The sequence below is a fragment of the Ctenopharyngodon idella genome, chromosome 18 (assembly GCF_019924925.1).
Source record: "Ctenopharyngodon idella isolate HZGC_01 chromosome 18, HZGC01, whole genome shotgun sequence".
Taxonomy (NCBI): Eukaryota; Metazoa; Chordata; class Actinopteri; order Cypriniformes; family Xenocyprididae; genus Ctenopharyngodon; species Ctenopharyngodon idella.
Genome location: NC_067237.1, coordinates 35,661,558 through 35,949,915, shown reverse-complemented (window position 1 = coordinate 35,949,915; position 288,358 = coordinate 35,661,558). Strand labels below are relative to the sequence as shown.

The following is a 288,358-nucleotide window of genomic DNA, read 5'->3' as shown; positions in this document are numbered from 1 at the left end:
CCATCAGAAGTTATAAGCAAAAAAATCAATTTTTCGTATCTCCGAACCAGTAGCTGCTCCGAAACGCTGCATGTTGCCTCAGGTCGTGCTTGTGATGACATGTACCAAGTTTGGTCTGAATATGATAAAGCATTGCGGAGATACAGGCTTATGTCTATTTTCGCAAGCGTGTTTTTCGAAAACGGTTTGAGAAATCGACTTGAATTCCATAACTTTTTGTCGCCATGGTCTGAAGATGATCTGGTTCAATTTTCGTGAAAATCGGAGTAACGGTCTAGGAGGAGTTTGAAAAAGTAGATTTTTCAGAAAATTCAAAATGGTGGAAAAATTTTCATGACGGAAAATGACGTCAATGCAGTCGATCCGTCTTGACCCAAGGAATCAGAGGAAAAAAGAATTTTGTTTCTAACCCTTACGGTTCAAAAGTTACCATAAACATGAGTGCAACTTTGGACAGCTGGTGGCGCTAGAGGGATTGAGTTAGAGACTCCAAATTTGCTATGGACACAGTTCAGACTGTCCTCTAACTGTGTGCCAAATTTCACAACTTTTTACCATACGGTTCTATGGACTGCCATAGACTCAAGAGCGGAAGAAGAAGAAGAAGAAAAAAAAAAAGAACGCCAACGGATACAATAGGTGCCTACGCACCTTCGGTGCTTGGCTCCTAATAATAATAATAAAAAAAAGGAACGCCAACAGATACAATAGGTGCCGACGCACCTTCGGTGCTTGGCCCCTAATAATAATAATAGTAACAATATTAATAATGGTAATATTGATACAACTATTAATGATAAGTTATTATAAAGCTGCCTCTGATCCCTCCATGGCCACAGCATAGGTTAAACCCCCGCCAGCGTCATGTTGCAGCCTGTTGCAAACATCAATTTGAATATTTAGAAATATATTGATGCATTCTCTATGTTTTTAAATTGTAGAAACCCCCCCCCCCCCCACAAGTGATTGATTTGATTTTATTATTTTCAAAGCAAAAGCCTCAGATTTGTTGAAATCACTGCCTGTAAATAAAACATTATGAAATAAATGAATAAATAAATAAATAAACTTACAAAAAAAAAAATACAAAAATAACAATGAATGATTCACAGGTAAGTTAACACATCTCATCATATAGCCGCCTTAGCAGCTAGCAACAACAGTCATTTAAAATTCAGAAATTATGTAAATAAAATATTATAAACTTTAAACATTATTTGATATTTAAAAAATAGCCTTGGATATTTCACCCGCAGTCTGCTCTAGCTTGATTCCTGACCTGCAGCTGAACCACAAATTTCCACCATCAAATATTAGCGATTCACATTTCACAAATGTATATGTAAATTAATTATATAAAACTATACTGTCAGTAAACAATAGTTACACAAATGAATTAGATTAATCAATGCATATATTTCCATTCAAAGTGATAGAAACCAAATTAATAACATTAGGCAAATGATTCCTTATCCTATGGCTCCCTCTAATGGGCAACATTAATATCACAGCCTTCATCTTTTAGTTGAAATGGCTGATGGTTTAGAGCAGGGGTTATAATACCAAAAATACAATTATAATAGATGTATGAATTTCTGATGCTCAGAAGGAGAACAGCAAATTCTAAACCAGGGGTTCTCAACTGATTAGGGTTGGAGCTAAACTCTGCAGGAAAGTGGACCTTGGGGACCAGAGCTGACAACCCCTGGTTTAGAATTTGCTGTTCTCCTGACCCCTCTTTTTGGTTAGACTTTACCGTGTTAGTATTCCTTTGTTGTAACAAATTAAAAAAACTATCATTTCTACCATCACCTTTTTTATTGGTAATACTTTTTGTAACCACTCATTTGCCTAAATAGATAAACTATTGTTTGATATAAACACGAAACTAAGCATGTTTGCTCAGAATAACTTGTTCTCCATGTTATTTAATGTTGAAGAAAATGTTGAATGACTTAAAGAAAATTAAGGCGAGATCACAAGAAAACAAGGAAGTAAAATTGTGCATGGGCTCTTATGGCTATAGCATCCAAGTAAAAAAGAATGCCTTTAACGTTCAAAACATGTTTAATTTGTTGTACTTCAACACAAATGATAAAGCCCAAATGGGCGACGTGCCTAGTTCAGACGTAGACATCATTTTTTATAAATTTATCATACACGCCATCGCCACGTCGCCGTCAGGTATACATTCCTACCGTGACGTCGCCACCGTTCTGTCGTCTGCTGTTTGAAAGGACCACAGGAGCTTAGGAGGCTATAGTTCTCGCCTTGGAGAACTGCAGTTTATGTTTATGGAGATGGTAGATTTACATCATAATCATGAGCATATTGTGTGTGTGTGTGTGTGTGTGTGGCTGCAAATAAACAAAACAGTAATCAATGTTACATAAAGCATAATTATTTATGTCTATTAGCTTAACATCATGTCTAGCACAATACAACAGCTTAACTAGGCTGAATCATAACTTATAAGTAACCATTTCTTCACTTATTAATTTGTACAGAACAAATAATAATATATCTGTTTCAATAATACAAGAGCAACAAGTCTCTTACAAACAACATGCATAAACATTCTACAATGACGTTCATCCTATGCTAACGACATAGCATGACTCATAAATTCTATCGAGTGGATTTATGACCCAAATACTCGATTATTTCTAGATATTCGCATATATAATAAATCTTAAACAAGTAATGAAAAATTAGAGCACTTTTCTCAAATGGACGCACAGTTATTCATAATTAACCCAAACACTGCATCGCGACTTCTGGAACAGTCTTCCTGTGTCACAGCTGTTTTTGTCATGCGTATTTCTCATGCGCAATCACTTCCAGCACATCTACTAATGGCCACTAGATGGCGCTTTAGCGCTACCTTTGTAACAGCCGCCCCCACATTTGCAGTGTAAATGTGCTCCAATTGAATTTTAATCATCATTAGGCAATTCAGGCAGCTTAATTAACTTTACCACAGGTCTTGTAAAACTCTTGTTATTGACTTTTACCTTAGCTGCTCTTACATGTCCATCAGCGCTAGGAAACACCCTTACCACTTTGCCTACTAACCATAGAGCCCTTGGCAATTGGGGATCAACCATCATCACAACAGACCCCTCTGTAAGGTCCACAGTAGTTTCTTGCCATTTCTGCCTCAGCTGAGGACCAGGTAAGTAGTAACTTATGAATTTGGCCCAGAAATGATCCACCAGTATCTGACTTTGTCTCCACCGTCTGCGGCTTAGGCGTTCAGAATCTTGGTAGACAACTCGCTGCTCAGAGTGGTTTGCTTCTGTAAACTCCGTATAGCACATTCAGTATAGCTTTCTCTGTCAGCGACGAGGGATTTACATGTCATAAATGTAGGGAAATAGTCAGGCTGACAGAGAAAATCTCAGAATTAGAGACACGCATCCAAACTTTAATTGAGGATAGTAAGAATGTAAGGGCTTCAGATACTGTTTTGGATGCGACTAGCTTAGTGAACTCTGTACATTGTTCAATTCCGGCTGTAGAGCCCGCGCAGCAGGGCACTTGGGTAACGATGAGGCGGCCTAGCCGCGGAAAACACCACTCTTCCGTTCCAATAAGAAAATCAAACAGGTTCTCCCCACTCAGTGAAACACCCACTGAGAATCCTGTTGAAAGTGCCCTAGTTATTGGCGATTCTATTACATGGAACGTGAAAATAGAGACACCAGCCACCATAGTCACATGTTTGCCAGGAGCCAGAGCACCTGACATCAAAGCAAATTTAAAAGTGCTGGCTAATGCTAATCGTAAATACTCTAAAATCATTATTCACGTCGGCACTAATGATGTTCGACTTCGCCAGTCGGAGATCACTAAAATTAACATTAAAGATGTGTGTGAACTCGCAAGTACAATGTCAGGAAAAGTAATCTGCTCTGGTCCCCTTCCTGTTCGTCGGAGTGATGAGATAGTTAGCAGATTATCATCACTCAATGGCTGGCTGTCTAAGTGGTGTCCGCAGAATAATATAGGTTTCATAGACAATTGGAAAAGTTTTTGGGGCAGACCTGACCTGTTGAAAAGAGATGGTATTCATCCCTCCCGGGATGGTGCTGCTCTTCTCTCTAGTAATATGGCACATAGTCTTAGAGCTGAAACATGACAAACTGGGGCCCAGGGTCAGGAAGCAGACATACCGGCTAAACCGACCGTCTGCTAGCTGCCTCGCGTTACAGAAGTCAGATAATTCCCAACACATAGAAACTCTTACACCTAGATATTATCACATAGAGACTGTGTCTGTACCCCAAATTAGTAAAAACAAAAAACTTCCAAACCCATTTAATGGTAAAAATTTAATTGATGTTCAACAAATAAAAAATAGAGATAAAACTGATAAACAAATAATAAAGCTTGGGTTGTTAAATATTAGATCCCTTTCTTCAAAAGCACTTATTGTAAATGATATTATCACAGACAATAATCTGGATTTGCTGTGTTTGACAGAAACTTGGCTAAAACCAGACGATTACATTACTTTAAATGAGTCTAGCCCTCAAGGTTATTATTTTCGACACAATCCTCGTCAGATAGGCAAAGGGGGAGGTGTTGCTCTAATTTATAGTAATATTTACAGTATTAGCCCAAAATCTTTCAAATATAATTCCTTCGAAGTGATGGTACTTCATGTAACATTATGTAAGTTGACATTTGTGCTGGCTACTACTGTATACAGGCCACCAGGACACCATACAGACTTTATCAAAGAATTTGCTGATTTTCTATCGGAGTTAGTACTAGCTGCAGATAAAGTCCATGTTGTTGGTGATTTTAATATCCATGTAGATAATGAAAAAGACGCATTAGGATTGGCATTTACAGACATTCTAAATTCTATTGGAGTTAGACAACACGTGTCAGGACCCACTCATTGTCGTAATCATACTTTAGATCTAATATTGTCACATGGAATCGATATTGATGCCGTTGAAATTCTGCAGCAGAGCGACGACATCTCAGATCATTATCTAGTCTCGTGGATACTACATTTAGTCAAGGCTGTTAAACTGCCTCCCTGCCATAAATATGGTAGAACCATCACTTCTTCCACTAAAGATCGCTTTATAAATAATCTTCCTGATCAGTTTCATCGCCTTAGCATACCAGATAGCTTAGACCTCGATGTTGCAACAGAAACTATTGCCTCCGTCTTTTCCAGCACATTAGACTCAGTTGCTCCTTTGCGTTTAAAAAAGATTAAGGAAATTAATCCAATGCCGTGGTACAATGAGCACACTCAGGCCCTAAAGGTAGCAGCCAGAAAAATGGAGCGCAGCTGGAAGAAAACAAAACTAGAAGTTTTTCGCATTTCGTGGAGAGAGAGAATGATTGAGTACAGAAAAGCCTTAAAAACTGCTAGATCTGCCTATTTTTCAAAACTTTTAGAAGAAAATAAGCACAACCCTAGGTATTTATTTGATACAGTTTCTAAATTAACAAGAAATAAAGCTTCAACTTCTGATGTTTCCAAAGAGCACATCAGTAATGACTTTATGAACTTCTTTACTTGCAAGATTGACAATATTAGAGAGAAAATTATAACCATGCAACCATCTACTACAGTATCGCGTCAGACAGTGCATTGTTGTGTCCCTGAGGAAAAATTCAATTCATTTACTGCTTTAGGAGAGGAAGAATTGTCTAAATTTGTTAAATCATCAAAATCAACAACATGTATGTTAGACCCTATACCGACTAAGCTATTGAAAGAGATGCTTCCAGAGGTCATAGATCCTCTTCTTAATATCGTTAATTCATCTTTATCACTAAGATACGTACCGAAAACTTTTAAGCTGGCTATTATTAAACCTCTTATTAAAAAACCACAACTTGATCCCAGAGAATTAGTCAATTACAGGCCGATCTCAGATCTCGCTTTTCTGTCAAAAATACTAGAAAAGGCAGTATCATCACAACTATGTTCCTTTTTAGAAAGAAATAGTATCTGTGAGGATTTCCAGTCAGGATTTAGACCGTACCATAGTACTGAGACTGCTCTCATTAGAGTTACTAATGATTTGCTCTTATCATCAGATCGTGGTTGTATCTCTCTATTAGTGTTACTGGATCTTAGTGCTGCATTTGACACTATTGATCACAATATTCTTTTAAATAGAATCGAAAATTATGTTGGCATTAGTGGAATTGCACTGTCATGGTTTAAATCATACTTATCTGCCCGTTATTAGTTTGTAGTAGTAAACGAAGAGATGTCATATCGATCACAAGTTCAATATGGAGTACCGCAAGGCTCAGTACTAGGACCGTTGCTGTTCACTCTGTACATGCTACCCTTGGGAGATATCATTAGGAAGCATGGTGTTAGTTTTCACTGTTACGCTGATGATACTCAGCTCTATATTTCTTCGCGCCCTGACGAAACTTACCAATTCACAAAATTAACGGAATGCATAGCTGATATAAAAAATTGGATGACCAGTAATTTCCTACTACTAAATTCAGAAAAAACAGAGATTCTAATTTTTGGACCAAAAATTAGAATAACCTAGAATACTGTCTAACACTTGATGGCTGCTCTGTTAAGTCTTCGTCGTCAGTTAGGAACCTGGGTGTGCTCTTTGATACCAATCTTTCATTTGAAGGCCATGTTTATAGCATCTGTAAAACCGCATTCTTCCATCTTAAAAATATATCTAAACTATGACATATGCTCTCAATGACAAATGCAAAACAGTTAGTTCATGCATTCATGACCTCAAGGCTAGATTACTGTAATGCTCTACTGGGTGGTTGTTCCGCTCACCTGTTAAACAAACTACAGCTCGTACAAAATGCAGCAGCTAGAGTTCTTACTAGAACTAGGAAGTATGACCATATTAGCCCAGTTCTGTCAACACTGCATTGGCTTCCTGTTAAACATCGTATAGATTTTAAAATCTTGCTAATTACTTACAAAGCACTAAATGGTCTAGCTCCCCAGTACCTGAGCGAGCTCTTAATGCATTATAGTCCTTCACGTCTATTGCGATCTCAGAATTCAGGCCAGCTGATAATACCTAGAATCTCAAAATCAACTGCAGGCGGTAGATCCTTCTCCTATTTGGCACCTAAACTTTGGAACAATCTTCCTAGCATTGTTCGGGAAACAGACACACTCTGTCAGTTTAAATCTAGACTAAAAACGCATCTCTTTAACCTGGCATACACATAACACATTATCAATTTATTTTTTCAAATCCGTTAAAGGATTATTAGACTGAATAAATTAGGTCAGCCGGAACCGGGAACACTTCCTATAACACCAGATGTACTCATTACATCAAAAGAAGAATGGCATCTACACTAATATTAGTCTTTCTGTTTATCCCGAGGTTTACCGTAGTCAACCGGATCCAGGCCGTATCCAGGTGAGATTGACGACCTACGCCTTGACACGACCACAACGCAGCCCTGAAGTGTCAGCAGAGATTGAGTCAACTAGATCATCCATTGTGAAAGCCTCATCGACACGACAGCCAGTGGCACAGTTCCTCAACAAACCGTCCATACCGGCGTGATGAATACAATGGATTGAACTGGAATAAATACTTTGAATGTTGCGATCCTATCGGGCTTATGATAGCTACCTGAATCGTAACAAAGCACTGTTTGCCAGAGGAGAACTGGCCCCCCGACTAAGCCTGGTTCCTCCCAAGGTTTTTTTCTCCATTTTAACACCTATTTGCCACCTGTTTGCCACCTGATGTCACCTGTTGGAGTTTGGGTTCCTTGCCGCTGTCGCCTTTGGCTTGCTTAGTTGGGGACACTTGACATTTGATATTCAACAGTGCTTTGCATCTGCCTACATTGACAGCATTTTCTTTAAGAGCTGCTGTGCAGCCAAAATTATATACCATTTATCACTGTAAAGCTGCTTTGACACAATCTGCATTGTAAAAAGCGCTATATAAATAAAGGTGACTTGACTTGTGGCAATGAACTACTGGGCTGCCCCATCAAAAGATGATTTGGTGTTATTGGGTCAACATCTGAGATGTTGGATGACACATACATATTTAGAATTCAAGATCGCCTCCACTTCAATTAAAACTGTTCTGAGTACTTCCTCGGGAATGCTCTGTGCTCCAATTGTGGTGCTAAGTGCTGCTTTCACAGAGCGAATCTCTCGCTCCCACACTCCTCCGAAGTGAGGAGCTGTTGGAGGATTGAAGTGGAAGTTGATCTGATGTTTCGCCAGCAAACCTTGCAGGTTAGGACTCATGACAGAGAAAGCCTCTCTCAACTCTTTCTCTCCTCCTCTGAAATTTGTCCCTTGATCTGAGTAAAGCTCAGCAGGGGTACCACGTCGTGCCGTAAACCTCCGTACAGCCATTAAGAAGGCACCTGTATCGATGGAGGTAAGTACGTCCAGATGCACTGCTCGAGTGGTAAGGCATTTAAATATAATACCTCACCGTTTTTCTGTACGCCTGCCAATTTTCACCTGGAATGGCCCAAAGCAGTCCATTCCAGTGGAATAAAATGCTGGCTTGAACAAACGGAGTCGAGCAGGAGGCAAGTCAGCCATCTTTGGTACAACAGGTTTGGATCTCAACTTTCGGCACTCCAGACAAGCGTATTGATGCTTCCAAACAGCCTCACGCCCACTCAATATCCAGTATGACAGTCGAAGTTCAGTGAAGACACGTTCTGGTCCAGGGTGGCATAATCTCTGGTCACAATCCTGGATTAGCAGTTTGGTGATCCAGTGGCTTGGATCCAGCACAATAGGGTGTTTGAAGTTTAGATCCAAATTCTCTGCTCTTCGAAGGTGTCTGCCAACTCGGATGACCTCATCTGTTGCATCAAACTGAGGAGCCAGAACAAGAAGGCGGCTACTGGAAGGGACTGATTTGTTGGCCTTGAGAAGGTGGTATTCCTCCGGGAAACTTTCGAGTTGGGACTGTTTAATGAGGAAAGAGACTACCTGCTGATAAGTTCTTGCAGTAGATGAAGCACCTTGCTCTGCTTCATCATGCTGAAATGTGCGTGCTGTGGCCTCCACTAGTTCACTCCATGTAGCATACTGGCTTGAATCAGGGACAGACTTATCAGAACTGGTTGAGATGAAATGACAGAACAAGGACCGTCGCAGCTCTGTAGGATCTTCTTCATATGTCCAAGCTGGAGCTTCAGGCCACTCATGAGGTGGTTTCAACAGAAAGGATGGGCCTTGACACCGCCTATTTGGTTGTGCTAGTTCTACGAAGGATTTGCCCCTGGTCAGGTCATCTGCTGGGTTAAGGGTGGAGCTCACATACCTCCATGACTGCTGATCTGTGAGCTCTTGGATTTCAACAATCCTGGTTCCCACAAAGACCTTGAATCGACACGAGTCTGACTGGAGCCACGTCAAGACAGTGGTCGAGTCAGACCACAGGATGGTATTCCTGATTAGTATGGTGAGCTCACTGACTATCAGCTTTGCAAGTTGAGCTCCAGTGACTGCTGCACAAAGCTCCAGTCTTGGCATGGATTGTTGTCTTTTTGGTGCGACTCGAGATCTGGCCAGCAGGAAAGCCAAGTGAACACCACCATTGGCATCTTCAGAGCGTAGGTAGGCTACTTATCCATATGCTCTGTCAGATGCATCACAGAACACATGGACCTCTCTTGTCACATCTGGCTGGTCCATTGTTGTGGGAACATAGCAGTGAGGTAAGGTAATGTGAGATAATTCAGGCAGTTCTGTTACCCATGCATTCCAGGCTTGCAGCAGCTCCTCAGGTAGTAACTCACTTTGTTTATCCCAGAGTCGCTGTACAATCACCTTAGCTCAAGTTGTATACGGCAATATTAGCCCCAAAGGGTCATACTGTCTGGCCAAAGTACGGTACACAGTACGCATTGTTGTTGGGGCATAGTCATTAAGTCGATGCTTATAGCCGATGGTATCTGTGGGGCAGTGCCATCTTAATCTTAATGTAGACTCTTGAATATCAGCAGAGTTTTGGGTGAGCCACAGTTCAGCATTATCTGAGCGAGCTTCTTGGGGAAGATGGGTGAGGATGTCGGGGGCATTACTAGCCCACTGGCGGATCTCGAAGCCCCCTGATGCCAACAGGACTCGTAATTTGTCAAGTAATTCTTTGGCTTCAGCTTTTGATGGTAGACTCTGTAGACAGTTGTCTACATAGAAACACCTGTCTACTGAATTCTTGACATCTTCTCCCTCGTTGCTTTGATCGTGCACATGTTTTTGGAGGGCAAAGGTGGCACAACAAGGAGAACATGTAGTGCCAAATGGCAGGACCTGCCACTCATAGACCACAGGAGGCACATCATGGCAGAGGTTTCGCCACACAAACCGAAGAAGGGACTTGTCCTCAGGCAGGAGGCAGACCTGGTGGAACATGGCCTTTATATCTCCGCTTATTGCAATGGCATGCTCGCGAAAACGAAGCAGAAACCCCCAGGAGTGATGGACCAAGGGTAGGCCCAGGAAGAAGAGATTCGTTGAGGTTGCGGCCCTGGAATTGGTAAGAACAATTGAATACTAGGCCGGTTCTTCCCATTATGTTGTACTAGATGATGGGGAATGAGCCATGATTCCTCACACTGTGCAACCTCTAACTCGGTCAACTTGCGTACTGAGCCTGCCAGTTCAAGTTTGCTCATTTCTGTGATGTATGCTGAGGCTTTGTCTTCATCTTTAGAGAGTCGTTTCTCTGTACCTTGGAAACTTGGCATGACAGCATCTTTGGTTGCGTGGAAAGGGGAAGTATTTCTCTTCCGTAGCAAAGGGGTTGCATAGTGCTGGACCTTGTTATGCTCAACACGGATGGTTTTACTTTCCAACAGTGAGAGTGCCTCTTGATCCTCTTGTGATCGAGTTACCTGTTTCTCTGATTTGAATGGCAATGTGTCCACCTGCCACAACTTCTCCACATTTCTCAGAAGTTCAGCTGTTTCAGGGTTTACTGAGGTCGGGTAACAGTTCTGAGATCTAGGATGCTGTGGTAGACCTCTGGCTGGGCCTTGTAGTGTCCACCCTAATCTGGTCCGCATAGCGACAGGTCCTCCTGGTGGTCCCAGACGCACTGGTTCTGTTGGAGTGATCAAATGGGGCTGATCGGCTCCAATGAGAAGGAGAGGAGAAACTCGATCAAATGGCTCAAGTGGCAAGCCTCTGAGGTGCCGGTACCTTTTCTGTAAGGTGGATAGTGGGTAGGAATGATCAGCCAGTCCCAGATTCAAGCAGTGAATGCTCCACTAATGTGGTAATTCCGTCTTGGCTGTGAGGCAGAGGAAACACTGAAAGAGACAGAAGCTCCTTGAAATACTTGGGTTTCTTGCCTGATTGTTCTCAGTGCCAGTTCCTCAGGAATTCCATGCAGGCCAAGCTTATCTGCTGCTTCACATAGAAGTATAGTCCTCTCTGAACCATCGTCGAGGACAGCATAAGTCTCCAGAGCGCGTTCACGATACTGCAGACGAACTTTCACCACTTTCAGCAATACCCGGCTGCAGTCTGTTGGACGATTCAAGTAAGCAGTGCCAACTGCAGAGCTCAACATGCATATGCCCTCTTTACCTGCCTTGGAATTGACTTCATGCAGTATCTGAAGGTGTTTGTTTTGGCAAATGCTGCATGGTTTCTTAATAGTGCAGTCTGCAACAGCATGAGATCGACCACATTTTATGCACCTCTTGTTCTTAGTAATCCACTTACGGATCTGCTCAGGAGTGAAAGTCTGGAAAGTAGCGCACTGACTTAAGAAATGTTCAGAGCTTTCACAATATGGACAATAAGAAAGCACTTTACCTCTTTTCCTGCCTGAGGTGGATGTTTTAGTTCCTGGTTCTGGGCCCTTCATCTGTGAGGCAGCTTTGGCACCATGGAGGACTGTGGCTGGTCTGGTTAGGCGGGCTGGCTTTGCCCGACTCTCAGGATTTCTTTTGGTGGGCGTTTTTTTTCAGCTGCTTTTGTCATGCGTATTTCTCATGCGCAATCACTTCCAGCACATCTACTAATGGCCACTAGATGGCGCTTTTGCGCTACCTTTGTAACATCTGCAGTCCAAAAATCGACACGGACTGATGGCGACGGAAGGGTAGACTGCTTCTTCTCCTTCTCCAGGGTAGCTATGAGGTGTGATTTCTGCACTAATTAAGCTATCAGTGTTGATTGATTTCACCTGAGAAACGTCTGAAGTAACTTTTGCCTGTTATCACAAAGTGTTAATTCCTGCAAATTCCAAAAACGACTAATATATATATTTACAAAATTTAATATAGTGGGACTCTAATACTGGAATGCAAAAAGAGATCTATTTCAACCTCACTGCGTCACCACGGTCTTATCCTGAATAATGCCATTCTTCCGCCTATCCTCGAGACGTGGGGTGCTTCTCATTTCTTATTTGTGCATCCTCGTTTCCTTTTCTCGCTTCCATTCCTCGTGTCTCAACTCCACACCTGTAGGATGTGAGGGGAGGATGCAAGGAAAGAAAACGAGGATAAAGGAATCTAAGGAAATGTTATTTGTATATTGGAATGTTCTTGATCACTTGAGCGTCACTTCAAAGCATCATCAGCTGCGCTTGAGGGATCTGCCTTCATGTTGTTAAAGTTTGGTTATTTAAAAAAAAAAATCATAATATTATTAATGCAATGTGTCCTGTTGAAATGTGTGAGATGTTTATTTAAACTGCAAAAGTAAAGAATATATTTAAATTATTGTTGACAGATGTGCATGCATCAGGTTTCTCGACGAGAAAGACTTCCGCAAAGGCTACACCTGTGTATCCTCACTCATAGCTCATCAGGAAGCTTCCTCACTCCTCGGGTTGCAGTTAGAGAATTGAGATGTCCTACAAGATGGCTGCGCTCGATCAGTTTCCAGGTCAGGAGAGGCATTTGAGCTTAATTACAGGAGAGATTACAGTTCCAATCCATCATGTTTTCGTACAGGTGCTTAAAGGGTTAGTTTACCCAAAAATGAAAATAATGTCATTTAATACTCACCCTCATGCCATTCCACACCTGTAAGACCTTCGTTAATCTTCGGAACGCAAATTAAAATATTTTTGTTGAAATCCGATGGCTCAGTGAGGCCTGCATAGCCAGCAATGACATTTCCTCTCTCAAGATCATACATATTTAAATCAGTTCATGTGAGTACAGTGGTTCATATTAATATTATAAAGCGACAAGAATATTTTTGGTGCGCCAAAAAACCCCAAAATAACGACTTATATAGTGATGGCCGATTTCAAAACACTGCTTCATGAAGCGTTATGAATCAGCGTGTTGAATCATGATTCGGATCGCGTGTCAAACCGCCAAACTGCTGAAATCACGTGACTTTGGCGCTCCGAACCGCTGATTCGATACGCTGATTCATAACGCTCCAAAGCTTCATGAAACAGTGTTTTGAAATTGGCCATCACTAGTCGTTATTTTGTTTTTTTTGGTGCACCAAAAACCGTCGCTTTATAATGTTAATATTAAACCACTTTACTCACATGAACTGATTTAAATATGTTTTTAGTACATTAATGGATCTTGAGAGAGGAAATCTCATTGCTGGCTATGCAGGCCTCACTGAGCTATCAGATTTCAACAAAAATATCTTAATTTGCGTTCCGAAGATTAACGAAGGTCTTACAGGTGTGGAACGGCATGAGGGTGAGTAATAAATTACATTATTTTCATTTTTGGGTGAACTAACCCTTTAACGTCCCTGAGGATTGCGGTGGATTTCTCCTGATTTATATCATATCATATTATATTCATTTATATATATCATTCATATCTAGGTGCATCATTGGAGAGTGTTTCTTTAGCTCTATAGTTTGTTTTCAGGCATTTGTTGTTGGTTCATGGCTCGGCTGTTTGCAGCAGACGAGAGTTTTTCCATCTTATTTACTGCGTGTGTGCACGTGGAATGGTGGGTATATAATTTTCTCATAGACTATATGATTTTCAAGGAGTTCTGTTCACGGGCTTATTTTGAAAGATGATTATGAAGAGTGATTCATCACAATCTATATATTAATGGTATGTTGATAATTGTGTTTTTCAACTAATACCAAGTAGTTTATTTTGAAGAATTACAGTTCAAGAAAGTGTTTTTCTGTCAATCAAAGAGTTTTGTTCGCAGACTTAATTTAAAGGATGATTAATGAATGGTGAATCGTCACAATCTATATGTTAATGGCACTGTTACTTGTGTTTTTCAACTAAATACCAGATAGTTTATTTTGAAATCAGTTCAACTTCAAGAATTAGTTAAAATACTGTGATTCGTTACAGTTAATTTTGTTTTGTTTTGTTTGTTTTTTCTTATCATAGACTGTTATTATATGAGTGACTTGAACTTGTTGTCATGAGTCACTCAAAATGTCGGTTTAGCCAAACCCATGGGATGGGCACCGGGAATGAATGAATGAATGAATGAATGATGCATTTATATAGTGTGGGAATGACCCTCTTGTTTGGGTATGCAGCATTTATTAGACCATATCGAAAACCCTTGAGCAGCTGCAATGAGCTATCTTTGCAGGAAATAATGCAGAGATTCAGACATTCAACTGGTGGTAGCAAAGAAGTGATTCCCAATAGTTCTCACAAACGCAAGAGGCCTTATGATTCCACCAGGTGGAATAAATGGGAGAGGGCCACGGCAGTCCAACGGTCCGACACTCAGTTACAAATTTTGGCAGCATTACGTCACTTAGCTGGTAAGCTTGAAACATGTAATTCTCCAGTAAGCACACAACCATCTGCACTCCCTGCTGCACCCTCTCCTGGAGATGAGTTAATATCATATCAGGAAGAGAGGGATGATTCTGTAGATTCCTTATCACTGCATGCAAATAATTCTCTTTATGGTAGTGAGGGGAATGCTGAGAAATGATGAAGATGAATCCATGTCTGACATTTCAGAAGGGAACCTACGGTCTCTGAGTCCCTGGAGAATGCTACCAACTATGCCTGGACAGTTGGGAGAAGGTAACATCAGATCGTTGGGTTCTAGATACCATCAAGACAGGATATGACCATAGTCAGAGACCCAGTCCAGGCAAAAATTTTGGTAAACAAGATTATGGCCTTATTACAGAAAAAAGCGATTGTACAGATACGCACCAACAAACAGCTAACTGGGTTCTATTTGAAATATTTCCTAGTACCCAAGAAAGATGGTGGATTTCGGCCCATTTTGGACTTATGACAGCTAAAAAGATTCAAAAGGTATTGCCCTTCAAAGTGCTGACAACAGTGCAAATTCTGGAATCCATAGAACTGGGAGAATGTTTCAGTTCCTTAGATTTCAAGGATGCATATTTCCACATACCCATCTGTCAGGATCATCACCCATTTCTTTGCATTGCCTTTCAAGTCTGGGTTTATCAGTTCAGGGTCCTTCCATTTGGCCTGTCTCTGTCTCCAAGGGTCTTCACCAGGGTGGTTTCAGCAGCCCTTCATCCTCTTCACTGTGCAGGTTTGAAAATTCTGTCATACCTAGACGACTGGCTAATTTGTGCTCCTCGCAGCCAAGTCATGAAGGACCAGAAATAGTGCTGCAACATGTCCAGTCTCTCGGTTTCAAATTGAACTGGGAAAAGAGCAATATGGGGTCAGTTCAGTATGGCAAAGATCGTCCTGTTTGCGACTAACGAGACAACTCATTGCGATCTATGGTATTCCCTGAACAGCCAGAGAGGTCCCTTGGGGATAGATGCCGGAATGGCCGGAAGAGTTGTTGTACGCTTTTCCTCCCCTACATTTGATTCCCCTGGTGCTCAGAAGGATAGCATTGGGCCGTCACAAAGTTTTACTTGTGACCCCAAGGTGCTCAAAGAAACATTGGTTTCTGGCTCTTGTACATTTGGCCCTTAACCATTACCGAAGAGAGTTGATCTCCTTTCCTAAACGGAGGGCCAAATCTGGTACCCGACACCATAGACCTTACAACTGTGGGTATGGCCTTTGCTCAGTCCCTCTCTAAAGACTTAAATGAAGCTGTATTGAGGACAATAAATAGTTCTAAGGCACCCTCTTCGTGGAGTAAGTACTCTAGCAACTGGTGAATATTCTCAACATGGTGTCAAGACCGACAACTAAACTTGTCCAATTGCGACACCAGTTTAGTTCTTTGGTTTCTTCAATTATTGTTGGATTCGGGGAAATCAGTTAATACCATAAAGGTCTACATTGCAGCCATCTCCCACTTTAATATAAAATCACACATTATTTGTTGTTTGTCACATGTAGAAGACCATTTTTGTGTCGTGGGTAAGGATTTTTCACCCAGCTCAAGTCAAGTCAAGTTGAGCTTTTTTGTCATTCCGCTACATGTGGTGACATATGGTCACCTTGATTTTGCCAAGTAAGACATGTTCCTGGATCAACATATTTTGTTGATCCTGGAACAACTTTCCAGTCTGACTGAAAATGTAGTCTTAAACCTATTCCTACCCCTAAACCTAATCCTACCCATAACTTATCTCTAAAATTAGAGGGGAAAGATAGGTGAATAACATTGATGTAGAAGCACCTAACCCTGGTTGCAAGCCTAAACTTGACATAAACGGTAAACTTGTACCTCAAATCTGATTGGTTGATTGGAATGTTGTTCCAGGATCAACAAAGATGTTGATCCAGGAACATGTCTTACTTGGCAAAATCACAGTAACCGATGACATACAGTGGAATGAAATGTCCTGCCACACCACCGCACATATATTTCAAACCTGTGGAAAGCACTATTTATTACGGCCATGTTAATAAAGGACACACAAGTTCAGTGCACTGACAATATTTATATAATAATTTTATGATTTCTTATCCTATGACTCTGGTGGAGAACTTTAATTACTACAATCTTCATCACTCAGTTGAAATGGCTGACAGTTTTCAAATTGCTGTTAATCCTCTGAGCATTATTAATTTTTTGGAACCAAGTCCGTTTGACTTGTTCTCCATAGTTAGAAGTATTCTGAACTTTTAACTCTGTTAACATAGGCATTTTGCTGAGGAAGGGCCAGACCAGGCAAATAAAAACAAGATAAATAAATAAATTAACAAATCATCTGAACAATTCAATGCTTCATAATTTTGGGCTAACTTTTTTGGCGTGAAGGTCTGTGGATTATATATGCCAAATTTTGTGCGAATTTCAGGAACTACCTAGGATGAAAGATTTGGCTTTTCTGAGAACATGAACTTTACAGACGAACAGTAAAATGAAATATAACCTTATTGACACTTACTGCAACCATTCAAAAGAAACTATTTTGATTATATCATGCATTCCCCTGGAGTTATTAGCAAAAAAACAGGTTGCTTATTACTCTACCTTGTGTGATTACACATCGTTAGATGTTACATAATGACTAACTGCTGGTCGCAAAATCAAAAATAGAAAGTAGTGGGAAAAACTTTATGCCTAAATGAAATCAAATATGTAATCAATGGTTCAATGATTCAGGGGAACAGTCATTTTGTTTCTAGCCACTGTGGTTCAAGGGTTATTAATACACATACAAATACTTGAGAGACAGTGCAAAATCTTACACAAACATTTTACACATACACTACACTTACATTTCTTTGCATTGGGCCTACAGTAGGCCTACACACTAAAGGTACTTGATGTAGGATGAGAGAAATTTACATATTGCACAGTAAACTATCATGTTGCTCTCCCTTCAAATCATGATTGTCATAATTATTTGTAGACATTTTTAGGTAATGTATTTTACCAAATAAAAAAGGCAACATCACTGTTTCCCAACCCTGTTCCTGCAGGCAACTCTTCATAATCACATCTCAATCAACTCATTACCTCTTCAGAGACTCCAAGACATAAAGCAGTCAGATGAGAGAGACATCAAAAACATACCTTCAGGAACAGGGGTTTTTGTGACAAGACCAAGAAAAAGTTTTTTCTATGTTTTTAGAAAAAGTGAAAAATTATACATTCACAGTACATTCAGACAGTGTTGTACATTGCCCTGCATATTTATTCTTGTCTATACAGTATATGCTTCTTGGGCTGATGCAGTATAGAACAGGGATTCCCAACCCTGACTCCTGGAGGCCCCCCAGCACCACACATTTTACATGTCTCTTTTGTATGAAACATCCATTTCAAGTCTTTAAGTCCATATTAATGAACTGATCTGAATCAGATGGTTTTGATTGTGTAGAAAGAACAGACAGAGAAACCCATAAAACACTACGTTTAACAGGTAAGTTAAAATCGGGCTATGACCAGTTTGAAAAAATAAATGAATACGTTCCTTTTCTTACCTTTCTTCTGTTTTTACCTAGGCAGCAATATCACCTTTAAACACAAACACACAAAAAGATCAAAGACTAACACATGGAGCGTTTATTATATATATACTATAGTGTCTACACTGTTTTACAACCCACAAAAACATGAAAACACTGTGTGTTATGATCATATCCCAAATTAAAAAGGCACAATAGTAAAGATAATAGAATTTATCGTACTTAATATCCAGACATTTATCCACACGTACATTATCCAGGCGTTTATCTACGCGCACGTTACTTTTCTCAGCTATGTCGCTGCCGAGCACTTTGAGCACAGCTCCGACACGTGACCGTGAAGCCTAATGCCTAGTTCACACTACAGGAATTTAAACGTCAGCAGATTGCTGTGTTGTTCAGACTAAATTACTTGCTTTGGAGTCTTGAAGTCGTTGTGGTGGTCACACTATGTGACACTATGTAAATGATCAGCAACAGAGGGTTACACACTACACAAGCTGACAACAACTCTGTCACCCAACAAACTATATCAGGTCCCCAAACCACATTTTGTCTCAAACACACGCAAGAAGTGGAACCCCCCCCACAAACACACACACTGAAACACAACCAAATAAAACTCATTTTTATTCAGTTTCCATGAGCAAAAACGTCTCGGTTACGTATGTAACCCTGGTTCCCTGAATGGAGACCGTGGACAATACACATATGGGACCACTCACGTGGAGGGGTCAGGACATATGGCACCCAGCCAAACATCAACATCGGTGACGGACATTTGGCCTGGCATCAGACACTCCGCAATGTCCGAGCCGCAAGGGGAGGCGGAGGAGCTCGACAGGGTTCGCCAAGCGGGGAACTCTACTGGAGCAAAAGGATGCACATATCCGGCCCAGGGGGGTGGGAGTGGCATTGCAAGCCGACACTAGAACGGGTTCTTCGCGTCACCCAGCTGCTGGAAGCGAGTACACGGGAAGATACCGGCTCTACTTCGAAAGTGTTGGGTGTCGCCCAGCCCGCAGCTCCACAGATATCTGCCAGCGAGGCGCCGTGCGCCAGCGCCCAGGAAAAGGCCACTCCTCTGGTGGAGTGGGCTCTCAACCCGAGCGGGCAAGGCACGCCTTGGGACTGATAAGCCAAGGCGATGGCGTCCACTATCCAGTGGGCCATCCTCTGCTTGGAGACAGCCTTTCCCTTCTGCTGGCCTCCGTAACAGACAAAAAGCTGATCTGAGGTCCTAAAGCTTAGAGTTCTATCCACGTACAGGCGCAGAGCACGGACAGGACAGAGCAAAGCTAGGGCTGGGTCTGCCTCCTCCGAAGGCAGTGCTTGCAGGTTCACTACCTGATCTCTGAAGGGAGTGGTAGGAACCTTGGTCACATATCCAGGCCGGGGTCTCAGGATAGCGTGAGAGTCACCGGGCCTTAATTCCAGGCACGATTCGTCGACCGAAAATGCGTGCAGGTCCCCTACCCTCTTCACCTAGGCCAATGCAACCAGGAGGACGGTCTTGAGGGACAGTGCTTTTAACTCAACTGATTGCAAAGGCTCGAAGGGATGACCCCGAAGAGATGTAAGTACCAGGGTGAGATCCCAAGAGGGTATAGAGGGAGGGCGAGACGGATTCAGTCTCCTCGCCCCCCTCAGGAACCTGACGATCAGGTCGTGCTTCCCCAACGACTTACCTTCAACTGCATTGTGATGTGCGGCAATAGCGGCAACATACACCTTGAGGGTGGAGGGAGACAGCCTTCGCTCCAAGCTCTCTTGGAGGACGGAAAGCACAGACCTGACCGAACATGATCGGGGGTCCTCTCGGTGAGAGGAACACCATTCGATGAACAGGTTCCACTTCAACGTATAGAGGTTCCTAGTAGAAGGAGCTCTAGCGGAAGTGATAGTGTCTATGACCGCTTGCGGAAGATCACTCAGAACCTCCGCGTCCCGTCCAGGGACCACACATGGAGTTTCCACAGGTCGGGACGTGGGTGCCAGAGGGTACCCCGTCTCTGAGTCAGGAGTTTTAAAACCTGCCAGTTTATACCTATCTGAATAAACGAGATGACTTTTCCATAGCAACTTCTCTTCACTTTAGTGTTTGTGTTATTTGTCTGTAGCACAGTTGTGTGACTTCAAATTAATGTAGCTTCTGGCTAGCATCCAGACACTATATCAAAACTGGTATTGTTAAACTAAACACATTTAAGAAAATGTTACTGTTTTATTGTTCTTGTTTTCCAGTGGATTAATAAGAAAGCTTCTTTTTTCATTGGCTGGTGTTTCTAATAAGCTCCCTAATTTAAGTTTGAATGACAAATTTCTATTATATTTCTGTTATATTTATGAGTGTAAAACAAATTTGTTTTAGGCTGTTTTGCTTTCTTGGAAAATAGTAATAATTATATTCCAACTGTTCAGTGAAATTAAAATGTTTATTTGGCATTCAATTACATGCTTCCCTGAATAGTATTGAATATTATTCTGCGTTTATAATACTACTACTACTAGCAATAACAACACTAATATATTATCTATCCATTGTCCAAACCGCTATTATATGGGGGGTAATTGGGGAGGCTGGGGGGGATAATGGAAAAGGGGAAGCTGGCCTCAAAGAAACATTGAGAACCACTGACATAAATGTTTAAAATGTAGTTATAGGAAGAAATGTTTGTAGCCAAATGTTCATCTGGTAGTGTGCATATTTATACACACTTTTATACCATTTCTTGTAGTAACAGTGACTGTTTGTTTCTCTTTTTCTTCTATGTTTACACAGAGAAGACCAGCTATATAACAGGAAGAAGTGTTCACAATCAGCGTATTAAGCGTCTGTGGCGGGATGTCTGGTGTGCAGTTACGTCAAATTACTATGCAGCTTTCCAGTATCTGCAGAAAATTGGAGCACTGGACCCAGACAATGAAAAAGACCTCATATGTCTACACTATGTCATGGTGCCTAGACTGAACGTGGACCTTAACCTGTTCAGATGGGTGTGGGACAGACATCCCCTCTCATCTGAAGGCAACAGATCTCCACAACAGTTGTGGGTTTCAGTTAAAGTTCCTGAGGCCCCTGCATCGCTTCGGCAGGCTGTACTCTGAGAAGTCACTCAAAACATCAATCCCCTAAGGTCAAGTCAGTGTTTTGGCTTGGATGTTTATTTGGAGGCACTAAGACTCAGTGAAACAGTCACTGTTTAGGGGCCCAAGCAGTATAGCTGCTGGTGCCTTGTTTAAAATGTTATTTGTAGTGAATGCTCTTTTGAATGGTGTTACCAAATAAGGAATCCGTTGTAGCTGATTTAAAAAAAACAAAACATGAAAGTAACGTATACCATAAACTAATGTGATGGTTACAAAAACAATGCAATTTTGAAATGTCAAAAATCTGCAGAACCAGTGTTTAAGCATGACAATGTCACTTTTTCAGAATATTGTATATTAAAGATAATTTGTAAAATCCACAAAAGCTTTATAGATCTTTATTGTAAAGTTGTTAAACAGTGTTTTTCATGCTTGTTTTGCACATTCATATTCAATTTTATACATGCATCTAAATGCCACTTCTGATGCAGATTCTGTTTCCTCTGCCTTGGAAAAAATAATGGTAAAAGCCCTACAGTGAGTTATTCTAATTAACAGGAAATTGATAGCCAAGGTTAGGGGAAAATTACCTTTTTATAAAGGTAAAAAAAAAAATGCCATGACAATCAATTTCAAGGGATAGTTAAACCTAAATGATAATTCTGTCATCATTGACTTACACTCTAGTTGTTCCAAACCTATATGAGTTTCTTTCTTCTGTTGAACTAAAAAGGATGATATTTTGAAGAATGTCAGTAACCAGACAGTTGATGGTAGCCAGTGACTTCCATAGTATTTTTTTTTCCTACTATGAAAGTCACTCGCTTCAGTCAGCTGTCTGTTTACTGACATTCAAAATATATTTTTAGTTTAACAGAGGAAAGAAACTCATACAGGTTCGGAACAACTAGAAGGTAAGTCAATGATGACAAAATTTTTATTTTTGATTGACCTATCCCTTTAAGGGAGCATATACAAATCTGATGATTAACAGTTTATATCTTAACAGTAACAGTTTACAGAACACTGATGGGAATATTGCTTCAGAATAAATTACATTTACAACACAAAAATGATAAACTTTACTAGATGTTGTTAGTTATTGCACCATCACAGTATTTGAAAAGAAACGTGAGGAGAGTCAATTGCTGCGTGAGGAAAGTGAGTCGCCCGCTGTGTGAGGAGAGTGAGTCGTCCGCTGTGTGAGGAAAGTGAGTCGTCCGCTGTGTGAGGAAAGTGAGTCGCCAGCTGAGGAGAGTCAGTGGTCAGCTGCGTGAGGAAAGTGAGTCGTTTGCTGCGTGAGGAGAGTGTGTATACAGATGCACCGCCAGCCTATCAGTGGTAAACTCAGTGGCTACTGGCAATTGTATAGTGAATTCCCGCGACAAGTCGGTAGCCATATTTTTGGACCTTCCGGCCCGCCATACCGGGGTGGGACGCTGAGGACCAGCGTGGGCCACCCCGAGAAACCAGTCATCCAGCCGAGAAGGCTCGGGACGCAGTGGAGGATTCCACACGAGCCCGACCTTCTCGGCGGCCCGGGCAAGCATAGCTGTCAGCTCGGGATCAGGCTCGGGCAACGCCACAGTCCCGGAGGGAGGCAGCGGAGCCGAATCTTCATCTCCCGAGGACTCAAGCTCACCTTCCGATGCCACGATCAACATCAGCTCATGCGCAGGTGCGCCAAAGGAAACGGATGGTTGCTCCGTAGAGGGACCAGCACGCTCTTCCGGCAACACCGCAGGCTGCAGTGTTGCAGAGGGGAAAGGGGCCCGCAGAGGGAACGACGCATCCAGTAACGCACAGACGAAATGACATCTTGAAAAAGATGCAGGGTTCGTCTGTGAAGCTCTTTTAGAAAGGTGGCTCCTCAGGCTCCTTAGAAATCGCGGCCTCGCTGTAATGTGCCGTAACACCAACACTCCTAAAAGCAGCTCTTCTTTTCTTCTCACGAAGTAGAGAAAACACACTCTCAGACTCGACAGGACACCAGATTGGCTCCAAAGCGAAAGACAGAGTGCGATTGCATCCGCTTCCGTATTTATACCTCCTCACGGGGGCATTATGCAAATATCGCACGCCAATTCCATTGGCTTGTTTTCATATGCTCAAAGCAGATAGGGCTCTCTAGCGATATCCCAATTCTCAATTCTGAAAGGGAACTGAAATACAGGTGCTGGTCATATAATTAGAATATCATCAAAAAGTTGATTGATTTCACTAATTCCATTCAAAAAGTGAAACTTGTATATTATATTCATTCATTACACACAGACTGATATATTTCAAATGTTTATTTCTTTTAATTTTGATGATTATAACTGACAACTAAGGAAAATCCCAAATTCAGTATCTCAGAAAATTAGAATATTGTGAAAAGGTTCAATATTGAAGACACCTGGTGCCACACTCTAATCAGCTAATTAACTCAAAACACCTGCAAAGGCCTTTAAATTTTCACTCAGTCTTGTTCTGTAGGCTACACAATCATGGGGAAGACTGCTGACTTGACAGTTGTCCAAAAGACGACCACTGACACCTTGCACAAGGAGGGCAAGACACAAAAGGTCATTGCAAAAGAGGCTGGCTGTTCACAGAGCTCTGTGTCCAAGCACATTAATAGAGAGGCGAAGGGAAGGAAAAGATGTGGTAGAAAAAAGTGTATAAGCAATAGGGATAAGCACACCCTGGAGAGGATTGTGAAACAAAACCCATTCAAAAATGTGGGGGAGATTCACAAAGAGTGCACTGCAGCTGGAGTCAGTGCTTCAAGAACCACTACGCACAGACGTATGCAAGACATGGGTTTCAGCTGTCGCATCCCTTGAACAACAGACAGCGTCAAGAAACGTCTTGCCTGGGCTAAAGACAAAAAGGACTGGACTGCTGCTGAGTGGTCCAAAGTTATGTTCTCTGATGAATGTAAATTTTGCATTTCCTTTGGAAATCAGGGTCCCAGAGTCTGGAGGAAGAGAGGAGAGGCACACAATCCACGTTGCTTGAGGTCCAGTGTAAAGTTTCCACAGTCAGTGATGGTTTGGGGTGCCATGTCATCTGCTGGTGTTGGTCCACTGTGTTTTCTGAGGTCCAAGGTCAACGCAGACGTATACCAGGAAGTTTTAGAGCACTTCATGCTTCCTGCTGCTGACCAACTTTATGGAGATGCAGATTTCATTTTCCAACAGGACTTGGCACCTGCACACAGTGCCAAAGCTACCAGTACCTGGTTTAAGGACCATGGTATCCCTGTTCTTAATTGGCCAGCAAACTCGCCTGACCTTAACCCCATAGAATATCTATGGGGTATTGTGAAGAGGAAGATGCGATATGCCAGACCCAACAATGCAAAATAGCCGAAGGCCACTATCAGAGCAACCTGGGCTCTTATAACACCTGAGCAGTGCCACAGACTGATCGACTCCATGCCACGCCGCATTGCTGCAGTAATTCAGGCAAAAGGAGCCCCAACTAAGTATTGAGTGCTGTACATGTTCATACTTTTCATGTTCATACTTTTCAGTTGGCCAAGATTTCTAAAAATCCTTTCTTTGTATTGGTCTTAAGTAATATTCTAATTTTCTGAGATACTGAATTTGGGATTTTCCTTAGTTGTCAGTTATAATCATCAAAATTAAAAGAAATAAACATTTGAAATATATCAGTCTGTGTGTAATGAATGAATATAATATACAAGTTTCACTTTTTGAATGAAATTAGTGAAATAAATCAACTTTTTGATGATATTCTAATTATATGACCAGCACCTGTATACACATACAAAATTGCCCCTTGAAAATATTTGAACATTCTCATTTTTTCAAGAGTACTGTCATTTTCTCCGTTCGATGATGTGCCTGATAAATTAATTACACAAAAGTTATTCATGTTTCGCGAAGAGTAACACACAGACTGCAAATACAAACAACATTCCATTCCATTCACGAGTGTTGTAGGGAGTCGTGCTCACGCTGATATCTGATGATCAGCGGTTCACTAAATAAATTAATTCATTAAATACCTATTTACAATAATAAAATAACTAGAGAACTGGATTATTAAAATCAGCTTGAAAATGCCATCTCATGAAACAAAGGCAAATTTAACGTTAGGCTATACTGTTATTTCATCAGTCAAAGGAGAGCAGAGCCACGAGACTATATTTGCGAGCACGTGTCCAGTATTGTGCAAAAGTGAAAGAACTCCGCCTCCGAGTGGAGAGGTTCGTTACATGGATGCGTTCTCACATTTCAATAATGCACTCTTGACAATTGTCATTAAAATAACACCATAGAAACAGCCTCAAATGAACTATAAAATGAGAAGAAAGTTGTGTCCAAAAGCTGTAATAATTTTTCTTTATTACTGGTTAAAAAAAATGGAGAATATCCCGTGTTTTTCCGTGGGTGCTCGACCATTTCCTTGGGTGCTCAGGATCAGCGCCTATGCTCTCATTGGCTGTAGCTCGTCGCAACACGTCGGCCGACAGCTCCAGATATTTGGCATGCTAGATATTTGTGTGGCGTTGGTTGAGGCGTTGGCGAGGCGTCAGCAAGCGTCTTTGATGCGTCGCTGAGTAGTTCACACATGAAGATTGGTGAGCGCTGATCACCCGCTGATTTGTCCCCGATCACAGCCTAAATATCTGGAGCTGTCGGCTGACTCGATATCCTGTGGTGTCACGTGTCGCGACACAACAGCCAATGAAATACACACTGATGTCTATGGAAGCAACAATAACAGTCCATTCAAATATAATTTGCCAATGTTTATTCATATCAGATACACATTGTGTAAGAAACTATAAAGCTTACTCACTCTATTGTTCTCCCAGTTCACCGGCCACATGTATTTCGGGACAAATGGTTGAATTCATGTAATATATATTAAGATCAAGGTCATTATATAGGTTTTTAAATGACAAAACACTCATTTGCACATATTTGAGAATCAGAATATCAGATAGTTGATGACATGGTGAGAAAAGCAATACATCTGTCATACAGTGTGGCAGGCTGGCCACGGTGTGTCACTTTACAAGCATGACGCGTCGTCATGGAAACAATAAAGGGAACCGTTCTAAAATAATGGTCGCCTTAACTCTGGCGGTTCCCTGAGCCAAAATGTTTTAAACTTTTAATATAATGTTATTTTAATTTTAATTAAATTTAATTCAAAATTAAATCTAATTTCTTCCCAATGTCCATTTTCAAATAAAGTCGTTGGGTGACAGAGTTGTCGTCAGCTCGTGTAGTGTGTAACCTCCTTGTTCCACCAAGACTCCACAGCAAGTCACGTAATCTGAACAGCACAGCGATCTGCCGACGTTTAAAGTCCTGTAGTGTAAACTTGGCATTACAGTCGAGAGTCGATGTGAAATATCCTCTCCTGTATAGGGTTGTGAATCGTAAGAAATTTTCCGGTCCCGATGCCGGTTCTTCCTAATGATTCCGGTTCTGATTCCTGTTCCATTCAAATTATTAAACAACCAATAAAAGTAGTAGTTCAGTCAGGACCACTTTAGAGAATAGAAAATTATTGACAATATGAATTTGGCGAAAGCCTTAGGCATCAAGGGGCTCAGCTGCCATACTAGACAGCTAAGATACATCCTTAGGCATAATCCCCCAGCCTGACAGTAACCAGATATTTCTTAGCTATACACAATGCAGAAGAGATACAACAGTTACAAAAGATTGACAATAGTTGTATGTTCTAAGAAGATCCAATGCTGTTGTCTTTCAATAAACTCTGTTTACACTTACCAGTGTCTCTGCTCCCTTCTGTACGTAACAGAAGACCGGATCAACACCGTCTGAACAACCAACATGAGCAATCCGGACCCGTTTCAAGACCTGGTTGATGCACTTCGACGCACATTCACCAGCACTTCCACGGTAACAACACCAGCGAGCACTTCCGCATTCACCGCTGCATCTGCGGTCGCCAGTCCCACGACCAAACCGGCGCCCTTCACTGGTCTGGCGGAGGACTGCAATGGATTCCTCTTGCAGTGCACGCTGGTCCTGGAGATGCAACCGCACTTATACCCGGATGATAAATCAAAGGTGGCCTTTCTCAACTCGATGGAAAGGCGCTTCGATGGGCCGAACCTCTCTGGAATCTGAATAATCCTGTTGTATTATCCTTGTCGAGTTTAATTTCCCACTTCAAGGAAGTTTTTGGAAGGACCGCTTGGGATTCATCAATTGGTGAGAGATTATGTAAATTGAAACAAGGTTCACTAACTGTTTCTGATTATGCCCTCCAGTTTCGAACCCTAGCTGCTGCAAGTGGCTGGAATGAACAAGCCCTTATCACCACCTATCGTCAAGGCCTCGATCCACGTGTGCGGTTGCATCTCGCTGCATACGAGGATTCCATCGGGCTCGAGAAATTCATCCAGTTATCCATCAGATTCGCCACTCGTATGCAGCTGTGCCTTGAAGAGCACCAGGGCCAGCCGTTATTTCCATCCAACCTCCGCCAGCCAGAATCCGTCAGCTCCCCAGAACCAGCAAATGATTCCATGCAAATAGAAAACTCTCGTCTTTCGTCGACTGAGCGACAGAGGAGGCTGACCCAGAATCTTTGTTTATATTGTGGCCGTGCTGGGCATTACATCTCTGAATGCCCCACTCGTCCAGTTCGGCCAATGGTGAGTGTCATTCTGCCCACAATGAATAAGATGAAACCACTCACAATTGTAAAACTTACTGCTGCTGATTTCTGTCTTCCAGTCAGTGCGCTCCTCGATTCTGGGTCAGCTGGAAACTTTATCTCCGGAGCCCTCTGTCGCCAGCTTAACCTCAAGACAACCCCCATGCCGAAGATCTACCAGATCCACGCGGTAACTGGAAAACCCTTGCGGAAAGTACGTTACAGCGTGGGACCACTTCTTCTCCAAGTTGGAGTTCTCCACATGGAGGAGATCCAGCTGCTGGTTCTGGAGGATTCAACAGCTGACGTGATTCTAGGGCGTCCATGGCTTGAGCAGCACAACCCCACCATCTCCTGGAGGACAGGAGAGATCCTAAAGTGGGGTAACCAATGTTTCCAAGACTGTTTTCCTGAGTTCCCAGTTTTCAGTTCTCCAAGTTCCAAAGAAATCCAAGTCTGTGCTACTACAGTGGAAAGTCCACTTGAAAAACGCTCTACTGACATTCCTGCCTGCTATTCCCACTTCAGTGATGTCTTCTGTCCGAAACAAGCCTCCAAGCTGCCTCCCCATCGGCCATGGGACTGTGCCATCGACCTCATCCCAGGTGAGCCAGTGCCCAGGGGGAAAATATATTCCCTATCCGTCCCGGAGGAGAAAGCCATGGAGGAGTATATCGACGAGGCTCTAAAACAAGGCTACATCCGACCGTCCACTTCCCCTGCTGCTTCAGGCTTTTTCTTCGTGGCGAAGAAGGACGGAGGCTTGCGGCCCTGCATTGATTATAGAGCTCTCAATCAAATCACTATCAAGTCACTATCATCGATTGCAGTGGCGTCCGCATGGACGAGAGGAAGGTTACTGCAGTAAAAGAATGGCCCATTCCCACATCTGTAAACGAATTACAAAGATTCCTGGGGTTTGCAAACTTCTATCGACGTTTCATCCAAGGCTACAATTCCATCACCAGTCCACTCACCAACCTCCTCCGTAATAAGCCCAAGTCTCTGTCCTGGACTCCAGCCGCCACTCAAGCTTTTGAAGCCCTCAAGACGGCGTTCACAACCGCTCCCCTCCTGGCTCACCCTGACCCAGATCTCCCCTTCGTCGCCGAGGTCGATGCCTCAACCACCGGAGTGGGAGCGGTGTTATCACAGCAGCAGGGGAATCCCAGGAAACTCCATCCATGTGCTTTCTTCTCCCGGAAACTCAACCAGGCGGAGGTAAATTACGACATCGGCAACTGAGAACTTCTCGCCATCAAGCTCGCCCTGGAGGAGTGGAGGCATTGGCTTGAGGGAGCGAAACATCCATTTGTGGTCCTGACTGACCATAAGAACCTGGGGTATTTACGGGATGCCAAGAGATTGAATCCCCGCCAAGCAAGATGGGCTCTGTTTTTCACAAGATTCAATTTTACCATCTCTTATCGCCCTGTCCCGCATTCACAGTCTTGAAGAAAGCAACGATGACCCAGAGCCCATCATCCCCGAAAAACTCTTTGTTAGTCCCATTTCCTGGTCAGAAGAGACGCTCCCCGAGTCCAATGCCTCCGCCAACATCCAGCTGGGTTGCCCCCCTGGATTGAAGTATGTTCCACGAGCACGACGCCCCCCCTTGATTCACTCTTCACATACTTCACTGGGCACTGGCCACCCAGGGGTCAACAAGACCCTCTCGCTGTTAAAACAGCGCTTCTGGTGGCCAAATATGACATCCGACGTCAGGAGGTACGTACAGGGGTGCAGGGAATGTGCCATCTCCAAAAGTCCACGCCATCTTCCCTCCGGCAAACTCCAACCTCTGCCCGTTCCCACTCGTCCTTGGTCACACCTAGGAGTGGACTTTATCACTGACCTTCCAGTCTCCAACGGATATACCTGCGTGCTGGTTATAGTAGATCGGTTCTCCAAGTCCTGTCGACTAATTCCCCTGCCTGGACTGCCCACAGCTATGGAAACCGCTGAGCTACTGTTCAACTATGTGTTTAGATATTATGGATTACCTGAAGATATTGTATCTGACAGTGGATCACAATTCACCTCCCGAGTCTGGAAGGCTTTCTTCAAACTCCTAGGTGTGGCCATAAGTCTCTCCTCTGGCTACCATCCACAGACGAACGGGCAGACGGAGAGGAAGATACAGGAGATCGGCCGTTTCCTACGTACCTTCTGTCACGGTCACCAGGACTCCTGGAACCAGTTCCTGGGCTGGGCCGAGTACGCCCAGAACTCTCTCCGTCAGCCCACCACAGGTCTTACTCCTTTTCAATGCGTGCTCGGCTATCAGCCCCCACTGTTCCCCTGGGATGGGGAACCATCAGACGTCCCGGCAGTGGATTACTGGTTCCGGGAGAGCGAGAGGGTCTGGGACTCAGCGCATCTGCAACTCCAACGAGCCCTACGCAGGCGCAGGTTGACAGCCGACCTTCGACGTTCCCACGCACCCAACTACCAACTAGGACAGAAGGTTTGATTGTCAACTCGGGACATCAAGATGCGCCTGCCCTGTAGGAAGCTGAGTCCTAGATTCGTTGGCCCCTTCACCATCATCCGGCAACTCAACCCTGTCACCTATCACCTGCAACTCCCTCCTGAGTATCGCATTCACCCAGTGTTCCACGTTTCACTTCTGAAGCCTCACCATCCCTCTGTTCTTCCCTCCACAGAGCCTGGCGACACCAAAGATCCCCCTCCTCCACTCATCATAGATGACGGCGTGGCCTACCAAGTCAAAGACATCCTGGACTCCCGGCGTCGTGGTGGGTTCCTAGAGTACTTGGTGGACTGGGAAGGATACGGTCCCGAAGAACGATCATGGGTTCCTAGGAATGATATTCTTGATCCAAGTCTCCTTGATGACTTCCATGCCAGACATCCCAACAGACCAGCTCCTCGTGGCAGAGGTCGACCACCACGACGTAGGGGTCCGCAGTCCTCAGGAGCGGACCGTGGAGGGGGGGGTAATGTCACAGACACACCAGGCTCCACACTCACCCAATCACAACGCACTCCCTCTCCTGAGTATTAACCAGCCACACCTGACACTCATCAGCACTCATCACCACAGCAGCATAAAACACACTCCTGAACACTCACTCTCTGTCCGGTCTCGTTAATGCATACTGACCTGTTATGCTTACCTTCAGGACTCCTTTATACGACTACTTACCTGTCTCCAGCGTCCTCTGTGATTCCTTGTGTCTCCACGTCTCCTGTGAGTTTCAGTGTGTTCGTCTGCTGTACGTCAATCTGCATCCACGCTCCCTGAGAAAACAAAGACAAGTATCAGATCCAGTATCACGTCCAGTCAACATATCCACCTGCTTCAACTCACCTGCACTCTGCCTGCACGCTCTGTTGTCTTTCAATAAACTCTGTTTACACTTACCAGTGTCTCCGCTCCCTTCTGTACGTAACAGTATAACAGAGGTACTAGGAGGTGAAAGGGTGGTGGTGGGTGCGACAGTCTGAAGAGTGTATGTTTGACTGGGCTTAAATACGGTTGATTAGAGTAAGTGGAGTAATTGATCATCTGAGCGTCAGCTGATGTAGTTAGCAATCAGTGGTCTGCCTGAACTACGCTTGAATTCCATTCGGTCACTCAAGCTCCATTTCAGTCAGGACCACTTTAGAGAATAGAAAATTATTGACAATATGAATTTGGCGAAAGGCTTAGGCATCAAGGGGCTCAGCTGCCATACTAGACAGCTAAGATACATCCTTAGGCATAATTCCCCAAAACAACAACGTAGTTTAAGATCACAAGTCCAGTTCGATTGCATAACTTCTGGAGACGGCTTGCCTCGGGGGAGCGCGGCTCCTTGAAACTTAGGTAGCGTACCTCGAGAAGGTAGGGAACGCGGTTCCCTGAGCTATTCATCAGATTTGGAACATGCGTGTTCAGAGGAATTAAAAAGACAACTGAGGTTAATAATTATTATATTAATTTATTAACAGACCCCCAACACTAGTACCAGGTGCATGAATATCAAGTAGTATGCTAGCAAGGGTTGATCTATAGAGTGTGGTGGCTCATGGTTTTCTGTGCTTGCAATACGTCGTCGGTTCCTGGGCGAATGTAGCGTTGGAAAGCAGATGATGTCCATTGTCCCATTTTTTTGAGCATAGGGGCAGGGACTGTAGAAGCTGCGGTTGTGGCTGCTCCTATGCGGAAGGAATGAGCTGTGTAGAGGTTGGGGGGCGAGACCACAATGTTGACAGAGGAGACGGAGGTGATGTGTGAACCAGCATCTTGTCATGATGTTCCCGTTATCAGTGGCAAACAGTGGCTCGTTGAAATGTGAATGAGAGGGGAGATTCAGATACCGGATCATGGAAGAGAGAGGACAAAATTCAGAATTAGTACGAGATATGGTTACAAACACTACTTTCTTTTCTTTATCTGACTTTGAATGTTTAAGGTGAATTTCAAAATCTTAGAAAACCATAAAAGGCTGAAAGAAATACTGCTTCCAGGAGTGCATTAGTATATGAGCTGAAGAAACCTGTGCGTAGCTGAGAAACCATAAGGTGGATTATAGAAAGTGTGAAAGGTAAGCGTTTATCATTGATGGTTGGACTTTCCTTTTTAGGCCGTTCAGGAGGAGGATGACGGAGGGATTTTTGAGAAGGCTCTGCGTCTCGGGAACCAAGCATCTTAGATGAAATTGAATTCCTGATACTAGAGCTTTGATGGATGAAGGCTGCAATTTTTTAGACTCAAAACAATGGACAATAAAGGCACATACAGTAGAGATGTCAACTGGAACAGTAGAAACTGCATGTGCAACGCAGAATGACGAATAGTAAGACCAGGCAGAATCATAGGTTTTTAATGTAGATTTAGCCAGTCCTAATCTCATGTATTGATTAGCTGAGGAGATCAGGTGCCCTCGAGAGTCATTTAGTCGAGGATAGTTCTACTGAAGGGAGGGCAGTGGAGGCTTGTTGGAGAAGCCTCTGGGCATAATCGTCTGAATTCCTGAAATTTGAATCGAGATAATGAATCAGCGATTTTATTGTCTAACCCTGGTATATGTGCTGCTCGCATAGTGAAATTACCCAGTGCGCAAGACCAGGTGAGACGTCTCATGAGTTTATTAATGAAAGGAATGGAAGAGCGTCCTTTATTAATGATATTGATGGTAGCGTTATCACAGAATACTATAATTTGCTTTCTACACCACAGTTTCCCCCAGAGAATAGCTGCAACTACTATAGGATATCATTCTAATAAGGCAGTAGATGAGAAGGCAAATTAATAATTTCATTTGGCCAGGAATCAGCAAACCACTGATCCTGAAAAATGTCTCCAAAACCAATAGAGGGAGCTGCATCGGTGAAAAAACGCAAGTCGGGGGAGATACCATTCCAAAACTTACATAATTTAGCCCAAAACTGTAAATCTGACCTGCATCCTTCATCTAGATAGACTAATTCATGAAGATGACTGACTGATTTGGAAATCTCTAAAAGATTTGGAATGATCCTCATAGCAAAGTTAAGGTGCCCTAACAGAGAGAGCAAATCTCGTTTGGTGGCTGAAGGAGTTAGCAGAAAATCTTGTATAAACTCTCTGATACGATTCAATTTATCCATAGGTAAAGACGCTTGCATGTTGACAGAAACCAACGTAATGCCTAAAAAATCTAGTTTGTGTAAAGGACCTAAGGTTTTCTCTTCTGACAGAGGTACCCAGAGTTTAAAAAATGCTTCTTTAAGTACTAGTGTGGAGTGATCTGGTTGAGAAAGTGGGTAATCGATCACTAGAAAATCTAGTGATCGATAGTTGCGTAATATAAAGAAAAGGTCTCGGATTAGAATGGGGGGAAGAAAGATCGATTATTAGGCGCTTTTTACCTGAATATTTTCTTGTAGCTATATCGATGGGGTTAATGCAAAAAACGTTAAACGGGGGTTCATGAAAGGGGCTTATATAACCTTTAGCTACTTCCTTAGCTAATAAACTATCTACGATATCAGGCTCTTTAATGGCAGACTGAAGATTGTTGCATATATACGTAGATGAAGGAAGAGACGCTAAGCCGGCAAAAAATCCATTCAGTAGACCAATAAGCAGATAATTCACAAAACAACGGTTAGCATGATTTTTTAAAGCCTTCTTGAGTTCACTTGTGTTGATAGGAGTAGAAGGCACGGCCTTTATTTTCTCTTGAAACGACTGAGCCTTCGAGGACAAACACTCTTTGGGTGGCTGTCTCCACAATAGCTACAAACATGAATGAATTTATAGTTAGAACGATTACAAACATTTTCATTATAATGAAAACAGAGGGGTGTAAAGGCTGCTGGTTTCACTTCCTGAGAGCTTTCCCCGACATCTGATTTGGAGGTAGCGCTAGATGAAATAGATACTTTAGGACACAAGGAAGACGTGTGAGAAAATGAACCACACAGCGAACATGAAAGGGTTCGGTGGCCGGTGAAATGTCTGCTGATTAATGCTAAATCTACAACTGACCAGTCCAGTCTCTGATTGAAGCGCTGAATATACATGGCAGCTTTGGCAGAGAAAGACTTGTGGTATTCATAAAACAGCGTGCCACCATATGACATAGCTAGATCTGATATGATAGCTAGGTAGGTGTCCAGTTCTTGCCTCCTTTCTGGTTGAATTTCACAAATAACATCTCTGAACACTCCGAACGCAATGTTAAATTCAGCCATGGTTAAACTTTTAGACAGTCTGGGATCACTTTCTTTTAATACAAAAGATACGTCACCACAGTCTACAACTCGTTTGTCGCTAGATTCGGAGCATAATAAGATCTTAACTAAATTAATGTCATTACCTGCCAGGATTTGAGCCCTCAGCTGAGGAGTGATTGCTGCAGCTGGAGGAAAGAAAGGTACTCCAGGTGAAGCTGTTGGAACTGCGGAGCCGAGTGTTCTCCTGGGCAGGAAGTTGAGGCTCTCCGTTGTTTGGGATGTGCTGGCGAGCGTCGCCTGTGGGTGAACTCCCGAAGAGTATGGTATAGGAGACGGACTGGTGGTGCGCTGATTCTCGAGGGCTTCTCAGGGATTCTTGTAACCTTTTGTCCATGTTAGATAAAGCATTTTGGATTGAAGACAAGGCTGTGAGGACTGGGTCGTAAGGCTGAGGCCGCAGACGTGATGGTGAGGATTTCGTTTGTTTGGAGATGTCGGTTGAGAGGTGGTCGACTGATAAATGCGTACTTTTTTGAGTAGCTTTCCGTCCAGAGGATCGTGGAGTGGAGGCTTCAGGTAAAGGAATAGGCAGCATGCAGATTCTAAGAATAGTTGGAAGAGATCTTCGTGACTGAAATGAGGCGGAATCTGGATATTCCGTTTATGTAACGCAGACAGGATTTTCTCGAGGGGCCAATCGCTGATGGATGAAGATTTCACGGCTAGTCTGGTGCTTTGTCTGAGAGGTGGTTGCTTCTGTGGGTAGTTCGTCAAAGTCGAGGTGGACAGGATGAGCGTCTTCAGACACGTCTACGGAGAGGATTACATGATCTTCCGACTCCGAGCAGGCCATGGTCACGCCAAGAAAGGTAAGGATTATTATTCCTATTAATCGCATGAATGCTGGCTACTATCTGCTATCTCCAAAGTGCAAATGTCTGTGCGACAGACTGAAGAGCGTACGTTTGACTGGGCTTAAATACGGTTGATTAGAGTAAGTGGAGTAATTGATCAGCTGAGCGTCAGCTGATGTAGTTAGCAATCAGTGGTCTGCCTGAACTACGCTTGAATTCCATTCGGTCACTCAAGCTCCATTAAGGGGGGAAAATGCACAATGCTCAACTCCTTGGTCCTTTTTGTGTTTATTATACTTGTAAAATGAGTTTAACAGAATGCTCAACAAATTCAATAAAACTTTACAATAAGGTTCATTAGGCTATTTAACATTAATTAAAGGTGCAATATGTAGAATTTGCTGTTCGCTAGAGGTCGTTAGAGGCCTATTCAAAACAAAGGCGTAGCTTGATGACGCCAAGTTTGAGAACGGAATCTTGGGACATGTGTTCTTCACCTCACAGCCGGTTGAAAAGATCCGGGATAGGACTCGGGAATAAATCATGTTCATGGATGCGATTATTAACGTTACTGGAGTATGAAGCAGAGCAGGACCGAGTGTTGTGGGAGCTGAACGAGGCCGCTGGAGCTATTGTTAACGAGGGACGAATGCAACACATGCCGCGAGCAGCGGAACTTTTATTATGCCACAGTCGCCGGCGCTGGTTCTGCTTTTCCGGTCCACACATGAAATGAGTTAAACTAGCAGAAAAAGACTGTAGAGTGCCCACATAACAGTCTACCTCAACACAATCCGACAAGCAGTGTACTCAGTAAAACACCTTTTACACTTTAAACAAGAGGAGTACAGACTTAAGCCATCATGTTCTGAAGGAGGGCCAAAAAAGGCCTACAACCCCAGAAAGACATCAGCTCGTGGCAGTGTGTAAGCTCTAAGGGAGCCAATATGATAACCAAACTCTCCAGTGAGGTTAACTACTCAACCTGAGCTAAATTAAAATTCAACACATTCCAACAGGCAATGTACTCAGTAAAAACACTTTTTACTCTCTAAGCAAGAGGAGTACAAACTACGCCAATCTGCTTTGAAAGAGGCCTGAACAGGGCCTGCTATTACAGAAAGACACAGGCGTCAGCTGGTGCAGTGTCTAAGCTCAAGGAAGCCAAATCTGAGAACCAAACTAACCAGTGAGGTTAACTCGGCCTGAGCTAATTTTCTGCCAGGCGATGTACTCAGTAAAAACACTTTTTACTCTTTAAAGCAAGAGGAGTACAGACCTATGCCATCATGTTCTTGAAAGACACGTGGCGTGAGCTTGTGGCAATGTCTAAGTTCTAAGGGAGCAAAATGAGATCCAAACTATCCAGAGAGGTTAACTATTTAACTCAATCTGAGCTTAAATCTGTCCCACACATTCCAACAGGCAATGTACTCAGTAAAACACTTAACTCTTTAAACAAGAGGAGTACAAACTACGTCAACATGCTGTGAAGGAGGCCCAAGCATGGCCTACTACTCCAGAAAACACGGGCGTCAGCCAGTGACAGTGTGTAAGCTACAAGGGAGCGTAATCTGAAACCAAACAATCAAGTGAGGTTACCTAACTTAACTCAACCTGAGCTTAAATCTACACATTCCAACAGGCAATGTACTCAGTAAAACCACTTTTTACCCTTACATAAAGGTGAGTACAAGGGATATACGCCGCCATGCTCTAAAGGAGGCCAGTACCGGCCTACTACTTTAAAGATCATGGGCATAAACCTGTGGTAGTGCTAGTTTTAAGTGAGCAAACTCCAATTAAACATCTACCAACAACTTGTGATACAACAAGATATTGTATTATGAAGGAGGCCCAAGACAAAGCCTTCTACTCCAACAACACAAACAGACTTGTGGCAGTGTTAAACCTATGCATTCCAACAGGCCATGTACTCAGTAAAAACACAATTTTTTACCTTTATAACAAGGGGAGTACAAACTAGCACAAAGCCTACTACTACAGGGACAGGTGCTGACCTGTGGCAGCAACAGAGATATTGGGCTCACATCGTATAGGGCAAAATCTAGAACTAAAGCATTAACAACCCTGAGAAACAGGGGAATGCCTTAACCTTCATTCATACTGCCCTAAAATTAAAAGGGCGGACGCTTTTCCCCAAGACAGAAGATATCTGTACTGAACCCTAGGGAACAGGGGCTTAATGAAAGCTAACACTGTTTCACTCAATTTGAATGTTAATTCAAGGGGTTCAGGAGAAAAGACTAATACAAAGTAAAGAATGAAGGTTCTAGAAAAGTGGGGCCTAGCAACACTAGCGTTCTCTTATTCACATAATGATAAGGGGCCTCCCATCTGAGTTATAATGGTACCAGGGAGACTAGAAATAGCCTGCTGCCTAGCTGCTATAAACTTGCACCTACACCAAAGGGGTAACAGGCCTTGGCCTGACAACTCTGATAAGAGGAGGCCAGAACTAGGAAACTACACTCTCTTCTGAAAGGGGTAGTAATACATAGTGAAATGCTTCAGTTTATCACCTAAACCCTAGTTCTAGCCTAGGCCATACAAATCCAACACTCTCCATTTATCTCATCTTTCAGAACTCCTCGTTGTAGGAGTGCTAATGCACATGCATAATTTCCTTCACACTTGGCCTTAGCTGTTCTAACTTCCTTAATACTATCACTCAAATCTGAACTCATGATAAACTCTATGTCCTTTGTTGACACATCCGGTGGCAAATCATTTAAATTCTGAGATGATTCGGTTATTACGTTCTGAATTGTCATATCCAATTCTTGCTGAATTACGTGAACCTGGACTTCTTGATAAGAATCCATACCTGTTGTAGACCATCCACAGTAATATGTTCCTGCATCAGAAAACTGGACATTGGGTATTGTAACGTTCAATAACAGCGAGTGACTCTTTGTTCCGTCTCGCCACGTTTTCCATGTCTGTTCCTGTAGTACTGTTTCTGCCATAAATCGCCCATCGATACCCCACATTCCTGGACCAACGTACGCTTTTATGTCTGACCAACTACATGCTCTGACACAAAGGTATAGACCGTCGCCATATATTTTTTGCGTTCCTTCCCAATTACCATTTACCCCCATACGTACAGATATAGGGTCGCACAGGAAGCTTTCATCCTTGCCTTGTCTTAGAGTTATTCTGAGTGGGTTGGTTATTATGCTTGATTTTACCTACTTCTTGCAAGAAGATCACTGACACAATGATTATTGTGATTAGTATTAGGACACATGTTGTTCCTCTTAGTCCACACATGCCTGGCCATCTAAATGGATGCCACGGCCTTTGCACTGATTCTATTCTTCTTGACATAGGAATTTATAGTGCAATTCGACTAATGAGGTCTTGCCAATAATCTGTTTTGTAATGATAGCCACACATCTACTGCACCATCTGGTGGAAACGGATATATTATGACAACTTAGAAGATAAAAAGATAACATTTTCAAGTGGTAGTCCGAGGTTTGATAGTGCTTTTGATGCTACTTCAAACCACATTTTTTGTTTGTACTATTGTCCACTCACGTAATAGGTCCGATAAGGACATCAATATATTTCGCTTTGATATATTTTGAAAATTCCATTCTTTATTGTGAACAGGTAAAACACAATTCTATCTGGGTATGGTCTCTGAAGTATTATGTTTTCCAATCTTGGTTCTGACTCTAGGGAACTTTTAACTAAGTGAACAATATTCTTGACGAATGCTTCGACAGCTTCTATGGATGAACACTGTGTGAAACTCTCTAGCGGCGGTACATCCATTAATAAGAATTTGGCCCTTAGTGCATACAGGGTTGTGTAAGGAGTTAGCACTGTTTGACTCAATGGGCCATATATCTTCTCGCTTTGGATTACCCCCACCTCACTATTTGAGGTAGTTCTTTCCTCAGCTTAATCAGTGTTTTTCCTCCTCCCTGTTAGGCAGTAAGGTGAATCCCCTTTTGAGATTCTATTTTTGAATTGGAGCTTGCCTGCTCTCCTGTAGGACAGTGCTTTATTCTTGAAGCGTGTATCCACTGCGGTTGGTAATCTGTTAGAACTCCTGTCCTGGTTACTGCGATCACAGTGGCTGGTCCAAGATACCTCGGTTCTCCCACCTTCGTTGGTTTTAAGCTTTTGATCAGCACACTTTGTCCTAGAACAAAAGGGTGAGTGGGGTTTTCTGAGGGAAGAGGAAGACACAGAGAGACATCAGCACATATGGAATTAAGTTTCTCAATGAGGGAAGTTACATAGTCCTCCTGTATCACCTCCAGGTCACCTAGGGAAGTAATGCCTGCACGATCTTTAACCCATGGGGTCGGGAAAGGCCTGCCCATTAGTATTTCAAATGGTGAGAATTTAGTTGTGGAAGATGGAGTCATTCTTATCTCTGTCAATACCATGGGTAATAAATCTACCCATTTCTTTCCCGTATCTATGGCGGCTTTTGTGAGCCTTCTCTTGAGAGTCTGATTCAGACGTTCGACGTTGCTTGAAGATTCCGGATGGTAGGGTATATGGAACTTCCACGTAATCAATAGCGCTTTGGCTAAAAGCTGCGTTACCCTTGACGCAAATGGCGTCCCATTATCACTTTCAATAGTGGTAGGTATGCCAAATCGAGGAATTATTTCTTTGGTTAGAATCTTTACCACAGTTTTAGCATCTTCGTTCGCACACGGGAATGCTTCTGGCCACTTCGAAAATTGATCCACAATTAAAAAATTGATGCAGTAGTGCGTCATGTTTAATTGGTCTGTGCGGATTTACTTGTGCATATGTAAGACATGAGTCTAGAATGAGCGTCGCAGTTTTGTGTACATCTGCAATACAATACAATTGATTGATTACTTGTACTACTTTTGCACAACTTGTGTGTGACAAACCATGGTAATGTCTGATGAGGATTATTAATCCTAACTTTGGAAGTGCTATTCTTCCTTTTTCATCTCTCATGATCCCTTCTTTATTTGGGGCACAGCCGTGTTTTCCCCAATGCTCTAAGTCAGCCTGTGTCGGTTGACTCTGCAGGAGCTTAATGTCAATATCAGGTATATTAGTTATATGCACAGTCATAGTTACCTGACTCTGGTTACCCATATCGAACATCGGTCTGATTTGGGCCTTCGCTGCTTCTTTGGCTATTTCATCTGCTTTTCTGTTCCCTACGGCTTGTTTGCCATCCCCTGTTGCGTGACCTTTTACCTTTACTATGGCCACTTCGGCGTGTAACTGTACTGCCTTAGTTAATTGTCCTATTAAATTCGAATGAGCTATGGGTTTTCCATCTGCTGTTTTGAATTCTCTAGCTTCCAATGTTTTGGCAAAGTGATGTTCCACCCCCCATGCAAACTTTGAATCAATGTAAATTGTTACACGTTTTCCTGCCATCAGCTCACATGATCGTATTAATGCAACCAATTCAGCAGCTTGAGCAGAATTGTAGTCCCAGGCAAAAGCCTCTATTATCTCTCCAGTGTCTGACACCACTGCATAGCCACAAAGATAAACCCCATTAGAAGGTTTTGAACATGATCTATCAACATATACATTCTCCCCCCCATCCAGGGGCGAGTCCAAAAGATCGGCCCTGGAGGAACATGAGGAAGTCAATTCGATGATACAATCATGATCTGTAGAATTATCTATCATGTCAACCATACCTATGGCTCCTAACAACGCGGGGTTAATAGACGCTGTTGGCTGTATGGTCAGGTTTTTGGTGGCCAGCAGGATTGCCTCGTAACCAGAGCGTCGTTGCGCTGTCATATGTTGTGTTTGCATATTATGCAATATGGCCCCTGCCTGATGAGAGTTATAAAGGATCAGTGGATGCGATAACACCATTCTTTCTGCCATCTGTACAACCAGAGCAGCTGCAGCTACAGCACGAAGACATGCTGGCATACCTGAAGCTATATTATCTAATTTCTTAGACAGGTATGCTAATGGTCTATAGGTGGACCCATTCTGTTGCAACAGGACGCCCATAGCTACCCCCTCCGCCTCGCAGGCATGCAAATGGAAATTTTTGCTGTAGTCAGGGAGGCCCAAGGCTGGGGCCGTGGTGATGGCCTGTTTCAATGCAGTGAAGTGCAATTCTGCCTCTTCTGTCCAGTTTAAAAGCGTACTTGGGTGAGCTTTATGATCAATCAGGTTCCTCAGGTGCCTGTCATGCACCGCACAGTCAGGTATCCAGGATCTACAATAGTTCATTAGCCCCAGAAAACTTTGAAGCTGCTGCACAGTTTGAGGGGACTTCATTTTTCTGATCATCTGGACCCTATCCGTAGAAATTGCTCGTAAACCGGGCATTATAATGTGTCCCAAGTATGTCACTTTGGACTGGACCCACTGAAGCTTTTCTTTAGAGGCTTTAAAGCCAGCTTGGGCGATCACATTGCAGACGATGATGGAGGCCTTTTCGCAGTCCTCTTTTGTCTCCCCGGAAACCAAGATGTCGTCCACATATTGAAGAACGCAGACTGTAGAAGGCAAATCAGTCATTTTGGCCAATGTCCTTTGCACTGCTGCCGAGAAAACGGCGGGCGAATCAATGTAGCCCTGAGCAAGTCGTGTCCACGTTAGCTCTTTACCTTGAAATGTAAAAGCTAAAATGGGCTGAGTGTCTGGATGTACAGGTACAGAGAAGAATGCAGCACAGAGGTCTATAACGGTGAAGTATTTATGCGTACATGGAATTGAATTAACAACGGTTGGAACATCAGGTATGATCGGTGCCAACGGTGTTATTAACTGATTTATAGCCCTTAAATCTTGTGTTAAATGCCATGTCTTTCCGTCCGCCTTAACCACTGGATTAACCGGCGTGTTGTATGGCGAATGTATTGGTACGAGGACACCTTGCTGGATAAAATTGTCAATGATTGGTTTAATACCAAGTTCCTTATCCTTAGATAAAGGATATTGCTTAATATAGACTGGTTTGTTAGTCTTCAATTTGGCTTTATAGGGTTCCATATCAATGAAACCTGTGTCATCTTTATATTGTGACCACAACAATGGGTTAATCATGCTGTGTACCGTCTGAGGTGGGTCAGGCTTCGGTGGGATAGGCAGTGATTCACTGGATTCTTCCCATGTGGGCAATGGGTTCATCGAGACCTGCAAGCTGGATAGGAAGGAAAACACAACCTGTTTATCAGTGAATTTGATATCCATATGCAACTTGTGCATCATATCGTGTCCCAATAAATTCATTGGAGCTTCATAGTTTAATTCCAGGAGCTCTGACTTCCAAAAGGGGTGTTACCGGACATGCAATGTCACTTCCTGATATTCCCACAGAGTTAACTACTTGATTAGGCAGAGGACCCTCATAACGTGTGGAGGTCATTGCAAATACCAAGCATTGCAAATACCAACTTTAATGTGTTAGTAAATGCGTGCACAAATTTTTTTATTTTTTTTTTCTGTACTCAATCGCCCAACCTCAATTGCTGTACATGTATCGTATTGCGACCAGTGGGTGGTTTAGTCCTATTTTAGGCTCACACAAGACTTTTGTCCTGATCGCCTCGAAACCACCTTCTTTTATTTGAGTGTTATCTAATTTTGGGATTTCGCCCTAAAACACCTTCTTTTAGGTCACAATATATCAACATGCAATAACAACTGAAATTATTTTCAGCAATATCAAATATAAAAGGTTTTATTTTTTTTTTTTTCGAAAGATAAAGTACGCTGCCGTGATCTGAAGTGCAGTGTGATCAGTACTGCACCTCCAACCACCCCAGTTAATAGCTAATAAAAGCTACTGTTGCCTGCCGAAGTGTCACAACAATGGAACCGTAATTCCACTAACAATTGGTGATTCCACCAAATCACTTTCCACGCTAATAGCTAATTAAAACTACTGTTGCCAACCGAAGTGTAACAACAATGGAAAATGAATTCCACTAGCGACTAGTGATTAAAAAAAAAAAAAAAAAACGTATTTTTTACGAGATGTTTTAACACAGGATCCTACAGGGGCAAGTGTAACATATTTCCTTCAAGAAATATCCAAAAACACTTACCCCCTTCTCGTAGGCCCTCTGATCCCTGGCGCGCTTTTTCTCTTTTCCCAGTTCTTAGGGAGTATCCCCCCTTTCGTGGACGAGCCCCCAGCTGTTAGAATCTAATAATTCAACTTAATAATACAATTCAAGAAGATCTGTTCAGGTTGAGCAATCTAGCACAGAAAAGCTGGTACCAGGGTATCAAATGGAAGACTCAGACACAGAGAGTGCAGTTCAACCAAGATACAAAGTTTATTCGGCCAGAGGGTGAATATATATTTGAAAATATAGGAAGTGAAAATGACAACTCAGCATTAATACAATAAGTAGGGATTGTACACCACTCTAAGAAAAGCAACATGTTCTCTAAGCATGATGTAATGAGTAGACAGAGAAAAACAGGCACAGGATGTTCTTAGAATCTTACACACCAGCAATCTTACACAAACAGACCCAAGAGGGCAAGGCAATAGAGTAATCCAACAGGGCAGGGCAGGGCAGGGCAGGGCAGCAGGGCAGGGCAGGGGTTAAACAATACTCAGCCATGAGTGTGTGTGTGAGTGTAGCTTATAAAGGGTCAATGATGGGAAACAGGTGTGCATGATTGGTTCCTAGGTGAGGGATTGTGGGAAATGTAGTCCAGAGTAAAGTGACTGTGTGTGTGCACTGAAAAAGTCTTAATATAGAAACAGAGACCTCTGGTGGGGAGTGGAAGGAGACAGCAGTGGGCGGAAACTTGACAATGATCTTTTAAAGGTTAATTGTGCAGCTTTGTGTATCTCTCCGTCTCTCTCTCTGCATTGATATCTGACGTATATGAGTAGCGTGAGGGCCTTTCAGTGCATTCATTGCTATAATATTCATGAGGTGAGACATCTCTATTAAAGGATACGCTCCCCGCACTTCGCCCACCAATCACACCGGAACCATTTTCGGAACCGAAATTTTGCACGGTTCTGGTTCTTTTCAAAATACAGTACCGGTTCTGGATAAGAAACCGGTTCTCGGAATGGATAAAAAAAATAAAAGAGGACTTGAATAAGCCCATTAATGGCATGTTTGAGTCATGCCTATTGTAATAATTATTTGACATAGCCTACTTTTACACTCAGAATTATTCCTTGGCATCCTCACGTACTAAACTGCATTTATTTAAAATTGTTTGCATGCTGGAGGTATTACGTCGTGTGCAGAGTGATGTTAACATTTAAGCTAGCTGATGAGAGAAAATGGTACTATCAAAGAGTCTAAAGAGGAAAGCTGACAGTGAAAATAGGGTATACAGAGAAGAATAGAAAGACAACTAAGCGTTCTTACCTTGTGAATGCAAAGCCGGTGTGTCTTATCTGCAACGAAGTTAATAGATAATAGAACCCATTATAATCAGTGATATTGTCTACACTGGATGCGGCACGGCGCAACGTGACAACAAATTCCCGACAGTAAACGGATTTCCTGTTCTGTTTCTGACGTGGTCCAAAAGCTTTGCAACGGTCGGTTTCTCGAGTTCAGTGTAGACAGATTTTAGCTGTTGCGGTGTGGCGCGAATAAAGTTGTGTCTGGTGTAGACACGGTGATAATATTAGACGGCACCACAAGACGAAGATCTATTTCAGAACCAGCCACTATCAAAATAATCTGGCTGCGGGCGCAGGCCAGATATTATTGCTGGCGGGCCAGTTTTGGCCCGCGGGCTGCCTATTGCCGACCACTGGTCTAAAGTGTCATGCCAGAGAGATTGATTGTGAGTGGTTATTTGGAGTTTGTGTTTGTAAGTGTGTTTGTGATTTTTTTGGATCGTTGATTATTCCTGTTTACTTGACCCACACCTGTTTGACTACGATTCTGGATTCTGATTTTTGCTTTGTTTGCTACGGACTTTTGTAAATGATTACCTGTAAATATTCTTATATATACATTTTTGCCAAATCAAGGGATATAGGGGGTTTGAGGCCATTTTATTTTGTATATTTGTCTTTTCACAGTGTTTTTGATTAGGGAGGTAGGTAAATTTAACTTGTGTTTTGTTTTCTTTATTTTCAAATTAGGAATTGTAGAGGTTAAAAAAAAGAGATTCTTCTGTTTTATTTATTTATTTATTTATTAGTTTATTTGACAGGGACAATGCAATCAGACATAGCCACAGAACAAAGCCCGCAGCCGAAGAGATGCACATAGAGTTTATAGCAAGTGCTAATTTTCAACTCCCGTCCCTGGATGGGCCTTTCTACAATGACACACAATAAACAACATTCAACTCCAAAAAAAATACACTGTGCAATTTTGCGTATTCAGAGTTCACTCATTCTAAAAACACATTCTAAAAAGTATACAATGCAATTTTACATATTCAAAACTCACTCATTCACGCTCAGACATTTACAAATGGGTACAGTTTTGGTTTATTTTCAGCCATGCCTTGAGCCTAGAGGTGAACACTTTAAACTCAGAAATGTTCTTGATCTCTGTGGGCAATGAGTTCCACAGTTTACAAGCTCTGTAAGAAAAGACTGATTTGCCAAAAGATGTTCTGCACTGTGGGATTTTACAGTTTTGGTTTAGGGAGCCTGCTGGTCACTCTACTGCTGGTCTCTGAATAAATGTACTCAGAGGTTCAGGAGCCAAATTATTGATACACTTAAATAACAATTTGAGAAAACATAAACTGCTGAAGCTTTCAAAACTTAATAAATTATATTTCTTAAGAATGTGGCAGTGATGAAAGCGAATTGGTTTTCTATCCATAATTTTCATTGCTTGGTTGTAAAGTGAACCAATGCGCTTTGTAAAGTGAACCAATGCAACCAATTCTGCTTGTTATTTTGGCCTTGTCTGCCCCTGACGCTAACCCTTATTAAGAAATAAAACATTTCTTTTTCGGCATCTCTCTGGTAGTGAGACTCTTTTCTTCCTTTTCCTGTTATGGCTGACCCCTAGATGGTCGCAACAGAAATTGGGGGCTCGTCTTAAAAAATGATTTTTTTTTTTCAAAAACCAATTGGATTTTCTTCATTGCGTGTTAGAGAAATAAAAGGAAAGAAACTCATGAAATTTGCTTTGTATGTCATCGTTTGCCTAGTGGTTTTCATTTTAAGGGGAAGGGAATTCAGAATGGCCTTGAAATTTGAACTTGAGAAGTTCGCGATTCAACCTACGTCACAACAATTGGATATCTGCCGCAAAGATGATCTGTTTTCGATTGCGGATTTGTATCAAATTAAAGTTACTCGTGGTGTAGTGAAACGGGAGATTACGCACGTGATTTATAGACACTTGGTGAAGCATGGGGTTTTGCCAGAGGAGAGTGAGGAGGCAGGTGTTGCAGCTCAGTTGCCGGTTTCCATGGGTAAAGGGTGATCAACCCAAGCCTGAGGATCTGAGGATCCTTTACTCGCCATCAAATTAAAAGAGTTAGAGGTGGAGCTGGGCAGGCAACGATACCAGAGTCAGCTGTTGCATGTGCGCACAGTTGAGCTTGAAACCAAGTGAGATATCAAGCTCAAGGAGCTAGAGCTTGAGCTCAAAACTAGATCACCTGTTCACCCCTCAGCTGCTGATGCGCTTGATGTGAGCGTGCCTGTGTCATCACCCATCACTGCTTCCACACCGAGTCCTACTCCTGCACCTCGATGCAACCCACAAGTAAGTCAACCTGAATTTGATATTAGTCGTCAAATTGCACCAGTCCCACTGTTTCGCGAGGTTGACACGTATTTTACTGTGTTTGAGCGAATTGCCGCCATGTTAAAATGGCCGTGGAATGTTTGGCCACTGTTATTGCAATGCAAACTTGTCGGTAAAGCCCAAGAAGTCTGTTCAGTATCAACGCTTGAACAGAGCTTAGACTATGATGTAATGAAGAGTGCTGTTTTGCGCGCTTATGAGTTAGTTCCTGAAGTTCCCTAGTCAAACGTTTGTCGAATTCGCGAGAGACAAAGCAAATTTGTTTGAAAAATGGTGCGCTGCAAACAAAGTCGTAACGTTTGAACAGCTTAAAGAGCTAATACTGTTGGAGGAGTTTAAGAATTGTTTGCCAGAAAAAAATTGTGGTTTACTTAAATGAGCAGAAAGTTTCCTCTCTTTCTGGGGCTGCTGTTTTTTCTGATGAGTTTGTGCTTACTCATAGAGTAGTGTTTTCGCCCTCAAAGCGTAATCTTCCTGATCAGTCTCGCAGTTCTAAGGATACCCTAGCAGTACCTAAGAACATTTCTGGGGTAGAGAGTAGTGAAAGCCGTGAATGTTTTTATTGCCATGAGGTGGGTCACCTCATTGCTACTTGTCCCACTCTGAAACGCAAAGTTAGTAGAAAAGCAATTCCTTAGAAAAGTGTGTCATTGGTTGAACGACAGATTTTGTCACCCGAGCATGTATCTCTGAATACAGTGATTGAGTCTACTTTTGAACCATTTATTTGTGATGGTGTTGTGTCTCTGAGCGAAGATGAGACAAATGGCGTGTCAAATGGCGGACAAACCAAATCAAGTGATTCCACCTGCCCCACTGAAGCCCATACCAGTACTGTGTGAACCGTTTGAACGAATTCTGATTGACTGTATTGGTCCATTGCCCAGAACGAAGTCTGGAAACACTTATCTATTAACGCTAATGTGTGCGTCAACCAGGTTTCACTGAGGCGATACCGCTACGTTCTCTCAAAGCACCTACAATTGTCAAAGCAAATGTTAAGTTCTGTACTACATTTGGAATGCCAAAATTCATTCAGTCTGATCAAGGCACCAATTTTATGTCCAGAGTGTTCACGAAGGTAATGAAACAGTTAAATATCAAACATCAGGTATCCAGTGTGTACCATCCTCAGTCGCAAGGCGCTATCGAACGCTTTCATCAAACATTGAAATCGATGCTTCGAACCTTCTGTGTTGAGCGTGAAAAAGAATGGGATGAGGAGATCCTGCTCTTGTTGTTCGCAGTTCGCAATACTACCCAAGCTGAAGACCCACTGAAAATTTTGCAATAGCAAATTCTTTCTTCTAGATATCCGTCTCAAACTACCAGTGTCCTAGATTATGTCAGTGTGTTCCGTGAGCGACTACATACTTTGTGGAAGTTGGCTAAACGCTCACTCGGTTCAGTGCAAACACAAATGAAAACGCGCTATGACCAGAAGGCTGTACAGCGTTCATTTCAGACTGGAGATAAAGTTCTTATTTTACTCCCAGTGCCAGGTTCAGCACTCCAAGCAAAATTCGCTGGTCATTATGAGATTAAGGAGAAGCTAGGAGATACTGACTATGTTGTTGATACCCCTGACCGTAAGAGGAAGTCACGGGTCTGTCACATTAATATGCTTAAGGCATACGTGTCTCGTTCTGATTCTAAAGAGGTTAACATGCCTGTTGCTACTGTTGTACCAGTTACTGTACCACTGTCAGAATACTCACCTGAAAGTGATGATTTAAAGATGAATAGTGCCTCATTTTACAGAAAAGTTAACGCTTTAACCAAAGCTGACTCCTTTCCGCTTCCTTGCATGGAAGATTGCGTTGATCGTGTAGGTAATGCTAAATTTGTGACTAAACTTGATCTGCTCAAAGGATATTGGCAGGTGCCCCACACAGAGCAAGCATCTGAGATCTCTGCTTTTGCCACCCCTGATGTGTTTTTACAGTATTGAGTTATGGCTTTTGGCCTTCGCAATGCTGGAGCTACCTTTCAGCGACTAATGTCCATAGTGTTGTCTTATGTGTCTAATTTTGAGGCTTATCTTGATGACGTTGTGTGCTATGCAGATACATGGGAAGACCACCTCAAAACCTTGGATGATGTCTTCAAACATCTGAAAGACGCTAATCTCACCTTAAACTTGCCAAAATGAGAATTTGGCTGTGCCACTGTTACGTACCTAGGGAAGGAGGTTGGTAATGGTCAGGTTTGTCCACTTAACTCAAAAATACAAGCCATCCTTGATTTCCCAGTTCCCAAGACTAGGAAAGAACTCCGTTGATTCCTTGGAATGACTGGTTACTACTGCTGTTTTTGCAAGAACTTTTCTGATGTTGCCAGTCCACTCACTGGATTGTTACGTAAAGCAGTCTCATTTAAGTGGTCTTCGGAATGTCAATTCGCCTTTGAAGCTTTGAAGTCTTTGCTTTGTAGTTCCCCTGTGCTTGCCGCGTCCTGCTTTGAAAAGTCGTTCATATTAGAAGTTGATGCTAGTGGTACAGGTGCGGGTGCCATCCTACTTCAGACTGTTTCTGCTGATTTGAATCACCCAATTAGTTTCTTTTAAAAAAAATTCCACAAACATCAGTTTAACTACAGTACCATAGAAAAGAAAGCGCTTGCCTTGATTCTTGCTCTCCAACATTTTGAGGTCTATGTTGGCAACCTGTTACTGTTTACACCAACCATAACCCACTTATATTTCTTCAGCTTATGTGTAATGCTAATCATTGTCTAATGCAATGGTCACTAATCTGCCAAAGCTACAATTTGAAGATCTGTCATAAAAAGGGGTCTGACAATGTGATTGCTGATTCACTGTCTCATGTTAATCAGTAAAACAGTGTATGTTTTATTTGGTGGGGGGTTTTATGAGCCAAAGTTATGTATTAATTCATTTCATTCTGTTGTCCTGTGTGTATCTTGTGTATCTCCTCTCTCTGTGTATGTGCATGTTTGTGTTACAGATGGGCGGTGACTTGTGATAATCTGTTGGAGGCTTCAATTGGTTCTCCTCTTCACCTAATCCAGATATAAGGACTGCCCCAAACACACTACTTCCGCCATCATTGTGGAACACTTGGAGTGAAGCAGAGTGCAGCTGACAAAGACTCTGAGCTAAGTAACATGGCAGCATACACAGTGTCTTTTTCACTCTTCTTAGGGAACGGAGGTTACGTTAAGTAACCAGAGACGTTCCCTTTCGAGTCGGTCTCTCGACACTGCGTCAACGAAAGGTGGCGCTATGGGTGTCTATACAATCCCGCCATGTTGATAGTGAAGGTCCAGGTCGGCTGCAAGCCAAGCCGTTGACCTCAGCTAAAGTACTTATAAGCTATATAGACCTATAAGCTCAGCAGCATAGTGGCTAAGAGCAAGTTGCACAAGCATGGACTAAGGACAGATTAAGGACAGTGGTCTCGCCTGCATCCCGGATAAACCATATACTCACTGCCAGCATACTGCCAGCGCTTGTCTCCAGACTGCATCAACAGCAGCCATTCAGCACCCAGGCACATGGATAGGCAACGACTACTATCGCCTAACAATGTTAATCCCTGGACATGAGATACCCACAGCGTGAGGCTGAGCACTGCACTGTCACAGTGTGCTGGTGACCAAATAATGCATGTGTCAGTAAGCAGACACTACGCGCAATGTTTGAACTGGTGGCAAGTTTGTGCAGTTAATGGGGGAGGTCATGCCAGTGCCTAGTACTGATATCCGACGCCAGTACTGTCATGAACATAATACAAGCGTGGCAGTAGCACTGGTGCCAATCACCCAGTGAGTTATTACAGGACTTAGTCGAACACTGCCACTGTTGGTGGCTGCAACAGCTTAAGACAAATGCTGACATTGATTCAGTTAGCCTGATTCCCGCACGGACAATACATGCGTTGCAAGGAAAATCAGGTTATAACCGCTGTACAGGCCATAGCCACATGCAAGGTGCCTCATAGCCCACCTGGCACAGGTTTTCCGCAAAGGTTACTACCTGTGTGGGAGAAACCACAAATGATGACGGATTCCTTGTCTGTGCTTTTACACCATAAATGTGTACAACAGCAATGCGTATAGAATAACCCATGAGATTGACCATTTGCGCAGAAAGGCAGCAGTGACTTTGCCTGTAACAACAGACTGCGAATGGCTAAACAACCTAGTTGAACACTTAGCAGAGGCATCAACAACTTGGAATTATAAGGTTCTATCTGACATTTTTGTCAAAACTGAGTTATTCACATATTCATATTCTTTGACAACTTATTTACATTATGTGAAGAGAGCACAGAAAACACTAAATCAGTAAAGACTAAACAATTCCATGCAACGTGATGTTTATTAAGACTAGTGGCGACAAAAGCAGACTTCAGGGTTGGCTCACGTCAGCAGCGTCTGGGTCCAAAGTTGCCCTGACACACCAAACCGACGCTCGACGCCGGGATGCAGGCGAGACCACTGTCCTTACTCTGTCCTTATTCCATGCTTGTGCAACTTGCTCTTAGCCACTATGCTGCTGAGCTTATAGGTCTATATAGCTTATAAGTACTTTAGCTGAGGTCAACGGCTTGGCTTGCAGCTGACCTGGACCTTCACTATCAACACGGCGGGATTGTATAGACACCCATAGTGCCACCTTTCGTTGACGCAGTGTCGAGAGACTGACTCGAAAGGGAACGTCTCTGGTTACTTAACGTAACCTCGGTTCCCTAAGAAGAGGGAAAAAGACACTGTGTATGCTGCCATGTTACTTAGCTCAGGGTCTTTGTCAGCTGCACTCTGCTTCACTCCAAGTGTTCCACAATCATAGTGGAAGTAGTGTGTTTGGGGCAGTCCTTATATCTGGATCAGGTGAAGAGGAGAACCAATTGCAGCCTCCAACAGATTATCACAAGTCACCGCCCATCTGTAACACAAACATGCACATACACAGAGAGAGGAGATACACAAGATATACACAGGACAACAGAATGAGATGAATTAATACATAACTTCGGCTTATAACACCCCCCACCAAATAAAACATACACTGTTTTACTGATTAACACGAGACAGTGAATGTTATTTCAGCCATACTGATGTCTAGAGAGAAACCATTTTACCTGTCCCACTTTCTGTGGAATAAAGTCCTGGTCAGATGTATTACAGTAAAAGAAGGTTGAGGAAGAAGAAACAGTCCTCAGCATGTCCAGCCCCTGAGTCCACTCCAGTGTCGGCTCCAGCCCCTGAGTCTGCTCCAGTGTCGGTCTCTCCAGAGGCCGCTTCAGCCCCAGAGCTCAGCCCTGAGAGCATTGCAGTGCCCATAATGGCACTAGCATTTGTCTGGGCCACACACACATCATCTCCAGCCCCTGACCAGAGTCCAGTGATGGCTCCAGCCTCTAACCAGAGTCCAGTGATGGCTCCAGCCCCTAACTAGGGTCCTGTGATGCCTCCAGCCCCTGAACTCAGTGCTATACCCACTTCTGCCCCAAAGCTCTGCCCAGTGCTCCTTCCAGTCCCAGAGCTCTGCCCTGTGCTCCTTCCAGTCCCAGAGCTCTGCCCTGTGCTCCTTTCAGTCCCAGAGCTCTGCCCTGTGCTCCTTTCAGTCCCAGAGCTCTGCCCTGTGCTCCATCGAGTCCCAGTGCTCCACCCAGTGCCTGTTCCAGAGCCCCATCCAGCCCAGAATTTGGGAGCTATTTTATTACAAACGGAGCGGAGAGGAATGTTCTTGGAAAAAAGCCACACTTTTTTACCCACAACGTAGACGGGAGGCTTCGACCGGTGGCGATCGGCTTGAGCCTTAGTGCGCGCTCCCACCCGGAGGAGAGTCTCTCGGGCTCTTTTCCAAGTGTGACGGCACCTCTGGACGAAGGCGTGAGCAGAGGGGACGGCGACTTCGGACTCCAGACTAGGAAAAATGGGTGGCTGGTAACCTAAGCTACACTCAAACGGAGAGAGGCCCGTGGATGACACTGGTAATGAGTTATGTGCGTATTCTACCCATGAGAGTTGCTGGCTCCAGGAGGAAGGATTCTGTGACACCAAACATTGCAACACTCTCTCAAGGTCCTGGTTAGCCCGCTCAGTCTGGCCATTGACAGACTGACACTCACCCCCAGTAAACGACAAAACTCCCTCCAAAATTTGGAAACAAATTGGGGTCCCCTGTCAGAGACCACGTCCATTGGGAGGCCATGAATGCGAAAGACGTGATCAATGACAGTAATCGCAAAATTTGGGCAAGGGAATAAAATGGGCCGCCCTCGAGAACTGGTCCACTACAGTAAAAATGACTGTATTGCCCAGGGAGGGCAGGAGGGCAGTGACGAAATCAAGCGCGGTGTGGGACCAGGGTCTCGAAGGGACAGACAGCGGTTGAAGTAACCCCTCCGGAGTGCGATTGGAAGTCTTACCACGAGCACAGACTGAGCAGGCCAAAACAAAACCTCAGATGTCACGAGCCATGGAACGCCATCAAAATCGCTGTTTAACAAGAAAACTGGTACAATTCACTCCTGGATGGCAACCCACGTTGGAACAATGACCCCACCGAATAACGTCAGACCGTAACCCCTCTGGCACAAATAAACGACCCGGTGGGCAACCGGACGGAGGCGTTACCTTTGACTCGACCTCCCATGTGAATGTGGAGACAACAAGTCTCTCAGGTATAATGCACTCGGGAGTGGACGGTTGCTCGGAATGGTCAAAAATACGAGATAAGGCATCGGGTTTGATGTTCTTGGACCCTGGACGGTAGGAAAGGGAAAAGTCAAAACGACCGAAAAAGAGTGCCCACCGAGCCTGCCTGGAGTTGAGTCGTTTAGCGGATCTAATGTACTCGAGATTTTTATGGTCGGTCCAGATGACGAAGGGTACCCCCAAACCCTCTAACCAATGACGCCACTCCTCCAGCGCTAACTTAACTGCCAGCAACTCTCTGTTACCAATGTCATAACTACGTTCAGCGAATGACAGCCTATGAGAAAAAATGTGCAAGGGTGCATCTTGTTGTCCAAGGAAGAGCGCTGGGAGACAACCGCGCCTGCCCCCACCTCTGACGCATCGACCTCCACCACAAACTGACGTGTAGGATCAGGGGCTATCAGGATGGGAGCTGAAACAAAGTGGCTCTTGAGTTTGGCAAATGCAGTTTCTGCTGCACTGGACCACCTGAACGCCACTTTGGTGGAGGTCAAGGTGGTCAGAGGAGCAGCTAGTTGACTGTAATTGTGAATAAAATGCTGGTAGAAATTGGCAAACCCCAGAAACCTCTGCAGGGCCTTGCGGAGTCTGGGGTTGGCCAATCCACCACAGCTCTAACCTTATCGGGATCCATGCACGTTCCCTCGGACGAGATGATGTACCCCAAAAATGGAACAGACCTTGACAAAAAACCCATTCTCGAGCAGCCTCTGGAGCACCCGCCTGATGTGCTGAACGTGTTCCTGGAGAGAAGAGGAAAATATCAATATGTCATCCAGGTAGACATATATGAACTGATCAACCATGTCTCTCAGCACGTCATTAACGAGCGCTTGGAAAACCGCGGGGGAGTTAGACAGCCCAAAGGACATAACGAGATATTTGAAGTGCCCTCTGGGGGTATTAAACGTGGTTTTCCACTCATCCCCCTCCTTTATGCGGACCAAATGATAGGCGTTGTGTAAGTCCAATTTGGTGGAGATCGATGCTCCCTGCAACCGCTTGAAGGCTGAAGACATCAATGGCAAGGGATAAGTGTTCTTAACCGTGATGTTGTTCAGCCCTCGGTAATCAATACACGGTCGCAGGGAACCATCCTTCTTCCCTACAAAAAAAACCCTGCCCCAGCGGGAGAAGAGGAAGGACGGATGAGCCCGGCTGCCAGAGAATCAGAAATATATTTCTCCATGGCCTCCCTTTCTGGAACAGAAAGCGAGTATAACCTGCCCTTAGGCGGAAACGTACCTGGTAATAAATCTATAGCACAGTCATAGGGACGATGCGGAGGAAGAGAAGCAGCCCGGGACTTACTGAACACCCCCTTCAGGTCGAGATACTCCTCAGGCACGTTAGACAGGTTCACCGTCTCATCCTGCAACAAAGAACAAGACACAGAAGTACAAGCAGACACCAAACAATATGCATGACATCTCTCACTCCAAGCCAAGACAGTTTTCTGATTTTCTGACAATTTATGTGAGGGTTATGGAATGTGAGCCATTGATGCCCCAGCACCACTGGAACCAAGGCAGTGTCAATTAAATAGAAACGAATCCTTTCTGTGTGGTTGAGTGATGTTGTGAGACTCACCAGCCCGGTGGAATGAGTAATAAACGACAGAGGTTGTCCACCCAGAGCATTGACAGATATCGAATGAGTTAGTGGATCCACAGGTATGTTAAGTTTGTAAGCCAAGTTAATGTCCATAAAATTGCCCTCAGCTCCAGAGTCCACTAGGGCTTCACACTGGTGATTCCTTCCAGCCCATTGCAGTCTTACCGGGAGAAGAGTCGAAGCGAGAGAGGATTTCTCAAAGGCAATGCCACCCGTCAGTAACCTCACACCTACTGACAGGCTTTGTCTTTTACGGGACATTTAACTGCAAAATGTCCTGCAGCTCCACAATAAAGACAAAGTCCCTGTATTCTGCGTCGTTCCCTCTCCTCCTGGGACAAATGAGCTCTGCCCACCTGCATGGGCTCAGGATCGAAGGAGGGGCCGACCTTATCAAAAACAATGCTGGAAGAATCCTTCTCCACAGCAGGAGTCTGGCTCCTTTGAGCATGTTGATCTCTGCAGCCGCGCATCCACTCGGATCGTCAGATCAATGAAGTCGTCTAATGTTGTGGGTAAATCCAGTGCGTAGATTTCATTCTGGATATGGTCGGCTAGCCCATGCAGAAAGATGTCCCACTGCGCCTCAGCGTTCCAGTAGCACTCTGCCGCCAGATTTCGGAATTTGATGGAATAGTCCGTAACAGTCATGTCTCTCTGACGAAGATCCACCAAAACTCGCGCCGCCTCTCTCCCAGAGACAGCGCGATCAAACACTTTCTTGAGACTCGAGACTCCGTGGCTCGGGCAATCGAGACTCCATGGCTCGGGCGGAGTGATCAGCAGGTGGAACAGCTGGTGGTGGGTTGGGCACAGGAGCGTGGGCAGAGTCAGTCCGTAGTTGTTGGAACTGCGCAGTCAAGTCCGAGACCTACACCACCAAATTCTGAACAGCACGTCCCGTCGCCACAATCTGCTCCTCCTGATGATCAAGACGAACATTGTTGTTAGACAGGATATCCCTCAGCTCAGCAGCACTCGCTGGATCCATAGTTGGGGTCAGATCGTTATGTCACGGGCAAATAACACAAGATCCAGTAGCGAATGCAAATACAGTTTATTAATTCCACAGCAGAACAGAAATATCTAGGCAAGATGGTCAGAACGTGCAACACGTAGAGCAGGCTTTGGTGGCAAGGAGACTGCAACGGGCTGGAATCCACAGGCAGATGATAATATCCAGAGAAACCAGACGGGCAAGAAATCCACACTCGAACAGGAATCAACTCACAGGAACTGGAGACAAAAAGGGAACTGCTGGGAACAATGGAGACCAACATGAACACCAGAACGATCTGACAAGGAACACAGCAAACACAAGACTACATATAGGGACAGATAACGAGCCGCACCTGTGACTGATCAGCGCAGTTAGTCAGTATGACAATGCTAATAGACGAACTGACACTGACAGCACCAAAACAACAGACACACACTCACACACAGAAAGAGCGAGAATGAGTCAGTACACCCATGATCTGTGACAATAAGGCAGTTGTGTATTTATTAGTCATGTTTAATTAATCAAAGCGTTTCAATCTTCTGTTTATTCAGCTACAGTGAAAGTATGATGCCCATAGGGATTTCCTGGAATGACGTGTGTTATCTACTTCTGCGGCAGGGCCCCTCTGGCTTTCAGATGGAGAAGCATTTACTACTGATCACAGAGCCGTACAGCTCTGACAAGCTGCACATGAAAATAATAGCAGCCTTTGCCAAATCACGTGCAATAAAATTTGTGATAAATCGTGATATAGATGTAGTCACTACAATTGAAGTTAAGTGAGGTTAATCACACTTAATTGAAGTTAAGTGAGGTTAATCTGTGAAATATCTTCTTTTAATTGTGTAAACTCAGAGTAAAAACAAAATGTTGTGCTTTTTGCAAAATAAAGAAAACTAACATGATGCGTGATCTGTCGTCTCTCTGAACGAAGTCCAATCTGATAGTTCTCAGAAAATGAACTGTAACTTAGTGAATACTAATCACAAAAAAATGAGACTTATGTCTAAAGAAACGTTGAAATGTCAGGTTTTAAATCTTTTTTTTTTAAATCGAAAACAAATATTCTCTGTTTATGTAATCTGAATGAAAAGAGAGAGTCATTTGCGAGTCAGCTCATTATACGCTAATGCGGCCACACCCACGGAGCTCATGCTCTATTCAGATGCAAATCATGTATTTATTATCTTCAAAAGTGTCTATCTGCATGTTATAGCCATGGTTATAGCGATCTCTGGAAGCCTCTGTTAGTTCCTGAAATGTCACATGGTATGCCTGTTCTTCATTACGAGTCATTTGTGGACTAAATGTGCACAGAGCGCCCTCCGGCTGCAAGTATGAATTGAAAACATAGTATCCAGTGCTCATAGTGATGACAATAAATATTACTCCTCTGTATAGAAACCTGACATAAACATATGAGAATCCATCAATATTTCTCCAAATGTCCATGCTTTTAAGCTAAAAGTCCTGATGGATGTTGTTTTGTCAAAGGTAACAACTCCATTTTTCATATTCATAACTCCTGATGCATATTAACAAATTACGGTCACTATAAGATTTTAAAAGTAAAACAGAGGTCAAAATATGAAGCTTGAGTCTTAGATCTTTCTAATGATGTATAGTTTGTCAACTGCACATTAAAGGGTTAGTTCACCCAAAAATGAAAATAATGTAATTTATTACTCACCCTCATGCAGTTCCACACCCGTTAGACCTTCGTTAATCTCGGAACACAAATTAAGATATTTTTGTTGAAATCCGATGACTCAGTGAGGCCTCCATAGCCAGCAACCGCTGATTCGACACGCTGATTCATTATGCTCCGAAGCTTCCTGAAGCAGTGTTTTGAAATCGGCCATCACTAAATAAGTCGTTATTTTGTTTTTTTGGCACACCAAAAATATTCTCGTTGCTTTATAATATTAATATTGAACCACTGTACTCACATAAACTGATTTAAATATGTTTTTAGTACATTAATGGATCTTGAGAGAGGAAATGTCATTGCTGGCTATGGAGGCCTCACTGAGTCATTGGATTTCAACCAAAATATCTTAACTTGTGTTCCGAAGATTAACGAAGGTCTAAAAGGTATGGAACGGCATGACGGTGAGTAATAAATAACATTATTTTCATTTTTGGGTGAACTAACCCTTTAACATTTAGGCTATATAATATAACAAATATAATAGCCTACATGAAATGCCATAGAGGTAACATGAATGTTCAGACGCTTTGCATCACAGAATTACATTATATTTTAAAGTATATTAAAATAGAAAACCATTATTTTAAATTGTAATAATATTTCACAGTATTGCTGTTTTTCTGTATTTTGATATACAGCATGATGAGCATGAGACTTCTTTTAAATAGTAATGTGTCCAATCTTTTGACTGGTATTGTAATTTAAACTATAATAGGCCTATACAAAATTTTCTTCACATGATGTGCAATAATACGTGCTTGCATGAGATCACAAAAATCATGTTTTCTGCCGAGTGGACATTATATTAACGTTAATACAGCTGATATGATCCTGTTATCAGAGGGTTTTTTTACATAGCCTACCTGACTGAAAGAGCTCATTATGTGGGTCATTATGCAGGTCATTATGTGGGTCTTTGTCTTCTCAGGTGTGAATCACAGATTTATTCATGAAGATTCACGCCTCCATGCATACTGTGTTTCTTGACAAAAAGTGTCTTACAAAATTGAAATCAATATATTGTTTAATATGAACGAGTAGGCAGGATAATATTTACATCATTTTGAAGCAAAAACTCTAGTCTACAACCTCCAATACCCAGAAGTCTTGTGAACACATATTTTGCATTTATTTTGTGGCCTTATTTCAGTGACTTAAGTTTTTTGTTTTTTCAATAACCACGCATAAACGTTATTCCTTCAAAAATACAAACATGTACATACATGTTGCTCACATATTATGGTAGCCTAGTTCGTGCTGAATACAGTGTAATGACAACTTTTCCATTAATATGTTTATGAACAACTGAAAAAAGCACAAATGTCAGGGCATGTCAAAACTTCTCCAGGGCCCCAAAAATCCTCAGACCCCAGAGGGTTAAGCAAGCATTCCTGTCCCTGGCTCGCATAAGCAAAAGTGATAGCTTCCACTATCCAGTGAAAGAGCCTCTGCTTAGAAACTACATGTCTCTTAGTACAGCCACCATAGCACACAAAGAGCTATGGGCCTCCGAAAAGTGGGCGAGCTTTGTCTGTCAGCGTCATGCGAGGTTGATGGCTCAGAAGACAAAGCAGGTGGGAAAATTACCTGCACTTCAGGAAATAGAAAGGTGACTAAAGCACGTAGCCCAGCCTCGGCTGGAGTGCGGGGCATTTGTCTCTGTACACGACTGACCACTACACTGAGACAGGGGCTGCTTATATCGTGTGAGGTGAGCACAGGGAATTTTGTCTTCTGTACATGACCGACCGCTGCACTGAGACAGGAGGCCGGTATCCTAAGGCAGGGCAAGTAATGCAGTATTGTCCAGAAGGGTTGGGTGAGAGGAATGCGGACGCTTAGTTGGCAAGAGCTCATCACCGGTCCATAAGGTCCACCGCTGTTTTAGAGGGCAGATGGACTCGCACAGTGCTGCTCCTGAAAGGGCATCATCCAGGCAGAAGCGCCGCGGTCTGGAGGCACTTTTCTGAGGAAAAAGTGTCATACTCACCAAAGCGCCACAGGGGAGCGTCAATCCTAGGCACCGTCCCCTGAATGAACATACCTCAACGGCGAGCTGTAGATGGCTTCTTGTAGCTGAAAAGATTCTGCGGCAATGGCATTCATTGCCGCCCTATATTGCGGGGGAGCCCGTCTTTATTTCACACGCTTGAACGGCATTGGCAGGCGAATTCTTGCCCGCAAGATTTCATAAGGCTTCTGTAGATTCGAGGAAGGAGGGGATAACCCTTAGAGCACCACCTTTCGGTGATGCAGTGTCGAGAGCCCAACACAAAAGGAAACTTTTGGCCGCACTACACTGCTATTTGCTGGAAAAAGTAGCTAGCTACTGGAAAAACTACACTGTTTTAAAAGTAGCTGAGCTACTGGAAAATTTAGTTAAGCTAGTAGTGACACTACTTGTAGCCAGAGCTATCTCTACATGGCTCTGCTTGTAGCTATCTACTCCCCAACACTGCTGTGTGGTTATGATCAGCTATTAAGAATATGCTGCAGCGGGCACTTTCAGTCCAAATATCAGGGTTTTTATTGATCTGTTTACAATCGGATATCTTTATTAGCTACGGAAATGCTGGTCAAAGGTTTGAATATTAATTTAAATTGTAGCCATACTCCGTAACAGATTGTAATTTTACAAGTAGCGATTACTTAGCTTACTTAGCTTTATTTGCTTTACTTAATTGACCTTAAGTACAAGTAAAATTACAGTCTTTATTGTGTGTGTGCACGCTGTCACGGAAGCGTCAGCAGAAGCGTTCAGCCGTCGTGTGAAGACCGACTCAGGTAAAGACCTGCTCTACCTTCGCGACTCCACCGAGGGACAAGGACACAGGTAAGGCACTTAAGTATCTTCCCTTTCCTTTCTTTCCCACTTCTCTTTTCCTTCATACTCAGCATGTGCTTTCAATACATTCCTGTTGTCTCTCTGCAATGCTCCACTCTCACACGTAGAAGGCGCAATGCTGCTAACCTGCGTCCTATCTCCTCCTCTTCTAATACTCCTCTCTCTGTTACTGTGGGTCTATGGAATTGTCAGTCAGCAGTTAACAAAGCTGACTTCATTCCAGCCTTTGCCACTAAATCTACTCTCAATATCTTGGGCTTGACTGAGACCTAGATTCGTCCAGAGGACTCAGCAACTCCCGCTGCTCTCTCTAACAACTTCACTTTCTCTCATACTCCTCGCCAGTCTGGGAGGGGTGGGGGCACAGGTCTTCTCATTTCTGACAATTGGAAATACTCAACTCACTCTTCTCTATGCAACAACAATTAGTTTGAGTTTCATGCTATTACAATCACAACTCCTGTCAAAATTCATATTGTAGTAATTTATCGCCCCCCAGGCCAACTGGGTACCTTTGTAGAGGAACTGTACATGTTGCTGTCCTCATTCCCAGAGGATGGCAGTCCACTGGTACTCTTTGGCGATTTCAACATTCACCTAGAGAAGCCTTATGCTTTAGAATTCCTCTCTCTTCTAGCCTCATTTGATCTCAGTCGGCTCATCACCACAAGTACCCACAAATCTGGCAACCAGCTTGACCCAATATACACACGCAACTGTATCACAGACAACATTTTTGTAAAACCTCTGCACATTTCCGACCATTTCTGGCGCCATTACTTTTAATCTACAACTCCCTATTTGCGCACCACCAACCATTTTACCAGTTACCTTCAGACGAAACCTGCGCTCTCTTTCTTCTTCTCATCTTTCCTCCCTTCCCTCACTCATACAGTTCTCATCTCTGGATGTGAATACAGCAACAGACACTTTATGTTCCACCTTAACTTCATCTCTTGACACTATCTGTCCTCTGTCATCCAGGCCTGCACGTGCTACTCCCTCTAATCCCTGGTTATCCGATGTTCTTCGTGAACACTGGACCAAACTCAGGGCTGCAGAGAGAAAATGGCGCAAATCCAAAGACCCATCTGACCTAGGTAGTTATCAATCTCCGCTCTCATCCTTTTCTGATGAAGTTCATGCCGCTAAATCTTCATATTTCCACAACAAAATCAACAGTGCCTCAAACATGCACACTTTTCAAAACATTCTCTCTCCTCTGTCCACCTCCACCACCATCCACCACTTCCCTAACTGCTGATGATTTTGCTCAATTCTTCACTGACAAAACATCTACCATCAGCAGTCAGTTCTCAGCTCCACACACACAGGAACTCAGACCAACCACATACACAGCCACACATCTCCTCTCTTCCTTCTCTCCCCTCACTGAGACAGAAGTATCCAAACTTCTCCTCACCGGTCATCCTACCACCTGCCCTCTAGATCCCATCCCCTCACACCTTCTATAAGCCATCGCTCCTACACTTTTACCAGCACTTACACACATTATCAACACATCTCTCCACACAGGCATTTTCCCTACAGCATTCAAGCAGGCTCGGGTAACCCCACTGCTTAAAAAACCCACATTAAACACATCACTTGTAGACAGCTACAGACCGGTCTCTCTCCTTCCATTCATAGCAAAAACTCTTGAACAAGTTGTTTTCAACCAGGTGTCATCTTTCCTCTCACAGAACGTCAACCAATCTGGTTTCAAGAGTGGTCATTCAACTCAGACTGCACTACTGTCGGTCACTGAATCCCTGCGGATTGCTAAGGCTTATTCCAAATCATCAGTTCTCATTCTGCTTGATCTATCTGCTGCCTTTGACACAGTGAATCATCAAATCCTTCTGTAAACCCTCTCATCACTGGGCATCACAGGTATGCCACTTCACTGATTTGAATCCTATCTCACAGGTAGATCTAGGGTTGCCTGGAGAGGGGAGGTATCCAAAGTTCATCAACTGATCACAGGGGTTCCTCAGGGTTCAGTTCTTGGACCCCTCCTCTTCTCCATATACACTACTGGGTCCCATCATACAGGCACATGGTTTCTCCTATCATTGCTATGCTGATGACACGCAGCTCTTCCTTTCATTCCATCCAGATGATCCCACAGTAGCTGCATGAATCTCAAGCTGTCTGGCAGACATCTCGGCATGGATGAAAGAACATCATCTGCAGATCAACCTGGCAAAGACTGAGCTTCTCGTCTTCCCTGCCAATCCAACCCTAAAGCATGATTTCAACATCCACATCTTCTATTACCCCATCAAATTCGGCCTGAAATCTTGGAGTAATCTTTGATGACCAACTGACCTTCAAAGACCACATTGCAAAGACGGCTCGCATGCAGATTTGCACTACACAACATCAGGAAAATCAGGCCTTTTCTAACAGAACATGCAACACAACTTCTCGTCCAGGCCCTGGTCATTTTTTAGGCTTGATTACTGCAATGCTCTTCTGGCTGGACTGCCATCATGCACAATCAAGCCTCTACAAATGATTCAGAATGCTGCAGCACGTCTCGTCTTTAACGAGCCCAAAAGAGCCCATGTCACACCATCTCTCTGCACTGGCTACCACTTGCTGCTCGCATCAAGTTCAAGATGTTGACGCTTACTTACAGATCTACCACAGGCTCAGCACCCTCCTACTTCCACTCATTTTTACAAGTCTACACCCCTACCAGAAGCCTGTGATCACAAAAAGGAATGAAGGCTCGTGGTACCATCACAGAGAGGCACAAAATCACTCTCCAGAACATCTTCGTTCTCTGCTCCATGCTGGTGGAACGATCTTCCTGCCTTCGTCCAGAATGCAGAATCCCTGGCAATATTCAAAAGACTGCTGAAAACTTATCTCTTTCGTGAGCACTCAACCTCATCTTAATAAAAAAATAAAAAAATAAATTATAATAAAAAAAATCCTATCCTTTCACTACCTATCCTTTCATTTCTTCTACTCCCTCTCTACTGTAGCTTATGATACTCTGAGCAATGTCTGAAACTCTATGATGTTGACTGAAAACTACTGTCTTCATGATGACTCGCTTGTTGTATTCCTCAATTGTAAGTTGCTTTGGATAAAAGCGTCTACTGAATGAATAAATGTAAAAGTAAATGTACTCCTAAAAGTACAAGTACTCATAAACTACTTAATTACAGTTAAAATACAGTTACATTAATGTGAGTATTTGTAATTCGTTACTTCCTACCCAGTTCCAGAGGTAGTTGAAAACGCATTTGACCGGATTGCTTTCGTAGTGTAGATGGTCATGTGGGTGAAGAAACATGTTAGAAAAATGTTAAACAACATATTAAAATGCTACCAAAGTGTTAAAGGATTAGTTCACCCAAAAATGAAATTTCTGTCATTAATTACTCACCCTCATGTTGTTCCAAACCTGTAAGACCTTCGTTCATATTTGGAACACAAATTAAGATATTTTTGATGAATACCAAGGGTTTTTGAACCACACATAGGCAACAACATCATTGCAATTTTTGAGGTCCATAAAGGTAGTAAAGACATCATTAAAATAGTCCATGTGACCACAGTGGTTCAACTTTAATGTCATGAAGCAACGAGAACACTTTTTGTGTGCAATATAATGACTTTATTTAACAATTTCTTCTCTTCTATGCCAGTCTCTTACACTGTTGATGTAGTGAACACAGTGCAGCGCTTCCGTGTTCTACGTCAGAGCGGTGACTCATTATTGGCCAGCTCCTGTGTCAGCATCACGCGCATGTGTTGTGCTGCTCACGTATACAGCGTCAGCCAATACTGAGTCAGCGTTTGGACATAAACACAGATGCGCTGCACTGCGTTCACTACATCAGCGTAGGAGACTGACAGAGAAAAAATTGTTGGATAAAGTCGTTATTTTTGTTTTGTTTTTGCACACAAAAAGTATTCTCGTCGCTGCATAACATTAAGGTTGAACCACTATATTCACATGACCTATTTCAATGATGTCTTTAAAACCTTTCTGGACCTCAAAAGGTGCAATGACGTTGCTGCCTATGTGTGGTTCAGAAACCCTCTGATTTCAACAAAAATATGTTAATTTGTGTTCCAAAGATAAACAAAGGTCTTACAGGTTTGGGACAACATGAGGGTGAGTACTTAATGACAGAAATTTCATTTTATGTTAGAACATGTTAACCAGTGGTGTGCAGTGGTGTTCTGAAATGAGGAGGTAAAGTCCTCACAGTTATTTATTTATTTAATTCAAATGTAAATTTCATGTCCATTACTCTTAACATTGTCACATTTTCCTCGTTAAATGAACTACATCAAAAAAGAAGAAAAGAAACCAAATACAATTCTATTTTGTATTTTTACATTAACAATGTAATTAATGTTCTATTTATTAAAACCAAGTCAGTCTCATCAAGTTAGTGTTTTAAGCATTTTTACATTAATTCCAAAATAATAACTAAAGGCAGTAATAATTTAAACAATATATTTTATTTGTATATTGATGTTCAGATGTTCTTTTTATAGTCAGCTTATTTCGTATATCATCAGTCATGCTCGGTAAACACCGTCTGTCACAGACAAGAAGATGTACCTTTAATTTCACCAAGCTGATTGATCACCAAAACCCCACACAGTCATGATGTTTTCAGGTCTTTTCAAGTTTGATTTTGACATGACATAAAGTGGTGATATCTAAGTGGCTACTTACTTTTGTACTTACTTACAATTGACGCCATCATTTTGTTCATTTAGACTGATGAACAAGAGGCGGGATTTATCGCACAAACCAATCATAACCAATCACATCCAATCATAGCGCAATGGAGGCATTGCCTCCTCTCACGTGACTTTCCCCCATTCATTCTCAATTACCCCCCACAAAACCCACCGCACGCTTATGGCTCTGTCCCAAATGGCACACTTCTATGCACTTTCGGTCTTGTGGACTTACAATGGCTGCCATGTGCGCATGTCCGTTAAGTCCACGAGACTGTAGGGTGTCCCATTTGTCAATTTTAGGCTTCAGAAGGGTGTTCGTGAGCGCCCCCCTTTGCAGCCGATATGCGCCCTCAATGCACACTTTTGCTGAGCCCGCACTGGTGCAAGCTCCGTTGCAGACTTCTTCCCGACAGTCAAAGTGGAATTATGTTATGATAGTGTGGACTTGTAGGAAGACTGCGAGTGTTTAGGGTGTCATTTGGGACAATGCCTTAGGTTGTGTGTCCACCAAAGCATTTTTTCCAGCGGCTAGCGTACTTTTCCAATTGTTTTCAATGGGAGCGCCACGTTTTTTAAATGCCAGGAGTGTAATGAGGCACTGAACGTCTTTTTTACGCTCAAGCGCTGAGCGTTCGATGTTTTTTACCGGTCGCCTTGAGTTGAAGAATGTTAAACTTTGAGTAAAATGCTGCGCTCATCACTGTCACTTTTTAGTCAGCCGTCCAATCAGAGTGGAGGAGGGGCGGGACAAATACAACACCGAGCAACTATCACAACATTCTTGCTGTACATCGACATCAACAAGCAGAGAACGGAACAAAATGGAGGAAAAAAATTAATATTGCTGGTCTCCGAACATACATAGCAAGTCCTTTCCATTGTGTTGACATTTTTAATCTGAAACAAATTACCTGTAAAATCAGTGACACAGATATTCCATATCATAGCAACAAAGCTTCTCAACTGAAAAAAACGCTGCGCTGCTGAAGCTCACAGATAGGCATTTTAAGCAGAGTGCCTAGCGTTTTCAACTGGCTAAAAACGCTTTGGTGGACACACAGCCTTAGAGTGTCTGTTGATTCTTTAAGAGCTGACAGGAGGCAGGAATTAATGTTAGCAATATGTTAAAACATGTTAGCAAAAAGCTAATTCATTCTAGCAACATGCTAAATCGTGCTAGCAGCATGGTAATTCATGATAATGTGCTAAAACAAATTAGCAAGATGTTAATACATACTAGCAGCATGTTAATACATAATAGCAATTTGTTAAAACATGCTAGCAACATTTAGTGTTTTGGTAAGACATGCTAGTAACATGCTAATTCATGCGAGTAACATGTTAAAAATGCTTGCAACATGTTAATTCATGATAGCAATGTATTAAAATGTTACATGTTAAAAAATGTAAAATAATGCTAGGCACATGATAACAACACATGATAACAACATGATAAATCATGCTACGAAGCTTATAAAACCTACAAACAAGGCTTTGTCAAGCCAGCATAAAAGTTTGTCCCAATGAACCTTATTTTCTAGTGACTGGAATCTAAATAGAAATAATTGTTTACTAGAAGCTATTCAGTCTTTGTCATGCAGAGGGCGCTCGGTTGCTCAAAAAGCCGCATACACCGTTCATCTCTGAATTTTGCCCGAATGCAGTTGTCCCAGAGCCGTTGAAAAACAGAGTTGCGACACTCCCATAGACTCCCTCTAGTCAATAGTTGTATTTTATGTAACCAGCTTTAGTTAATGTTCATTGAAAGATAATAATGTTAGTTAGACTCTAATTGCTGCTATCTTAAAGGGATAGTTCACCCAAAAATAAAAATTATCCCATGATTTACTCACCCTCAAGCCATCCTAGGTTTATATGACAATCTTCTTTCAGACGAACACAATCCGAGATATATTTAAAAATATTCTTAGTCCTGCAAGGTTTATAATGGTTGTGAATGGTAACCTACATTCTGAAGACAGAAAAAATGCATCCATCCATAAAAAAAAGTAATCCATACGGCCCAAGGGGGTTAATAAAGGCCTTTTGAAGCGAAGGGATGTGTTTTTGTAAGAAAAATATCCATATATAAAACTTTATGAATTCAAATATACGAGCTTCCGGCAGACGACCGTACGCATATTGCGCACGTCAGTTTGGGAGGAAGAGCAAAATACCGAACAGTATTTATATCATTTTTTACCTCTAAAACACCACTATGTCCAATTCCGTTCAGCATCCGGTTAGTGAGGTCAAAAAAACGCGCTCTGATGACGGAACTGATGTCTCGCGCTTTGCTTCAATGAGTGCGAGACATCACTTCCATTGTCAGAGCGTGTTCAGACCTCACTAACCGGATGCTGAAGGCAGTTGGACATAGTGGTGTTTTAGAGGTAAAAATGATATAAATACTGTTCGTTTTCTCGCACAAACCGATCATTTTGTGTCTTAGGACATCAATGTGTCGTCACGAGCCGCAGGGTTTAATTTGGATTTGTCTGTCGTGTTTATTTGACTCTTATAGATGGAGTTCCCATTTACACGCATTATTTGACTGACAGACCACAATGGTTGGAGTTAAAAAAATCATCATTTTTGTTCTACTGAAGAAACAAAGTCACCTACATCTTGGATGCCCTGGGGGTAAGCAGATAAACATCAAATTTTCATTTTTGGGTGAACTATCCCTTTAACACTGTTTCCTCTTTCTTTACAACTCCCAGTTCTCTCCAGCAACAACAGGCTTGACTCGACTCAAGACCCGGTCTCCTCTGGGGCCTCTGACACAGGCCCTGTTTCCACCTGGAGTTAAGATGCATTTTGGTCTATCAGATCACAAGTGGACGACGGAGACACATACCCATTTACACCTGGTGTTTTAATCCATCTCTTTTGTCCTCTTTCAACCACTTCTGAGGGGGTGGGTAAATGTATGGGTTTTTACAGATCTTTCAATCTAATAGACAAAATAAGCTTGAGCAGTTTACATATGAACGCACCCAGAGATGACAGGAAAACATATTGAGGACATCAGTGTTCGCTTCTGCTCTGACAGCCACAAGACCAGCCGAACGCTGTGAGTGTGTATTAGAAATCAGGAATGGTCAGAGAACATTGTGCTTGGTACGTTTTTCATCTTCAAACCAAACTTGGATCTTCAGCCGACAAAGTTTAAATCCCATCTGGCTAGAGCGCTTCCCATAATGTTTACGCATTAGGTCAGTAGATGGAGAGTAGATGGTCTTTAGTGGCTGTTCGAACACATTCGACCACATGAGTGTTTACACTACGAAAGCAGTCCAGTCAAATGCATTTTCGACTACTTCTGGAAGTGGTCGAAAGTGGACAAACTCAAACCGTTTTAGACCCTGTTTACACCTGTATTTAATGTCGTCCACTTGTGATCCAATCAGCCAAAATGCATCTTAATACCAGGTGGAAACAGGCCCACAGTCTGCTTCTGGCAGTGGAATGCTCACACCCAAAAATTCAAGTAACTATAGCATTACTTATAGTGTGGGTTTGAATGCTTTTGTTATCAATGTATGGATAAGCATTTGACTGATTCTTGATTCACCACCATGTCTCCAGATCATCCTACAGCTGCGCTGGAAGAATGTAATGGCTATTGTGAACACTTATATTCCTTTTCTGGCCTGCTTTCTGCCATCTTTCTCTCCTTGTAGGAAGTAGAATGAGTTTCTTTGAAGACAGAACATTCAAGGAAAACTTACCTACCCTCTACCTGGATATAATATATAATTAAATGTTTTGTTGAATGCAATTGTTTGCCTTGTATATTTTTCACTGTTGACCAAACTTCTTTCTTGACTTAAACTGAGCAGCTTCATTCATTGATATTCACTTGTTGTGCATGTTTATGTGAACGTATCTTAACATAACACAACATTAGGATGTTAGTAATTATGACCATAGAAGCACAAGAAAAATATATACAGTACATGCTGTAAATGTATACCTTAGGGGAACAGCCCCCCTTCCCTCTAAAATTAAACACACACAAAAAATTAAATCAATTCAAAGGGCTTTATTTGCATGAAATATATATATATATATATATATATATATATATATATATATATAATATATACAGTTGCAAGAAAACGTATGTGAACCACTTGCAGAATCTGTGAAAATGTGCAAAATTTTAACAAAATAAGAGAGATCATACAAAATGCATGTTATTTTTTATTTAGTACTGTCCTGAGTAAGAGATTTTACATAAAAGATGTTTACATATAATCCATAAGACAAAAAAATAGCTGAATTTATTAAAATGACCCAGTTCAAAAGTTTGTGAACCATTGATTTTTAATACTGTGTGTCATTACCTGGATGATCTACGACTGTTTTTTTGTTGTGTGATGGTTGTTCATGAGTCCCTTGTTTATTCTGAGCAGTTAAACTGAGCTCTGTTCTTTAGAAAAAATCTCCAGGTTCCAAAAATTCTTCAGTTTTGCACCATCTTTTGCATATTTGAACCCTTTACAACAGTGACTGAATGATTTTGAGATCCACCTTTTCACATGGAGGACAACTGAGGGACTCAAACACAACCATTAAAAAAGGTTCAAACATTCACTGATGCTTCAGAAGGAAACACGATGCATTAAGAGTTGGGGGGTGAAAACTTTTAAACAGGATGAAGAGGTCCAAATCTTTCTTATTTCGCTTGAATATAATTTTTTTTTCATTTAGTACTGCCCTTCGGAAACAACAGAATATACTTGCATGTTTCCCGGAAGACAAATTAAATACAATTTACCTTGATCTTCAAATTCCAAATGTTTTCACCCCCCATTTTTTCCTGGAGCATCAGTGAATGTTTGAACCTTTTTTAAAAGTTGTGTTTGAGTCCCTCAGTTGTCCTCAGTGTGAAAAGACGGATCTCAAAATCATTCAGTCACTGCTGTAAAGGGTTCAAATATGCAAAAAATGCTGGAAAACTGAAGAATCTGCAGGACCTGTAGATTTTTTTCTGAAGAACAGAGCTCAGTTTAACTGCTCAGGACAAACAAGGGACTCATGAACAACCATCACAAAACAAAAAAAACAGTCGTAGATCATCCAGGTAACCACACACAGTATTAAGAATCAGTGGTTCACATACTTATGAATGGGGTTATTTTAATAAATTCAGCTGTTTTGTGGATTATATGTAAACATCTTTTATGTAAAATATCTTACTCAGGACAGTACTAAATAAAAAATAACATGCATTCTGTATTATCTCATTGGAAAGCTGAGCCCATGACGAACAAAACTTGTATTGACCAATTTCATTTCCGCCTGGAAAAATTAAACGGCCTTAACTCCCGAGCCCTACCTCCGAGGGCCTCGTGGAAGGGCTCGTTGGAAAGGCCTTTTAGATTAGATTCGATTCAAGTTTGGTGCGATTTGGCCTGGGCGTTCTCGAGATATAAGCACAAAAAGTATGCATTTGATCAGGCGTAACTCCCGCCCCCGACCACTCACTACCCCCGCGATGGTCTCGTTCAGCAGGGTCCGTTGAGCACTATCTACCCGCCGAGTTTCAGAATTTTCTATCTCGGGAATCGTCCTATTCCCGAGATATAAGCGAAAAACCAAATTCCCATTCATCATTCATTCATTCATTATTCTAGTGTTAGAAAGACGAGACTTGCACTAAGCATTTTCTTACCTATCATGTATTTCAAATATCTACAACAAAATATGTGTGTGTGATCATGTTTAATGGAGTTAACATGGAAAATTTACAAAACCAAAAACAGACCATTTTTTTAAATGAAAGTGAGCCAATGACTGGTCCTTTGCTGCTACCTGCTGGTTAAAGTAGTCATTTTGTCATACTACTCACTAATATTGTTCTATAATGCATATTTAGACTTGATAAAATCATTACAATCACATTTTGTCAAAATTCATCACTTAAATTCTGTTGAAGTATTAATGACAATTGTGCCACATTATGTGTAATGTGAAACTTTAAGGAGACTTGCAGTAAACATTTCTTTACCCATCATTTATTTTGTCAATCAAATCGTTCATTCAAGAATATTTTCTTGAAAAACCTACTTTTGCATACTAGTCATAGGTTTTTTTGCTCAATCTGAATAAAACCAATGCAGTACAATTCTCTGGACTCTGTTGTTTAATAATGACCAAAAAAAGTTGAACTTTTCCATCAGCAGATATAAAAGGGTCATTTCAAAATGTGGCCTTGACCAAGTGTCCCTGAAAGCCTATATCTCTTCAAAGAATGCTCAGATCTTTCTGAAAATAAGCAAGCACGTGTGACATGACTCTAAACAAGCAATTTCATGGATCGGGACAATAGCTACCTCTAAAAATGTGTTGAATGACAATGTTCTTATGTTTGTAATGGCAATTTCCTGAATTTGTCATTTGCCACCAGATGGCAGTAGAAGGCCACTAATATAGTTCAAGATTTCAAGTTTTTTTTCAAAGTTTTGTCATTTAATATCCCTTTTAAACTATATAAATCCTTATAATATCATTACAAATCACATTTTGTCAAGGTTTACCACTTCATTTGTTCATTTGACGTACGTTTTTACAATAATATAACATTACAATTACATTGAGACCTGAAAATGATGATTTTTAAAGGGGAAACCTGGAATAAGCATTTTCTTACCTCATTATTGATTTCAAATATCCATATCTGCAACAAAATGTGTAGAAGTGCTGAAACCATATTGAAATTGTCAGGATTTTTAGGGGTTCAAGCACGAAGTGCTGAAACCCTATTGAAATTGTCAGGATTTTTATTATTATTCTCTGCTAAAACGCATCGTGCAGCCCAAACCGTAAATGCTAGAGACTTGAAACTTGGCCAAATGATAGTCCTCAATTTGGGGAGAACCTCAGAAGTTATGACCCAAATTTGCCAATAGGTGGCGCTACAGTGATCAAATGCGTGAAATGGTTCATAACTCCTAGACGGATTGTCCCAGACTCAAGTGTCTTATATCATTGGAAAGCTGAGTCCTTGACGAACAAAATATATCCGATTTCATTTCTGTTATGCAAATTTTTCCGCCATTTTGAATTTTGTCAAAAACCTACTTTTGTGAACTAGTCCTAGGTTTTTTGCCCGATTGGAACCAAACCAGTGCAGACATGTTCTCTGGAGTCTGAATATCAATAATTATTAAAAAAAATGGAAATTTTGATTCACGGTCGCTAAGGGAAACCAAAACGTACGATGTGGGCTGAGCCACTTTTTACTAAAATGGTTGTAACTCGACAACAAAATGAGATATTTGCACCAAACTTGGTACACATATGTACGGCCTAAATTTTTGGTCACAATAAAAAAAATCTCGACGATTGGCCACTAGGTGGCACTATAACATGAAAAACACATGAAAATAGCTATAACTATGCAACCGTTAGTCCGATCGACTTAAAATTTGGTATGCAGTGTCTTGGTCCAAGGGGGCATGATAGTCTCTAGCTGCGTCCCAATTCAGGGGCTACGCACTTCGGAGTGCATGAAAGGGGTGGGGCTTTGGAGTGGAGGGTTGCCAGGTCTGCGCAACAAAACCATACCAAAAGTAGCGTAACCACAGCACAAGTGTAAAAGTATCCCAATCCCAGACGTGGCAACAATGAGCCGAGCGTCGTTACATGGCTAGCGTGTGACAGCTGACAGTTGACGTTTGTGTGTGCATTTTAAAGTTTTCACTGCTGGCAACGACAGGACACTGGGCCATATGAACAGGTAAAATATGTATGGTTAAACTATGTAATGTTAGTTTTATATCGTTAACAACTATTAGTTAACCATGTTTGTTTTTTACGTTAAATGAAACGTTAACTGTGAAACTTGCACTGACATATCTTAAAAGAAACTTGCACTGACATATCTTAAAATATACCTGCTGAGCATGACTATTTGTAACAGGCAAGAATTTTAAAGCTATGATAACCAAGACCAAATTTGAATGGACCATAGATCTGTTTTGTATGTTCAAATATTTTATGGTTTGGATGGAACTGAAATAAATACTTTTAATGTTGCGATCCTATTGGACTTATGATAGCAACCTGAATTGTAACAAAGCACTGTTGGCCAGAGGAGAACTGGCACCCCGACTAAGCCTGGTTTCTCCCAAGGTTTTTTTCTCCATTTTAACACCAATTTGCCACTTGTCTGCCACCTAATGTCACCTGATGGAGTTTGGGTTCCTTGCCGCTGTCGCCTCTGGCTTGCTTAGTTGGGGACACTTGACTTGACATTTGATATTCAACACTGTTTTGATCTGCCTGCATTGACACTATTCTTTAAGAGCTGCTGTGCAGCCTAACAATGTACCAGTTATCAATGTAAAGCTGCTTTGACACAATCTACATTGTAAAAAGCGCTATATAAATAAAGGTGACTTGACTTGACTTGACTTGACTTGAGAGCCTAATTTCTTTTATTATTTCCCCTTTCTGAAAATATCTGTTACATGGCAGCCATTGATTGAGTCAAACTGATTGAGCAAACCTGTTGGTAGATACGCAGTGTACAGTGGAAATATGCACTCGTCCCAGTTGATGTCCCACCGGCAGAGAGGCCTTACCAGGGTCTCTGAAGCCTATCCAGGTCCAGCAGCTCCACCAGGGTCTCCCTGCTCAGCTGAATTAAAGTGTACACAAATATGTACACGTTAACTTTTATAACTTTGTGTGTGGTTGTTCTGTTTTATGTACTGTTAATTGAAAATGTTATGTTGTTTTTCTGATGTTAAACCTAAGTTCTGTTGTAAATAGTTGTAAAAGGTACTTTATGTAATGTAGCTATAGAACAATGTATTTTAATGTAAAAACATTTAATTTACATGATGAAAAAATGATTGTATATGTTGTATATGTATAATGTTTCATGTAAAATTATAAGTTGCATGAAAGAAATAAACAATGAACAGAACAATTCTCTTTTATTTACACATGTGAACATACGTAATTTTTTTAAAAAAAAATTTTATTAGAAATTACTCTGGCTCATTTACAAATAAATTACATTACAAATATAATGTATACAACTTATGCATTTCATTTTTAACTTGCATCACAAAAATAAGCTGTACAGAAATTAGGGTGTTTCACTGACAAAGTGACATTTAAATAATATTTATATCGACACATTTTAATGTACCCATTTTATGCACTGTATTCTGATCTTGAGAAAACTGAAGAAAAAAAAAGCGGCCTTTGAAGTGCAATTGTCACCGCGGCACGAGGAGGGCTGACGTAATTCGAGAGCGACTTCAAATGCACCCTCTCCGTTTCCCCGTGGAATGAAGCGTCGATCTCAAGACACTTCGCGGTCTACACTATCCCACAATTCATTGCGCGCCGGTGACGACAGGAGTACTGTGTGAATTCACATTCACACAGTAAGTAATGCCCCGTGGTCACCAATATGTAGCCTAATATCTAAATCAAACTAATGTCCATGATGTCCATAACGTCAGTTTTTCCATAAATACAATATTTGTCTCTGAGATGTCATTTGAATAAAATTCTAAAGTACTGTACTTTAAATTTAGACTTAAATACAGAGTAAATGTATAAATATGAATGTGTCTATTTTCACATTTAACATAAAAAACAAAGAAGGTTAAATAGTTTCTAACGATATACATTACATAGTTTAACCATACATATTTTGGTCCAGTGTTCCATCGTCGCCGGCAGTGAAGCATGTCAAAACTCAATAGAAAGTCATAAAACTTTAAAATGCACACACAAACGTCAACTGTCAGCTGTCTGTCACACAGCCGCTAGCCATGTAACGATGCTCGGCTCATTGTTGCCACGTCTGGGATTAGGATACTTTCACACTTGTGCTGTGATTACGCTACTTTTGGGATGGTTTTGTTGCGCAGACCTGGCAACCCTCCATTCCAAAGCCCCACCCCTTTCATGCACTACGAAGTGCGTAGCCCCTGAATTGGGACACAGCTTATGAGGACATTGGCGTATATCAAAAAACATGGCCGCCATCGGCTAATGAAGTTTGAGCACCTATTAGACAAGATTAACGGAGGCCGATCGGAACGAAACTTGGTGGGCATGTTTGACTCATGGCCCTAAAGGTCTGTAAGAATTTTGAAAGAAATTGGCCACAAGTTGGCGCTAACGAGTTTTATGCCTCAGTAATCACGTGGTGTTTTACAGATCCACACAATATGCATATCATTTGATAGATTTCCTCATGCTGAACAACTTGCCTCAAGAACCAATGCTGTCAATCAAATCGTTCATTAATTATTCGCAAATATGTGAAAAACCTACTTTTGCGAACTAGTCCTAGGTTTTTTGCCCGATCGGAACGAAACCAGTGTAGGACAATTCTCTGGACTTTCTAGGTCAATAATTATTAAAAAAAATTAAATTTTACCCTTTGGGTTGCTATAACAGGGTCATTTAGAAAGTGGGCGTGGCTAAATATACCCAAAAGCCTATAAAACCTAAACAATAACTCAGAACTTCACGAAAATAGGTGAGCACATGCAGCATATGACTCTAAAGAAGCAGGCCAATTTTTATGGAGATCGGACCATAGGTGGCGCTATAACTGTTAAAAACCTTTGAAAAACATATGTTTTTAATGGCTTTCGTTGAAAATGTATATAACTTTGTGTGTGGTTGACTTATTTTCACGGGAGTCACATCTTTAGACTTCTGAAACCTTGCCGAGTCCAACGATACCAGACTTGCCAGGTTTTCGGCTTATGGTTTGTGCTACGTTGTGATTTAGCGCTTAAAAAACTTTTGCGAATATCTTCGAAACAGTCAGTCCAATCGAAACGAAACCAGCGTAGGAAACACGGAACCTAAGTTGGTTTACTAAATGTTAAAGCCCAAATGTCAAAATTTTGATAGGAAGTGGCAAAAAAATCCAATCAAAGTCTTTCATGGGTCATTTTTTATGCTCTCTTAAATATGTGTCTATAACTTTAAAACGAAATGAGATATTTTCACCAAAATTGGCACACATATGTATGGACAGACTCTGAGGACACCCCAAAAAAATGGTGGGGATTGGGCAATAGATGGCGCTATAACTGTCAAAAAACCTTTAAAAACCATGTTCTTCCTTACTGAATTGCCTGTATTGGCTGTAAATGGTCTTTTCCATCTATGATCTAAGTGTTTACATACTTGTTGAATAAAATATAATAACTTTTTATATGCTTCGAGGCCTTAAATGCTGCTTGCAGCTTTAATATTCATATATTTATTGTCCAACATTCCCAAATTTTCTGATGCATGTCCTTAATTTAATTTCATATGTTGGCAATAATTCAGTGTTTATAATGCTAATACTTGAACTTCAAAGAATGTTAACCCAAATTGACTGGGTTTCTAGAAAGCAAAGGTTTTGTGAAAAAAGTGGAAGACTTAAACACAAAGTGTGTAAAATAAACTGTCATTTATAAAATCATTCAGGTTGGATTTCAGCTTTAATGTACGTTTTTTTTTTTTTTTTTTTTACAATGTAGCTGATATTACCATAGAAACTAGTGGACTGTCGACTCGCTTTCACCCCAAAATGGCGGAAACGCAGGGCTGCTGCTGGGCGCCGGTGTTGCAATGGAACATTCTATTAAGTGTCGCTTCTTGTTAGTGTATATTCTTTGGCGAGATCAAAGAGCGTCGCAACTCTCATATTTAACGACTCTGAGTTGTCCCTTTATTGTCCACGTCACCAGACACTGTGGAATTATTAAGAAAAATGCTTCCATGAATTGTGATATTGTGGGAGTACGGGAAAACAGATGTTTTTTTGTTTTTTATGCTGTGTGGCCGTATAGAGGAGGAAATGAAATTATCCAGAAGTAGGAAATGCATAAGGAAATGCGTATATAAGGAGGAGTTGTAAGAGGGAAAAATACATCTGCTTTTTTCCATCCAGCCGTCTGATCAGCAGCGTTCCAACATTAACAAGCGTTTCTTCCAACCTTTGAAGTCTGGGGGTCCGCCTCGCCAGCCTACTCCTTCCAGTAATGCTGTGTCTGCAACAGCTACACCTGGGTCATCTTTGACCTTGGAAGAGAGCACCACCACTGGTTCCAATACAGTACCACAGCAATTGGTAATACCCATCAGTATTGGCACCTGGAGAGGGAAAGCCATAGTGGATACAGGCGCAAGTTACACCCTCCTCCATGAAAACCTTTGGACAGAGCTCAAAAGAAGTCAAACTTCACCCTTGGACCCATGGTCCTCTTTATTTGGCTAATGGTGTGGCAGAAGTTCCTTTAGGATGGATAAATCTGCCTATTATTCTCCATGATAAGACTTTCCCAGTGCGGGTGGCTGTCCTCACCTCCAAAGCCCTCGCTTATGCAGTGATCCTGGGTTTAGACTTAATATTCTCCAGTGGGCTGCAGATTAACGTGACAGACAGGAAATATTCATTCAAGTCTGACCCTAATGAAGACTTCCCTTTCCAACCAGGTCAGGCCAGTGTACCTGTAGTGAAACCATCACACCTGAAAAAGAGACATCATCAAAAGAGTGTTAACCAAAGCCTCTCCCTAATCAGTTCCATTCCTCCACCCAAACACCCATTGCTATCATGCCAACCTGACAAATTGGATGACCAAGCATTAATCGACATAGCTGTAAATGGTGCTCACTTACCACCTGATGGAAAACAGCAACTACGGCAAATCTTTGAGTCCAAAACTGAGGTGTGTACCCTTCGTCCGGGACGGACAGATTTTCTCCAACACCACCTTTATATCACACATCCAGTGCCCATTAAACAGCGACCATATCGCATGAGTCCCTTTAAACAAGCTGTTGTGAGAGAGCAGCTGGAGGAGATGTTAAGAGCGGGTATCGTGGAACCATCTCACTCGGCCTGGGCTTCGACGGTTGTTCTAGTTCCAAAAAAAGATGGTAACATGAGATTCTGTGTGGATTACCGGAAGGTTAATTCTATAACAGAGAGTGATGCATATCCTCTCCCTAATATCACTGAGATTCTTGAATCTCTCTCTGGTGCATCCATCTTTTCGACCATCGACCTTAACAGTGGCTACTGGCAGGTGACCATGGACCCAGATAGCAAACCCATGACCGCCTTTATCACTCCGTCATGGTTATATCAGTTTAGAGTCATGCCCTTTGGGTTAAAAAATGCCCCAGCGACTTTTCAAAGACTGATGGAGACAGTTTTGGGAGAATTACGAGGTAACATATGCTTTGTCTATATTGATGATATTATAGTGTACTCACCATGCATGGACCAGCACTTCCTCGATCTCCAAACAATTCTCCATCGATTGCATCGATGGCTTGATGGTCAATATGAAGAAGAGCAGGTTTTGTCTTCAGGAATTGACATTCCTCGGACATGTGGTGAACGTTCATGGTATTTCCACAGACCCGCGTAAGGTGGAAGCCATACATGCATACCCTGTACCTCGTCACAGGTTCAGCGCTTCCTTGGACTCTCCGGGTGGTACCACCGGTTTGTGCCAAATTTCTCGCGGATCGCTGAGCCCATCAATGCCTTGAAAAAAAAGGGTCGTGTATTTCATTGTTCACCCCAATGTCAACAAGCTTTTGAACAGCTAAAAGCATGCCTCACCTCACCTCCCATTCTCGGACATCCTGACCTTGAACGTCCATTTATTGTATATACGGACGCCAGCAACTCAGGACTGGGTGCTGTGTTGACGCAGCGCAGGGACCAGGGTTCAGAGCAAGTGATTGCCTATGCTAGTAGGACTCTAAACAGAGCTGAAACAAATTACTCAGCGACAGAGAAAGAATGCCTTGCTGTCGTGTGGGCTCTAGAAAGGTGGCAGCATTATCTAGAGCCCAAGCTCTTCACTGTCGTGACAGATCACTCAGCCCTGCAGTGGGTAATGAGCTCTACAAAGACCACCAGCCGTCTTATTAGATGGGTTCTTCGACTGCAGAAGTTTGATTTTGTAGTTGAAAATCGTAAAGGAAGACTAAACGTAGCACCTGATGCTCTGTCCCGGATCCACACCCAACCTAGTTGTAGCTTATATGCCAGTCGTTCTGAGGAACCAGACCTTCCAATCACTGCCGCTGCCATATGGGAGGAACAACACAAAGACCCTGAAGTCATCAAAATATTCCAAACATTGGCAGGAAAAGATGATCAACTGAGAAATCAATATGAGGTAGTAGAGGATAAATTGTACCACACAACTCAGTTGAAGAGTGGCCAATGTCATTATCGGGTATACATTCCCAACTGTCTGATTTCGACCGTCCTTCAACACTATCATTCAAATCCTTCGAGAGGACATATGGGTATCTACAACACTTACCAGAGGCTGCATGACGTGGCATTTTGGCCTGGGATGTGGACGGACGTGAAGAATTATGTTAAAAGGTGTGTGAAATGTCAAACACTCAAAGGTGAAAATCGTAAAACTGCAGGGAAAATACAACAAGTCAGCACATCACATCCCAACGAAATGTTAGGGGTAGACATCATGGGACCAATGCCCCGCAGTACCCATCAGAATGAGTACCTTCTTGTCTTTGTGGACTACTTTACCCGATGGGTGGAGCTGTTTCCCATGAGGAATGCCAATGCACAAACCATTGCAACAATTTTCAGGAAAGAGATTCTGACACGATGGGGTGTTCCTGACTTTATCCTATCCGATAGAGGTTCCCAGTTCCTTTCTGCTGTATTTAAAGAGTTATGTGGTAAATGGAGTGTCTCACAAAAACTCACTACTGCCTACCATCCACAAACTAACATGACAGAGAGAGTAAATCGGACCCTAAAGTACATGATTGCTGCTTATGTAGAAGATAACCACAAGAAATGGGATCAATACTTACCTGAACTACGATTTGCAGTCAATTCAGCTGTCCAGGAGTCCACTGGCATGTCCCCAGCAGAACTCCACTTGGGAAGAAAATTGCAAGGTCCAATGGACAAACTGTTGCGTGGCAAGAATCTCTCGCCCGATTTACCTCCCTATGATGTAGTCCATCATCTTGTCCAACTTCAATCAAAGGCCAAGGAGTGCTGCAAAAAAGCTCAGAAAAGACAACTTCGGAACTACAATAAAAACCGACGGGAGGCCTCCTTTAAAGAAAAGGACCGTGTGTGGCTAAAGAATTTTCCCCAGTCCAGTGCACAACATCACTTCAGTGCAAAACTTGCTCAAAGATGGAAGGGTCCCTACCGTATAATAAAGCAGCAGGGACCACTAAATTATCAAGTGGCATTGGAGTCCACAGGGGAAGATGTTCGCACTGTGCATGTGAGTAATTTGAAACCGTGCTACCCTACATCCGAGGAGTTAGAGATCCAAGAGAAGAAACAAATCCTTGAAATATTCCAAGAATCCACCAGTGAGGATGAAGATTTCTTGGGATTTTAATTCCCACCTTCTATCCTACAACCTTGGGTTGTTTTCTCTAGGGGGGGAGAGTGTGGCAGTACGGGAAAACAGATGTTTTTTTTTTTATGCTGTGTGGCCGTATGGAGGAGGAAATGAAATTATCCGGAAGTAGGAAATGCGTAAGGAAATGCGTATATAAGGAGGAGTTGTAAGAGGGAAAAATAGGGGGTAAAAGAAAAAGAGAGAAGCAGGTTACCTGAGACAACCGCCTAGTTGGCGAGACTGATTTCGCTGCTGTGTTTGGGTGCTCATTTCCTATACGCACACATATCACACACACACACACACACCGTTTCGCCTCACGCAAACGCAAACATAAACATAAACAATCATGCACACAAATTCACAAGACATTTTATGATTGTTGTGTTTAATGCAAATATAGAAGGGTTTTTTTCATATAATACTGGTGTGAAGGAAGATCTTTTGAATTGTTTTATTGTGTTTTTCTTTGGCTTCCCATTATTTCTCTCGCTCTTCTGAGAAATTAAATGTTCAATCCGCCGAGGTTTTTCAAACATCAAAGATACTTCTACCTCATTAGAAATTAGCAATTTTGTTTTTTATTTTTGTTTTCTTTATTGTTTTCCTTTATCCTTTATGTTAAATAACAAATTGGTGAAAATACTATTTTTGAATGTGCTTTAAATATTTTTTGTTTGCTTGTTTTTGTTTAATTCCTACTTGATGACTGGTGAGAATATAATTATGAAACTGAACTTGAACTTGCTTTAATTTATTTTGTTGCTTCCTTTCTTGTTAATTTGGTGAAAATACAGCTGTGAATCTAAACTTTTTTGTGTGGGACTCTGATGTATGTTTGTAATCGGTGGATTATTAAACTATTCGGGAAAAACAAACAAACAAACAAACAAAAAAAACCCTATTATTTGACAAGATTGAGCTTGTCTGGCACCCGAACTACATAAAGACTGCTAATTTGAATCTTATTTGGGCCCGCCACCATTACAATATCCATTCTCTTCACATTCCCATAAAGCACTCAAAAAATGTAATTGTGTACAACAATTTTTGTAACCCATCTTTACTTTTGAATAAATAAGGAGTCACTGCATCTGTTTAAATTAATAATAATAATAATAATAATAATAATAATAGTAACTATTAGGAAAAATAAATAAGGTCACTGATTCTTGAGAAGTGGGACAAAACAGGATGCAATACTGAAAAAATAAAACCTTATACTCAGACAAATTGAACTACATTTATTTATCTAAATGTACTAAGCTTTGATACAACCTCCCAACTTTTCTTTTTTTGTCAAAAAGTTGCTTTTTACCTTGCCATCACATTGTGTCAACAGACACAAAAAACACAAATTAATTTTCACTCACGTATGCAAGACCTATAAAAAGTATAGTAAACACTAATTTTTACCAAGGCTGACAGAGGCCACAAAACAAAACCTTCAATATGTATAGATATAGTTACTACGTATAGATATATTTATCATAAACATTTCAATCTCATGTTAGCAAACAGATTACATTTTTACATATGACCAACAATTCCTCAACAAATATAAAATATCATAATGAAATATTATCAAAATATTCATCTGACGGAGGTGACATAGACCATAGAGTTGACACCATGGCTGAGTTCCACTCCAAATTTTTATACCCTTCACTCGCTAACTTCCCTCCGTCTCAGAGACTTGGATGTGCGTCATTTCTTACGTTGCATGAGTGTCCACTACTGGCGGAACTCGTGCATAAGGTTTAAATTAAACGCACTAAGCCCTTGATCACTTGGAATTCACCATGGAGCTGATTTATTATTTAAACCCCTTTTGTACTTATGAATTTGTTTTATGCAACATTCTATGTGCTTATAAGTTGTTGGAGAAAATATATAGGTGTATGAGCTGTTAGAGAAAAATGAATTAGGCCTACACAAATGAAACAAAATATCAATAGTATAAACTTTGACTGTGAATATAAGGTAGCTACAAGTATTATGCGATTAAATCTCAACATAATTAATATATTTTACACTATTATGCGATTAATTCTCAAAATAATTAATATATCATACACTTCAGTTAAGCACGATCTGCTGTGACGTCATAATCTAGTTGAATTGTGGGATATAGAGCTACTTGAAGTGTACATCAGAGTAGACTTGCTCCCTTGGTCAAAATTGAGGGGACGAGGGTCTGTCTATATAAACTTTTCTCGTCCACTTCATGAAGTGGAACGCACTTCAAAATCGCGGCAAGGATTCCCCCGAGGGGAAGTGGTTAGGAAAGATCGCAAGTGCGTGCCTAAAATCGTAGTGAAATGCAGCCCATAGCTGTGTCCCAATTCAGGGGCTGCAGTGCATGAAAGGGGTGGGGCTTTGGAGTGCGCAATGAATTGTGGGATAGTGTAAGACCGCGAAGTGTCTTGAGATCGACGCTTCAGTCGACGGGGAAACGGAGAGGGTGCACTTGAAGTCGCTCTCGAATTACGTCAGCCCTCCTCGCGCCGCGGTGACAATCGCACTTCAAAGGCCGCTCCCCCCCCCCCCCACTTTTCTCAAGAACAGAATACAGTGCATAAAATGGGTACATTAAAATGTGTCGATATAAATATTATTTAAATGTCACTTTGTCAATGAAACACCCTAATTTCTGTAGTTTATTTTTGTGATGTAAGTTAAAAAAGAAATGCATTTGGATTATATTTGTAATGTAATTTATTTGTAAATGAGCCGGAGTAATTTCTGTTAATAATAATAATAATAATAATAATAATAATTATTATTATTATTATTATTATTATTTTTTTTTTTTACTTATGTTCACATGAGTAAATAAAAGAGAATTGTTCTGTTCATTGTTTATTTCTTTTATGGAACTTACAATACATGAAACATTAAACATATACAACATACAATCATTTTTTCATCATGTAAATTAAATGTTTTTACATTAAAAAGCATTTTCAAAAAGGGGAAAGAGTAAAAGAAATCAACTTAAAATTAAATTAACATACTCAAATCAAACCATAAAATATTTGAACGAACAGATCTATGGTCCATTCAAATTTTGTCTTTAGTTGCTAACGATATAAAACTAACATTACATAGTTTAACCATACATATTTTGGTCCAGTGTCCCGTCGTCGCCGGCAGTGAAGCATGTCAAAACCCAATAGAAAGTCATAAAACTTTAAAATGCACTCACAAACGTCAACTGTCAGCTGTCTGTCACACAGCCGCTAGCCATGTAACGACGCTCGGCTCATTGTTGCCACGTCTGGTATTGGGATACTTTTACACTTGTGCTGTGATTACGCTACTTTTGGGATGGTTTTGTTGCGCAGACCTGGCAACCTTCCACTCCAAAGCCCCACCCCTTTCATGCACTCCGAAGTGCGCAGCCCCTGAATAGGGACACAGCTCATGTCTATGGTTGACACATCTGTACAAAAAAACATCCGGGTCGACTATTTTGAACACACCCACTTCCGTTTAAGGTGACGTGTTTCCTATATGTCTATAACGTCTACTCTTGAACATCCTCAAGTTTATGAGACATTGAGGCTCGATGCGAGATTATTATTTGATTTTTGATCAGTTGATTGGACGTCCATTATGTCGAGTCGTGCTCTGCGTAGGCTGAAGGGCGAGCAGCGCGCTCAGGCCGCTTTACACGCACTCAAACTAACTGATGAAGATGACAAAGATGAAGACGAGCAGATGAAGAGAAACACACAAACAGCCCATAAGCAGAAGAAAATCAGCAACATATTTGAGCTGGTAACATCTGGCATGTGTGACTGTCTTGGTGCAGAGGTGGGATCAGATATTACTATGGTACTTTGGTACTGTATTGAATGATTACTATACATGATATTTTCATGGTACTTTAATCAGGCATGGTACCACCAGGATATTAGTCTAAAAGCTGCTCGGTACCATAAGTAGGTAAATATCCAAAATACCATAGTAATTATGAAGAGGTGTATGATTTAGTTTTTTTTTTTTCAACACATATTATTGCTTCATGCATAGTTCACAAATAACGTGAAACTTTTACAGCATTATTTGCTGCCTTCACGTTTTCGTATTGTACATACGAGTTTCCTAGTTAAAAATCGGTCATCAACGCCCTCTCAAGTCGTATTTACCACTGGGAAGTTCGGGGATAATTTTAATTTCCGAGATGGGCGGGCCACAAACTGGTGTTCTTCATTAGTTTTTTCCAAGTGTGCCACACAAGTCCTGAAAAGTGAGGTTAAAGCATTTCGATCGCCCCTTGGTGGATGCCTGTTTCAGTGTTTAAGTTCTCAAAACTACTAAAATCCAATTACACTTAAAATATTTGTTTTCCAAAGATGGTTTCTGTAATTTTAGGTAGTTATCATCACGCTGACGTGTGTTCAAGTGTTCGTTTTTCCAATAAGTTTGGTTTTAGTTAGTTATTTTTGATGCTATAAAATGGGGTGTAATGTCATGATTGACAGCTGTGCTTGCAGTTAAGGGTACATTTACACAACAACAATGTACAAAAAAAAAGTGTTTTCTTTGTACAGATGACAACAGCTGTGTCTAGGCATGTGATGGTATCAAATTTTCATGTTGCAATAATTGCTTAAGCTTTTATCATGGTATACAGTATTATCATGGTATTGAAATAAGTTGCAAAAAAGCGTTGTCATACTATATCAGGTTTAAGAACTCTTTTTAATAAAATAAAAAATAACTGAACATTTAAATACAATAACATAACACGGTTGATGGGGAAAACATTCTTAATGTATTATAAAAATTTTAATAATTCATAATAAACTAGATGAAAAAAGTTCGTCGAGGCAAACTTTAAGTTGGCTTGAAAAAGCTGGTCCAGAAAGTTTGAAGCAGTTATAAAAGATTTAAAAGTTTTCAGTTTGAGAGTTTTTAGTTTTGAAAGTTTCAGTTTTAATTTAGTACTTTTGTTAGTTAGATGAGTTTGAGTTTGGATAGATTTAGCATGATTTAGCATGTTGCTAGCATGATTTAGCACATTGCTATCATGTTCCTAGCATGATTTAACATGTTGCTAGCATCATTCAGCATGTTGCTAGCATCATTCAGCATGTTGCTAGCATCATTCAGCATGTTGCTAGCATCATTCAGCATGTTGCTAGCATGATTTAGCATTATGATGCTAGCATGTTGCTAGCATGATTTAACACATTGCTAGCATGTTACTAGCATTATTTAGCATGTTGCTAGCATGATTTAACACATTGCTAGCATGATTTGGCATATATTGTTAACATGATTTAACATTTGCTAGCATGTTGCTAGCATGATTTAACACATTCTTAGCATGTTACTAGCATGATTTAACACATTGTTAGCATTTTGCTAGCATGATTTAACACATTTTTAGCATGTTACTAGCATGATTTAACACATTTGTAGCATGTTGCTAGCATGTTGCTAGCATGATTTAGCATGTTTGATAGCACTATTTAGTTTGAAGGTCTGACCCAAGTTTGGAGTTTGTGGAGTTAAAGCTCTAGGAGGAGTTAGAGTTGGAAATTTACCATAAGAAGAAGAACTAGAATGTACATTTCCTGAAGAAAATGTGAATGGTGCTTGCAGTAGCAAAATTGGCACTCGGTTGCTAGGGTGTTTCTGGGCAATTGCTAAGGTGTTCTGGGTGGTTGCTAGGTGGTTCCTATGGTAACCTGGGTGGTTGCTAGGCAGTTGCTAAGGTACTTGGGGTGGTTGCTAAGGTGTTGCTAGGCAGTTGCTAGGGTGTTCTGGGTGGTTGCTAGGCGGTTGCTATGGTAACCTGGGTGGTTGCTAGGCGGTTGCTAGGCAGTTGCTACGGTACTTGGTGTGGTTGCTAAGGTGTTGCTAGGCGGTTGCTAGGGTGTTCTGGGTGGTTGCTAGGCGGTCGCTAGGCAGTTGCTAAGGTACTTGGGGTGGTCACTATGGTGTTCCTAGGGTGTTCTGGCCGGTTGCTAGGCGGTTGCTATGGTAACCTGGGTGGTTGCTATGGTGTTACTAGGTGGTTGGTAGTTGTCACAGATAGTTACTATGGAGTTTTTATAAAGCTCATCACATGTTTTAAGCCTGATTTAACACTTAGTTAATCACTATTAGCATGTAGCTGTTCTATGCTAGCAAGTGTAGCATGTTGGAAGTCCAGTTTGTTAGCATGAGTCAAAAAAGCCAACCCCCTTGTCTCTACGATGTTCTGATGCAGAGATATAGGTCTTGCAAAACGGTTGCTAGGGTACTCTGTTTGGTTGCTAGGGAGTGGCTTGGCAGCTGCCAATGGTGATACTCCAAAGGCTGCTTGCCAATATAAACCAACTCCCATGTCTGTACGATGTTCTGATGCAGAGATATAGATCTTGCAAAACGGTTGCTAGGGTACTCTGTTTGGTTGCTAGGGAGTGGCTTGGCAGCTACCAATGATGATATTCCAAAGGCTGCTTGCCAATATAAACCAACCCCCATGTCTGTACGATGTTCTGATGCAGAGATATAGATCTTGCAAAACGGTTGCTAGGGTACTCTGTTTGGTTGCTAGGGAGTGGCTTGGAAGCTACCAATGATGATACTCCAAAGGCTGCTTGCCAATATAAGCCAACCCCCATGCTTCTATGTCTTTCAGATGTTAAGATATCCCTCTTTGGATTTAGGTTGCTAGGTAGCTCTTAATGGTTGCTAGGGTGTGGCTCTGAAGTGTTGAAGGTGATTTGTGATTGGCCGTTTGCTGCCCTGGGTCAAATGAGCCCACCCTCATGTTCCTATGACACTTCTATCCAAAGATATTCCTTTGATCTTTTTCAATGGAAGTCTATGGAACTTGTTGCTATGGTGCTCTATATGGTTGCTAGGGCATGGCTTGATAGCTTCACAATGATCCTGAGAGACTGATTGGTTGCCTGAGTAAAATGAGCACACCCCCTTGTCTCTATGACATTGTGATCCAGAGTTATGTTCAATACAAAATTCCTATGTAATTTCCCATAGTAGGAAAAACACACTGTTTCATGGGCACGGCTTCACCATAGTATGTCTATGGGGCAAATTTGGGCAGCTCTTGCACCCCAGGGGTACAACTTACACCCCATTTTGAGGTATGGTATGACAGAGCCTGCAAGCCTCTTCAAACGTGGTAACCCACATGTTTCTACGAAATCCTCGTTAGGAGCTATGACTCGTCAAAGTTCGTCGCAATGTTAAGTCTATGGGATTTTTCGCCCGCCGGACGAACATTGTACACCCGATCGCTTAAAGTCATAGCACACCTCTCCTCAATGAGCCGGTCGATTTGACACCTCATTCATGGGTCTATGACAAACGCTGCGGGAGGAGTAGCGCGCAGAAATTTTAGTGGAAGAAGAAGAAGAACTAGAATGTACATTTCCTGAAGAAAATGTGAATGGTGCTTGCAGTGGCAAAACTCGGCACTCGGTTGCTAGGGTGTTTCTAGGCAATTGCTAAGGTGTTCTGGGTGGTTGCTAGGCGGTTGCTATGGTAACCTGGGTGGTTGCTAGGGTGTTGCTAGGCAGTTGCTAAGGTACTTGGGGTGGTTGCTAAGGTGTTGCTAGGCGGTTGCTAGGGTGTTCTGGGTGGTTGCCAACTTAATAAGCATTTCAGTAAGTTGGCTTTTTCAAGCCAACTTAATAATTATTCACGGTATTTTTAAGTGCCCATGATAACAATATTGTGCATATTTATTATCGTGATATATCGTATTACAAATATCGGCACATGTCTAGCTGTGTCACAATTTAGGGGCTGCGTCCTCCGGAGGTTGCATTTGAAGGCTGCATACGTCATCGAGTCAGACTCATTTAAGAAAAGTAACGGTTAGATTGCAAAGTAATAAAGAAATTACAGTATTTTACACCTCACAAGGAATAACAGTTTTATTACGGTTACTTTTCTTAAATAAGACATTCTTGATGTATGCAGCCTACAAATGCGACCTCCGGATGACGCAGCTCCTGAATTGGGACACAGCTATGGTTGTCAAAATAATCAGTGAAAATGACTAAAAACGCTGTATTGTGCGCATCCTTTTACAGAACACTTGTGGCAAACGCTTATGCCTATAGACTAAACTCGTAATACATGTGCATTGCTTCATTGTTTTCACAGATTTGCCTTTTTTTTTTAAAGTTTACACAGAGATGATAACAGTATAAAGTAAAATATGTGACGTATGCCGTAAAGCAGGTCGCACTCTTCCGCTGGCAGGGAATGAGCGGGGCTGTGTGTACCGACCTGAACACAAAAGTTGCAGAGTGTGGTTGTAGCCGCTAGGAGGCTGCTCAGGTACAAAAAACATGCACAACACGGAGTGATGGGACCGATGCACACAGTGACATGCTGTTTAGGATGGGTTCGTGTTGAAGAGAAATAGAGAAAATAAAAGTGCAATTAAATTACCATTAGCATGAAAAGACTTTGTTCAAAAGTAAATAATAATGCAATTAAATTAGGAATGAACCCTTTCATGCATGAGTTTAAATTAAAATATTCTGAGTTTTTTTTTTTTTTTTTTTAACGCGACCATTATTTTAGAACGTTTCCCCTTGTTTCCATGGCGACTCGTCATGCTTGTCACTTCACACACCGCAGCCACAATAACACTGTATGACAGATGTATCGCTTTTATTTCATTTCTCCTTTTTTTAAATTTTTTTTTAATTTTTTTTTTATTTAAAATATTCACAATCTTGGTTACCATGTCGTTAACTATCTGATATTCCGATTCTCAAATATGTGTAAGTAAGTGTGTTTTGTCATTTAAAAATCTTTATAAATGAACTTGATCTATAACGCGAGATGAGCGCTGCCATCTTAGTTTGTGCCGCAGTTCGCAGAGTCCTGTCAGTCAGATTTACAGCACGTGCATTCATCAGTTTCTCCCGAAATCCATGTAACGTTAAGTGGCCGGTGATCTGGGAGAAAAATGGAGTAAACTTTATAGTTACTTACAGTATGTGTAGGCCTATCTGATATGATATAAAACATGTCAGCAAATTATATTTTAATTGTTATTGCTGCTTTCATAGACATCAGTATGTATTTTACAAATGTATCGTTTTACTAGTACTTATGTATATTTTAAATGTCTGAAACCTAAAATTAACATTATGTTGTTGAAAACACTGCATAGTTGTGATAAATGACATGCGCTGAGCGCGCCTGTCTCTGGCTCTGCACCAGTCAAAGTGCAAAAGCACAGTTTGAATCTGGCAGTTATGCGACGTCGCTGAACATTCTAAATCCCATATGTGGGACCGTACTCTCAGGGGCACAGAAATAAAAATCCTATATGTGGGACCGTACCGCTCAAAAGGCTAATAGAGTTGGGCACAAAAATGACAATTTCCTCCCGTTTGTCGTGCCCCACTTGTCATGTCTCTATTCCCCACCAGTGGGGCGCGCCCCACACTTTGAAAAACGCTGTTCTAATTGCACCGCAAGGAGGCGAGGAACAAGGAGTGAGGAAGCTTCCCGAGGAGTTATGAGTGAGGATACACACGTGTATCCTTTGCGAAAGTCTTTCTCATCGAGAAACCTGACACACGTATACATTCTCCTCCCCCTTCTTATCTGTCACAATAATTTAAATGTATGCTTTACTTTTGCAGTTTAAATAAACTTTACATCTCGCATATTTCAACGGGGCATCTTGCGTTATTAATATTTATTCTTATTTTTTTAAATAATCAAACTTTAAAAACATAAGGGCAGATCCCTTGAGCGTAGCTGATGACACTTCGAAGTGACGCTCAAGTGATCAAGAACATTCCAATAAACTAACCTTTCCTTCGATTCCTCCGTCGTCATTTTCTTTCCTTGCATCCTCCCCTCACATCCTATGGGGGTTGGAAACAAGGATGCACAAATCAGAAATGAGAAGCACCCCATATATTTGACAGCCTACACCCATCCACTCCCCATATCGTACTTCTGAATGGGAGATCTTCCCACGGCAGTACTGCCTCACAAACTAAAATCAGGGCACCCACTCCGGGGCTGGGTGGTGGGGTCGACAACAGGTGAGGGGGCGCAGGTGAAGTGAAGTGAGGTGAGGTGACGCTGTACATCGCCTTGTCTTGTTTCTAAAGTAGTGCATATAATCCTGATGAATAATCCTTTGAAGCCTATTGTATGTTTTATGCACAGCGAAAATAGCCTGTATTTGACAAATTCCAGAATTGTTGGCAAGCTGACTATTGATAGCATGGTGAATGTTTATATGGTTGTCAATGAATGGGACGCTAAATTCAGTTTGGCTTTAATAAGATTTTCCCAATAAATAAGGCAAGAATAAACCTGGTGTCCTCCATAATTCCTTTTCTTCCTGACAATAAAGCACTTGACTGCAACAAGCTTGTAATCACAGCTTCAGAAGTTTCCGATAGCATGTGAAGGCATAAGGTTTAAGTGAAAGTGTTTGAATTTATAAGGGAAAATGCATTTTTTATGCATGTTTTAAGAAAGTTATTTCAAACACTCGACTGACAATATGAAGTGTAAAAACTTAATTAAATGTACTCTTTTGTTGGACAAGAGGTTTGTAGATGCTTCTCATTACACGTTTTTCTAATGCACTTTATAAATGACTCAAACTAAGCTTGCCGAGATGAGTAGCATTTACTGTGAAGTGCGAACTGATCGAGCCACTCTGATCACTTCACACAAACAAGCGGCTTTGTCTCAAATACATGCAAAACTGTATCACTCTAGTATTGTCAAAGTACCAGGTGTATCAGTGTAAGTGCTCTGTGCTGGGGGAAATGTGGTATCGTCACATTTTTACAATTTCAGTACCGACTTGGTACCGAAGTAGAGTAATCTTTTGTTGTTGTTTTTTTGCAGCATGTGACGTCGCACTGTACAGCCCTGTATCAGATAAAATTATGCTACAATTGAACAAATGTTGTCATTGTCTGCTGCCCATAGATCATTGAGTATTTATAATGCTGTGTGTCAGTGTCATGAATCATATTGCTGCTGTCATGTCAGATACAAAGTCTGTAATGTTGTCGGTGTGTGTCAGATAGGTGAGGCTGATGTGGATGTATGTCCGTCAGATGAGGAGCCGGCAGAGGGAATCAATGAAAGACAACAAGGAGCTCCACTGGAGAAAGATGCCGTGAAGGTGTGTAGAACCTTCATACATCACCATCATCATCATCCACAAACATAAAACGTATAACCGTGACTTATTCATGAGAGTTTTGTAAAATAAAATGATGAATGCATTTGACAATGCATTTGAACTTAATCTTCATTCTTTTCATTTTTTTCAATTCTGTTGTTTTGTTTTCTTTGTTGTAGTATGAGAAGTCAAACAAAAAAAAGAAGAAGAAAAAGGCACCAGCTGATGGAAAGGTGTGACTTTTATGTATTTAAACTCAGCATAAAAAGAAACTTCCTCTCACTTTCAAAATGTAAAGTAACAGTCTGTATCTGGTGTAGCTGCCAGCTGTTTAAATTACTACAGCGCATCTCGTCCTCATGGCCTGCACAAGATTTACCAATTCTTGCTGTGAGATGTTACCCAACTCTTCCACTAAAGCCACGGTCACACTAGACTTTGAATGTGTGAAATTTCATCAGATGCTGCAACGGTCGTGATATGATGTCACAGTCTCCAGCGTCTATTTTATAAACATGAATTCAACTTATAAGATATAGTAATACATTCAAAATGTAAAAATATACAACCTACTCGACTTTACTGCAAAAATTCAGCCAAGAGGTCATGCCGTGACGAATCGATCTTCTACTGGTCGCACATCTTCACGTGATGCGAAATTCGCAGGTCAGAGTTCAACAAACTTGAACTTTGGAACACAGCGAAATGTGAAATTTATTTATTTATTTTTTTTGCGTTTCCGGTCTGACGCATTCGCATGCATATGAATGGAAGTCAATGGGATGAAAAGTGCAGTGTGACCGCACCTTAAGGCTTGCAATCGCAATATTATGCTTGGTGATACTGTATCGATTCTCAAAAACATTGTATCGATATATATTTATTTATTTATTTCTTAACATCCAAGATTCGTGTCATTCGTGTTTGCAAAATAAGCTATGCTAAAATCCAATACTCAGGAAACACACTGGGCCTCATTTATAAAATGTTGCGTAGAAACTGTCCTACGTTTGATCTAAGATAATTTCTGAAACGTATGTATGTGTGATTCCGAAAAACGAACATACGCACAAAAAATGTGTGTACGCCTCTTTCACATGTGAAATCGCAAATGACTTTTGAAATTGTGCGCAGCTAAATGGTTTCAGATCTCTGCCTTGTAAACGCCCCCTAATTAATATCATTAGCATATAAAAGTGCACCATTCAACGTCCAAATTCTTTACTTGAGAATGACGAGAGGCAAGAAAAATAATTTTAGCAAGGCCGAAATCGGGGTCCTGTTGGCGGAAGTAGAGGTTCGTGCAATGCATGCTACATAATTTAACTTTAACACTGCAAAAAATGCTTTTCTTACTTAGATTTTTTTGCCTTGTTTCCAGTCCAAATATCTAAAAATTCTTAAACCAAGAAGCATTTTCTAGACAAGTAAAAAATATTGTCTTGTTTTCAGGAAAAATTAGTCAAAATTGAGTTTTTCCTTAAAAAAAGCAAAATAATCTGCCAATGGGGTAAGCAATCTTGTTTTCGGTTTGAAATAAGATTATTTTGCTTACCCCATTGGCAGATTATTTTGCTTGTTTTAAGGAAAAACTCACTTAATTTTGACTTATTTTTTTCTGATAACGACAATATTTTTTACTTGTAAAATGCTTCTTGATTTAAGAATTTTTAGATATTTGGACTAGAAACAAGACAAAAACTCTAGCTAAGTAAGAAAAGCATTTTTTTGCAGTGAATGCTGTGCAGTTATGCTAACAAGGTTTTGAAAAACCATGCAGGCTATATGTTTTCTTTTGACAAGTAGCCTAGGGTATTCTTAATTGATTGATTTTGTAAAGTTATTTTTTTCAGGCTATTTTTAAAACGTTTGCTGCATGGTGAAGGTAAGCTAAGTATCAGGCAAAACTGTGTTGAGAAAAAAAAACAGGATGCGCTTTCAGCTGTCTTGGTTTCCTTTAACTTGTGGAGCGCATCACTCAGTGTAGCCTACACTTGTTGCAGTTTTTTTTGTTTTTGTTTTGTTAATGTGTTAATTATTTAAGTGAAACATATTTCATGTAAGCCTATTAATTTTATTCCATATATATATATTTACACACACACATTTGTCTATTCTAATTTAATTAGTGTAGATTTATCTGTCAAGATAAATAACTATTATTAGGGATAATAATTATTATCAGGATGATAATAATTATTATTATTTATTATTATTATTATTATTATAATTACTATAATTATTATTGCTGCTGTTTATAGATTTCCAAATACCTGCATTACTCCGACTCTGCCACAAGGAAAAGTGCGTACGTCTGCTCAAACCCTGACGTGGCGATAAGCACTTTTCCACATCAAAGACCGTTTTTATAAATATGAACTTTGGCGCGGATTTTAGAGTACGCACACTCTTAAGATTAAATCTGTGTGTACGCATGTTTTATAAATGAGGCCCATTGAATCTGAGAGATCACTTAACATCCCGACGCCATCCGTGCTGCTGAGAGTGGCATTTCTATAGAAAATGTAAGTATGTACCACACGCTTTCCTCTCAATAACAAAATAAACACAACAAAAATAACAGTGGTTATAAAACAGCAGCAAGAAAGCTTCTGATCATAGGGATGTGGATATGTTTGCACAAGCTCTGCAATTCAGCACTCCAGTGAAGGCACATTTATTTATATAGAACTTTATACAACAGATGTGCATGCTTTAAAGCAAGCAGCTTTACAGTATTGAATGTAAAAAGAGTGTCATGCAGTCATGGAGTGGACTATGCACTTTGGTGTTGCTATGACTATAACTAAATTTTGGCATGTAGATGTCTTCAGGCCAGGGCACTTATAAAACGTGAAGTTTGAGGCAGATTGGACATTGTATGCTCGAGTTACAACAACTTTCTATTTCGTGACGATAATAGCATGCTTTAGCACTCAGCTAGGTGTTGCTAGCATGTTTTAGAATGTTTGTAGCATGTTTAGTACTCAATTGCGTATTTTAGTATGTTGCTAGTAGTGCATCACATTGTTAAACATTTCACTTCCCGTTGCCAGTGGGTGACGCTATTACTATAACTGAATATTGTCATGTAGATATGTTCAGGGCAGTTCTCTTCTCAAACATGGGAAGTTTGGGGCAGATCAGACATTGTATGCCTGAGTTACAACAACTTCCTCTTTCGTGACGTTAATCGCATACATTAGCACTTAGCCAAGTGTTGCATTACAGTGGGGATCGAAAGTTTGGGCACCCCAGGTAAAAATTTGTATTAATGTGCATAAAGAAGCCAAGAAAAGATGGAAAAAATCTCCAAAAGGCATCAAATTACAGATTAGACATTCTTATAATATGTCAAAAAAGTTAGATTTTATTTCCATCATTTACACTTTCAAAATAACTGAAAACAAAAAAATGGCGTCTGCAAAAGTTTGGGCACCCTGCAGAGTTAATACCTTGTACTGCCCCCTTTGGCAAGTATCACAGCTTGTAAACGCTTTTTGTAGCCAGCCAAGAGTCTTTCAATTCTTTTTGAGGTATCTTCGCCCATTCTTCCTTTCAAAAGTCTTCTAGTTCTTTGAGATTTCTGGGCTGTCTGTCACGCACTGCTCTTTTAAGGTCTATCCAGTCTATCCATAGATTTTCAATTATGTTGAGGTCAGGAGATTGTGAAGGCCATGGCAAAACCTTCAGTTTACACCTCTTGATGTAATCCACTGTGGATTTTGAGGTGTGTTTAGGATCATTGTCCATTTGTAGAAGCCATCCTCTCTTTAACTTTTTTCACAGATGGCATCAAGTTAGCGTCCAAAATTTGCTGAAATTTTATTGAATCCATTTTTCCTTCTACTCGTGAAATGTTCCCTGTGCCACTGGCTGCAATACAACCCCAAAGCATGATTGATCCACCCCCATGCTTAACAGTTGGACAGAGGTTCTTTTTCATTAAATTCTGTGCCCTTTCTTCTCCAAACGTACCTTTGCTCATTCTGGCCAAAAAGTTCTATTTTAACCTCATCGGTCCACAGAACTTGTTTCCAAAATGCATCAGGCTTGTCTATATGTTCATTTGCAAACTTCAAACGCTGGTTTTTGTGGTGAGGACGTAGAAGAGGTTTTCTTCTGATGACTCTTCCATGAAGACCATATTTGTACAAGTATCTCTTTATAGTGGAATAGTGTACCACAACTCCAGTGTCTGCCAGATCTTTCTGGAGGGATCGTGCAGTCAATCGTGGGTTTTGACTTGCTTTTCTCACAATCCTGCGAGCTGTTCTGTCTGATATTTTTCTTGGTCTTCCAGATCTTGCTTTAACTTCCACTGTTCCTGATGACTGCCATTTCTTAATTACATTCCGAACAGAGGATATTGGCATCTGAAAACGCTTTGCTATCTTCTTATAGCCTTCTCCTGTTTTGTGAGCGTCAACTATTTTCAGTTTCAGTTTTCTAGACAACTGCTTAAGAACCCATGGTGCTGATTGTTGGGGCAAGGTCAGATGAGTCTGGGCATTTAAAACCTTTGAGATTGACATCACCTAGTCTTTCCAGATGATGATTGAGAACAATCCATGACACTGTCAGGTCTCAGCTTTCCAAAGGGGGCGGTGCATGCTATAAAATCTGCAGGGTGCCCAAACTTTTGCAGACGCCCTTTTTTTTATTTTCAGTTATTTTGAAAGTGTAAATGATGGAAATAAAATCTAACTTTTTTTTGACATATTATAAGAATGTCTAATCTGTAATTTGATGCCTTTTGGAGGTTTTTCCATCTTTTCTTGGCTTCTTTATGCACATTAATACCTGGGGTGCCCAAACTTTCGATCCCCACTGTATTTAACGTGTTTCTAGCATGTTTGGTACTTCATGACATATTTAAATGTGTTTCAGGTAGTGAATTAGAGTGTAAAGCATGTCATTTCCTGATGCCAACAGGTGGCGCTATGACTAACTGAATATTTGCATGTAGATGTCTTCAGGCCAGGACTCTTATCACACCTGTGAAGTTTGGGGCAGATCAGACATTGTATGCCTGATTTACCACAGCTTCCTGTTTAATGGCGAAACATCAGACTTTGTCAGGCCGCCACGGACACGCCCTTCAACGTAAACTCAAGATCTTTGCAATTTATCATCACTAAGGCCTTAAGATTAGACTGACCAAATATGATGTTGATCTGATTAAAGGTTTAGTTCACCCAAAAATGAAAATTCTGCCATTAATTACTCACCCTCGTGCCGTTTTACACCCGTAAGACCTTCGTTGATCTTCGGAACACAAATTAAGATATTTTTGTTTAAATCCGATGGCTCCGTGAAGCCTACATAGGGAGCAATGACATTTCCTCTCTCAAGATCCATAAAGGTACTAAAACATATTTAAATCAGTTCATGTGAGTACAGTGGTTCAATATTAATATTATAAAGCGACGAGAATATTTTTGGTGCGGCAAAAAAACCAAAATAACGATTTATTTAATGATGGCCGATTTCAAAACACTGCTTCAGGAAGATTCGGAGCGTAATGAATCAGCATGTCGAATCATGATTCGGATCGCGTGTCAAGCCGCCAAACTGCTGAAATCACGTGACTTTGGCGCTCCGAACTGATTCGACACGCTGATTCTTCAAATCGGCCATCACTAAATAATTCGTTATTTTGTGTGTTTTTTTTTTTTTTTTGGCGCACCAAAAATATTCTCGTTGCTTTATAATATTAATATTGAACCACTGTACTCACATGAACTGATTTAAATATGTTTTTAGTACATTAATGGATCTTGAGAGAGGAAATGTCATTGCTCCCTATGTAGGCCTCACGGAGCCATCGGATTTAAACAAAAATATCTCAATTTGCGTTCCGAAGATTAACGAAGGTCTTACAGGTGTGGAATGGCATGAGCGTGAGTAATAAATGACAGAATTTTCATTTTTGGGTGAACTAACCCTTTAAAGGTCTATGAGGAGTTAATCACAGTGTATGACATTTCCTATTGCTTGCAGGTGGCGCTATGGCTAACTGAATATTTGCATGTAGATGTCTTCAGGCCAGGACTCTTATCACACATGTGAAGTTTGCGGCAGATCAGACATTGTATACCCGAATTACAACAACTTCCTGTTTCATGGCGAAACAACGAACTTTGTCAGGCTGCCACGGACACACCCTTCAGTGAAAACTCTAGATCTTCGCAATTTTTTTTTAATGTCGCAAAGGCCTTAAGATTAGACTGACCAAATATGATGTAAATCTCTAGGAGGAGTTCATTAAAGTACAACGTCTGGAAATGGCAAGAACTACACAGATTTTGCAGAGAAAATTCAAAATATCTCAATTCCTGTTGGGTTTTCAGATTTTGCACCCAGGGCCTTTTCTGTAGGTATTGGGCTGTTACATGTGTCTACCAAATTTCATACCTGTACGTGAAACGTAGCGCGAGGGGCACTTTGTTGAAATCTTGTAGGTGGCGCTATCGAGCCATTTTGTCTCACCTAATTCTGAAACCCATATCAGACTTAAATTTTCACCACTTCTGACGCGTGTGCAAAGTTTCATGAGTTTTCAAGCATGTTTAGCCCCTCAAAAATACGATTCATTTCGGAGAATAATAATAATTTACCAAGCAATTACAATAGGGTCCTCACACCATCAGTGCACGGGCCCTAATAACCTAGCAACCATACCTTAAAATCTCTGGTAATAACACCATATTTTGCACACACCAAGTCAAAACCCATGTCTATAGGACAGTGGCGTAGCAAGTCAGCCCCGGGCCCATATGCAAAAATTTTTTTACGGGCCCCCATCGGTTTCGCACGGGGAGTGGGGATGCGGGGGATGCATCTTATGCGAATGAGGACTTTAATATGAATAAGATATTATCACTTTAAAACATGCAGACAAAAATGGTAAAAACTTTTCTAGGAATGACAACAACAGCACTACAGTACTACTATATGCGCTCCTCCATCATTATGACTTTGCATTGCGGATCTATTGTCAAAAAACGGCTTTTCAACACAGTCCAAGTTTGGATTCAGCTGATTTGTCTTTGGAATTTCAGAATGATTTCATCATTTCAGTTGCGATGAGTCCGAAGATTATTCCAGTCATTAATTGATTCTGTCACAGACTTTTTTTAATGCACGTTTTATTCATAATAAATTTACTAGAAGTTTCTTCTCTAAATATGTTTCCATCACGATTTATGTGCATTTTATTTTAATAATGTGTTCAATCTTTTAAACTACATGAATACATCTTTCACTTAGACACAACCACTGCCAAAACTATATACAGGGCCTAAAACTAACTTTAGCCACATCTGCCTATGGCCGGTGATTTAAGAAAATTTTCCAGCCATACATATTTTTTACTGGCCATGAAACTGTTTTGCCAAAACAAACAAGCAGTAATGACACCAACATTTTAGATACCAGTGAAGATTCACAATTCTCTATTCAAATTTCAAGACCACATCTAAAACCACTAGTCTAACTAATATAAATGTAAAACATTATTAAAGACAAATAAACTGTCAGTAATAAAATAGCAAATAATCAAATAACAAGCAAAAGCACAAATAAATACAAATGATATCCAAATGATACAAATAAAATGAACCGTGCTTTTCAGGTTTTTCAGATAGGTCTAACAGTAGTTTTTGTAGTACTTTCAGTACTCAACAGAAGTGAGGGATAATTTTCTTTGGCCTTTGTTGTTTGATTAACATTAAAAACACAGACAATGCATGTATCTAAGAACTATGTTTACTGGGATACTCGTTATTTTTTGACATTTTTAAATTAATTTGTCCACTTAAGAGCAAAATGTCATGAAAGACAGCTCAGTTTAGTATTTGTGCGCTGTGAAGAGATGCTGATTTTTGGGCATGCGCTTGTTTGCGCACACAAAACTTTCCCCACAGCACACGAAATGAGCTCCCTTTTGTGCCTTCTTGCACTTGAATATTTAAATTGCCAAGGCTTAAACTCTCTTGATGATGCAGCGCTGGCCCGTCAACTGTCCCAATCGTCGTTTGTTTGTTCACGTTCATGCTTTGTTAGAATTCATAAAAAATGTTACCAGCCAACTGGCGTGTGACACCATTTTATATGCTCGCCAACACCAAATTTTACTCACGTTTGGCGGTTGGCAAGTATTAATTTTAGGCCCTGTCTATAAGTACAGCCCAATTTTACATGCTCTTTTCAAAAGTGTTCAACTTCAGTTCAAAACTGAACATATTACATTTAAATAAGACATCAATTTGCTATATTTCTACAGTAATATCATATTGAAATATTTTCAGAATCTAAAAAAATTATCTATCAAAACATTATCAAAACAATTAGATGTTGTTGAACATCAGTGATAATGTACTCATGTCCTCAGTGATAATCTGATAATATTTAGTTTATCTAAATTGTCATAAAACAAGACAATACATAAAGCCTGCTGTTTGAAGATCAAAATTCAAAGTTTTATGTTGATTATTGCATCTAAATATTAAACAGTTGGCTCAACTTAAATTTAAATTTTAAAGTTGACCTGAAACTAAAAGTTAATTGAGCCAACTGACAATTTTGCAGCAATGCAGCAAGTCAACATAAAATTGAGATCTGACCTCCAAAATCTTTACAGTGTGTTTGTGATGGCAAGAAATGACAAAGCAATCAAACAGTTGTCGCACTTTACCATCTAACAGTCAATTTGTTTAACAGAATGACTATTCATTATATAAAGTGATGACCTGCAATTGTTAACTTAAAGTGTTATTTCTGCTTGATTTAACCTATAAAACTTTGTTTTGTTGGTATATACTGATGTATGTACATTGGTTTTTTTGACTATGGTTGGCTTATTGATGTTAAATTAATATTTTTGACGTTTTAAGAGGTTACCATTTTTTTTTATTCATTATTCCTTGCCCAATTCCACAAGTTAAAGTGTACATGGTACAGTTTAGAAGCAGCAGCATGTGCATGTTATAGTGATTTCACTATACAAATGGACCCTGGTTCCCTGTTAGATGGTAAAGTGCAACACCTGTTTGGTTGCCTTCATAACCTTTATAACCTTGCCTTTATTTTGGATTAAAACTCAGTTTTATGTTGATTATTTCATTGAAAATCTTCAGTTGGTTCAATTAAAGTGCCAGTGTTAAAAAAAAATTGAGTTCATATTAGGGATGACCATAATTAAACGACAGTAAGACACTTGACTGATTAATACCTGTAGTAAACAATTTAAGTAATTTTTAAAAGTAATATGCTACACATATCATTCAAAATTGTGTTTTTGAGAGAAAAAAACAGATAAGTTGTGTATGTCATATTTTATTTTAACATTCAGAAATGTAAAATATGTATCATTTACAAATGAACACCAAACATATGCTATTTTATAAAATAAAGATAAAAAGTGCTGCTTTATGCTGCTATTTGCACATGTAAAACTAAACTTTTGTGGTATTTTAATGGGTCACAATTTAATTCTAATTTAACCTTCTAATCTTTTCGGTTAACAGATAATGATCTGTTAAAAGGCATCGGCTGTCAGTCAGGAAAAAAAAAAAAAAAACATCCAAAATGAACATCCCTACTTCATATATTTCAATTGTCAACAAAAATGTTGAGATCTAAACTCTAAAATCTTTACAGTGTATTTGTGATGGCATAAAATGCCAAAGCAACCAAACAGATGTCGCAATTTACCATCTAACAGGGGACCAAAGGCATTTTGTTTAATCATATCAATATTCACTGTAAAAAGTGGTCACCTGCAATTGTTACATTTTAAAGAGCTTTTTCTGCTTGATTTAACCAATAAAACTTGGTTTTGTTGTTATAAATTAATGTACTCAGGTTGGTTCAGTAAGTTTTAATAACTGACTTGAACAAAATTAATTTGCCATTATTATAATAATAATAATAATAATAATAATAATATAATAATAATAATTTATTCACCATTCCGTGTCCATTTTCACACAAGTTAAAGTGTACATGGTAAAGTTAAGCAGCAGCAACATGTGCATGTTATAGTGATTTCATTACACAAAAGGACACTGGTCCCCTGTTAGATGGTAATGTTTGACACCTGTTTGGTTGCCTTTATATTTAGCAATATTTCATAATCTGATTAGCTCTGAATGTAACAGCAATGTTTGTAATAAAACTAAAACACCAGTTCTTGCAATTTAAAAAAAAAAAAAAAAAAACTAGAAATATTTTGAAGGTCAAAACTCAGTTTTATGTTGATTGTTGCATTGAAAAACTTCAGTTGGTTCAACTAACGTGCCTGTGTGACATTGTTCACATAATTTAATTGAAATAACTGACAATTTTGCAGCAAGTCAACATGACTCTAAAATCTTTACAGTGTGTTTGTGATGGTAAGAAATGGCAAAGCAACCAAACAGATGTCGCAATTTACCATCTAACAGGGGACTAAACACATTTTGTTTAATCAAATCAGTATTCACTGTATAAAGTGATGACCTGCAACTGTTACCTTAAAGAGCTATTTCTGCTTGATTTAACCCATAAAACTTAGTTTTGTTGGTATAAACTGATGTATTTAGTTTGGTTCATTGATGTTAAATAATATTTTTTGACTTGAACAAAATAAGTTAATTTAGATGTTATTCTAAATTTAGATGTTATATATTCTGAAATACTTACTGTTTAAAATTTCAATTTAAAAAAAAAAAAAATCATATTAATGTAATGCAAAGTTTGAAACTAGTAAGTTTTATATATAATATATTTCCCCACTTGGCCAAAAATGAAAAAAAAAAATCACCAGAGCGTTTTTTACATGATTTTAACATGATTTATAGCATGACCAACAGGGGACCTGAAAAATGTCCCCTCTTTGCTCGGTGGTCCCCTGTTGGTGAATGTGTAACGACAACGTGGTCCCCTGTTAGATAGGTAGACAAGTACACACACAGAGAGAGCATGCAAAAAACACTAGGCACAGTTAGCCACTGCTAAACTCTGTTAGCCACTGCTATCACACAACTAATGTTGCACAATGTCACAAGCAAACACATAACCCAACAACATTCAATCTGGAGCAGGGGAGAAGTTTGTCTCCTCCAACAAGCTCTGTACTGCCCCAATATATACTCCCAGTCTCAGGCATGCTCTCACAAACGAGCTGCAGGTGGTGGTGATTTGGCCTGAGGAGGAGTAAAGAGACAGACACACACGCACAGAGCATGCAAAACACACAGGCACAGGGCATTCAACCACGCCCACCTTTGTGAACCACTGTGAAACAAATAATAATAAATTACAACCAAAATAATACATCCTGGGACGTAACACATCATTTCAGGTTTCCTTTTAATTAATTTGGCACAACTGTTAAAAGTAATACTCTAATTAAAATATAGAAGCATTTTAAGAAAAAAAGTGTTAGTAAATGTTAAAATAATGATTTTATTAAGTCTAAATATGAATTATAGCACAATATTAGTGGGTAGTATGACAAAATTACTATTTTAGACAGCAAGTGGCAGCAGAGGACCTCTTATTGGCTCACTTTCATTTTAACAGTGTCTGTTTTGTCTAAGGTTTATTTTACATGTTAACATTAATTAAATATGCTTACACACACATTTTGTTGCAGAAATGGATATTTGAAATCAATAATGAGGTAAGAAAATGCAGATTCTAGGTTTCCCCTTTAAAAATCATCATTTTCAGGTCTCAATGAACAAATGAAGTGGTAAACCTTGACAAAATGTGATTTTTAATGTTATTATAAGGATTTATATAGTTTAAAGGGATTATAAATGACAAAACCTTGAAACCTTGAAACCTTGAATTATATTAGTGGCCTTCTGCTGCCATCTGGTGGCACAAAATGACTGTCAGTCAATTTAATGTAGAAAAATATGGTTTTGAAGGTTTTTTTGACAGTAATAGCGCCACCTATTGAGCGATCTTCCCCACTTTTTTTGGGTGTTCTCAGAGTGTGCCCATACATATGTGTGCCAATTTTGGTGAAAATATCTCATTTCGTTTTGAAGTTATAGACACATATATATATATATATATATATGAGAGCATAAAAAATGACCCATGAAAGACTTTGATTGGATTTTTTTGCCACTTCCTATCAAAATTTTGGCATTTGGGCTTTAATATCTAGTAAACCAACTTAGGTTCCATGTTTCCTATGGTGGTTTCGTCTCGATCGCACTAACAGTTTCGAAGATATTCGCAAAAGTTTTTTAAGGGCTAAATCACAAAGTGGCACAAACCATTAGCTGAAACTTGGCAAGTCTGGTATCGTTGGACTCGGCAAGGATTCAGGAGTCTAAAGACATATCTCCCGTGAAAATAAGTTGATCACACCCTGAGTTATATACATTTTCACCCAAAAGCATTAAAAACACAAGTTTTTTAAAGTTCTCTAACAGTTATAGCGCCACCTATGGACCGATCTCCATAAAAATTGGTGTGCTTCTTTAGAGTCATATCCTGCATGTGCTCACCAATTTTTGTGAAGTTCTGAGTTTTCGTTTAGGTTTTATAGGCTTTTGGGTATATTTAGCCACGCCCACTTTCTAAATGATTGTGTTATAGTGACCCAAAGGGTAAAGTTCAACTTTTTTTTGATAATTATTGATCTAGAGAGTCCAGAGAATTGTTCTGCACTGGTTTTACTCCGATCGGGCGAAAAACCTAGGACTAGTTCGCAAAAGTAGGTTTTTCAAATATTTGCAAATAATTAATGAACGGTTTGTTTGACAGCATTGGTTCTTGAGGCAAAAATGTTCAGCATGAGGAGATCTATCAAATGGTAAGCATATTGTATGGATTTGTGAAACCATGTGATTACTGAGGCGTAAAACTTGTTAGCGCCACTAGTGGCCAATTTCTTTCGAAATTCTTACAGACCTCTAGGACCATGAGTCGAACATGGCCACCGATTTTTTTTTTTTTTTTTTTTTTTTTCTGATCGACCTCCGTTAACCTTGTCTAATAGGTGCTCAAAATTCATTGGCTGATTGCGGCCATGTTTTTTGAGATTCGCCCATGTCCTCATAGACTAGCATGCCCCCTTGGACCAAGACACTGCATGCCAAATTTCAAGTTGATCGGACTAACGGTTGCATAGTTATAGCTGTTTTCATGTTTTTTCATGTTATAGCGCCACCTAGTGTCCAGTGGTCACGATTTTATTATCATGACCAAAGATTGAGGCCGTACACGTGTACTGAGTTTGGTGTAAGTATCTAATTTCGTTCTCGAGTTATAGCCATTTTAGTAAAAGTGGCTCCGCCCTCATCGTACATTTTGGCGCCCCTTAGCGACCGTGAATCAAAATTTCAACTTTTTTTTTTGATAACTTTTGATAATCAGACTCCAGAGAACATTTCTGCACTGGTTTGGTTCCGATCGGGCGAAAAACCTAGGACTAGTTCGCAAAAGTAGGTTTCGGACAAAATTCAAAATGGCGGAAATTTTTCTATGCAGAAATGAAATCGCCGAAACATGTATTTCCTGATTTGAGCCAAGGATTCCACTGATTTGAGACACTTGATTCTAGGACAAACGGTCTAGGAGTTATGAGCGATTTTGCATTTTTGATCGCTGTAGCGCCACCTATTGGCCGATTGGGACGAGTCCGGGTATCTAGCACTTACGGTTTGGGCTGCCCTATGTCTTTTATGGTGGAATAATAATAATAAAAATCCTTACAATTACAATAGGGTTTCAGCACTTTGTGCTTGAGCCCCTAAAAATCTGAGCAATTACAATAGGGTTTCAGCACTTCATGCTTGAACCCCTAATAAAAAAAAAAAAAAAAAAAGAACGGCAACAATTACAATAGGTGCCTTTGCACCTTCGGTGCTTGGCCCCTAATAATAATGATAAATATCCTTACAATTACAATGGGGTTTCAGTGCTTCATGCTTGACCCCTAATATTAAAAATCTTTACAGTTACAATAGAGTTTCAGTGCTTCAGGATCTACATTTGAAGTGGATCAAAACCTTTCATCGAAGTTGTCCTAAAACCAAAATGCAATACACGTTCTTGTCTTTGATCCACTTCAAATGCTGACTACTGTATTTAGGCTTATAATGCTTTTGGCAAACATAGCCCTGTTCCTCTAAATTCATTTTTCAAGCAGTGTTCTATGAGTGCCAATATTTTTTTATAACATCACTGCAGGGATTCACTGTTTTTATCACTCTGTGTGTCTGTGTTCATGGCTTTAGCTTCTTTTGGGACTATTGTCTTTGGCAAAATAAAGAAAATAGTGTCTGAAATGTAATTTAATGTTAATTTGTTATTAACCTCCTAGTCTGATTTGGTTTATCAAAGCAATATCACAATCAAAATCATGCTGTAGATCTGTTTATCACATGCTTAGTGTGTCTAATTTAGTGTTTTTGTGATTGTCAGGACAATTTGGGTGCGGGAGATAATATTGATGCTATTTTAGAGACCCTGGATAGGAGCAAAGGCCTGTCGCATCGAAGCACAGACAACAGCGCCTCCGAACACAGGCCTGTGTTGTACGTGGAACACAGGTGAGATGTATTCTTGTCGTAATTCTGTGCCATTCAAATGTAATAAGACAAAATATTTAATCTTAAATTATCTCTTTTTCTTCTGGGTCGCAAAGGAATCTGAATCCAGAGACAGAGTTGAAGAGGTATTTTGGAGCGCGGGCTGTTCTGGGAGACCAGAGGTAATTTTAAAATACTATTTCAGTTTTAGTATTTTTTTTCTTTTCTGGTTAGTTTTTCTTAGTTACAGTTTATCTGACAGTTTTTCCAATTGATATGCGTTTCATTTGTGCTTGGCCACATAAATGTTTCAACTTCAGTTCACAATATTCGAAAGAGTATATCAGCAACAGATGTGATGTTATGCATATTGTTTATCATTAGCTGATTTTGAGATCAAACTGTGCAATAGGTAATGGTCAACCGATATTGTTTTTATTTTTGATGGCCAATGCCAACATCTTAGAGAGCAGAGGGTGGCCGATATGTATACAGCAGGGGCCTCCAACACATCACTCGCAAGCTACTAGTAGCTTGATTAGAGGTAGCTCGCTAAGCCTTAAGGCTGATTTATACTTCTGCGTCGGACCTACACCAGAGCCTCTGCGCCGTAGGCTATGCGTCTGTTTTCATTTATACTTCTGCGTCGTTGTCCACGTCAACGTGCATGCAGACCACTAGTAGGCAGTGTCCGCGGTAATGTTGAGTATAAAGGCAAAAGCCGAAGAAGAAGTACATTGAATGTACGTTGTCAGAGAAGCTTACAAATAGGTAATGACTTTTGTTGCAGTTTGACTGCATGTGTCCCCTGAAACGGAGCGTATTTCATTCCTATGGAAGTTGAAATGCTCGCTCTTCTCCTATTGCTCCGCGCCAGTTTTTTGACCCGTGGGAGGGGTTCTAGCAGACCAATCACAGCGCTTGCGGTCCACGTAGAATTGGCGCGGAGACATTTTTTGAAGAGGTGCAAGTCAGGCTACGTCGTAGGCTACGCGTGGAACAAACAGCCTACGGCGTACACTCGATGCAGAAATATAAATCAGCCTTTACTTTTCATCTAATTGGAGTGAGCTAATATAGGCAAGTGTCCCACCCCCTCCAATGGAAATCAAGTTTGACATATTGGCTGTGAGGTTATTATTTTTATTTATTTATGAACCTACAAATGTAATTACAATATAACAGAAAAACAATTAACAATAGAAAAAATCGGGATGTCAAAATTTCAATCAAGCAAGATTAAGCTGAGTGCTGAGAGAAATTATTTGAAAATGAATTAATTATTTGAATGCATTTCTAAGGGAGAACCAATTGTCTTTAGAAAAGTTTCGATGGCGTTTGCTTTTCATCATCCCTCTGTGTAAAGCCTATTAAAGTAGTGTTTATAATCCCAGCGCTGCCGTGTTTACAGAGATTACCGGGGAAACTGCTGTATTTCTGCTGTTCCATAAAAAATTACATTAATTTATCATTTTGACTACGGAAGCCCTAAACAGCCATGGATTATTATTTTTTTCTATCTTGTTTTGTCGTGATCACGACTTAATTTTCTCGTGATTTCGAGATAACAAAAGTTGTTTTGTCGTGATCACGACTTATTTTCTCGTGATCTCGAGATAACAAAAGTTGTTTTGTCGTGATCACGACTTAATTTTCTCGTGATCTCGAGATAACAAAAGTTGTTTTCTCGTCATCTCGACATAAAAGTTCTTTTTACAGTGATTGATTCTGAAACACACTGTACCCGGATTCTACTGTTGCTATGGTAACGAACACAACTTTCACGCGCATCTGATCGACGGATAAATCATGCGCTCTTATATCTTGTGGATATTTCAGCAAAATGTTTACTTCACTTAATAATAAAGTTTACAATACTGTTCAATAAATTTACGCTAAACATTTTGTGTAATTAACATGTTTAATGATCAACAGAGCATTCAACATCTCAAGCACAGCCAGAGTACCTTCAGAAAGATGCCAGATTATTCTATAATTCTATAAATTATTTGATTAAACCCACTTTATTTTCCTCATTTGTTTGAAATAAAATTATATTACATAATGTGTTTGTTATTTTTATTCGTCATGTAGGATAGGCTGTGATATCATTAAACTGTCTTCCTCCAGTTTCCATTAAAAAGAGGTGCAATACTCCAGATTTCCAAAAAACAAAACTTTAATCCAGTTGATATAGGCTAAAACAATCTTGGGATGCTGTTTGAGAAGAGTGTTTATGTATGTGTGTTGTTTCCAACAAAGAAATGTAGAAAATGGGTTACACACTATCAATGAATTAAATGACATAGGCTATAAATCATATTTCTTATCAATATACATTGAGTGAGTGAAACACTGAACACTGAAACTGCGATGATTAAAATGGGGTCTTAAAGATACACAATAAGGTGCAAACAGAATACTATACAGTGACATCAAAATTAGTTTTAATAAGCAATAAGTTTAGTATCACACCGAACTATTGAGTCATGCACTAGTCAGAACGATAACAGATACACTTTCAAGCAAAATAATCGTATTCAAGCATTTAACAGTTAAGTTAATTACTTAACGCACACAATACTGCACAAAATAAAGCAATCACGAAGACTCTCTCTGTCCGAAACTCGTACAATCTGGGCCAATATGAACTAATGCAGTAAAGTGGAAATTTACCGCACATCATCAGTTATATTTGGTAATATACTGACACCTGTTGGCACATTTGTGTAATTTACAGCAGAGATTAAGTCGTGATCACCAGAAAACAACTTTTGTTATCTCGAGATCACGACAAAACAAGATAGAAAATAATAATAATCCATGGCCGTTTAGGGCTTCCGTATTTTGACTCATCCTTTTCAAAAAAATTATTTAAAGACTGAAATATGAGGTTTATCCTTTTATAAAACTTTTTTTGTCAACTTTATTTGAACTTGTAGTTCATGTTAGTAGATAACATGTTATGTTGTAAGACACTCCTTTAAAATCTGGCCATCATTTTTAATGTTATTATTTTAATGTTTATACAAACAAAAATTGCATATTGATGCTAATTTTATTTGTTGTTTGTTGGTTTTCCACATAAAACTTGGTGATTTGATTTCACTGTGTAGTATCAGTACTTTTTTAATATTTCCAGCACATTTTAACGATACCGTGATAACCGTGATCATTTTTGTCACTATAATCATGAAATTACATTTTCATATCGTTTCATCTCTAGTTATGATGCACTATAAAATCAACTATAGATGTGTTTTTACAGTATAATATGCAAAGTACTATTTTTCCATAAAGAACTGTATTGTCTGATTTTGTTCTTTTCTCTGACAATAAAAGGTGATATGTTTTTGGATAGTTGTTAATATGAGAGTTATGATACATTATTTAAAAGTTTTAAGTATTGTATAACATGAGTAGCGCTCGGCCACTTTCATTTTTAAAAAGTAGCTCTCAAATGAAAAAAGGTTGGAGACCCCTAGTATATAGTATCACATTTATTTTAAAGACAGTAAAAGCAACTGCAATTGCTGAAATTAAATTTATATTTATTTACATATTTACTAAATTAGAATTAAATTGTCATAGTTTATTTCTATTTTACTAAAATAGAAATAAATTATATGGAAATTCTGTAAAATAAACTAATTTATATCTTAGATGGTACCTTCTTGATTATCTAATCCTATTATAGTAATTTCTTTTTTTTTTTTTTTAACAAAAAGAAAGAAATTGAAAAGGAATAAAAAGGAAGTAAACACTGTAACCAACAGTGTATTTTGTAAACTGATAAGTCTGTTTGCATTGGGAATTAATAAAATTTTTCAAATAAAGAAGGTAGTGCTAATTTTACATACAGAACACAGTGAATATTACAAGAATACGACATAGTGGGCGGCTGGATATAGCGCAGCATAGTTTAAAATCATGAATTTAAAGTTTGTCGTGTCCAGCTGAACTCTCCTGTCTGCTTCCAATTCGCACAAACCGGCTGTTTTGCGTTGAGGCAGTTTGTGCCTGTGCTTGACTATATCTGTGGAGATGCGTGTTACAATAGTATTGAAATCCAGTCATTTAAACCACTTCAAACGTTGCAGCTCGGCCAAGTGCAAATGGATCGCTTTGTTCAAGGCACATACTGTATACTGCACATACTCCTCCCAACATTGTTAAAAAAATAAATAAAAGGCATGAGGGCATGTTATAGGCAGATACCACAACGCTGATCAAATATATTTAATTAATGAAATGCATGACGTGACCAAGTGTAGAATGTTTCTCGGCATTGTGTTGATGTCTGCATCGTTGCTATAGCAACCACTACATCGAATATTGACCACAGTGAACAAATTGATCTGAGCTCATCTTTTGCATAATCATAGTGTGTAAGTACTGGAGATTGGTGTTATGTGCACAAAGTCTGAGAATTATACTGCTGAATGTTTTATTGTTTGTTTGTGTCCATATTCAGATCGAAACAGAGACATAGGCAGTTTCATCGGTGCACTTGGATGACTGTTTATAAAGACACATGGCCCCGCTTCAGTCGACCAGGTCAGACCTTACCCAATTTATTTCATTTTCTCAGAATGTTTGGTCAGTGCACAGAAAATACCATCCAGAGCCACCACTGTATCAGTTTGTAGGATTTGCGCAGGGCTGGCCTGTGGGTTTGTGGGACCCCAGGCAAGGGCATGAAAATGGGCCCCACTAATATTGGCATAATATTAAAACTATATAACCACTACAAACATGACAAATACACTGAAATAAAATTACTAATAATAAATACACTGTAGGTTGTTGACAAATAATGTCTATCAATTATCTTTTTTAAATATTAAGTTCAAATCTATGTAAATAATATACTTTATGTATTTTAAGGAACAGTGTATATTTTAGTATATTTTGTATTTTAGCAATGACTGGTGACCATTAATTGATTTACTAGAGCTGCACAATTCAGGATAAATTGAGATCATGTTTTGTTTGTTTGTTTAAAATGGAGCTCATGATTCAAGTTACTTTCAAAAGGTGATTTAATCTATTTGGATTGCTACTGTAGATAAGTTTTTATATCTGAATTCTATTCAGATATTAAAAACTGATGTCTACAGTAACTTTTATCCAAGTACTTCTGTGATTATGTGAATTATCATAACATGGAAATAATGATACTGTGTGGTTATAAAGAAAGCTGTTTCATACTTATACATGACAACTGCTCTCTCTGGGTCAGCAGCATCACCAACTTAGATTTAAATGTTCCACTGTGATCGTACTTGTCAAAGGTTTGATAGACATAGCCGAACCATTGAATATTAGGAATAAGATCTCTGCCAGGTTGTTGTTGTAAATAAGAATTTCTTAATTGACTTGCCTGGTTAAATAAAGGTTAAATAAAATTGCACGCGTGTTTGAATCGAGATTGTGGTCTTTTTTATTCTTTAGATTTAACAAAAGATCCATTCAAACAAACAAACAGGGAAGGGGGAGCAACAGACAAATTATCAATAATTTTACAATCTGAAAGGGGAAGAGAGGGGAAAAAAAATTACTTTATATTGTCGTTCCTTTTATATAGTCTTTATATACAAGAAAAACCTTGCATATAACCTTGCCATGCGTCAATAGTACTAGGTTTAGCCTTGTTAATTCGTGTTGTTGTAAGAGAGGTATAGGGGGGCTACAATGTCAAAATGATTGATTGATTGACCTCTTGACCTTACATATTTGGCATGTTTTTCATATGACGTATGATTATCCCCATGGGGTTGGATTTGCAGAATGATTGATATTGAACTGTCAGGTTGTATTTAAATAGTTATTTGAACTGTCTATAACCCGACTCATCTGTTGAACACATGTGAGAAAAATAGATAATTTATAATCAGGAAGAGCATAATATGACAAACAATAACCATCCTTATTTATTTATAGATTTATTATAGTTTTTACCTAAGTGAGTGTATAAAAACCTCTTACATTTTTCTCTTGAAGAAAAGAGACTTCCTATACCGCAAAATGAGTTCCATTGAGTCAAGGAATTTGTTAAAAAACATGCTTAAAGTTTAAAAAGTTGTAATATCTCAAAACACGGTTCTCTTAGCTCTTCTCACAACTTGCTGAAACTGGTTCAGAGAAGAGGGATGAGTAAAATTTTTCCAACACGTGTGTATTTTAATAGCTAAAAATATTTCAACCATGAACTTTTATAACTTAAATCATTATTCAGATCCAATCAGTGTTTGATCATCTATGACGCAAGTGATTATGCTTAAATGTAACTCAAAGTATGAGTTTTATTCAACGGTACATGTTCAAAAAAAACAAAAAAAAAAAACATTTCCTGTTAAATCCATACACTCTTCCCTGGGAAATCAGGCTGAAAACCGTTCTCTATCCACTTCTCACAGCAAGGTGTGAAATGTGAGACTGTCACAGTATTCAGGCTGTGGGGTAGAGAAGAGTCTGTGGACACTTCCATGTTTTATGGGGCTTTACATAGAGATAATGATTTTTGTAGTATAATTGTATATTCTAGTCCGTACACAAAAAACAAACAAAAAAATGAACAAACAAACAAACACACGAATACTTTCACAGAAAACCCTCACAGAAAACTTTTTGCATTTTTACAGTTATTAATAAATAAATAAATAAAAATCATTTAATATAATTTATAAGCTGTTTTTGTCATGGGTCAAATTTTGCTCAGGGGTCAAAATGTGACCAAACTTTTGGTCACATTTTGTCCACACAACATTAGGGAATACCTGAACGTCTCAGGTTACGTATGTAACCATGGTTCCCTGAGAACAGGGAACGAGACTCTGCGTTTGCAAACGCTATAGGGGAACGTCACGTGACTCGGTGTCTGAAAGCCAACTATCCAATAACTCCAATGCCTATTGGCCGGCGACAGCCTATGACGTTATACGGCGTGACCCGGAAGTATAAAAGGCGCGCCCGGGGAAGCAGTTGTAGTGATTTTTACTCCATTCACCGGTGACGTAGTGATTTTTGATCACGTGTCACTTAAGGTGTGTTTATGAGTGTATCAGATGACCCCTCCCCCCTTTTGTAATACGGGGCACCAGTTAAGAATACTATCTTAACAATTTAAGAACACTCCAAAAGAGCTGTTCAATAATTCAGAATTAATATAAACTGGAGGGAGTTGGTCAACTGATTTATCTGAAGGATTTGTGAGAGTCTGGTCAACTAGTAGAGTCTTTGATCATCAACACAAGGAAGACGAAGTTATAATAAAATCAATGAAATTTATTAACAATAGACATGCAAGAGTAAATACCACAGCGATTAATAATGAAATAATGAATATGCACTTCTAAAAGATAGTAAAATAACAATCAAAGGAAAATACTGAATTAAATCAAAGAAACAAATAAATGAAGTGAACACAGAATGGATAAATGCAATGCTGTTGAACTGAATGTAGAATGGAAGAGAACTGTATGGGAATGTTTCTTATGGAAGCCACCTAAATGGCTCTGGTAAAATGGTGATAAATAATTGCTTATTTATCATTCAACAAATAATATCCCTATTATTTGTAACAAGCTGACCTCAAGTAACTGTTATCTAAACAGGTTACAGAAACATATGCTGCATGTATAAACTAATGCCAAGGTCTCTAGAAAGAGGTTTGGTAAGTTTATATTTACGTTCCACACAGTCGGGTGATCAATCCGGTAGCAGAGACGTCTTCCACTGATGATGCAGGCTGTGTGCAGTGGGAGGGCGCGGAGTTGCGATCCAGTAGTCGTGTCACACTGGGCTGGAGGATGCTGAACTTCGGTTGCGCCAAGAGGGTCCTTTAGGATGGACTGGGCAGCTGGGTCAGATGAATCTTCACAGGTTCCTTTGCAGGCTGGCTGCGTCGCTGAGGAGCCGTGTGGTACAGGCAATGTCTGCCAATGCAGAGGTCCTTTACGGACTGGGCTGCGCTGCTGTAGGAGCCGTAAGGGTCAGATGAAGTCCCTTAATGTTGGGGCCATTTTTGCAGCTAGAGTGCAGCTGAAAGCAATGTGAAAGGTTTTGCTCGCGAAAGCTTCACCTTAACCGTCTTGTAGTCTCTTTCCTCGTCAGGTCAGAAACTCAGGACGTGGGGTGTCTGTTAATGTCTCCTTCCCCGTCGAGCTGGAAACGCAGAACAAGGGTGTGTCTACCCGGGGGACATATTTATCCCTTTCTAATGAGGAGGAGATTGAAATGTGGCACCTTGCCGATCCTGGAGTGTGATTGGCCACTGTTATTTGAAGCAACCCCGGTGTTGCCCACCCTAGTGTGGAACTCATTTGCATAGCATAAAGTACAGTGTTAAAATGGTGTCTTTAACATTTTACCCATGCATTATTTCTTTACCAAACCTCTTTCAAATTATTAAAGGCATCGTAGGGAACAGATAGACACCAAACACAATATGAAATGATTAAATCATCGTCCGTGCATTTGTTTATCTGTTAACAGGACTGTCCCATGACCTGTTGTTTTAACAGTCAGTAACCATTAACATAAACTTGCTTTGCATGAAGACGGAGTGGATGTGATGCAGTTTCGATCAAATTAAGGCCTCCAAACATAGGTATGAATGGATTTAGATAGATCTCTGTGGCCTCTCTTTATTTCAGTCACTGCTGCTCCATCCAGGGGGTCCTGAAGGAATTTATATGACAGTCCTTGCCTAAATCTTAGGAATGAGTTTGGTGGTTAGAGTCAATGTGTCGTCCAATGAGAAGTCCTCTCCTTAGTTTTGGTGGGTGCAGAAGGTTCCCCTTCCTGCTCTGGAAGAGGTGTCTGGTAGTTGTCCTAACATCTTATCTGATGTTGCTGAACATTTATGTTTGTTCACCAAAGATCCAATCACAGTGTGGCACATCTTCTTACACACCAGCAGTTAGAGAGGGGCCCTATTGTAAACTGGTCCCTGGAATGCCATCTAAACTGTTGTTCACAACACAGTCATTATTCATCGTCTTGAGGGACTGTTCAGCAGGCAGCCCGAAGCATGGCAAGGAAACGCAGAGTCTCGTTCCCTGTTCTCAGGGAACCATGGTTACATACGTAACCTGAGACGTTCCCTTTCGAAAGGGAACTTCTACCCTGCGTTTGCAAACGCTATGGGGAACGATATACCCACGCCACCATGCTTGAGGAGAGTGCCTGCCAAGAAATATGGCTGAGACAAAGGCTCCAGAGCAGTTAGAGAACTGCTTGGCGACTCCCCCTCAGATCACACCAGGCTGTCAGTGACAGCATTCCCTTTGGCCAACAGCCCAAGCTGAACTTCAAGAAGGCCTTCCTCAGAGGTCCTACAGAAGCTGCTAAGGCGTCTGGAACAAGCTTTTCCGAAGAGAAAGTGGACCCTTTAAGGGAATGAGGCCAAGGAACCGAAGAGAACCTTGGCCAGTCACTAGAGGGGAACGAAGTCACCCCCAATGCCACCAGGGAGGCCGAACTGGTCTGTCACGAGACTAAGTCTTGGCCAATCCTGTCTGAATACAGAGCCTCTAAAACACATTCTTCATAGAAGATAGTAAGTAAGAGTGACTGCAAAGAGGCAGAAACAAACTCAAATCCACGCGTAGAGACGGGCATCCCGGAGAGCAGAACTCCGCTAAGTGCTGTGAACCCTCGTATTGAGAGGAGTACAATCCACTCATCCTAGGATCTACTCAGTGCTTAATTAACGCACTGAGGAGGCTGTGCGCTAGAGAACCCTGATCCAGGGGAGCACAGACCAGCCTGAGGCTGAATCTTAGGAGGAGGCCTGATTAAGGCCTACCACTATGATCAGCTTAGGGAGCTAAGCGCTATTACAAACATAACCCTAAAAGGGAAGTACGAAGCTCACCTAACAGGTAGACCATGCAATGGGCACATACTCATGGAGGCCGAGGAGGGTAATGAAAAGTGGCCTGGTTTTAAGGGCCACCCTGAACACCTGTCTTGTTTTTCTGGGGTAGACAGACGACTTCAATGGCAGCATAAGAGGCTGCAAAGTGCCTGCATGACAATCCACCTAACACAATCCAACTGGCAGTGTACTCAGTAAAAAGCACCTTTTACTCTTTAAAGCAAGAGGAGTACAGCGTACGCCAACACGTATTAAGGAAGGCCTGGAGGGGCCTATAACCTCAACAGACACGTGGCATCAGCTCGTGGCAGTGTTTAGGCCCCAAGGACGATAAACAACCAGACAAAAAGGTGGTTGGATTTATCACTTAGGCCTCTGGCCAACGGAAGTGTATACAGATAATTCTCAAAGAGAAATACACCCAAACATACTCCAGTGTGTTCAAAAAAGGCGGCCCTTAGGCCTAGCGACCTCTACTACACACGGCGTAAGTCTCGTGGCCGTTTCTAGGAGCACAAAAGATCCACCCTAGGCGCAAGGTGGCTCTTAGCTCAACTAGATTAGAATCAGACTCAGGGAGGCAGATGTAGGTTAAACCAACCTTCAGTAAGGTTTCACTACTATAATCAACCTGAGGGGCTAGCCACTCGGAATACTCGGTAAAAAGCACCTTGTTACTCTCACAGCGAGAGGAGTACATGACTGAACTCCACATATTACACCGGAGGCCGAAGTAGGCCTGCCTTAGTAAACACGTGGCATCAGCAAGTGGCTACCATAACCATACCACCCAAAGGCCATGTATTAGAAGTTTCCAAGATGATTAATACATGAAAAACGCTGCCGAACATCGTGAACAGGCCTGTTAGGGCCTATCCGTCAGCGATGGGGCGTGGCCGATGGAGGCATGGTTTCCCAGGCATCCTGCCAACAAGTCGACTAGAAAAGGATGCCTTAAGGGGCCTCCATTCCAGCATCAAGTGGCGATCAGCCTGCTCACAGATTAAAAAACACAAACTGTGCCATCATGTAAACTAAAAAGGAGGCCTGAAGGGGCCTGCCAATTCAATAACACGTGGCTTCAGCTCGTGAATTTAAGGGAACCAAGCTACAGAGAACCAGCTCTAACCCAAATAGCTATGGGAAGCTAACTGCGACCTGCGCTAGGCTACACATTCCAACAGGCAATGTACCCTAAATATTTGTGACTAAAGGGAACCAAACAAAGCCAGCATGGTCTAAGGGAGGCTATTACAAGCCTACTACCTCAAAAAGACACGTGGCAGGGCCTGTGGCAGCGTAAATCTGTGAGAATATGTGAGCATATTATGATCAGTTAAACAGCATTGTAAAAACAACTGTTAACTAGAAGGAGGCCGAGTATCATAAGGCCTACAATCCGAGTTATATGCAATATAGCTGTTAACAAGATCACCAAAAGGAAGCTAATAGAGCCACTTTTTTGAGGAAAGTTGGTATCTAACTACCCTGAGTATGCAATCCAACAGGTGATGCACTCAGTGACACAAATAAACCTCTTAACTGGGAAATATAAGTCACCATATACTCAAATAGAGGCCACTTTACAGCAAAAGGGCCTGCTAGTATGAGAGCAGGTGCTAACCTGTGGCAGCATAAATAAGCTCACATACAAATGTAGGGCAAAAGTCTAGAACTCAAAGTAACACAAACTTTGATATACATGCTGTCTTTGAAAGGAAAAACTAGCAACGTCAACTCAAACTTGATAAATACAAAACATCAAGTGGCTAGAAGAAAATCATTTCCTTTAGCATGAAAGTTCTAGAAAGTGGGGCCTAGCACACACCTGCATAACTTATCTACGCGAAGATAAGGGCCTACCACCTGAGAAACAGCATCAGGGAGTCAAAAACAGTCTACAACCTAGCTGTTAAACTCACAATTGCACCTACACAAGCAAGGGGATAATTGGGCATACAGCCTAAACAACTCCCTCGGGAGGAAGCCAGAACTAGGAACTACACATCCTGAAAGGATAGTAAATTCATATGGGGTTACTTCATATACCACACATCACCTAGCTCTAGCCTGGCCGCTAAGCTATAGGCCTATATACTACAACAGGCCCATAACAAAAGCCTGATCTTCACTTCCAAATCTCATGATGAGAGAAATAAAGCGAAGCTCAAAGCTAAAATGTCAGGCGGCCGGTTAGGGTCGCGGTAGACATATAAACTGAAGTAATGAGTGCCAACTCAAACTATATTGAAAAATAGCCGAGAGGCTACTCGTATATAGAGAAAAAACTAAGCGACAGCCATTTTGTGGCCTGCTCAGTCAGTCTCAACACTCCAGTTTTGCCCAAAAAACACCTAAATAGTTTACATTTTACTGTTACATGTTCAGGAAATTTATACAGGAACAACACAAGGTCAAACATTTAAATAATTAAATCAGACCTTGTCTTACCTTCCTGTGGCTCGAAGACCAAAGACTCCTCCTTCACTTATTTGAAATGGGAAGGATGAAATCCATGGTTCTAGAAGCCCAAAGAACCCTTTCACTATCAAGCCAGAAGGCAGGCCTTCAGAAAAATGTCATCATGGGCCCAGCCGTCAGCCTGACTGTTCAAAAGTGTCGTCCTAAACATGCACAGTGATTAAAAACACCTGGGAGGCCGAGGAAGAGGGGCGAAGGCAGATGTAGAATTACCTTCGCCAAAAGAGGGGATCGATCAGCGGCGTTGCTGCCGTCGGTGATCAATCACCTCCCTTAAGTCCATCTTCCTCTTCCTCGCTTCTGCGACTTGCTCCGAGGTGGAGGAGGCGCTCGAGCGGCGACACTAGACTTCTGGCCCTGCCTCTGAGCCTCGGCTCGAGATGGGCCAGGGCCTCCCGGCTGTCTGGGCCCAGGATCGGACCTGAGCGGTATGCAATTTTTGTATGCTGCTGAGCGCGCCTTCGCCTCCCTGAAATTTCCGACAACCGTTTCAATGCAGCCGCCAAAAAGTTCAGTTGGCGAAACCAGGGCATCGAGGAGAGAGCCCTTCTCTTTCTCCCCGATGTCCGCCATGTTCAGCCACAGATGCCTCTCCGTGGCCACCATGGCCGCCATCGATCTCCAAATCGAGGCCGTCTGCTTGGTGGCCCGGAGAGCGAGATCTGTGGTGCGGCGCAGCTCAGCCACGCATCAGGGTACAAACCCTGCCCCTGATCCAGGTCCTTCAGCAGGTCAGCCTGGTAGGCTTGCAACACCGCCATAGTGTGCAAAGCCGCGCCAGCCTGACCTGCAGCAGCATATGCTCTGCCATTCAGACGAGATGTCAGCTTAAGGGGGTCTGGACGGCAGAACCGGAGCTTTTAGTGTCGTTGCCTGTGACGAGATGGTTGGCAAACGTCTCGTCAATGGGCGGCAGTGACACATACCCATGCTGGCCGAAATTCCCCCGCTGATGTGGATAAATTCTGGCCGAGTATGGGTTCTTCCATGCCTTCTTGATCTCTACGTGAAGATCTGGAAGGAATGGAAGGCTCACTGGAGTTACGGGGTTGTGGTCAGAAAAAAAACGTTCGTCTAACCTGCCGCGAACGGGCTCTTTCCTCACGTGCTCCCATGGCAGTATACTGTGCTCCAGTAACTCTGCATATGCTGGGCAAGGAGGCTTGATCCGATGATGTCAGAGATAAGACATCATCGTCATCCAGGAGCTCATCCCCGCCAGCTGCCGCCGGAGGTTGAGAGACTGTGACACCTCTCTCAAACTTGGCGGCGAGCTCCACCTGCGAGCCCCATGAGTGCAGCCGCCACTCTGCCTCGGCACGAGCCAGGCGGGAACGGAGCGTTCTCATAGAAAAACGCTCACATCTCTCACAGACAGCGCCCTCAAGCACTGTCCGTGCGTGTTCTTCTCCCAGACTGTGTACGCATACGGTGTGCGGATCCTCTGGAGTCAAAAATCTCGGGCATGTATCCGCACACTTCCTAAAACGTTTCTCTTTGACCTTAGACATAATCAGAGATGTACTCACAAGTATAGCAGAGTTATACACGACAGTAGCAAGACACAGACAGTCCCGAAAGACGATGAGATAATGACTGCTTCCCCAGGCGCGCCTTTTATACTTCCGGGTCGCACCGTATGACGTCATAGGCTGTCGCCGGCAAATAGGCATTGGAGTTATTGGATAGTTGGCTTTCAGACACAGTCACGTGACGTTCCCCCATAGCGTTTGCAAACGCAGAGTAGAAGTTCCCTTTCGAAAGGGAACCACACACATGCACCCAAACACACAATTGGTTCTATAAAAGGAATTTATCTCTATTTTAAATAAAATGATTATAAATAAAATATATAAGCCATATGTTACTAACATTTATTTAAACATTTCAAACTGTTTTAGTTATAGTTTTAGCTAAATGAATATATAAATAAAAATAAATAAATAAATCAATATAAATATGAAAACACCTTACATTTTCAGAGAGCTGAAGTTGTTCTTTATGCAAGGATAAAAAAATAAACGATTTATTTTTTATTTATTTTAAGTTGTATCATAAACAAAACAATCCCAGGGATAAGCTCCAGTGTGAAACGAATGCTTCAGACCCTCACAGAGACGGGAGGAGTCAGACAGATGACAGATCAGAAAGATGCAGTAAAAGCATATTGCAGTCTGGATGCTTAGAGTTGCTTTCTTACCGGAAAGGCTGGGAACATTTGTTTGTAGAAGGTACTTGTAGTGCTTCATGGAATCTTGAATTGTTTAAGTGTAAAACACTGGTTTCCACTCTAGGAAAAAGAATATACTCTGAATCTTCAGGATTTTAGGTGAAGGCAGTTGCTCTGATTTGATTAATTTCAGCAAAAGATTACAATGCTATAATCAGATATACTAGAAGAAATTGTTGCATTCCAAATGGATAAAAAAATCTTTTTTTTTTTTTTTTTTTTTTAATTTTTCATTATTTTTGTTTTATTAATTTTTATTCATTATTATTATTATTATTATTGTTATTGTTGTTATTATTATTATTATTATTATTATTATTATTATTATTATTTTCTTTTCTTTTAATTGTTTATTTACTACTGTTTTTTTTTTTTTTTTTTTTTTTTACTTTTTGGACATATGGTGTTTCTTTGCATTGTTTGCAGTAGGTCTATTTGTATTATTTGTATATTTGTTATATCTATATTATATCTCAACACTGCCTGTATGCTGCATAAAAGAAGCTCACACACTCTGAACAGCCCCAACATGGACAAGCAACATGACGGAACTAGTAAACTCTAAATGAAAATGTAATGCACTCTCTGACAGTAGGTGGTGCTTATGGAACAGCAGTGATACAACGGTTTCTGTTTCTGACACCCCTTATTTTCACTTAAACATTTTTAATCTGGACTAAAACATGCTAGAAAAGATATCTGAAAATGTTCTGATTCTCAAGTCAAGTCACTTTTATTTATATAGCGCTTTTTACAATGCAGATTGTCAAAGCAGCTTTACACTGATAACTTGCAAATAATTTTGGCTGCACATCCGCTCTAGAAGAAAATTGTGTCATTGTCCAGCTTAAGTAAATTCAGTATTGATTCATTCCTTTGTAAAAATCACTAGTTATTAATTTAGTTAATTCATCTATACTTCGGCTCTGGAGAAAACAGTGACGTCATCGTCCAGCTCAGTTCAGTTCGCATACAATGGTGTCAGTGCAGGCAGATCAAAAACATTGTTGAATATCCCCAACTAAGCAAGCCAAAAGGCGACAGTGGCAAGGAACCCAAACTCCAACAGGTGACAAAATGGAGAAGAAAACCTTGGGAGAAACCCGGCTCAGTCGGGGGGCCAGTTCTCCTCTGGCCAACAACGAACAGTGCATGATTATGATTCAGGCAGTGTTACAGGTCATAAATCAGATTGGGATTGCAACAGTCAAAATATTTAATCCAGTTCCATCTAGTTGAAGATCTGATTCATCACCCTGGTATGGAAATGGTTTTGTTGTAGATCTGTGTCACTGGCTGTCATGTCGATGAGGCCTTCACAGGGGATGGTCTAGTTGACACAATCTCAGCTGACATTTCAGGGATGCATTGTGGTCGTGTCTAGGCGCAGGTCCTCCATCTGATCTGGATACGGCCTGGATCCGACTGACTACGGTAGACCTTGGGATAAACAGAGAGACTAATATTGGCGTATATGCCATTCTTCTTCTGATGTAACGAGTACATCGGGTGTTATAGGAAGTATAAGTTATTATGAACTTTATAGCCCATGTCTCATTTTGAGGCTGCGTCCTCTGGAGGTTGGGTTTGTCTGCCGCATTTGTCATTGAAGCTCCTTCATTTTAGTAAACTGACCACTACAATCAAAATTCAACAAAATTACAACAATTTACGCTTCACTAGGAATAATGGTCAATTTTATAATGGTTACTGTTCTGAAGTAAGACTTCCTCGACAAACGCGACCTCCAGAGGGTGCAGCCTTCGAAATGAGAGACAGCTATAGTTGTGTTCTTTTGTACTTTAAACTGTTTTAAACATTTGTTTACTTTATACATTTTGTGTATTCTTCAAAAGTGCTGTTATGTTTTAAGTTCTTGTTATTAAATAAACTTGTTAAACTTTTATTAGCCAAGTAAAACTAATTAAATAAAAATAATTTAGTAATAGTGAGAAAATCTATTTTTTTTTTTTTATAGACAAAACCTTTAGACAAAATATAAAATAAAACATAAATGCAAACCTTTTTTTTTTTTTTTTTGTTTCGTCATATACTTGATACACCAGGCTTTTATGGCCCATATAGTATGATATAGTAAGAATATGGAGGGGAAAAAAAACAGTTTGGTGCAGTTGTTCTTTACAGTGGGGATCGAAAGTTTGGGCACCCCAGGTAAAAATTTGTATTAATGTGCATAAAGAAGCCAAGAAAAGATGGAAAAATCTCCAAAAGGCATCAAATTATAGATTAGACATTCTTATAATATGTCAAAAAAGTTAGATTTTATTTCCATCATTTACACTTTCAAAATAACTGAAAACAAAAAAATGGTGTCTGCAAAAGTTTGGGCACCCTGCAGTTTATAGCAGTTTATAGCATGCACTGCCCCCTTTGGAAAGCTGAGACCTGACAGTGTCATGGATTGTTCTCAATCATCGTCTGGAAAGACCAGGTGATGTCAATCTCAAAGGTTTTAAATGCCCAGACTCATCTGACCTTGCCCCAACAATCAGCACCATGGGTTCTTAAGCAGTTGTCTAGAAAACTGAAACTGAAAATAGTTGACGCTCACAAAACAGGAGAAGGCTATAAGAAGATAGCAAAGCGTTTTCAGATGCCAATATCCTCTGTTCGGAATGTAATTAAGAAATGGCAGTCATCAGGAACAGTGGAAGTTAAAGCAAGATCTGGAAGACCAAGAAAAATATCAGACAGAACAGCTCGCAGGATTGTGAGAAAAGCAAGTCAAAACCCACATTTGACTGCATGATCCCTCCAGAAAGATCTGGCAGACACTGGAGTTGTGGTACACTATTCCACTATAAAGAGATACTTGTACAAATATGGTCTTCATGGAAGAGTCATCAGAAGAAAACCTCTTCTACGTCCTCACCACAAAAACCAGCGTTTGAAGTTTGCAAATGAACATATAGACAAGCCTGATGCATTTTGGAAACAAGTTCTGTGGACCGATGAGGTTAAAATAGAACTTTTTGGCCGGAATGAGCAAAGGTACGTTTGGAGAAGAAAGGGCACAGAATTTAATGAAAAGAACCTCTGTCCAACTGTTAAGCATGGGGGTGGATCAATCATGCTTTGGGGTTGTATTGCAGCCAGTGGCACAGGGAACATTTCACGAGTAGAAGGAAAAATAGATTCAATAATATTTCAGCAAATTTTGGACGCTAACTTGATGCCATCTGTGAAAAAGCTGAAGTTAAAGAGAGGATGGCTTCTACAAATGGACAATGATCCTAAACACACCTCAAAATCCACAGTGGATTACATCAAGAGGCGTAAACTGAAGGTTTTGCCATGGCCTTCACAATCTCCTGACCTCAACATAATTGAAAATCTATGGATAGACCTTAAAAGAGCAGTGCGTGACAGACAGCCCAGAAATCTCAAAGAACTGGAAGACTTTTGTAAAGAAGAATGGGCGAAGATACCTCAAACAAGAATTGAAAGACTCTTGGCTGGCTACAAAAAGCGTTTACAAGCTGTGATACTTGCCAAAGGGGGCAGTACAAGGTATTAACTCTGCAGGGTGCCCAAACTTTTGCAGATGCCATTTTTTTGGTTTTCTGTTATTTTAAAAGTGTAAATGATGGAAATAAAATCTAACTTTTTTGACATATTATTAGAATGTCTAATCTGTAATTTGATGCCTTTTTGGAGATTTTTCCATCTTTTCTTGGCTTCTTTATGCACATTAATACAAATTTTTACCTGGGGTGCCCAAACTTTCGATCCCCACTGTATATGGCCAAAATATAAATTAATGAGTTTTATATAACAGTATAGCAGATTACTTGCATAAAATGCATAATATAATTTGTCACTCTATATCTCCCAATATTATGTCTTAGTAAGATGATATTTAAATGCTTAACAGTTTTATAGCTAGTTTTATGATGAAAGCTCTTCAATTTTTATTGTGGTGGGCAAAACGCAATGCAGTACACCTAATGATGATTGAGAGATGAACAAATAAACTTTCCTCAAAAGCCTGTTGTATCATTTGATACGTACATTTTAACTCTATTTTAATGCTACCAATTTTGCTTATGTGTTAGAGATTTTTCAGTTCATGTTCATGTTGATAATTTAGAGTCCTTAGAATCATATTTAGAGTATTCATTAAATATGATACAGTAGCCTTTATAGGGTTAAGAGGATGACACTTAAGTTTCTCTTTTTTTTTTTTTTTTTGTCATTGTGCTCTTTTTATACGTTACAGAGCAGAATGTTTCTTGAGCTTAGAAAAGTACTATAAATGTTAGAAAAAACGTCTGGTATATTTTCACTGCAAAACAGCACAAGAAATGCCGCAAATTCTGAGAAAAGCCTCCACAAATCCAGTCATTTAACGCAGCAAAAATCAGGAAAAAAAGTCCCACAAAATCCATTTTTTATTTTTTTGGTCTTTTTTTTTTTTTTTTATTATTATGAAGCCCTTATTTAATTACAGATATTAAATGACCTGTGTGGTTCTAAGTTTACAAAACAACGTATACATTTTGTTGTGAGCAGTTGTGAATTGCAGTGTGCATTTATGAGAACTTTTGGTACTCTTAACACCATTAAAGCAAAATCTAGCTAACTGTAGTTGTGTCTCTTAGGTATCTCAATGAGTCTAGTGGAGTCTAAAGATGGCATTCAACACTTCACCTTTGAACATAATCGTGACTATCAGCAAGTCCAGTTCAAGTTTTTTGATGCGGTTGAGTCAGTGGACCCCAACAACATTGTGGTAATTTTATTCTAATGTTATTAGCTACAGACTTACTTGATTTTTTTTTCCCTCTTTTTCTTTTTTTCCACACATGAGCAACATATGTTACGTTATGTATGTGACACTCCATTTCTTCATTGTTTTCCTTCAGGTTCTCCTGCAACTTAATCCATATCATATTGATTCACTCCTGCAGCTATCAGATGTATGTCGCATGCAGGAAGATCAAGAGACAGCCAGAGATCTCATCGGTGAGGAAATTCAATGATGTGCTGAATGAGACCAGTGACCTGTGTGAGAGTGTTTTACAGAGAAGCCCTACACTTAATTTTAAAAAGTTTTAATTTAAAATATTTAGGAGCACAGCCAAACATTTAGAAGCACAGTTGAAGTCAGTAACGTTAATGTGCCACAAAATATATATGCACAAGTAGGTATGAGAAAACAAAGCTTATCAGTTAAGTTAAGCATATCAGTAGTGACCATTTCAGAAAGCCAGCTGGAAGATTACTGCATCTGCTGCAATCTTGTAGATCTGTCATTTGTTGCTCAAGGGCATTCAGGCATTTAGCGTGTTGGTTGACCACTTTTTTTCTGCTGTCTCTGTTCCCCGGTTAAAAAGTCAATTTCAGAGCACACATTTTGGATTGTCATCATGTGTGAGGTGAATTCAGTGTGTATTGCCGCTAATTCGGTTTTCAAAATATCCTCAAACCACGTTATAGTGATCACCAAATTGTCCTCGATGTCCACTCGGCCTGCCGCGGCTGCTGATTTAGTTTTTTTCTTTATTGGAAAGGATGATATTGAAAGATAAGCAAGTTTCTGACTGTGTGACATTTGCAAACCAGTGCAAAATGAAAAACTACCCCAGATGTCAAAACAAAAAGTCAAAAGGCAGGAAAAGGAGGACTAAATATGCAGAGCTCAGCTAATGTGCATCTAGGCCCAAGAAGAATCACGTGATGTCCTTCGGAATAAATAAAAATTTAAAAAAGTGTTTTAGAAAAGTGTTTTTGTCGTGTTGTCAGTGTCCTCTTTGCTGCACAATGTTTTTTTTTTCATTGCGTGATAAAATGGACATGTGGCCTGAAAGCATGAGAACAGCGTTAATTGTGCGAGTTTGCAGTAGTGTTGGCTCGATACCACAATTTTGGCTTCAGTACGATACCACAATTTATTACCTCGGCATCGATGCTAAATCGATACCACAGGTGACAAATAAGCAGCCTCAAGATAACTGAATTAAAAACAATTTTAGAGCACTGCATTAAACTGCAGTAACAAATCTGTTGCTTGTTTTCAATAAAAACAGCACTTCTCAGTGCTCCATACTCAGTGAAACTGAAGTGATACAATTATTTTTTTATTAAACGATTATTTAATTACTATTATTGAATTATACAAAAAGTGAAATCCACCTATAAAAAGTAACACATTACATATGTTACAACCACCAGGTGAAGCAACATTACAAAGGGGAGGCCACACATGGAATTCAATTTAACAAATAAACATTTAATCAAAAATGAATCAAGATAACAATACAGAAATTAAGTGAAAATATAAAGAAAGAGAAAAAGAAGAAATCAATCCAGGGCTGAAGAGGAAAGATAAATGGCACCACAGTCCAACTCAGTCACTCCTTTCTGAATCTTCGCCTTTTTAACCCAAACGCAATCACAAGTAATACTCCACACCTGTTCCTGACGGTCGCTTTAGAGGAGACCAAACCACGGAGCAATGCCACCTGGTGGACAAAAACACTTTGGACCATAACAACCTCCCCTCTTAAAACAGAGGCCCCTAAAAGGGAACTCTGCAGACACCTATTATAGTACAAAAACAAAAAATATTATACACAATCATGAGTTTACACCAGAACAAAAAAACAAAAAAAAACCTTTCTATTCTTGGGCTCACATCAAATGTCACTTACCCCCTTTCTTTTCATCACCTACCCAACTCCATTGTTCAGTGTCCTTAGGTGCCTTGAAAACACTAAACAAATAAAACTAAGACCAGTGTCTAAACTGTATGGCTGTGATCTGAAAAAATAACCACAGGTATTGAACCACCACCCACATACACATCAAAGCACTGTAATGCCCACACCAAAGCCAATGTTTCTTTTTCAATTGTGGAATAATTCAATTGATATTAATTCAACTTCTTAGAAAAGAAACTAACTGGCCTATCAACCCCATTGTCATCTTTTTGCAGTAGTACAGCTGCTGCACCTACCCAACTTGCTTCGACTTGGGTCTAGAACGCTTGATCCTACTGAGGCACAACTAAAACAGGAGCAGTGCTCAATAGAATTTTTGCATTTTCAAATGCACGCTGACAGTTTTGAAGACTGTTCAAACTTTTAGCCTTCAACAGCTTAGTAAGCGGGGGAACTACGGTCGAAAAATTTGCGCAAAAACCGCAATAATATCCAATCATCCCCAAAAATCTCATCAGCTCCTTTTTAATAGTAAGAACGGGGAAGCTATCGATAGCTTGCACCTTTTTCTGTACCAGATGCACCTCCCCCTGTCCCACCACTTTTCCCAGATAAGTTATGGTAGCTTTCACGAACTCACACTTTCACTTTAAGTTGACAGTTAACATGGCTTGTACAAGACTAGTAAACAGAGAGCGCAAACGACCAAGCTGTTCCTCCCTTGTCTGACCGTACACCACATCATCTAAATACATGGCACACCCTTCCGGCCCTGAGACCACATGAATTCATCAGGTGCTGGAAGGTAGCTGGAGCATTTCAAAGACCGAAACTCATTACATTGTAAGAGTATAACCCTGAAGGTGTAATTGTGCACAAGGAGTAAAAAAAAAAGGTAAATGACTGGCAGCTACGGCTGCCAAACAAAAACCGTAAAATTAAAGTAAAATATCTTATTTCAAATAAAGTGCAAAAACAATAATTTTACAGAAATTTTCATTAGAAGTTTTAGTCAAAAACAATGTTATTTTATGGATTTTCCTTGTTTAAATTAAGATATTTTACTTTATTTTTTACTTTATTTTACGGTCATTTGACCGTTTTTATACAAGTTTTTTTCTACAGTGTAAAACTGTTATTTTACGTATATTTTTCCTAGATTATTATGATCAAAGACCTTCAATAAAGTGACAGTACTAAAAGTTCTACAGAGAAACACCGTTATTTTACGGATTTTTCCTATATTATGATCAAAGACCTTCAATAAAGTGACAGTACTAAAAGTTCTGCAGAGAAACACCATTATTTTACAAAAACCTTCAATAAAGTGTTAAAGCATGCTCAAGATTCTAAATGAACAGTTTTATTTTGGAAGACAAAATACAACTTCTGTACTAATACTGTATAAACACAGGGTATCCACGGGGCATTAAAAAGCATTAAAAGTCATTAAATGGATTTTGCAAAAATTAAGGCCTTAAATAGCATTAAAAAGCATTAAATTTTATTTCTACAGGCATTAAATTTTTTAGATAGTTTTGAAGAAAAATAATACCAGTTTATTTTGAATAAAGCCTAAATAATTAATAACTTTGATTTGCTGTCGCAAAATATGTACATTGGTGTTATACACACACGGAACCAGTTTGGTAATTGCCTCCGGCCGGTGCAAAAATGCCGTAACGCCGTTTTGGACAGCGGTGCACTGGGACATGGAGACGGAAGGTTGAATCAGTGTTGCCAACTTAGCGCCTTTTCAGACCCCTTTTGCAACTTTTTTCTAAGAAAGCGCGTTGTGACGAATATAGCGATTTGTTAACCTGATCTAGCTTCCGAGACCCCCCGGTACTGCCGCACGAGCGCGAGGTCTTGCTTTCCTGCCGCTGCCGCACCTCTCTGGTTCAGAAGCGCATTCAGTTGAGGATGTGCGCTCTGTCAGAGAACAAATAAAATGGATACTATTGCTTCTAACCTGAGTGATCATTTTACGTGTACAAATCACTAGGGATGTCCAGATCCGATCACGTGATCGGAAATCAGGCCCGATCACGTGGTTTCAGACTCGATCGGAATCGGACGTTACCTCCCGATCAGGACTCGGATATGTATATATATTCTCATTATATTTAACACATCTATAGTTATGCGGTGGCACAGAGTTAACCTGTTTCACACTGCAAGCCTGAGCGTAACTACACCGTCACTGCAGCTGCAGAGACGCGCGAGTATTCACACTGGAAGCGTTTGTACAGCGTCACAGCAGCGGCTCGAAGCTACATATGTGAGCATTTCTTTACAAAGACAGCTATACATTCGTTTTTATAAGTCATTTATAAACTTGATAGTCTTGAAAGTTTGTTAACATGGGGAGGTGTACAACATTCTCATATAAATGTAAATACATAAATAAATAAAATAAATAAACAAAAGCCTCGTGTCATCCATTGCTGCACATGAATGAGGTAAGCTTTGTGTGTATGACATCATCTGCCGCGTGCACATGTTTACAAGACCGCAAACTCTGGTTTAATTTGGTTATGCTGCAGTCTGTGTAATAACTAAAATAATGCATGCCGAAAAAAATATGCGCTGCTCACGCGCCGCTTACGCTTGCAGTGTGAAACAGGCGTTAAGCCTCGTTTACACTGCACGCGTCTGCGGCGCGTTACGGCTCCGGCAAGGTTTTGTTCCGTCCTCTGCGCAGTGTCAACTCACACCAGAAGCATTTCAGAAGCGAAGCGGCTGAATTCGCAAGACCACGAGATTTGACTGTCTGATGTTTTTTCCTTGATTCTTTTCTTGTTTTTAATGGCTAAATGGTTATATTTTGTCCGGTTTAATAGTGTTTATTGCTATGCCATACTTTATTTTGCTGTAGCCTACAGATGAAGTTTATACACTTAAAAGTCCAATGGATGACAAGAACAAAAAAAATTCAAGTTTTTCAACTTCGAATCTCTTGTTTACAGTTTCTGGCCTCCTAGTGATGTGAAATATGAGCGGGAGTTTACACAAAATAAAATCATTTTGATTTTATTTTGTATTTGAGCTGTGCGTCTTGGACGCAGCGTCCGTCAAAAATAGGCTTGGCGCCTATCTTTAGCGAAGCGGCGTGGCGAGCCGCTTCTGGGACGCTTCGAAAACGCACAATGGTGTAAACACGAGCATTGACTAGAGTGGCCGCGTATCAGCTCCGGTAGCCGCGTCGCAGCCGTAACGCGCCGTACACGCGTGCAGTGTAAACGAGGCTTTAGACCCTTTTGACTCAACACAGAAACAGCAACGCGTGCGGCATGACATCACTTTGTTGCAGAGACGCTATTGGTTAAATGCCGGCAAAGTATTTATATAATATAAAAACAAAGTCTAATATAAAAACAAATATATTTATATTTGTTTTTATCGGATCGGGACTCGGTATCGGTAGATTCTCAAAATCAAATGACTCGGACTCGAGGGCAAAAAAACCTGATCGGGACATCCCTACAAATCACAGTCTTTATCTTATGTGTATTTTTGTCAGACAACATCTCGATTATAAATCAGGATTTTAGTGCTGTTTATAACATGTCAGGGCTCGAACTTTACTTTCCCGACTGGACAAGGACCTGATTAAAACGTCAATAAAAAAAGAAAAGAAAAAAACAACTTGGGAATCACCAAAACGCAAGTATGACCGATTTTATTACGTTTAGTGTTAGTGCCGATCGATAGTGGATAATAATAGGCTGTATAATGTTCTGACGATAACAAGGTTGCGCTGTTGAGGCTCGCGCCCGATCTCGAGGAGAAATGGAAACATGAGCGAAGCACACACAAAAAGAAACTCAGTTAAACATACTGTGGTAAAAATTCAAAATGTAGAGTTTTTATAACTTGATACTGGTAAGCAAAACCACACAACCAAGAATGCTGTTTTCCTAAATAGGCTACCATCACGATTAAAAATGAGACACTGATTTCATACAACAGTTCAATTAACAAGTAGTTAATATTAAGCCACTTACATTTTAGAAGGAACATTGACTGTTTTTGTTCTATTTTATCAGCGAAAATAGTTTCAAACAAAGATCACAGCAGTACTAAAGCACAACACTCAGCCTTGTTTTCATTACTGAATGATTCGGCGTTTTGAACGAATCGGTTGAGTCTAAGATTCAATGACCCATTCATAAACAACTGCCTCTTTCTTGAATGAATCAGCCATTTGAATTAATTGTTTGAATGAATGAATCAATGACCCACTCATTAAGACGGTTACTTGCCGCCACCTGGTTTAGTTTAATTTTTAAAAGTATCATTTCCCCCCCAACATTTCATATTTGTATTTTCAAACAATATTTAAAACAATCCCATAACATTATTTAATGCAGTTGTAATCAATCAAAAATATGCAGATTTACATACAGTGGGTACAGAAAGTATTCAGACCCCCTTCAATTCTTCACTCTTTGTTATATTGCAGCCATTTGCTAAAATCATTTAAGTTCATTTTTTTTCCTCATTAATGTACACACAGCACCCCATATTGACAGAAAAACACAGAATTATTTGACATTTTTGCAGATTTATTAAAAAAGAAAAACTGAAATATCACATGGTCCTAAGTATTCAGACCCTTTGCTGTGACACTCATATATTTAACTCGGGTGCTGTCCATTTCTTCTGATCATCCTTGAGATGGTTCTACACCTTCATTTGAGTCCAGCTGTGTTTGATTATACTGATTGGACTTGATTAGGAAAGCCACACACCTGTCTATATGCGATTTTACAGCTCACAGTGCATGTCAGAGCAAATGAGAATCATGAGGTCAAAGGAACTGCCTGAAGAGCTCAGAGACAGAATTGTGGCAAGGCACAGATCTGGCCAAGGTTACAAAAAAATTTCTGCTGCACTTAAGGTTCCTAAGAGCACAGTGGCCTCCATAATCCTTAAATGGAAGACGTTTGGGACGACCAGAACCCTTCCTAGAGCTGGCCGTCCGGCCAAACTGAGCTATTGGGGGAGAAGAGCCTTGGTATGAGAGGTAAAGAAGAACCCAAAGATCACTGTGGCTGAGCTCCAGAGATGCAGTCGGGAGATGGGAGAAAGTTGTAGAAAGTCAACCATCACTGCAGCCCTCCACCAGTCGGGGCTTTATGGCAGAGTGGCCCGACGGAAGCCTCTCCTCAGTGCAAGACACATGAAAGCCCGCATGGAGTGTGCTAAGATGGTGAGAAATAAGATTCTCTGGTCTGATGAGACCAAGATAGAACTTTTTGGCTTTAATTCCAAGCGGTATGTGTGGAGAAAACCAGGCACTGCTCATCACCTGTCCAATACAGTCCCAACAGTGAAGCATGGTGGTGGCAGCATCATGCTGTGGGGCTGTTTTTCAGCTGCAGGGACAGGACGACTGGTTGCAATCGAGGGAAAGATGAATGCGGCCAAGTACAGGGATATCCTGGACGAAAACCTTCTCCAGAGTGCTCAGGACCTCAGACTGAGCCGAAGGTTTACCTTCCAACAAGACAATGACCCTAAGCACACAGCTAAAATAACGAAGGAGTGGCTTCACAACAACTCCGTGACTGTTCTTGAATGGCCTAGCCAGAGCCCTGACTTAAACCCAATTGAGCATCTCTGGAGAGACCTAAAAATGGCTGTCCACCAACGTTTACCATCCAACCTGAAAGAACTGGAGAGGATCTGCAAGGAGGAATGGCAGAGGATCCCCAAATCCAGGTGTGAAAAACTTGTTGCATCTTTCCCAAAAAGACTCATGGCTGTATTAGATCAAAAGGGTGCTTCTACTAAATACTGAGCAAAGGGTCTGAATACTTAGGACCATGTGATATTTCAGTTTTTCTTTTTTAATAAATCTGCAAAAATGTCAACAATTTTGTGTTTTTCTGTCAATATGGGGTGCTGTGTGTACATTAATGAGGGAAAAAAATGAACTTAAATGATTTTAGCAAATGGCTGCAATATAACAAAGAGTAAAAAATTTAAGGGGGTCTGAATACTTTCCGTACCCACTGTATGTCAAAGCTGCAATATTCTGAAAGGATATTGCTTCAGAACAAATTTATATTTCCACCACAAAATATTTATATTTCCGGACAAGCAACTGTTTTACTCGTACAAGTGAATGACCGATTTCCGTGTGTCCACATGAGAAGGCTTAATGTCGAGCCCTGTATGTAATCTTAATGGGCTGCGTTTCAGTCTGTTGTCAGACATATTGTCTCACAACAAAAACAGAAAAAATATTTAGATGAAACAATTTTATTGGGAATTTGGCTGTATTAAAATATATTATGTGAGCAAAAGGGTAGCAGCAGAGAAGCAGACAAATGTAAAGGGCTGACACTTGGCAGAATGCGAATACAACAATGATATGATGAATTTTCTAATTGCCGTATGTCGTCATCTATCGACATTTAGCGGCATATATATGGCATTAAAAAATGTAAAAATTGGCATTAAAAAGGCATTAAAAAGCATTAAATTAGATTTGATGAAACCTGTAGAAACCCTGAAACAGAAAATTTAATAATTCAGTTTTTGAAGAAATACAGTACAAATTTTAAGTGAGATACATTTAACATTTAAAATACTGTACCAGTTAATAGTAGAAGTTTAATCAAAATTTAATAAAATGTAAAATTAAATATTCAAATAAACTTCAAACTGAAGAAATACAAAACTGATACATCTACAAGATTGTCAGTTTCACACCACTACTGATTCTAAAACAGTTTAATTATTCAGGTGTAAATTTATGTAAACAAATTCTTCACAAACCGTTCTTCAGAGCCCCCTGGAGAAATTGAAAAATAAAAAAATGCATTTCTATCTTATAAGTTAGGGTTACTATCATGATGAGATCATGACATTACTTTTGAAACCGATCAAATTGTGCTGTTTACTGTTAGCTTTGTATTTTAGCTAGTGTTTTCCAAATCAGTTTTATATTGTTTTCCTCAATATTTGACTGACCCCTGTGGCCTCCATTTAGCTCTAATAATACATGTGGTCAAACATTACATTGTCTTTTAATTCAGAATTCTATAGCTATATAAGTGTAATAAGTAAAATCAAAAATGTACAACAAAAGGTCCATGATTCTGCACCAGAAGTGACAGACACATAAAGAGCTCCTCCTCCAAATCTCCAGTAGTCAGCTGGATCCTTAAAAAAAGAAAGAAAACAGAAATTGATTCACTAAAAAAAACCTTAAAAAGGACTCAATTTTTGTACCTTTCCTTTAAACAACATTTGACATTATAAGACATTGTGGCTATATGAACAGCTATGAGGATTTACAAACATGTACCCATTTTTCAATGGATACATTTTTTCCATACGAAGAAAATTCTGTCATTATTTACTCATGTCTTTTCCAACCTTTAAGTGACTTTCTTCTGTGGAACACAAAAGATATTTTGAGAAATGTCTTGGTGATTTTTTTTTTTTTTTTTTTTTTTTTTTTTTTTTTTTTGTTCATAAATTTTGGTCCAATGTTTGGTTACCAACATTCTTCAAAATATTTTGTTTCACAGAAGAAGTTGTCATACAAGTTTGAAAAGACATGAGGGTCAGAAAATGGAGTTTTCATTTTGGGTGAGCTATGCTTTAAAAGGGATAGTTCACCCAAAAATGAAAATGATAGCAAAGTCATTTCAAAGTGCCACGCTTCCTGCTGCCAACAGGTGGTGCTTGGACTGTAACTGAATATTGCCATGTAGATGTCTTCAGGCCAAGAAACGTGAAGTGTGGAGCAGATCGTACATTGTATGCTTGAGTTACAACAACTTCCTGTTTCGTGGCGTTAATCGCAAACATTAGCACTTAGCCAAATGTTGCATGATTTAACGTGTTTCTAGTATGTTTGGTACTTCGTGGCATATTAAAATGTGTTTCTGGGAGTGAATTACAGTGTAAAGCATGCTATTTCCTGTTGCCAGCAGGTGGCGCTATGACTAACTGAATATTGGCATATAGATGTCTTTTGGCCAGGACTCTTATCACACATGTGAAGTTTGGGGCACATTGGACATTGTATGCCTGAGTTACAACAGCTTCCTCCTTCATGGCGAAACATCAGACTTTGTCAGGCCGCCATGAACACGCCCTCCAACGAAAACTCAAGATCTTTGCAATTTAACATTGCAAAGGCCTTTAGAATAGATGGACTAAATATGTTGATCTGATTAAAGCTCTAGGAGGAGTTCATTAAAGTACAACGTGTGGAAATTGCAAAAACTGCACAAATTTTGCAAAGAAAATGAAAAATATCTGACTTCCTGTTGGTTTTCAGATTTCATACAAGGAGACTTTTTTGCAGGGATTGGGCTGTTACATGTGCGTACTGAATTTCATTCCTATACGTGAAACGTAGTGCGAGGGGCACTTCGTTGAAATTTTGCAGGTGGCGCTATCGAGCCATTTTGCCACACCTAATTTCGAGAGCCATAACAGACATAAATTTTCACCACTTCTGATGCCTTTGCAAAGTTTCATGAGTTTTCGAACATGTTTAGGCCCTCAAAAAAGCGATTCATTTGGGAGAAGCAGCAGCAGCGGAAGAATAAATAAAGCTGCAAGCAGCGATGGCGGGCCCAAGCCCGGTGGCAACTGTGCACAGTGGGCAATAAGCATTTAAAACGGTTAAACATCAAAGGACTATGTCAAATTCACTCCACATTTACTGCACTTTAAGGTGGCGCTGTAGAGCCCCTCCTCCTCACCCGTTTCTAAGGCTTTGCCCATGTCTACTGGATAACAATCCTGATGTGTGTCGAGTTTCATGCAATTTGAAGCATGCTAAGAGTCTCAAAAGCATCCAAAACGAATATTAAAGTTTCATGCGTTGCCAAGGCAACAGTGTTGGAGATATCACGATTCTTTTCAAAGGTCTACACCTGCCATGTTTTGACATTATTCTGATGAAGTTTGAAGCAAATCGGGTAAAAAAAAAAAAAAAAAAAAAGAGGGTGACCTAAAAGCATTTTAAAAGAGACACACTTCCTGCTACCAGTTGGTGGCGCTATAACTTTGACTCACAATAGTCACATCCATGTGATTGGAGTCCTACAACAAACACACAGCTGAAGTTTTATAAAAATCAATCAATGTATGCATAAGTTATAACACATTTCCTGTTTCCCTTTTCTCGCCATAAATTTGTTGCCTCGCCACGGCCAAACCATTCGAGATATAAGAAATCCGCTGGCAATTTAGCATCATCAATGTCTTGACTTCATGCTGACATAGTTTGGTGGTGATGGGATTAATCGCCTAGGAGGAATATATCAAATTCCAGAGCATGCGTTATTCAAACAACTCGTAATAGCCGACTTCCTGTTGGGCTGGCGTATAACTTAGAGCACGAAAGTTGTTCGGCCCGATGAAGTCTATATGTGTACCGAGTTTCATACTAATACGTGCAAGTGTGTTTGATTATATGGACCAAGATTTTGGACCACGTTCAAGGGGGCACTGTCGAGCCCCCCTTGCCATGCCCGGGTACCAGCTTCTGCGGCATCCTAATGGCCGCAGATTCCAATGTGTGTACCAATTTTCAAGAATTTTTGATCATGTTAAGGCCCCCAAAAAGCCCCGGATGATGGGGGAAAAAAAAAAAAAAAAAAAAAAAAAAAAAATAAATAAATATATATATATATATATATATATATATATATAGCTGCATGCAGCGATGGCGGGCCCAAGCCTGGTGGCACTGCCACCCCTGTGGCTTCAGGGCAACTGTGCATGGCGGGCAATAGGCATTTAAAATGGTTAAACATAAAATGACTATTTCAAAGTCATTTGAATACACCACATTTACCGCAGCAGTTGGAGCCCATATGATCACACACACACAGACACACATACAGACAGAGACCCACACACACAAAGAGAGAGAGAAAGAGTGAGACTGAGGAGGGAGGGGGGTAGGACAGAGAGAGAGAGAGAGTGAAAAATCCACATTCAAACCATAATATCTGACTTCCTGTTGGTCGGAGCTAATGAGTGTAAATTTGAAAATTGTCTAGATTGATGAGAACAATACATGTACTGAGCTTGTTGACTGTTGGTAAAACTACCCCCCCTCCACTTTTGTCAAAAGGTGGCGCTATAGAGGCCCTGCTCCCCACCCATTTCTAGGCTTTTGCCCATGTCTACTGGCTGACATCTCTGACGTGTATGTCGAGTTTCATGCAATTTGAAGCATGTTAAGCATCTCAAAAGCATCCAAAACGAATATTAAAGTTTGATGCGTTGCCATGGCAACAGTGTTCGAGTAATCACAATCTTTTCAAAGGTCTATATCTGCTGTGTATTGACATTATTCTGATGAAGTTTGAAGCAAATTGGGTTAAAATAAGAGGGTGATTTCAAAGCATTTTGAAAGTGACACACTTCCTGCTGCCAGTTGGTGGCGCTATAACTTTGACTCACAATAGTCACATCCATGTGATCAGCCACGTACAATGAACACAGAGCTGAAGTTTCATAAAAATCAATGTATGATAATGGTATAACACATTTCCTGTCTCCCCTTTCTCGCCATAAATTTGTTTCCTCGCCACGGCCAAACCGTTCGAGATATCAAAAATCCGCTGGCAATTTTTCATCATCAGTGTCTTGACTTCATGTATCCTCAATGTCTTGACTTCATGCTGACCGAGTTTGGTGGTGCTCGGATTAATTGCCTAGGAGGAGTATTTCAAATTCCAGAGCATGCGTTTTACAAATAACCCATAATAGCCGACTTCCTGTTGAGCCGGCGTATAACTTAGAATGTGAAAGTTGTTAGGTCCGATCTTGTTCAGAAATGACCAAAGAGTTTTGATGCTTTTCCTATTTAAAACTTGACTCTTCTGTAGTTACATCGTGTACTAAGACTGACGGAAAATGAAAAGTTGCGATTTTCTAGGCTGATATGGCTAGGAATTATACTCTGCGTAATATCATTGCGCCTGCTGCACCCATGGTACGGCAGCAAAGTTCCTTGATTATTACACCGGAATGAGAGTATAGTTCCTAGCCATATCGGCCTAGAAAATCGCAACTTTTCATTTTCCGTCGGTCTTAGTACACAATGTAACTACAGAAGAGTCAAGTTTTAAATAGGAAAAATATCGAAACTCTTTGGTCATTTTTGAGCGAGATACTAACGGTCTAATCAGATTCAATGAACTATGCTAAGCTATGCTAAAAGTGGTACCGCCAGACCCGGAGATCGGCTGAATGGATTCGAAAACAGTAAAACTCAACAGGGGAAAATGAGCCTATTTTAGAAAAAAGTGGAGTGTTCCTTTAAACAACCAGTCTGGGAATATACAAGAAAAGGATCTTAGAGCATAAAACCATGTTTCCCAATCATGACATGAAGAAATAGGATGTTGAAGGAGGCAAGCCATTTCCCTTTCGAGGGAACTCGCACTGCGTCCCGAAGAGGGCGCTATGGGAACGCCGTCAGCATGAATGCGTCTGATGCACGTGTGTCAACTAGTCCAATGGCGAGAGTGAACGTCACCGGCGGGTGATGTTATGACCAGGAAAGGATTAATACACATCCGGAAAGACCGGCTTCAGCTTTTGTGCCTCAGCAAAGCGCTCTGTGTGTAACTGTCTCTGTCTATTTATTGTTGTTTGTCCTCTAGACAGGAGTTTATTGGTGAGCAAATAGCAACTTGAGTCGTGTGTGCTTCCCTTCCCTCGCTACTATACGAGTGGGGATACACGCGATTCATGTGTTGTTTGTTTGAAAGCAGAGCATGCACGTCAGCTCTTGTATTGGGATCTGACAGTGTTCATTCATAAATTTCCCAATGTGATGCACTATCGAGACTTTTAGCTCTGCTCCTTTTGGCTTTTTTCTCGAGGGAATAAAGTCTTAAGCAATAAAGAATCTATGGCTTGGATCTCGCGTTTGCCGAGGCGACGCGTTGATTTCGGGTCTGCAAACTGCAATGAAGATTCTAGTGGCTCTAATCTCGCGTTTGCCAAGGCGACGCGTAGATTACGGGTCTGCAAAACTGCAATAAAGAATCTGGCTCGGATCTCGCGTCTGCCGAGGCGACGCGTTGATTTCGGGTCTGCAAACTCCAATTAAGATTCTAGTGGCTCTGATCTCACGTCTGCCGAGGCGACGCGTAGATTTCGAGTCTGCAAACTGCAGTAAAGAATCTAGTGACACGGATCTTGCATCTGCTGAGGCGACGCATAGATTTCGAGTCTGGAAATAGCAATAAAGATTCTAGTGGCTCTGATCTCGTGTTTGCCGAGGCAACGCGCAGATTAGGGTGTGCAGACGGCAGTTATAAATATTCAACATATTCAGAATGTGTACACTTGTCTGGTGGTTCATGGATGCATTTAATTTGAGGAATTAAATGTAATATTGCCTGGTTTTTAAAAGCTATATGTCTGCACTAATAACTCTTTATTTTAGCCTTTTATCCAGACCGTTTTAACCTGTCTGGTTGATATGTGGCTGCATTTAATTTTGAGTGATTAAATGAAATTTGATGTGTGTGTGTGTGTATGGCCTATATGCCTGACGCCAGTGGTGTTGGGCTTCTTAGGGCAGCCCCCTGTGGGGTGGAGTGGTGTACACCTCAGTATACGGTGCCTGTGCCACTTCCTTGCCCTCAGGGGACCGTTCTGCCAACCCCATCACTCTTGGTGCTTTGGGGCGCAGCGGTTTCCAGCAAGCTTCTGATTCAGCGCTCACACGACGTTGCGTCAGGCTCACACCCTCTGAATGAAATCTAAGGGCAGCCCCACACGGGATAGAACGGTGTACACCTCAGTATACGGTGCCTGCCCCACTTCATTGTCCTTAGGGGGCCGTTCTGCCAACCCTGGCACCCTTGGTGCTTCAGGGCGCAGCGGTTTCCAGCAAGCTATGATTCAGCGTACACACAATGCTGCATCAGGTTCGCACCCTCTGAGGAGGGTCGAAAAGCAGTCAAATGGGTTGTTTCCTGCCAGTGTGTTTCAGGTCACCAAAGTGGCTGCTCTAGGTATACCAGAGACCAGCCGTGAGACGCTGGTTCCCTTTGGTGGATTTTCTGGCAGAATTGAGGCTTCTGCCAAATTTATCTCAATAGGCAGGCTCTGGTAATGGAACAGAAAGTAAACTCTTTTGCGAAAGGAGCTATAAAACGGGTTCCTCCTCCCAGCAGAGAGTTAGGGTTTTTACGGCTGCTACTATTTTGTTCCAAAAGAGGATGGAGGGTTGCGTCCTATATTAGATCTTAATCATTTGAATCATTCAGTCAGGAGACTTAAGTTCAAAATGTTTACGCTAAACCAGAACAGGTCTGCGTTCGCACGCACTATGCAAACTGGCGCATCAGATCCTCCTGTGGTCCCTGGGGAAGATGCTCTCCTCGAGAACAATCTTATTCCAGGGACCTAGAATATAGGAGCAGACATCCTGTCGAGACAGGGGCTGAGGCCAGGAGAATGGAGACTTCACCCCAAAGTGGTGAAGCTCATATGGGAGATTTATAGCCACGTGGAAATGGATCTTTCGCGTCTCAGGATACGACACACTGTCCACTGTGGTTATCCCTCACGCATCCAGCTCCTCTTGGACTGGATGCCATGGTACAGACATGGCCGAGGCTACGCCTGTACGTTTTTCCCCCAATTGTTCTGCTCCCAGGAGTTCTGGACAAAATTCGCCGGGAAGGGATAAGTCTACTGCTAGTAGTGCCTTACTGGCCAAGTCGGATATGGTTCTTGGACCTTGTGTCTCTCCTTGATGGCTCTCCCTCTGTGATTCCATTTAGGAGAGACCTTCTATCTCAGGCGCAGGGCTTGATTTTTCACCCCGCCCAGAAGTATTGAACCTGTGGGTTTGGCTCCTGAGGGGTATCTGGTCTCTCAACCGAGGTTGTGGAGACCATACTTTACTCCAAAACTCCAGCCACAAGGAAACTATAGGCCCTGAAGTGGAAACTTTTCACTTCTTGTTGTGATGTGCGACAGCTAGATCCAGTTAACTGCCCAATCGGTACAGTACTAGAGTTCTTGCAAAGTCGTTTTTCATCAGGGCTATCCTCGTCCACCCTAAAGGTCTACTTATCAGCTATTTCTGCATACCATGTCCCTGTGGATGGTACAATTGTGGGGTATAACTCTTTGAGGTATCGTTTCCTTCGTGGCACTCTGAGGCTGAGGCCTGCAACATGCACTAGGGTTCCTGCTTGGGAGTTGGCCTTTGTGTTGGAAGGCTTATCTGCAGCTCCATTTGAGCTGCTTGATTCTGTCTCAGAAAAATTTCTGACGTTGAAAATTGTTTTCTTCCTTGCCATTTCTTCCTAAAAAAGAGTAGGAGACCTTCAGGCCCTATCTGTATCCCCTATGTGCCTTGAGTGTGCACCAGGGATGGTCAAAGTGTTCCTTTACCCTATCGGGTTATATACCTAAGGTTCTGACCAATATTCCACGGCCTATAGTGCTGCAAGCTTTCTGTCCTCTGTTCTCAGATCCAGACCAGGAAAAGTTGAATCTTGTGTGTCCAGTGCTGCCCTGTGGAGAACGTCAGATCAACTATTTGTTTGTTTTAGACCGCGCAATTAGGGGTCTCCCTGCGTCCATACAAATGGTTAGCAAGTGGATAGTTGAGACTATATCACTTGCTTATGAGGTCTCTGGTCAGCAGTATCCACTGTCTGTCAGAGCTCATTCTACTAGGAGTATGGCGGCCTCCAAGGCCTTGTTGTTGGGGGTTTCCTCAAGGAGGTCTGTGATGCGGCGGGCTGATCCCCGCCACTCACGTTGTGAGATGATATATCTCGATCTGGACGCAGCTCCAGGCTCATCAGTGCTCTCGTCTTAGTGTGCCACAGTTTCACATGGACAGGCATTTTGGAATTATGGCGTTTTGGGATATCGTTCCCATAGTGCCCCCTTTGGGACGCAGTGCGAGTTCCCTCGAAAGGGACCGTCTCAGGTTATGACTATAACCATAGTTCCCTGAGAGAGGGAATGAGACACTGCGTCGTGTTGCCTGTGATCGATTTGCTTCAGCAACTTAAGCTGAAGCCGGTCTTTCCGGATGTGTATTTATCCTTTCCTGGTCATGACGTCACACGCCGGTGACGTTCACTCTCGCCATTGGACTAGTTGACACACGTGCATCAGACGCGTTCACGCTGACGGCGTTCCCATAGCGCCCCCTTCGGGACGCAGTGTCTCGTTCCCTCTCTCAGGGAACTATGGTTATAGTCATAACCTGAGATGGTTTTCCTCTTACGAAACAATCTTTTTTTTACTATATACCTGTATTTAAACCTAACACAAGAACAATAGTGGTCCCTAATGGTGGCCAGTGGCCCTCCAGGACCGAGTTTGGAGACCTCTGATTTAAAGGGTTAGTTTACCCAAAATTTTAAATTCTGTTACTAATTACTTACCCTTGTATGATTCCACATCTGTACTACCTATGTTCATCTTCGGTACACAAATGAAGATATTTTTAATGAAATGGATGTGGAATGACACGAGAATGAGTATTTAATTACAGAATTTTCATTTTTAGGTAACCCTTTAACTGTTACAACGTCATCAGTATTTGTAGAGCACCTGTGTTCGTGAATGCTGTAAGATGCAGTATACTTTGAAAGTATCCATTCAACTGTGTATACTTTGAGCTTTACAGTCTCTACAATGGCATGCATTGTATAAAGGTCCCAGATCACATCATTTCTACAACTCACAACTTTAAAAACTGTTTAATGGAGTTTTTTGTCCTGAATGTTTCAGAAAGATATTTTGTCAGCTGAAAAGGTATGTTGTTAAACAAATACAATCCATTTAATGCATTGTGCTTCTGTCCCTCACTGCCTCATTTTCATTACTGTTAAAAATCAAATATTTTATAAAAAAAAATCAAAGGTCTTTTATAAATGATTCTCATTACTAGTTTGAAAAAATGGACATCATAAGCAACTCAAACTGGAGTTTTTGTTGAAGCAGAAGTTACTGCGAACGGAGCTGCTCTGAGACACTGGAAATACACTATATATATATATATATAATATAAAATGATATATATAAATTGATATTAAAATAAATTATTTCTGACACATGCTAGAGATATATGATAATGTTTTTAAAATGCACAGATATATAAAGCATTTGTTTTGTTCATCTCTGCAGAAAGGGCTTTATATAGTTTTGAGTGTTCATTCCACCCTGTGTTCAGCCTGACGTCAGGCATGTGTCGACTGGACTTTCGTAGACCAGAGAACAGGTGAGACCAAAGGCTGTGTGTGGAAAAATGTAATTGAAGATCTGCTTGATGGTATTACCATCTATATTATTACCATTTATCATTGTTTTTTGGAATACCATGTTGTATTGTTATGGTTTTCTTTAAAGAACCTTAGAGCACCATGAAAACAAAGTATAACTTTTGACAAAATCTTTCTCTTTTCTCTATCTGCAGGGCTTTTTATTTGGTGCTGTTCAAGCATGTAATATTTCTGGAGAAGAGAGGTTGTCCCCGCACAGCCCTAGAGTACTGCAAACTGATTTTGAGGTATCAAAAATATTGTGCTACATAACTATTATAAATAGCATATAATGTATTATAATTATCAAGCACAATTTCATAATCTTTCTTCATACACGCCTTATTCTGAACCATAGTAATTCCAAGATATTTTTGAAGTACCTTAGATAGCATGTAAAGGCTAGTTCACACTGCCTCAATACATATGGATGTGTATTAAAATGACAGCTGTTTCCCAACATTCAAAAATGAAAACAGCCAACTAGAATGACTGAAATGGTGCTGTTTGTGTTTGTTGGGACAGTGAGACTGTGGAAATACCATCTGACGCCATCGCTGTACCATGGTACCACCACAGTCAGCCAGTCAGATGTTTTAGTGTGTTAGATGTTTAGACGTTTTTTTTTTTTTTAGATTTGTTAATTATGCTTCCAGTCTAGATCCAGACAATGACCCTCTCTGCATGCTGCTGCTCTTTGACTTCCTGTGCCTGCGCTGTCGCGAGTACACCACCCTCATCCGTCTCTATGAAGAATGGGAGGTAAAGAACTCAACCTTACTCAAGTCAAGTCAGGGATGCAGACTTGTCACTTTCTGCAAAATTCACTGTTTTGAATGCAGAAGAGGTAATTTGTGTGATTTGTGTAGATCTGATAAGTTTTTAAAAATTTCTGTTTAACACAGGTTTTTGCAGCATTGAGTTTTGTAGCCAATAACAGGAATGACTGTTGAAAGCAATGGCCAGTCAGAGGTGTTTAATCTCGAATCCACTCAATATCCCTCAAAACACTTAAGTTTTCGTTTAGCAAAGTTTACTGACTGAGTTCTACACACTCGCAAATCCTCTCTTTATAACAAAGCATATACTCGATGTACATTGCAGATTCATTGTGCAGTGTGTACTTACACCGCATTCCAAATTATTATGCAAGTGACATATCAGTAAGATTTCAGTACAATAAACATTCAGATTTTAGTTTTTCTAAGAAAATGTTTGTTTGTTTATTTATCCATGTCTTTTTAGATAACTGGTATCAATCTCAGACAAAATAATTTGCCAGGTCTATGGAAACCCTACTTAGAGGTTGTTCCACATTATTATGCAAGTCACAGTTCTCATGCAATATGGGGAGGAAGAAGGATCTTTCTGAAGATGAAAAGCATGAAATGGTCCAATGTTGTGCAAAAGGCATGAAAACAACTAATATTGTGTGAAAACTGAATGGAGATTATCGAATTATCATAAGATTTGTGAGTGATTTAGAGCACAGCAGAACTCGGTCAGATAAAGGCTTATTAATGAAAGTTCCTGTCAAAAAAATGAATTGTATTAAAAGGGCAGCTATAAAAAAGCCAGTGTTGAGCAGCAAACAGGTATTTGAAGCTGCTGGTGTCTCTGGAGTCTCAAGAAGCTCTCCATGCAGGCTGGCAGTTGTGCGTAAAGATGCATTTCAGCTACCACTAACCAAACCTCACAAAGAGAAATATTTACAGTGGGTGAAGAAATACATTTTCAAACAGTTTTATTGCTGTGGTGTTTTTTTGCAGCATGGGATAGTGCATAGTATTTCAGAAGGCACTATCCTCCTTTTTATACCATAGCTGAAAATGGCCAGTTATGAACTCTACATATCTTGCAAAAGTCATTTTAATAACCTCAGAGACCCTAAAGGGACCTACCATCTCACTTCCCAATATTCCAGCCCAAATCATCACCCGCTAGCTCCTTGCTGATGTCGCAGTCTTGTTGGAACGTGGTTGCCCAACCAACCATCCAGAAATCCATCCATTTAGACCATCCATTGTAGTACGGCATTAGTCAGTGAATAAAACTGTTTAAAAATGAGTCTTCATGTATTTCTTCACCCACTGTAAATGTTTCTCTTTGTGAGCTTTGATTTGGAGTGGCTGAAATACATCTTTACGCACAACTGCCAGCCTGCATGGAGAGCTTCTTGAGACTCCAGAGACACCAGCAGCTTCAAATACCTGTTTGCTGCTCAACACTGGCTTTTTTTATAGCTGCCCTTTTAATACAATATTTTTTTTTTGACAGGAACTTTCATTAACAAGCCTTTATCTGACCGAGTTTTGCTGTGCTCTAAATCACTCACATGTCTTATGATAATTCGATAATCTCCATTAAGTTTTCACACAATATTAGTTGTTTTCATGCCTTTTGCACAACATTGCACCATTTCATGCTTTTCATCTTCAGAAAGATCTTTTTCTTCCATATTGCATGAGAACTGTGACATGCTTAATAATGTGGAACAACCTCTAAGTAGGGTTTCCATAGACCTGGCAAATTATTTTGTCTGAGATTGATACCAGTTATCTAAAAAGACATGGATAAATAAACAAACAAACATTTTCTTAGAAAAACTAAAATCTGAATGTTTATTGTACTGAAATCTTTCTGTTATGTCACTTGCATAATAATTTGGAACGCGGTGTAGATTCATTAATTGTAACAGGAGATTTCCCATGAGATTTCCGTGCACGCTTTTTCACGTGCCCTATAGTTCATACTTGAGTACAATAAAATTGCTAAAATTTGTTATAATAGAAATTAATAATAAATCCAAAAGCTAAATGCGAAAAAAAAACAAAAAAACAACTATAAAAGGGAGTGGAAATTATCTATTGAGTGGTCCTCTGCAGCCGTCTACTGGTTATAGTGGTCATTTTAATTTTAGTTTGTTTTCTACCAGGTGACAGAAATAGTCCTGTGACAAAATTCAGTCTCAATGACAAAGAAGTCAGTTTGGCGACAGTTCAAACAGTTATCTTTATTTTAACAAGTGCACAGCACAAACTCAAAGATATCCACAGTCTACTGACTCTACTGATCAAAAAAGATGCCCAGTGTCCAACCATAGGTTGCTGCAGATGTGGCTGGAGGAATAAACTGCAATGTGCGTAATGTAAAGGCCCTTTCACACTGAGCGTGATGTGATAAAGTGAAGCGAATTGCAGACAAACGGTGCTTTCACACAGAATGTGAAATGATTGATTACCTTATGGCTAATTCACGGCTAATTCACTAAATTCAGCTAATTCATTAAATTACGGATAATTCACGTCTGCATGATAGGTGGCGCTGACCATAAATGCATTTTACACCAGCACACTAGGTGCCACAACCCACTATTCAGGCCTATCGTCTTTGACCACTGAGAAGAAGAATGACTGAAATGTTGCCACATAGCACCACAAGGCACACAAACTATAAAGCACAGAAGGAAAGAAAAGAATGGATTTCTCTACCAGCAGCAGCAGCGAGGACAAGTTTGTTGTTTTATTAAATAAGGAAAGGTTAAAAAAAAAAAAAAAAAAGTTATTGGGTACAGCCTATTCTTGAGAAAAGAGAAAAGCACATGGAATTCCATAGATTGATACAGGAGTTGGAGTTGTATCATGACCATTTTCTTCAGTACTTCATGATATCTGTTGGTCAATTTCAATGTTTGCTTAACCTGGTGGCTCCTTCGTTGATTAAATCTTGAACGAACAAGGAAATTGGGCATCCACTGAGGCATAGAACCTTCAAGATGCTTATAAAATGCATTTAAACTCCTCTGCTGGGCAAGTTGATTGGCAGTATGAATATGCACAATGGTCTGGGGCAGTGGTTCCCAACCTTTTTTATGCCAAGGCCCCCCTCCTCTCCGAATCAATACTGTACGCCCCCTTTTTTTTTTTTACTTCACAAAAACATTTGTATTGTAGTGTTATTACTTTTCAACCCCATGCTATTATTTCTTTAAAGAAGAAACTCAAGACAGATTTAAACCTTAAACCTAGAGTTATTTTTCGCAAACATACTTTGCAGACATTCTTTACAACTTAAAAGTACTTACTCTGCTCAGCAATACAGTAACTTAAACAAATAAGCACAAGTCAGCCTGCCATACCAAACAAGACCACAGGGAGATACCAAAGGACTGAATTTAAATACTATGTGGATCCATTCAAAATTATTAAACTCATTTAACACCACTGATTCTCACAAACTTCTCCAAAACACTCTTGTTCAGTGAGCATCCGTTATAAAACACTCTCAGTTAATTAGTTTTGACAACTACGCGAATATATTGAACTGTGTTAATGCAGAAATACGATGTTATAGCGATCAGTGAGTCGAGAGCGCACGTGCGGTTTGTTTGCGCATAACGGACTCGCGTGTGCCTTATGAATGACTCCTGTATGTCACTGTAATCGTCTTTACCTTCATTACAATCGTCATCCATCAAAACCTTTTTAGCGACACTGGTTTTCTTTTTCCAACTGAGAGAGTTTGCGTTTTGAGCCACCATTCACTCTGTATTTCACAGCAGCACAATGAGAAGCGGCCTGGGCTGAACCGAAACAATCACAGAATACGTATGAGAGAGGTGGTTAATATGAATTATATTAATATATTTAAATTAATTTTATTAAAATTATCTCACGGCCCACCTGGAAGATCAGTGAGGACCTCTAGTGGGCCGCGGCTCACAGGTTGAAAACCACTGGTCTGGGGTGTAATTAGCCTACCCAATTTTTTTTTTAATGTCTGTAATGGCAATATGTCAGAACAATGATCAAAACATTGTTGGAGTAGATCGCCTCTGTAAACACCCCCAAAGCTTGCACAGTCCTATACCACTTCCTGGGTTGACATTTCATTCGGTAACGTTAGGCAGTTTTGATTTATATGCTGTTTAATGTTTGATGATCACGTTATTTTACATTTGCATCTGTTTACATATGCAATTGCTTTTTTCTGCTTTTCAAGAAGCTAAAAGCATTCTCAAAATTCTAAAGTTGTTTGGCTAATCTGATCCTGTCCAGACACTACAGTCCCCCTTTCGGCTGACAAAGTTCATGTGTGGACATCGTTGGACAGTAATGATGGTCGGATGGCACATAGATCATGATGGTCGAGCAGCAGGTGGTTCCTAATTGTCCTTGGCCTTTGGTTCCTCAGATAGAGGGTCCATCTCTATAAGGCTTGGCATATCCTCTGTGTTGGTACCTCCTCTCCTCGGTTTCCTTTTGAAGCCTCGAAGAGGGGCAGGCAGGCACTTGTCCATGGACTCTTGCATCCCACTGAACCTTTTAAACAGGATGAAGGCCAGGCCTAGTGTCAGGATGCATCCTATTGTCATGCCAGAGGCAAGGCGCCGTGTCGGCAGCAGTCCAGGCCTGGACTATAGGTGAGCTGGTCAGGATGGGCAGTCGGGACAGTGCTTGGAGGGCCATGTTGATGGGAGTAATGTCGATTAGCTGGGACCCCCTTTTCTCAATCCTCAGTTCCAGTTCTGACTGGTATTCTTCACTTGGGAGATGGTACAATGCCAGATCATCGAGGTGGAAGATGGCACCCGTGGGTACTTGAATCCACATACTCTGGTGTGGCAGGCTGACAAGAGTGGCAGTGTCGTGCTGATCGTAAGTCAGGGTAGCAGTGCGAGTGGGGGTGTTGACGAGCCACCGATTGCCCACAATCTTGGTTCGTGTTCCGATGACTTGGGTGCGAGGCTTGGCCTCGGCAGGGCAGCGTGTGTCGCTGATCATGGGCTGCAACCCGCAGATTCCTTCAGGGTTGTCTCTGAGGAAAGGCTTACTAGGGCAGAGGTAGTGAATGTCTTTGGTCAGGATACACATGCGCAAATTGGGAGCCAGGTACAGTTGTGGGTTGCTGTCGTGGTAGGCCACCACATCTGGTGTGTATATCTTGATATGGGTGTTACCTTGCCAAAACCCGACATTGACAATGTCTTTGAGTCTGTAGATGTTATTTGATTCACTGATGGGTAGATTTTGGAGAAAGGCCAACTCACTTTGCTCGGGGTCGACATGTAGTGGGATGGGACTACCCAGAGAGTAGGCGAGGTGGGTTCGAGTGTCGGTGTCATTGCATGGACGGATGGCGCCTTTCTCCAGCACTGGTTCGTGCGAGGCGATGGGGATCTTGTACTGCCTGATGAAAGTAGGAGGAGCGTTTGGGTGTGTTGTGGTACACACCGTGTGGAGGTTAGCGAGGCCACAGTCTAAAGAGTCTTGCAACTGTCACTTTGAAATTGTAAAGGACCTGTCTGAGTTTTTGACAGTCTGTATTGTTCAGAATTTGTTGGACTTGAGTCTCAAATCCTGGAAATGGCTCCTCCATTGTTGTGTCATTTGTCACGTTGGCAGTCAGAGGTGCAGCACTTTCATCAGTCTCGCAGGCAGGCTGGTTAGAGACTGTGTACACTGCCAGGTTTTGGTCCTCCATCAGCTCCGTTCTGCACACCTGTTCTATGGCTACCGGCATGACGGAAGTTATGGAGATGATCTTGAAGGGTGCTGTGAACACTGTGTTGTCTGAGCTCCCTTCTGGGATCATTGCAGATGGGATTGAGCCAATGATCGGTAACATGAGTTCATAGTCATGGAAGTCATGACTCACTAGCCATCCCAGGCGGTAAGCCTTGGGAACTCTGATGTCTGTGGTTGTGCAGTTGTTGAACAAGATGTAGACTACACTGGATGACATTTCAGTGAAGGGTGTGGCTTCCAGAGTGAGTCCAAGTTCCACGCATTCGGGTGAAGTTTGTAAGAAGCCCAGCATGTGGTTTAGGGTTTGACCACGCCGCATGCTGAATCGAACCGCGACCCCTTTAGTGTAAGCTGGTACTACAGCTTCCTGTTCGTTGACCAGTGTGCAGACCTCTGGAATGGTCTGGCCTGATAGGAGGTTCTCAGTGTTGACCGGACCAGCAGGGGGCTGTAAAGTCATGGGGCCCCACACCACATCATTTATAATGTCCACACGAGCCTTGAGGCGAATCAAGATGTCCGCTCCAATGTATTCATCATGTGGTAGGTCTAGAAGGACCAGGAAGTAATGGGTTAGACACCGGTCGTTCCATTTCAAGTTCAAAGCGCAGATGTCCTTGGCAGTCGTCATGGTTGACAGACGAGAGTCTGACGGGAAACGTGTGCACTTGTTGGCAAATGGGAGGTCAGGTGTGCCTTCAATGAGAGCATTGAACAGTGTGTGGCTGATGTTGTTACATCATTCAGCTGCAAGTGAATGATGTAACAAATCATTCAGCTGCAAGTCTACCATGACCTTGGGGCAGTAGGATTCAGAGTCTCTGGCGAGTTGAAAAGTGCAGCGTAGCGGACTTGAACTTTGCTCTGGTGCTGAGACAGCGTTCCCGTGGCTAATTGCGAGATTTCCTGTGACCTCTGTGACCTGACAGTCTGGGTCAGGTGATCTGGGTGACTGAAGAGGCAGAGGTTCTCGCACTTGAGCCCAAATTTTCAGCTGTCTGAAGTCCAATAAGGGCTCAAAGTGGTCTAGCAAGTCTTTGCCCATGAGAAGGGGAAACGTGTCCATCTGTGATATGTACACGGGGTGTACCAAGCTCATCGGACTGATCGTTAGGTAAATGGGAGCTATTTGTTCAAGTTGGACCTTATTTTGGCTGTACGACTGTACATTTAGCTCACATCTTTGTGATTCAAGAGTTCGGTTTTGTCTCTTAGCTTCAGCTCTGAGTCTTTCAAAGAGGTCAGATGACATCAGAGTGAAATCCGCTCCGGTGTTTACCAGGGCTTCAGTTCTCACGTCATTTTCCACAGTGATGGCAAGGTAGAGTTTTCGGGCCACCCCCTTTTCGATCAGATTACCCAGGAGTCTTGGTACCAGGGCTTGTGTGCTGACCGATAGGCAGTTGTGGCTGGTCTCATGTGGTTCGTTAGGGAGGCAGACAACCAAAACAGCACTTTCTGGTACCTTGGAATCTTAGTTGACAGTGTGATGACGTGGGTTGATTTGCTCTGGGTGTGAGGGTCGGCCATTTCTGGGCCATCGGCTGGCATCCCACGTGGCATCACCCTTTGGGTTGTTGGATGGTCGTGGCTTGTCCCAGAATCTTTCAGAGCGCCCAGTCTGGTGCTCGGGGCGTGCACCCTCATAGTGAGGCTGCCCTCTGCTGGCTGGAAACGGTTTTGACTCTGTCAAATGGTCTGTCACTGTGGTGTGTGTGTGTGCGCCCTCTTGAGCCAGTTCTGAACAGTGATCAGAGACCAGGTAAATAGTTGGATTTTTAGTTGGATTGTTGGATAGTAGTCTTTTCAGATGCAGTCTTTTGCTTAGTATAAGCTTTGTGGACTAAGTCTCGCAGCTGTTGAGTGGACATGCTGCGTGGGCAGGGCAGTACTCCTAGGTGGTGACTCACAGCAGGATGCAGATTTTGGAGAAACAGTTCTGAAGTTGAAATCTTGCATTTCTGGCTTGTTACATGCTCCGAAGTAGGCACGTCGTAGTCGGTTGTAGTAAGCCTGTGGGGTTTCCAGTCGGCCCTGTTTAAGGTCCATGGCAGTGAGGAGCCCTTGGTCCGATTCAGGGTCAGAAAACTCTGATCAAAGCCTGTCGCAGCTGCTGATAGTCTGATTTGACAGTTTCTGGTTGCCGATCTAGGAAACACTGCACATCATGGTTGGACATGATTCTGAGTAGATACAATCTGTCCCATGCGTTCACGTTGTCCACATTTTGCAACAGAAAATCTATGTCCTGCAGGTAGCCGTGCATGTCGTGGCCTCCTGCAGGGTTTGGGGTAAAAGTGGGAATATTCCTTGCTAGCTTGTCCAGTTCTTTGGGAACCATGCCATGACTTGCGGCACAGATTTTCTGGAAAGGCTCCCACCCCTTTGCTGCTGATGAAAGGTTCTTGGATGCTGGCAGGTGACATCTTAGGCAGTGGGCTTTCACCCCCTTTTTGAGCTAGGGACTTTTAACTGGGAGGTCTCAGGTCACTTTGCAGTTTATAAGAATATTTCAGTTCTCTGTGAACCGTGTCAAGCTCATCTTTTAACCCTCTGGAGTCTGAGGCTGATTTGGGGGCCTCAGACTGTGCATTTGTGCTTTTTTCAGTTGTTTATAAACATATTAATGACAAAAGTCTCTGTATTCAGCACGAACTAGGCTACAATAATATGTGAGCAACAAGTATGTACATATTTGTATTTTTGAGAGTATTACGTATATGTGTGGTTTTTGAAAAACCAAAAAAAAAAAAAAAAAAAAAAAGTAACTGAAATTAGGCCTCAAAATGCATACTAAATGTTTTTTCACAAGACTTTTGGGAATTGTATATTTTAGTCTAGAGTTTTTGCTTCAAAGTAATGTGGAAATTATCCTGCCTGACACAAAAAAACAATGTATTGATTTTAAATTTCTAAGACACTTTTTGTTTAGGGAGCCTGTATGCTTAGAGGCGTGAATTTTCATGAATAATGCTGTGATTCACACCTGAGGAGATTAAGCCCCTGCCCCTAATGAGCCATTAGGTCAGGAATGTGACAATGAGTGAACTAAGAGACAGAGTTTTTTTTTTTTTTTTTTAGAATAAAGTTAACAATATAATCCAAATATAAATTAGGGTCAAAGGCACATTTTGTGTACACAGTCATTCCTAGAAACAAAGACAGTTCAAAAATGTATGTGAAAATCACATACCTGGCATTTCCAAGGTGTTTGGTTTTCTGTGCACTGGTTAAAAACAACTTTACTGATTCCAGTCAGTGTGTTCAATTTCAAAATATTAATGAAGAAGAACATCAAAGCAGAAAGTCACAAACAAAAGCTTAATTGATTAAACCTATATAAATCTACATATACCTATATAACATATATAAACAATCTATAAATAATTGTATAACCTATATAAATCTACACACAGTAAACCTATTGAAAGAGTAATCTGACTTACACATACTTTACATAACACTTAAGGCATACTTGAATTTACACATGGAACATGTAGTGGTACAGAGGAAAAAAAGACATTCAGGGCAAAACAGTACCAACACGAACAGTGGGGGGGGGGAAAAAGCCCACTCTTACACCCTGTACATAACATACTCGCTCACATAGTGCAAGGAAAAGACACATTCAGGGTAAAACAGTGCACAATTAAAAAAGGGTGTAAGGTTTGTAAAAGCCCACTCTTACACCCTATACATAACCTGCTTGCTCACATACAGATAATCTTTGCAGCCCAGTGGTCAGTGGGAGGTGGTGAAAAGAGAATCTGAACAGTCACACATCTTTGTGCCATTTTTGAAAACATTTCCTTTTCAACTGAAGACACAAGTAAACATCACATGCCTGGCATTTCCAAGGTGTCTTACCTTTTACCAAGCTTTACTTTGCAAAGCATGCAGTTCCGGCGACAAGCGGTGGCAATATTCCTTGCATCTGATGTCAGCTCTGCTCCTGGAACCGGTACATAGTCACTATTGGTCTGTTTTGGAGTTGCTTTCTGTGACACACCACAGAGCTCTGCAATAAGCTGTTCTATGAACTCTTTATGGGTCATGTTACCGCATAGCTCTTTGTGTATAATGAAAACGTTAGTGGCAGCAATGTCCAGGAAGTGTGGAAAGATCTTTCTGTACCACGTCATTGTTTTGTGCTGTGTTGTGTAGTACTGTATCAGCTGATCAGACAGGTCAGTGCCCCCCATGTGTGTGTTGTATGCAGTCACAGGTGCAGGACATGGAAATGTCTTTGTCCTCCATGTACCTTGTGATTTCACCCTCCTCTGCACAGTGCCTCCTCTATAAGCAGCATGGATGGTAGAACAGACAGATACCTCTCGTCTGTCCGAATCCACCTGATGGATCCTCTGGCAGATTTTTTAGAGAGTGAATTAACTGCATTACGAGGGCAGTCCTTCCTGTTGTCTCTGTATGTCCCACAGGCACCAAACTTCATGGCAAACAAGTCTGTCATGAGCTTAGGACTTGTGTAGAAATTGTCCATGTAAAGATGGTACCCGAAGCCTGAAACTTTACAGTCCAGAAGAGATGTCACAGCATCATATGATAGTCCATGGCCTTTGGGGAAGTTGTTCTTTCATGTGTACACAGAAAAGTCCACAGTGTATCCATTTGATGAATCAGCAAGGACAAACAAAAGTTGAAGCCCCACTTGGTTGGTCTGGCTTTCATGTACTGTCTCATTCCAGTGTTTGCTTTGCATGCCACCATTCTTTCATCCACAGCTAAGTTTCGTTTAGGATGATAGATGGCTTTACAAGCATGATGGATTGTGTCCATGAGCGGTTTAACCGTGAAAAGACTGTCATGATCAGCTGTGCCCCTTTTTCTGTCATTCTCCTTGTCTTCATCTGGGTGGCTCATGCACATTCCATGAAATGGTACGGTATCTGTCTCTTGACATGATTGTGGCAGGAAAAGGCACAGAGAAAAGACTGTCAACAGTAGTGACTGATGGAGCTTACCTTCACCATGGCCATGTAAAACAGCAGCCCAATGTAGCGGTACATCTCACCGATGCTGATATCTGTTCAGTTATATTTGCATCCATTTGCAATTGCCCTGGCAGCCTGAGCATTGGTGTTCTGGCATAGAGGAAAAAAAACATTTTGAAGAGACTCTGGGGAGTGTGTTCATCAGCAGGACTCAGCTGTGGTCCATGTTCCCGTGCAGGTAGGAATCTCAGAGTCTGTGAAACCATGTCAATATTATCCATTTTCCATGACAGAGTTGAATGCCTGTTGCTTGCCCGAATGTTTGTCTTGGCCCTTTTTGCAATGGGTTTCTGAACACTCTCATTATTAGGCCTATAGCTGGAAAAAAAAAAAAAGCAGTGAGGTGGTTATTACACAAAGAGCTATACTATTTGCATCATTAATAACTAATACTAATATAGTGATGGGCAGTGTTTATTATATTAACATTACTGTACCGAATTAACTCAAAGGGGGAATATTAATAATTATTCATAACTTATTATGATTATTAATTATGATTAATTATGAATATGTGAATCAGTTAATCGGATTAACTTGATGTAGCTACATTAAAATTAATATTACAATCAATTAACCTGTTCGTCCAGTGAACACTCAGTGTTAATTGTTTATTAATTCTAAGAAATGTTCATTTCCAGGTTATGGGAAACAACATTCTTATTGTACAGTACTACTCAGAGCATGTAGTCAAGATCTAAATCATTTAAGAGGCAATTTATTAGCAGATGGAGTCAGAACCAAACATGTATTGTGCACAAGCTTTATTAACTAACTCAAAAACACATAACTAAACTAACAAACACATAACATACACGCAGGTCACACACATACGTAGGTAAAAATGAACAATGATAGAGTTGAACCGGAAGTGGGACCGGAAATGGAGCTATGGGAAAAAGTCAAAGACAATCTGGAAAAGAATCATCAGTTTCCCCAGTAATAAAGCACCTTAGCTGACACAGGTGGTTTACAAATTAATACTAAATCGCTGTTTTGTGTTCAAATGTACGATACTTGCAAAATGCCTTTAGGCTGAGGAGCATCGGATCTGCCGGCTGAGGAGAAATCCTTGATGATTCGGTCCGGAGTTGTAACCAATATCTTCTGCTTTGGTTGAAGACATATGAAACAACTTGTGATTCAACTTAGGAGAGGGAGTTCTCCCTCTCCTAGTCAAGCACATGGTTGGGGGCAGGGCAGGCCCAAAGGCCCACAGGCAGCCCCTGCAGTCGCTGTGTTGTCGTAGAAGTAAGAGAGCGGGAGGAGAATTGCATGCTGGCTTTAAGCTCTGTGTGTCTCTTTGTCTCTGCTCTTCCATGTGGCAACCAACATTCCTTGGCGCAATAAAACTTGTAACTGAGAATTTCTCGGGGATGGGGGACAGACCCCAGAGTGAGCTTTAAATAATTATTGGTTATTATCACAAATAATTGTCTGATTTGTCTCAGTCGGTACATTACCAAACACTAATGCTAATATATTGTGCATGCATAAGAAAGAAAGAAAGAAAGCCATACAGACACATATACATACATACATAACACATAGTGGGTAAACGTGTACTTACTCTTTCTCATTTTCGACTGTGTTGCTGCGTGCCCCCCTAGTGGGAGTTGCAGGTGAATGCGAGAGTGATGCAGCCACATTCCTAAAAAAAATTGTGAAAACTGTTATAAGTTACTATCCTCATACCAGTAGCTATGCATAACTGACGGGAAATTAATGGGTATACAAGCGTGCTGTATATGTCTGTCAATGGGCCATTACCAGACAAAGTGTGCGAATGTGTAAATGTTTGCAGTCTGCTATATTAATTAGCATATTTAGCAAATAGCAACACGTTCGCGCACTTCACCAACCAAGCATATTTTAGCACATTTATGCCTATCATATAGACACTACTTAACTGTATATATGCACACCAAACAAGTGTGTGTATCCAACTTATTTATGCGTATTAATAACAAGTCAAATATCAACAGAAAATCGTGATATTTATAAGCATTTTCATGAGATCAAAGTTTGTAAATAGGCAAATATAGATGTATGCTTATTTAAAATAACACGTCAAATAATTTAAGTAAAACTAAATCACTTACTCATCAGAAACTGTATCTTTGGCTGGATCAAGTCGCTCTTCAAAATGCAGATGTTCATCGTCAGAGTCGTGCTCTTCTTCCGAGGAAAAAGTGAACTCTTCCTCACTGTCCAGGACCATCTGAAGAGCCTGCTCACCTGTGTAGCGTGCCATCTTCTAAACGCGCAGGAAAGTGAATGAATATGATGAAACATTATCTTATGAATAGAGCGCTCTGCGCGAGGGCGGGCACACATTAGACAAGATAATTAGGTCAGACAGGAGAAACAGTACATCTCTATACTTTTATACCGATTACATAAAGGGAGAATATTTGTTTTAGAATTTTTTTTGTTTGTTTAAAAGTAGATACTTCAAGCTTTCCAAAGACATATCTCTCATGTCCGTGTGGCATGTATTAGCCGAGTATTTTAGTTAATTTTAGTGACATTTTAGAATGATGTTTGCAGAGACAGAGACGGCTGGACAGCGCACCTTGTATATTTCATTTATTTTATAAAAGCAAAAGTTTTGTTTTTATTGTGAGTGTACACAATTAAAAGTTGACATTTCACAGTTTTTGTCAATGTATAACACTTAGTATGAACCAAAATATTTTGTATTTTAAGTCTGTTTTGCTGCAGTGTAAAAAAAAAAATCCAGCAAAAAGCGCCGGTGCGTTTCCTGACTCCAGAGTGTTAAATAGTCTCTTTGTTGTTGCAGAGCAAGGATTGCATTTTGGGTCTGTTTAAGGAGATTATCACAGGCCCTGGCTTTAGTGTCCCTTTCTTTCAGTTCAATCTCTGCTCTTGCTAGGAGAGCTTTACCTTGTTGGAGTTTTCCAGTTAGTTCCTCTCTGGATTCTTTCTCTGACTGCTCTCTCTGCTCTGTCTCTACATGAAGCTCTGCAAGGGCATTTTGGAGTCTCTCCACCCCCTCCTGTAGCTCTGGGTCCGTTTCATCTGCCGTCCCACACTGGTCCTGGGTCTCGAGGAGTAGCTGATCTAGGTGATGTTGAGCATGGGCCTGGTTCCTCCGGGCCTCCTCGGCCTGGAGCTTGAGCGCTGCTGCTTCTTGCTCCAGGTGGGCGTTGCTCCTTTCGCTAAGCCTTGCCTGGGCTATGAGGTTGTGGGCGAGGTCGCCAACGATCTTAGCCCATTCTTTGTGGTTGTAGCTCTGCGTCAGTTAGTGGGATTTAGGCCAGATGTATCATCTTTGGCCAGGAATGGCCACGTGGGGCCAATTTGTGTGGGTGAGCGCCGGATCTAAATAAAGATTTTGACCGCTTGGGTCGTCGATCTTTTATTCAGCTTTCTGTGATCGCTCTTATAGATTCTACCTTTACGTGAACTGAAAGAAACAGTGGTACGAGGACAGAAATGTCTAGGCCAGGTGACTCCACTCACTGACACTCAACTGAAACAACCGTCGCCTCACCACCGAGCACTAGAGGGAGCACTATCTGCAAGTGCACAAATGGTCAAACAAATACAACTTAATTGTAAATTTAAATTTAAACCTTGCTTAAACCAAATTTAAATAATTAAGTGTGTAGGACAAGAGAATTGGGGTCTATAATGACAATAATCAGAATAAACTAGCTAAAAAAGCAGAATAAAAATAAGCAATAAAGCAAAGCAAAAACAGTTCAGAGGCACTTGATTTAAATTAAAATTAAAATTCTCTTTAATTAAAATTTAAATAAGTGTATAAAATAAGGGAATCCGAATAACAGAGAGAAAAGCAAAGCAGAAATAAGCAATAAAGCAACATTTCAGAGAACTTGATTTAAATCCAAATTAAACTGTTTAATTAAATTTAAATTAGTGTATAAAATAAGGGAAGAAATTCAAGGTGAAATAATTCAAGATGAAATAACAGGAGAGGGATGGAGGAAATTGACTTATCAAATTCCAAATAATAGCAAACAATAAAATAAGAGATGAAGAAAAATTATAACAGCAAACAAAATTAAAATAGCAAACAGAAAAATTGAAATAATGGAAACAAGGAAGGGGGAAGAAAAACAGACCTAACACACAATGCCCACAAGGTGGCGTTAATGAGCCCACACAACAATGACTTAGGGAGGTGTGTTACACACCTAAACAGACTGCCCTCTGGTGTTTAGTCAGAGGTACTGCATCAACCTACTCTAAAACTCATGATTTTAAATCTTTAGCGCTTTTGTGGAGATTGACTCTCTCGTGGCTGATTTAACTGCAACTTATCACGCGTACAAAACTTTTGGATCTCATGGATCCTTTTTGTGACAGTTTAGTGCACTCGAATATGTAACTTTGCAGGATTTCTTCGCTGCATTACAAATTAACACTGGATCAAGGTGTAAACAACTCAGAATTCTACACATAATTTAGATAAGATTAGAGGTGCATTAGGCGTTCACAAGGGTAGCTAATCCAAATTCAGCCTAAGGGAGTGAAGTCGCTGTTTGTTTGTGTTATTGGATATAGCAATAACTCAAATCTATAGCAATACAATTTGAAAAGGCCTTTCATGAGAGAAAAGAGGAAATTTCGCTCAAATCAATCTTTTAATCACGCTGAAAGAAGATTTCTTCGTTCTATTCAAGCGGAAATGTTAAAATGTGCTATAAAGAGATTACCACCCTTTACAGGAACAATTTTAATATGAACTGCAGTTTATTTTAAACTGTTAACAGTTTGCTAAAATGTTAGACACAAATAGCAGTTTGTTAACGTACTGAACTGAGGCTTCTGGACCTTTCGTTCTCAGAGACGTGCGTGTTGCGACTCGTCTCACTGAATGGAGCGCGCATAACATTAACACTCACTCATAGATTGACACTGAAACTGAGTTGCTCACAAACAAAACCAAGTTTAAACCGTCCCTGCGTTTCTCCAACAAAAACATGTAACGATTTAATGAATTATGGAAGAAATATATATAATTAAATCATTACGCGTTATGATCAATTATAATATAAATCGACCAAAAAGGGAATTATGTATATGGATAATTAACTTATAACAGATTATAACCAATTATGCATATATGGTCTAGAACTAGTTCTAGTTTTTAGAATTAATTTAGAAAGACCGAGCTATTCTGTCCACCAAAATTTATCATTATACATTTATCATATACATTTATTTTTATGTATATCTTTCATCAACTCTAAAGAGGAAACTACTCTTCTGGCCTAGAGGATTAATCTTCTATCCTAGCACCAATTGTACGAAGCATATAGCAACGAAATCAGAAACGTTAAAGGGGCTTGGTTTTCTTTCTTGAGCATCACAGAGACAAAACAAGTGTGAATATTTAATGACTTTAATATATGAAACTACGAGTACATACGCGGTCGCCGAGGGACGTCTGGGAGAGACGTGCGTGAGATAGCGAGAGGCAATCAATAGACGATTGAGAGACAATTGTGAGACAAAAGAACAGGCGCGTTGTTGTCTTTTAAGGACAAACAAGCCAAAACGCCTCCTTGGATGCGCCAGCCATTGGCAAGTGTGCATTTTTTAGCAGGCAAACTTTTTCTTTGTCTCCATTTACAACCTAATTTGCATAGTATATGGACTGTCAGATCTGAGTACATTTTCTTTGTAGTACTATTAAAAATAGAAAAATGCATTTTAAAGTAACGTAACATACATTGATAATTAAATATTCAGAGAGGTTTAAAACAAGACTAAATGTGATAGGGTGGAAAAGACATTAAGAGAGAAATAGTCTTATACTTGAATATAAACATTTAGAGTAAAACTAACACAACTACAGTCGTAACTAAGCTTATATAATATGGATACATGTATACACACTGAATACAAAAAGGGGTACATTTTGGCATAGTCATATTTTGAGGCTAAATGTAAATACAGTCTCCATGCGTGTGTGTGTGTCTATATGTATGTGGGATGTGTATTGGGGTTTGGGGTGGCCACATTGTCTCTGTGGCCAGCAGGAGGCCAGTCCAGGAGGTCCTTTGAAGTTACTTTTTTAAATCCAAATTAAACTCTGTTTAATTAAATTTAAATTAGTGTATAAAATAAGGGAAGAAATTCAAGGTGAAATAATTGAAGATGAAATAACAGGAGAGGGATGGAGGAAATTGACTTATCTGGAATGCCCACAAGGGGGAGTGCTTCCAGTAAGTGAACATCCTTGTTGGAAAGGAAACTTAATTTAAATTTAAATTAAAACTGTTTAATTAAATTTAAATAAGTATACCAAATTCCAAATAATAGCAAACAATAAAATAAGAGATGAAGAAAAATTATAACAGCAAACAAAATTAAAATAGTCATATTTTGAGGCTAAATGTAAATACAGTCTCTCTGTGTGTGTGTGTGTGTGTGTGTGTGTGTGTCTATATGTATGTGGGATGTGTATTGGGGTTTGGGGTGGCCACATGGTCTCTGTGGCCAGCAGGAGGCCAGTCCAGGAGGTCCTTTGAAGTTACTTTTGGTCCCATGAGGTTACGAAAGTGTTCCTGCGAAAACTCTCTGGAGGTAGTAAACATGACAGAAGGGGCTATTTGGCCCAGACCCTTCAGAGCCCATTCGTGATTTACATGAAAAGTTCAAGAAGCTAAAAGCATTCTCAAAATTCTAAAGTTGTTTGGCTAATCTGATCCTGTCCAGACACTACACTCATTTATTTGTGCAAATAAAATAAAATAAAAATAAAAAATAAAAAAAAGTTTTTAAAAAAAAAATCAAAGTATAAAAGATAAGATGTATAAATAGATTAAAGAACAGTAAGAATAAAGAATGTAAAAATTTAAGTAACACGGTTTACAGCATAAAGGCCCTTTCACACCGGACGTGAAACGAAAAAGTGAATAGTTCGCATGCGAATAGTTTGCGTCAAAACCATTCACATCAGCCGTGACGCGAATTTGCGACGTTTGTGCTCTGAAGGATTCCAAAACATTCGCCGCAACAGCTGAATGAAAAAAATATATATATTTCAACAAAATAATCTTCATCTTGTTGAAAAAGTTGGTCAGTTTAACTGCTCAGGACAAACAACATGGACACTTCATCATCCAGTGAAGACGAGCTTTTCATTTTTTTTTTTTTTTTTCAAAGACCGAAAATAAGGTTTTGGGTGCACCCAGTCTTAAAGAACAGAGAGTCTGAGGGGGAGTACGCTAATTTTGTACAGGAGCTAAAACTTTATCATGGCCGGTTCCGTAGTTACTTTCGAATGTCCGTGGTACAATTTCAAGAGCTCCTCCAGACAGTGGCACTGCATCTGACGAGACAAACCACAAACTTCAGGGAACCAATCGATCCGGAGCAATGTTTGGCAGTCTGCTTAAGGTGAGCTGTCCTCTTAATATCAAGTCACTGATTGTCATGTTTAAGTGTTGATATTACAGTGTTTCCAGTCACAATGTAAACATTTAAGTGCCAAAGTCGTACTGACGGCAACACATTCACTTTCCATAGTCACGGACAATTAGGTTTAAAAAAAAAATCAAGTTGTACCTCAAAAGGTTATGTTATCCTTGTCTATAGCCTACAGCGACTTGCATGTACTCCCACAGGAGCTGTAATCTTGTGAGAAATGCGATACCTGTCAAAGGTTAATGTTGATTGAATAGCTAGTGACATCTACTGGACATTTCGTTTACGGAAAAGAAACCCACTCACATATACTGTGAGTAGCCCAGGCTATAAATAGGCTTCTGTCTAAGATAAGAAAACCTATATTTGTCCCTCAGTGGGGAAATTGTATGCCTATGGACTACAGATAGAAGTTTAACTTAGACCTACACACCCTGACAAAAGTCTTGTCGCCTATCCAAGTTGTAGGAACAACAAATAATAATTTGACTTCTAGTTGATCATTTGGAATCAGAAGTAGCTTATATGAAAGGCAAAGGCCTCTAGATTATGCTTTTTTACCAAAATAAAATCTTATCATGCCTTGATTTTTAATTATTTAATTAGGACAGAAAGGTCAGACTTTGCTTAGACAAAAGTCTTGTCACATCTTTAAAGGATTCAACCAATCACAGATTAGAGCGTCACCTGTGACAAATACTGTAATTAACACATTCCCAGGTGTGTAGAAGAAGAACCCCAGCACACCCAACCTTCATTTGAAATGCATCCTGACCTTTGACAGCATGCCAAAGATTCAACCACAGACCAAAGTGCTGATCATCAAGAGCCTGAAGACCAAGTCTCCTGCTGAGGTGGCAGACATCTTTAATGTATCTAAACGTCAAGTGGAGAGGAAGAAAAAGATTTGAAGAAACTGGTGAAGTTCATGACAGGCCCAGGTCAGGCAGACCCCGTAAGACAACTGTTCGAGAGGACCGTTTGTTGGTTCGACAGTCCAGGGCCAGCCTTTTTTCAACTGCAGCAGAGCTACATAACAACTGGTCACCAGAAACCCCTGTATCTATAAGAACAGTTTGTCGAATTCTGTCATGCAGTGGTCTCAATGGCTGAATTAGTGCTCAGAAACCAGCATTAAACAGAAGACAACTAAAAAATCGTGTTGCATTTGCCAAGGCCCACAGCTTGCAGGAAGGATGGACTGTGGGAAAAGTGGCAGAAGGTTGATTTTTCCGATGAATCATCTATTGAACTGCATCCCAATCGTCGCAAATACTGCAGAAGACCTATCGGAACCCGCATGGACCCAAGATTCACACAGAAAACAGTCAAGTTCGGTGGAGGAAAAATCATGGTTTGGGATTACATTCAGTATGGGGGCGTGCAAGAGACCTGCAGAGTGGATGGCAACATCAACATCCTGAGGTATCAAGACATTCTTGCTGCCCATTACATTCCAAACCGCAGGAGAGGGCAAATTCTTCAGCAGAATGGCGCTCCTTCTCATACTTCAGCCTCCACATCAAAGTTCCTAAAAGCAAAGAAGGTCAAGGTGCTCCAGGATTGGCCAGCCCAGTCACCAGACATGAACATTATTGAGCATGTCTGGGGTAAGATGAAGGAGGAGGCATTGAAGATGAAACCAAAGAATCTTGATGAACTCTGGGAGTCCTGCAAGAATGCTTTGTTTGCCATTCCAGATGACTTTATTAATAAGTTATTTGAGTCATTGCCGAGACGTATGGACGCAGTCCTCCAAGCTCATGGGAGTCATACACAATATTAATTCTTTTTCTGCTGCACCATCACTTTATGTTCTGTACTGTACATTATTTCTGTTAAGTGACAAGACTTTTGTCTAAGCAAAGTCTGACCTTTCTGTCCTAATTAAATAATTAAAAATCAAGGCATGATAAGATTTTATTTTGGTAAAATAAGCATAATCTAGAGGCCTTTACCTTTCATATAAGCCACTTCTGATTCCAAATGATCAACTAGAAGTCAAGTTATCATTTGTTGTTCCTACAACTTGGATAGGCGACAAGACTTTTGTCAAGGTGTGTATAGTTTTAAATAAACATTCACAAGGTACTTTAGTTTTCTATTGTAAAGCTAAACAAGGTAACAAAGGTTACACAAATAACACACAATGACAGGATATAACTGAATCAAATCATCAGAGAAGACCCAGGAACAGTTTTACCTTTTATTGTTAATCACATGTCTGAACAAAAATTTTTTACTATTGATAAAATATGGTTTACTTATACTATCTACTAATCAATTCTCCTCATTTATTTTCCTCAGATTCCTTAGCACTGGGGATTCTTTCACCACCATACCCGCCAGTTTCCGCCTTGGAATTTCCACGGTGTCCAACATTGTGAAGCAAACCTGTGATGTCCTCTGGGAGACCTTAAAAGACACCTACATGCCAGTCCCCAATGAGGAGCTCTGGAAGACAACTGCCCTGAGATTTTCTGAAAAATGGAACTTCCCCAATTGTATCTGTGCTTTGGATGGGAAGCACATTGTGATTCAGGCACCAGCTAATTCTGGCTCCCAGTTTTTCAATTATAAGGGCACCTTTTCTGTGGTTCTGCTTGCCTTGGTTGATGCTGACTACCGCTTCCTAGTGGTGGATGTAGGGGCATCAGGCAGCAACAGCGATGGTGGAATATTTTCCAATTCTTTATTGGGACAGGCCCTAAATACTGGGAGTTTAAACATTGCAGAGCCTTCTCATCTGCCATCTGCACCAGAGCTGGGGGCGTTACCATTTGTTATTGTTGCAGATGAGGCATTCCCTTTGAAAACTTTTCTCCTCCGTCCCTATCCTGGAAGACGTCTGCCAGATGACCAGAGTGTGTTCAACTACCGGCTCTCCAGGGCTCGACGTGTTTTTGGCATTCTCAGCCAGTGCTGGAGAGTCTACCAGCGCTGACTGCAAGTGGCTCCAGAGACAGCTGACAGCATTGTGAAGGCAACTTGCATCCTGCACAACTTCCTGCGAAGGGCCAATGGGAACCACGGTGCAGAGCCTGACAGTTCTGATGGTGCAGAGGGCAGTGAGTTGGGTGACATTAGAGGTCTTCGAGGGAACGGCATCAGCTGAGGCACTGAGGGTGCGGGACACATTCAGACGTTATTTTAACTCACCTGCGGGCCAAGTTCCATGGCAGGTTTCTCATGTGAACCGAGGTCTCCCTCAATGACATGGCTCTGATTTATTTCTGAACACAGGAAAACTGTTGCATTAAATGGATTCACAATGATAAGCACACTGTATTTGCCTCCAAAGCTTCATTTAACAAAGCACGCTACAGCACGCTTATCATTGTGAATCCATTTTACACAACAGTTTTCCTTTTCTATTGACAACCCCAGTTCTTAAAGGGATAGTTCACCCAAAAATGAAAATGTGGTGTTTATCTGCTTACCCCCAGGGCATCCAAGATGTAGGTGTCTTTGTTTCTTCAGTAGAACACAAATGAAGATTTTTAACTCCAACCGTTGCAGTTTCGTGTCTTAAGACATCAATGTGTCGTCACGAGCCGCAGGGTTTAATATTGATTTGTCTGTGCATGTTTTTTCCTAAAGACTGCTGCAGACCCTGTTCAAAAGCATTCTGTAAACTTTCCTGTGCCACCTCACTGTACAAACTCTGCATTATTTTTCAACTTCATTGCTGTATTTCAAAGAACTTGAAAAAAGAAGAAGCTTATAAATCTGAATAACTGAACAGGCTACAGCTACCTTCTGAAAGAAGTAGAAGCCTCAAGGATGCCCTCCATATACTTCCACCTCTTCCTCTGTTTTCCAGCCTGTCTACTTTTAGTTTCCTTTTCCTCTCTCCTTTTCCTCACATAGGTTTTTCCACAGTTTTTTTTTTTTGCATCTTCAACTAAAACACAGTGCGTTTTATAATGTCAGTTAGACACATAACAAAGTTAACAAGTCAAAATCATTCGACTAGAAACTATAGCTATCACACAAAGAATATATAGTATAGTATTAGCAGGCCTAAATAGTCTCACTAAATTTTCAAAGTAAACACAGTCTCTGTCTCTATCTCTGACGATAATAGTGTTAGCTTTCTATCTCAAATGTAGTTTAGTCTGCTAGCTTACTACAGCACAGGTCTATACAATGACAAATAACTATCAAACAACATACTTACAGTCATGATAGCTGAGTTGGTTGGCAATGCTACGCCACACATTGTCTTTCATATTGTTGTCCTTGTAGTTTTTGTTAGTTTTGTCAAACAAAACGAGATGCGTCGAAACACAAGCTATTAGATGATCCATCATTGTTGCTGTGACATCACATTTGTTTCCTTGTATTTGATTGGTTGAAGCCAATTGAAAAAAATTGCGTCCAGTGTGAAAGGATCTTAAAGCTTGTAAAAGACAGTTTGTAGGAGAGTTTTTCTGGTGAAGTGGTGAATAAAACTGAAATGCTAATATCCTGAGTTTCTACTGCTTTATACTGCTGCAACTCACATTGGAGAGCTATCCCTATTTTACCAATGTAAGATGTTACAAGTGGTGCCCCAACATTTTATCTCTGGCCTTGGATGGTGAGGTTTATACAAATGCAGTGTTTCGACAAATTAAATGCTGTAGGCCGTAAATGCTGTAGGCCTCAGCCCAAATGTGTGAGTCTGCACAAGGCCAATTTTAACACGTAGCCATAGCCTGCTCGTTGCTGATGCTGTGGATAATTTCTTCACACTCCAGTAGATTTTCGTAGTCACATAAATGATCTTTAATTCATGAGGTGCATTTCCCCTGCCGCCATTCGGCAAGTTTAAAGAGCAATTTCTCTAAGAACAAATTTCTGCGACGTTGTTGCAAATGTCACGCCACAGCTGTGGCACAGAAAAGATTTAATGGCACATAGGATTGTGGTTCGTTAGGATTTCACTGTTTGTGAACTTTGCGTTTTCAGTAATTCAATTCCATTTGCAACATTCATTAGCCTTTTTCTCTGATAACTGAAGCCTTTTTTAATAACGCAGTGAAACTGCATGGCCATTGGTTTGTGCAGTTGGAGTAAAACGAACGAGGGGTTGAATTAACTCGAGTGACGGGTTGCTGCGAGGGGACCCGACGCTCATGATAGTTGGAAGAGGAAAAATGCTCTCTTTTTGAGTGTTTTATTTTGTCCGCTATCACAGCGGTTAATTTGTAAGGGCGCTAGAACAGGCCCAGTGCTTACAACAAACACATTGTCTCCAGCACCCGGAACTGAACGGGTGACTGGAGGCATAAACGAGGCAGTTTGGGGGGTGGTCCTTCTTCCTGTCTGAAGGATCGGGACGACTTCTGAGGCGCAGGGTCCAGCACTATCTTGGGCCGGGGTCCCTGATGCTTCGGGAAGGGATGGCACTTTTGCAGCGCTGTTGAGGCTCAGGCTGTGGGGCAGGTTGAGCAGTCGAGGGCGCAGGTTTGGCAGGCTGTTGAGTCTGGCGCAGGCTTGTGGCGACTAGAGGCAGCTGCAGAGCTGGAACGCTTGGGCAGGAAGTGTTGCATCACTTGGGACGACTTCTGTGCAGCAGTGAAGCGTTCTGCAAACCCACCTACTGCAGGTCCAAAGAGGCCAGTGGGGGAGATGGGGGAGTCAAGGAAGAGGGTTTTGTCCGCTTCCTTGATCTCCGTTAGATTCAGCCGCAAGTGGCGCACCAGCACCACTAAACTTGCCATTGACCTGCCGATGGCCTTGCCTTTATAGCGCACAGGGCCAGGTCGGTTGCGCTGCGCAGCTCTCTGAATGCGGCTGGGTTAGGTCCAGACTCATCCATGGAGTGGAGGAGTTTGGCCGGAAAAACTTGAACGGCCGTAGTGTGAAATGCAGAAGCTGCTTGGCCAGCGGAGGTGTAGGCATGCCCAGCGAGGGCTGATGTTGCTCTGCAGGACTTGGATGGGTGGGCGACCATCTTCTTCCATCCGATGGCAGTAGGCTGGCAAAGATGCGCGGCCTCTACCTCGTCCAGTGGAGGCAGCTTCTCATAGCCCTTTTCATCAGCACCGTTGACCGTGGTGAGGGTGGATGAAGTAGATGTGTGTAGACGGGCCAAGTAGGGGGTGCACCATGACTTAGTGAGTTTGTCGTGGACCTCCGTGAAGTGCAGCTTGATAGCGAGGGCCCTGGCGGCGCCCTGGCAGGAACCATTCATCCAAATGACTGCGAGTTGGTTCCTCTGGTGGAAACCACTCCAATCCGAGCTCCTTGACTGCTTTGGACAGGACACGGAGAAGTTTGGCGTCCATTCCAGCCCTGGCTTTGATGGGCAAGGGGGCGGGGTCGTTCTTTAAGCCTGCCCAATCTTCTGTGTCTGAGGCTGCCAATGACATGCTGTCATCTAGGGGATCTTCTTCAGACCCCCCGAACAAGACCAAATCACTCACGATAGCAGAGGGACGCTGGTGTGGGCGGGAGAAGAGGACGGGAGAAACCACTCTATGTGGAGAGAGTGAGGCACGTGGGACCTGAGCTGACGTGAGCTCACTCATATCCTCTGAGATCCTCTGTCCCGCTGTTTTTCCTCACAGGCTCCTGGGAGCAAGAAAATGGGAGGCCGCGAGGGGCGGAGTCGCTCTCTGAAAAGAAAGTGATCCATGAGTGTAGAGAGGCGAGACTCATGCTCTCTCAGTGAGAGCAACTTGTCTCAGTGAGCGCTGTTTCAGAGTGGGATTTCCCCCAGACATGAAACGCACTCACTGTGCCCGTCATCAACGTGCAGGGGAGTCCTGCACGAGCCACAGCTGTGGCGTGACATTTGCAACAACGTCGCAGAAATTTGCTCTTTGAAAATTTGCTCTTAGAGAAATTGTTGCCGAATGGCAGCAGGGGAAATGCACCTCATGAAAATCACTTTCTGCTCTTGAATGAATAAGTTTTATAACTTTAATTGTACGCATTAATCTGTATTTAATATTTACAATGAAGACTATCTAGTGTTATTTTACATTTGATTACCTTCTTACCTGAATAAAAACCTACTTAACCTGAAAAACTTAGTTTCATAGCTCTCTTTATTCTATTGCATTTATTTGTGCTGCTGTTTGGAATTTGTTCTTATTTTATTACTGAATTTTTACTTGTTTTTTTTTTATTATTATTTTTTTTTTATGAAAATAAGACTTTGCATTGAAGAAAAGTAGATTTTTGTTTATGCTGTCAATTATAGTTCTTAGATCGAATCGGCAAAAATCGGTATCGACAGGTCACAGTAACTAAAAAATCGGAATCGGCCAAGAAAATTGCAATTGGTGCATCTCTAGTACTTCTGACTCCTCAGTGCTCTCAGCTGTTGTGCACAGTGTTTGCTCATCAAAGGAACTAATCAGTGATCTGTGTGCTGTGACTTTTTCAGATCTTTGGTATAAGCCACATTTCTTGGTATTTAGGGTATTCAAGTGTTTATACTTAATTTATCACATCATTCTTTTTGTATTGATAATTACTGCTAATTGGAATTGTGTTAAATTGCATTGTCCCATATTGATCTGACACAAATCCAATTGATCTTGTTACAATGACCAGACATGTTGATAACCTGACTGACTTAACTGACCAGTCAACACACTTTGCAGACCCACCCAGGTGGAGAGTTGAGAGCTGAAAATGCTCTGGGCCTAACTCAAAGCTCTCTGGAACTGAATAATGCAACCAGAGCTCTAGCTTCAGTCCTACAACAATCAGTATTGGCTGGTCAATATTAGAGCCAAAGTTCAACCTGATGAACATCTTATGCTTGTGGATGCCTATAGAACTACTTTCTAGCTAAAGGCGCAGGAAGTGGGTTACAGTAATAAGTTCACATCACATCTTGGATACAATTCTGCAAACTATTCAAAACGGTGTTCCTCCCATCTGATAACCAAGAGCGTGTCTTGAGAGGTATTCTAGATGCAAGGAACCATTTCCAACATTTGTAGCACACTTGTTATCTGAATTCAAGAAATTAAAATCTACACCTCCTGAACAGGAACAAATTGACCTTATCTGTGAGCATAGTCTTGAATGCTACAGAGTTGCACTGTACGGCAAGAGGATTACTTCCCCATGATGTATGCTCACAAGCTGCATTCCATTCTTGTCCCTGACACCTGTAGTGAGCTATTAATACAGAAAAGCAAACAAGTGAGGGAAACTTACCATTTCAAATGTTCAGTGCCTGGTTTCACCTTCAGAAACTGTCGAAACTACAACTTTATACAAAAAACTGAGCCTTTTCTGGCCACTGAAAAATATAATACTCAGGTTTTAAATGAGACAACAGTTTGAGCGGACAGAGAGGAACCAAAACGGAATTCTGTTCAGCAGAAGGTTCAGACAGGGAAGGACGTTTCACTGAGGCAATCCTCCCTCCAGAAGATAAATGTGCCTCAGGCTTGTTTTGTGTCCCCGCCTGAGCCGCTTATACGTGGAGGACTTCTTTTTCATTTTGGAATACACTATTTATTGTTAAAGTCAATCTCTGTCATAAAGCGGTTGTGGCATTGGACACAGGTGCCTCACTTTTGGCGGTTTGTACAAATATGATATCTGACATCTTGCAATGTCCTCAGAAGATTCAGCCTTGAATTTTACACCCTTTTCAGCTTGCCAGCAGCATGGCTTGCAGTCCAACTGGCATTGTATGGCTAAATGTTGGATTCCAGGGTAAAAAATTCTACCATCGCTTTGTCATAATAAAAATAATAATAATATGTTTTATTTATATAGCGCCTTTCCAGGGCACAAGGACGTTTTACTATGTACATTTAACAAGGAAGAAATAAGACGAGTAGACAATGATGACAAACAATAGTCAGAAGTAAAGGAAAGGAACAGTAAAGGAACATTATATGGACAAGGGAGCATACAGTAGAATGGAATCAAGCACAACAAAATGCAAAACAGAACTTAAGAGGCATAACATAACATTCAGAGAATTATTAGTTAATCAATCAATCAATCTATTCAGAGACATAATATTCTGAAAATAAGTGAGTTTTGAGTAATGATTTAAATTCAGAGATATTATTAGCACAACAGAGAGAATTACAGAGTTTGGGTGCAACAACACTGAATAATCTGCCCCCCATTGAAGAGAGGCGATGCTGAGGGACAACGGGAAGGCCAGAGTCAGAGGAACGTAGTGAGCGAGTCAGGGTGTAGGGGATGAGCATGTTACAAAGATAAGGGGGGGCCAAGCCATGTAAAGATTTAAAAGCGAGCAAAAGAATTTTGAATTTAATACGGTAAGCAACTGGAAGCCAGTGAAGATCATACAAAATTGTGGTGATTTGAGCAGAACGCTATGTATGGGTAAGTATTCTAGCAGCAGAGTTTTGAAAGTATTGTAATCTGGAAATGGAGCTGGCAGGTAGATCAATGAAGAGGGCATTACAGTAATCAAGGCGTGATGAGACAAATGCATGGATGACAGTTTCAGCGTCTTTGATAATGATGAAGGGACAGAGTTGGGCAATGCGACGTAGATGAAAAAATGCCGATTTGGTGATAGTTAATATGAGACTGAAAGGAGAGGGTGGAGTCGAAGATTACACCTAATTTTTTAACAGTACTAGATAATTTGATGTGAGAACCAGCAATTTCACAGGTGAAATTGGTAGGAATGTTACTAGTGAGTGAGGGAGTTTCAATAAAAAAATAATCTCAGTTTTGTCCATGGTAAGTTTAAAAAAAATTCAAATTAAGCCAATCTTTCATTTCTTTCACACAAGCAGAGACTTTGTCAGTTTGGGCAGGTAGAGCAGGTGTACAGATAGAGTATAATTGAGTGTCATCAGCGTAAAAGTGATAATTAAGACCATAACCATAAGATCTGACCAAGTGGTATTATGTAGATTATGAATAATAATGGCCCAAGAACGGATCCCTGGAGAACACCTTGCTTCAGGGGGAGAGTAGGTGATCGAAAATCCTTGACTGAGATGTAGAATTGTCTGTCAGAGAGATAGGAAGAAAACCAAGAAAGAGCAGTACCAGAAATACCCAAATCTGAGAGACGAGAAATAAGTAATTCATGGGAGACAGTATCAAAGGCAGAGCTGAGGTCGAGTAGCAGAAGTATAGACAGAGAACCAGAATCACCAGAAAGTAGTAGATCATTCACTACCTTTACAAGTGCAGTATAGTCATTATCCCTGACCTTTTTTCTCCACTCATTTTGGGGATTGATTTCATGCTGCACGCGTCAGTTAGCATTCATATCCCGTCAAAAAATGTAATCTTGGACGAATACTCCCCAGGTGTGTGAGGTTTTGAGCGAGTGGGTTGAGGCTTCGGAAGTTGGAAGCTTAATGTTTCTGGATGTCTACCAGTCTGCTAGATGAGAAGGTTAAGATGACTTGTCTAAAAAGTGAACAAAAGGGAAAATTGCTGGATCTCCTTAAGGACTTTTAGAGCTAGTTTGATGGACACTTGGGTCATATCTGTTTGGCAGAGCATGTAATCAACACTGGATTTCCTAGCTCGAGAAAAATTTCTTACCACTTTGGATTTGGCTCAAGGGTACTGCCAAGCGTCAGTGGAGGAATAGTTGAGACCAAAGACTTCTTGCACTGTGGCCTATTTCATTTCAAAGTTCTCCCTTTTGGGCTCTGTAATGTAGGGCTGATCGATTTTGGAAAATCTAATTGCATTTTTTTTTTTTTTTCTTACTCTCTTCTCTCCAACGGAATTGACAGTTTGACACACACCAACTTCCTCTCACTCACTTGTCTCATTTGCTCAGACTCATTTGCTCCAGTTGTTACAGGGCCCGAATTTTGCTGCGTGGTTGCAGGTATTGCACATAATTTTACTCATTCTTGCAGGTTTCGCACTCATACCAAAAGCACATGCATCACTGATCTACCGTAAATAGGTGGCAAGCACATAGAGCAGCCTCTCAAACAGCTTGCGATTACCAGATTTTCATGGCTTATTGCACTTAAATGGCCAAATACACACAAAATTGTCCCAGGCAAATACAGTCAGTTTTGGAAAGTAAACAGTTGAGAAAGAAAACACATTTTGTGACACTATATTGGATCTATGCATAACCTCTTAAAGTGACAGCAGCCTAATAAACCTGCTGCCGTCTGTCATGTTAATCAGAGAACAAAAGACAGAGGAAATCACTCACGGCTCTTGTATGAATAACTTTTGTAAGTTTAATTGTAAGCATTAATCTGTATTTCAGTCATGACAACTCTCGGAGTGAATAGATTTCAACCAGCATTTATTGGCATGGGACATGAAATGTACATAGGCTTGATTTTGGCAGACAAGATCTGCTATGCTGCTGCTGAGCAAATACATAATTTGTTCAGCTTTGTCAAAATAACAGCAAAGGAAAGGCTGCTGCAAGATGGTAGAACCCCCTCAAAGCAGTGGACCGCTGGGCTGTGCTATCCAAAATAAAGCATGCCTAAAAACCCCCCACCCAGCAGATCTGAATGCCAAAATATGTGTGCTGCTGCTCCATAGAGCTGTGTGTATTGCTATCTATGTGTGCCTGGGCCTGCTTTGCAGAGTTTCGGTCCATCCGACACCGCCAGGTTGCACCTCAGACTGTCCAGGAGCTCAGTGATGCACTGGTCCAGATCTGGGAGGAAATACCCCAGTACACCATCCATCGTCTCATTAGGAGCATGCCCCGATGTTGTCAGGCATGCATACAAGCACGTGGGGGCCATATAAACTACTGAGTACCATTTTGAGTTGCTGCAATGAAATTTCAGCAAAATGGACTAGCCTGCTGCATCATTTTTGATTTTTGGGGTGTCTTTGAATTTAGCCCTCTTGTAGCTTGATAATTTTCATTTCCATCAAACGATGTGGCATCCTTTCGTTCCTAACACATTACCCAGTCCATATCAGTATAGATATCCAGCATGATATTTTTCCCCATTGAGATCTGTGTTTTCAAAATGTTTCATTAATTTTTTTGAACAGTGTATGTGTGACCCTTTGTTGAATTTGTCAGTTTTTGAGTGCTTTAAATGTAAAGAGAACTGTTTTTTGGACAAGGTAATGTTGACCATAGTAAGATCGTTAACAGGATTAAATGATTAGAATTTGCATGTGAATTCCAAGCACCTTAAAAACCCATAAACAGCTGTGGTTGTTGGGGAAGTCTTCACGATACCGTTCAATAGCAGTCGAATAGCAGGATGCTTGAAGAGGCTTGGTGCGCTGAGGTCCATGCAACAAAGATGAAACTGAATGCCTGCCAAAGTAGCTTTGATGGAAGGGGGTTGTAATTTGCGGGAATTAACACAGTAGACCATGAAGGCAGCTAGTACTTTAAGTTTATTGGAAAATGTGAAGGCAGCACAAAATAGAGAAAAATACGACCAAGTTCTTTTGCTTCCGCCAGATATTAGGTGAGACTATTTAGTCTAAAATCGTTAGGCGAAAAGAAGTGCATGGAGCACTGAAAGGAAGGGTGTCTAGGAAGAGGGAGCAAAATTCCTGAAATTTAAAACGGGAAAGAGCGTCAGCTTTATTATTGTAAAGACCTGGAGTAAAAGTGGCTTTAAGAATGAATTTCTTTGTAATACTAATCCAGATGAGGCGTCTGATTAAACGATTGATGAAAGGAATAGCTAAACGACCTTTGTTGATTATTTCTACAGAAACTTGGTTATCGCACAGAACTGTGATCTTTTTTCTAGACCATTTATTTCCCCAGAGTAAGCATGAGATTACAGTGGGGTAGATTTCGAATAGCGCAGTAGATTTTTGATCAGATGCAAGATTAAGGATCTCGAAAGGCCATTTATACATGAACCACTTGTTCCCAAACATCCTTCTGAAACCTATGGATGGAGCAGCGTCTGTGAAAAAGCTGGAGCTGGAGGTTTCAAAAGTGTTATTGTAAAAGAAAGAGATTCCGTTCCATTCATTGAGTAAATGGGTCCAGAAATGTAATTCAGAAAGACAGCCTTCATCTAGCGTGATTAGATCATGTAGAATGGTAACGATTTTTGACAGATCTAAAAGTCTGGATATGAGCGCACAGCCATGGGGAATAATAGGCACTGCAAAAAAAAAAGTCTTAATAGGGACAGCATGTCGTGTTTTAAAAGAGATCTAACAGTCTGGAATTCTGAAATAATTTGGCGAATGCATTTGAGCTTTTCCCCTGGAAGAGATGCTTGCATTGCTTTGCTATCCAGGATTATGCATGAGTAGATGGGCGTTTACATTTGTTTAGCAGGATCCAGCACAAAGCTTCCAAGAGACAATGGAAGATCTTAGGGCTACTACGACAACTGAAAGTTAAACGTACTGCATTGGAAGTACTCGGAAGCTTTGTGCTGGATCCTGCTAAACAAATGTAAACTCCCTTTTGTTTTACATTTATTAGACTATTTTCTCGTGGTCGATTTTCCCCAACTTTCCCGCTGATTGCTGTCTATCTAAACTCAAGGGAATTTTTTCCAAACTAAAAATTCCTCTGTCAAAAGAGAAAACTATTTGACCATCAACTCAAATCAAATGAGACTTAGAGGAATGAGTAGTAATAAAAGTGAAAGAATGCTTTTTAACTTTTTTTGTCTTCTTCTTTTTTAACAGATCAGAACGTCAATACATTTAGAAGGATAACCTCTTTCGAAGAATTTCTTTTTCATGATTTTTGATTTTTCTATAAAATCTGAGTCAGAATAACATCCTCCGCAGTCTAAAAAACTGACTCTTAGGCAGTCACTTTTTTAAAAAAAAGTCAGATGGAAGCTGGTCGCAAGCAACAAAGTGTTGCGATCCGTTTCTTTTGTAAACAAAGTCGTAATCAACTTGCCTTCATTTTTTTGTACCCACATATCGAGGAAATGTACTCTGGAAGCATTAACTTCCAAGGTGAATTCCAAGTCATCAACAAAGTTATTTAAAATAGACACAGATTCTCAAACCTCATTTTTAATCTCCCAAAAAAATACAGAATATATCATCAATGTATCTATACCATTTGATGATGCGTGAACAAAAATGATTTTTTTCCGAATTAAATACATAACAATGCTCAAAAAAAAACCCATAAATAAGTTGGCATAATTAGGGGCAAAAATCGAACCCATTGCCGTACCACTAATCTGAAGAAAAAAAATCTAAAATAATTATATTTCAGAACATATGAAGCCATCTCAATCAAAAACTCTGAAGGTGGTATATCGTCGCCACGTGCCGAGAGATGTCGTCTCAGGGCATTAAGCCCTCTCTCATGTGTAAGATGTTAGTATATAGACTCGTTATATCCAAAGTTAATAATAAAGACATATCAGGTAAATCATGTAACTCAGAAATCTTATTAATGAAATCAGTAGAATCCCTAATGTAAGATGGTAACGAATGAACACATGGTTTAATAAAAAAAAAAGTCAACATACTGAGATAAAGGAGATAAAAGGGAATTAGTCTGTGCCACAATTGGTTGACCTGGGGGATCAATTAATCTTTTATGGATCTTGGGAAGAGTATAAAAAACAGGTCTAATCGGATGTTGGCAATACAAAAAGTCAAACTCTGACTGGGATATCCAACCTTGTGTTTTTGCATTCTACTGTTAATGAAATTTTGGTAGGCTACATGGTTTTCACTATGAGATGGATAGCTTAATTGTTATATAATTCAGATGGGCTACAGGTTATTTTTATGGTACACCAAAAAGTGTTTATTTTTAAATGTTATCGTTGGTACATTTTAAGATCCGTGTAAAATTGGCATCCATTCCTTTTACCTTTTTTAAACCACAAATGAAATATGGAAAATGCGGTTTCTTCTTTTTTTTATTTTAACACTGATTAATAGAATTTGCAGATACAAGCTAATTTTCCTTATGCATTATTATTTTATTAAAAATAATAGAAATGATATACAACTTGTTGTTTAATATGTAAATATGCAAAATTTAAATGGTTAGTTCACCCCAAAATGAAATTTCTGTCATTAATTATTCACCCTCATGTAGTTCCACACCTGTAAGACCTTCGTTCATCTTCGGAACACAAATTAAGATATTTTTCTTATAATCAGTGTTGTCTTATATATGGAACAATACGCTAAATTGTATTTATTGTAGTTTGATTATTTGTTCTTATTTTCTTTATTTTACCATAGTCCTTTTTCTCTTGAACATGGCACTTACCAAACCATACCAAAACTGTGACCCTAAAACATAACCAAACCATGAGTCATTTGAACCATTACACCCCTAATATCTAGCCCATACAAAAATGTATGTATTATTTTGACATGCCAATTTAATTATTTATACACATTATATCTCTTTGTATAAATCTATAATTTACAAATTACACATACATTTGATGTCACTAATATAACAAAAGATATAGACACTCACCTCCTGGTTCAGCCAGGACTCAGAGATATTCGTGTTGTGAGGCAACAGTGTTACCCAGTGAACCACTATGCTACCCTGTGTGAGAGATATAAATGCAGGGGTTCCATCAGAGATTGATTTTAGGTGAGACAGAAGTCTTTCAAAAGCCTTCATGGCCACAGGGGTAAGAGCAAGAGGCCTTTACAATATTCATTAATAATATACAATAATAATATAATACAATATATAACAGTATAATACAATCAATATATTAGTGCATATATATTTTGCATATGTATAACTCTATAAGAAATTGTTCATTTTATGGATTTCAGTATGTTAAAAGTATGTGGAAATACAAATGGGGTAAAAATCCTGAATATATTCTATTTTATGTTCGGGTTTCTAATAGACAGCTTATTGTAGATGTATCTCATTGTCATTGTCATTTTGGCACAAAACCTTTCAGTTCAATTATCTGTCAGTATAATAATAAAACACAAATCTAAGTCACAAAGGAATGGCTTCAGAAGAAGAATGTTTTGGAATGACCCAGTCAGAGCCCAGACCAATATATATATATATATATATATATAATAAATATATATATATATATATATATATAATAAATATATATATATATATATATATATATATATATATATATATAATAAATATATATATATATATATATATATATATATATATATATAATAAATATATATATATATATATATATATATATATATATATATATATAATAAATATATATATATATATATATATATATATATATATATGTAACCCTCTTCGTTGGTGTGCTCCCCCAAATGTCTCTGCGTTGTGTGATATACTGGGTGTAAGAGGAGGACACCAAGACCGTCGTTGTGTCACAGCAGTGAAGCTTTCTTTTTATTTGTCTCGTACACATCAGCCACTTGTCACAAAGGAAGAGCCTTGTATTAATTCCAAATTAACATCAAAACATTATATATCAAATTACAACAGGCAGCAAAATAGCTGTAGCTGCAGCCAATCACATGGTTGCAAACTAAGGAAAAATAAACAACAACATACAAAAAACTAAAGATAGATGTAAAATATATGCAAAATACAAATGATACAAACCACAAAATACACAAATAAACCTTGAACACAATACAATATAAGGAAAAATATACTCCTCCACATGGAATTTACAACATATGAAATAATATCAGAAATACGAAACCATCCATCAAAAATAACTGCACATATACGTTAGTAAACCTCTCTAACAACAATATATCTCTTTATATAACACGGATGGTCAAAATAATCATATACATTTATAAGATAACAAAGAGCAGGGAAGACCCTCCTTACCTTGTCACAAAGGAAGAGCCTTGTGACCAACAACAGCTCCACCCATGTAAAGAGGGCACAATCAAACAATGAAACACAGCTCCCCCCTACTGCTGGAAGAACATATTACATCTTCCCCACATATATATATATATATATATATAAAAAAAAATCGGAATGACTTGAGGAGGACTGTATACTGGAGCTCCCTCCACAATACGTTCAATCAGGACCTCTTTTGTAATTAAAAGTGGGGGACAAAAATGGACAAATCAAGATGTGCCAAATTGATAGACTCATATTAAAAAAATGACTGCCAAGTATTAGTTGAGGGGTGTGTACACTTGTGCAAACAGGCTATTTTAAGTCTTTTTTTTTTTTTTTAATCAGAAAAAGATCTGACGTTAATTATCTTGGATTCATTTTTACATCTCAAAAAGCTGCATTTTAACAAGGGTGTGTAGACTTTTTATATCCACTGTACTTATTTGTAGGTTTCAATCTATGAGCAATCTCTGACCAGTTACTGAAATATCTTCTCAGCATCTTTCACACCACAAAAATTCCTTTTTGGTGAATAGTTGTCTTCAGTGCCTAAATAATACACTCTTCACACTATGGTACTTTTTCACATTGACTTTCTCTGTACTTATGCCTATTCAGGTCCATCGAAATCTGTCCCAGCTGCCAAACTTTTCCTTTTCCGTGGCTCTTTCCTACTATCAGCTGAGCCAACAAGAAGACATTTCACCTGTGGAGAACCAACAACTAAAGGAGAAATCCAATGTGCTCCTGCAGAACGCTCTAATCATGTTTCCTGGTGGTGAGTTTCTGATTACTTTATAACACATTTCCCACATTTATTTGAACTTAAAGGTGTCATGACATGTTTTTTTGTATTATTTTAATTAGGACTGTCACAATTTCTCGATTAAATTTGAGTACTCTATTTTAAAAAGTCCTTGATTGCAATTTACCCATGTCGAGTAACAGGCAAAATACCAGAAGTGGTGCCTTCCACACACGAGAATCCATGAACCACATTATTTGACCATTTTATAAGGCTGCACAATATATTAAAACCATACTATAGTGCTATTGTGAATTCAGTTAAATATATGCCCTGCGGGTTTATATCACTGATTCTTGAGATAAACATGTCCTATACACATGTCCTTTTTATGTTAAAAATAAATAAATTCATCAAAATTCATCTTAAGTTAAATCTAAAGGAAATCTGGATACTCAGGACATTTAATTGCTTTTATTTTGTTATTTTTAGTAATTTTGTTAGTATTATTTTAAATACATGCTCTAAACATGGAAATACATGTAATTTAACTTGTCCTCAACATGAGGTCACAAAGTAAAACTGCCAAACAAAGTGTTTAAAAATGAAACAAATTCAAAATTATACATTTAAATTGAAAGGCAAAGATCTGTAATATATCAGACAATAGTCAAGTCAAGTCACCTTTATTTATATAGCGCTTTTTACAATGCAGATTGTGTCAAAGCAGCTTTACAGTGATAAATGGTATATCATTTTGGCTGCACAGCAGCTCTTAAAGAAAATGCTGTCAATGTAGGCAGATGCAAAGCACTGTTGAATATCAAATGTCAAGTGTCCCCAACTAAGCAAGCCAAAGGCGACAGCAGCAAGGAACCCAAACTCCAACAGGTGACATCAGGTGGCAAACAGGTGGCAAATAGGTGTTAAAATGGAGAAAAAAAAACCTTGGGAGAAACCAGGCTTAGTCGGGGGTGCCAGTTCTCCTCTGGCAAACAGTGCTTTGTTACGATTCAGGTAGTTATCATAAGCCCAATAGGATCGCAACATTCAAAGTATTTATTCCAGTTCAATCCAGTTCAATCCATCGTATTCATCACGCCGGTATGGATGGTTTGTTGAGGAACTGTGCCACTGGCTGTCATGTCGATGAGGCCTTCACAATGGATGACCTAGTTGACTCAATCTCTGCTGACACTTCAGGGGTGCGTTGTGGTCGTGTCAAGGCGTAGGTCCTCAATCTCACCTGGATATGGCCTGGATCCGGTTGACTACGGTAAACCTTGGGATAAACAGAAAGACTAATATTAGCGTAGATGCCATTCTTCTTCTGATGTAATGAGTACATCTGGTGTTATAGGAAGTGTTCCCGGTTCAGGCTGACCTAATTTATGCAGCCTAATAATCCTTTAACGGATTTGAAAAAATAAATTGATAATGTGTTATGTGTATGCCAGGTTAAAGAGATGCGTTTTTAGTGACTGACAGAGTGTTGTCTGCTTCCCGAACAATGCTAGGAAGATTGTTCCAGAGTTTAGGTGCCAAATAGGAGAAGGATCTACTGCCTGCAGTTGATTTTGATATTCTAGGTATTATCAGCTGGCCTGAATTCTGAGATTGCAATAGACGTGAAGGACTATAATGCATTAAGAGCTCCCTCAGGTACTGGGGAGCTAAACCACTTAGTGCTTTGTAAGTAATTAGAAAGATTTTAAAATCTATACGATGTTTAACAGGAAGCCAATGCAGTGTTGACAGAACTGGGCTAATATGGTCATACTTCCTAGTTCTAGTAAGAACTCTAGCTGCTGCATTTTGTACGAGCTGTAGTTTGTTTAACAGGCGAGCGGAACAACCACCCAGTAGAGCGTTACAGTAATCTAGCCTTGAGGTCATGAACGCATGAACTAACTGTTCTGCATTTGTCATTGAGAGCATATGTTGTAGTTTAGATATATTTTTAAGATGGAAGAATGCGGTTTTACAGATGCTAGAAACATGGCTTTCAAATGAAAGATTGGTATCAAAGAGCACACCCAGGTTCCTAACTGACGACGAAGACTTAACAGAGCAGCCATCAAGTGTTAGACAGTATTCTAGGTTATTACGTGAAGAAGTTTTTGGTCCAAAAATTTGAATCTCTGTTTTTTCTCAATTTAGTAGTAGGAAATTACTGGTCATCCAATTTTTTATATCAGCTATGCATTCCGTTAATTTTGTGAATTGGTAAGTTTCGTCAGGGCGCGAAGAAATATAGAGCTGAGTATCATCAGCGTAACAGTGAAAACTAACACCATGCTTCCTAATGATATCTCCCAAGGGTAGCATGTACAGAGTGAACAGCAACGGTCCTAGTACTGAGCCTTGCGGTACTCCATATTGAACTTGTGATCGATATGACATCTCTTCATTTACTACTACAAACTGATAATGGTCAGATAAGTATGATTTAAACCATGACAGTGCAGTTCCACTAATGCCAACATAATTTTCGAGTCTATTTAATAGAATATTGTGATCAATAGTGTCAAATGCAGCACTAAGATCCAGTAACACTAATAGAGAGATACAACCACGATCTGATGATAAGAGCAAATCATTAGTAACTCTAATGAGAGCAGTCTCAGTACTATGGTACGGTCTAAATCCTGACTGGAAATCCTCACAGATACTATTTCTTTCTAAAAAGGAACATAGTTGTGATGATACTGCCTTTTCTAGTATTTTTGACAGAAAAGTGAGATTTGAGATCGGCCTGTAATTGACAAATTCTCTAGGATCAAGTTGTGTTTTTTTTAATAAGAGGTTTAATAATAGCCAGCTTAAAAGTTTTCGGTACGTATCGTAGTGATAAAGATGAATTAACGATATTAAGAAGAGGATCTATGACCTCTGGAAGCATCTCTTTCAATAGCTTAGTCGGTATAGGGTCTAACATACATGTTGTTGGTTTTGATGATTTAACAAATTTAGACAATTCTTCCTCTCCTAAAGCAGTAAATGAATTGATTTTTTCCTCAGGGACACAACAATGCACTGTCTGACGCGGTACTGTAGTAGATGGTTGCATGGTTATAATTTTCTCTCTAATATTGTCAATCTTGCAAGTAAAGAAGTTCATAAAGTCATTACTGCTGTGCTCTTTGGAAACATCAGAAGTTGAAGCTTTATTTCTTGTTAATTTAGCCACTGTATCAAATAAATACCTAGGGTTGTGCTTATTTTCTTCTAAAAGTTTTGAAAAATAGGCAGATCTAGCAGTTTTTAAGGCCTTTCTGTACTCAGTCATTCTCTCTCTCATGAAATGCGAAAAACTTCTAGTTTTGTTTTCTTCCAGCTGCGCTCCATTTTTCTGGCTGCTACCTTTAGGGCTTGAGTGTGCTCATTGTACCACGGTATTGGATTAATTTCTTAACATCTTTTTTAAACGCAAAGGAGCAACTGATGTGCTGGAAAAGACAGAGGCAATAGTTTCTGTTGCAACATCGAGGTCTTCTAAGCTATCTGGTATGCTAAGGTGATGAAACTGATCAGGAAGATTATTTATAAAGCGATCTTTAGTGGTAGAAGTGATGGTTCTACCATATTTATGGCAGGGAGGCAGTTTAGCAGCCTTGACTAAATGTAGTATACACGAGACTAGATAATGATCTGAGATGTCGTCGCTCTGCTGCAGAATTTCAACGGCATCAATATCGATTCCATGTGACAATATTAGATCTAAAGTATGATTACGACAATGAGTGGGTCCTGACACGTGTTGTCTAACTCCAATAGAATTTAGAATGTCTGTAAATGCCAATCCTAATGCGTATTTTTCATTATCTACATGGATATTAAAATCACCAACAACAAGGACTTTATCTGCAGCTAGTACTAACTCCGATAGAAAATGAGCAAATTCTTTGATAAAGTCTGTATGGTGTCCTGGTGGCCTGTATACAGTAGCCAGCAGAAATGTCAACTTACATAATGTTACATAAAGTACCATCACTTCGAAGGAATTATATTTGAAAGATTTTTGACTAATACTGTAAATATTACTATAAATTACAGCAACACCTCCCCCTTTGCCTTTCTGATGAGGATTGTGTCGATAATAATAACCTTGAGGGCTAGACTCATTTAAAGTAATGTAATCGTCTGATTTTAGCCAAGTTTCTGTCAAACACAGCAAATCCAGATTATTGTCTGTGATAATATCATTTACAATAAGTGCTTTTGAAGAAAGGGATCTAATATTTAACAACCCAAGCTTTTTCATTTGTTTATCAGTATTATCTCTATTTTTTATTTGTTGAACATCAATTCAATTTTTACCATTAAATGGGTTTGGAAGTTTTTTGTTTTTACTAATTCGGGGTACAGACACAGTCTCTATGTGATAATATCTAGGTGTAAGAGTTTCTATGTGTTGGGAATTATCTGACTTCTGTAACGTGAGGCAGCTAGCAGACGGTCGGTTTAGCCAGTATGTCTGCTTCCTGACCTGGACCCCAGTTTGTCATGTTTCAGCTCTAAGACTATGTGCCATATTACTAGAGAGAAGAGCAGCACCATCCCAGGAGGGATGAATACCATCTCTTTTCAACAGGTCAGGTCTCCCCCAAAAACTTTTCCAATTGTCTATGAAACCTATATTATTCTGCGGACACCACTTAGACAGCCAGCCATTGAGTGATAATCTGCTATCTCATCACTCCGACGAACAGGAAGAGCAGATTACTTTTCCTGACATTGTACTTGCGAGTTCACACACCTCTTTAATGTTAATTTTAGTGATCTCCGACTGGCGAAGTCAAACATCATTAGTGCCGACGTGAATAATGATTTTAGAGTATTTACGATTAGCATGAGCCAGCACTTTTACATTTGCTTTGATGTCAGTTGCTCTGTTTCAAAGTATTTGCAGTATTTGCAGTTCTTTTGAGATTCTGTAAAGAATGACCTTATATTTTTGCTCTATAACTTCAGAGTTGCCTTCTTAAATGTAGTTTAACACTTATTTTTCCTGTAAGTCACATAAAACTGATAAAAATGTTTGAAAAATACCATTCACTTAAGCATACTGTATCAGTGATTCATATTTCAGCCACAGAAATTAGATATTTTATTTTTAATTTAATACATTTATTGTTATTATTGGTCGCACCACATGATGTGTGGTCGCTCCAAATGACACGAAGACCTTAAATATAATTGAAAATCTATTTAAAGAGATCAATAAACAATCAATTTTATACAAAAAAAAAAAAAGATTTAAACCAGATTTTATTAAAATTTCACAGAATTTTCATGAACACAAATTTTATAAACATTTTTTTATATTAAAAAATAATCACAAGTGCACCATTTAATTTAAGTTGACTTTCATTTAAGTTGAAATTAATTAATTCTTTAATTTATCAAGGACACATTAGGCTTAAATTGATCAAAAGTGACAGTAAATACATTTAAAATTTTACAAAAGATTCTATTTCTAATAAATGCTGTTTTTTTTAAACTTTCTATTCATCAAAGAATCCTGGCAAAAAAAATATATCACAGTTTCCACAGAAATATGAACATTGATAATAATCAGAAATGTTTCTTGAGCAGCAAATCAGCATATTACAATGATTTCTGAAGAATCATGTGACACTGAAGACTTGAGTAATGATGCTGAAAATTCAGCTTTGATCACAGGAATAAATTTCAGTTTACTATATATTCACATAGAAAACAGATATTTTAAATTGTAATAATATTTCTCTCTTCTTGCTGCAGGGTCAGAATCAACACCCAGCTAACAAAAAAAGGTCCCCAGAACGTCCCCTGAATGGCCTCTGCGAATGTCCCCCGAACGTCCATGTGTAGGGTCCTCTTCGTGTCCTGCGGACGTTCACGGGGACGTTCACAGGGCGTTCAGCAGCTATTCGGGATGTTTAGGGGACTTTCGATTAAGTCCTCCTAATGTCTTTTTTTTTTTTTTTTACTTCTAGGTTAACAAAAGAAAACAGACACGTTGTAAGGAGCAAAATAAATTTTTTTATTTATAAATAAACAATTATAAAGGTGTTGTGCTCTTTCCGTGTGTGTGTGTGATAGGCAAACATGCAGTTGTGTGTGCACGCGCGTCTCTCGTTGTCAGCTGTGGGGTTAGTCCGATAGTTCCGTTGGCTGGCTTCTAACCTAAAACGACAAAATGAACACATTCAATAATGTTATGATTTTACATGTCAAGGAGTATTAAAAAAAAAAAAAATGTTACTGACAATTTGTATTTCGTTAGACCAAGATTAGCGCACATTTGAAGAGGCCGTTAATGGGCTTTTTTTTTTTTTTTTTGCAGTGTTACTAAATGGAAATAAAATTTTTATCACCATTAGATAATGTAGATAATAATATTATACCAATAATAAAAGGTTATTAGATAATAGGCCTAATAGGCTAAAGCTAGCTTCGAAGTGTTCATGTTATAACGGTCAGCCACACATGACTGATAACAACTTCAGCAAACGTTTGTAAAAGTAATCTTGTCATATAATTTAAACTTTACAAGATAAACAGTGGTTACGGTAGCTAATGTCTACTAAACTAAAATTTAAAATACCTTTTCGGCCGACGAAAGAGAAAACTCAAGGCCTCATCTGAGAAAATCACCGGCAGGACCGTTAACTCTCTAAGCAGCTGGGCGTTGCCATGGATACATGCGCGTACCCTAAAGAATGACGTCACACGATCACTTGCTTGTATCTCCCAGTGTGGCTATATTACACTTTTTGCCACATGCTATACCTGTATTAAGGGTAAAAACTAAAAGGAATTTTTTTCTAAAATAACTTTTCTTTAATAAAACCATGTTTGTCGCCTGACCAACGTTTGACAGGTATTTATGGGTATAGGAATTGTCTTACCTGTGTTATTTTCCAATTTCTTTGCCAGCAATGTGCTTTTTCATTCTTCATCTTTTCTTTGGCTGCATTCATCAGTTTAAGTCAATAACATTATTTTAGAGCTCCGTGGGATTAAATTTTCTTCATGCATGGAAACACATAATAAATTGCATAGGGTGAGTTCAGGGTGATTGGGACACTTTTTGCTATTGAGATGACTTGGATAAAATGTCCCATTCAGCCTGAATTCACCCTGTCTTATATTCAGTAGCCTACTGTTGAGGGGTATCATGATTTTGATGTTTAAAATGATAACTGCTGAAAGCACTCATGATCTGATGACATCTTTAATTAGTTTGTAGGTTGAAGTTACTCTATTATTTTTTTTCCAGACAGTATAGGCTAACATGAAAGTTGTTAAATTTTAACATTTACTTCATTTTACAATAAATCGGTCATTCTACAGAAACGTCCACTTTTCTGTCCCTAGACTTTACAGAAATATTACACTTGAAAAACACTTTAGGATTAATTTTTTTTTTATATTTTAATATGAAACAATGTTATTTAAACAATTATACCTTCTTGAGCCATCAATGTGGCAATATTTGTTTTTTAATTAATTATAAAAATGAATTAATTATAAAAAAGTGCTCGTCCCCACAGTCATGTACAGAGGGAAAGTGCTTTATTTTCAGCTCAGAAACAGGTTTTTCTACCATTTCAAATACAATAATGTATACATAACTATCAAATATATGATGTAAATGACAAAAAAAACAAATGCTGAATAAATATTATAAAATATTTAATGAAAGTCAGTGCTTCTCACAGGTTTGAAATATACTTGCGGTGGTAGCCGGGTGAAAAATCCTCCTATTACCCACGGCACAGAAATGATCTACTGCATGTGACAAACAAATAATTTGTGATTTTTAACAGTATTATTATTTTTTGAAATTAATTTTAATTACATAAATTACATATTAATTACATAGCATACTGTTACATTTAATTACATACTAATATTATGTATTATGCATTGTAAATTATGCAAAATTACAGCATTTAAATGGTTCTCCTTTTCATATGTTCTCCTTGCTATGTCATATAGTGTCTCTCTCAGTGAATGGGACACAGATTTTACTAGTAAAAATTATATAATGAATATGTATCAAAAAATGTTCTTAGTCTTTTCTTCCTGTGGGGGAGACTACAATAATTTACTATGAATTAAATGGAAATCAAATTAAATACAATTTATTGTTTAACCAAAGTACCAATAATGCCCAGAAGAAGAAGAAAAAAAACTTAGCTTGTGACTTAATTATAAACAAGCCCCAAATATACCGGGACTCTTATTTTGAAATGTCTACACAATTGCGGGCTGATCATTCATATTCTTACAATCGTCTAAAACATATTATATAAAGGCCATAAAGTTGACATTGTCATAATTCATCAACTTGAGTTCATTAGCAATCGCTTGGCATAAATGTGCGCTATTCATTGACTGACAATCACTTTGAAGCAGTCTGAAGCGCTGTTGCGCGTGCCTGTAGAACGTGCAACAGCGCCGCCTTGTGACTTTTTACTAATTACCAAACTGAAATGCTCTAAACAATTTTTTTTTTTTTTTTTTTTTTTTTTTTTTTTAACATTTTTCTCTTATTGTACAATACAAACATAAACTGTCTGAAATATTTTTTATAAAATGACCCAAATTGCATAAAAATCTATTCCAAATCTAAGACATATATCAAAATTTACAGGCACAGAATTGGCCACCTAAACACAACAAGCTAGCTTCCCACAAAATGTCACTATGAAATTTGTAATAAAAGTATATATTTGCAGAAATATTCATTGTTCATTGAATTCATTGTTTTTTTTGTTTTTTTTTTTGAGGTCATGCTAATTAGTGCAGAAAATGAATTTGAATAAATTTAGAGTAATTTCAAAGACATTTCCAAAACAGTTATGGCCGGACGGTCGCACCACGTGATATTTTGACACATTTTAACAGAAAATTACAAATAACTAATGATTGACAATATGCATAAGGCCTATCATTAAAGGGTTAGTTCACCCAAAAATGAAAATTCAGTCATTAATTACTCACCCTCATGTCATTCCACACCTGTAAGACTGTTCATCATCAGAACACAAATTAAGATCCAAAAATTCCAATGGCTCAGTGAGGCCTGCATTGCCAGCAAGATCATTTCCTTTTTCAATGCCCAGAAAGGTACTAAAAACATATTTAAAACAGTTAATGTGAGTACAGTGGTACAACCTTAATATTATAAAGCGACGAGAATATTTTTTGTCCGCCAAAAAAAACAAAATAACGACTTTATAAAACAATATCTAGTAATGGGCGATTTCAAAACACTGCTGCATGAAGCTTTAAAGCTTTACGAATCTTTTGTTCAAATCAGTGGTTCGGAGCACCAAAATCACGTGATTTCAGTAAACGAGACTTCAGGCTTGTTCGACTTCATGCAGCACTGCACAGACCGATCAGCGGCTGGCTTGAAGCAGTGCATGCTGGTTATAAATTTTGTCTGACTTGAGACAGTGCTGACGCCATGTCACTGTGACATATGGCATCAAAGTAACGTGTTTTGTGTTCATTCTGAAAACTTAAATTCCACTAATGCTCACAAATCTGTATTTTTATAACAGTTAAAGCTCTTTTCATGTAGTCGCGATGTTATATTGTGTTGTATTTATAAAAATAAAACTGATAAAAATGTAGACCCTGGTATTTAAATAGAACAGGTTTATGTTGAACTTTATTCATGTATAAACAAACGCTGTAAGCAGTAAAGTGTTGAATGAAAATGTCTATGAAACATCTGTGTATTAGTCAAATATTGCATTTATTTCACTTCAGCTGTGATAAACTATGCAAACGCAGCACGAGCATCACTACGGGAAGCAGAAAGTGTCCAACTTCACGTCTCCGTTTTCAGCTCCTCCCCGACTGCACACGGCTACTCTCGCCAATCGGTTGCATCCGGTTGCAGCCAATGTCGAACACACCTTTCGTAAAGTTGTAAATCCATCTGACTGATTTCTCAAGCGAGGACAGTACAGTAGTCACGGTACTTCTAACTCCTTAAGGTAAACGGGTATAAAATGCTCAATTAATGCTGAACAATAAATCTAAATAAAATTGAAATCGCTATATGGCATAGTGATTATGAAAGTGCTGTGGTTTGTGGATGACTGACAAGCGTGAGTCTGGAGAAACAGGCATTTATTTATTCATTCTCAGTGTTGAGAAACGTAGCCTACATGTGTTGATAATAACTAAAGGACCTTATTATTTTACATATTTTGTATGAAAACTAGCGCGTGCACACAGAGAGAGTGAAGATCATTGTAAAATGAAAATTGACGTGCTAGGTTTAAAATTGGTTCTTGCTTGTGTTTTCTTCTGTCAAAATGTCAGAAAACAATTTGCATTATCCATCCCTGTTTTTAAAATTTGTTACATGTACGCTTTACCGTTAAAACAGCCCCTCGTTATATGTCGGACTCAGCTTACTTATACTTGATATTCTTGAATAATCTATTCATTTTGCTCCTATTGGTCCTGTCTATTCATTGTCAACTGTTTTCTATAAATATGTTTGTATTGGCTAACGTTTATTCAGCTAATACTTGTCTTGTTTATAATGTGCAGTGATCAAATTCAAAGACAGCACGTCACAAATATAAACCTTTTTTTTCTATGGGATTTAGTATCATATTTGGATATTGGAATAATAAATTAGGTATTTTAAATGAACACACAATGTTTTTACTGTTTTCTAAGGATTTCTTAATTTTAGACTAGTTGACTAGTCATTACAAAACGTCTCAGGTTATGTATGTAACCATGGTTCCCTGAGAACAGGGAACAAAACGCAGTGTCTTGTTACATACGTAACCTGAAACGCTCCCTTTCGAAAGGGAACTCTACACTGCGTTTGAACGCATATGGGGAACGATATACCCACGCCGCCATGTTTGAGGGGAGTGCATGCCAAAGATGGCTAGACAAACGTCAGAACTAGCCACTTCAACTGGGGGGGCGGGGGGCGGCGGGCGGCGGCCTGTGAAGGCCACACACCTAGAAGAGCTTGCTTGCTGATAAGTAAGATCCCACAAACATGGAACTCGTTCAGAATGAAACCGAGTCAAACTAGCAGATAGGACTGTAGAGCACCCACATAACAGTCTACCTCAACACATTCCGACAAGTAGTGTACTCAGTAAAAACACTTTTTACTCTTTAATCAAGAGGAGTACAAACTTATGCCATCATGCTCTGAAGGATGCCCAAAAAAGGGCCTACAACTCCAGAAAGACACGTGGCGTCAGCTCGTGGCAGTGTCTAAACTCTGAGGGAGCTAATGTGATAACCAAACTCTCCAGTGAAGTTAACCAATTTAACTCGACCTGAGCTAATTTAATCCACACATTCCACCAGGCAATGTACTCATTAAAACACTTTTACTCTCTAAGCAAGAGGAGTACAAACTACGCCACCATGCTCTGAAAGAGGCCCAAACAGGGCCTGCTACTCCAGAAAGACACAGGCGTCACCCAGTGGCAGTGTCTAAATTAAACCACACATTCCACCAGGCAACGTACTCAGTAAAACAGTAAAAACACTTTTTACTCTTTTAGCAAGAGGAGTACAAACCTACGCTATCATGTTCTTGAAGAAGGCCCAAACAGGGCCTGCGACTCCAGAAAGACACGTGGCGTCAGCTAGTGGCAGTGTCTGAGCTCTAAGGGAGCCATATATGAGAACCAAACTATCCAGTGAGGTTAACGATTTAGCTCAACCTGAGCTAAAATCTACACATTCCAACAGGCAATGTACTCCGTAAAAACACTTTTTACCCTTACAGTAAGGGGAGCACAAAGAATATATGCTGCCATGCTCTGAAGGAGGCCAGGGGCCCGTTTCAGAAAGGAGGTTAAGTGAAAACTCTGAGTATGTTAACCCTGAAATGAGGGAAACTCTGGGTTTTCCGTTTCAGAATGTGAGGTATGTCAAACCCGAGAAAGCAGGGTAAGTCAAGCCCATTTCTAAAAGAGAGAACTTATACTCAGAGTCAGTTACCATGGTAACTTACTCTGTGAACCTAACCTGGTCAGGAGCAGGTTTTCTTCAGTAAACCCAGAGTTTCTTTCGGTCTCCTCCCCTTTTTTAAAGTGCAAGTGATGTTTAAATAGTTCATTCATTCATTCACGCTGCAAAAATGCTTTTTTTTACTAGTATTTTTTGTCCTATTTCAAGTACAAATATCTAAAAATTCTTAAATCAAGATGGATTTTAAGAAAATTATATAAGATATTTAGTCTTGTTTCCTGGGGGAGATCTAAATTAAGTGCATTTTACTTAAGTAAAATTATCAATATCTGCCAGTGTGGTAATAAAAATAATCTTAATGCAATCGGAAAACAAGATTATTCGGAGTGTCTATTACTAAGTGCATATTTACAGTAGCCCCGCCCACCAATGTCACACAAGATTAAAAACAGCGCACTTGACTAATGGCATCAGCGTTGTAGGTAGTAGCGTGTTGGGTGCAAAGAATTAACTTGTGACACGACTGAACGGTTTCGAACCCGCCTTCTGCCGAGTTTACACTTCTATCTTTTACTATCACATAAGAAAGGCATTTATTTTCAATGAAAATGAAGAAAATGTTCTAAAAGTGGAAGTAAATTGCCTAATGAGTTTAATAATGATAAAATCATTTACACTCTTATTATTGCATCCTGTTAATGTACAACAATACTGAAGTGCAAATAGTATGTATCTGCCAGTATAAAATATAAATAGCATCTAATTACTATTTACACTTATTGCAAAGAACTGCTACTTTTAGCCTACATGGTAAATAGAACATAATTTGCTAAATAAAAAAAATGCACTTAAATTACTATTATTTTTTTCTTTTTTTGCGTGTTGGATCCCATGAAAATGAATATTAGTTCAATAGCTTATCGTTCTGCCAGTTTTCACATTTGATATAATAACAGTGATAAGAATTAAATTTGCATTGACTCAGAAGTATGCAGACGTCATTTTGTCACGTGCTGTTGCCATGGTGAATCGTAATATCGGAGCTCCGTTGATCCTGGCTTTTCATAGTCATGGTGCACGCGCTTAACTCAGAGTCAACCTACTCACCTAGTCGATTGAACTAACTCAGTTCAGCTGTTTTGAAACAGAAAACTCAGAGTTTCCCATTTCAGGGTAAGTCAACTCAGAGTTCAAGTTTTAACTCCGAGTTGGTTGAACCTCCTTATTGAAACGGGCCCCAGAACCGGCCTACTACTTCAAATAAACACGGGCATAAACCTGTGGCAGTGCTAGTTCTAAGTGAGCAAAACTCTGACTAAACATCTACCAACAAAACTTGTGATACAATAAGCTATTGTGCTCTGAAAGAGGCCCAAAACAAAGCCTTCTACTCCAAACAACACAATCAACGTCTTGTGGCATTGTTCAAACTCCAAAGGGAGCTACATAAGAACCAAACTGAATAGTGAGGTTCACTAAACAAACTCAACCTGAGCTATGCATTCCAACAGGCCATATACTCAGTAAAAACACTTTATACCCTTATTAGCAAGGGGAGTACAAACTTAGTCACTATGCTCTGAAGGAGGCCAGAATAAAGCCTACTACTACAGAAAACAGGTGCTAACCTGTGGCAGCAATAGAGTTATTGGGCTCACATTGTGTGGGGCAAAATAGAACTAGAGCATTAACAGCCCTGAGAAACAGGGGAATGCTTAACTTTTTATTCATACTACCCTGAAATTGAATTTCAAGGGTGGGTGCTTTTCACCAAAGACAGATTAGACATCTGTACTGAACCCTAGGGAACAGGAGCTAAATAAAGCTAACACTGTTTCACTCAAGCTTGAATCTTAATTCAAGGGGTTCAGGGGAAAAGACTAAACAAAGTATAGAATTAAAAGCTCTAGAAAAGTGGGGCCACAGCAACACTAGCATTTTCTTATTCACATAGTGATAAGGGGCCTACCACCTGAGACAACGGCACCAGGGACACTTAGCAATAGTCTGCTACCTTAGCTGCTATCTATCTTGCACCTACACCAAAGGGGTAATGGGCCTTGGCCTGACAAGTATTATAAGAGGAGGCCAGAACTAGGAAAAACTACACTCTCCTGACAGGGGTAGTAATAAAAGGGGTGAAATGCTTCAGTATATCACCTAAACCCTAGTCCCAGCCTAGGCCAGCTATAGCTGTGGGCCTGTAGGGCCACACATATGCATAGATCTGCCTGGGGCTAAACTCTCGATAGAGAGGAGGCAAACTCTGAGAAATAAACAAGAGCTCAGAGGAGCGATGCTCAACCCAAGCCAAACAATGTCAGGCGGCCCCAAAGGCTTAACATAGATCTAATGAAGTAAAGAGTGCTAATCCCTAATACAAACTCTAGCTATGACCAGAGGAGAAAGCTACTCTACCATATGGTGGCTGTAAAGGCGGCCATATTGCCAACACAAAGAGATAAATCGTTCTAGCCAACCTAATGGAACTTCATGTCCTTAATTCCCCTTCTCTTTTTTACACACCCAGGAAAAACTACACAGGAAACTAAGGTCAATATATTTAAAAATATAAATATAGACCAAGCTCATTCCTGCGGCTCGAAGAACGGAGACTTACCATCATAGAAGGATGGAATCTATGGTTCTTACAAGCCTGAAAGAGCCCCTTCACTATCAAGCCAAAAGGCGAGCCAACAGAACATTTTTATCATGGGCCCAGCCCTTGGCCTGATTGTAAGAAGCACCTGGGAAAAATATCATTACTCAGGAGGTGGAAGAAGAAAGGAGAGGGTAGATGTGACTACCCTCATGGAGAGGAAATCAATCACTGACGCTGCTGGCATCTGTAATTGATTACCTCCCTCAAATCTTTCTTCTTCCTAGAGTCCTGCCTTCTCTGGGACCTACTCCGAGGAGGAGGAGGTGCTCGAGAGGCGATACTGGACTTCTGGCCCTGTCTCCGATGGGCCAGGACCTCCTGTCTGTCTGGGCCCAGAATCAGATCTGAGCGGTATGCAGGTTTTTAAATGCTGCCGTTGATCCAGATCCTTCAGCAGATCAGCCTAGTAAGCCTATAACACTGCCATCATGTATAAGGCAGCACCAGTCTGACCCGCTGCCGCGTATGCCCTGCCATTCAAGCGAGATGTAATCTTAAAGAACTTCGAAGGCAGGACCGGAGCTTTTAATGTCTGTGCCCGCCCTGTGACCAGATAGTTAGCAAACATCTCGTCAATAGGGGGCATCAACACATACCCATGCTGGCTCATTCCCTCAACATTAGTGAAATTAGCTCGCTGATGTCTGTGAATATGAGCCAAGTATGGATTCTTCCATGCCTTCTCGATCTCCACATATAGATCAGGAAGGAATGGAAGGCTCACGGGGGCTGCCAGATTATGGTCAGAAAGGAATCGTATGTCGAGCCGTCCGCGTGCGGTCCCTTTCTTAACGAACTCTCATGGCAGCTGCAACCTTGGGACATCTCTTTGTAGTCTCTGTATTCAAATTCCACAATAGTCCAAAGAGAGCAAAAAATCCCAGGATTAAGGGCAGTCCAACATGTCAGGTTATACAGTAAACCCCTTTACAATCCATGGAATATCTTCTCTCATGCACTAAGAGAACCCTCTGTTTCAAATAAAACAAACGAAAAGGATGAGATAGACTAAAATAAAACTTATAATAAAGGTCTTAGCCAGCCCATCACTATCCAACATAAGAGAAACAAAAGCACTTACATTGAGTGTAACGAAAAAATAGGGAATAAAAAAAATAGTCTTTCCTCAAAATAGGGGATTTTGCAGACAAGAGCTAAAGCTAGCTCCTTGCTTCTGCTAACACATCTAATACCTCCTTCTTTGACTTAATATAGGGCACATCTTTGGGGAAAAACTAACTCCCTGTTGCCTGTCTATTAAAAAGTTCATGATCCATGAAACTATACCATGGTTAAAATTAAACTGATTAATAAGTTTTTGCCCTAAAATAACAGGCTGCAGAAGATTAAATGCAGATGAGAAGTCTACAAACAAAAGCCGAGCAAAAGCCCCACTGTTTTCCAGGTGACGACAAAGAGCATTTAGCAAAAACAACTTTGCATCATCTACGCCTCTTCCAGCGTGATATGCAAACTGCAACGGATCTAGGACTGGTCCAGCAACCTTCATTATATACTTCTCTCTTTTTCAAAAGCCTTCATGACCACCAAAGAGGTCAAGGCAATAGGACGGTAGTCGTTCAAAGATTCTGGCTTTAGCATTTTTAGGTATTGGTACAATAATTTAACTTTTCCACAAATCAGGTACCAGCCCTAGATCTAGGGAAGACTGAAAAAGTAAGTGGAGGACTCCACTTAGCTGTTCAGCACAGTGATTCAAGGTTCTACCACATATACCGTCCGGCCATGGGCCCTTAAGTGGTGTGGCCTTCAACTGTCTCATTATATTAAATTAATTAATTTTACAATTATTAGAAGAACTCAAATTATTTTTAAAAACTGTTCTCATCATCAAATCTCATCAACTGCAAATGATGTATCGAAATGAGAAAAAAATTCATTAAACTCGTTAGATAAAATTATATTAGTGTCATAATTTTACATTGATACATGCCGATTTGATGCTAGTGTGCTTACCTGCAGCCTTATTCTTAATTCCTTTCCAAGCAGATTTAAGATTACCTTGCATAAACACACCCTCAATCTTATTTTTATGATTATTTTTAGGTATTTTTTATTGCCCTTTTTACTTCCCTATTTATCTGGGGGGTTTTTTTGGGGTTTTTTTCTCATTAGTCCCTGTGAGAAATAATCTCTTCTTCATATTCAATATACTCTTTAACTCCTTTGTGAACCAAGGTTTGTTATTAGGATACAAAGTGATCATTTTTTGTAGGTATAACAGAATCAACAGAAATGGTAAGCAACAAATTCCAATTGGTGCAATCAAAACGACCCTTCAAAACTTCAATATTAGAAGGTGACCATTCTTTAACATATCATACTTCTCTCTTAACTTGCTTTACAATAAGAATGTACACAGAAGATAATAAAACCAGATTGTGATCAGCTGAACCAAGAGGAGGTAAAAACAGAGACCTGTAAGCTCCCGGAATCGGGCCATAACATCTGTCCAAGACTTCGTCAGCACGAGTTGCGCATGTGACATATTGATGGTAGCCTTTTAGATGTTTGTCTATAATGCAATTGTTAAAATCACCTAAAACAAATTTAGGTGCATCTGGGGATAAATTATCCAGTTTATCCAGGGTGTTTTTAACAGTCTCAAAAGCCACGTCGAAGCTGGCCCGAGGGTGTATATATACTACAATAAAAAACAACTGAGGGAACTCACGAGTGAGATAAAAAGGACGTACAGAAATGACAATAATTTCAATGTCCGAATTACAAACCTTGTATTGTACTATTGCTGTATTACACCAACTTTCCTTAATATAAACACGCACACCTCCTCCGCGTCTTTTCCCCATTACATGTTTGTCTATGTCCAGCCGGATAGGTGTTCCAAAACCCTCGATCCGTAAAGTACTATCGTCAACTGAGTCATCCAGCCAAGTTTTGGTGAATGCCATCATGTGCGTGTTTCTGTTTTCGTGCATAAAACTCACATTGGCTTGTAGGTCGTCAAGTTTATGGCGAAGCGAGCGTACATTGCCTAGGAGTACTCCAGGCAGTGGGGTAAATCTTTGATTGTAATATTTAGCTTGACGTGTCTGTGATCTGGTAACATTCTCTCTTACCCTTTCTAGTAGGGCTTGCTGACGTTCCACCACATCACATTTCTGCTGGAGTGTGATCGGTGCTTTCCTGCCAGGCGGAGTTAATTGCAAATTGTAATTCGGGTATCCACTTGTCCTAACCTTGATGATTCTTTGTGACAAAGGAAGCGACCATGGTCTTGAGTGTTTTGTTCACTCTCTCTCAGTTAGGTTGGTTTGGGGGTGGTACGCAGCAGTGAGCTTTTGTATAACACCCCACTGCTGGCACGTGGTGTTGAGAAGAAGAGAAGAAAACTGTGGTCCTCTGTCAGATACAAGATATGCTGGGGTTCCCCAATGAGTGAAAATCTCCTTGGTGAGGATGTTGGCAATCAGCTAGGTTTTGGCAGATTGCATAGGGAATAACTCAACCCACTTGCTGAAATAATCAACCACAACAAAAAGAAACTCATTCAGCCTTGTACTTTTTGGGAATAGGCCCATCAGGTCAATACCTAACATATAGCCAGGCTCCACCACGGCTGTAGACTGCAAGTATCCCGTCAGCTTAGTGATGCAGGGCTTGTACTTTTGACAGATTTGGCACATCTTACAGTGATTCCATACATCCTTATGAATTTCTGGCCAATACACAACATTCAGTAGTCTGCATAATGTTTTCATACGTCCCAAGTACCCACTTAAAGGACTGTCACTAGCGAACTGCAAGAATTGTTGCCTGAGACCTGTGGTCTGACCTTCTTGGCTGTCTGGGATGCATCGGGACAGGAAGTCATTGTGTATGACATAATGAACGTGCTTGTGATCTACTTGAGTAAGCCTCGCCACATCCCATAATGCCTGAAGCGCATGGTCCTCCTTTTGACCTTATCCTATTTCCTCCCAGCTGATGGGTAAATCTACCTCATTTTCTTGGGCTCGGCATACAACAATTTGACCTTGAACTACTTCCCCACCATCAGGGACCACATTTCATTGCCCTTTGCGGTACTTCACTGTGAAATCTAAGCCTTGTAGCAGAATAGCCCATCTTGTCAGACGGGATGAAGGATGTGGATGTAGTAAACAGCAGACGTGATGGCACCAGAGCTTCACAACAGACATACTTTTATCCCACTTTGATTAATACAAAAGAGTGTGATAGGACCCTCAATGACAACTAAATGACTGTTGTAATCAGGACTCCCAAAGGTGGAGGACAGGAAAGATGACATCAACGGCCCATTGTTCATAGGCTAATCTCATCACAAGTTGCCTTTGTTCACCTCAGCCCTCCATGCCTGAGTCCAAGGTGTGAATGACCATGGACTCCTAGGGCTGCCAAACCGGTTCTGGCTAGAGCACAGCAAGAACAAAGAAATGCTCCAAAAGAAAGACAATTTCTATACATATTGGCTTGAAACCACAAAAATGGACAGGAATACTTTAAGGAACATGTCCTATACGTCTTTTTACTCATCCAGGAAACACTGCACACACAGTGGAAACCAAACCTGAAATAAAAGCCAATGCACTCGTACCAACTGAGACAGAAATGTGATACTTCAACCAATTCACATCAAGTTTGGACTCTACGAGTTCAGAACACTGCCACAAGGACTTTGAGAAAGGTTTGAAAAAGAAATAAAGCATTTTTAAGGTCCTAAAGACACTGTCTTATTTAACTGTGTATTTTGGGACAATACAACAAGTTCCACGGGATGGAAAGGTGATGTGATAGGCAGACACCTTGAATGCTACGACCCAACCACATCACCGCAGCAGGAAAGCTGATTAGTAATCCCCTCCCCAACGGGAAGGAATAAAAGCTTTCCCAAGTGAACAAACCCTTGTTTTGAGTTTCTGACCTGACGAGGGAAGAACATCAGCACGACCAAGGTGCTACTCTTGCGAGTAAACCTTTCACCGCATGCACCTTCAAGCAGCCCAGCTGCTTCTGCAGAGGACTTTGGCTCCTGACCTGCATAACTCAAGTACCTCCAACCTACAGAAGATCCTATGGACCGACCACCATCTGACCTACAGTTCTCTGGGTTACACAAAGACCTCCAGCACTCAGTGCAGCTCTGCAACTGTTGGAAAGCAATCCAGTCTCCCACTGCACATGGAAGGATACCAGTGGACAATGTTACCCATTCCTGGACTGATCACCCGACCAAATGAAATGTAAATATAAGCTAACCAAACCTTTTCCTGAAGGCCTTGGCATGAGGTTGTTGCTAAATGAGATTGCTATTTGTGTAGAGACTGTTTATCTAGGGTCAGCGTACACAGATAGATACATTAGACACGTTATCTGTATTCATAGTAAATGCTTATTTACTATTTCATACCAGCATCCAGAAAGACTACAGTTGACTCCTTCATAGACTGCTAATTACCCATTCATTGCTTCGTCCAATCCGTTGCTCATCTACTTGGCATTTGGTTTTGTTAACATCCATTTGTGTTGTAGTTTGTAGTTTCTGTTTTGATTCCAATTTTCTTAGTAGTTTAGTCATTTTCCTTCATAGTATTTAGTGTGATATTTTACTCTTGTATGTCTTTTTGTTAATAAGTTCATTTTATTGCAAACTGTGTCATTCTTGTGTTGATAATCAGAGGCTCTACAAGCTCACCTGAATCTCACTAAATCCTTCAGATTGGTCAGATGATAAACTTCCTCCAATTTATAAAATTCTAATTCAGTCAACAGTCTTTCATGATTGTTTTTTATTGTCAAGGTGAGATTCCTGGTAATTCTTTATTGTCAAGGTGAGATTCAGGAATCATCTGACTCAATATTGATATTAATACAAAATATTAATATTTCAGTCCATAAATAACTACATATGTGTGTTGCCCTCGTGTGAGGCTAATCCAACATCACTACATGGATGATTAAATACCCAAGTGAGAGCTGAAAGATCAATAAGTATCTCAAAGTGTCGTCCCTCCAGATACCAATCGTCACTTCTCCACAGCCCAAACTACAGCCAGACACTCCTTCTCAGCCACCAAGTATGAAGTTTCAGCCCCTTAAAGTAGCCGGAAAGCATAAACAGTCACATGTTCTCCTTTGTCTGACACCTGGGTTAATACAGCCCCCAAACCAATGTCACTCACATCCGTCTGCACTTTAAACGGTTTACTGAAATCTGGTGGCATGAGAACAGCTTTTTGGAGGGCATCCTTCAAATCATCAAAAGCATACTGACACTCCTTGGTCCACTTCTAAAATGTATCCTCCTTCTTGAGGGCATGAAAGGGTGCAGCCATTCTGAAAAACTAGCTATGAATCGGTGATACCATCCTAAAAGGCCAAGGAACCGTTGAACGTCCTTAACATTTTTTGGTGTCGGAAAGTTCCGGACTGCCTCCACCTTACCTACTTCTGTCTTAATCCCTTCCTCCGAAATGACATGCCCCAAGAAGGCTAATGACCTCTTGATAAGGTTGCACTTCTTGAGATTAAGAGTCAAACCTGCAGATTCCAATCGCCAAAACACTTTCTTTAGATCCTTGAAGTGCAACTCTGTGCTACTGGAATACATGACAATGTCATTGATATAGACAAAGCAGAACTTTCCAATAAGATCTTGTAACACTCGGTTCATCAACCTCTGGAAAGTTGCAGCGGCGTTTTTCAGCCCAAATGGAAGACGAAGGAATTCATATTGGCCCTGCTTAGTAATGAAAGCGGTTTTCTGAATGCTTTCTTCATCCACGTCCACAGTATCCTGTATGCAAATCCAATGTACTAAATACTGGTGCTCCATACAAAGACTCAAGGATCTTTGGATTTGTGGCATAGGAAACCCATCCAATGGAGTTTTTCATTGAAAGCTCAGTAGTCCACACAGAATCTTGTGTTCCCATCCTTCTTAGGAACCAGGACAACAGGTGATGCCCAGGGAGAGGTGGAAGGTCTTATGATACCTTTGCTTAACATTTTCTCTATTTCCTCATCAATGAATTGTTGTTTGTTGACTGGCACTGGGTATGCTTTTTTCCTTATGGGTAGGGAATCAGCCGTCACTATGTGGTGTTTAATGATGGATGTGTGGCCTAAGGTATCAGTACAGACAGTGGACCACTGTAACAACAAACTTTCCAGTTGTCTTTTCTCTGTCCATGAGGCATCTGCAAGAGTCACCAAATTTTTAATGGCAGTGATGGCAGTACTAGATATGGGGACAGTAGGCAAGGCCATATGAAGAGTAATGGAAGGGGACAAAGGATGGTAAGAAAAGAGTTGCGTCAACTCTTCCCCTTCAGGCAAGGAATAAGTGGCAGTGTTAAAGTCCAGCTTTATTCCTACTAATATAAGGAATTCAAGGCCCAGAATAAGAGGAAATGTCAAATCCTGATCCCTCATGATAAACAGTCTCAGTGGGTAAGTATACCCATTCAGTGAGCATACCCATATGACTTTGCCTAAAGCTGCTTGGACATGACCAAGGCAAAAGTTGTTGCTGGCGCCAAAACGCGCTCTCCTCTGAAATACCTCGTTCCACAAGAGTTTGTAAGGTCCGCCCAATGGTCCAAGGACAGTAGCCAATGGCACGGTAGAAGGGTTCCTGCGTGTCACAGTCTTCCTTTATGCAACGCAACAAAATTAAATTAAATACATTTCTTTATATGTATTACCTCTGTATTTTCATCTGACTCCAATTATGAAAAGGTTTTCAATCGCATTTGATTATTTATAAATTTAAGTAGGTGTTTTATTATTCTATTTAACCCTTAGTTTGAATTATACTCATTCACTCGGAAACCTATAACCTTTTGAGTCTCGCACCAATCGGGAATACGATCTCTTTATCACAAACTTGTCAGTCTTTGTCATTAGACAGAGGCAATTGACTGATACTTTTATACGCCGCACCATGCTTGCTTATTTCTAAAAGTATGTTATTCAGTCCCCATAGATCTGTACACACTTAATTAAAGTAAGACTATATCTATCCAGAGGTCATGACCATTACCATAGAACCAAGTTGATCAATTTAACTTCCTCTAATGGTAACTTTACATAATCATGCCGTGGTTTCCCACGTACACTTAGTTAGAATAATATTACAATAATCAGAGGTTGAGGCTCACCCTATTCAGATTGATCTAACAACACTCTGTTGTTCTGAACGGAAAAGCCCATTATTAGCCTCTACATTCTAAGTACACATGACTAATGCCAATTTGTTAGTCTGAGCTCTAAAACTTCAGTCGACGTGCCCCGATGCTCCACAAACTGAGTTTTAGTCCGTTACTAACCTGAGCATAGATTTGTGGTGTTACAGATTTAACGTAATCTACTAGAGTTAATCATTTCAGAGTCAATCAGAATAAATTCAAACATAATTTATTAGCCAGGCAATAGAACAATAATTCAAAACCAATTCCAAGAATAAAACATACATCCATCATATACATCAATTCAGAAATCAAAGAATATAGAAGTTTTTACCTGGCAATGAAAAGGACTACACACGGCAATTGTGCGGGAGATCTGTCTACAGATTCCCTGAACCTTTTGCTATCTCTCCCTAAATACCCAGATAATTCAATAGGCTTACCAAATGGTGGCGTCTGCAATTATAATTAGGTTTTGTTCCCCTATTCAAGGGGTCACAAATGGGCAATCAGAATTTGTGATTGAATGGGTTATTGATACCTGTAGAAGAGGGCACTTATTTACATACAGGAGGTAGTTTGCATGAAGGACCTGGGGGAGGGCACACCCTAAGTGGCACACAATATTTCTTGTTCTCTAGAACTTCTTGGAAGTTTGTACTATGTCTGGGAGAATGAGACCATTTTACCAGGCACACTGAGACATTTCAAATGATACCAAACATATATATTCACTATATATTGTACACACTTAACATTGCATAGATTTAGAGTAAATTTTAGGTGAGGGAGAAAGGATGGGGAACAGAGTGTGAGGGGAGAGTGTGATGGTGAGGTGTGAACTGCTCGGCGTGGTGCGTCTCGGATGGTGCTGTTACTTATGCAGGAGGGTGTTCAAGGGAGTGTTCAAATGGTAATTATCAGGAAAGTCCTTTGTTCTCCTAGGGAGAAGTTGTCCCTCAGTCCAGATAGTCTGACTCCAGCCTTACAGGTTCCTACTCTTACTAACTCATCAATGGTTGTTACGGTTCCTTTTTAATTACTGGCAATTTGTGGACTGCAATTTGGAAGAGTGGCTTGGAGAATGTGCCTCTCTGTCATTGGTTTCAGCCATAAGCACAAGGCACTGTACTGAAATGCAAAGGTTCATATACTCACTTAATCCTTGCTTCCTTTCTCTTATCCTTCTTTCTGCTTCTACTTCATGGTCATCCGGCAAGAAAGACCGCAGGAAGATAGTCTTAAACTGATCCCATGTCCTAACATGTGCCTTCTCAGCAATCCACCAATCTTTGGCAGTATGCGTTAACACTTGATGGCAAAGTGGCTAAAATTTCACTGTCACTCATGGGCCGAACAGCCAGATATTCTGCACATTTCTTGAGATATGCAATAGGATCCTCATCAATGAATGGTAAAAACTTCAAGATGGTAATGTAATCGGATCAACTGTTTCTTCTTGAGCGTCTGCCTCTCCTTCTGACTCTAGATACAAGCTGTTGGAGAGGCTACTCGCTGCAGAGTCATAACCTTCAGCTTCTCTGGAGCTCCAGCTCCCCTTCTCTCGACCTACTGTGGGCATGATGGGTGGAGCTGCATCCCCCAACCACACCGTAACCCCTACCCATAACCCTATCTCTCCACCCATTAAACAGACTAAGCTCCACTCTTGAGCTCCAGAGAGGTGGAGCTGGAGGTCATTTTGCTCTGCAGCGAGCACTACTTGAGCTGTTGAGGGAATAAATCAGATCTTGCATTGGCTCACGGTGTCTCAGAAATGGTTCAGCTTTGAAATCTGGTTCTAAGTTTGGTGTGGTCTTATCACTGTCTTGTGCTTGGGATGTGGCCGTTTCCTTAATCAGAGAATGTTATATCGTTTCTTCAAAATCTTTCCCTTTGAAAGGTCAGTGTCCCAGACCTTGGGACATCTCTTTGTAGTCTCTGTATTCAAAGAGAGCATAAATCCAAACATTAAGGGCAGTCCAACATGTCAGGTTATACAGTAAACCCCTTTTCAATCCATGGAATATCTTCTCTCATGTACCCAGAGAACCCTCTGTTTTAAATACAACAAACGAAAATGATGAGATGGAATAAAATAAAACTTATAATAAAGGACTTAGCCAGCCCACTGCCATCCAACATAGGAGAAACAAAAGCACATACATTGAGTGTAACGAACAGTCTTGTTCGTCAAAATAGGGGATTTTGCAGACATGGCAAGACAAGAGCTAAAGCTAGCTTCTTGCTACTGCTAACACACCCTAATACCTTCTTCTTTGACTTAATATAGGGCACATCTTTAGGGAAAAACTCCCTTTCACTCTCTATTGGCTAGGATGAAAAGCATATCAGTTGATTAACCTGTTACACACTGTATATTATAATGTAACCTAGCAGTGTAAGTCAAATTTTTGAACTGGGTCAAAAAAAAATCTTTACAGTCAAAATTAGAATTATAAAGATAGGCGTGTGTGTGTGTGTGTGTGTGTGTGTGTCTTGCATTCTCAAAATTTTGAAAATATATATTGTAATGCTCAGTCAAAAAGGTTGAATTACAAAAGTAAAAATGGGGTCAGATTATACTGTGTGAGGGTTTTGAGTGTTTAAAATGATGAGACAGACAACAGTTGTAAAGTGAATAAATAAAGTGTATTTACAATGATCACAAGGAACTTAAAACAACACAATAAAACTAGAATAACGTATGCTGTTAAAACTATAGTCCATTTTGGCCATACAATAATACAGTCTATAAGAATCCTAGCGTGCTGAAAGTCCCAATGTGAATGTGTCCATCGGTGTATATACAAAGTCCTCAAAAGTGATAGTCCAATTAAAAGTCATGTGCGCTCCTCAACTCCTCAACACAACAACTCCTCAATCCAGCGTGTTGGTGCACCATGTGGTCATTTTGATTAGTGACCTTGATTGTTTGCCATGCTGCCTCCTTTATTTTGGCTTACTTCCTGTATCCTGTCATGTGATCAGCCACATGACAGGCAGACCCAGACTCATTTAAAGACATACACACATTAAAACAAATAAGAGGAATAAAATGGCTAAGACAACATGTAAACCAATTAAAACTCAAATATACATAAAACCATCATGTTATATATTGAGCGGTAAAACGTGTTCTGTGTGACAGTGTCACATGGCTTTTGGATCCTTTATTAGTTCCAGCTGTTTCGCCCACTTCTTATCTCTCCTCTTTAAACATTCGCAGACCTCTGTCTCCAGTGTAGCCACGGCATCCATTATAGATTCCTCCATTTTGTCAAATTTAAAATCCACAGCCTCCCTAAAATACACTTCACAATTAAGATTACTTTCAACAGAGTCTTTAAAATCCTTCTCCAATTTTAAAACAATGTTTTTAAGAGCAACCACCAGCATGTAGCTATTTACACTCACATTGTTGTAAAAATTGTTCGTTAAAACCAGCAGGTGTATTCTCATTGTTGGAGCTTTGCAGGACAGTGGCCCTCCAAGAGCAGGATTGGAGACCCCTGGGTTAGGGCTTTTACACTGCACGCGGATGCGGTCCGGCAGTGCGTTCCAGGAGCGGTGTGTCTGCAGCAGTGCAGCGATCGTTTCCCCACCGAGTCTAGTCTATTTTTGCTGTGCTGCACCACACTGTATTAAAGCAACAGCACATTGTTCGCTTAAAATAAACATGTAGTGACGTGAAAGAAGCGTCTCGCTGCAGCCTGCAGTGGATGTCCAACCCGGCCCACATTCAAGTGCGACATCAGAAGCCAGGCCCATGCCGCCCTGCAGCAGATTTTATTAGTCATGTCAATCGCAGTATTATATCCTATTTCTTACACCAAACACTGATTCCTAAACCTACCCGTCACTGTAACCTTAACAAATGAAATTAGCTGCATTAGCTAGAAATTAGCTGCATTTCTGGTAAAGTGGTTTGGGGGAAAATCACGCTTATCTTCATTAACTTTGAACATCAAGAAGACTTAACTCTCACCCAATTCTTTATCATTTACTTATAATATTTGTCTTTTTTGACAGACCGCACTGAAAGCCACCTTAAACCTACCTTTACACCTGAAACACACTCAAAAGCTACCCTTATGGCTGAAACTCACATAAAACCTACCTAAACACTCAAAACCTACCATTACGCTTAAAAACCCTTTCAGTCGGAAACCTATATAACAAATAGGGGTTACCAGGGCGACACGGGATATGGGTGACCAGATATATCATGTCATGGGATGGATGAGTGGATGAATGAATGACTTAGGTGGTAAACTAACAGGTAAACTAACAGACTGCTAAGCTGAACTGAAAGAACCAGTGAAGCAATGAATTAATTGTTTCTGTTTCTCATTATTTGGCCTTGCATTGCAGTTTTTTTTTTTTCTTATTCTAAATGTGATAAACGTCACTTAAGTTGATATGTTGGGGAATTTGGCTATTAACATGTAACATTTTAGTTATATTCTGCTGAAATGAACAAAATGTATTGAAAAAAGATTTGTTCATTTTGATGAACGAGATTCAAAGATCCGAGTCAGTAAAATGATCCGAGCTTCCCATCACGGGCGTGGCTTCTGATGTCACACTTGGATGTTGGACGTCCACCGCAGGCCCTACGTGGAGAATCTAGTAATTTCACCATAGATGCATATCATTTAAAGTCTACTCATGTCAACACATGACTTTTGCGTCAGGTAAAGCAAGGAAAATGACACCTTACCTTGCATTTAGATAAACAAGGAGACATAATTGGTAGCGATCCTCTCTTCGTGGAGGTGAAAAAACAAACGTTCTTTATGACCTGCAGGATTTCTTATATAAAGATTTAAAAATGAAAGAAAATACGAAATTCAGCTGTTTTCGTCTATTTTAAGTTTTTATTGTAAAATGTTTGTGGATTTTAGCCTATGTTTAAATGTTTTGGCACTTGCTTGAGCAACATAATAAAAAATCTAAAGTATTACTTTATATAAATATAAGTATTGAATTTAATAAAATGTTTAAATGTAGTGCATTTAAAAGTGACATCGATGAAAGAGTGTAGCCTATACAAAGAGAATCGCAGTGCTGACAAGCTATGTTAAGTAATAACTTTTGGATTTAAAATAAAATAAGTAAATATATTGTGTTTTGTGATATACAGCCACAGCCATGGATCAGTTGCACACTGCAAACGTATGGAATTATTTTTGTGCCAATAAAAATGAACGCAACATTTTAAGAAACTTATGAAAATATAAATTGTAACTGAATAAAATGTCTTTGAAACTGAAAAAAAATTTAAATGTTTGACTTTGTTTTTAATACACTGCATGTTTTGCTAACTGTTTTCTCTTTCTTTCACTGATCTGTACTTCAGTGCGTTTCCAGAGTTTTCATTTACGTTTCTGAAGTTTTCGTTTATGATCCCTGAGTTTTTGACAAGCGTGCCACACGAGTCCTGAAAAGAGAAGCCAAAGCGTCTCGATCGCCCCCAGGTGGCTGGAAGTATAGGTCGTAAACCCCACCCTCTCCATGTATTCCAATGGGATGTGAGACAACCTAAACAAATGAGTTACACTTCAAATATTTTTTTTTTCCAAAGACAATTTCTGTCATTTTAGGCAGTTTTTATCAGGCTGGTGTTAATTCAAGTGTTCGTTCTTTAAAAAAAGTTTGGTTTTAGTTAGTTATTTGATACTATAAAAACAGGGGTGTGACGTCATGTGTTTGTGAGTGTCTGTAAGCGGCGTCCTATTTCATTTTAGTGATATAAAAATAGGACTTTTGTTTTTGAATTTTATCTATTATCTGCTGCTACTACTTTGTCAACATAAGCTTTTAGGAGTGCGAGAGATCAAACGCGAGAGAAAATGAAAGTCTTGGATATTTAATACTACATTAAATTACTATATAATACTGACAATATTGCATAATGTCCAAAGTTTTTGGAGAATATTTGTTTATTCCTGATGATTCTTCTCTATTGTTGGGTCTGATTAGGTTGTGCTGTTACAATTTAAAGAGAATACTAGTAATATATACATGTATGTGATATATTCAGCCGTCAAGAAAGTCTCACTCCAACCAGGTAGTCAAGGTCGGCAACGCTGGCCATCACACTACCCATTGTTACCATATGCACTTACACCATCACAATTAATGATCACTTAATACTGAAGGATTCAAACAATATGAAAATTACAATCGTGGCTTGCTGTCAGACGGTATAGACCTCAAAGGGCATATTCCACACAAAGACTGTTCTTGTTGCCATTTTTTTTTTTTATCATGCTGATAATTTTATTTAGTTATTTTATTTAGTTAACATTATCATCTAACATTTAAAATTGGAAATACATTTTTAGATATGACATCATATCTTGGTATTAAAACGGGCAATTCCACGTACATCTTTAATAATTTGAAGTACCCCATTCAAGACCATGTTACTGAAGCCCCCTGTGACATATGCACATAGTTAGTTTTTGTCTCAGAATTGTTCAAATATTTAACTTTTTTGGAACCACTATAAAAGTGTCAAGTTTCGTTGTCCTTTGGTGTGACACCCCTAAATTATATATTTTTTTAATTAAAAAATGTATGTTAAACTACATAATCATGGAAAATTATGCAAATGTCTTGCTAACTATGGATAGCAAGGCCATTAACTGACACAAAAGGCTGAAACATGCTATGGTGTGACAGATAATGATGACAAAGATGTCACACAAGAGGACAAGGTCTTTTTATAAAGCATTTTAAATAAATAAATAAGATTTGTTTAGCTCCTGTTTATTCTTTTTTTTTTTTTTTTTTAAGTGTTCTTAAATGCAATAATTGTCATTAAAATAAGTATAAAATGTGATGTTTTCTTTTTGGGACAAAGAATTGAGGGAGAGAAATGAGTGGGAGGGAGAGGACATGGAAGAATAAAGAGAAAATTAACAGGGCTCCACATAGAAGGGAGAAAACAACACAAAGTAAATAGAATCGAAATGATGCCTTAAAAAGAGCAGCCATATACTTTAAAAAAATGTGATTTTTAAAAACATGGTTGATGATGTAACAAAATGAAATGTTATTTCGGTAACACTTTACAATAAGGTTCATTAGTTAAACATTAGTTAATGTATTAACTAACATGAACTAACTATCAGCAGTACATTTGTTACTGTATTTACTAATCTTTGGTAATGTTAATGAAAATACAGTTCGTTGTTTGTTCATGTAGTTCATAGTACGTTAACTAATATTAACAAGATTTTAATAATGTATTAGTAAATGTTGAAATTAACATTAACAAAGATTAATAAATGCTTTAGAAGTGCAGTTCACTATTAGTTCATGTTAACTAATGTAGTTTACAATAAGGTTCATTAGTTAACATTAATTAAGTGTTACCATGATTTCTTTTTTTTAACAAACAAATGAATTACATTAAAAATATTTTGGGGTGTTAAAGTTTAAACAGTATTTGCTCTGTCAAGGAGTCACATTTTATTTTGTTGATTTGTAAAACATGTTGATATTGTTTGTATCAAACTATATAACTACCATTTTTGTCCATTTTTGTGACATAATGTCCTATGGTGTGATACATATAAAAGAACCACAGATTTGTTTTTATCTCAAAATATCTTAAAATAATATTTGAGTATTGCAGTAGGGGAGATATAATCATCACTCATCCTAAAATGGTATAATTTTCAGCAGTTTTGAAAGGATGACAGCAAAGTTTGTCTCGTATTTATTGAAAATGTCCAACAAGTCAAACAATACTGTTATTCATAATTTTATATTAAATAAATGGCACTATATGAAAATAAGTGTCCAACAATAAAGATAAATCTCTTTCATGCTATTTGTATGTTAAGATGTTTTTTTTTTTTTTTTTTTTGGTCACATCATAGGACAGTACAGTTCAGTAAAAAATTTAAAAATGTAAAAAAAAAAGTAAAATAAAAAAAATAAATAAAATAAAATAATAAAAAAAAGCTGTGAATGAATTGATCAAGTTAGTGACCCCTTATCTCCCGTTTATACCCTTTTCTCAAACATCAGACTTCACACTGCATAAATATAAGTATTTTTTTCTTAAAAAATTGTGTTTTACAAAAAAACATTTTTTACTGCCTATTTGTCAACTACCCATGTACATGTGGCTAAATCAAGACAACACTGCTGTATAATGTTGTGGGCTTTAAATGAGCTCTAAAATATCTCTCCACCTGAAAAAGCAAGTACTTATATTGTTTTTTTAATCTTAAAAAAATACTGACTTACAGTGAGTATAAGAAATCATCTCAACATAGTGTAGCAGCAGATAAATAAAGATAAAATAATAAAAAAAAGTTTCAAAGACATTCTATTCAGTTTCAATGTACATTTTCATTAGTTTTTTTGAAAAGTTACATTTATTTTTGTTAGCACAAAAGTAATCCCATACAAACGCGGCATATGTGAAAGCACGCACCAACAGTCGTTACTGTTTTAAAGTTTTGAAGTGCCCCCATAATGGATTTTTCAAAATGACCTTACATGTAGTGTGTAACACTAAGTGACTGAAAACATCCTGCAAAGTTTTAAATCTGAAAGTGCACCGTATATAAAATTATTGTCTCTCAAATGTAAGAGTCAACTCTGAATCAATTAAACGAGTCGTTTGTAAAACGAATCCCAAGCCGTTTCGTTGTGACGTCAAGACGAAATATTAGCATATTGCCCGCCCACTTATTACATGCGCAGACACCAGGAAAATGAATTTTTTCAACAATACCACAGCAGTACAATCTTTTGTTGTGTTCCCGTCATTTTACTGATGACTGCTTCTCAAACCTCGGGGAGTTTAACGCAGGATTCACAAAACTCTTAGTTTTAAAATATGGATCAATGCCCAGTTTATTTGGACCAGCTTGCTCCTCTGAATCTCATCCTATAAGTATGATTAATAATTGATGTTTCTATTTTCAAAATTCATAGTTTTGTATGTTATGTTGTGTAATGTACACCCTAGTCTGTGTGTCTTCTGCTAACCGGCTAACTCACATTTCTGTAGTTCTGCTATTCAGATGTGGGTCCAATATTGTCTAAAAATTTGTCGATTAATGCAGCTTGTCTGTCTTATTACTTGGAGTAATGATCAAGGATGGAGCACAACTTTTGTTTACAAAGTGTAATGCATTATCAGCTATTCATGTTTGTGCTTGGCTAATAAGTTTACAACATAGCTGTGGGCCTGGTTCGCTTACAAAACTGTAAAACAAACTGTTTTTTTTTTCCTCTGTGTTTTTATTATTACAATAGAGTGGAGCTCTATCTGTATTGTAATAGGATGTTAAGATGCTAGTCCATGTTAACTAGTTAAAGTATTCTCTCTGTAAGCATTATGTCAAACAATGATATAGCCATTTTTACTTTGTTAATCTGGCGGAAAAGTCTGTGTACACATCTGGCCTAACTGTTTATCTTATGTTTAGAGGTTCAGCTTCGCTTGGCATTCTGTGCACCTACATAAAGTATAACAGTGACGCTTATCACATCTTATAAATAATGCAAACTAAGGTGACACTTACCATAAACATCCTGCTCCACTCAGTTTCTGGTTGATCGACTACTTCAGACATTTCATCGTCGGACTCGGGCTCGAATTGATACAGTAAAATCGATGCCATCTTTTCTGTCCATACATTTTATACAATGTCTTGCGAATTGATAGCTGTCATTCAGATATGTCTGTTATTCTGAATGTTTAGCATAGCTCTAATGTTTGCATTATTTTTTTTTTTTCACAATTTATACACAATTTATACAAACAATGCGGGTGTGGGCAGGAGTGGAACACAAGTTGCGAGACCGGGTGGTAATGGTTCTGAAAAACAGTCCTGTGCAGGGCTTTACTACTGACTCACTCATAAAGACACTCTTTGCCGCCATCTAACGATGTAATAATGTAACTTTCACTGAAGTCGAAATCACAATTACTTAACAGACCCTTTCTCAATGCATACGGCATATTATTTATATAAAACAAAATATTTATTGAACAATAATATTTAAATGAAAAATAATAGCCATTGTAAAAATATAAGAAGTTTGCACAATAGGAAATAAAATAAACACAAGCAAACAATTCAGTCAAAAGTACAAAAGCAGTGCTCTAGTTAGTACAGGATTGAAGTTAAATAAAAATATAAAGATATGAAACTTAACTTTGCCTTTAGCTTTTCTCGGCAGGTACATGAGTGTTGAATGGTCGCTGATGGCCTGGAGTGTTATGTCACAGTTATGCTTAGTTATGCTTATTAACATGCAGAATTGTCAGATGACACTGTTTCTGGCATTGTCCCTCAGACTTGTTGGCTGCATATCTTAGTGTGTTTTAAAGTTGTGTGTCAATGTGTTTTGCAGTACTGATGCCCCTTTTGGACTTATGCACAGTTCAGCCTGATGCTGCAGTGTCTTCTCATGCATTCTTTGGACCTTCAATCCAAACTGGGTAATGCATTGTCTCTTGCACACACTCTTTATTCATGTGTTTAAAATAGTCAGATCCAAAGATATCTTACTGACACAGAGCCATTGCAGCATGTATGAATGTGATGATGCAGTTGTATTTACTTTCGCTGTGTCCTTTAGGCAGCCTCCTGCACTCTCAGAGTTAGTGTCCCTGTATGTGGGCCGCTGTCACAGCCTGTGGAAAGAGGCCGGACAGATGCTCTGGTTGGAGGAGAATGTCAGAAAAGTGCTAAACAGGGTCGACAAACACGACCCTTATGTGGAGGACTGCCAAAACAAGTAAGAAACCAATGGACACAGATGTGTTTTTGTGCCTTTTTTTTTTTAAAGTTTGTAGATTTGCCTTCTCAATATCAGATTACACTTTTATTGTAACTGAGGTGCCTATAATTCCATCTTTATCCTGATAGAGTGACAGGTCATGTTGACCAGGAGAATATGATCATGAATGTCTCTGTCTCCTTTGACTTCTGACATCATGGATTTCACATATCGTACTCTGAATAATAATAATAATAATAATAAAAGTGTAGAGTGATAATGACATACAGAGACTACAAGTCTGATATGCACCCATTACTAAAAGGTCAAGCCTCAAATGGGCAGCCAACACCTCTGTTGCTCAAGCTAAAAGTATGCTGAAGCTATGACACATTATTGGAATGCCATGTACAGGCAGACAGGGTCTCAAACTTCACATTTCCAACAATGAAGGTAGGCAGAGGAGTGGAGAGCAATGATCCAGGAAGAAGTACGGTACCTGGAGGAGAAAAGAAAAAGATTGAGGGCTATAGAGCTAGCATTCCAGGGAGCCTGCAAGCTTGTGGGGGGAGGGACACCATGGCACCATCGGGAAAAGGGAAGGCTGTGGTTCCCCCAGGTTGTCCAGACAACCCTAAGGCTGTATGTGGTTCAGTGGTCTGAGAAGGTGAAGAATATTATCCTGATCAAACGTATGGTCTCATGGAAAGAAGGATGGGGCCATGCCTTTGAAAGAAAGCACCAAATACCCCAGAGACTTTTGCATCGATTTTGGGAGAAAGGATGGCTGTTCCCATTTGAGGTCTGTTGTAGAGGATTCCCTGCCCAGTCAGTATGGAGAATGTTTACAGCCATTTGAATGATAAAAAAAGAGAAGACAGCAGTTTGCAGTATGGGGGAGGCAGCAGAAAGAGCCTTTTACTGGCTAAGGAACAGGAAAGAAGAGCCAAGATGGAAGCCAGGAGGAGGAGATGAGCAGTGATTTGGCCACCACTGCCGACCCACCAACGGGCGGATGTTACGGTTTAGGATCGAAACACCCAGTGAAAGTTGGAAACAATCTGATAACATCAACCCCTCCTGGCCAAGGCTACATTCACGGAAGGTGAATGTAGGAGAAGCATCGTTTAGATTTTTTTTATTTCCATAATTAATATGACATAAGATTAAAGATGAAATCCACTTTGTAATGATAATAAAATATAAGATTAGTGTACATAAAATACATAAAAAAAATTTATAAAACAATTTGCTATTTAAAAGGTAAAGTAAAAAGATATGTTTTTTGCTTACATTTTGTGTTGGGTGCCTCTCTTTTAATGCCTGAGTGAGAAACTTTGACAGGAAACAGATGGTGGGAATGTTGATGTTCTTCTGTGGGTCTTTACTGGACAGGAGAAAGCAAAGATACCAGAGTGCTCCCAGGAACATCCATAGACATGTGCTGATGTCTGAGATCAAGGCAGCAACAGCTACTCTTCCTCTAGTAAGAGACATACCTCAGCTACATTTTCATACAGTGGCAGTAAGAATACAGTAATCAAAACCTATTCTGTTTGACACCACATGTAATTGAGCCATTGTTGATTTGGAGGGAATCCTCTGTAAACATTCATATGATGTCACCAAGAGTCTTTTTTGTGTGTGTGTGTGTTGACCACAAAACTACTTGCGGAGAAATATTGTTTGGGTAATTACATTAATTGTGCTTCAGTTCTGCTATTCTGCGCCAATGAATCTGATGTTTTGAGGCACACTTGTGTTCCCACGTTAAGTGACATCTTGTAGCAAATTAGCTCAAAGAGGAAATATTAATAATTAATCATAATTGATTAATTATTTATGATTACAAGTTATGATGAATTATGAATACTTGGATCAGTTAATATGATTAACTTGTTGTAGCTGGATTAATATTACAATCAATTAATCAGTTTGTCCAGCGAACATTTTTGAATATTCATTAATTTTAAGAAAAGGGTATTTTTCAATGCCACAGAAAAATAATTATTTCTTAGCGTGTACAGCACTTAGAGCATGTAACAAGACCAGGAATCATTAAATTGACTTTGTTGCACGCAGAGAATCAGAACCAAATATGTGTTGTGCACAAGTTTTATTAGCTAAATCACGAACACACCTATATGGAAGGATATTCCAGACTATTTTCAAAAGAAATTGCAAATTGTATTTGCAATTGCATTTTCCATATGTGGATGCATAAATTGTGACATAATCCAAACGCAATTGCTTATCTTTTCGGACACATATCTATTGTAGTTTTTCAATGGTAACCACAAATTAACCATGTTTTTCTACAAAACCATACTTTAAGGTATTTGTGTGGTTATACAAATGGTAATCAATACACCAAAAACAAACAAACAAAAAAAACATATATATATATATATATATATATATATATATATAATATATATATATATACAGGTGCTGGTCATATAATTAGAATATAATCAAAAAGTTGATTTATTTCACTAATTTCATTCAAAAAGTGAAACCTATATATTATATTCATTCATTACACACAGACTGATATATTTCAAATGTTTATTTCTTTTAATTTTGATGATTATAACTGACAACTAAGGAAAATCCCAAATTCAGTATCTCGGAAAATTAGAATATTACTTAAGACCAATACAAAGAAAGGATTTTTAGAAATCTTGGCCAACTGAAAAGTATGATCATGAAAAGTATGAGCATGTACAGCACTCAGTACTTAGTTGGGGCTCCTTTTGCCTGAATTACTGCAGCAATGTGGCGTGGCATGGAGTCGATCAGTCTGTGGCACTGCTCAGGTGTTATAAGAGCCCAGGTTGCTCTGATAGTGGCCTTCAGCTCTTCTGCATTGTTGGGTCTGGCATATCGCATCTTCCTCTTCACAATACCCCATAGATTTTCTATGGGGTTAAGGTCAGGCGAGTTTGCTGGCCAATTAAGAACAGGGATACCATGGTCCTTAAACCAGGTACTGGTAGCTTTGGCACTGTGTGCAGGTGCCAAGTCCTGTTGGAAAATGAAATCTGCATCTCCATAAAGTTGGTCAGCAGCAGGAAGCATGAAGTGCTCTAAAACTTCCTGGTATACGGCTGCGTTGACCTTGGACCTCAGAAAACACAGTGGACCAACACCAGCAGATGACATGGCACCCCAAACCATCACTGACTGTGGAAACTTTACACTGGACCTCAAGCAACGTGGATTGTGTGCCTCTCCTCTCTTCCTCCAGACTCTGGGACCCTGATTTCCAAAGGAAATGCAAAATTTACTTTCATCAGAGAACATAACTTTGGACCACTCAGCAGCAGTCCAGTCCTTTTTGTCTTTAGCCCAGGCGAGACGCTTCTGACGCTGTCTGTTGTTCAAGAGTGGCTTGACACAAGGAATGCGACAGCTGAAACCCATGTCTTGCATACGTCTGTGCGTAGTGGTTCTTGAAGCACTGACTCCAGCTGCAGTCCACTCTTTGTGAATCTCCCCCACATTTTTGAATGGGTTTTGTTTCACAATCCTCTCCAGGGTGCGGTTATCCCTATTGCTTGTACACTTTTTTCTACCACATCTTTTCCTTCCCTTCGCCTCTCTATTAATGTGCTTGGACACAGAGCTCTGTAAACAGCCAGCCTCTTTTGCAATGACCTTTTGTGTCTTGCCCTCCTTGTGCAAGGTGTCAATGGTCGTCTTTTGGACAACTGTCAAGTCAGCAGTCTTCCCCATATTATTTATAAAACCATGGGTAATTTTCATAAGGGTTGTTTTTAGAGGATTGCTTTGATTGTGTTATAGGTATTGATGCTTTTATTATTGCCTTATACAAAAATATATATCATGTGACAATCTTCTGTATTAATATTCGTTATATGTACAGTGCCATACATTTCAAATGCTTTTTTTTCTCACTAATACGCATTTATGAAAATCAGAATCAGAATGAGCTTTTTAAAATTGTATGTACCTTAATCCATGCTGTTCTAGTCTTTTACGAATGGTTCACTCAGATACTCCAAGCAGGCGTGCAAGCTGGACACACGAGTTCCACATACAACGTAGTAGCCTACTCAATCATCTCTAGTGGTATGTCCATCAAAGGACTTGTCCTAGTCCTTTAGTTGTTCTGTCCCTCACAAAAAGCCTGTCAGCCACTTCACTCAGGTTGATGAAGACAACATTACTGATGCTGCTGTTCGTCAAGGCGACAAACTCATTTAACCTGTCCAAAACTAAATGACTTCTGAGTAAGAGGAAATCTGTAGAGTATGAACTGTTGTCAACTTGCTGAACGAGCATCGTAATTTTCTCCACAATTTCACTGATTACCTCCATTTGTTCAAAGCATTCGGCATGACATTTTTTTTTTTTCTTTTTTCTTTTTATTAGGTTTATCAACAAGTATACAAAAATATACAACCCTACAAACAAAATCACAAAAAACAAAACAAAAAGTAAAATAAAAAAAAATAAAAAATACACAAACACACACAAACACACACACACACACACACACACACACAAACAAAAAAAACTTACAGGGCCAGGGGTAATATAAATTACATTATATAAAATAAAGGTGCATCAAAAGGCACTTTTTAACAACCAGGCAAAAGGTCACAGAGCATACAGCCAACTGTACATTATAATAAAGAATGAATATTATAAGATGCACACAATGTTATCGATTTTAAGGCTTTAACATTGCTGGAGGTAGATATTGTATCAAAGTAATACTTCAAATCTTTACAAAGTATAATAAATAGGGGCTATACAGACAAAAAAAATTGACCTGTGTATAAAAAAATAGCTAGTAAAATAAATAGATTAGAAAATTTAACCATGAAAAGAACCATCAGCTGCTTATTTCAAAACACCTTGTTAAATGTAGGATACTCGCATTTGCCTTGGCAGTTGAATCAGTCTGCGAAGATTCTGAATAATAATAATAATAAACTTTATTTATATAGCACTTTTCAGGCATAAGATGCAGTTTAAAGTGCTTTACATAAAAATAATCAAATAACAACGACATCACATTCAATAAAAACATTGTTCTGCCCTCTTCTCAAACGCCCTGCTTGATTTGGCAGACAGATAACGCCTTCCAATAACAACAGACACAAGAAATCTTTTCTCCAACTTTACTGTCGATCTTGGAATAATGTAACACTGTAAACATACAAAAAATTCAGAAATATAAGCTCTTTATACAGAAAATGACTAGCATTGCACCATCAGAAAAAGATTGCACAATTTGCATGACAAAGGCAATAAGGTTAACATCCGGCAAATAAAATATAAATAATTAACTGAACATACAGTACATAGAATCACAATATAGAAATACTTTCATATTGAATGTGCCTTCGGCTCAACTTAAATCGGGGAATGATAGCAGCCATAACTGCATGGTCTTCACTGCTGCTGCTGGAGATCTGACTTGTGATTATGACGTCATCATAAAAGGACTCTACAACATTACATGCAGTACCCAACTTCGAACACCATAGGGCGCCTAACTATGACCTTTAACTTAGACTAAATATTGAATGTTCTTGTAGAACAGCACACTCCCCGTCGGGCATTCAGGGAATACCAAACTTTCTTACTTGAGTTTAAACCTGAATAGTTTATTCAGAATCTTCATGAAGGAGGAGTACTTAATGGGTCTCAGGAACAGTTTGGGCCCATCTTTTCCAATGATTTTTACTTGCACTTTTCGTACTCGCCCATCTTGGCTGGGGTAAGTTTCCGTTATGATGCCCAGGGGGCAATTGTTCCGTTTAGACTGAGAGTCCTTGAGGAGAACTATGCATCCTTTTGGAAATGTTGGGTTGTTGGTGTTGCCATTTTCGTCAGTGCTGTAGGGTAGAAAGGTACTGTTTACACCATCTGTCCCAGAAAGTATGCAGCTTGCACTGTGCGCCACTATTGCTTGTACAGATCAGGCTTTCCGAAGTCCCCAGGTGGAACTGAGCTAGCATCAGTCTTTTGGGTAAGTAATGTGGCAGGTGTTAGGATGAAAGGATTTGTTGGATCGGTTGACACAGGTATCAGTGGTCTATTGTTTATAATGGCAGTGACTTCAGCCATGAAGTTGGAGAGTACCTCGTGCGTGCGTTTAGAGGATGTAATTTGCAGAAGCATAGAATCCAAGATCCTGCGAGCAATGCTGATCATACTCTTCCATGCGCCAGCCATGTGCGACGAATGCGGAGGGTTGAATGTCCATATGCAGCCGTGATCTGACAGGAATTGTTTCACCGCCTTTTCATCAACATTGGAAGGAATTTGCAAGTCTTTACAAGCTCCAATGAAATTGGTCCCTCTATCGGAGCGAATCTGTTTCACTGGACCCCGGATTGCCAAAAACTTCCTTAAAGCATTAATGAAACTGGAGGTATCCAGGGACTCAATCACTTCTATATGAATGGCTCTGATGCTTAGACATATGAAAAGCACTGCCCATCTTTTGCTTTCTGCATAGCCACCTCTTGTCCTACGAGCAGATACTGACCAGGGGCCAAACACATCCAATCCCACATGTGTGAAGGGAGGCTCTGCACTGAGCCTGTCAGCGGGGAGGTCTGCCATCTTTTGAGTCTTGCAGCCCCTCCTGAGTCTGCGGCATATAACACAGGAATGGATGAGACTGATCACACATCTTCTGCCTCCTATTATCCAATAGCCAGCAGATCTTATCGCTTCCTCTGTGAAGTGGCGACCTTGATGATGATGAAAGTGTCGTGTTAGAAGTAATGCTACATGGTTCCTACCAGGTATGATGAGGGGTCATTTTTTCAGAACCTAGATCAGTTTTGACCAAACAACACCCGACCCTCAGCAGTCCTCTTGGATCAATGAAGGGATCTAGTTTTCGAAGTGTGCTGGTTTTGGGAAGTGGTTCATTTCGTTTGAGGCATCGCAACTCGTCAGCATAAGTTTCCTGTTGTACTGCTCGTATGATAACTTCTGTGCTTTGGAGTATTGTGTCAGCACTAAGAGGAAGTTTGCAACAGTGTCATCCTTTGCATGACTGAGGGGTGTTGTTTTGGCCCTGCTTATAAGAGTGTGCAACATGAATCAGCTTTCCAACAGCTCTGACCAGTCGGCTCCAGTCCGAAAAGCGTTCAAAGCGATTTGAGACAATGGTATGCAACATTGTTACTTGTGGACGAACTTCTGAATCTTGATCAGGATCAACAAGTGTAAAGGATTCTTTAGGGAAAGTCTCTGTTTTTGGGTGATGCAAGAATGCCGGTCCGCTGAACCAGATAGTGTCCTGCAATTTAATTGGAGCTATTGGTCGTGTTGTAACATCAGCTGGATTATGCTCTGAACTCACATAATGCCATTGTTCTGGATTGGTGCTGTTCCGGATTCTCTGTACACGGTTGCTTATGTAGACATGAAATCTACGTTTCTCATTATAGATGTAACCAAAGACCACTTGACTATCCGTGAAGAAGGTAATCTCATCGAATTTGACAGAAATCTCTGCAGTGATAGTTTCCATCATGTTCACAGCTAAGACAGCCGCACAGAGTTCCAGACGAGGTATAGTGTGCCCTGGTTGTGGCGCTAGCCTTGCTTTGCCTGTGATGAACCCCATGTGACAGTTACGATCTGAGTCAACTGTTTTGAGGTAAGCAACTGCTGCGATTACTCTCTCGGAAGCATGAGAAAAAACACAAAGCTCCTTTAACTTGGCACCTGACAATGATGTGGGCCCATAGCTTCTTGGGACTTGTACATGTTGCATTTCTTGCAAAGAATCTCTCCATTCCTCCCACTCCTTTTGTTTGTTCAGAGGTAAGGGCGCATCCCAGTCAGCAGCATTCTCAGTTAGCTCTCTCAGTATTACTTTGCTTTGAACTGTGATAGGGGCCACAAATCCTAGTGGGTCGTACAAACTGTTCCTCCTCCTCTGAATTCCCCCTCTCCTTCTTGAGCTGCTCGGCGAAGACAGTAAATGGCCACTGCCGGAGAGGGACTGTTCCCAAATACATGTACCTTCATACGGTATTCCGTGACCTTATTCTCTGGGTTATTTTCTTGAAACCACAGGAACCTGAGGTGGTTTCTGTCTGCAGGTTGAACTTTAAAGCAGTGCAACATTTGTTGCATGTCTACCGTGAAGGCAACGGGCTCTTTGCGAAACGCATGAGGACTCCGAGGAGACTGTTGTTGAGGTCAGGACCCGTCAAAGGGAACCTTGTTCTGCGATGCACCGTTGCATTGAGCGCTTGAGACAAAGACCACTCGGATCTGGGATGGCTTTTTTGGATGGTATATGCCGAAAGAAGGTAAATACCAACACTGTTCATTGGGACCAACTGAAGGAGCTATTTCTGTATGATCATTTTGGAATAGCCTTTCCATAAAGGCTACAAAGTCTTTTTTCGTCTTAGGCTTCCTCCTGAAAGACCGTAGAAGTGAACTGAAATGTTCCACAGCTTGTGGACGATTGTTTGGGAGATATTGCCTTGGCTGCTTGAATGGGAGTTGAGCAACCCATGAATTTTCCTCATCTTTATAGACTTCTATGTCCATGATCTGCAGAAAGTGTCTGTCCTCGATTGACAGAGCTGTTTTCTCATTGTCTTTCGTTCTCTGAAATACATCCCATTCTGTTAGTCTTCCCTCCTTGATAAGAGACTTGGTGAGTGACACACTTTGGAATCTATCCTTTACAGTTTAATTGTTAGGACATGGGCGAAAGTATGTAGACTGACCATTCTCCATAATGTTGGTGAGGTAAGTTTGGACGAAGCTAGGTTTATGAACTTTCCTGAGGCACATGTCTCCAATGATAACCCATCCTAAGTCCAACTTGTGTGCAAAAGGAGCATTTGATGGCCTGTTCACTTGCTTATGGGCTTTGTGGACTCTGATCATATCTCTGCCTAACAGGAGAAGAATGGTAACTTGAAGATCTGGCTCTGGAATGTACCTCGCAAGATGTTTTAGGTGCCTGTGTTTACTAACCTCTTCTGGAGTGGGGATTTCAGAGCGATTGTCTGGAATTTCGTTCCACCTCAAGAAGCACTGGCAAGGGTAAGACTAAGCTTCTATCAAAGGATTCCACATGAAAGCCTCATGCTTGTCTGCCTTCTGTTTCGACTGTACCTGCACATGTTTTGAGAGTATAGGCTATGTTACACTCTGTAATGCCAAACAGATTGAAGAATTCTGATCGAAAGATTGCGAGTGATCTGTTACTTTGATCATCTAATATCGCATACATTTTGACTGCTTTCTCTGGGTGGTTTTCAGGAAACACCTTCACAAGACATACATCCACATACCTCTGTACAAGCTGAGAAAACCTCAGATTCCACAGGTACGTCCTCACTCACTTTGTGATCTTCTGATGTAGGAGATCGTGGTTCTCTGGTCCATGGTGCTGGACCTGGATGGAGTGCTGCCATGTGGGGAAACGCTGCCGCATTCTGAACACTTAACAACCTGATCACAGTTTTTCGGCTCTGGGGAAAACAGGTTTGTTTGACTGTCTATTTGGTTTGCAAGATTCTTCCTGTACAGCTAAGAGAAAGAAACTTGGATCATTGCGCATTTTAGCTTGCTGACATACAAAGTCTACTAGGAGCTTGAAGGTTGGAAAGGAAACTCTGTAGTCCTCTTTGTACATAGATCCCACTGTGAGCCAGTTTTTTTTGTCAACTGAATGGCAATTTTTAGGTTATCGGATTTACTCCCCGTGGTGTGTCTAGATAGGAAAGACCCATCAAATCGCCATCCTGCTTAGCTGCTTGGATCTCCATGAGCAAATCTCCTAGCTCGAGCAATCTGTGATTGTCTCTGTTGGATATTTTTGGGAAGCTCTCCAGTTTCCCCAAATAGAGCGCTCTCTACCATTTTCCGGCAAGCCATATGTTTCGTAAAGTGTGTCCCAAATCAGACTGAGCCCTTGTAGTGTATGGTTAACACTCAGGGGTCGGCTGGTCGTGCTGGCGATACCACCTTGCTTTTTTCTTATCAGTATGAAAGAAACTCAAAATACTCCGTCAATTTTGCACATACAATTAAGAGTTATACACCATTTTAATTTGTGAAATATCTTTTTATTTGTGTACACTCAGAGTAAAAACAAAATGTTGTGCATTTTGCAAAATAAAGAAAACTAACATGATGCGTGATCTGTTGTCTCCCTCTGAACAATCTGATAGCCCAATCTGATAGTTCTCAGAAAATGAACTGTAACTTAGTAAATACTAATCACAAAAAAATGAGACTTATGTCTAAAGAGACGTTGAAATGTCAGGTTTTAAATCATGTAAGTCAAATCGAAAACAAATATTCTGTTTATGTAATCTGAATGAAAAGAGAGCCATGTCAGACGTCCGTGATTCAGCTCATTATCCGCTAATGTGGCCACGCCCACGGAGCGAGCGCTATTCAGACGCAAATTCTGAGGCAATACATGTATACATCATTACAATAGTGTATTTGTTATCTTCAAAAGTGTCTATCTGCACGTTATAGCCATGGTTAGCAATCTCTGGAAGGCTCTGTTGTTAGTTCCTGGAATGTGTAGTGATTTTTACTTTCGCCCATTCAAGGACGCGAAGTAAAGTAGGGATTGGTACTCACGTCACCGCTGACGTTGTGATTTTTGGATCACACGTCACTTAAGGTGTGATTATGAGTACATCAGATGACCACTTTCCCCTTTTCCTAGCATCCTAGCATCAGCTATACTACATCTAATGGGAATTAGGAAATTGTATACTGATAATATACAACAATGCCAAGGTCTCTGGAAAGACGTTTGGTTAAGTGATATTTACGTTCCACGTGGTTGAGTCCGATGACGGTGACGTCTTCCACTGGTTGTGCTGGGTGAAAATGCACTGGGGAGAGGAGCCAGAATTTGATTCAACAGTCTTGAACACTAAGCTCTGTGGGATGCTGGTCTCCTGGAGCACCAAAGGGTCCTAAAATCTGGAACATGCAGATAAGGCCCTGGCGTAGGTGCAGAAGGTCCTTAACAATCTGGAACATGCAGACGAAGGTACCTTGGAAGCAAGGTTTGCTCTCCTGAGCTTAACATTGTTGCAAATGTTGTTACTGTCTCACTGGACGGAAACTCTGAACGTAGTGTTTGTTAATGTCTCTTTCCTCACAGGCTGGAGGTTCAGAACGTGGTCGTCTCTGTTGCTGCCTCACAAGCTGTAGACTCAGAACGTGGGACCTGTTGTTGTCTCTCTGGATGGACCAGAGGATCAGAACGGTGTTGTATCTGTTAGTGTCTCCGCTTCGCAAGCCGGGACTCAGAACGGCATATCTGTTAATGTCTCACTCCTTACAGAGTTGAGACCCAGAACGGTATATCTGTTATGTCTTTCCCCTTTGAAGGGCAGACTCAGAACGGTGTATCTGTTAATGTCTATCCCCGTGCAGGACAGACTCAGAACGGTTTATCTGTTAATGTCTATCCCCGTGCAGGACAGACTCAGAACAAGGAATGTCTGTTGAAAGGGTACCTTTATCCCTGTCCGATGAGGAGGAGATTGCAATTTGGCGCTTCTCCATTCGAGTGCTGTGATTGGCTGCTGGCATCAGAGGGGACACACACAGTGTGGCCCACCCTTCTCTCCCCTGTGGAACTCATTTGCATAAAGCACAAAGTTGGAAGTCTTTACAGTGTCTTTAAAGTTTACCAATGTATTTCTCACTTTCCAAACCAACACCAGAATACATTTGGCAATATTCTAAACAGATAGAGACTAAACATGATGGAAAAAGATTGAAATGTCATGCATTTATTCAATTGTACATTAACAGCTGAATTTGTGTCAGATGTTGCACTACAAATAGCTGTCACTGAGAATACTTATTCCTGTGAATAAGTATGAAATGGATGTGTGTAGTTTGCATCAGTTCTGAGGTTTTCAAACATAGTTTTGAATGGCTTTGGATGGATCTTTGTGATCTCTCTTTGTTTCACCCATTGCTGCTGAGGTCCTGAGGAATTTTTATGGCAGTCTCTGGCCAACCTTAGGAAGTAGTCTCTAGATGGGTGAAGGGCAGAAACTGCATGTGGACCAATGAGAAGTCCTGTCCTTCCCAGGCTTGGTACAAGAGGTCTTCTTCTTGCCCTCTAAGAGAGGTCTGGATGTTGTCCTTACATCTTTATCTGATGGCGTTGGACAGTTTGTTTGTGTTAGTCCACCAAGATCCAATCAAAATGTAGCAAACCTTTGTCCGCTGTTACGGATAGAGAGGGGCCCGGCCATAAACTGGGCCCTGGAATGAGCTGTTCACTACAAATGTCACATGGTATGTCTGTTCTTCACTGAGACATTTGTGGACTAAATGTGCACAGAGCGCCCTCCAGGTGCAAGTATGAATTGAAAACACAGTATCCAGCGCTCATAGAGATGACAATAAATATTGAATAAATATTTTATATTACTCCTCTGTATAGAAAATTGACAAACATATGAGAATCCATCAATATTTCTCCAAATGTGCATGCTTTTAAGCTAAAAGTCCTGATGGATGTTGTTTTGTCAAAGGTAACGACGTTTTTCATATTCATAACTCCTGACGCATAGGCTATTAACAAATTACGGTCACTATAAGAGTAAAACAGAGGTCAAAATGTGAAGCTTGAGTATTAGATATTTTTAATGATGTATAGTTTCTCAACTGCACATTAACAAAGTATATTAAAATAGAAAACCATTATTTGGCTAGAGACTTGAGACTCCTTTTAAAAACATTATAATAGTAATGTGTCCAATCTTTTGACTGGTACTGTAATTTTAAACTATAATAGGCCTATACAAAATTTTCTTCACATGATGTGCAATAATACGTGCATGCATGAGATCACAAAAATCATGTTTTTTTTTGTCAAGAGTGGACATTATATTTATGTTAATACTTTTATCAGCATGTTCTCAGAGGGTTTTTTCACATAGCCTACCTGACTGAAAGGGCTCATTATGCGGGTCATTATGTAGGTCTTTGTCTTCTCAGATGTGAATCACAGCATTATTCATGAAGATTCACGCCTCCAAGCATACTGTGTTTCTTGACAAAAAGTGTCTTACAAAATTTAAATTAACATATTGTTTTATATGAACAAGAAGGCAGGATCATTTTTACATCATTTTGAAGCAAAAACTCCAGTCTACAACCTCCAATACCCAGAAGTCTTGTGAACACATATATAATATTAGTTTTATGGCCTTATTTCAGTGACTTAAGTTTTTTTGTTTCTTCAATAACCACGCATAAACGTTATTCTTTCAAAAATACAAACATGTAACATATGAGGAAACATATTCCTCACATATTATGGTAGCCAAGTTCGTGCTGAATACAGTGTAATGACACTTTTTTAGCACAAATGTCAGGGCATCTCAAAACTTCTCCAGGGCCCCAAAAATCCTCAGACCCCAGAGGGTTAATGTGTACAGCTCTGATCCGTTTTGCATGCTCAGATGATTCACACCCCAGCCATTTTACTAGCCAGTCCATCTCCTCGCTAGGTGAGAGGTTAAGGTCTTTAGTGGCATTTATGAAGGATGCCCTCCATGCTCTGAAAGTCTCTGGACGATCATTAAACTGCGTAAGGCCGATGGACACTAATTCACGTCTTGCAATAAACTTGACAACATCAGACATTTGGTTATTTCCAGCTTGTAAGGGTTTAGCTGCCTGAGTTGGAGAATAGTCAAACATCACTCGCCTGTCTTCACTCCTTTCCTCGCTGACTTGAAATGTTGTACAGGTGCTGGTCATATAATTAGAATATCATCAAAAAGTTGATTTATTTCACTAATTCCATTCAAAAAGTGAAACTTGTATATTATATTCATTCATTACACACAGACTGATATATTTCAAATGTTTATTTCTTTTAATTTTGATGATTATAACTGACAACTAAGGGAAATCCCAAATTCAGTATCTCAGAAAATCAGAATATTGTGAAAAGGTTCAATATTGAAGACACCTGGTGCCACACTCTAATCAGCTAATTAACTCAAAACACCTGCAAAGGCCTTTAAATGGTCTCTCAGTCTAGTTCTGTAGGCTACACAATCATGGGGAAGACTGCTGACTTTTGGACAGTTGTCCAAAAGACGACCACTGACACCTTGCACAAGGAGGGCAAGACACAAAAGGTCATTGCAAAAGAGGCTGGCTGTTCACAGAGCTCTGTGTCCAAGCACATTAATAGAGAGGCGAAGGGAAGGAAAAGATGTGGTAGAAAATGTGTACAAGCAATAGGGATAACTGCACCCTGGAGAGGATTGTGAAACAAAACCCATTCAAAAATGTGGGGGAGATTCACAAAGAGTGGACTGCAGCTGGAGTCAGTGCTTCAAGAACCACTACGCACAGACGTATGCAAGACATGGGTTTCAGCTGTCGCATTCCTTGTGTCAAGCCACTCTTGAACAACAGACAGCGTCAGAAGCGTCTCGCCTGGGCTAAAGACAAAAAGGACTGGACTGCTGCTGAGTGGTCCAAAGTTATGTTCTCTGATGAAAGTAAATTTTGCATTTCCTTTGGAAATCAGGGTCCCAGAGTCTGGAGGAAGAGAGGAGAGGCACACAATCCACGTTGCTTAAGATCCAGTGTAAAGTTTCCACAGTCAGTGATGGTTTGGGGTGCCATGTCATCTGCTGATGTTGGTCCACTGTGTTTTCTGAGGTCCAAGGTCAACGCAGCCGTATACCAGGAAGTTTTAGAGCACTTCATGCTTCCTGCTGCTGACCAACTTTATGGAGATGCAGATTTCATTTTCCAACAGGTCTTGGCACCTGCACACAGTGCCAAAGCTACCAGTACCTGGTTTAAGGACCATGGTATCCCTGTTCTTAATTGGCCAGCAAACTCGCCTGACCTTAACCCCATAGAAAATCTATGTTGTATTGTGAAGAGGAAGATGCGATATGCCAGACCCAACAATGCAGAAGAGCTGAAGGCCACTATCAAAGCAACCTGGGCTCTTATAACACCTGAGCAGTGCCACAGACTGATCGTCTCCATGCCACGCCGCATTGCTGCAGTAATTCAGGCAAAAGGAGCCCCAACTAAGTATTGAGTGCTGTACATGTTCATACTTTTCAGTTGGCTAAGATTTCTAAAAATCCTTTCTTTGTATTGGTCTTAAGTAATATTCTAATTTTCTGAGATACTGAATTTGGGATTTTCCTTAGTTGTCAGTTATAATCATCAAAATTAAAAGAAATAAACATTTGAAATATATCAGTCTGTGTGTAATGAATGAATATAATATACAAGTTTCACTTTTTGAATGGAATTAGTGAAATAAATCAACTTTTTGATGATATTCTAATTATATGACAGCACCTGTATACATCAAACATAATAGAAAGAAGAAAAAAAAAATACAATACATACAAAATAAAATAGTAAAACATGAAAAACAAAGACAAAAGTAAAAAATAGCTGCCAGCAGCAATTATGGGGCCGAGCACAAAAGCAGCACAACAAGCCAGCCAACATGGCTGTGAGTATCAGACCAACTGCAACAGTGAGCAATTAAAGACCTATTAATATCATTTTAGGCAAAAGAGCTGAAAAATCATAAATACAGTCAATAATAAAGATTTACTGGTTTATCAATTTCGAACAATAGGTGGCGCTGTGACCAAATTCATGTGGTATGGTCAGTATGAGGTGACAATGACACTCGCAAAGTTTAGTGTAGTGCTGCACGATTAAACACATTTTAATCGCAATAACGATATCTGCTTCTCTCGATTGATTACAAATAATTGTCATGATATTTAAAATGTGTTTTTTTTCTTTGGGATTTGCGTTATCTTGCATTGGTAACAAGCCTCCACTAGCAGTCATGCTTGTGGATGCCAGATGCAAAGAGCTTAAATCCCCCAAATAGAGCTTTTCCCTTAACAGGATATACTTTCTTCCCGGTGTTTTACTTAATCAGTGCAATCTGGCAAGTCTGTGCACACGCTCCTTCTAAATGCGGAAGAAGCGCTGATGATCTGAAAACAAACGCTGGAGTTTAGCGATCTCCACAGCAAAATTCTGCTTCAATGAAAGTGTCAGACAGCCAGTCTTTGTTTCTTCACAAGCCACTTGTACTATTTGTGTGACTAAATCTGTCATGATTAAACCTTCAGCGATGAATTTCAACAAATGCAACATGGATCTCCACCTTACTGTTTGCAGAATGCACTTTTGCAACCTATGTGACAATTCAATCGGGAAAATGAACATGTAGCGAAACTGTACAGGTATTTAATTAATTTATGGGTGAAATATATGAATATAATAAATCATAAAGCTTTATGATTAATTATAATACATATACCGACCCAAGAGGGAATTATACATATATTGTGAATTAATTACAACGAATTATAATCAATTACATATATGATTAGTTCTGGTTTGATAATAATTTAGAGAAACTATTAGTTTGTCCAGCAAACCATTAGCTCCTCATAGCCGATTATTTAAGGAAGGTTTTTCTCTGGCCACGAGAAAGACTTCCTATTCTAGCATCAATGCGTAAAGCAAGGATACTGGATCGAAACGTTAAAGTGACCTGGGTTTGTTGAATGAGCAAAAAAACAATCGAGCATGAATATAATGTATTTAACATATGAAATTACGGAGCGCGTGATGGAAGCGCGGTCGCCGAGACGTCCGGTAGAGACGTGCGTGAAATGGCGAGGGACAATCGAGAGACAATCGAGAGACGTGTGTCATTGTGTTTTAAGGACAACGGACCAGAACGCCTCCTTGGGTACATCAGCCAATGATGAGGGTGCGATTTTGGCGGGCAAACTTTTTCTTTGTCTCCATTTATGACCTAATTTGCATGGTTTATGAAGTGTCAGATCTGAGTACATATTCTTCAAAGTACCATTAAAAATAGAAGAATGCATTTTACAGTCGTGTGACATACATTTTCAATTAGAGCATAACGAAAGCTTTACAATGAGACCAAACTTGTCAGATGGCAAAGACATAAAAGGGGAGATACAGTTTATTCTTGAGTTTTATCGTTTAGAATAAAACGAATACAACTACAGTCATAGCTAAGCTTCTATACTAGGGATACATACGTGTACCTTGAACTCAACGACGGGTACACTTTGGCACAGTCATATTTGGAGGATAAATGTATATTCACAATCTCCATGCGTGTTTGTGAGTGTCTGTATGTGTGTGTGTATTGGGGTTGTGGCCAGTGTCTGTGACCACATGACCCTTAGCCCCACCAGGGTGACTCTTTGAAGTCCCTGGAGCTGGTGAGAATATGTTCTGTTTTTCTTTACTGGGATAACAAAGGTGCCAATGGGGCAATTGGTCCCGGACTTGCCGGAGCCGATTCATGATTTACACGCACAGTTCAGGAGGCTAAAAGCATTCTGAAGATTCTAAAGTTGACGGGCAGATCCGATTTTGAACAGACGCTACAAACATAATTTTGAATTATTGGAAATAATATTTCGCCGTTTTATCTTTTGAAGTTCCTAAAGGTTTTACCAGTTTTTATAATGTTAATCAGTTGAAAATGATATAGCCACTGGGACGTTCTAAAACGCATAACATGAAAATGTCAAAATGCTTAACGTGGCTTAATTAACTAAGACAGTGTTATTAACAAACCAAGCTTAGTGAACACCATACTAATAAAGCATACTATGTACAGAAAAGCAGATGAGCCCAGAATATGAACGCAACACGTTTAATGAAGCATTTTCCTCCCATAAAGAAAACGCTTAACGTGGCTTAACGTGCCACTAAAAGACCAAACTTAGTAAACACTATACTAATAAAGCACACTATACAGAAAAATTGGTTTGTGCAGAATTTGATCTTTTAATATCACGTAGTAGGCTACATTAAGTGACGTTAAGCTTTTTCTTTATAACAGTTTTCCATGGGAGGAAAACACTTAACGTGTAATTAAATGAATTGCGTTCATATTCTGGGCTCATCTGCTTTGCTGTACAGTATGGATTATTATGATATTTACGGAGTTTGGTCTTTTAATATCACTGTCTTAGTACATTAAGCCACGTTAAGCATTTTAGAATGTCAATAGCCAGGGACATTTTTTTTTAATATCAAAGAGCATTGTTCTTTGCTTCACGAATTTGCAGGGCAATCTGAATCTGTGGTTTGTCTCATTTGCAAACGAATTGTGTTGCTTTAAAATTCTAATGTGAATACAGATTACAAAGCGCTCACCAAAACCATGTGTTTTGTATTGATTTACCATCTAACGAAGTTATCATAGTTGGTTAAATGAAGTCGGTGTGCCACCTACAGGCCTTTTGGGTGAAGTGTAGGTTGGTAAAGAATGTGCAAAATGGCCTACTACATTACCCTTTTTGATAGAATAATCGTGATTATCAGTTTAACCATTATCGTGCAGCCCTAGTTTAGTGTCAATATGTCAAAGCATTGCAGAGGTACAGCCTCAAGAGTCAGTTTGGCATCAAACCTCTAATCCGTTGCTGAGGTATACGAAATCCTGAACTTTTTAACAACATGGTCTAAAGATGATATGATTCGATTTGGGTGAAAATTGGACCAACCGTCTAGGAATAGTTTGAAAAAGTATGTTTTCAAAGAAAATCAAAATGGTGGACAGGAAGTTTGGCTGACTATGGCAAAATTGGCTTCAGTGTTCTCAGCATGACCCACTGAATCTATTAAGACCGGTCTCATTACAATAGGCCACATTTATTTAAAGCTATTAGCATTTTTTTTTTTTTTTTTTTAATTTCATTATAACATTTGACCACAAGGAGGCGGTGTCTCAAAGCCTTTTGAGTACCTTCAGAGCATGGTGCCGATGACACACACTGAGTTTCCGTAATCAATGGTACATCAATGCATTCATAAAATATAGCATTTTTATCATAATACCGTATTGTGGTTAATGGCAATTTCATGTTTTGTTCAATTATAGCGCCACCAAGAGGCACAATCACACCACCTTTTTATGTGTCCTCAGAGTGAGCCCATACATGTGTGTCAAATGTGGTGAAAATATCTCATTTGGTTTTCGAGTTATAGACATTTATATGTATGAGATCATAAAAATGACCCATGGACGACTTTTTTTTTTTTTTTTTTTTTTTTTTTTTGCCACTTCCTATCAAAATTTTGACATTTGGGCTGTGACGTCTAGTTAACCAACTAAGGTTCCGTGTTTCCTACGCTGGTTTTGTCTCGATCGGACTAGCGGTTTCTAACAGGGCTGGACTGGGGCTAAAATTCGGCCCTGGACAAACCCAGCCCATGCGGCCCACGAGTTCCCATGTGAATGTTTTTGCTGGGGTTAGGGCCTTAAATTGTAGTAAATAAATTAATAAATAAAACAAGGACAGCAATAAATAATGATGGATATTATTGAATTTACTACAAATGCAGTTAACAAATTTAATATTGCACTTTTGTCACATAGAAATGCACTTTGGCAGTAACGCATTGATTTTCATGCCGTTAAGTAAATTTAATGCTATTAATTCTGTCATTTACTCACTCTCATGTTGTTCCAAACCTGTATGACTTTCTCTCTTCTGTAAAACAAAAAAGAAAATATTCTGAAGAATGTTGTGCACTCATCCGAAGCGCGCACGTGGAAGCGCGTGTACAGTGTGCAAACATTGAGTTCTCTTTCAAGTCTTGCGCTTGAATGGATAAATTCACGCAAAAATTGTCAACATGCCCGTCTTGGCGAGTATCCTAGCAAGCATAGTCGGTTATTAAGTGAACTTATACACTCGAGAAAGAACGCATGTGTTCAGTGTCAGTGTACTGATCCATGCATTATGTCTTAAAGAGACAGCAGCCCTTGCATTCCTGTTGTCTGTGTGTTTTTAATGTTAATCAAACAACAAAAGACAAGGAAATCACTCACTGCTCTTGATGAAATAGCTTTTATAACTTAATAATTAATAATGATTAATCTTGTAAACATTATGCAGTGTTGTTTTAATAGCTAACGTCACTTCATTCAGTTTCTGTATACCTGAAAACTACTGATACCAGAAAAACCTGAAACCTTTGTATCTTTGCTCTATTGTATTTATTTGTGCTGTTGCTTGCAGTTTGATTTTTATTTTCTTTATTTTTATTTGACCATAGTCCTTTTTTCCCTGAACATAGCACATACCGAACTGTACCCTAACAGTGACCCTAAAACCGCGATAAAAACTGAACCGTTGCACCCCTAGTTGGAACCATGGGTGAGGGCCGTCTCTGGGAATAACCGTGAGGCGTCCTGCTCTGTGTGTCGGAAGGCAATTAGCATAGCCTCGATGAGGATCAACGCTGTCCAGTCCCACATGCTAAGTGCTAGCCTCAAAGCCGCTATGGGACGCAAAATGCAGGTCTCTATCGCGCAAAAGCTCGGAGAGCTTTATTTTCCCTCTTCAGTAAGTCTTGTTAATTGTTTTGTTTATTGGTCTAATTCTTGTTTCTGGTTTCTCTTTCTAATAAACCTTGCATTGGGTTAGTCACTCAATTAATTCTCTTGTACTTTGTTCCCACCCTTCTGAATTATGTTGCATTGATAAGGAGTTATCACAAACTAAGACTGTTTAGTTGTGCTATCTTACAATCAATATATAGTAAATTTAAGTTAAAGTGTCGCTGATGTAACCGGTTAAACTTGAAGTGGCGATGAGGTCTTAAAATGTATGGAAAAAGTCTTAAAAAAGGTCTTAAAAGGTATTAAATTTAACTCCATGATTCCTGTATATACCCTGAACTGGCCAGAATTTTGAGATCGCAATAGACGTTAAGGACTATAATGCATTAAGAGCTCGCTCAAGTAATGGGGAGCTAAACTATTTAGTGCTTTGTAAGTAATTAACAAGATTTTAAAATCTCTATACGATGTTTAATAGGGAGCCAATGCAGTGTTGACAGAACCGGGCTAATATGGTCATACTTCCTGGTTCTAGTAAGAACTCTACCTGCTGCGTTTTGGACCAGCTTTGTTTATTAAGCATGCAGGGCAACCACCCAGTAGAGCATTAGAATAATCTAGCCTTGAGGTCATGAACGCATGAACTAAGTGTTGTGCATTTGTCATTGAGGGCACATGTCATAGATTAGATTTTTAATATGGAAGAATGTGGTTTTGCAGGTGCTAGAAATGTGGCTTTCAAATGAAAGATTGGTATCATAAGGGCTTTTCACACTGCGCTTAACCCCGGGTTATCGTCGTTCTAAACACTGCTTTTAACCCCGGGTAAAGGAACATTTCACACTTGTAATTTAGAAGCAGGGTTACCAGCGCTTTTTATCCGGGGTTATGAAGCACCACTTTTGCAGTGTTAACCCAGCATTGCGGTGCCAAACTTGTACAGTGTGAAACGATGCAGTGTTAGAATGTTACAGCTAGATGCTACCAACATACAACCATTTGCGTACTTATATTTGCGCTTTGAACAGTCACAGAAACACTGCGCATTGTATGAACAGTAAAATTGTAAGAAAAAATGTCAAATGCTGACAGAAAACGCGGCAGTTTGAGTGAAGAGACCGTTTCATTCTTACCTTTATAGTCCGAAATGTCCATTCAGTATAAACTCGATAGTACAATCGGCAATACGGGGATGCGAGCTATGTAAACAGGTCGCGCGCTGCGTTTATCCAATTAATGACACTGACACCGCAAATATGCAAATAAGAACATTAACCCGGGGTTTAGGTATGTACATTGTGAAACATCAGCTTATGAATGCCCAGGATTAATTGTTAACCAAGGGTAGCATGTACAGCAGGGCTATTCAACGGGTGGCCTGCCAATCATCTTCATCTGGCTCGATGGTACCCAAACCTCCCCCCTCCTCTTTTCCTAGCGGTGCGGCTAAATTTGGTTAGATACGTGGCCGCAGTGGCACCTGCAGCTGTACAGCTACAGTGGGGATCGAAAGTTTGGGCACCCCAGGTAAAAATTTGTATTAATGTGCATAAAGAAGCCAAGAAAAGATGGAAAAATCTCCAAAAGGCATCAAATTACAGATTAGACATTCTTATAATATGTCAAAAAAGTTAGATTTTATTTCCATCATTTACACTTTCAAAATAACAGAAAACAAAAAAATGGCGTCTGCAAAAGTTTGGGCACCCTGCAGAGTTAATACCTTGTACTGCCCCCCTTTGGCAAGTATCACAGCTTGTAAACGCTTTTTGGAGCCAGCCAAGAGTCTTTCAATTCTTTTTGAGGTATCTTCACCCATTCTTCCTTACAAAAGTCTTCCAGTTCTTTGAGATTTCTGGGCTGTCTGTCACGCACTGCTCTTTTAAGGTCTATCCATAGATTTTCAATTATGTTGAGGTCAGGAGATTGTGAAGGCCATGGCAAAACCTTCAGTTTACGCCTCTTGTTGTAATCCACTGCGGATTTTGAGGTGTGTTTAGGATCATTGTCCATTTGTAGAAGCCATCCTCTTTAACTTCAGCTTTTTCACAGATGGCATCAAGTTAGCGTCCAAAATTTGCTGAAATTTTATTGAATCCATTTTTCCTTCTACTCGTGAAATGTTCCCTGTGCCACTGGCTGCAATACAACCCCAAAGCATGATTGATCCACCCCCATGCTTAACAGTTGGACAGAGGTTCTTTTCATTAAATTCTGTGCCCTTTCTTCTCCAAACGTACCTTTGCTCATTCCGGCCAAAAAGTTCTATTTTAACCTCATCGGTCCACAGAACTTGTTTCCAAAATGCATCAGGCTTGTCTATATGTTCATTTGCAAACTTCAAACGCTGATTTTTGTGGTGAGGACGTAGAAGAGGTTTTCTTCTGATGACTCTTCCATGAAGACCATATTTGTACAAGTATCTCTTTATAGTGGAATAGTGTACCACAACTCCAGTGTCTGCCAGATCTTTCTGGAGGGATCGTGCAGTCAAACGTGGGTTTTGACTTGCTTTTCTCACAATCCTGCGAGCTGTTCTGTCTGATATTTTTCTTGGTCTTCCAGATCTTGCTTTAACTTCCACTGTTCCTGATGACTGCCATTTCTTAATTACATTCTGAACAGAGGATATTGGCATCTGAAAACGCTTTGCTATCTTCTTATAGCCTTCTCCTGTTTTGTGAGCGTCAACTATTTTCAGTTTCAGTTTTCTAGACCACTGCTTAGAAGAACCCATGGTGCTGATTGTTGGGGCAAGGTCAGATGAGTCTGGGCATTTAAAACCTTTGAGATTGACATCACCTGGTCTTTCCAGACGATAATTGAGAACAATCCATGACACTGCCAGGTCTCAGCTTTCCAAAGGGGGCGGTGAATGCTATAAACTCTGCAGGGTGCCCAAACTTTTGCAGACGCCATTTTTTTGTTTTCTGTTATATTGAAAGTGTAAATGATGGAAATAAAATCTAACTTTTTTTTGACATATTATAAGAATGTCTAATCTGTAATTTGATGCCTTTTGGAGATTTTTCCATCTTTTCTTGGCTTCTTTATGCACATTAATACAAATTTTTACCTGGGGTGCCCAAACTTTCGATCCCCACTGTATATACGCACTGTTTGTACCATGCACACTCCTCCAACTGACCTGAGAAACGTTTTCTGTATGAATATTTCAGCAGTTATTATGTGTGTTCCATATTTCTGTTGACTGAACCAGCAATTCCAATCATTCGTGAATTAATTTTTTTTTTTTGGCTCGATTCATTCTTTTCCGTGAATTGGCTAAACGCGCTTGCATAATGATCTGAAACGATTTGGATTCGTTCGGACCACTATGTCACTGAATCATCTGAAGTTGTTTCTCGGTCAGTAACAACAAATACAGAACAAAATAGCGCTGTTTTCAGATGTTTCACTAGTTTAATTTGAACTACGCAGCACGGCCCAGTGGATAACGGAACGAAAGCTTAAAGGAGCTGCGTTTATTCTTGGTCCCGGATACCTTTATTAAACAGGAGTTCATGGTCGACTCAATGACTGCAAGATGCCTTGGGCCCATTGCTACAAAACAAGCCTAAAATCATCAGCCCTATACCCGCATGCTTGACTTTTGGTATGAGGTGTTTGTGCTGATATGCTCTTTTGTTTTTTTTCACCAAACTTGGCGCCATTATGGCCAAACATCTCCAATTTGGTCTTATCTGTCCAAAGGACTTTGTTCCAGAAGTCTTGTGGTTTGTTCAGAAGCAACTTGCAAACCTAAGCTGTGCTGCCATGTTTTTTTAGAGAGAAGAAACCATTCCAAACATGCCATACTTGACCCGTCATTTTCTAATTGTACTGTCTTGAACTTTATCATTTAACATGTTAACTGAGGCCTGTAGAGTCTGAGGTGTAGCTCTTGAGTTGTCTGCAGTTTCTCTGAGCATTACACAGTCTGATCTTGGGGTGAATTTGCTGGGACTTCCACTCATGGCAAGATTGGTGTCTGTTTTGAATGTTTTCCACTTGTGAATAATCTTCCTCACTGTAAATGATGAACTTCAAATTGTTTTGAAATGGCATTGTAACTGTTCCCGTATTGATGGCAGCAACAATTGCTTCTCTAAGATCATTGCTGATGTCTTTCCTCCTTGGCATTGTGTTAACCTGAAGGCTCCAGACACTCACACTGCCAGAACTTCAGCGTTTATAGAGGTTATCACACTTGCTGGTGATCAGTTAATCAAAGACATTTGGTAAGCAGTGCCTGACTGTTACTTACCCTCTTAAATTCTTATGTCAAATTCTTTTTACTTAAAGGTGGGGTAAGCCGTATTTCAAAAACGCTGTTGGACATTGTTGATATTTGAAATCAACCCAAACAAACACACCGCTCTCTTTATTGCGCTACCTCCAAAACTCACCGTCCAATCCTAACCACTGTAGCGAATTAACTCAAAGGGGGATATTAATAATTATCCATAACTCATTATGATTATTAATTATGAATATTTGAATCAGTTAATCAGATTAACTTGATGTAGCTACATTAAGTTAACAATCAATAAATCAGTTCATCCTGTGAACACTCAGTATTGATTATTAATTAATTCTAAGAGAATGGTATTTTTCATGGCCACAGAAACATAATTCTTTCTTAGCATCTCCAGTGCTTTGTAATAAACATTTATAGAGCAAGTAATAAGATCTGATCATTTAAGAGGCAAAATCTACTGCAGACAGAGAGTCAAACAGACAGAGAATCAAATATGTATTGTGCACAAGTTTTATTAACTAAATCACTAACACATAACTAAACTAACAAACACATAACATACACGCAGGTCACACACATAGGTAAAAATGAGCAATGATAGAGTTGAACCGGAAGTGGGACAGAAAATGGAGCTGTGGGAAAAAGTCAAAAACAATCTGGAAAAGACCATCAGTTTTTCTCAGTAATAAAGCACCTTTGCTAACAAAGTTGGTTCACAAATTAGTACTGAATCACTGTTTAGTGTTCAAATCTACAATACTTGCACAATGCCTTTACTCTGTTGAGGAGCATCGGGTCTGCAGGCTGAGGAGAAATCCTTGATGGTTTGGTCCGAAGTCGTAATCAATATCTTCTGCGTTGGAAGAAGAAATATGAAACAACTTAAGCTGTTAATTTGACTCTTGTAGTAGGAAAGATGAGCACATGGCTGGGGTGCAGATTTAGGACTACAGGCCCACAGGCCTTGGCCTGAAGAGGCCTGCAGCAAAGGGGGTCTCTTCAGTCCGTCCAAAAGAAGCAAGAGACAGAGGCGGAGTTGTGCGTCTCCTCTTAAGGTCTGGAAGGAGCCAGACCTCTTCGGGTGGACCTGACCAATGAGCAAAGTGGAATGTCTGTAGCGGGAACTTCCTTTTTGGGGGAAGTTGGCTCTTGTCTTTGAGCGTGATTAAACTGAGTTGTTTTGAAGAAACTATTAAAGATTCTTGTAATACTGATATGTTGCACAGGAATCAATATATCATATACACAATCATTTAAATCTTCAAAATACAAACTCCTAGACACCAAACTTGGCATAGGTTGGTTTACGTTAACCATTGGTTCTTATCATAAAATATGCATAAAACAGATATCATGCACGTAACAGTTTGCAAGACAGTTATAATAATATCATGGGATGCATGTTCATTTATAGATCAGTTCATCTATAAATTAATGCAGGAAAGTCTGTTTTGAGGACTATGTGTCTCTTTGTCTCTGCTCTTCCATGTGGCAACCCACATACTTTGGTGCAATAAAACTTGTAACTGAGGCCCCCTGTACAGACTGCTCTTCTTGGGGGATGGGGGACAGACCCCAAAGTGAGTTTTAAACAATTATTTGTTAAATATACAAATAATTGTCTGATTTTTTTTTTTTTTCTCAGTCGTTACGCCACCCTTCTCCGAAGGGTCGATCCCTGCTGGCAGTGCACTAACAATGACTCTAAATACCGCATTCTCTCGCGGTCGTCAATGTGTAGTGGTTTGCCGGCACAGCTCTCACTAGCTGGCCTCTGTTACACACGCAATGCGAGAGTGTCTGTTTATCACAGCTGACGCGCAACAAAATAATGCTTCACGGAAAAAATAAAGCGCAGATGATGAACGAACAACAAGGAAGCACAAAAAATGAACGTGCAGTACACAAGAGTAAATAGTCGTCAACAGCACAGCAGCTCCAGACAATCAATGACACTCAAAACCAGTGTTACTCAATTGTGGAGCAGAATCAAAGCAGCCTCCGTGTCTGTTTTCAGGTTTTCCCGCTTAGCTCTCTCCAGCGCTGGAAAGCTTTTCTAATATTAGCGTGGGTCCTAAAGTGCTTGCCCAGTCATAAACCTTCATTCCAGTGATATTCTTTTAAGCTCTTTTGTATAGTGTCTCATCTCTCTCATCTTTCTGCAGTCTTTCTTCAAATCTCCCTCTTGCTTGTTCTCTCTCCTCGACCGTCATACACCCCCTAATATTTGTTGTTGGTATTGGTCTGACTAACTTCCAAACAGTGTTTTTGAAATATGGCTTACCCCACCTTTAATAAAAAATCCTAGTAACAATTTGTACAAGCATATTTTAAGTAAATTTTACTGCTCTAATATCAAGTAAAACTCATTTGTCATTATCAAGGAAAATCTGCCTACTATTAAAACTAACATACATAAAGAAATGAAGTAAATATTAGTTATTATATTTATTTAAAGCAATTAAGTAAATGTAGCTCTCTCCAGCACTGGAAATCTTTTTTAATATTAACGCGGGTCCTAAAGTGCTTGCCCAGTCATAAATCTTCATTCCAGTGATATTCTTTTAAGCTCTTTTGTATCGTGTCTCACCTCTCTTTCTGCAGTCTTTCTTCAAATCTTCCTCTTGCTCGTTCTCTCTCCTCGACCGTCATACGCCCCCTAATGTTTGTTGTTGGTATCGGTCCGACTAACTTCCAAACAGTGTTTTTGAAATATGGCTTACCCCACCTTTAATAAAATCCTTGTAACAATTTGCACAAGCAGTAGTAAATTTTACTGCTCTAATATCAAGTACAACTCACTTGTCATTATCAAGTAAAATCTACCTACTATTGAAACTAACATAAATAAAGAAATTAAGTAAATATTACTAAATTAATTATTTTATTTATTTAAAGCAATTAAGTAAAGTCAGTTTTTTTTTTTTTTTTTTTTAGATAGGAACCTTGCTTTTAGTAAAATATTAAGTAAATATATTTAAGTAAGTATATTTTATTTTATTTTTTTATTTTTTTTTTGTGACATTTTCATTTACTTAGTTTTAAAAAATGTATATTACTCAAGATTTATTTTTTCAACATTAACAAAAGTCAGATTTACATGAGCTAGTAAAGTCTGGACAAGTTTTTAAAGGTGCATTCACAAAAACCATGACAAGAACAACAATTGCATTTGTCACCAGGGACTGGAATCTTTGTGAAAGAAATTTCATTTAAGAAAAAAATAAATGAAAAAAAATTGTTACAATTAAACCAACATTAAACTAAATATGCATTGATATAGAATGTGAGTGTGTGTGTGTGTGTATATATATATATATATATATATATATATATATATATATATATAAGTTATAGAAGTTTTTAAAAATCAATAAGTCCTGGCCATATGTGAACCACTCCAACACAGTCTTTTGAAGAGTCAAATCTGAAGAAGTTCACTGCAAGTTTGTGTCTGAACAGTGGAAGATACACACCATAGCAAAGGGTCCAATGGAGTAGGGTGTCAATTTGCTGCAATCATTTGCAAGAATCAAAACTGAGATGGGGTGTCCCAGCAGCCAAGATACAGTACAGTACTTGCTGTTGCAATAGTATTTAAGACAATCACTTCAACTTCAAAGCTTGCACCTCTGGGGACAGCTTAATCCCATTCAGTTGTATAGGAAGTTTCTGAAACACCTCAAAAGTGTAGCATGGTACTCAGGGGCATGTTAGAATGAGGGAAAGGATGAAGGCTTAAGCCCCGTTCACACCGCCAGTGACTTTTTCGCTGCATGACGCTAGACTCTGTACTGTGAAGTCGCTTGTGGGCGTTCCTAGTGCTGTTGCTCTAATGTTATTGGTAGACTGCACGTCTGACCATATCTATAGAAAATGCAATCATAAATGATGTATAAAACCTAAGAAATCATTCTAATTTGACTAGGAATTAGGCTTAAAGGCTTTTTGCATGATGAGCTACTTTTAAAATGATCAACTCAATGAGATCTACCAACTAAACAGAGTTTAATTTCAAAATGTAAAAAGCCAAAAACTTACCATTTCCATGCGGAGTGGGAGGAAGACTTTTTTTTTTTTTTTCTCACTTTCTAAATGCGTTTGTCTGATCTGCCAAACAAGTATTGCTATTCCAAAGAAAAAAAAACGTTAAGAGACATTTTTGGACACTTAACATACTTAAAAACTATGACAACGATTTTCCTGCAAGCGAACTTAGAAGAACAAAGGTGAAATAACTGAAATCTCAATTAATTGGTCAAGTTGTCAAGTTTTGACATGGCCTGACATTTGTGCTTTTTTCATTTAGTATTTGTTTTGTGGCCTTATTTCAGTGACTTAATTTTTTTGTTTTTTCAATAACCATGCATAACCGTTATTGTCTCAAAAATACAAACATGTACATACATGTTGCTCACATACTATGGTAGCCTAGTTTGTGCTGAATACACTGTAATGACACTTTTGCCATTAATATGTAGCAACTATAAACATATTAATGGCAAAAGTGTCATTACAGTGTATTGACAGTGTATCCGTTCATGCAAGGTTATTGAAAATACTAAAAAATTAAGTCACTGAAATAAGGCCACAAAACAAATACTAAATGTGTCCACAAGACACATTTTTTTCCTAGAGTTTTTGCTTCAAAATGATGTGAAAATCATCATGCCTACTCATTCACATAAAACAATATATTGATTTAAATTTTGTAAGAAACTTTTTTTGTTTTAATAGACAGTATGCGTGGAGGCGTGAATAATCCTGAATAATGCTGTGATTCACACCCGAGGAGACAGTGACCTGCATAATGAGCCTTTCAGTCAGTTAGGCTATGTGAGAGAGAACTAAAGAATCTGAGAACAAAGTAGTTTTTGTAGTTTATTTAGAATATAGTTAACAATATAAAGGAGACACATTTTGAATAAATGAGGGCATGTGCACATTTTGAGTATACAGTTTCACCTGGAAATAAATCCTGTTCAAAGATATAAGTGAACATCACTTACCTGGCATTCCATGGTGTTTGGAGTTTCTATGCACTGGAGAGAGAAAAAAAAAAAAAAAACTTTCCTGCTTCCAGTAAGTGATCTCACCATCATTTTCATTCAGAATGTCCGATGTGGGCCAATGTCTGGTCACTATGATTCTCAAATCTGTGAGCTAAAAGAAAAAACCCTCTGTGAGCATGCTGGTTCACATAGTGGCTAATTAATTTGCAATTTAATACGTTGCTAACACATTTTATTTTAGTATTTATTACATATTTCAGTCGATTTCACTCATCTCAGTATATCAATATAGTTTGGGAAAAGCCAATATGGCATGTATACAAATGTAAGCATCTGCGCCATTCATACAGAGACACACAGAACATGCATAATTCATATTTTTTGCAGTTTAATATTCACAGACACTAGTCTATATCACAGTTAGAATAAAGGATTTGAGAATACAGAACTTGCCATTCACAGTCCTCGGCTTGATCCTCAAAATGGAACTGAAACCAGTTGAACTGAAACTCTTCTTTTGAGGTGATTTCTTCCAGCATTATTCCTCACCTCGTATCAAAGCAATGAAAAGTACATAAATCTGACTAAACTTGATGCAGTTTTTTCGTTTTGATAAAAGTAAATAAGAGTAGATTTTCTGTAGATTCAATTGATGTATTATTTTTGTCTGTATGACAAAAAATGACAGAGTATTTTAAGTCGATTTTTGCTGCTATGTGAAGAAAATCCAGCAAAACGTGCCAGCCATTTTCTGGCCATGGTAGTCTTGAACATGAAACTGATAAATGACATTATCAGATAAAATCTGTCTAGAAACATCTGTGGCAAAATGGGTTTTAAATCCAATATGTAATTTTTGTTCAATCTGTTGTTGAACGGTTGAATAACACCCCCCCCCCCCCCCCCCCCCCCCCCCTTCTCTTACAGGAAGTGACCACACAGCCAGGAATGGGTTTTGACCCTCTCCCTCCTATGGACTCCATTGTGTCTTACACCAGACCAGAAAGGTACCACCCAGATGTCCTCAAGTTCTCCACCTTACATGACACAGGGCTTATAATAGTGTTTTGATGAACAAATATGCATGGGTTCATAACCTGTATGAATGAACAACATTTTAATTATTATTTTTTATATTATTGTTAGATTATAAATGAGCAGCATTAATGTACAATCTATGCACTGCCAAATATTTGGGCTTGATCTATTAAACATATTTGAAAAATCATCCTACAAATAAACTAAATGTCTATGGAAGCCTCCAATTAGGACCAGTGGTGTAGAAAAATTGCAGACTGATTGAATAAATTAGCTTATTGATTGAACATCAGTTAGCTTATTTAAATTGACAGACTTAAATCATTTGCACTCATTTACTTTTTAAGAGAGAAAATTTTTGAATTACTGATTTGTTATTGGCTGTTAATCACTAGACCAGGGGTAGGCAACGTTGGTCCTTGAGAGTTTAGCTCCAATCCTGGGAAAAAAAAAAAAAACTCACCTGCCTGTAGCTTTAGTAATCCTGAAGACATTGATTAGCTTGTTCAGGTGTGTTTGATTAGGGTTGGAGCTAAACTCTGCAGAACAGCGCCTCTCCAGGACTGACGTTGCCTATCCCTGCACTAGACATGTGAAAAAGGGTCTGAATACTTTCTGAATGCACTGTAAATTAGACATGGGCCGGTATGAGATTTTGACAATATGATAACCTTAAACAAAAATATCACGGCTTCATGGGATTGTGATAACGTCTTTAAAATGTGTTATTTTTAAATGTCTGGGTAAAAAACTACTTTTTTTCAATTGAACACAATATATTTTATTTTTCAGCAACATACAGAATATTTGGAACAGTAGTAAACATGTATGTCAGGTTAAATAAATAAAATAATTTTAATTCTTCTTAACCCTCATGTTGTGTTCGGGTCATTTTGACCCGGAAAGGATAGTTCCGTCTTCGAAAATGCTAGTTAATATTACTGCATTGGACTACAATTTGCTGACTTACTCACCGAGTCTAACAACTTCCCAAACATTTTTTGTAATTTTTCGTGTGTTTTTTTTTTCCCACATTGTAACACTTGTGATGTTCCCAGGCGAAAATGACCAGCCTACAAAAAAGTTACTTATGAATCTCTCATGCTACATCATCACCATATACTGGATTTAATCTTTTTGTCAACTTGTTTTCTTTCAATTAGGACAGGTTTTATATTTCTTTTTGGAATTGACCAACATAGGCCTTATTTATCTGAGCTTACATTAGTTTTTGTGTAAAAAAAAAGTTATTTTGGATAATTTTGTCCATATTAAATAAAATGAAAAAACTGACTGTTTATCACACTAATGTGCTTTAATGTTTAACCATGAAATTTGTTTTGAAATGGTTTTATTTTGTACAAAATGTTGCAAAGTGAATAAAAGAAAATAAACTTTTAATTAATGAAAAATGCAGTCACTAAAGTGAGAAAAGCATGTGATCAGCTAAAGAAAAAAAGAAGGAAAACTGGTATCTTGTTTTACTCTAAGCAGCACGTCAGACTATATATTTATATAATTACATTACAACCGGCCCATGCCTACTGTAGATCAATATACACTCCATACCCCATAATGACAAAGCAACAACTAGATTTATAACTTTGCAAATTTATTAAAAAAATTAATTTTGATGTATTAAAATGTGTTTTCAGGCAGAACATGGGGGCCTCAAATGAAAGCACATTATCTTTGTTTTTCCGTTCACTGCTACCAAACTTCAACCTGCAGGTGAGTGAATGTGCCGCACACAGTTTGCTTCTTTTTAAAAATAAACATATATATATATATATATATATATATATATATAATATAGTTTTGATCAGCCCTGCAAAAAAAATGACCTATGCAAGAGTGCATACTGTTTACTTCTTAGTGCTTAAAGGGGACATATTATGGCCTCTTTTCACAAGATGTAATAAATCTCTGGTGTCCCCAGAATGTGTCTCTGAATTTATTTATTTGTCCCCAGATCATTTATTGTAGCATGTCAAATTTGCCCCTATTTGGGGGTGAGCAAAAATGCGCTGTTTTTGTGTGTGTCCCTTTAAATGCAAATGAGCTGCGGCTCCCTGCCCCCCTGGGCGGAATCCTTTACAAGAGCTTTGCATACTCTTGTCAACAAAACAGGTGAATCTCACCCAGCCAATGTCAGAAATAACCAGCTGTGGAGTGCAGCCTTACATGTTTGGTGAGCGTTTTCAGGATGAAACTAACTACATAGCTCTATATAAAATATAATATAATAAATAATATATTTATATAATATTTATTACAGATGTAACGGTACATGTATTCATCAGTCACAGGCAATCCACACTCCATGTTAGTTCACTAGAGCAAAGAACTATAGCATTTCACTAAAAATATGCCTTATATTATCTTATATATTCATTATATTTAATTTACCTGTTAGTGATGTCTTAATTTGAGTAGCAATGATGATGAAGCAGACAATGAGGAACAGATTAGGAGAAGCACACACTCTCAGAGATCACCGGCAGGAAACAACAGGTTTCTTATGGAAGTTTTTACGAAAATAGAAGAGTCTGTGGTTAAATAGCAGTACTATCAATGAGTCCAGACAATGGGCCTCATTTATGAAACAAATGTACGACAGAAAACTGTGCATATGGCTGTTTCCATGCAAAACTTGGCATTTATCAATATGGACGTGAGCGGTGGCTACGATAAAAATTCACGTCAGGTCTCATCTTGTGTACGCAAGTTTTTGAGTTAGCGTGAACTTGTGTGCAGCATAGTAAATCTGGTGGAAAATTGTAATGAGCATTTTGATCATTTAGATTATTTTCCTGACAAACTACCGAAGTTCATTAGTCTATCATAAACTGTTAAGATTAGAATGTCAAATTAAAATTAAATCAAATTAGAATAGATGGGTGTTTCATGAGGATTCACACATCGTCACATCACGCACCTGCAGCACTTCTGAGAAAAACAGAATAAAATTAAGTAGGCTATATAAAAGGTTATTTAAATTAAAATTAATTAGTACTACACAGCATATATTTCATTTAAATAATTAACAGATTAAAAAGGAAAAAAAAAAAACTGTGATGCTCATTTTTGTGACACTCTAATGCATCTAACGCCCGTTTTCTTTATATCTTTATTTTATTAAATCCAAGTGATTGCACAGGCGCCTTGCGCACACAAACAACATCATTTCTAGCGTTTCTAATTTGACATTTCAGCCATTCATCATCAAACTAAAATGCAGTCAACCAAACATAAGTTACACTGCTCAATTTAAATGTTCCGTTGTAAATCAGCATGCCCAGCACCCAACCACACACATTTTTGCGCATGTGAAGGATGCTGTTTTACGTGGATATTGGAACACGAGTGAAGTACAAAGCCTTAATTGTTTACATAATGAATAATAATTTAGCAACCAAAATGTTACATGCAAATATAGAAACAGATTTGAATTGAGAGAGGTAAGCCCATCAGTTAAGCTTTAGCCTAAAAAAAAAAAATAATAATTTTGGCTTGACTTATGTTGTTTATAATGAATGCCACTAATTTGTTTTATAGTTTAATATATAATTTATAGCGTCTTTTTCATTCTTGTTCTGTTCTGAATACCGTTAACTTAAAGGATTTGTTGTGGATGGGACTAAAATAGACCTATCAGTGGATACATAAACTTTAGTCTCTTGTAGGAGGCATGAGAAATAATTTTTCATTATGTGGGAGTAGAAATCTTATTCCAGGACCAGGGCCCTTGTAAAGGTGAGCAGGATTTCAGTCTGTGAGAAACGTGGATGGATAGTTGGATAAATTTCTCTAGGCCCATGATGTCATTGTAGGTGGCGAGATGCAACTGGTGGGACGGTTTCAAGCCCTGCCGGTAGGCTGTGATCAAGCGGGCAAGCAGCATGCATGCGAAACTGCAAAAAATTTGCAATCTGTAACAGACTGCTTGTCTTGACGAAGACAGTAAAGCTGTTTGCTGACTGAAGCATTTGCTTGCTGGATTATCAAGGACTTTGCGTAAGTGTTTGATGAATTTGTCCAGGGAATTTATCACAAAGCTGGCCTGATTCCAGAGAGATTTAGCCCACTGCAGGGCATGAAGAGTAAAGAGATGATGTAAGCGATCTTGGATTTCTCCATGCGGAACCGTTGCGGACGCATCTTGTGGACTAGAAGAGCACTGCAGAAGAAAACAACTGGCATTACACATTGTGTATGGTGAAGGAGCAGCGTGCCATGCAGAATAGGGTTCAGTGTTCCGGCGTGTGGTGGAACGAATTCCTCGATGGAATCCGGTTGTGCATTAGGAAACCCCACTTCCATGTTGTGGTCTGGACTTCTGTTACAACAAAGAGACAGGACAGGTAATGCACTCTACAGTGGGGCTTTATTTTACAAATGGAGAATGGTAACACTGTGGCACAGATAAACAGTAGCTGGAATGTGGACTGAGGCTTCGTCAAGTCACCTTTATTTAAATAGTGCTTTATACACTGTTTCTTAAATCAGCTTTACAGTAATAAATGGTAAAATAACAATCATTGATGCAAACTTCTTTATGGAAGTACAAATGAAAATGGCTTTTCTAGATTTGAAAATGGCTCTTCTAGATTCTGTAGTGAGCTTCTGTAGCTCACATTCAGGGCTGCGTTGTGATCGGCTCTGGGTACAGAGTACATCTGATCTGGGTACATCTGATCTGGATACAGATCGGATCCGGATGACTACAGTAACCTCATAATAAGGATGAGACAGACTAATACTAGCATAGATGCTATTCCTCTTTTGATGTACAAAAGTGCATCAGATGTTATGTGAAGTGTACCTGGTTGTGGTTGACGTAACGCTCCTTTTAAGGGATTTGATCTATAGAAATGTGATGGTGTGTTGTGTATTTTAGTTCTTTATTCTAGATATAAAATGACAGAGTGTGTCTGCCTCTCGAACAGGACTAGAAAGACTGTTCCAGAGTTTCGGTGCTAAATATTAAAAGTATCAACTGCCGTAGTCGATTTTGATATTCTGCTTATTATCAACTGTCCAGAATTTTGAGACCACAGAGGATATGAAGGCGATAGGAGCTCGTTCAAGTACTGAGTAGCTTAATCCATTCAGGGCATTATAAGTAATCCGCAAGATGTTCAAAATGTATATGATGTTTAATAAGGAGCCAGTGCAGTGTTGAAAGAACCGGGCTAATATGGCCATACTTCCTGGTTCTAGTAAGAACTCTTAATTGCTGCATTTTTGATCAGCTGAACTATGTTTATTAAGCCTGCAGGGCAACCACCCAGAAAAGCATTACAATAATCTAGTCTTGAGGTCATAAATGCATGAATTAACTTTTCTGCATTTGACATTGAGAGCATGTGTCTTAATTTAGAGATATTAAGATGGAAAAATAGATACGCACAATGTATATGCAGACTAATAGATAGAAAAATATTCATATCAATATAATTTTGATATTCCATTCCAAATATTTGTAAAAATGATGACTTGAAAATAATCTTACATGTCTCACTGTACGTTGCTATTCTTGTTATGGTGGAGTCGTTGCTTACACATTATATCTGTACTGTACTCATTTCAGATGTGAAGTGATTTGATTAATTGTCCATCACAGTAAAATTAAAATGTGAAATTTTAGTAAACTAAAAAGAAGTTAAGCTAAAGTTCAGATAAATGCTTAATTGTCCATCTGACTAGTAAAATTAAAATTAAAATGACTGCGAATCCATTAAAATAATTTACAACAACTGTAAACAACTAAAGAATTGTGATTTTTATCACAACATGTATGTGTCACGATCACTGTCTGTTCCTGTCAGTTCCTGGACTCCATTTCCCATAACCCTCCTTGCCAATCACATGCACACTCCACACCAATCACCAGTTGCCACATACAGCTTAGCACACTACCTGGACTATAAAGGACTTACACACACACCACCTCATTGCGAAGTCTTGATTTGCTGTGGTGATCATTACTGAGCGTTTTCTTGTGGACTGTCTCCTGGTTTCCGGTTGGATTGTTTATTCTTTGTGATTCTCTGCTGCCTGCCCTGAACCTTGCTTGTGTACTGGACTGTGTTTGTTTGCCGCCTGCCCTGATCTCTGCCTGTGACCCGATACTGTTTGTCTGCTGCCTGCCTCGACCATTGCCTGTCCCTGTTTATGTTCCTGCCTTTGCCCCTGTCTACCTGTGTAAATACTGTTCTTAATAAAGCTTGCAAATGGATCCCCGCTCTGCCGACCCATCATTACAGAAGACTTCGCCAACACATGGATCCAGCGGCTTTCCTGGAGAACACTGGCCCGGTATGAACATTGCACAATTATTATTATGGCTCAAGCAGGGCACCCGGTCGTTGGAGGAATACATCAGAGAATATTTGGATGTTGCATATGGTTCAGATCTGCCAGACTGTGTACTGATAGACTTTTTCTGTGAGGGTGTTAATCAGCCACTTAAGACACAATTGATTCGTGAGGGACCTCGTTCCTCTCTTAGTCATTTTTTGGAGTTTGCTTTATTGAATGTTGGCTCTCCCTTTACTGTGGGTGTCGCGGAGGAATGCGACACCTCGTCTGGTCGTGTAATGGCTGCCGCGCCAGATGACACTCACAAAATGGCGGCCACCACTACTACAATGCCAAGTCAAGTCCAAGTTAAACTTCCCGAGTCACGTCCCACCTCCACTGATCTTCTAGATCTACATCACGTCTCTGGATCTGTTTGGGAGCGGTGCGGGTTGCGTTCCAGTGTGGCTGATCCACCGCTGACTTCAGCACGAGCGGCTGGCATTCCTAAGCCTCCGCCGGCCGCTTCGCACTCAAGCCCGCTGGCCGCTACGCCCTCAAGCTCGTCGGTTGCAACGCCCTCAAGCTCGTCTGTTGCGACGCTCTCAAGCTCGCCGGTTGCGACGCACTCAAGCTCGCCGGTTGCTACGCACTCAAGCTCGCCGGTTGCTACGCACTCAAGCTCGCCGGTTGCTACGCACTCAAACTCTCTGGATGCTATGGACAAGATGGCCGCTTTGCCAGTGCCCACGGGCAGGATGGCCGCCCCGCCAGTGTCTGGGAACATAGGGGTCGTCCCAGCCAGTGAGTCCGCTCCACCCCGTGAGCCCGCTGCAGCGCCCACCGAGGAGGTAGGCACAGAGCCACCGCCTCAACCATGCAAACGGAGGAGGAGGAGGAAGAAGGCTTCCTCCAGCCCTCAAGGCCCGGAGGCCTTCCCAGAGCCCGCTGTAGGCCCGGAGGCCGTCCCAGAGCAGCCCGCTGCCGTCCCGCTGCCGTCCCAGAGCAATCCGCTCTTCCTGATACGGCCACGGAGGCCGGCGCCGAGCTGCCCTGGTCGCCCAAGCCACCTGACCTGCCGTGGTCGCCCAAGCCACCCGACCTGCCGTGGTTGCCCAAGCCACCCGACCTGCCGTGGTTGCCCAAGCCACCCGACCTGCCGTGGGCGCCCAAGCTACCTGACCTGCCGTGGCCTCCCGACACTCCTGACCCGCCGTGGCTACCCCTGGAACCTAACCCACCATGGCTGCCTGTGGCACCTGACCCGCCGTGGCTGCCCGTGGCACCTGACCCGCCGTGGCTGCCCGTGGCACCTGACCCGCCGTGGCTGCCCGAGTTCCTGGACCTGCATTGGAGACCCCGTTCCCGTCTGCCAACAGGTCTCCAATGTACCCACCCCCCCCTCCCTATCTGTGCCATTTACGCCGCGAGGACGCGCCTTCCGGAAGGGGGGCGTTATGTCACGATCACTGTCTGTTCCTGTCAGTTCCTGGACTCCATTTCCCATAACCCTCCTTGCCAATCACATGCACACTCCACACCAATCACCAGTTGCCACATACAGCTTAGCACACTACCTGGACTATAAAGGACTTACACACACACCACCTCATTGCGAAGTCTTGATTTGCTGTGGTGATCATTACTGAGCGTTTTCTTGTGGACTGTCTCCTGGTTTCCGGTTGGATTGTTTATTCTTTGTGATTCTCTGCTGCCTGCCCTGAACCTTGCTTGTGTACTGGACTGTGTTTGTTTGCCGCCTGCCCTGATCTCTGCCTGTGACCCGATACTGTTTGTCTGCCGCCTGCCTCGACCATTGCCTGTCCCTGTTTATGTTCCTGCCTTTGCCCCTGTCTACCTGTGTAAATACTGTTCTTAATGAAGCTTGCAAATGGATCCCCGCTCTGCCGACCCATCGTTACAGTATGCTTATGATGCATAAATCTAATTTTTAACAACTCTAATGTGTATAGTTCTAATCTACTGTCTTAACATAATATAACTATCATAATATATTTGGTCTAAATTAATATATGGCTAGATGCTTAATATGTAGCTCTGTTTGACGCATTTTGTATCGGGGGGGTCCCACCTCCACGTCTCTCTTGTCTAAGGGGCCCTTGCCCTGAAAAACATTAAAGACTTCTGATTTAGATGATTTAACAAGTTTAGACAATTCTTCCTCTCCTACAGTATAGCAAAGAATGAATGGAATTGTTCCTCAGGGGTCTAAAGTGCACTGTTTGATGCGATATGGTAGCAGGTAGTTGCATGGTTATAATTTTCTCTGATTTTGCCAATCTTTTAAGTAAAGAAATTTATAAAGTCATTACTGCTGTGCTGTTGGGAAATGTCTGCACCTGTTGATACTTTATTTTTCGTTACTTTAGCCACTATATCAAATAAATACCTAGGGTTATGTTTGTTTTCTTCTAAAAGAGTAAAAAAGTAAGCAGATCTAGCAGTTTTTAAGGTCTTTCTGTAGGTAAAAATACTATCCTTTCAACTGCGCTCCATTTTCCAGGCTGCTCTCTTGAGGGTGCATTTTTGCTCGTTATACAGTGTCGGACTGTTCTCCTTAATCTTCTTTAAGTACAAAGGAGCAACTGTGTCTAAAGTGCTAGAAAGAGAGAGTCCATAGTTTCTGTTGCAACATCAAGTTTTTCTGTGCAATCAGATATTCTGAGGAGCTGAAACAATTCAGGAAGATTATTTACAAAGCAATCTTTAGTGGTAGTTCTACCATATTTGTAACAAGGAGTTGATTTTGTAGCCTTGGCTAAATGGAGTATACACAAGACTAGATATTGATTTGAGATCATCTCAAATTAGATCATTGCACTAAGTGTCACTTAGACACTAACGCAAAGTATGGGCTGCACCAGATTTGCCAGTTCTTGCTGTGAAATGTTGCCTCACTCTTCCACAAAGGCTTTTGCAGGTTTTCAGGTTTTCAAACACGTCTGGTGCGACGTATGGTTACACATGGTTTGCCACTGCAGGGATCATCAGCTGTCCTTTCTGTCTCCCTGTAGCACTGTCTTAGGTGTCTTTCATTAAGGACATACATATGTTCTCATGCCTCCCTGCAGCAGGCCTATGACATGTTTATGGTGCCTTTGAGGCTTTTAGTAGACCACAGCTACTGAAAGAGCTTACAGTTGCTGATGAATATAAGTAGTTCTTTGAACAAGCATGAAAAACATTGTTTAAACCCTTTCCAGTAAAGATCTGTAAATACAGTATCCTCAAAAGGGATGTTTCTTTTTTTTCTTTTCTTTGCTGAGTTAATGTGTTTGAGGAAATGTATATTCTTGTAGTGGCACACGTAGAAGAATATATAGATGTGTTTATAGAGTTGTGTGTGTGTTTATAGAGTTGTATGTGTTCTCCTATCATAAGAAATTCTATCAAGACTGCAACAAACATTTATTTTTAACACAAAAATACAGTATCTTCAAAGTCATGTAGTCTTTGAACTCTTTTTGCTCTTCTTTTTTTATGCCATACTACTATGATCATCTCCATTAATTATGTGAAAAAGGCAAAGCCTGATTTGCATCTGCTAAGGATTTTTTTTTTTTTCCATGTTCAGAGGCCTGAAGACAGACAGGAAGTTGCCCGTGCCGGCCATGAATTGAACCAGGAAGTGAATAGACTCATGGTGGCCATGAGGGACATGTTGGCTAACATCCAGTTTCGTGAACCTCAGTGGGAGGACAACCACGACAGAGACGAGGAGGAATGGGACTGACAGATCAACAAGGGCATGATTTTCAAAAAAAAAAAAAAAAAAGTGAAGCTGAAGAATTAAAGAGGAACTGTTATATTCTGCTTGCCCTATATATTAAAAGATCCAATTTATTCATACTACTTGACTAGTTCTTAATTGTTCCACATCTCTTCTTTTATTATATGAAAAGTCAGATGTTTTCATTAAGCCATGACTTGAGATGCTTGTTTTTTAATGAATATTATGGCTGGTATTTTCCAGCTTGAAAGTGTAATTTCTGAGCACCCACTATGAAGTGGAGCTACCTTGTTTAGTACACCATGACAATCAGCAGGAAACATTAGTAAAACAACTGAATTTACTAAATTAAATTATGATCAAAATTGTTTTAGTAATTGCAGTAATACTGTTTTAACAATGGCAAAATTAAATGTATCTGAGTTTCATGATTGGTGAAGGGCTTGGGTATATCCTGTGTGAGGATGAGGTACACGTTGTAATTTTAAAGGTTGATCATCTTGAGAAATAAGTGCATTTCTATAGGCAAACATGACAGCTTCAACTACAGCAGGTCAGATTTTCAGAAGATCTCACACACACCTCACACCCAACAATGATAACTGATCTACAAAGCCAAGGGTATGTAATATAGTCATATTATGTATTTTGAAATAAATGAGCACAAATGAAAGAGTTTTTTGTTTTTATCTTGTGAAGTATTTAAAAACTCTTATAAACTCCAGATTTTCAGTGTTTGTTGGGTGTGTTCCAGACCCTGTTGCATTCTAGGCAAAAACTTTTTTTTTGTTTTTTTTTTTGTTAACCTGTCAAAGCTTTTATCAAGAATATCGATACATTCTGAATAACCTTTCAATAATCTTTTCTTCTAACTATAGGTCATTTTTTCCATATATTCTTTTTGAACCAAAGTAAACAATTAAAATGTATTGAAATTGCACCCAAGAAGAGCACTGTTTGAAGTTTAGTTATTAAACTAAAAAAGAAATTAAAATACAAAAATAACTTAAAACTAAGTACTTCGTATGTACCCCCCCCCCCCCCCCCCCCCCTTCTTTTAAAGAATTTTAAAAGAATTTATTGTTTAAATATGAACATTGATGACATAATAACATAATACATTATTAAATAATAAATTAAACGTACATAATGTGTAGAATTCTCTCTCGATCCCCTCCCCCTCTTCACCCACGAATCCACGCTCGTACGCATTCCCTGACTGTTGGAGTGTTCATGAAAGGAGCAAAAATTAAAACGTAGTTCATTGTAACAGAGGCCAGCTAGTAGGAGCTGTGCTGTGCAGCTAAACCTCACTTTCTGATCCCATGCCGGAGTCGCCGGTTCGAGTAGGACTGGAGGGGTTACGTTTTATTTGCTGCAGTGTTTATCATTCATTAACTACACTGTGGTGACCACCAGTCTAAACTTCTCATAATAACGATAAGACTTTAGTCCTTATCAAATCGCAAAAGACTGTGATTTAATTACGTATATAGTCTGTTTGCTCTGAGTCTGTCAAAATCAAGTGCTCACTTTGCTCGCGCGATCAGCTGATCCGGTGTTTTCTCGGTTCACAGTGATCTCCATCCATCTGCATGTGCTGTGAGTCTTGCAATTGGGGACATAGCAGGCACCAGTTGCACATTATTTTCACATTTGCATAGTTTCCAACATTTTTGTGTGAAAATAATAGCATTTCACTAGATTTGTAAAAAGCATTTGTAGACTTTTCACAGAAACGTTAGTTTACCATCTAAAAAAAAAAAAAAAAAAAAAAAGCTTAAAAGTTTATCTCTTCCAAGTGTAGAAATTAGGACAAAACTATTGTATTTTCCCTGTAGCATTATGCTTATGAATTATTAATTTATTTTACAGTGCATTTGTTTTATAATATATGGCTATTACTGTCATAGGATGAATAATAATAATAATAATTAAAGCTGCAAGCAGCGATGAAAGGGCCCTCGCACCCGGGCTCACCGCCACCCGGTGGCTTTAGGAAAACTGTGAACAGTGGGCGATATTCAGTTGAGGATAAAAAGAGGAGAAATATGGCAAAGTCATTTTGATGTACCACAGTTCCTGCTGCCAGCAGGTGTCGCTTTGACTATAATTGAATATTGGCATGTTGATGTCTTCAGGCTAGGACTATTATCAAACAATTGAAGTTTGGGGCAAATGGGACATTGTATGCCTGAGTTATAACAACTTTCTGTTTCGTGGCGTTAATTCTTAGCCAAGTGTTGCATGATTTAATATGTTTGGTACTTCATGGCATATTGAAATGTTTCTGGGAGTGAATTACAGTGTAAAGCATGCCATTTCCAGTTGCCAGCAGGTGGCGCTATTATTAATTGAATATTAGCATGTAGCTGTCCTCAGGCCAGGACTCTTATCAAACATGTGAAGTTTGGGGCGGATCGGGCATTGTATGCTTGAGTTACAACAACTTCCTGTTTCATGGCGAAACATCAGATTTTGTCAGGCCACCACGGACACGCCCTTCAATGAAAACTCAAGATCTTTGCAATTTCACATCGCTAAGGCCTTAAGATTAGACTGACCATATATGATGTGGTTCTGGTTAAATGTCTATGAGTAGTTAATCACAGTGTAAAACATGCCATTTCCTGTTGCCCGCAGGTGGCGCTATGACTGTCACAAAATATTGCCATGTAGATGTCTTCAGGCCAGGACTGGGCATTCAGGCCTTCAGGTCTTCAGGCCAGGGCAGTTAATTCAAAATATCTGACTTCCTGTTGGTTTTCAGATTTTGCTCCAAGAGACTTTTTTTTGTAGGTATTGGGCTGTTAGATGTGTGTACCAAATTTCATACTTGTACGTGAAACGTAGCGTCAGGGGCAATTCTTTGAAATTTTGTAGGTGGCGGTAAATTTCTGCCACGGACACGCCCTTCAGTAAAAACAGTAGATCTTCGCAATTTAACGTCTCAAAGGCCTTTAGATTAGACTGACCAAATATGATGTTGATCTGATTTAAGCTCTAGGAGAAGTTCGTTAAAGTAGAATGTGTGGAAATGGCAAAAACTGCCAAAATTTTGCAGAGAAAATTCAAAATATCTCACTTTCTGTTGGGTTTACAGATTTTGCACCCGGGGGCTTTTTTGTAGGTATTGGGCTGTTACCTCTGTCTTACGAATTTCATACCTGTACGTGAAACGTAGCGCTAGGGGCACTTAATTGAAATTTTGTAGATGGCGCTATCAAGCCATTTTGCCACACCTAATTCTAAAACCCATATCAGACGTAAATTTTCACCACTTCTGACGCGTGTGCAAAGTTTCATGAGTTTTTGAGCATGTTTAGGCCCTCAAAAATGTGATTCATTTCGGAGAAGAAAAAGAGTTGGCCGAGCAATTACATTAAGGTCCTCACACCATCGGTGCTTGGGCCCTAATTAGCGATGAAAGGGCCCTCGCACCTGGGCTCACTGCCACCCGTTGGCCTTAGGAAAACAATGAACAGTGGGCGACATGCATGTAAGCGAGTAAATACAGGAGAATTATGGCCAATTCATTTCAGTGCCACACTTCCTGCTGCCAACAGGTGGCTCTTTGACCGTAACCGAATATTGCAATGTAGATATGTTCAGGCCAGGAATATTATCAAACGTGTCAAGTTCTAGATCTTCACAATGTAACGTCGCAAAGGCCTTTAGATTAGAAACTTATGAAACTCGGTATGGGTCATCAACGCAATGTCCTGAAGGAGCCTGAGAAGTTTTGGACCAGCACCACCTAGTGGAGAATTTTTTTTTCATATGCTTATAACTTTTGATCTGGTTGACTTATTTTCATGGGAGTCATATCCTTAGCGAGTGTCATTGTCACCTCACTCTGACCATACCACATTAATTTGGTCACAGCGCCACCTATTGGTTGAAAGTGATAAACCAGTAAATCTTTATTATTGACTGTGTAGTGAACAACAGACATGATGGCACCAGAGCTTCACAACAGACATTCTTTTGTCCCACTTTGATTAATACAAAAGTGTCTGATAGGACCCTCAACGCCCTCAACTAAATGACTATTGTAATCAGAACTGCCAAAGGTGGAGGACAGGAAAGATGACATCAATGGCCCATTGATGATAGGCTAATCTCATCACGAGCTGCCTTTGTTCACCTCAGCCATCCATGCCTGAGTTCAAGGTGTGAATGACCATGGACCCTTAGGGCTGTCAAACTGGTTCCGGCTAGAGCACAGCAAGAACAAAGAAATGCTCAGAAAGAAAGACATTTTCTAAACATATTGGCTTGAAGTCACCAAAAATGGACAGGAATATTGTAAGGAACATGTCCTATACATCCTTTTACTCATCCAGGAAGCTGTGCGTACACAGTGGAAACCACACCTGAAATAAAAGCCAAATGCAACTGCAGACCCTGAGACAGAAGTGTGATACCTCAACCAATTCACATCAAGTTTGGACTCTACGAGTTCAAAAGACTGCCACAAGGACTTTGAGAAAGGTTTGAAAAAGAAATAAAGCATTTCCAAGGTCCTAAAGACATTGTTTTATTTAACTGTGTATTTTGGGACAATACAACAAGTTTAACAGGATGAAAGGTGGGAGTGTTAAGGGACAGACACCTGGAATGCTGTGACCCAATCACATCACCACATCAGGAAAGGTGGGGATTTGTAATCCCCTCCCCAACAGGAAGGAATAAAAGCTTCCCCAATTAAACAAACCCTCGTTCTGAGTTTCTGACCTGACAAGGGAAGAACAACAGCACGACCAAGGTGAGACTCTTGCGAGTAAACCTTTCACCGCACGGATCTTCAAGCAGCCCAAGTGCTTCTGCAGAGGACTTTGACTCCCGACCTCCATAACTCAAGTACCTCCAACCTACAGAAGATCCTACGGACCTACCACCATCTGACCTACAGTTCTCTGGATTACACGAAGACCACCAGCACTCAGTGCAGCTCTGCAGCTGTTGGAAAGCAAGCCAGTCTCCCACTGCACACAGAAGGATACCAGTGGACAACGTTTCCCATTCCCGGACTGATCACCCGACCAAGTGAAACGTAAATATAAGCTAACCAAACCTTTTCCCAAAGGCCTTGGCATTAGGTTGTTGCTAAATGAGATTGCTATTTGTGTAGAGACTGTTTATCTAGGGTCAGCGTACACAGATAGATACATTAGACACGTTATCTGTATTCATAGTAAATGCTTATTTACTATTTTTAATACCAGCATCCAGAAAGACCACAATTGACTCCCTCATAGACTGCTAATTACCCATTCATTGCTTCGTCCAATCCGTTGCTCCTCTACTTAGCATTCAGTTTTGTTAACATCCATTTGTGGTGTTGTTTGTAGTTTTTGTTTGATTACTGATTCAATTTTCTTAGTAGTTTAGTCATTTTTCCTTAGTAATTTAGTCATTTTCCTTCGTAGTATTTAGTGAGTGTGATATTTTACTCTTGTATATCTTTTTGTTAATAAATTAATTTTATTGCAAACTGTGTCATTTTTGTGTTGATAATCAGAGGCTCTACAAGCTCGCCCGAATCTCACTAAATCCTTCAGATTGGTCAGATGATAAACTTCCTCCAATTTATAAAATTCTAATTCAGTCAACAGTCTTTCATGGTTGTTCTTTATTGTCAAGGTGAGAATCCTGACTGGTGCCCCGAAATATTTGAAGGAATCATCTGACTCAGTATTAATATTAATGCAGAATATTAATATTAATACAGAATATTAATATTAATATTTAAGACCATAAATAACTACATTTGTGGTGCCCTCATGTGAGGCTAATCCAAAATCACTACAACTGTATATATCATTTTTCAGCTCTTTTGCCTAAAATGATCATAATAGGTCTTGAATTGATCACTGTTGCAGTTGGTCTGATGATCCCAGCCATGTTGGCTGGCTTGTTGTGCTGCTTTTGTGCTTGGCTCCGTAATTGCTGCTTGCAGCTATATTTATTATTATTTTTTTTCGGACTATTCGGGCACTTTTGGGGCCCTTAACATGCTCGAAAGCTCTTGAAACTTTGCACACACATCAGAATCCGCGGCCATCAGTGCCGGGCAGAGGCTGGTACCCGGGCGTGGCTTGAATGGGCTCCGAAAACTTGGTCCATATATCAAACACACTTGCACTCATTAGTATGAAACTCGGTACACATATACACCTCATCAGGCCGAACAACTTTCGTGCTCTAAGTTATATGCCAGCTCAACAGGAAGTCAGTTATTATGGGTTGTTTGAAAAATGCATGCTCTGGAATTTGATACACTCCCCCTAGGCGATTAATCCGATCACCACCAAACTTGCATGAAGTCAAGACATTGATGATGAAAAATTGCCAGCGGATTTTTGATATCTCGAACGGTTTGGCCGTGGCAAGGCAACAAATTTATCAGGAAGTGTGTTATAACTTCTGCATACATTGATTTTTATGAAACTTCAGCAGTGTGTTGGTTGTAGGAGTCCGATCACATGGATGTGACAACTGGCAGCAGGAAGTGTGTGGGTCTCTGTCTGTGTCACTGTCTGTGTATGTCTCTCTCTCTCTCTCTCTCTCTCTCTCTCTCTCTCTCTCTCTCTCTGTCTCTCTCTCTCTCCCCCCTCCCTGTGTGTGTGTGTGTGTATTAAAATCTTGATTAGTGGTCTTTAACCCTTTTACTGATTACCCATTTATTGATGAACTTATAAAAATTTTGAACTGCAAATGATAACTTCACACTCATTTGAGACACTATATCACTATTCGGACAGGACTAGTTTTCTAAATGTTGTTTGAGTTACAATTATTATTTTTTACAATTACAGTTATAATTTTTTTTAATTAATTATTTATTGATATAATTTACATTTATTAAAACCCCTGTTTTAGTAAATTTCACATGATTATAAAAGTGGCTGTTTAAAATAAACTTGCATAAGTGAGCAGAAAAATCTAGACATGTACCTTACTATTACCTGAGACTGACATTAAATTTGTCTTTGCAAGTTCTGTGATTTGGCTCTATTTATTAATTTTTTAATTTTATTTTTTTATCTTACACCACACATATTGAAATTAAATGAAAGCATGCTTTTGGTGCATAAGATTGGTGCATAAACGATGGCTCAGGGAGGTCAAAAAACACATGAAGAGAAGTCAAGTCAAGTCACCTTTATTTATATAGCGCTTTTTACAATGCAGATTGTGTCAAAGCAGCTTTACAGTGATAAATGGTATATAATTTTGGCTGCACAGCAGCTCTTAAAGAAAATGCTGTCAATGTAGGCGGATGCAAAGCACTGTTGAATATCAAATGTCAAGTGTCCCCAACTAAGCAAGCCAAAGGCGACAGCGGCAAGGAACCCAAACTCCAACAGGTGACTCTGATAGAAAATCAGCAAATTCTTTGATAAAGTCTATATGGTGTCCTGGTGGCCTGTATACAGTAGCCAGCACAAATGTCAACTTACATAATGTTACATAAAGTACCATCACTTCGAAGGAATTATACTTGAAAGATTTTTGACTAATACTGTAAATATTACTATAAATTACAGCAACACCTCCCCCTTTGCCTTTCTGACGAGGATTGTGTCGAAAATAATAACCTTGAGGGCTAGACTCATTTAAAGTAATGTAATCGTCTGATTTTAGCCAAGTTTCTGTCAAACACAGCAAATCCAGATTATTGTCTGTGATAATATCATTTACAATAAGTGCTTTTGAACAAAGGGAACTAATATTTAACAACCCAAGCTTTATCATTTGTTTATCAGTATTATCTCTATTTTTTTATTTGTTGAACATCAATTAAATTTTTAACATTAAATGGGTTTGGAAGTTTTTTGTTTTTACTAATTCGGGGTACAGACACAGTCTCTATGTGATAATATCTAGGTGTAAGAGTTTCTATGTGTTGGGAATTATCTGACTTCTGTAACGTGAGGCAGTTAACAGACGGTCGGTTTAGCCAGTATGTCTGCTTCCTGACCTGGACCCCAGTTTGTCATGTTTCAGCTCTAAGACTATGTGCCATATTACTAGAGAGAAGAGCAGCACCATCCCGGGAGGGATGAATACCATCTCTTTTCAACAGGTCAGGTCTGCCCCAAAAACTTTTCCAATTGTCTATGAAACCTATATTATTCTGCGGACACCACTTAGACAGCCAGCCATTGAGTGATGATAATCTGCTAACTATCTCATCACTCCGACGAACAGGAAGGGGACCAGAGCAAAGTGTTAGGATAATACAACATCAGCAATCGCGGACATTCACATTAAGACTGGATTAGATTTCTCAGAGCACTGTGGAGTTTGCACAAATAACAGTATGTAATTTGCTCTAGAATTTTTATAGAGGTTGTCTGAGAAAAAAAACACAGACATGGCAGATTAGGATGATATTCTGCACTCATTTGAAATTGACCTATGACATGAAATTCATCTAAATTTAAACGATCTCATGGATGTGGCTGTTGTGGTTTGTGATCATATGGGCACCAACTGTTGCAGTAAATGTGGTGTATTCAAATGACTTTGACATAGTCCTTTTATGTTTACCCGTTTTAAATACCTTTTGCCCGCCGTGCACAAGATTGGTGCACAAACGATAACTCAGGGAGGTCAAAACACATGAAAGGAAGTGTTAGGATAATACAACATCAGGAATCACAGACATTCGCATTAAAACTGGATTAAATTTCTTAGAGTACTGTTGAATTTGCGCAAATAACAGTATGTAATTTGCTCTGAAATTTTATAGAGGTGGTCTGAGAAAAACATGGACATGGAAAATTAGGATGATATTCTGCACTCATTTGAAACTGACCTATGATATTCTATGACATGAAATTCATCTAAATTTAAACAGTCTCATGGGTTTAGCTGTTGTGGTTTGTGATCATATTGGCACCAGCTGCTGTAGTAAATGGGGTCTGAATTTGACATAGACCTTTTATGTTTAACCATTTTAAATGCCCATTGCCCGACGTGCACAGTTGCTCTGAAGCCACAGGGGTGGGCTTGGGCCCGTCATCGCTGCTTGCAGCTATATTTATTATTATTAGGGCCCAAGCCGAAGGCAAAGGCCCTATTGTTTTCTTTAGGATTATTAGGGCCCAAGCCACTGATGGGGCAGGGCCCTCTTGATCCCCTAAGGATTATTATTAGGGCCAGAGCACCGATGGTGTGAGGACCCTATTGGAATTGCTCCATTTATTATTATACCACTTCTTCTTCTTCTCCCAAATGAATCGCATTTTTGAGGGCCTAAACGTGCTTGAAAACTAATGAAACTTTGCGCACGCCTCAGAAGTGGTGAAAATTTACGTCTGTTATGGGTCTCAGAATTAGGCGTGGCAAAATGGCTCGATAGCGCCCCTTTGCGTTTGTTTGCCCAGGGACCCCGCGAAGGCTTAACGCGGCACTGCCGATCTGTCTGAAACTTCACATGTGTGATAAGAGTCCTGGCCTAAAGACATCTATATGCCAATATTCAGTTAGTCATTGCGCCACCTGCTGGCAACAGGAAATGGCTTGCTTTACACTGTAATTCACTCCCAGAAACCCATTTCAATATGCCACGAAGTGCCAAACATACTAAAAACATGTTAAATCATGCAACACTTGGCTAAGTGCTAATGTTTGCAATTAACACCACGAAACAGGAAGTTGTTGTAACTCAGGCATACAATGTCTGATCTGCTCCAAACTTCACATGTTTGATAATATTCCTGGCCTGAAGACATCTACATGGCAATATTCAGTTACAGTCAAAGCGCCACCTGTTGGCAGCAGGAAGTCTGGCATTTCGAAATTCGAACTTGGCCATAATTCTCCTGTATTTACTCGCTTACATGCATGTCGCCCACTGTTCACTGTTTTCCTAAGGCCAACGGGTGGTGGTGAGCCTGGGTGCGAGGGCCCTTTCATCGCTGCTTGCAGCTTTAATTATTATTAGGGCCAAAGCCCAAAGGGCTGAAGGCCCTATTGTTTTCTTTAGGATTATTATTAGGGCCCAAGCCACTAATGGTGCAGGGCCCTCTTGATCCCCTAAGGATTATTATTATTATTATTAGGGCCAAAGCCAAAGGGCTGAAGGCCCTATTGTTTTCTTTAGGATTATTATTAGGATTATGATTATTATTCACAAATAACAGTATGTCATTTGCTCTAGAATTTTTATAGAGGTTGTCTGAGAAAAAAACACAGACATGGCAGATTAGGATGATATTCTGCACTCATTTGAAATTGACTTTAAATGATCTCATGGATGTAGCTGTTGTGGTTTGTGATCATAGGAGCACCAGCTGCTGCAGTAAATGTGGTGTGAATTTGACATAGTCATTTTATGTTTAACTGTTTTAAATGCCCATTGCCCACCGTGCACAGTTGCCCTGAAGCCACCGGGGTGGCCCGGCTTTGGCCCGTCATTGCTGCTTGCAGCTATATGTATTATTATTATTTTTATTTTTTTTCCGTTTTTGGGGGCCTTAACATGCTCAAAAACTCTTGAAAATTGGCACACACATTGGAATCTGTGGCCATTAGGACGCCGCAGAGGCTGGTACCTGGGCGTGGCAGGGGGGCTCGACAGTGCCCCCTTGAACGAAGTCCAAAAACGTGGTCCATATATCAAACATGCTTGCACGTATTAGTATGTGTGAAAAAAAGAGGGTGATCTAAAAGCATTTTAAAAGTGACACACATTCCCTGCTACCAGTTGGTGGCGCTATAGCTTTGACTCACAATAGTCACATCCTTGTGATCAGAGTCCTACAACAAACACACAGATGAAGTTTCATAAAAATCAATAAATGTATGCATAAGTTATAACACATTTCCTGTTTCCCTTTTCTCGCCATAAATTCGTTGCCTTGTCATGGCTAAACTGTTCGAGATATCACAAATCCGCTGGCAATTTAGCATCGTCAATGTCTTGACTTCATGCTGACCGAGTTTGGTGGTGATCGGATTAATCGCCTAGGAGGAGTATATCAAATTCCGGAGCATGCGTTTTTCAAACAACCCATAATAGCTGACTTCCTGTTGGGGTGGCTTATAACTTAGAGCACGAAAGTTGTTAGCCCCGATGAGGTCTATATGTGTACCGAGTTTTATACTAATACATGGAAGCGTGTTTGAAATATGGACCAAGTTTTCGGACTTCATCCAAGGGGGCGCTGTCGAGCCCCCCTGCCACGCCCGGGTACCAGCCTCTGCGGCGTCCTAATGGCCGCAGATTCCAATATGTGTGCCAATTTTCAAGAGTTTTTGAGCATGTTAAGGCCCCCAAAAACGGAAAAAAAATAAAAATAATAATAATACATATAGCTGCAAGCAGCAATGACGGGCCAAAGCCGGGCCACCCCGGTGGCTTCAGGGCAACTGTGCACGGTGGGCAATGGGCATTTAAAACAGTTAAACATAAAATGACTATGTCAAATTCACACCACATTTACTGCAGCAGCTGGTGCTCCTATGATCACAAACCACAACAGCTACATCCATGAGATCATTTTTTGAGCATGTTAAGGCCCCCAAAAAGCCCCGGATGACGGGAAAAAAAAAAAATAATAATAATAATAAAGCATATTGGCGAGCCCAAGCCCGGTGGCACTGCCACCCCGGTGGCTTCAGGGCAACTGTGCACAGCGGGCAATAGGCATTTAAAATGGTTAAACATCAAAGGACTATGTCAAATTCAGTCCACATTTACTGCACTTTAAGGTGGCGCTATAATAAGAGGGTGGTCTCAAAGCATGCTGAAAGTGACACACTTCCTGCTGCCAGTTGGTGGCGCTATAACTTTGACTCACAATAGTCACATCCATGTGATCAGCCTTGTACAACGAACACACAGCTGAAGATTCATCAAAATCAATTAATGTATGCAGAAGTTATAACACTTTGTTTCCCTTTTCTTGCCATAAATTCATTGCCTCGCCACGGCCAAACCGTTTAAGATATCCAACATCTGTTTGCAATTAAACAACTTCAATGTCTTAGCACCAAGTTAAAAAAGTTTGGTGTAAATTGTATAAACCCTGTAGGAGTAGTAGTATAAAATTTATAGCCTGTTTTTTCAAAAAATCCACATTCAAACCAAAATAGCTGACTTCCTGTTGGTCGGAGCTAATGAATGTAAATTAGAAAATTGTCCAGATTGATGAGAGCAATATGTGTACTGAGTTTGTTGACTGTAGGAAAAACTAACTCCCCCATTTGTCAAAAGGTGGCACTATGGAGGCCCTTCTCCCTGCCCATTTATACGGTTTTGTCCATGTCTTCTGGTCAACAATATTGATGTGTGTGTCGAGTTTCATGCAATTTGAAGCATGTTAAGTGCCTCAAAAACACTCAAGAATATTACTAAAGTTTGATGTGTTGCCATGGCAACAATATTGAGGATATCACAAATACAATCACAGGTCTACATCTGTCATGTTTTGACATTATTGTGATGAAGTTTGAAGCAAATCAGGTATAAAAAAAAAAAAAAAAGCATTTTAAAAGTGACACACTTCCTGCTACCAGTTGGTGGCGCTATAACTTTGACTCACAATAGTCACATCCTTGTGATCGGGCTCCTACAACCAACACACTGCTGAAGTTTCATAAAAATCAATCAATGTATGCATAAGTTATAACACATTTCCTGTTTCCCTTTTCTCGCCATAAATTCGTTGCCTCACCATGGCCAAACCGTTCGAAATATCAAAAATCCGCTGGCAATTTAGCATCATCAATGTCTTGACTTTATGCTGACCGAGTTTGGTGGTGATCGGATTCATCGCCTAGGAGAAGTATATCAAATTCCAGAGCATGCGTTTTTCAAACAACCCGTAATAGCCGACTTCCTGTTGAGCTGGAGTATAATTTAGAGCATGAAAGTTGTTAGGCCTGATGAGGTCTATATGTGTACCAAGTTTCATACTAATGCGTGCAAGCGTGTTTGATATATGGACCAAGATTTCGGACTCCGTTCAAGGGGCGCTGTTGAGCCCCCCTGCCACTCCCGGGTACCAGCCTCTGCAGCGTCCTAATGGCCGCAGATTCCAATGTGTGTGCAAAGTTTCAAGAGTTTTTGAGCATGTTAAGGCCCCCAAAAAGCCCCGGATGACGGAAAAAAAATAAAAATGATAATAATAATAATTAGAAAAACAATAGGGCCCTGTGCCTTAGTGGCTTGGGCCCTAATAATAATAAATATAGCTGCAAGCAGCGATGGCGGGCCCAAGCCCGGTGGCACTGCCACCCCGGTGGCTGCAGGGCAACTGTGCACGGCAGACAATAGGCATTTAAAATGGTTAAACATAAAAGGACTATTTCAAAGTTATTTGAATACACCACATTTACTGCAGCAGTTGGTGCCCATATGATCACACACACACACACACACACACACAAAGAGAGAGAGAAAGAGTGAGACGGGGGGGCGGGGCAGAGCAGAGAGAGAGAGAGTGTGAAAAATTCACATTCAAACCAAAATATCTGACTTCCTGGTGGTCGGAGCTAATGACTGTTAATTAGAAAGTTGTCCGGTTTAATGAGAATAATTTGTGTACCGAGTTTGGTGACTGTAGGTAAAAATAATCCCCGCACTTTTGTCAAAAGGTGGCGCTACTGAGCCCCTCCACCACGCCCGTTTCTAAGGCTTTGCCCATGTGTACTGGATAACAATCCTGATGTGTGTGTGGAGTTTTATACAATTTGAAGCATGCTAAGAGTCTCAAAAACATCCAAAATGAATATTAAAGTTTGATGCGTTGCCATGGCAACAGTGTTTGAGATATCACGGTTCTTTTCAAAGGTCTACATCTACCATGTTTGACATTATTCTGATAAAGTTTGAAGCAAATCGGGTAAAATAAAGAGGGTGATCTCAAAACATTTTTTAAAAAAAATGACACACTTCCTGCTGCCAGTTGGTGGCACTATAACTTTGACTCACAATAGTCACATCCATGTGATCAGCCTCCTACAACGAACACACAGCTGAAGTTTCATAAAAATCAATCAATGTATGCATAAGTTATAACACACTTCCTGATTCCCTTTTCTCGCCATAAATTCGTTGCCTCGCCACAGCCAAACCATTCGAGATATCAAAAATCCGCTGACAATTTTACATCCTCAATGTCTTGACTTCATGCTGACCGAGTTTGGTGGTGATCAGATTAATCGCCTAGGAGGAGTATATCAAATTCCAGAGCATGCGTTTTTCAAACAACCCGTAATAGGTGACTTCCTGTTGGGGTGGTGTATAATTTAGAGCATGAAAGTTGTTAGGCCTGATGAGGTCTATATGTGTACCAAGTTTCATACTAATGCGTGCAAGCGTGTTTGATATATGGACCAAGATTTCGGACTCCGTTCAAGGGGCGCTGTTGAGCCCCCCTGCCACTCCCGGGTACCAGCCTCTGCAGCGTCCTAATGGCCGCAGATTCCAATGTGTGTGCAAAGTTTCAAGAGTTTTTGAGCATGTTAAGGCCCCCAAAAAGCCCCGGATGACGGAAAAAAAATAAAAATGATAATAATAATAATTAGAAAAACAATAGGGCCCTGTGCCTTAGTGGCTTGGGCCCTAATAATAATAAATATAGCTGCAAGCAGCGATGGCGGGCCCAAGCCCGGTGGCACTGCCACCCCGGTGGCTTCAGGGCAACTGTGCACGGCAGACAATAGGCATTTAAAATGGTTAAACATAAAAGGACTATTTCAAAGTTATTTGAATACACCACATTTACTGCAGCAGTTGGTGCCCATATGATCACACACACACACACACACACACACAGAGAGAGAGAAAGAGTGAGATGGGGGGGCGGGGCAGAGCAGAGAGAGAGAGAGTGTGAAAAATCCACATTCAAACCAAAATATCTGACTTCCTGGTGGTCGGAGCTAATGACTGTTAATTAGAAAGTTGTCCGGTTTAATGAGAATAATTTGTGTACCGAGTTTGGTGACTGTAGGTAAAAATAATCCCCGCACTTTTGTCAAAAGGTGGCGCTACTGAGCCCCTCCACCACGCCCGTTTCTAAGGCTTTGCCCATGTGTACTGGATAACAATCCTGATGTGTGTGTGGAGTTTTATACAATTTGAAGCATGCTAAGAGTCTCAAAAACATCCAAAATGAATATTAAAGTTTGATGCGTTGCCATGGCAACAGTGTTTGAGATATCACGGTTCTTTTCAAAGGTCTACATCTACCATGTTTGACATTATTCTGATAAAGTTTGAAGCAAATCGGGTAAAATAAAGAGGGTGATCTCAAAACATTTTGAAAATGACACACTTCCTGCTGCCAGTTGGTGGCACTATAACTTTGACTCACAATGGTCACATCCATGTGATCAGCCTCCTACAACGAACACACAGCTGAAGTTTCATAAAAATCAATCAATGTATGCATAAGTTATAACACACTTCCTGATTCCCTTTTCTCGCCATAAATTCGTTGCCTCGCCACAGCCAAACCATTCGAGATATCAAAAATCCGCTGACAATTTTACATCCTCAATGTCTTGACTTCATGCTGACCGAGTTTGGTGGTGATCAGATTCCAGAGCATGCGTTTTTCAAACAACCCGTAATAGGTGACTTCCTGTTGGGGTGGTGTATAACTTAGAGCACAAAAGTTGAGCATGAAAGTTGTTAGGCCCGATGAGGTCTATATGTGTACCGAGTTTCATTCTAATACGTGCAAGCATGTTTGATATACGGACCAAATTTTCGAACTTCTTTCAAGGGGCTGTCGAGCCCCCCTGCAACGCCCAGGTCCCAGCCTCTGCCTAATGGCCGCAGATTCCAATGTGTGTGCCAATTTTCAAGAGTTTTTGAGCATGTTAAGGCCCCCAAAAAGCACTGGATGACGGAAAAAAAAAATTAAATAAAATAAATATAGCTGCAAGCAGCGATGGCGGGCCCAAGCCTGGTGACACCGCCACCCCGTTGGCTTCAGGGCAACTGTGCACAGCGGGCAATAGGCATTTAAAACAGTTAAACATAAAAGGATTATGTCAAAGTCATTTGAATACACCACATTTACTGCAGCAGTTGGTGCCCATATGATTACACACACACACACACACACACACACACACACAGAGAGAAAGGGTGAGACTGAGGGGGGAGGGGGGGGGGGACAGAGAGAGAGTGTGTGTGAAAAATCCACATTCAAACCAAAATATCTGACTTCCTGTTGGTCGGAGCTAATGACTGTAAATTAGAAAGTTGTCCGGCTTAATAAGACCAATATGTGTACTGAGTTTGGTGACTGTAGGTAAAAATAACCCCCCCACTTTTGTCAAAAGGTGGCGCTACTGAGCCCCTCCACCACGACCGTTTCTAAAGCTTTGTCCATGTCTACTGGTCGACAATATTGATGTGTGTGTCAAGTTTCATGCAATTTGATGCATGTTAAGAGCCTCAAAAACACTCAAGAATATTATTAAAGTTTGACATGTTGCCATGGCAACAATATTTAAGATATCACAAATACATTCACAGGTCTACATCTGCCATGTTTTGACGTTATTGTGATGAAGTTTGAAGCAAATCGGGTAAAAAAAAAGAGGGTGACCTCAAAGCATTTTGAAAGTGACACACTTCCTGCTGCCAGTTGGTGGCGCTATAACTTTGACTCACAATAGTCACATCCATGTGATCGGACTCCTACAACGAACACACAGCTGAAGTTTCATAAAAATCAATCAATGTATGCAGACGTTATAACACATTTCGTGTTTCCCTTTTCTCGCCATAAATCCGTTGCCTCGCCACGGCCAAACTGTTCAAGATATCAAAAATCCACTGGCAATTTTTTATAATCAATATCTTGCCTTCATGCTGACCGAGATTGGTGGTGATCGGGTTAATCACCTAGGAGGAGTATATCAAATTCCAGATACTTCCATACTTCCACACATCAAATTCCACACTTCCTGCTGCCAGTTGGTGGCGCTATAACTTTGACTCACAATAGTCACATCCACGTGATCAGCCTTGTACAATGAACACACAGCCGAAGTTTCATAAAAATCAATTAATGTATGCAGAAGTTATAACACCTCCTGTTTCCCTTTTCTCGTCATAAATTCGTTGCCTCGCCACGGCCTAACCGTTTGAGATATCCAACATCCGTTTGCAATTTAACAACTTCAGTGTCTTAGCACCAAGTTAAAAAAGTTTGGTGTAAATTGTATAAAGCCTGTAGGAGTAGTAGTATAAAATTGATAGCCTGTTTTTTTCAAAAAATTCACATTCAAACCAAAATAGCTGACTTCTTGTTGATCGAAGTTAATGACTGTAAATTAGAAAGTTGTCTGGCTTAATGAGACCAATATGTGTAACGAGTTTGGTGACTGTAGGTAAAACTAACCCCCCCACTTTTGTCAAAAGGTGGCGCTGTAGAGCCCCTCCTCCCCGCCATTTTCTTGGGTTTTGCCCATGTCTGCTGGCTGACATCTCTGACGTGTGTATCGAGTTTCATGCAATTTGAAGCATACTAAGAGTCTCAAAAGCTTCCAAAACGAATATTAAAGTTTGATGCATTGCCATGGCAAAAGTGTTTGAGATATCACAATTCTTTACAAAGGTCTACATTCACCGTGTCTTGACATTATTGTGATGAAGTTTGAAGCACATTGGGTAAATATAAGAGGGTGATCTCTAAGCATTTTGAAAGTGACACAATTCCTGCTGCCAGTTGGTGGCGCTATAACTTTGACTCACAATAGTCACATCCATGTGATTGGACTCCTACAACGAACACACAGCTGAAGCTTCATAAAAATCAATCAATATATGCAGACATTATATCACACTTCCTTTTTCCATTTTCTCGCCATAAATTTGTTGCCTCGCCACGGCCAAACCATTCGAGATATCAAAAATCCACTGGCAATTTTACATCATCAGTGTCTTGCCTCCATGCGGACCGAGTTTGGTGGTGATCGGATTAATAGCCTAGGAGGAGTATATCAAATTCCAGAGCATGCATTTTTAAAACAACCCATAATAACTGACTTCCTGTTGAGTTGGCGTACAACTTAGAGCACAAAAGTTGTTAGGCCTGATGAGGTCTATATGTGTACTTAGTTTCATACTAATACGTGCAAGCGTGTTTGATATATGGACCAAGTTTTCGGAGCCCATTCAAGGGGGCGCTGTCGAGCTCCTCTGCCACGCCCGGATACCAACTTCTGCCCGGCCCTGATGGCCGCGGATTCCGATGTGTGTGCAAAGTTTCAAGAGTTTTTGAGCATGGTAAGGCTCCCAAAAAGCCCCGGATGACAGAAAAAAAAATAAAAATAATAATAATAATCATAATAATCCTTAGAAAAACAATAGGGCCCTGCGCCATTAGTGGCTTGGGCCCTAATAATAATAATAATCCTTAGGGGATCAAGAGGGCCCTGCGCCATTAGTGGCTTGGACCCTAAATATAGCTGCAAGCAGCGATGATGGGCCAAAGCCCGATGGCACCGCCACCCCGGTGGCTTCAGGGCAGCTGTGCACGGTGGGCAGTGGGCATTTAAAACAGTTAAATATAAAAGGGACTATGTCAAATTCACACCACATTTACTGCAGCAGCTGATGCTCCTATGATCACAAACCACAACAGTCACATCCATGGGATCATTTAAACTGAAATGACTTTCAAGTCATAGAATGTTATGTCAATTTCAAATGAGTGCAGAATATCATACTAATCTGACATGTCTGTGTTTTTTCTCACACAACCCCTATAAAAATTCTAGAGCAAATTACATACTGTTATTTGTGCAAACTCCACAGTGCTCTGAGAAATCTAATCCAGCCTTAATGCGAATGTCTGTGATTGCTGATGTATAATCCTAACACTTCTCTTCATGTGTTTTTTGACCTCCCTGAGCTGTTGTTTGTGCACCAATCTTATGCACCAAAAGCATGCTTTCATTTAATTTTAATGTGTGTGGTATAAGTTCAAAAATAAAATTAAAAAAATTAATAAATATAGCCAAATCACAGAACCTGCAAAGACTATTTTAATATCAGTCTCAGGTAATAGTAAGGTAGATTTTTCTGCTCACTTATTCAAGTTTATTTTAAACAGCCACTTTTATAATCTTGTGAAATTTACTTAAAGATTTTATTTTAATAAATTTGAATTATATCAATAAATAATTAATTTAAAAATAATAATTGTAACTCGAACGACATTTAGAAAACTAGTCCTGTACTAATAGTAATATAGTGTCATAGTTCAATTTCAGATGAGTGTGAAGTTATCATTTACAGTGTGTTTTTATATTTTAATTAACCTAATTATCAAACTAATAATGTAATACTATGTTGTCAGTGGCCTACAAATACACTGGCTTGATTAGCTGCTTCAGTTGGCATTTAGTTAGCTGCTTTAGTTGGCACTAAACTCTAAAGCACAGTGAGTCTGCAATAAAAGATCAATAACAGATCAAGGGTGTAAAAGTCATTCTCTCTCTCACTCACACACATGCACACACAGACTGTAGGAGTGAGGGGGAGAGGAGGAGGAGGAGGAGGAGGGAGGGGGTGGGGGGTTGGACAGAGAGAGAAAGTCTACGTCTGTGTGTGTGTGTGTGTGTGAAAAATCCACATTCAAACCAAAATATCTGACTTCCTTTTGGTCGGAGCTAATGACTGTAAATTAGAAAGTTGTCTGGCTTAATGAGAACAATATGTGTACCGAGTTTGGTGACTGTAGTTTAAACTAACCCCCCCACTTTTGACAAAAGATGGCGCTATAGAGGCCCTCCTCCCCACCTGTTTCTACGGCTTTGCCCGTGCCTACTGGTTGACATCTCTAATGTTTGTATCGAGTTTCATGCAATTTGAAGCATGCTAAGCATCTCAAAAGCATCCAAAATGAAAATTAAAGTTTGATGCGTTGCCATGGCAACAGTGTTTGAGATATCGCGATTCTTTTCACAGGTCTATATCTGCTGTGTATTGACATTACACTGATGAAGATTGAAACAAAATGGGTAAAAAAAATAGGGTGATCTCTAAGCATTTTGAAAGTGACACACTTCCTGCTGCCAATTGGTGGCACTATAACTTTGACTCACAGTAGTCACATCCAGGTGAAGTTTCATGAAAATCAATCAATGTATGCAGATGTTATAACACATTTTGTGTTTCTCTTTTCTCGCCATAAATTCGTTGCCTTGCCACGGACAAACCGTTCGAGATAACAAAAATCTGATTGCAATTTAGCATCCTCAATGTCTTGACTCTATGCTGACTGAGTTTGGTGGTGATCGGATTAATCGTCTAGGAGGAGTATATCAAATTCCAGAGCATGCGTTTTCCAAACAACCCATAATAACTGACTTCCTGTTGAGCTGGCGTATAACTTAGAGCATGAAAGTTGTTAGGCCCGATGAGGTCTATATGTGTACTGAGTTTCATACAAATACGTGCAAGCGTGTTTGATATATGGACCAATTTTTTAGGCACCATTCAAGGGGGCGCTGTCGAGCCCCCCTGCCACGCCCGGGTACCAGCTTCTGCCTGGCCCTGATGGCCGACGATTCCGATGTGTGTGCAAAGTTTCAAGAGTTTTTGAGCATGTTAAGGGCGCCAAAAACCCCAAAAACTTAGAAAAAAAATAAATTTCCTAAGGAAAACAATAGGGCCTTCAGCCTTTGGCTTTGGCCCTAATTAAAGCTGCAAGCAGCGATAAAGGGGCCCTCGCACCCGGGCTCACCGCCACCCGTTGGCCTTAGGAAAACAGTGAACAGTGGGTGAAATACATGTAAGCGAGTAAATACAGCAGAATTATGGCAAAGTCATTTCAAAGTGCCAGACTTCCTGCTACCAACAGGTGGCGCTTTGACAGGTGGTAATATTGTGATATAGATGTGTTCAGGCCAGAAATATTATCAAGCGTGTGAAGTTTGGAGCAGATCGGACATTGTATGGCTGAGTTACAACAACTTCCTGTTTCGTGGCGTTAATCGCATACACTAGCACTTAGCCAAGTGTTGCATGATTTAACGTGTTTCTAGCATGTTTGGCATATTGAAATGTGTTTCTGGTAGTGAATTACAGTGTGAAGCATGCCATTTCCTGTTGCCAGCAGGTGGCGCTATGACTAACTGAATATTGTCATATAGATGTCTTTAGGCCAGGACTCTTATCACACATGTGAAGTTTGGGGCAGATCGGACATAGTATGCCTGAGTTACAACAGCTTCCTCTTTCATGGCGAAACATCAGACTTTGTCAGGCCGCCACGGACACGCCCTTCAACGAAACCTCAAGATCTTTGATATTTATCAACGCTAAGGTCTTAAGATTAGACTGACAACATATGATATGGTTCTGGTTAAATCTGTATGAGGAGTTAATCACAGTGTAAAACATGTCATTTCCTGTTGCCCACAGGTGGCGCTATGACTATAACTGAATATTGCAATATTGCCATGTAGATGTCTTCAGGCCAGGACTCTAATAAAACATTTGGCTCTATTTATTAATTTTATAATATTTTTATTTTTACATCAAATACCACCCATACTGAAATTAAATGATTTTGGTGTATAAGATTGGTGCGCAAACAACAGCTCAGGGAGGTCAAAAAACACATGGAGAAGTGTTAGGGTTTGGGGGCAGATTGGACATTGTATGTCTGAGTTACAACAACTTCGTATTTCATGGCAGAACATCGAAATTTGTCAGGCCGCCACAAAGACACCCTTCAGCGAAAAGTCAAGATCTTCGCAATTTAACGTTGCAAAGGTCTTTAGATTAGACTGACCAAATATGACATTGATCTGATTAAAGCTCTAAGAGGAGTTCGTTAAAGTACAACGTCTGGAAATGGCAAAAAATGGCAAGTTAATTCAAAATATCTGACTTCCTGTTCGGTTTCAGATTTTGCTCCACGAGACTTTTTTGTAGGTATTGGGCTGTTAAATGTGTGTACCGAATTTCAAAATCAAAGTGAAATGTAGCGCGGGGGGCACTTCGTTAGGTGGCGCTATTGAGCCATTTTGCCACGCCTAATTCTGCAACCCATAACAGACGTAAATTTTCACCACTTCTGACGCGTGTGTAAAGTTTCATGAGTTTTCGAGCACATTTAGGCCCTCCAAAAAGTGATTCACTTTGGAGAAGAATAATAATAAATATAGCTGCAAGCAGCGATGACGGGCCCAAGCCTGGTGGCACCGCCACCCCGGTGGCTTCAGGGCAACTGTGCACGGTGGGCAATGGGCATTTAAAACGGTTAAACATAAAAGGTCTATGTCAAATTCAGACCACATTTACTGCAGCAGCTGGTGTCTCTGTGATCACAAACCACCATCCTAATCTGTCATGTTTTTGTTTTTCTCAGACAACCACTATAAAAATTCCAGAGCAAACTACCTACTGTTATTTGCGCAAACTCAACAGTACTTTGAGAAATCTAATCCAGTGTAATGTGAATTTCTGTGATTGCTGATGTTATATTACCCTAACACTCCATGTGTTTTTTGACCTCCCTGAGCTGTTGTTTGCGCACCAATCTTATGCACCAAAATCATGCTTTCATTTAATTTCAGTATGGGTGGTATTTGATGTAAAAATAAAAATATTATAAAATTAATAAATAGAGCCAAATCACAGAACTTGCAAAGATGATTTTAATATCTGTCTCAGGTAAGAGTAAGGTACGTGTCTAGATTTTTCTGCTCACTTATACAAGTTTTTTATAAACAGCCACCTTTATTAAATCATGTGAAATTTATGTAAATATGGATTTTGAATAAATTAGAATTATATCAATAAATAATTAATTTAAAAACATATGCGTCGTACGTGATGCTCGCAAACACAGGACATGAACTTCTGTAACGCCCATGTCTACAAAACACACACTCTCCTTTGTAAAAAAAAAAAAAAAAAAAAATCTAGTCTTGTCTGAATCAATACATGTAATCACAGTTGTCGGGTAATAAGAATTGTATCTCGTGTCATTTAGAAAAGTAGTCCTGTCCAAATAGTGATATAGTGTCATAGTTCAATTTTAAATGAGTGTGAAGTTATCATTTGCAGTGTGTTTTTATATTTTAATTAACTTAATTATCAAACTAATAATATAATACTATATTGTCAGTGGCCTACAAATAAACTGGCTTGATTAGCTGCTTCGAGTGTGTTTGATTAGGGTTGGCACTAAACTCTGAAGGACAGTGAGTCTGCAAGAAAAGGGTTAAAGAACTGATCAAGGGTGTAAAACTGACAGACACACACACACACACAGAGATAATGAGTGAGACTGAGGGAGCGAGGGGGAGGACAGAGAGAGAGACAGAGACAGACTGAGAAGATCATTTTAAACAACAACAACAACAAAAAACCCATCTAAATTGTGACATAAAGTAGTCTTTTATAAATGTTTAAATATACCTGCACATACAGTATAAAATAAAAAAGAAATCATTGTTCCATGTATCTAAACTATTGATCTATTGCTTGATTTATCCAACCCTGTTTAAAAATAGATATATGCTGCCCTCTAGTTGTTACTCTATGTATGACATGTATCCATTTTTCAAACAGCTATAATTAATCTGCCTATTTTTAACTCACACATGCTTTTTGAATTGAAAAAAGTTTACTGAATTGTTTACTTCAAACATTTGTATTATTCTATATATAAATTAATTGTGTATAGTGTTTTTTTATAGAAAATATGAGTCATTCCATTTCCCTTTTTTGACATTACTTCAATCTATCACCATGGCAACACCGTTCGAGATATCCATTATCCGTTCTCAATTTAACATCTTCAATGTCTTAGCACCATGGTAAAAAATGTTTGGTCTGAATCGAATAAACCCCCTAGAAGTAGTAGTTTAAAATTCAGAGCATGTTTATTCAAAAAAATCCACATTCAAACCAAAATATCTGACTTCCTGTTGGTCGGAGCTAATGACTGTAAATTAGAAAGTTGTCTGGCTTAATGAGACCAATATGTGTACCGAGTTTGGTGACTGCAGGTTAAACTAACCCCCCACTTTTGTCAAAAGGTGGCGCTATAGAGGCCCAGCTCCCCGCCCATTTCTACGGTTTTGCCCATGTCTACTGGTTGACATCTCTGATGTGTGTATTGAGTTTCATGCAATTTGAAGCATGTTAAGAGTCTCAAAAGCTTCCAAAACGAATATTAAAGTTTGATGCATTGTCATGGTAACGGTGTTTGAGATATCACAATTCTTTTCAAAGGTCTACGTCTGCCATGTTTTGACATTATTCTGATAAAGTTTGAAGCAAATCGGGTAAAAATAAGAGGGTGATCTCAAAGCAAGTTGAAAGTGACACACTTCCTGCTGCCAGTTGGTGGCGCTATAACTTGACTCACAATAGTCACATCCATGTGATCAGCCTTGTACAACGAACACACAGCTGACGTTTGATCAAAATCAATCAATGTATGCAGATATTATAACACATTTCCTGTTTACCTTTTCTCGTCATAAATTTGTTGCCTCCTGTTGAGCTGGCGTATAACTTAGAGCACGGAAGTTGTTAGGCCCGATGAGGTCTTTATGTGTACTGAGTTTCATACTAATACATGCAAGCGTGTTTGATATATGGCCAAGTTTTCGGATCCCATTCAAGGGGGCGCTGTCGAGCCCCTGTGCCACGCCCGGGTACCAGCCTCTGCGGCGTCCTAATGGCAGCAGATTCCAATGTGTGTGCCAATTTTCAAGAGTTTTTGAGCACGTTAAGGCCCCCAAAATGCCCTGGGAGGTTGAAAAAAAAATAAAATAATAATAATCCTTAGGAGAACAATAGGCCCCTGCGCCTTAGTGGCTTGGGCCATAATAATAAACGGAGCAATCCCAATAGGGTCCTCTCACCATCGGTGCTCGGGCCCTAATAAACGGAGGAAATCCAATAGGGTCCTCGCACTTTGGTGCTCGGGCCCTAATAAATACATAACATCAATTGCTCAAAGATGACTCTAAGAGTAAGAAATGCATACACACAGTGGTGTGTGAGTGTTTTTAAGACACTGACACATCACAGCGTGGGGGTCTCTAGCTACAAAATGTCCCAAATGGCTGCTCTGCCACCTTCCCTTAAATATCCAGACCAGAACAAAAGGATTGTAAATATTTACTACACCAACACCTGTTTTTGTGGGAGAGAAGAGAGTTAACAGATATCTTGAAAAGACAACAACTAAAAAGGAGAACAGAATTCTAATAAGTTTTCAATCTTACTCATAATACAAGTGACTGCTGTGAAATTGAGACCATTTTATCAATTGCACTGAGACATTTAAAATGATACCAAACATGAAAGTGAAAAAAAAAAAAGATTCACAAGATACATCATACATAGTACATATGCATTCTTAGAAAACTTTCAGTGATCTTCTATCCAGATGAGTTTTATTGCTTTATTGCAGGGTGTTTGATCTCAGTTTTTGTCTTAGCAGGAAAATCAAGTCTTACAACACTAACAAGCATTTTGTCAACCACATTGGGCTTGATAGCCTGGTAGTTGCCATTTTTTAGGACATTAATTTTTGTCTTTTTTCTTTTCAGGTTTATGTCTGCATGCAACCTCTCAGAGCAAGGGGTCAGGTAAGACAGTCATTTTTTTGGAGGAACACCGAGGCCTTTCCAGTTTTCAACAGGGTCTTCCTCCACTGATTGTTGTTTAACCTCTGTGTCCTGCTCACTATGGGCAGTTTTTGTCTTCTGATTCTTTGTCTCAGTGTGCTCTGTTGTCTTCACCGGTGCAGAGGACAGCCTCATGTTTTCCTCAAGAAACTCAAGGTGGCGTATGACAAAACGTTCAATTTGGATGGTGAGGCTTTCATGTTTGAAGAGACCATGTTTTATGTTTTTAAATTCAGCCTCCACAGAGCTTGCTGTGTTGTGTACACTTTTGAAGTGTGGAACCATCACAGCTGTCCAAAGAGGTAGGTAGCATGCCATTCTTATGATATTTGGGACAATCTCTGGAAGGAAATGTAGATTGTCTCTGTCACCATGATGTGCCGCAATCATCTTACTTTCTTCACAGATTTCTGTGACCCATGTTTTCAGATCTGTATGGAGTGTCTCCTCGATTCTGGTCACCTCTGTTAAATGGTCATCTTCAGTGACACATGTCAAGACCCCCTCTGCAAATCATCTCTTCAGTTGTGTTTTGCATGTTTCTGAGACAACAGGTAAACCTTTGTAATCATTTCCTTCTGATTCACTGAAGGCAACAACTGCAATTGAATGAATGAGCTCCCTTGTATCTTCCAGTGTGTCAGATTGTAAAAGCTGTGCCATGGCTTGTAGATAGAATTCTCTAACTCTGTTTCCTCTTTGTCTTAGGCATTCCCACCAGCTAATGAGCTTGATGCAGTGTGCAACATCTACTCTGATGAAGCAAGGTGGTAGCTTTGAGTCTTCGGGCTTCCTTGCCAGGACTCCAAAGCACTGATTGATGTATGTTTTCAAGTCTGGGTAAGGAGTGAAGGCCTTAACCAGTGCCCCAAGCAAAGCCAAGGAGAAATCACAGACTGCCTCTTTGGGCACAGCAGCACCTGCTCGTTGCCATTCAGTGAGCTAATTCGCAATAGAATTGATGGTGTGGCTCTCTGATAGCATTTGCACTACTGGAACATGATCTCCCTGTGAACACAAAACTCCTTGATACAGGAAGACATGCCCAGAATTGCCACAATGTCTTCTCAGTCTTTTCACAACTGTACCTGTTGTAACGGACCGCTAATTTACAAAGGAGAATTTACAGTCTGTATTGATTTATTTGTACTAAGTTGCCTTTAAAGGACTTTTATTTTGATAAGGACTTGACGCACAACATTTGGACTGTAATAATGCACAACCCATTTCCGCCAGTTGTCTGTGTGTGTGCATACAGCCTGCAATCTGTGACGGTTTTCTCTCCCCATTGTATTTTTGTGCATCTCACTAGAGGGTTTTAAGGTAAATGAGTTTAATTTCTATCATTTTGTAACTGTATCATTTTATTGTGATGTTTACTATTGTGTAAGAGTTATACAGTGTTTGTTTTTTTTTGTTTTTGTGTGTTCGCTGTAGCTCTTACAGTGTCTACATGAGTGTCACGAATAAAACGCTAATGGAAACATCAGTTTAAGGAGTATTTGACCATCATTCTAGTAGGGTAGCAACAGTAAGAGCTTGGCTATTCGTTGTTGAAGTATGCTGCATAAATGACCGGTGTCCACGCTGACGGGTCTTTAAGGAGTGAGCGTTCATGGGCAGCGGATTGATTTCTGATGGTCAACTGAGGATCGTTTACGTATAATTACGGCTGAAAGGGAGGATTAACCGACACATTACAACACATTAACCGACACATTACGGATAAGGCTGTGTTCTTCTTCAGGTGACATTTATTGTTTGACACACATCTACAACAGCAAACGGATATCAAGGTGAAACATTTAACCAACAAAAGACATTCTCCTTAAGGTTAAAATAAGGGTTTATAAATTTTCAGTGACTTTGAAAGAAACTGTAAAATCGTTTGTTGTGTATGAAGAAAATATAATTATACGTGTTTTAAGGAAAATATTTTTCTAAAAAAAAAAAGAAGGTTACATTTGACGCTACAGGTGATTTTATACTGTTTGGGAAATTAAATACTTTTTAACTGTGTTGGACATGTATCAGAGTTAATTTAATGTCAGAGTTAAATTGTTCTTTTGATAATGTTGAATGTAAAAGGCAGATTAATAGTCTCCAACATGATATTGAAACCCTTAACAATGAATATCAAACATCAGCAGATAGCGTAGAGAGACAATAGATAATAGAGACAACTGAGGTTAAAGAACAAACTTTGAGTGAACTTAAAAGTAAACTGCAAGGAGATTTAGGAGAAACTCAGGGTCCTTGACATTCTGTTCATCCAAGAAATCCTACTGAAAAAAAACTTGCATTTTAAAGAGATGAAATTCAAAAGAAAGAAGGAAAGCTTATCTCCATGTATGAAAAATGGAAAATGTTAGCACGCAATACCAGAGATCAACTTAAGTCTGATATTACTGAGAGCCAGTTAGCATCTCTCATTGACACCCTGGAAGAGGAAAAGGAGAATGTTATGCACCTCTATGTTGAAGTTAGAAACCATGTTACACCATCTACTAAATTGAGATGTCGTATCGATGCTTGTGAGGCAGTGACAACAGATATAATGAAGGTTGCTTATGAAAGAATTTCAGGCTTTGACAAATTTGATGCAGTTCATGTAAAACATCACTTAAAAGAACCTCTTGAAGTCTTCTGCCCAGTTAAGTCATCGTACTGCATCTTCGTGTGTAGCTTCAAAACATGCTGAAGCAGCTGCAGAACTGGCAGCAAAGGAAGTGGAGTATAAAATACTAATGGAGGAAACGTCTCAGGTTACGCATGTACGCTCACTCTTACCCTCCGACCTATCCTCTTTGGTCTCATCCACACTTCCTCCCCCTAATCAGTTCTCATCTCTGGACACTAACAATGCTACTGACACTCTTTGCACCATGCTAACATCTTGCTTAGATGTCTTCTGCCCCCTCTCATCCAGACCAGCCCGCGCCACCCCCTCTGCCCCCTGGCTATCCAATGTTCTCCGTGAACATCGGTCTAGACTCAGGGCTGCAGAGAGGAAGTGGCGCAAATCTAAAGATCCTACTGATCTTAGCTTCTATCAGTCACTCCTTTCTTCTTTCTCTACAAATGTCTCCAATGCTAAAACCACGTACTATCACAATAAAATTAACAATTCTACTGATTCCCGCACACTTTTCAAAACTTTCTCTCCTCTTCTTTGCCCGCCTCCCCTCCCTCCCACATCAGCTCTTACAGCAGATGACTTTGCCAGATTCTTCACACATAAAATAACAACCATCAGCGGCCAATTCTCCACACCACATACTGACAATAACATCTTAACAGAAAACACACAAATTCTCCCCTCCTTCTCTTTGCTCTCTGAGGCAGATGTCTCCAAACTCATCCTTTCCAATCACCCTACTACCTGTCCGCTTGACCCTATCCCCACTCATCTTCTTCAGGCCATCTCCTCCTCAATTGTACCTGCACTCACTCACATGATCAATTCTTCTCTTCACACTAGTACATTTCCCACAGCTTTTAAGCAGGCTAGGATTACACCACTGCTTAAAAAACCCACTCTGAATCCAGCACTTTTAGAAAACTATAGACCGGTATCCCTTCTTCCATTCATTGCGAAGACACTTGAGAGAGTTGTGTTCAACCAACTGTCTACTTATCCCACACAGAACAACCTCCTTGACGACAACCAGTCTGGCTTCAAGAGTGCTCTCAGTCACTGAAGCCCTGAGACTGGCACAAGCAACTTCACAATCATCCCCCGGTAAGGGACCAGAAACATCTCTTCTGGTGAGGAAGGTGGAGGTGGAAGAGGAAGAGGAATTGGAGGATGCAAAGAGACAGCCGTCTGTGGTGAGCCTAGCGCAGCTAGAAGACTCCAAGAGGGAAGAGCTGCAGCACCTCCTGAACCAGTTTCCTGCTTTGTTCTGTCAGAGGCCTGGACGGACTGAGCTGACCCAACATACCATCCACCTTTCCGATCCGACACCATCACGCCAACGTCCTTAGCGGGTGCCTGAGAGGCTGGTGGAACCCTTAAAGGAGGAGATCAAGGTGATGAAGGAGTTAGGGGTGATTGAGCCTTCAACAAGTGAGTGGAGCAGCCTCATGGTGATCGTCCCAAAGAAAGATGGATCCCTGCGTGTCTGCATCGACTTCCGCAAGCTCAACGCCCAGTCTAAGTTTGATGCATACCCCATGCCAAGAATAGACGATCTGCTGGAGAAAATTGGAAGAGCACAGTACATCACCACGTTAGACCTGTGCAAGGGATACTGGCAAGTACCCCTCAACCCTGAGTCCAGACCCTACACCGCATTCCGAACTCCGCTAGGACTATATCAATTCACGGTCTTTCCTTTTGGCCTGCACGGGGCACCGGCCACATTCCAGAGACTGATGGATTGAGTCCTCCAAGGCTGTGAAGACTGGTCTGCAGCATACCTGGATGACGTGGTAATACATAGCAACTCTTGGGCAGAGCATCTCCAACACCTCCAACAAACCCTAAAGAGGATAGAGGAAGCAGGATTGACATTAAATGTTTCAAAATGTGAGTGGGCAAGGCAAGAGGCAAACTACCTGGGGTATCACCTGGGCAACGGACAACTGAGACCACAGATGGACAAGGTGGAGGCAATCCGAAGGAGCCCACAACCAAAGACTAAGAAAGAAGTGAGATCATTCCTAGGACTGGTGGGCTGGTACAGGCGATTCGTACCAAACTTTGCTTCCATTGCGGCTCCCCTGACCAACCTGTTGACCAACCTGTTGTCCAAAACGGTGATGAACCCCATCCCATGGACCGATGAGTGTGAAACAGCTTTCACTACTCTAAAAGACAAGATGTGCTCCAGTCCAGTCCTGCAGAGTCCAGACTTTTCTCAGAGGTTCCTGGTGCAAGTAGACGCTTCTGCAACGGGGATTGGTGCGGTTTTTGCCCAGGGAACCACTGGAGAAGAGAGGCCAGTTGTTTACCTCAGCTGCAAGCTACTGCCCAGGGAGACTAGATATTCGGCGATCGAGAAGGAAGGTCTTGCCATCAAGTGGTCCCTAGACAGCTTGCGCTACTACCTCCTTGGGCGAGAGTTCGACCTAGAAACCGACCACAGGGCCCTAACCTGGATCCAGTCCATGAAGGACCACAATGCCAGAGTCACACGGTGGTACCTCGCTTTGCAGCCATACCGCTTTAACATACGGCACCGGCCTGGCAGACTCAATGTGGTAGCCGACTACCTGTCCAGGTTTCCGGCCAGTACGCGGCTTGGAGAGGGGGAAAATGATGTGATAAAGTCACATTAGCTGCCACCGCTGGGGAAGCAGCACTGGCGTGCACACACACACACACATACCCCTGCATACTTACCTCATTCATTCTCTGTATATCGTTCCTCCCGGCCGTTGCCGCTATCGTAGTAGCGGGTGCACACGCAATCCCGATAGCACATGGACATTCTCCCATTTCTCCACTCTCTTCCCGCCATCCATTCCATATCCATTTCCCGGTCATTTCATACACCTAAACTGCACTTGTCGTCTTGTTTCGTCTCTGTGCTGTTTGTCGATGTGGGCGTAGTCAGTCTTCTGGTGGGAAACGCTGCGCTGGCCAAACCGAACGATCGAGCGACGGCCGCTTATGACGTCATGGCCTGGTCGCGCCGGCGCAGCGCAACCGGAAGCTGACGAAACCATTGTCTAATGTGAATGGGTGTTTGACTGGGTATTTAAATGTCCAGATTATGTGTTAAGTGTATTATGTGTGAATGGATTATGTGTTTATTAGTAATATATATATATATATATATATATATATATATATATTTAGGAATTAATAATTGTTGGTTGTCATATTGAATGTTAAATAGATGAAGTATTTTGGATGTGTATTACATGTTATATGTACCCAAAGATGGGGTGGCCCAAAAAGGGGCGGGGTTTGGCCTATATAAGCCAGGCCAAACCTAAAGACAGTACTTGTTTACCAAGTCGACGCAAGAGTGCTACCGTGGTGCCTCGAGCAAACCCCAAACCCTTTTTGTATATTGTGGATACCTGTTTATTGCTTGTATATATCGTTGTTGGATTATTTTCTGGTTTATTTTCCCTTTTTGTTGGTTTTTGGTATTTTTGTCATTTTTGTGGACACTTGTATATATTCTTCACTGTGGACTAACTTTTTGGCACTGTAAATAAACTGCACTTTGCACAAAAGTGCTTCTGCGAGTGAGCCATCCTTTTTTTTTACATCCCCTCACGGACTCACATTTCCTCCCCGAAGGCGAGCTGGTGGGCTCGTCTTCATCACAGTACTCATCTTACTGGATCTGTCTGCTGCTTTTGACACAGTTAACCACCAGATCCTCCTGTCAACCTTCAGGTCGAAGGGCATCTCAGGAACCGCACTCCAGTGGTTCGAGTCTTACCTCTTAGGTAGGTCCATCAGGGTATCTTGGAGAGGTGAGGTGTCCAAGTCGCATCATCTTGCTACTGGGGTACCTCAGGGCTCTGTGCTTGGACCACTTCTCTTCTCCATCTACATGTCATCACTAGGATCTGTCATTCAGGAACATGGTTTTTCCTATCACTGTTATGCTGATGACACACATCTCTACCTCTCATTCAAACCAGATGATCCGACAGTTGCTGGTCACATCGCAGCCTGCCTGACAGCTATTTCTGCCTGGATGAAGGACCACAACCTTCAACTCAACCTTGCAAAAAAGGAACTGCTTGTGGTCGGTGCCAACCCAACACTTCATCATAACCTTTCCATTCAACTTGGGTCGTCAACCATAACTCCTTCCAGGACGGCCAGGAACCTTGGAGTGGTAATGGATGATTGTTTAAGCTTCACAGATCACATCGCTACAACGGCCTGGTCCTGCAGATTTGCTCTGTACAAAATTAGGAAGATTAGACCCTTCCTATCGGAGCTTTCCACACAAATTCTTGTCCAAGCTCTTGACTGGACTATTGTAATGCTCTCTTGGCAGGCCTTCCAGCACGCACTGTCAAGCCTCTACAACTGATCCAGAATGCTGCAGCAAGACTGGTCTTTAACGAACTGAAGAGAGCGCATGTCACACCTCTCTTCATCAGTTTGCATTGGCTGCCAATTGCTGCTCGCAGTCTTTAGCCATTTTCAAAAAACTGCTAAAGACATATCTTTTTCGTCAACACTTGACCCAGTAATATAGCACTTTTTTATTTATATTTTACTTTTCTTTTTTTCGATTTTCTATTCTTTCTCCATCTATTTGCGTATATATTTAAAAAAAAAAAAAAAACCTAACCTTGCTACGAGCACTTTACTGATGAAACTGTGACTT

At 40.1% G+C, this 288,358-nt stretch overlaps 2 protein-coding genes and 2 long non-coding RNA genes across 10 annotated transcripts; all 4 read left to right on the top strand.

Moving 5' to 3' along the window:
- The first annotated feature begins 84,764 nt into the window (after positions 1-84,764).
- On the top strand, positions 84,765-256,077 carry tcf25 (transcription factor 25 (basic helix-loop-helix)). 5 transcript variants are annotated; one of them, XM_051871405.1, is made up of 18 exons: positions 84,767-85,068; positions 92,339-92,440; positions 92,620-92,673; positions 106,874-107,001; positions 107,097-107,162; positions 111,455-111,537; positions 126,197-126,327; positions 126,461-126,560; positions 144,428-144,521; positions 144,717-144,809; positions 145,197-145,323; positions 180,879-181,038; positions 214,222-214,309; positions 214,450-214,608; positions 215,986-216,076; positions 245,237-245,316; positions 247,003-247,078; positions 255,246-256,077. In XM_051871405.1, exons 1-18 carry the CDS (start codon positions 84,904-84,906, stop codon positions 255,402-255,404), a joined length of 1,956 nt encoding a protein of 651 aa, XP_051727365.1. In that variant the 5' UTR covers positions 84,767-84,903; the 3' UTR covers positions 255,405-256,077. The 5 variants fall into 5 exon arrangements, 4 of the variants coding, with proteins under 4 accessions (XP_051727365.1, XP_051727364.1, XP_051727363.1 ...); XM_051871404.1 differs by having other exon boundaries at positions 84,767-85,104; positions 145,218-145,323; XM_051871403.1 differs by having other exon boundaries at positions 84,767-85,104.
- On the top strand, positions 97,178-102,711 carry LOC127500357 (uncharacterized). The gene is made up of 2 exons (XR_007926316.1): positions 97,178-97,546; positions 98,444-102,711. It is a non-coding gene; the product is annotated as an uncharacterized LOC127500357 (long non-coding RNA).
- LOC127500336 (uncharacterized) lies at positions 157,822-171,414 on the top strand. The gene is made up of 3 exons (XM_051871442.1): positions 157,822-160,034; positions 162,239-163,498; positions 165,833-171,414. Exons 2-3 carry the CDS (start codon positions 163,206-163,208, stop codon positions 166,467-166,469), a joined length of 930 nt encoding a protein of 309 aa, XP_051727402.1. The 5' UTR covers positions 157,822-160,034; positions 162,239-163,205; the 3' UTR covers positions 166,470-171,414.
- An 18,938-nt stretch (positions 256,078-275,015) lies between the features above and the next one.
- Positions 275,016-282,531, top strand: LOC127500349 (uncharacterized). 3 transcript variants are annotated; one of them, XR_007926303.1, is made up of 4 exons: positions 275,016-281,009; positions 281,117-281,350; positions 281,478-281,602; positions 281,757-282,531. It is a non-coding gene; the product is annotated as an uncharacterized LOC127500349 (long non-coding RNA). The 3 variants fall into 3 exon arrangements; XR_007926301.1 differs by having other exon boundaries at positions 275,016-281,350; XR_007926302.1 differs by having other exon boundaries at positions 275,016-281,350; positions 281,455-281,602.
- The last annotated feature ends 5,827 nt before the right edge of the window (positions 282,532-288,358 follow it).

What these genes read in the sequence shown, in the direction of transcription:
- tcf25 (XM_051871403.1), top strand. Translation starts at nt 84,904, where the DNA reads ATGTCGAGTCGTGCTCTGCGTAGGCTGAAGGGCGAGCAGCGCGCTCAG. An exon ending in GCCCCGCTTCAGTCGACCAG is followed by an intron (nt 111,538 to 126,196) that starts GTCAGACCTTAC and finishes TGTGTCTCTTAG; the next exon opens with GTATCTCAATGAGTCTAGTG. An exon ending in TACCAAACTTCAACCTGCAG is followed by an intron (nt 247,079 to 255,245) that starts GTGAGTGAATGT and finishes TTCCATGTTCAG; the next exon opens with AGGCCTGAAGACAGACAGGA.
- LOC127500336 (XM_051871442.1), top strand. Translation starts at nt 163,206, where the DNA reads ATGGACACTTCATCATCCAGTGAAGACGAGCTTTTCATTTTTTTTTTT. An exon ending in TGTTTGGCAGTCTGCTTAAG is followed by an intron (nt 163,499 to 165,832) that starts GTGAGCTGTCCT and finishes TATTTTCCTCAG; the next exon opens with ATTCCTTAGCACTGGGGATT.